Source organism: Melozone crissalis, unplaced genomic scaffold, assembly GCF_028551555.1.
Source record: "Melozone crissalis strain CALT ecotype California unplaced genomic scaffold, PUWL_Pcris_2 ptg000064l_1, whole genome shotgun sequence".
Classification (NCBI taxonomy): domain Eukaryota; kingdom Metazoa; phylum Chordata; class Aves; order Passeriformes; family Passerellidae; genus Melozone; species Melozone crissalis.
This window is the reverse complement of record NW_026535842.1, coordinates 155,049-415,752: the sequence shown is the minus strand read 5'-3', so window position 1 is coordinate 415,752 and position 260,704 is coordinate 155,049. Positions and strand designations below refer to the sequence as shown.

The window sequence follows — 260,704 nt, the reverse complement described above, 5'->3', positions numbered from 1 at the left end:
ATGAGTTGTATGCATAACCTGTTCTTTGAGCACTTCACCTCCCAGGACTGGGTTTTACACACACGAGAAGAGACCTGGGCTGGGCTTACAAAAGATTCAGCTGTGAGTTGCTGTGGAGTGAGAGCAGCAGGAGGAGAACAGAGGCTGCATCACTTCTGCCTTGGAGGGCACTGCTGGGTCCTGTGCGTTTGCAGTTGGGGCTGTGGGGATTGATGTCACTGGGATTAGTAAAGTTCACAGCCATCCCTCAGCCTGCTGTGACTTGGGCACTTCTGGCAGTGGGTGTTGGGTTAATGCTGTCATGGTGAGAGGAGCAAAGTGAGTAACACAACTGTGGAAAATCAGGGCTGATCTCACTCGTGCAAGGCTGTTGTACGTGCTGGACATGGGGAGTGTTGGGTGAGAGGAGCTGATCTTGGTGTGGGATGACACAGCCCAGGGCTCTGCGTCTCAGGAGCTCTCATTTCTTGACACTGAGGGGAAGTGGGGTTTTTTTATGAGCACTGAGGGGAAGGGGTTTTTTTTTTAGTCGAGTTGCATAACCAGCCCCTTGAGAAACCTCTCCCAGAGTCTCGTGGCTGCTGCTTCATAGCCCTGCTGTCGTGCAGAGCCCTGCAGCTGTGCCCCAGCACTTGTCTCTGGTTGTGTCTGAGAAGTCAGCCTGCTGCGTTTAAAAAACACTTGGGTTTTTACAAGGCTGGGAGAATGCATTGCATTGCAAGGGCTATTGTTTTATCTGGAAAAGTTCTTTTGTAGAAGTCCTGCCTAACTGAGGTGTCCCAGCCTGGTTCATATTGCAGTTTTGTAGTTTATGGGACAGTTTGGGATGGAAGAGGCTCTGGGAGCTCATCCAGTCATACCTCTGCTCAAAGGGTCAGTTGTGAGTCCCTTCCAGCTCAGGGTATTCCATCATTGTGTGGTCAGACAAGCTTACCCCAGTCTGTTCGTCTTCCCCACATTAAGGTATCACACAAAGCTGTTGAAGTGTCCTTAAAGGTGCTGGTTTGGGTTTTTTTCAGGCCTCAAGAAATCAATAAGGAGGAACTGGAAGGAAACAGCATGAGGTGTGGTCGCAAGCTGGCCAAGGATGGTGATGTAAGTGTGGCACGTGGCAAGCTGCAGGGCTGGCATGGCTGAGACAAGTCAGGCATTTCCAAATCATCTAGGTCCTCATTGGCAAACTGCATCAAAAGGTGTCATGTAGAAAGACACCATTTTTTCCTCCCCAGAGAGATGGAAGCCATGTCTCTGCAAGGAGCAAGGAACTGGAGTTTCATTGTGCTCTTGTGCTGCAAGACTGGGAAAACTGTTAGTGCAGGCAGTTAAACAGAGCTCTGATCACTTATCAGCTGGAGAAGGAAGTTCTGTAGAGAAAATGTGTAACATTCAGAGCCAGGGCCCCTCGGTGACTTTAGGTAACAGGTCTTGTGAAATGAGCTGAGAACATTCATTTTTCCCATTGAGGTCACATAACCCAAGGGTGCTCCGGGCATGGCTGGGGCTCACAGCTCAGCCCCATTACCCAGTGCTGGTATGTGATACCCACTGCTGTGACGTGTGTCCTGCCTCTCTGGGAGGCAGCTGACCCTCAGCTGCTGTCACACAGTCCCCTGCAGTGTCCAGTTGTCCCCACCGAGTTGTGTGTCCCAGGCAGGTGCTGGCAGGGATCCCTGAGCCCCCCGAGCAGCTCAGGAGTGACCGCCCGGAGCTGGGGTGGCACCGCTGCTGCGTGTCACAGCCACCCTCAGCCTGTGTGTGTCCCCTTTGTGTGTGTCCCCTGTGTGTCCCTTGCGTGTCCCCCCCGTCCTGCAGTACTGCTGGCGCTGGACTGGCTTTAACTTCGGCCTGGACCTGCTGGTGACCTACACCAACCGCTACATCATCTTCAAGCGCAACACGCTGAACCAGCCGTGCAGCGGCTCCGTCAGCCTGCAGCCGCGCCGCAGCATCGCCTTCAGGTGCGGCCCTGCCTGCTGCCAGCCCTGCTGGCTCTGCCACAGCGTGCTCCCCACCCTGCCGCCTCCTCAGGAGCGCCCGAAATCGGGGAGGCTGAGGTGGTGTCCCCCCTGTGCCGCCCCCAGGTTGCGCCTGGCCTCGTTCGACTGCAGCGGGAAGATGATCTGCAGCAGGACCACGGGCTATCAGATCCTCACCCTGGAGAAGGACCAGGTGTGTCTGTGGGCTGGGGTGCTGCAGCTCAAGGCATGAAAAAAATGCTCACAAGTCACCGGTGCCTTTGAAGGGGAGTTGCTGCTCCTGTTGGCGTTGCTGATGTGGAATCTCAGGCATTCCTGTTAGAGGCAGTGGGTAATTAAGCTAATTTGTGAAGTGCATCTAGAGTAGGGTAGGGTGAGTGTTGATAATGTGAAATTAGTTCCCGTATTAGAGAAATGAGTGCCTGTGGTACTGCTGTCTGCTGCCAGTGTCAGGTTCAGCTGCTCTTCAGCACTGCTGGCATCACCCTCTGCATAATCTGGCCATCAGACTGCTCATTTAGAGGCAAATCCAGAATGTGAAGACTCTCATAAACCGAGGAGTTAAAAGGATGTCTGCATGTTGTTTAAGGGTTGGATTTATTACTCTGTTAAATGAATTGAAGCAAGCCCCAGAGAGGAGTGGAGTTTTCTTAGAGCAAGTGCCCTTTTCCACCCATTGCTGACAGCAGGATTTAGTGGGGCATGTGTGGGACTTGCTAATCAAGTTTCTCAAATCCCAGCCAGCAGTGATACAAAGGTGATGAGAACACAGAAAACCTTTCCTTGTCAGTGCCATCCTCACTGGAGGGTGAAGTTTCAGTTTTGAAGTTTCGGTTGTTTTGCATCCTCACAAGGTTGAAGTTTCAATTTTGCTTCCCCAAAACCAGTTCCTAGAGTGGAACCAAAAAAATTCCTACCCACAAACTGAAGTTTGCTTTGTGTTGTGGAATGCCTGGCTGGTGAGATCTCCCAAGTCTGAGAAGTGTCCCTTCCTCCCCAGCATGTTGGAGGGGAAATGTGCTCCAGCATTTCCTGTGGCCGTTCCCTGTGCTGCTCAGGGGTGGGAGCTGTGGGCAGGCTGAGAATGTGCCAGTGTTACAAACTCGAGGTGAAGGGGAGCCGTCTTTGCTTCATGTTCATACTCTGATTTCAGCCTGTAGCCATTAGGCTGTGCACAGTGCTGTGTCAGTGTCGTGCTTTCTGCTCCCCTCACCGCACGAACGCCCTGTGTGTGCTGCAGGAGCAGATCGTGATGAATTTGGACAGCAGACTCCTGACCTTCCCCCTGTACATCTGCTGCAACTTCCTGTACACCTCCCCGGAGAAGAGGGCAGACAGCGAGGCGCAGCTGGATCACCTGGAGTGCTGAGCCTGCCTGGCTGGACAGGCCTACACTGTGGCACAGCCCTGCCTTAGTGCTCTCCTATGCAGCTCTGACATTAGGTAGGCCAAAACCAGTCATCTTTTTAATTTTTTAACATTTTATTTCTGTTCTGCATCGTCAGGCAGGAGCCATTCCGTGTTTGAGAAGTGTTGTCACGCTCGGGCTTTTCTGGGTGAAAACTGAGCCAAACTGGAAACGGGGAATTTGTGTGGATCGCAACTTAGGAAATGACCCGTTGGACTCTGAGCACACATTGTAGGTTGTGTGGGTTTTGTTAGTGTGGGGTTTGGTTGTATTATTTGCTGGGTTTTTAAATAACTGATCTGTAAATACCAGATCCATATTTTGCTTTTTTCCTGGTCCTTTTCTCTTGGGGCCAAATAATCTCTGTAAATGTGGCATCTCAACTTTGGTTATTTAACTGCACAGCCTTTCCCACCTGATGGGTTTAAACCTTTTTTGCAGCTCACACAAACACACATTTCATTCTTGGTCTTGCTCTAACACTGCAGCCAATAATTCTCTGTCTTTTAGCAGGTTAATTTACTAATAAGGATGTTCATAAATGAATTATTTTTCCATGTACAGTGAGTACTCCAATGTCCTCACCATTACTTGAGTCCTGTCAGCAGCAGCTCTCAGCTGGAGTTGTGCTGACTCCACTCACACAAACCAAATACCAGTTTTTAAACGTTTTCTGTGGCTTGTTTTAGCTGTTACCTTGGGAATACATCCCATGTTAGCTCAGGAACTTGTGACTTTCCAGTGCCTTTTGAGTTGTATGTGTAACACCAACTTCACATCAGTTCAGCAAGGTCACAGGATCCAAAGGCAGAGCTGGGAACGAGAGATTCCTCTCCACTTGGTGTGATGGATGAGTCGTGTCATGGTACACTCTGTTCAGTCTTTGTTGGCTTTTGTTTGTCTCTTACAATTTTCAATTCTTACAGCAGGACTTTTTGAATTAAACTGGGAATTTTTGCCTCGTTAATGCCTATTTTTTTAATGTCAGAAAAATATAAAACCATTTGTACTTTATAACAAGGGTAAAAATATGCTGAGCAAGATAGAAAAACATGGCAACGTGTCAATAAATGATTTCAAGTGGAATATTTGTCCATGTGTGTCCTTTCCTGCTGGGAATAGCTTTTTGTGCTGGGTTCAGCACCTCAGTGTGATCTTGTGTTGTGTCACAGCTTTGGCAGAGAGAGCAGAAGCATTTTCAGCTGTTCAGCTGCTGCAGCATCGCATTTATTTATAGAATTAACTGTATTTAGGCACTTAACCCTGGTTTTAATTAGAAGTACCCACTCCTTAAGGTGGATTCCATGGAAAGCAACAGGGGCAGCTGGTTAAGGGCAGAGGGAGCAGGTCCCTCAAACCCAGGTGGGTTTTTTGCAGCACATCAAAGCCTGAGCTGTGCAGGGTTTGCACCCCTGCCAGGGCCTGATCCTGCTGTGCCCTCTGGACCCCAGTGGGACCCACCCAGTGCCCCCAGGACGTGGGATGTGGAGCAGGGAACTCATCTGGGTATTGACTTGCCAGGCACCAACCCCTTCCCTTGGTCCCTGGTGTCCCTGTGCCCTCCTGGCCGTGGGCACTGCCAGGGGCAGCAGCAGGGGTTTGGGGTGGGCTGGGGGGCACAGGGCAGCGCAGGGCCCCACACACACGACACTGAGCCCAGCAGTGGCTGGTGGTTGGTTTTCTCTGGTTTATTGTCTCTGAGGAGCAGCAGTGGTGGCCGAGGGGAGCTGAGCAGTACAACACCACACTCAGGTATGAAAAGTACAAAAATAAGGAAGCCTATATATAATATGGTTGCAGTCAATTGCTAAAATAAATATTGTAAACACAATAGAGAGAACAACATCAGGTGAATCTACAGCACTCGTTTCTGCCAGCAGCCACACAGTCTTTGGCTTTAGGACTCCCCTGCCCACATCCAGGTGCATTTTCTTTGCTTCAGGCCAGAAGGATTTCAGGCTGGTCCGGGATGTCAAAGACAAAGAATTTCCTCTCTCCAATTCACTTTGAGAACCAGAATTGCCTCTTTTTGCCTTCAGTGCCCATTTTTGTGCCAGAGCAGGGACTGATGTGCCCAAAGCAGGCACTTCCCTTGTCTGGAGGGGAATGGGGCGAGGGCTCCCCACAGTCCAGGTTATTCTGTTGTTCCCTTGCTCCTCACAGCCCCGGCACGGTGCACTTGGCACCGTTCTGCACCTCTCCCCTCTGTGCACTTGGACCTTTCACCCCCTTATCTCATCTCTGTGACAGCCAGATGGGTTTGGATTGCCTGATAAGGGAGGAGAGGAGGCACTGAGTTATCTCGGGTCAAACTGCACCTGAGCTGCTGCCAGGCCGGGATCTGTGCCCCACTGATAGCACCGAGCTTCCCCCTGCCAGCCCTGGGCTCCAGCAGGGGAGCAGAGCGGGCAAATTCTGCTTGCAGCTCTCGGCCATTTGCTGATTGTGTTTGTATAGATGTACATTTACGTTAAAAGCCCAATAAAATCCTGTCCAAAGTACCAAGGAGGGGAGAGTTGCCAGGCAGGGCAGGGCAGAGACTCCGCACCCTGCTGCCTGCGTGGCCAGAGAACGTTCCAGCACCCCAGGAAAGCAAGGAAAATGCACCCAGATGGGAACAACCAAGCACAACAAAACCATCCTAAACCCACGAAGCAGCACTTGTTGCTGCAGGGAAGACAAACCAGGCTGAGCAGTCTGTCCATCTGTCCCCACAGATAATCATTTGATCTTCCCTTCATATCAATAATTAGGATTTAGTCTTCCCTTCTTCATTTTGAACACATTCACAGAACATCCCATGGACATCCAACACCTGCAGGGCTGGGGATCCCAGGGATCCTAAACCCCTCCAGGGATCCCCAAAGCCCTCCAGGGACCCCAAACCCCTCCAGGGACCCCAAACCCCTCCAGGGGCTCCCCGAATTCCCCCTGCAGCCCCAGGGAGGGTGGGCTGCACCCACAGCTGTCCTGTAATGCTCTGAATTGGGAACGTTGCAGACCCTGTTTGATTCTGAGCCTAAGCAAAAGCTCTCCAGCATTGGGGGAGCCTTGGAGAGCCAGGGGATGTCCCTGTGACCAAGCCCAGCCAAAAATCCACCACCAGCACCCACAAGGGTGATGTCCTCACCCCTGTGAGCTGCAGCAGGTGAGGGGATTGTGGTGACCCTGCTCCAGGCCAGGCCCCTCAGCTCCCCAATTTCCCTGGGCTGCTCAGATCCCCATCCTTCCCATTCTGCCCCCAAAACTGTAAAATTTCACTCACTAACAGATGAAAACCCTATGGAGCTCAGCAGGGGCACAGCTGGCTAAGAGTAAAAACAGCCACTAATGCAACTCTGCACAGTGCAGCAGCTAAAAAGATTTCTGTTTTGATTTTTGATGCTGGTTTTCTGAGGAAAAAAAAAATCACACAAAACTGCTTGGTACCAGATTAGAGGATTTCTGCGTCATCCTTCAAAGATTTATTTGACAGCTTCTAAAACTTCCACTAAACTTGGTTTCTTACATCATTTCTATACACAGGTTTTATTTGTTATAATCGTCTTGAGGCTTATAAAAAAATAAGCATTTAAAATGCCCAAAAGAGTAATTTTCCTTTAAAATTGTGCTACTGAACTTGACCCCCAACACAGAAGAGAGACTTTTGGTAATGAGGTTACCCCAAGCAGTATAAAAATATACATAAAAATAGACAAAGCTCTATCCTCCAATCTGAAGGGCTGTTTGTGGGGTTTATTAGTTATATTTTTTTTTTTTTTTGTACATCACTGAAATTTCTTTAACTTCTGCTAAATATTTACAGAAAACCCCCCCACCCTCTGTCTGCCTCCTCTCACCGAGGCAGAGACCTGCAGCTTTCAGTTCATCCAGAGTTTTCTGCTGGCAAACACGGATCCCTGCACTGGGCCAGGGCACACAGGTGGTGCTGCTGCGGGCACAGGGGGACCTGCAGGGCCCTGCGTGTGTCACCTCCCCACGGATGTGACATTCCAGGGCACAAAACAAATCCTCTGCTAAGGTTAAACCCGGCCTGAAGCCCACAGCATCCTGCACGCCCTGGCTTTCTGCTTTCCCTTTTGTCCTGCTGGTAAAGTCAGAATGCCCAAACCTCTTCTTGTACAACAGTTCCTCAGGTATTTGGGTCTCCTTCTCCAGTCTACCCCAAGAAAATTTTAAATTAAAAAAAAAAAATAAAATTACACGACAGGATCAAAAAAAAAAAAAAGAAAATAATTACTCTGTACTCTCCTTCGACAACATGAAAAGGTGACGTTAAAACTAAGTGATACAACCCCCCCCAAGACTATGTACATAAAAAGACATCAGATCTCTTAAAACATAAATATACAGTGTACAAATCAGGTGCCACCTAAAGGCTGCGGCCGCAGAACTATTTCACAGACACCAAGCAAACCCGACTCTCCACGCCGAGGGCAGACACGGGCTGGGGCTGGGCAGGGCAGACACTGACCCGCGGCTCCGGGCCCACGGTGCTCAGGGAAGGGCTGGGGGCAAACACGACCTACACACGCCACGTCCTGCACTACCCAGGGCTGGGGAGGGGGCAGGAAACGGGATCAGACCCTGAGCCCCCGTTATTTCCAGGCACGTGCTCTGCTGGGGTGGCTGAGGGGCCCTGCTGGCCCCAGAACCTCTCTGGGATCGCTCACCAAGGCTGAGGGGCCCCAGAACCTCTCTGGGATCATTCACCAAGGCTGAGGAACCCATCAGCTTCTCTGGGACTGCTCACCAAGGCTGAGGGACCCATCAGCTTCTCTGGGACTGCTCACCAAGGCTGAGGAACCCCAGAACCTCTCTGGGATCGCTCACCAAGGCTGAGGAACCCCAGAACCTCTCTGGGATCATTCACCAAGGCTGAGGGACCCCAGAACCTCTCTGGGACTGCTCACCAAGGCTGAGGGACCCCAGAACCTCTCTGGGATCATTCACCAAGGCTGAGGAACCCCATCAGCTTCTCTGGGATTGCTCACCAAGGCTGAGGAGCCCCAGAACTTCCCTGGGATTGCTCACCAAGGCTGAGGGACCCATCAGCTTCTCTGGGACTGCTCACCAAGGCTGAGGAGCCCCAGAACTTCTCTGGGATCGCTCACCAAGGCTGAGGAGCCCCAGAACCTCTCTGGGATTGCTCACCAAGGCTGAGGAGCCCCAGAACCTCTCTGGGATCGCTCACCAAGGCTGAGGGACCCCAGAACCTCTCTGGGATCGCTCACCAAGGCTGAGGAGCCCCAGAACGTCTCTGGGATCGCTCACCAAGGCTGAGGGGCCCCAGAACCTCTCTGGGATCATTCACCAAGGCTGAGGAACCCCAGAACCTCTCTGGGATTGCTCACCAAGGCTGAGGGACCCCAGAACCTCTCTGGGATCGCTCACCAAGGCTGAGGGGCCCCAGAACCTCTCTGGGATCGCTCACCAAGGCTGAGGGACCCCAGAACCTCTCTGGGATCGCTCACCAAGGCTGAGGAGCCCCAGAACCTCTCTGGGATCGCTCACCAAGGCTGAGGGGCCCTGCAGCCTGGCCCCAGAACTTTCTGGGGTCGCTCACCAAGGGAGGTACGCGGTACCTCCAGTGCAGCCACAGCCACGCCCGTGGAACTCTGCACCCTGTGCTTTAAGAGTTACCATGACTTTCATGGAAATAATGCAGCCTTGATCAGGGTAAAAGACTAGTGGAGGTCTTTAGCCCAATCTTAGAGGTTTGCTTCTACAGCACGGACAGCTACGGCTCCGACACACATAAATAGGTTCTGTTAAAGTGACAATGCAGTGTCTGAATCATCCGAGTGTTATCCCTACTGCTGCTAGGGGAGGGCCGGTGGTGGGAGGAGAGCTGGGGGGTGACGGAGGTGGGACAGCTCCAGCTCCACCTGGAAATGCAGGGAGAAGCCAAAAGGCGCTGTGAGCTTTACTCGACAGCGGGTTTCATGGCATGCAAGGAAACTCCTACGACAACACTTGGTACGGAGCCCACGGCGCCTCCATCGCGCCGTGGTGCCCCGGGAACGAGTAAAGCTACGAGTCTGCTTGGAGGGGAGGGGGCGTGTGAGTGTGTGCAGGGGGACGAGGGAGGGGCTGGGAGAGGAAACGCGTCCTGTTCTGCTGAAACCAAGCTCCGGGGCAAACCTGCTGGCCTCTACCGCTGGCCGGCCTCGCGGATGCGGCAGGCCACGGCCGTGATCAGCGCGGCGCCCTTGCCGCTGCCGTCCTCCGACTGCAGGAAGGTCACTTCACACTTGGGGGACAGCTCCTTCACTGTCTCCTGCAGCACCGTGGAGAAGCTGCGGGGCAAGGAGAGGGAGAGGCTCTGAGCTGAGCGGCCACGGGGTGAAGGTGTCAGTCCCAGCCCCTAATGCGGCTTCACAGAGCCTCGAGGAGAAGCACAGACCCCAGGGGGAGGGATGGATGGATGGTCATGGATGAAGCTTAGAAAGCCCAAGTCTCCACACTTCAGCCCGAGCCCATGGTTACAACATGACCATGCTGTGCCTTCTCTCAGGACCAAACCCAGCCCCTTCTCGAGGCCCACCAAGCCCTGGGAGCTCTACTGAGCCTCAACAGCCCTGACCAGCCCCATCTGGGGGGAGTTTTCAGTGCCTCCCTTTGCCCATGGGCTCCTGAGCCCTATTTAAGCTCAGCTCGGTGCCTTAGATCCTGTCTGAGCTCCAGTGCCCAGCAGCACCAGCCAGCCAGCTCTGGCATGGGCAATTTGTGTGGCCATGAACCTCCATGACACATCCCCATGACTTGGAGCCCTGGCTGAAGCTGGTCACCACATCTGGGTCAGGCCCAGTGGGACTGGAGGAGCCCCTGTCCTTGAGGGCTCCTTCTGGGCCTCAAGTTTGGGTCAGCGAGCTCCTGTTAGGCCTCAAGCCCCCAAAACACCTCCAATCCTCCCCCATTCCCCCCCGAACCTTCCCCCCGAGCCCCCACCCGCCCAGGCAGCACATCCAGGCGCACTCACTGCGGGTGCAGCTTGTAGAGCGTCCCGTCCACGCCCACGGTGACCTTGAGGAAGTCCAGGCCGCGGTTCTCGCGGATCTTGTCCACCACGGCGGCCATGCCGGCGCCGCAGAGCTGGGCCGCGCGCCGCGCCACCACCGTGCACACCTCCTTGACGATGATGCTGTCGTCGCACGTGGACTCCAGGCCCAGGTGCTGCAGGATGGAGCGCACCTGCAGCAGGGCCAGGCAGTCGCTGCGGGGACACGGCGGGGGCAGCGTCAGGGATGGGCAGCCTCCTCATCCTCATCCTCATCCTCATCCTCATCCTCACCCTGCACTCGGGCTCGTGGCAGGGCCTGGGGTGGTCCTGCAGCCCCCCAAACCTGAGCTTTCAGGCCTGGATGTGGCCTGGTGTCACATCCTGATCGGGGAGGCTGTTTCAGGACAAGGCCAGCGGAGTGTGACGCCCCTGCCACCCTGCTCAGGGCAGAGCATAAAGAGCCATCTGTGCCGCCAGCCCCAGGCAGCCTCTCCTTGTCCCTGCACTCAACCAACCACGTGGGCTCTGCTGATCCACCCGTGGGGCACCATCCTGCATCGCCCTGGCTCCCCACCAAGCTCACGTGGAGCTTCTCCCACCAGAACTCCCCCACATTCCATCCCTGCTCTGGAGCTGGTGGAGCTCACCTCTCTATCTGGGACAGGAACTTGGTCTCAAAGATCCCTCTGGTCTTCAACCTCTCTGAGATGCGTCCCCGGAAGAGCAGCCCTTTCTTGGTGAAGTCCATCAGGATGTTGCGGACGATTTCCCCCAGGTACATCCCACTGATCATCTTCTCATACCTGGGCAGGAGAGGACAAGGCTGGGCATCAGCACAGGAAGGGACACCGGGGCTGGCTGGGGATTCCAGCTCTGCCAGGTGCCCTCAGGACAATTCAGGACAATCCCTTCAGCAGCACGGCCAGGGCACAAGGGACACGTCGGTGTCCTGCCCATCATCCCCTGGACCCACCAAGGGGCTGCTGGGGCAGAACCCCCCCATTGGGGTCCCTTCCAGCCCCCCAAAGCCACCACGCACCTCTGCTTGCCAGGGTTGAGGGACAGCTCATCCACGGCCACGTCGAACTCGGTGCGGATGTCATCCAGGCAGCCGCTGTCCCCAAAGGCGCCCCACTCCATGTTCACACACATCCTGCCCTCGTCCCCTTCCACCAGCTCCACGTTCCTCATCTCCTCCATGTAGCAGGCGTTGCTGCCCGTGCCTGTGGGGAGGAGCAGGGTCAGAGAGATGGCAGGACAGCCCCAGGGCAGGGCAGGGCAGGGGGGCAGCACGGGGCAGGAGCTGCACAAGGAACGCTCAGTGCTCACCGACAATCAGCCCAACTTCACAGTAGGGATCCTCGTAGCCACAGGTCATCATGGTGCCCACGGTGTCGTTGACCACTGCCACCACGTCCAGGTCGAATTCCTGCAGAGGGACGGATTGCAGGAGTTATTCCTGCAGGGCCTGGAATCCCTGCCGAGTCTGCTCCCACCTGGCCTTCCCCAGCCCCAGCCGCCTGCAGGCAGAGCTCAGACACCTCCAGCTGGGGCAGCCCTGCCAGGAGCAGCCCCTGGCAGCAGCTCGGGGTGGTCTGTGCTGAGGAAGCGAGCCGCTCTCTCCTGAGCTCAGGGCCAGACAAGTCTGCTCCAGCCCTGGCCAGGAGCCAGCCCGTAGCCCCAGGGTCTGAAAATCCAACCTCGAGTGATGAGTAAGGGCGGCTGCGAGAATTCCGACACTCATTACGCTGAGCTCAGCCCAGTAATTTGTTTTACAGGCCAATTAATGATGCCAAGGAGAGCCAGGATGCGGGAGCAGCCCAGCTTCTCCCAGCCCCGTGGCTGCTCACCTCCCTCCTGTGAATGGCCTCCTTCAGCAGCCCCACCACGTCCTCTCCCTCGCAGCCCGTCGCCTTGAAGCCTTTTGTCCACTTCAGGAGGATTCCCTGTGGTGGGAAAAGCCCCCAGTGAGTGCCCCTGAAGGGCCAGGCACGGGCAGGGGTGCTTGCAGGTAAGGGTGGGGTTACCTCTTACCTCGTCCAGGTTGTTCTGCTGGCAAGGGAAGGAGAAGGTGAAGCCCAGCGGCAGCGACACGCCCTTCATCCCCATGTACTCCAGGAAGTCAGAGATGCAGTGCACAATGTGGTCAAAGAGCTGCATGAGCAAAGCCAGGGACAACAGTTACCACCACAGCCAGGGCCTAGCTGGAAGCCTGATTTCTGGGGATTCTGACCCATTCCCAGGCCTGCTGGAGTGTTCAGATCACCCCCAGGACTTTGAACAGAGCAGGATGTGGGAGGTGAGCAACCCCAAAACGCTCAGCTCACCCTCTTCCCCACCCAGCGTGGCCAAATCCCTGCATTATCTCCACCCACAGGTCCCTGGAGGGCTGGGGACCAGCAGGAACCCGGTCCCTCTGCAAGGGATCCCCTCCAGCCCAGTCCCCAAGCACTGCCTGGAGCGCTTTGCAAAACCCTTTCCAAACGTGTCTCACTGCTTCTCTTGTGGTTTCCCTATCTGGGAAACGGGGATGATGCTTATCTGCCCTCGTGGAGCGTGTGGGATTCAGGGAGGCTCACTCATGGCTGGGAATAACACCATTTGCAACCCAAAATCCAGGCCCCAGCTTCCCAAACTGCAGAGCCCTGGGCACAGCTGGCTGCTCCAAGGCCAGGAGAGCACCAGCGCTCCCCACTCCTGTTTCACCCTCTGGAAAGGCAAAACCAGCTGCAGCCAGCCCAGGGAAGAGGCCCCTTCCCACACTGACCTCCTCTCCCGTGCCCTGCATGATCTCCACGGGGATGGAGTAGATCTTGTTGTGCATCTCCACCCCGCGCCGCATCCCGTTCCTGACGCGCACCAGCAGCACACGGAAGTTGGTTCCTCCCAGGTCCAGGGCCAGGAAATCTCCCTTTTCTGCAAGGCCAGAGAGGATCTTCAGAGAGATCCCAGCACGGAGCAGACAGGACCTGCCCTCCTCCCAGGAGAGGGATGGAAATGGAGACGTGGCTGGGGACAGGTGGGAACAGGGGCTGCAGGTAGGAGGAGGATGGAGAGGTTTGCTCCACACTCAGGGTGATGGTGAGGATTCAAATCATGAACCTGAGCTGGAAGGGACCCACAGGGATCACTGAAGTCCAGCTCCTGGCCCTCAGGACCTGCACCAGCTTCAAGCCAAGGTCAGGCACTCGCCCAAACCAGGAGCAGAACCCAGGATGAGGGTGGAGGGAATCCTGTGGCAGGATTTGTGGCCAGGCTTTGTGTTAAATCAGGTGCAGAACGTCCTGGAGGCTCTGCCCAGTACCAAACTGGAGCTTTGTGCCACTCCCACCACAAAGAGGAACCGGCCACAGCAAAGGATCCAGCCCCTCCCGAGGATGCAGGACGTGCAGGGCTCACACCCAGGGGTTTCACACAGGACACATCACCTGTTCCATCAGGAGTGGAGCACACGTAGGTGGGCAGCATCTTCACCGTCGCCTCCTCGTGCGTCTCCTTGCCCAGCCCTTTCTCCATCTCCATCCTCATCCTCTCCTTCACCTCCAGCAGCTGCTCGTGGCTCAGCTTGAGGGGCTCCAGGATCTTCTGGCGGGCCTGGTGCTGAGCAGCCAGCCTGTAGGCCACGGCCGTCACCATGGCCGCGCCTTTGCCGCTGCCGTCCTCGGAGCGGATGAAGCGGATCTCGCAGTCGGGCAGCAGCTTCCGCACGGTCTTGTGCAGGCGGCGGGCAAAGCTGGGCGGGAGGAGGAGAGGGGGCCTCAGTGGGACCCTCTGGGCACCCCCTGGCATCCAAACGAGGGGCTGAGGGGGTCTTTGGGGGCGCTTCTCGTGTGCCGAGCTGTGCGCACTGCTGGCAGCAGCAGATCGTCCCTGGCCCTGTCCCCAGCACACCCAGATCCCTGTCCCCAAATCCCTGTCCCTACCCCTAGCACAGGATACATGTCCCCAGCACCCTGTCCCTGTCCCCATCCCCATCCCACACTCACTGAGGGTGTTTCTTGTACACGGAGCCGTCCACGCCCACGGTGGAGCGCAGCCGGTCGCCGCCCTTGTTGTCGCGGATGCGGCGCAGCACGGCGGCCAGCGTGGCCCCGCAGAGCGCGGCCGAGCGCGTGGACACGATCTGGCAGATGCGCAGCGTGGCCACGCAGTCCTCGTGCGACGGCTCCAGCCCCAGCTTGCTCAGGATCTCGTGGGCTTTCTGCAGCCCCTCCTTCTCCCTGGAACCGCAAAACGGGGTTCGTGCCTGGCAGCGCAGCTTCTGCTCGGTGCCGCTCCATCCACGGGCTGGGTGGGACACAGGAAAGCCCTGGATCCTACTTACTTCTCAATGGCAGACACGAATCTGGTCTCAAAGTGGCCCGTGGTGAGCAGGTCTGGCGTGAGCCTTCCCCCGAAGAGCAGCCCGTCCTTGGCCATCTTCACCAGGATGAGCCTGACCAGCTCGCCCATGTACATCCCGCTGATCATCTTCTCAAACCTGCCCGTGGGGAGGCACGGGGTGCAATCAGGGAATGGTCTGAAGGGCTGGAAAAGCCGAAGGGCTGGAAAAGCCCTCCAAGGTGAGCAAGTCCAGCCATTCCCCAGCTCTGCCAAGGCCACCACTAGCCCCAAGTACCACATCCACAGAGCTGTTAAATCCCTCTGAGATGGTGACACCACCACTGCCCTGGGCAGCCTGTGCCACACCTGACGCCCTTTCAGAGCAGAAATCTTCCCCAAATATCCAACCTGAACCTCTCCTCTCTCTCCATTATCTCCCCCTGAGCCTCCTTTTCTCCAGGCTAAACAATGTGTGTGTTTGGCTGTGTGTGCCACGAGGTGGCCACAGGCTGACCTGAAAACCCCTTGGCAGCCTCCCATCCCAAACAGAATCTGGGTAATCCCTTCCCAGAGCAGTTTATCCCATCACTGAGCATATCAGGCCATGTGGACACGACCACCACCCTGCAAAGAGACCTCATGGCCACCTGCAGGGGTCAGTCAGTTTGCAGGGACCCCCAGGCCACAGCAGCCCTGTGGGGAATGGGAGATCTGCAGGATTGGGATGCGGATGTTCTGCCTGGGCTGCTGGGGACTTTGCTGGGCAGGAAGGGAACAGGAATCATTCACATGAGGGGGTCACAAGGGCAGCAGGTGGGGCAGACAGCCCTGGTTTGGGACAGAGCCCTGCTTTGGGACAGAGCCCTGGTTTAGTACAGCCCTGCTTTGGGACACAGCCCCTCTCTGCACCAGTGACAGAGGACACGCTGACCCAGTTAGCTGGGCTGACCTCCCCAGCCCCAGTGACTGTGGGAGGATGGACAATGCTGAGCAAACCGCGAGCCCGAGCCAAGAATGTGCTCACAATTGTTTGCCAGGGTTGAGCGAGCCCATGTCGATCTCGCGGTCGAACTCGGTGCGGATGTCGTTGAGCACCCCGTCGTCACCAAAGGCTCCCCACTCCATGTTGATGCACATCCTGCCCTCGTCCCCCTCCACCAGGTCGATGTGCCTCATCTCCTCCATGTAGCAGGCGTTGGTTCCAGTTCCTGGGCCAAGCAGGGGCACAGGGTGAGCGGGGACACTGCCTTTCCTCATCCCCATTGTTCCTTATTCACATTATTCCTTATTCCCACTATTCCCCATTCCCATTATTCCTTATTCCCATTATTCCCTCATTCCCATTGTCCCTTATTCCCATTATTCCTCATTTCCATTATCCCCCATTCCCATTATTCCTCATCCCTCTTATCCCCCATTCCCATTATTGCTCATTCTCTTTATTCCTCATTCCCATTATCCCCCATCCCCATTATCACCCATTCCCATTATTCCCCACTTCCATTACCCTCCATTCCCCTTATCCCTCATTCCCATTGTCCCCCATTCCCATTATCCCCATTTCCCTTTGGCCACAGCCCAGTGCACCAAAGAAAGCCAAGAACCAAGCACACAAACTCTGCACAATGCTGGTTTTCCAGCACTGGTATCCCCCTCTCTCTTTTCCCCCAGAGACCCCCAGACCTGCAAGAAGCAGGATCTCCCTCTGGCCCTGCTGGAGCCCAGAAAACACCCCCAGAACATCTTTCCTCTCCCTGCAGCTCACCAACAATGAGGCCAACTTCACAGTTCTGGTCGTCGTAGCCACAGGTCATCATGGTGCCCACGGTGTCGTTCACCACGGCCACGATGTCGATGTCAAAGTCCTGGCGTGGTGGAAAGGGGAGAGGCTGACCCAACAGAGGCAAGACTGACCACAGCACCTGCCTGGAGCCCAGGCGTGCAGGCCAGGAGCCGCGTGCCCCCAGCCCAGGCCCTTACCCCTCTTTTCTTGATGGACTTGCGCAGCAGGGACACCACGTCCCTGCCCTCCACGCTGCTGCACTTGAACCCTTTGGTCCACGTCACGAGGATGCTCTGCAGGGGAACAGCAAGAGGAGGCTTGGGGGTGACCCCTGGCTCCCCGTTATCGGCTCACCAGCTGCGCCATCAGCCGCGGCTTCCGTGACAGATAAAGTTTATGGCCACCAAACAACACGTGAGCTGCCCGTTGCTGCCCCGGCAGCAGGAACGTGCTTCCCATGACCATCTTTGATTGAGCCCTGCAGCAAAACCTGCTCACGAGCCCAAGGAATGCTCCTTGAACCATCCCTGAGGGGTGGATGGCTGGCTGTGCCTATGGAATGCTCCTTGACCCAGCCCTGTGGGGTGAGAGGCTCATTGTGCCTTTGGAATGCTCCCTGACCCAGCCCTGTGGGGCAGGGGGCTCACTGTGCCTGTGGGATGGTCCCAGTGGGGCAGGGGGCTCACTGTGCCTGTGGGATGGTCCCAGTGGGGCAGGGGGCTCACTGTGCCTATGGAATGGTCCCTGACCCATCCCTGCAGGGTGGGGGGCTCGCAGTCCCCTGCGGCCAGGGGCACCTGGCAAGAGGCTGAGCCGAGCCCTGGGGGGAGGAAAAGGACTCAATTCCAACTCAATTTCAAGATTTGAAATCTCCAGCCCTATGGCCACAGCCCCTTAGGGAGGCAGACCCCTGCCCTGCCTTGGAGCTGGGGAAACTGAGGCACTGAGCGAGCTGCCCTGGGCGAGCTGAAATTGGTGTGGGACCCACAGGGAGGGCTCAGCCCCCTCACCCACCTCGTCCAGCTTGGTCTGGTGACACGGGAAGGAGAAGGTGAAGCCCAGGGGCAGCTTCTTGTCCTTGATCTGCAGCTTGTCCAGGAAGTTGGCCAAACACTCAGCGATGTGGTCAAAAAGCTGGAAAAAGGGGAAAGAGTGACAAAAAGCCCCACTGCGAGGGGACGCCGCATCCCCCGTGCCCAGCGCTGGATTGCCAGCAGGATCCCCCGGCCAGGAGCCCCCCGGGAGCCCACCTGGACCCCGCTGCCCCTCATCAGCTCCTCGGGGATGGCGTAGATCTGGTTCTCCATCTCCACCTTGCGCAGCCCGTTGTCCGACACCTTCACGCGCAGCACGCGGAAATTGGTGCCGCCCAGGTCCAGGGCCAGGAAATCGCCGTCCTCTGTGGGTCAGCACAAGCACAGCCCCTTCATTCCCCTGCGCACAGAGCCCACCACCCCCTCCCAGGCACCACGAAAAGCCCAGATTTTTGTTATTTTTCATCACTTTGTCCGTTATTCTATTTTTTCGGTGTTTCATTGGAACGGTCGCTGTATTCCCTGCCTCTCCTCTGCCCACACAGAGGATCAGTATTTTGACCATCACGGATGCTTTGGGGTGTGAATCCCCCCCAGAAAAGCCCAGAGCAGCAGGGATCTGAGCTGCAGCCTCAGGCTCCATCAGGAAGGAGGCAGCAGAGCCATTCCTGACCCCATTGATGCTCCCGGAGGCTCCCAAACCTCCATCCCAAAGGGTTAAACCCTGATGGCAGCTGTGGGAACTCCTCAGCCTGGTTTGTGCTGTACTCAAACCCCCCAGGCCAGCCCAGGAATGCCACACGCTCCTGGAACGTGGCTGCAGGAAACCAGGGAGGGAGAAAATCCCAAAGTTTTGGGGCCTCACTGCTGCCTTCTCCAGGGAGAGCTGCTGAGGAATCTCTGCTGCTTTCAATTTGCCATTATTAAACGTGCAGGACAGAATTTCTTGTTGGGACTCAGATGTTTATTGGCTCTTATCTCTTGTTGTACTCTCACAAACCCTGAGCTCTGCAGCACTCCAACAAACTAAAACTGGAGCCCTGTCTCTCTCCATCTCTCTCCAAGGCCTTTTAAGGATAAACTGTGCAATTAGGAAATGGCACTGAAATTATCTTTACTTTTAACCCAATAACCAACCACCCATGGGCTGCAATGGGGACTTTTTATCCAATTACACAAAACCACCCAAACCCAGGGAGAAGGAGGAGAAGGAGAAGGAGGAGGAGAAGGAGAAGGAGAAGGAGAAGAGGAAGGAGAAGAGGAAGGTGAAAAAGAAGGACCAGCCTCCACCCTAAAACCTCCCTCTTGCTCTAAAGATTTTCCTATATTCTAAAACCTTAAACTCAAAGGTTTTTTTTCTGTGATATCACACACCTCTATCCAAACTCCACACCCACGATCCCAGCGCTACCGCTCGATTTTGGAAGTGTTCTCCACAGCCTCAGCTCAACGCAGAGCGCTCCTACACTCAGCACAGAAAATCTGAAATTCCCAGCACGCAGGGCTCCAGCGAGGCTCCTCCAAGGGCAGCCCCAGGGCTGTCTGGGGCAGGGAAAAGCGCCCAGCTGGCTGTTTGGGGCAGGGGAAAGCCTCTCTCAGCACGCAGAGCCCTGAATGTGCTGTGCTGGCTGCTGGGGCTGCTTTGTGAGGGACAAAGGGAACAAAACCTGCAGGCCATCGGGGCCATTGGTGTGCACAGAGCAGCAGCACCTGCAGGGAATGAGGCTGGAAACAGCCCCAGCCCCAGCCCAGCCCCAGAATGGGCATCTCCAGCTGGAAATAGCCCCAGAATGGGCATCTCCTGTGGCTGATCAATACCTGCAGGGCATGGAGAACACCTCAGGAGGGTGATCAATACCATCAGGGCACAGAGAACACCTCAGAGGGCTGATAAATCCACCAGGGACAAGAGGAGCCAAGAGCGGCACAGGTTGCTCAGCTCCTTGGGGGTAACCCAGGAGGATCCCAAAAAAAAAGAGCAGTTTGGGGGAAATCCCTGTGAATTCCTGGGTGGATCAGCTTTGCAGGAGGAGCAGGGCAGGGTTCCCTTGGAACACTCCCAGCCATGCCTGGAGCACGTGGCGGGTGCCAGGTGTGGGCACTGCCCCAGTTTGGGCTCCCAGGTCTGTGATAAGGCATCAGCCCCGGTGCTGAGCCCACAAGCCAAACAGGCAGGGCAAACACAGGCAAGGGAAAGGTGCTGCCAAGAGCCACCCTTTGGACACCCCACAAACCCTGCAGCATCCTTGGATACCCCACAAACCCTGCAGCATCCTCCTGGAAGCCCCAGGCTGGGGTTATCAGCTGCTGGGGCTCAGCAAAGGATGCACCACAAGATCCTCAAACCAACACCATTGAGGAGGAGACCTGGGCACCCAGAGCAGCCTGGAAACACCAGGAGAGGAGCAGGAGGAGGGTGCTGGTGGCACTGAGCAGGGAAAGCCCTCGGGAGACACGCTGGGCTCCAAGGAGAAGCTCAGTTGGGATCTGTCTCAGATGCCAGAGCCAAGCCAAGTAAGGAAAGTTGATTTTAGAAGAGCTCCTGCTTTCAAAGCAGAATTCCCTCCCCTCACCACCCCCGAGAGCCAGGGCTGGGCTTTGGCTTAACCTGCAGGTGTGACCTTGCATTTCCATAAGCCCCTCTCATCCCCCTGGAGCTGGGCATTAAACGGGGCCTAATCCCACCCAGGGACACGGGGCAGGACAGGGACACCCCTCAGAGCCCTGTGGCACCAGAGCGAGGACAGGGACACCCCTCAGAGCCCTGTGGCACCACAGGGAGGACAGGGACACCCCTCAGAGCCCTGTGGCACCAGAGCGAGGACAGGGACACCCCTCAGAGCCCTGTGGCACCACAGGGAGGACAGGGACACCCCTCAGAGCCCTGTGGCACCAGAGGGAGGACAGGGACACCCCTCAGAGCCCTGTGGCACCAGAGCGAGGACAGGGACACCCCTCAGAGCCCTGTGGCACCAGAGCGAGGACAGGGACACCCCTCAGAGCCCTGTGGCACCATGCCCAGCTCAGAGCAGGGCTGCAGCACAGCAATAACCCAGCCTTGCACTGGGAGCAGCTCCTGGCACCCGGCACAGGGGCCCAGCCCAGGTCAGACTTTGCCCAGGAGCTTTAAAAAGAGGGAAGGAGGAAGAACGTGGCCCTGGGCACTGAGATCCTCCCTGGGGATCTGGCCCCAGGCCCCCAGCCCTGGTTTTCCCCCCTCCTCAAAACCCAAGGGGTGCCACTCAGAGGCCGGGTGCAGCTCCAGCTGCACAGGGAATCCCAGCTCTCATTTCCCTGGGATTTGCCCTAAACCCCCTCATTTTCCTGCGCCCTGGGCAGCTGCGGGGCCGTGCCTGCCCCAGCATCCCTCTCATGTGACATTTTCCATGCTGGTGCTCCTCTCTCCCCCTGCCCCGGGTGAGAAATGCCAGCTGGGGCACTGGAGAGGCTGGAAACGGGGCAGGGAGCCAAGGATCCGTCCTGTGAGCGCAGGGGAGAGGCTGCAAGTGCTGACACACGCTCCACCTGCAGCCAGCACCTTGGGCTGCACCGGTTCCCGTGCCCAGGGGCGGCTCCTGGCCCTGCCTGTAATTAGAAATATCCTCCAACATTTGAATAGATGGGAATCTCAGCGCCAGGGCAGGCAGCCAGGCCCAGCTCTGGGTGTGGGGGCAGCTGGGGGGGCTCTGGGGGTTCCAGGGGCTCAGGGGGAAGGGGAGACACTTTCAGCAGGGCTGCAGTGAGAGACGGCAATGGTTTCACACTGAAAGGTTGAATGACAAGCAGCATTTAAATTGTTGGGGAAATTCCTTCATGGAAAGGGCAGCCCAGGCCCGGCACAGCCGGGTGCACGAGGGTGCAGCCATGATATTTTCTGAAAAATCCTTTCCTTGGGATTGCTTCTCCTGAGAATCTGAGAGGCCTCAGGACCAAAATGCAAACAATGGTTATCTGCTGCTGTGGAATGCAACAGGTGCATCTGTGATTGGTCTCATGTGGTTGTTTCTAATTAATGGCCAGTCACAGCCCAGCTGTCTCAGACTCTCTGGTCAGTCACAAGCCTTTGTTATCATTCTTCTACTCTATTCTTAGCTAGCCTCCTGATTAAATCCTTTCTTCTATTCTTTTAGCATGGTTTCAATATATATTATATATAAATTCTATATTAAAATAATAAATATTATATTATATTATATTATATTATATTATATTATATTATATTATTATATATGAAAATAAAATATCTATTATAGAATATTGATATTTTATAAAATATTATTAATATTATAGAATTATTTCTTTTATGACTTATACTTATTTAGAATAATATTTAAGACATTATTAATATGATAATCTATAATTATTATGTTATTATACAATTTATAATATATATTAATATATATTATATATTATTATGCATATTATATTATATTATATTATATTATATTATATTATATTACATTATATTACATTACATTACATTATATTATATTACGTTATATTATATTATTATACAATTTATAATATATATTAATATATATTATATATTATATATTATATTATTTTAATATTTTATAATATACTATAAAATATATAATTTATATAATATATATTATTATATAATTTATAATAATTTATAGTAATATTTATAGAATATTATTGCTATTCTAATATTATAAAATTATACATTAAAATAATAAAATCAGCCTTCTGAAACATGGAGCCAACATTCTCATCTCAGACCCTTTTGAGCCCCATCCCTGGACGGAGCAGAGAGGAGGATGTGCCCTGCTGGAGCGCGGCCTGGGCAGCTCGGGGAGAGGCAGAAAGGCCACATTGTGAGGGGCCTGCAGTGCCCGGGGCCCTGTGGCACTCAGACAGCGCTGGCACTGCTGCCCATGAAATCTGATGAGCCGGACCCGTGACTGTCTCTGTCCTGCCAGCAAGGGCACGCGAGGGCGGCTTCCCTCCCTCCTCCTCCTCCTCTCTGCTCCCCCTGCCAGCAGGAACTGGGATCCCCTCCAGCCCCAGCACGGAGCAGGGAGCCAGGCCTGTGCCCACGCTCAGCACGGAGCAGGGAAGGTGGCTCTGGTGGCAGTGCCACCCCTGCTGCTATTGCAGTGCCACCACCCCTCCTGTGGCAGTGCCACCACCCCTGCTGCGGTGCCCCCAGCCCTCCCTCAGCCCCACGGTACCTGTCCCGTCCGGCGTGGACCTCACGAAGGTGGGCAGCATCTTCACGGAGGCCGTGGGGTTGGTGTCTGCCCCCAGCCCCTTCTCCATCTCCTTCTCAAAGCGCTGCGACACCTCCAGCAGGGTCTCGTCCGAGAGCCGCATGTGGTACAGGTACTTGTCCACCTGCAGGGGACACAGGGACATGGGGTCAGACACAGGACAGCTCAGGACAGTGCCCAGCCCCTCCTGAGTGGACACAGGGAGCTGGAGAGCTGAATGTGGTACAGGTACTTGTCCACCTGCAGGGGACACAGGGACATGGGGTCAGACACAGGACAGCTCAGGACAGTGCCCAGCCCCTCCTGAGTGCACACAGGGAGCTGGAGCAGGCTCTGAGCCATCCCAAAGTGCAGGGCACAGCAGCTTGGCTGGGACTGCTCATGGCAGGCATCACCCAGCCCCGCTCCTGCCCCTTCCCAAGGCCACCCTGATCCCTGCCCAGGCTGTGCCAGCTGGGAGTGCTGAGCCACAGGCTGCCGAGCCAGCTGCAGACACCCAAACAGGGGCGCCCAAACAGGGGCGCCCAAACAGGAACCCAGCTCGGGGGTGACTCAGGCGGCTCTCCAGGTGCAAACCCTTCCCAGCACACCTTGACCTTGACCCCCAGGGCCTCTCCTGGGCAGGAATGCAGTGCCCTGTCATTCCTGCGCCGCTGAGGTCACGCCAGGAGCCCAGAGCCTGGAGCAAACCCTGCTGCAGTGACACGGGTGGCAGCTGCAGTGACACCGGCCAGGCTGGGGTGACACCAGCGCGTGGCCGGGGAGGGAAGGATCCCACCCCACCTCCCCGTTCCTGCCAACTGGTGGTGTGGGGAATGCTCCCAAAAACGGCATCAAAGCCTCCTGTCCTGCCGGGCAAGGTGTGGAAATGCTCCTCCCCAGGCACAGCAGCCTGGCCGGAGCAGGAGCAGGACAGACGGACACTGCCCGCTCCCAAACCGTGCCCTGCTCCAATTAGCGCCACTCAGCGCTAATTAAAGGGCAGCTGCGAGCCCTGAGAATCGAGGAGGAAAGCTCCACCCCGTGTGCTCACCTGTGTGCAGGCACGTAAGGCCGGGTCACCGGCACCGGGCCCGGGCCGTGCTTTATGGGGCTGAGCTGCAGGAAATGGGCATTTTGTGGGCAAATAATTGCACCAGGGCCAGGGTCACCTGGCTCCATCCCACCCCGGCATTCCAGGAGTGATGCTGCATCCCCCGAGGAGCAGCAAAACCTCCTGTCCCTTCTCCTGGTGCTCCCAGCTCCTTCCCAAAATCAGGATCTGAACAGGAGGGAAAGGCCAAGGAGAAGGAAACCTGGAGATTTCCTGGCGCCAGGTGTTTGCCAGCCTCTCCTTATGCAGCAGGAAGTCAAACTCTCTCCTCCCTGCCCTCCTGTTTGCTTTCACCTGCTGGAAATTCCCTCCCGTGTGCCCAGGCTCTGCTCACTGGCACCAGCAAGCTCCAGTTACTGGTCAGGAGGTGGCTCTGGGGCTGGAGCTCAGCCCCAGGGTGGGAAACGTCCCCTTGAGCTGTGCCCGGGGTTATGCCCAGGGTTATCAGCCCATGCCCCCAGCCCAGAGCACCTGCTCATCCCAGAAACGCTGGCTTGGAGAGCAGTGAAGCCCCCCTGCCCAAAAATCCCAGAGCAGGGAGCCCAGGGCAGGCCCTGCCCAGCACGTCCCCCATGTCCTCCACACCAGAATAACCCAGCCTGAGCAGCAGGGTGACCTCCCCTAATCCCCAAAGCCCTTAAAACCTGGATCATCTTCTGCCAAGGTGGATCTCACCCCACTTGGCAGCTAAAGCAGGTCAGGGCGTACAGCAGGACATCTCCTTCCCCACTGAATCCATCTTTCCCCACCAAGGAAGGGCCACTGGACCCCCAAAAACTCCTCCAAACACCCCAAAACTCCCTGTGGCATGGCTGGTTACCCTAAAATTGTAACAGAGATGGGGTAAAATGAGGAATTCAGCCTGCAGTGCCAGAGCCTGAGCATCTCTCAGCACAAAACACCTTCCCAGCTGCTTGAGGCTGCTGAAGAGCAGGGAACGGTTTGGGTCAGGTCGCCAATTCCAAACAAACAAAGGATCCTGGAGGGGGCAATTGAGTTCCTGGAAAGCTTCCAGCCTGAACAACGGCGTTTCCTCGAGGAAATCCAAACAAACCGAGGGAGGGGAGGGAAAGGAAAAGGAAAAGGAAGCTGGGGAGCACCGGGCATGCCCCGGCCCAGGGCAGCGCGTTAGAGCTGCGGGTCACGGAGCAGCTGTGGGTGCAATGAGCTCAGCGCCGCGTTTTTGAAGCAAACCCCAGCAAATCCCCATCCCCTGGCCCAAGGCTGTCCCCAAGGTTCACTCGCTGCCACGCCGGATGCTGGAGCGGAGCCCAGGGTCGCCCGTGCCGGCGGCACCGCTGGGAAACCTCAGCCTGCCCAAACCCTGCTGCTGGGGGGGCCCAGCTTAAAGCCCAGCCTAAAGCACCCCAAAACCAGCTCTGATCGCCAGCCTCACCTCCTGGGCACGCGGGGCTGGGCTGCCGAGGGGCACGGCCCTTCTGGCGCCGCAGCAGGAACGGGAAGGGAAGGGAGCTCTGTTCCTGCGGGTCCCAGGACATCTTTCCCATTAATTACCCCGCTTCTGGGAAGAGGAAGCCGCGTGCCTTTTGTTTTCATTTTGATCTGAACCCTGTCCCAGAGCCACGTGGCTGCCAGGAAGCAGGGCAGGAGTGCGTGCTCCCCATCCTCAGCACCTCCTGATGCATTTTCAGCTGGATGTGACCGATTCCTGCAGATTTGGGAGCAAATCTGAGCACTGGGACACAGTGGAGTGATTGATTCTTGGAGATTTGGGAGCAAATCTGAGCACTGGCAGAGGGTGGCTGCTTCCTGGGACAGATTCTTCACCTTTTTGGCAACCAAGCCAAACATGTGCTGACTGCAAGGTGACGGAGCAGCGTTCAAATCTGGGCAAGGCTGCAACACCCCCAACCCACGGCATGCGCTGTCACCCCTCTCTCCAGGGACATTTGTGCTGGGAATTATATTTTCTTTAAATTACCTCCCTCCCCGTGCCAGTTTTTAACAGTTTTTAACTTGGAGCATGCTGTTCTGTAGGAATCCCTGCGGTTTGAGGGGATGCTGGCTGCCTGGGAGGGGGATGCTGTGCTGTGCTGTGTCCCCTGGTGGGACGATTGGGGACAATTGGGGATGATGAATTTGGGGAAAGCCAAGCAGGGGGAGCAGGGGCAAGGCCTGGGGGATCCATTCCCTGCCCCACATGCCCAGTCCCCATTCCTGCCCCCATTTCCCACCCCAGTGACTCAGGGCAGGAACCGGCTCGTCCCCTCGCCCCGGTGACACAGGGGTGATGCTGGGCTGCCCCCACCCTGCTGCTGGCACCCACGTCCTGGTCCTTCCACCCTTCCAGGACAGCTCCGAGCCCACGTGGGTGCCCTCCTCCCTCCCTCCCTCCCTCGGGGTGACACACCACACGCCCGGAGTCATCCTCACTGGGTGAGTCACTCTGGGGTTCCTGCTCGGCCGGTTCCTCCTCATCCTCAGCCCCGGGCCAGCAGCTGGATCCACGCCGGAGGATGACGGTGAGGAAGTGACAGCGGGGAGCAGCCAGCAGAGCAGCCCATCCTCGGGTGACCCCGCTGCCCCAGAGCCCCAGGAAAACCCAGTTCAGCTGGGACAATGCTCTGCCCTCTGTTCTGCAGCTGGAGATATCCAACAACCCCAGTAAAACATCCAGCTACCCCAGTAAAACCCAGTTCAGCTGGGACAATGCTCTGCCCCACAGTTCTGTCACTGGAGACATGCAGCTACCCCAGTAAAACATCCAACTGCCCCAGTAAAACCCAGTTCAGCCAGGAGAACGCTCTGCCCTCTGTTCTGCAGCTGGAAACACCCATCTGCTGCTGTCTGTTTGTCCTTGTCAAACCCACAGGGCCTCGGGGATGCCTCTGTGCCCCCAGGACCCCCCTGTGCAGGGGAAACTGAGGCAGGGTGGCTGCGGTGGGGAGGGAGACCCAGGAAGGAGAGCCAGGGTGGCTCCCCCAAGGTGGGACGAGCTGTGCTGGCCCTGACCCGGCCTGGGCAGCCTCGGGGGAAGATGCGAGCTTGGTTTTCCAGGAATTTGCCAAAGCTGCCCCTGCCACACCCGCAGGGGCGGCCAGCAGGGAGGAATCAGCTGGGTGAGGCTAATCCCTGGGCAAGGGAAAAATAAATTTAAAAACAAAAACCCTAAAAATTTTTTTTAAAAACCCCCCTAAAAAACCAAAAGAAAAAAACCTTAAAAAACCCTAAAAGACTAAAAGAAAAAAAAACTAAAAAACTAAAATAAACCCTAAAAAAACCCCTAAAAAACTAAAAAAAACACTAAAAAAACTAAAAAAACCCTAAAAAAACCTTTAAAAACCCCTAAAAAAAATAAAAAAACCCACCTAAAAAAACCTCTAAAAAACTTTAAAAAAAAGCTAAAAAAAACCCCAAAAACTAAAAAAAACCCCTAAAAACTAAAACAAAAACCTAAAAAATTAACCTAAAAATACCCCTAAAAAACATAACAAAAAAACCTTAAAAAAAACCCTCAAAAATGAATAAAAACCCTAAAAACCTAAAAAGCCCTAAAAAACTAACTAAAAGCCTGCTCATGCTTTCCAAACGCAGGAGAATCAATCCCACCCCCATTTTTTCCCTTTTTGAAGGAGGGATGGGGCAGAGGAGAGGCTCAGCCGCCCTCCCAGTGACGAGGCTGGGGATGAGGATGAGGATGAGGAAGGCCGGGGTGAGCTGGCACATCCCAGGGCAGCGGCGGCGGCACACTTTCAAGCCGGGATCTCTCCAAGGACGCCGCCGAGGTTAATTAAAGTTTGCACAATCCCTTGGGGGTTAGATAAGTGTGGACAGCCCACTGTGCAGGCAGGAGCAGGGCAGGGGCTGGGCAGGGAGGGAATGTGCCCCCAGACAGGTGGCAGAGCAGGTAAAGCTGCTCCGCGGCGAGAATGGACGGGAAAATCCCATTTTTGAGGCTATTTTCAAGGCCTTGAGGCGGACACGAACCACAGCTGTTGGAAAAGGCACTTTTTAACCCAAAGTGAGCGCCTTTTCTCCTTGATCCAAAGGGAAATCACATCCCTACCTACAGGCTACCACCTACAATCTTTTCTCCCAAACACGGGGGTTGATAAGAGGACCCAATCAAACAAATCGCAGCTTTCCAAGAATTCTACCCCGTGTGCTGGCTTCTCCCTTTGCCCGGGGAGCTCCATAAGGCAGCAATGATTTTCCAGCCCTGATGGGAGCAGCCAGGGCACACGGCTGGCATCTCCCGCCTCTCGCCTCACGGGAGGATTCCCGGGAATTTGTTCAAAAATACCCCAGAAAATCCAGCTGCGGAGGCGGCCGGGAGGGCAGCGCCGCGTCCCGCAGCATCCCCAGCTCACGGATATTGATTTTTCCTTTTTTTCAATTTGTGTTTGGGAGGCGGGAGCCGGTTCCTGAGGCTCCTCACGGGGGCCAGGGAAGGAGAACGGCCCATGGCAGCTTTGCCCCTGCATCACTCGCAGCCATCCCCGATAAGGAGGGCGTGAGCGGTGCCGCTGGCCTATTTCTGCCGGGGTTACACAACGCGGCCCCGTCCCTACCCGGGATGTGGCTGTTGCACAACCCCGGGGCCAGCGGCGAGGAGCCGAGCCCGCGTTTCCTTGCGGATCGCTTGGCCTCGGCAACTCGGCAACTTTTCCCTGCACTTTGTTTAGGTTGGGGTTTTTTTTTCTTTTCTTTTTTTTTTTTTGGCTTTTTTTTTTTTCTTTTTTTTCTTGTTATTGATTTTTTGTTGTTGTTGTTATTCTTGGGGTTTTTTTGCCTTTTTTGTTGTTTTTATTTTTTGGTTTTGGTTTTTTTGGAGGTTTTTTTTAAATTTTATTTTTATTTTTTTTGTTTTGGTTTTTTGGGGTTTTTTTGGGGGGGGTTGGGTTGTTGGTTTTTTTTTTACCTTTTTTTTTTTTTTTTTCTTCTTTTTAAATTTTCTGCCTTGGTTTCCTTCCTATCTCACCCCGCTGAAGGGCCAACGTGGCAAGTTTCGCTTCCCCGCGAGCATCTCCAGGGTTATCCCGGGTCTCTCCAAGCATTTCCCTCAGTTTTATTGTTATTCCCGGGTCTCTCCAAGCATTTCTCTCTTTTTTTTTTTATGGCGATTTTTGCAAATCCCGGCCGCCTCACGCTCGGACCAGCAAATCCCGGAGTGGGGAATCACAGACAGTTCCTCTCTGCCCTATTTCCAGATGCCAGCAGAGCAGTGCTGGAGCAGCCTGAGCCTCCCACCCGGCATTTCTCCTCCAGGAATAATTTATTGAGCGCAGCCTGAGCGCTGTCCTGGCCAGACAAAGGCCGGAGCCATGGGGAGCAGGAACAGCCGAGCTTTTCCTGAGCTCCGGGACAGGGAGTGACCGATATCCCAAGGGGCTGCCACGCTGGGAAAGGCTCGGGGAGCTGCGGAGCCCAAATCCAGGGTCAGAACCCCCAAATCCAGGATCCAGAACCCCCAAATCCATGATCCAGAACCCCAAATCCAGGATTCATAACCCCAAATCCAGGATTCAGAACCCCCAAACCAAGCATTCAGAACCCTCAAATCCAGGATTCGTAACCCCAAAACTAAGGATTCAGAACCCCAAATCCAGGACCAGAACCCCAAACCAAGGATCCAGAACGCCAAAACTAAACGAACGGGTCACGAAAAGGCGTTTTCCACCCCTGTCAGCGCGGGGACCGGGGGCACACGTGCGCCTTGGGGACACCGCGTGGGGAAGGGACCCTTGGGGACCCAAGGGACAAGCGCCAGCTCCCGCCGGGCTGGTGGCCCGGGCTGACCCCGCTGCCCGCGGGGCTCGGTGGGTGCCCCGGTTGGGTGCCCCGGTTGGGTGTCCCGGTGTCCCGGTGTCCCGGCCCGGTGCCCCGGCTGCCGGGGATGGATGCTCGGCGCCGGCGGGAAGGGCGGCGGACACGTGGGGCGCGGGGTCCCGGCAGCGGCGGGCAGCACAGGCGCGGAGATGCCCCCGATCCCCCCCTTCCTCCCCTTCCTCCTCCTCCTCCTCCCCCTCGCCGCCCGGCCACGCGGGGTCCCGCGGCACGTACCGCACGCGGCCGCGGCCGGGCAGCGAGCGCCGGGGCCTCCGCCCGCCCGGCCCCGCTTCCCTCCGCTGCCCGCTCCTCCCGCCTGCTCTTCCCTTTTAAAAAGTTTCTTGGGTTTTCTTCTCCTTTTTTTGTTTTTGGGTTTTGGGTTTTTTTTTTTTTGGTCCATTTCCCCTTCCTTTCTTTTTTTTTTCCCGCTTTCCCCCTTTCTTTTTGCTCTTTTTACTCCTCTCCTCTCCTTTATCCCTTTTCTGCTTTTTCCTTTTTTTTCTCCTTCCTTTTACTTTATTTTTTCAACTTTTTTTCCTCATCCTTTTTCCTTCCCTACTTATTCCCCTTTTCACTTTCCTTCCCTTTTCTTTCTCTCTTCTTTCTCCCTCTTCACTCTCCCCTTCTTTTCCCTCCTTTTTTTTTTGTTTTTACTTTTACCCCTCCTTTTTTTGTTGTTTTTGCTTTTACTCCTCCTTTCTTTTTCTTCCCTTTTCCTCTCCCCCCATTTTCTCTTCTTCCCCGCCGCTTTTTTCCCCCCCCTTTTCCTCTTCACTTTCCCCTTTTCACCTCTCTCCCCTCTCCACTCTTCCCGCTCCCCGCGGGACCCCCCTCACCTTCTGCGCCTGGTCATGGTTGAGCTCGGTGAAGAAGTAAGCGAGGAGGTGCGATGCGATCATGGCGGGAGCGGCTCGGCTCGGCTCGGCTCGGCTCGGCTCGGCTCGGAGCGGTGGGAGCGGAGCGGCCCCGGCAGCGCCGCGCGCTCCCCGCGCCAATCGCGCTCATTGAGGAGCTTCCCCCGCGCCCGTGACGTGGCAGCGCCGCCGCGCCCCCATTGGCCCAAAGGCGAGGGTGTGTGCCCGGCGCGCGCGGGGGGGCGGGGCCTGGCACCGGCCGGGGGGGGTGAGGGGGCACCGGGGGGACAACGGGGGGACAACGGGAGGACAATGGGGGGACAACGGGGGGACAACGGGGGACAACGGGGGGACAATGGGGGGACAATGGGGGGACAACGGGGGACAACGGGGGGACAATGGGGGGACAATGGGGGGACAACGGGGGGACAACGGGGGACAATGGGGGGACAACGGGGGATCAGTGAGGAGTTAATGGGGGGACACGGGGGATCATTGGGGTGATATTGGGGAGGGCACCGGGGGGGACAACGGGGGGACAATGGGGCATCAGTGAGGAGATAATGGGGGGACACGGGGGGACATTGGGGTGATGCTGGGGAGGGCACCGGGGGGGGACAACGGGGGGACAATGGGGGATCAGTGAGGAGTTAATGGGGGGACACGGGGGGGGGGGGACAATGGGGTGATACTGGGGGGACACCGGGGGATCAATGGGGGGATAATGGGGGGACACTAGGAGGGACATTGGGGTCATACTGGGGGGACACTGGGGAGTGTTTTGGGGTGATATTGGGGGGAGAATGGGGGGGACAATGGGGTCATATTGGGAGGAGACACCGGGACAACAATGGGGGTGCATTGAAGTGATACTGGGGGTGCATTGGGAGGGCACTGGGAATGGACTGGGAGTGCACTGGGCGTGCACTGGGCGGTGCACTGGGGTGCGGGTGCAGTGGAAGGGTGAACTGGGGGGGCACTGGGGGGCACTGGTTTGTACTGGGGAGCTGCACGGGGGGCGCACTGGGGGGCTGCAGGTGCCCCGGGGGTTACACTGGGGGACACTGGAGGCTGGGGGTGTGCCGGGGAGTGCATTGGGAGGATGGGGGAGCACTGGGGGGTGCAGAGAGGGTGTGCAGTGGGGGGCTGGATTTGGGGTGTATCACGCGTGTGCCGCAGCTCGTGTGTGTGTCCATGACTGTGTCCGTGTGTCCCTGTCTGTGTCTGTGTGTCCATGGCTGTGTCCGTGGCTATGCCTGCAGCTCGTGTCTGTGTCTGTGTGTCCGTGTGTCTGTCCATGCCCACAGTCCGTGTGTGTCCGTGTCTGTGTCCGTGTCTGTGTCCGTGTCTGTGTCTGTGTGTCCGTGTCCATCCCCACAGCCCGTATGTGTGTCCGTCGCTCTGTCCGTGTGTCCCTGTCTGTGTCCGTGTGTCTGTGTCTGTCCCTGCAGTCAGTGTGTTTGTCCGTGTGTCCCTGTCCGTGTCCATGTGTCCGTGTCCGTGTGTCCCTGTCCGTGTCCGGGTGTCCATGCCTGTGTCCCCGCAGCCTGTGCCTGTGTCCGTGTGTCCCTGTCCGTGTCCATGTGTCCCTGTCCGTGTGTCCCTGTCTGTGTCCGTGTGTCCCTGTCCGTGTCCGTGTGTCCATGCCCGTGTCCCCGCAGCCCGTGCCCGCCGCCGCCCCGCCCGGTGTGCCCGGCGCTGTGGCTGTCCCTGTCACATGCGTGTGAACGTGCTGGGCCCTGTGCACCCGTCAGGTCGCATCCATCAGCCCGCGGCCCGTGGCGCCGCCGCTCCGCCCGCGTGTTCCGCTCCCCGTGCGTGGCCACGGACGGCGGGGCTGCCCCCTGCACCCCAAAACCTCTGCAAGGGTCGCTCGGGAGGGTCCCCGCGGCTGGGCTCTGCCTGCACCATGCCAGCTCCGTCCCGCCTCCATCCCTGCTCCATCCTGCCTTCCTCCTCGGCTCCATCCTGGCCCCAACCCTGCTCCGTCCCTGCTCCATCCCTGCTCCGTCCCTGCACCATCCCTGCTCCGTCCCTGCTCCATCCCTGCTCCATCCCGGCTCCATCCTGCCTTCCTCCTCGCCTGCATCCCGGCTCCATCCCAGCTCAGTCCCGGCCTCCTCCTTCGCCTCCTCCTCTGCTCCATCCCTGCTCCATCCCGCCTTCCTCCTCGGCTCCATCACAGCTCCATCTCTGCTCCATCCCTGCTCCATCTCTGCTCTATCCCTGCTCCATCCCTGGCTCCATCCCTGTCCATTCCTGCTCCATCCCTGTTCTATCCCAGCTCCATCCCTGGCTCCATCTCTGCTTCATCTCTGCTCGTTCTCTGCTCCATCCCTGCTCCATCCTGCCTTTCTCCTCAACTCTATCCCTGCTCCATCCCAGCCCCATCCCGGCTCCATCCCTGCTCCATCCCTGGCTCCACCCCTGTTCTATCCTTGCTCCATCCCGGCCCCATCCCCGCTCCATGCCGGCCCCTCCCGGCCCCATCCCGGGTTCCCCGGCCCGCCGGTGGCCCCGAGCCGTACGAGGGCCGCGGCACGTCCTGGCGCTCCGGAGCGGCTCCGCTCGCCGCTGCCGGCAGAGCCGGTCGCAGCAGCCCCGGGGCGGCGTTACCCAACCCGTCTGCCCGCTCCCGCCGCTTTCCCAACCCGGCCCGGGCACCTCCGGCGCTTCCCCCTCTCCGCAGCCCTTTCCCCGGCCATTTACATCGTTTTGGTGTTTCTGCTCAGGGAATTGCTGCTGCTTTTTTCAAAGGAAACAGGGGGAGAGGCGGCCCGAGCCGGAGGCGAGGCGATGCTGCTGCCAGACACCTTTTCCTGCAGGATCCAGTCCTGCCGGAGCCACCACGCATCCGTCAGTCCAACCCCCGGATCGCGACCTGGTGCGTTTCAGCATTTGCACTCAATGATCCTTGTGGATCTCTTCCAACCCAGGATATTCCATTAATCTCTGTCGCTGGCCCTACATTTCAATTCACCCTCTGATCCAGCTTTTTTTTTTTTTTTTTTTTTTACCCCTGAAAAGGCAAATTCTCCGTGGTCATGTTGAAATTAAAGCCGCGTTTGAGCCTAAAAATAGCTGGACACATCTGTCCGCCTTCCCCATCTGCTGCCAGCCTGGCTGGATGAAGGGAGGGACTGTCTGTGCAAAATGAGGGACCTGTCTCATCCTTCTGTCCCGTAAAATCAGTTTATTCAGGGAAAATAATCCCCAACACCCCGTTGATTCCCCAGATAACGCCCTAGTCAAGGAAAGGACAGGAGGAGCTGGGTTCTGCTCAACCAGCTCCTCTAAATAAAGTAATTTTTTTTTTTAAATTTGAGGTTTTTCAGTTGGTTTTGGAATTCCTTTCTTGGAATAAAGCTCCCAATGGGAACCCTTTCGAGGCACCCCAGCTCCTGTAATAATCCATCGGCATTTAACGCCGCGTTCCTGGGCTAAAGGAAGCGGCTGATTGCAGGGATTGGAGCTGGAACCGGCTCTAATTTCTCAAATGTGATTCCTCAAGGACGAGTGGCGCGGTAATGACAGCGTGGAGCGGGAGGAAGAGCCGTGCCCGGCGGCCAGAGCAGGGCCAGAGCAGCCTGGAGCCCCGGCCCCAGCCAAGCCCCCGTCCCACGGCGTGCTGCCGCTCCCGGGGACCCCCTCAGGAACCCGTAACCCACTGCCACGCCGGGGAAACTGAGGCACGGGAGGCTCCAGAGGAACGGGGAACCGTCACGGGGCGGCTGGGCTGGGCCTGGAGCTGCTCCAGGAGAGGCGTGAGCTCATCGGGCATCACCTGCCTCGTGATTCACCGGGGCTGCAGCGCTGCTCCACATACCTGCCATCGAGGTTCCATTGGCCGCCCACGGCCCCACAAAGCCGCTGCGGCACCGGTGACCAGCCCGTGACTTGGCCCCCGTCACCGGCGCACCGGAAACCTCGCCGGGAGCCGGGCCGGCCCCAGCGCCGCGCGGGGCCGGCAGCGCAAAACCGGTCGGAGAACTTTCCTGCCTTCCTCGGGCGGCCGCAGGACGGGCGGGCGAGCGCGTGACCCCGGGTGGAACGGCCTCTCCCGGCCTCTCCCAGCCTTTCCAAGCCTTTCCAAGCCTTTCCCCAGCCCCAGCTGCCCCATGAAGGGACAGGGAGGTGAGGGTTGTGCCCTGCCTGCCCTGGAGGTGCTGGGCATCCATCCTTCCATCCATCCTTCCGTCCATCCCTCTGCAGATCCCATGGTGCTGGTGCCGCTTCAGCCCTCCCCAAGTCCCCGTCACCCACACGGACACCTCACCCCACAATTGCCAGGGGGATCCGCGGGGGTCAGGCTGGGCCGCCCCCCAGCCCGGCCGCCCGCCCCTCTGCCGGGGCTAATCCCCAGCGGCGGGCGGAAAAGGGGAGATTAAATTAGATTAGCTGGAGCCGCCTAATTTTAGCGTCCTCACGTGTCGCTGACACACTGCTCCGGCTCTTCCCCTGCTCCCCCAGCCCCGTGTGACCCCCAGAGCCACCGGGGCCACCGGTCAGGACAGGAGGCACCAAAGGGGCTTTGGCTGGGCGGTGGCACCCGGGGTGGGTGGGTGTGGGGGTCACCAAACCTGTGCCAGGAGGGGCTGGGGGCGATGGTCACACCCTCCCTTAGTGACAGTCACTCTCTATCAGTGACAGCCATCTGCCTCCAGGGATGGTCACCATTCCTGGCCTGTGGTCACCGTCCTCTTGTGGTCACCGTCCCCTTGTGGTGGCCACTGCCCACCGGTGACGCTGACCCCCAGCCTTGGGGGACCCTCCGCTCTGGCACGTCCCCTTTTCCCCCTGCACTCTGCTCCTGCTCTGCACGTCCTGCTCGGCGCACTGAGGGTGACCTTGGCCTGGCCAGACCTGCCTGGGGGCAGCGCCGGCTCAGCCAGCTGTGCAGGAGCCCTCCGGCCCCATCCAGCATCTCCTGATCCATCGGGCGCTCCACGGGACCGGCCTCGTGACGCCGCAGCGGGAGGAGACGGCCGGCCCCTTCCATTGCCGGCAGCCACGCTGTCCCCAGCACCCCAGCACGGCCCCAAAAATCCCTGAAAGGCCCCAAAAATCCCAGCACGGTCCCAAAAGTCCAAGAGATGTCCCAAAAACCCCAATGTCCCAAAAGTCCCAGTCCAGCACCCAAAGCCTGGATGCTGGAGCTGGCAGGAGAAAAGGTGTCCCCAAAAGCCACCAGGGCCAAGGGCAGGGAGGGCTGAGGAGCATCCTGCACCCCCCCAGGTGCCACCAGCCCTGGCACAGCTCCGAGGTCAAAAGTCCTGGTCAGGACACGGGACCCTGAGTCACCCCAGCATGAGCAACTCCCAGAGCGTGCGGCACTTTCCCAATCCCAGCGGAAAGGGGAGGTTTCTCCCGCCTCCCCGGGGCCCTTTCCGTGGGCACTGCCACGTCCCCGGTGCCACCAAACTGGGGCAGGGACACGGGCACGGTGCCAGGGGCCTCTCCCCAGCCCTGCCCAGGGCAGCCTCGTCCTTTCTCCCAGCGCTGTGGGTGTGAGCAAGCGGCATCCCGGGGGTCTCATGGGGTGGGACGGCCACCCTGATGGTCCTGTGCCACAGCCACCCTGATGGTCCCATGTCACAGCCACCCTGATTGTCCCATGTCACAGCCACCCTGATGGTCCCGTGCCACAGCCACCCTGATTGTCCTGTCCCACAGCCACCCTGATTGTCCTGTGCCACAGCCACCCTGATTGTCCTGTCCCACAGCCACCCTGATGGTCCCGTGCCACAGCCACCCTGATGGTCCTGTCCCACAGCCACCCTGATGGTCCCATGTCACAGCCACCCTGATGGTCCCGTGCCACAGCCACCCTGATGGTCCTGTGCCACAGCCACCTCTGACTCCATGAAATCCTTCTCAGCCCATGGCAGGAAATTGCCCAAAACTCAGATTTGGGGAAGGCACAGCTGTGACAGAATCCCACCCTCACCCTGTGCTGGGCTGGCAGTGCCCACCCTCAGCCCTATGCTGGGCTGGCAGTGCCCAGTGCCTGGGCTCTCCCAGGACCCCTGCCCATCTCAGGCAGCACCAGCAGACTCCTGGAGGGTTGTCTGGGATGGGAAAGGCAGGAACTGCTGGCAGGGAGGAGGATGGAGCTGCAGCCCCTGGCTTTCCCATCACAGAGAGACACGGGCTGGAGAGAAGGGGTAAAGCCCAAATTTAGGAGCAGCAGCTCCAGCTGGATTTAGGAACAGCCTGGATGGGCTAAAGGTTAAGATCAGACCTAAAGGATGGAAACCCTGTGGTGGCCCATGTCCAGAACGGTTCCTGAGCCCAGCCCAGAGCTCTCCTGGGCTCTCCTGGGCTCTCCTGGGCTCCCTGCCCATCACAGGCTCATCCCTCGCTCCCTGGCAGGATGATCACATCTCAGAGACCCCAGCCACGTGCATTTCCACCAATTCGCTCTGCCAGGCACAAAACCACCCCAAATACTCCATCCCACCTGGCGCCAGCATCACCTCACCCGATCAAGGCCGGGGGTTTGAGGAGCTCCCTCCACCCTGCCATCAGCAATTCCCCTGATCCCCGACACCCTCAGCTGCTCCCCTGCCACCCCTCTGTGCCTCACCCACAGGCACAGAGAGCACGAATCCCCCCAGTCCCACGCCCAGGTGCCATCCCTTACCTGGGCGAAGCCCTCCTGGTCCGCGCCGCTCTCGGCGAGCGCCATCCCGGAGCTGGGCTGAGGCAGAGCCGCGCCGAGCGGGGTCTGCGGGGGCTTTATCACCTCCGCTCCCCGCGGAGGGAGGAAGGCCCTGCGTGCCAGCGCCGAGGTCATTGGCTGGGCACGGCGCGGATGGAGACGGGATTTGAGCGGCAGCGCTGTAATCCCGCAGCCCTGGGATGGCCCTGGCGGGGCTGGGATGCTCTGCAGAGGGGCTGGGCTGCCGCTGCCCCACCCTGGCAGCCCCACGGGGCACCCCTGTGCTTGGCACCCCTCTGCTTGGCACCCCTGGGCACGGCCAGGAGCAGCAGCCAGATCATGGGCTGGGCATCGCTCTGCCCTGCAGGGTGACCTCGGCTGCCCCCAGCCCCAATTCCAGCGCAGAGCTGGACCGAGGAACCCTCACTGACTGGGGAACCCTCTCTGACTGGGGAACCCTCTCTGACTGGGGAACCCTCACTGACTGAGGAACCCTCTCTGACTGGGGAACCCTCTCTGACTGGGGAACCCTCACTGACTGAGGAACCCTCACTGACTGAGGAACCCTCTCTGACTGGGGAACCCTCACTGACTGAGGAACCCTCACTGACTGGGGAACCCTCACTGACTGGGGAACCCTCTCTGACTGGGGAACCCTCTCTGCTCCCTCCCAGAGAGCGGCAATAAATGCAGGGGCCCCCACAAACAGGGGTGGGATGGACGTGGAGGGGCCGGGAGCCCCGGGGCGGAACGAGGCCGCGGCCGAGCCGCGCCGCAGCTCCTCATGCGTGTGCAAATGTGCGCTGCGTGTGAGGGCACACGTGGGACGGGCACACGTGGCCTCCCCCGAGGCTCTGAGCCGGCAAAGGGCTTAATTGGGATCCGCAGCATCTGCCACGGCGGCTCCGGCGCTCAGGGGGAGATTGAGAGTCTCGAGAATCCCAGAAACCCGGGTGGGGGAGAACAGAGGGGGAAAGAGGGGAAAGAGGGGAAAGGAGCTGCCTGGCTCCTCCTCCAGCGCTGGCTCCGTGGGTCCATCCCTACGTGACAGTGGGCACGCAGAGCCCCCGTCGCTGCTGCTGGAGAGGAGCTGCAGGGGAAAGCAGGGTTAAGGCCGAGTCGTTTATTCATTCTGACGGAGATTATCCAGCCCAGAGGGCCCAGCAGCACCAGCAGACTCCTGGAGGGTTGTCTGGGATGGGAGAGGCAGGAAGTGCTGACAGGGAGGAGGAGGAGGATGGAGCTGCAGCCCCTGTTTGCCCATCGCAGAGAGGGACGGGGTAAAGCTCGGATTTGGGAGCAGCAGGCTCCAGCTGGATTTAGGAACGGCCTGGATGGGCTAAAGGTTAAAACCAGACCTAAATCCTTGTCCAGGTGCTGAGATGAGCCCCAGCCCTTGGCTGGGTGCTGTGTGAGCTGGTGGGGCAGGGCAGAGCTGAGCTCCAGCCTTGGTCCCATCCCTGTCCCTGTCCCCATCCTGATCCCTGCCCCAATCCTGATCCCATCCCTGTCCTCAGCCCTGTTCCCATCCTGGTCCCTGTCCCTATCTCATCCCTGCCCCAGTCCCAATCCCATGCCCACCCTCATTCCCACCCTGTCCCCATCTCCATCTTCATCTCCATCCCATCCCATCCCATCTCATCCCAATCCCTGTCCCAATCCCTGTCCCAATCCCATGCCCATCCTCATCCCTGCTCTGTCCCCATGTCCATCTTCACTTCCACCCCATCTCAAACCTGCTCCCATCCTCATCCCTGTTGCAGCCCCATGCCCATCCTTATCCCTGCCCTGTCCCCATGTCCATCCCCATCTCAAACTCATACCCATGCCCATCCCTGCCATCCCACTTCTGTCTTGGTTCCTGTTCCCACTTGGACCCCATCCTGATCCCTGTCCTGATCCCATTGATCCCATTGATCCCATCCCATCCCATCCCATGGATCCCATCCCATCCCATCCCATCCCATCCCATCCCATTGATCCCATTGATCCCATTGATCCCATCCCATCCCATCCCATGGATCCCATCCCATCCCATCCCATCCCATCCCATTGATCCCATTGATCCCATCCCATTGATCCCATTGATCCCATCCCATCCCATCCCATAGATCCCATCCCATCCCATGGATCCCATCCCATCCCATGGATCCCATCCCATTGATCCCATTGATCCCATCCCATGGATCCCATCCCATGCCCACCGGCGGCAGCCCAGGGCTCCCCCAGACCCCGGCACAGGGACCCCCACCCCGAGCTGTCCCCCCACCCACCTGCCTCGCTCCGGGGCTCTGGCAGCGCCTCCATCCCACGGAAACTCCTTTATCTCCCCAGATTCCCCTCCCGGGACGGGGAGCTGGGGCTGCTGGGGCTGGATCCTCCCCGCGCCGCCCCGCTCGCACAAAGGCTCCTTCTCCGCCCGGACAGAGGCACCTTTGTTCCCCCGCATCCCCGTCCCTCGGGGAGCTGCAATGGTGGGAAACCAGCGAGAGGAGCGCCGGCATCGCTGCTCGCCCGGATTCACCCAAACCCGGCGGGATTTTAGCCTTTGTTTGGGTTTACCCAGGCCTGGGCTGTTTGATACCCCCGGGATGAGCGCTGGGGTGGAGGGGGTCCAAGCCATGCCCGAATCCTCGGTGCCGATAAATCGCTTTATTGTGCTCCCTCCTGAGGGATAACCGGGGCATGGCACAAAGGGGGGGATCAATAATCCTTGTACAAGAGGGGGATCAATAATCCCTGCACAAGGGGGGGATCAATAATCCCTGCACAGGAGGGGAATCAATAATCCCTGCACAAGGGGGGGATCAATAATCCCTGCACAAAATGGGGATCAATAATCCCTGCACAAGGGGAGGATCAATAATCCCTGCACAAAATGGGGATCAATAATCCCTGTACTAAAGGGGATCAATAATCCCTGTACAAGGGGGAAATCAATAATCCCTGCACAAGGGGGGGATCAATAATCCTTGTACAAGATGGGGATCAATAATCCCTGCACAGGAGGGGATCAATAATCCCTGCACAAGGGGAGGATCAATAATCCCAGCACAAGATGGGGATCAATAATCCCTGCACAAGAGGGGGATCAATAATCCCTGCACAAAAGGGGATCAATAATCCCTGCACAAAAGGCTGGCACCAAATCCTCCAGAGACATTTGTGACCCTTGGAATATTTCATTCCCCATTTAATATTTTATTATTTCATCTGGGCACCACGAGGCTGGCACCAAACCCTCCCAGGACATTTGTGACCCTTGGAATATTCTACTCCCCATTTAATATTTTATTATTTTATCTGGGCACCACGAGGCTGGCAGCTCTGGACATTTGGGGACCCTTGGAATATTTCACTGCCATAAATATTTTTATTATTTTATCCGGGCACCACGAGGCCGGCAGCCCCGGCAGGCACCGAACCCTTTCCAGGACATTTGTGACCCTTGGAATATTCTACTCCCCATAAAATATTTTTATTATTTTATCTGGGCACCACGAGGCTGGCACGAGGCTGGCAGCCCTGGCAGGCACCGAATTTTCCCGGGACCTTTGGGACCGTGCCAGGAAAATTGGGTTTAATGCCGTGCCAACAGCTGCCCCGGGCCCAGATTAGCCCTGGCACCTCCCCTGGCACCTTCCCTGCCCTTCCCAGTCCCGGTGCCCGATGCCAGAGGGGTTCCTGGGGTGGGGGGCTGAGACCCCCGGATTTGGGGAGCACCCAGGGGTGGAGGGGGGGCAGCTGCTCCCAGCCCTGCCCCAGCTCAGGGAGGGAAAATTGATAAATGGGAGGGAAAACTGATAAATGGGAGGGAAAACTGATAAATGGGAGGGAAAATTGGGTTTGGAGGGGTGGGAGCAGCGTTCCCAAAACAGCACCCGGGTTCTGGGCTGGTGTTTCACTGGGGTTCAGCCTTTTCCCAGCTCCTTTCCCTAACCGGGACCCCTCATCACCGTGTCCCCTCGTGATTGTCACCCTAAAACACAGAACCCCTAAAAATGAGGCTCCTGATAACAAAAAATAGTGACCCATAAAAAATGTGGGCCCTAACAACTGCGACCCCTTAAAACCACGATCCCTAATAACCCCAAATGCTAATTATTGTAGCCCCTAAAACTGTAACCCCAATTGGAACCCCTAAAACTGTAACCCCAACTGTAATCCCTATTGAAGCCCCTAAAACTGTGACCCCTATTGGAACCCTTATTGTAACCCCTAAAACCCCTAATAACCCCCAACCCTATTAACAGTGACCCCTAATGAATGTCTCCCCTAATAACCCCAAATCCCAATAACTGCGACCCCTTGAAACCATGACCCCAAATAGCCCCAAATTCTGATTATTGTAACCCCAAAACCGTGACCCCTGCAAACCCCATTTCCACCCCCATTCCTCATTTTCCCTCGGTATTTAATCCCCCTCTGTTGTACCTGGAGCATTTCCCAACCCCAGAATCTCCCAGGGGCCATCCAGCCTGGCTCGGGCCCATTTTTGGGGTGACTTTGCACCTCCCTGCCCTCAGATTAATTTGTCAGCGCCAGAACGGTGCCCAGATCGGGGCAGGAATAATGGGATTATCCCGAGCCTGCTGCGGGACGGGGAAGCTCATTAAGGGGCATTAAAGAAGGGGAAATTGGGGTTTTGTGAGTTCTTAGGGAAAACCTCCATGAACTTCCATGCGCCTCTCATTTTAGGGTCATTTTGGGGTTTTTTTTTTTGGAGTTTGCTCTGCGCTCTCACTCTCCTTATGGGCGCAGAAGGAATCTCAGGGTCCCGGAGCAGGATCCGGTGGTTCCAGTGCGGGGAAACTGAGGCACGGCAGCCCCAGCGCCCCCAAATTCCCCGGGATGAGCCCCTCGGAGGGCTGAGGGACGAGATGAGGTTGAGGATCCCCCCAAGGCCGATAACAAGGAGTGACCTGAGTTTTTCGGGAGGAAAAAGGGCGATTTTACCATTTTTATTTTACTTTTTACCATTTTTATTCCAGCCTCCCCGAGTTTCGCGGCATGCCAGGGGCCGACACTGCCACCTACCGAGCTGTCGCTAAACCTCCTTTTTTCTGCTTTCCCACCCAAAAGCGGCTTCAGGAGCGCAGCAAATCTCTCAAACCCACCCTTCCAGGTGCCCCTCGGTGCCAGGACCCCAAATATCCCAAAATATCCCAAATATCCCCAAATATCCCCATCCCAAATACTTCTCAGTGCGCTTTTGGGGGTCTTTTTTGGGCTCAGGGCTTTGTAGGTTGGGATGGGGAGGGGGAAACTGAGGCACAGGAAGAGATTGGGATTCACAGAAAGAGACTGAGATTTTGGGGTGGTGAATGGGGAAACTGAAGCACAGCCAGGGATCAGGATTTTGGGATGGTGAATGAGGAAACAGCCAGAGATCAGGATTTGGGGGTATCTGGGGTCAGGATTTTGGGGGTCCAGGCCGGGACAGTGGCTGAGGGAACCCAGGCACAGCCCGAGCTCATCAGGCCCAGATGGGTCCCACCTGCGCCTCGTTAGCCCCGGGTATTTAAGGGCCCTTTTTTTCCCAAACTTCGCCCTTTTTGAGGGTCAGCTCAGGGGGTGCAGCTTCGGTCCTTTTGTGGGATGGGGGAGCCCGGCAGAGCTGGGGGGCGGCCGGGGGTCCTGGAGCCCTTGGGAGTCTCAGAGCCCTCAGAGGTCCCGGGGCCCTCAAGGGACTTGGAGCCCTCAGGGGTCTCGAAGCCCTTGGAACCCTCGGGGCTCCCAAAGTCATTGGAGCCCCCGGGGGTCTCAGAGCCCTCAGGGGTCCCGGGGCCCTCAAGGGACCCAGATCCTCCGGGGGTTTCAGAGCCCTCGGGGGTCTCAAAGTGCTTGGAACCATCGGGGGTCCCGCAGCCCCTGGAGCCCCCGGGGGTCCCGCAGCCCCTGGAGCCCTCGGGGGTCTCGGAGCCCCCGGGGGTCTCGGAGCCCCCGGGGGTCCCGCAGCCCCTGGAGCCCACGCCGCCCCCCGAGCTGCTGGAGCAGCTCCTGCAGCAGCGCCTCGGGCCCCTGCCCCGGCCCGCGCCCATCGTCCGCCTGCGCCGCGGCCCCGACGGCGGCTACGAACCCACCGGGGACCCGGCCGAGGTGCTGGAGCGGCGGCAGGCGGCCAACGCCAAGGAGAGGGAGAGGGTGAGCCACCCCAAAAACCCCAAAAACTCCCTAAACCCCAAAAACCCTACACCCTGCTGAACCCCAAAACCCCCAAAACACAGCCCAAGGTCACATCGGGGGACACCAAGGGGACACTGGTGGTGCCATGGGGGAATTTTGATTTGAGGGGTGGGTTTAATCCGGGGCGCCCAGGTGAGTTTTAGGAGGGCCTGGTTTGAGTCTGTGTGGGTCCGTTTAGTCCTGGGGTCAGTTTAATTCTGCGGTCTCAGTTTGATTATGGGGGAATCATGTTTAGCCCTGGTGAGCCCTGATTAATCCCGGTTTAAAGGTCCCCGTTTAACCCAGTTTGATTCTGTGAGGGACCCGCTTTAATCCTTGGGGGGCAGTTCAGTCCTGGCCTAGGATTTAATTCAGGGGAGACCCCGATTTTGGTTATGGGCGGGTCTGGTTTGATCCTGCTGAGCCCTGGGGGTGGTCCCAGTTTGACCTTGAGAGATCCCAGTTTGGGCCTGGGGGGATCCTGGTGTAACTCGGGGGTCTCTGGGTCCCTTTTGGGGTATCTAATGGGGATCTTTGGGGTGTCTAACGGGGGTCTCTGGGGTCCCTTTGGGGTCTGTAACAGGAGCCTTTGGGGTCTCTGACTGGGTCTCTTTGGAGCTCTTTTGGGGTCTCTGACCGGAGTCCCTTTGGGGTCTCTAGTGGGGGTCTTTGGGGTCTCTAAGGGGGTCCTTTTGGAATCCCTGACTGGGGCCTCTTTGGAGCCCTTTTGGGGTCTCTAACAGGGTCTCTTTGGGGTCTCTGATCTGGTTCCCTTTGGCGTCTCTAATGGGGGGGTCTCTGGCGTTCCTTTTGGGGTCTCTAGTGGGGGTCTTTGGCGTTCCTTTGGGTCTCTAAGGGGGTCCCTTTGGAGCCCTTTTGGGGTCTCTGACCGAGTTCCCTTTGGGATCTCTTACCCGATTCCCTTCGGAGCCCTTTTGGGGTCTCTGACCAGGGTCCCTTTGCAGCCCTTTTGGGGTCTCTCGGGGGTCCCCCCGGCTCTCTGACCGTGCCCCTTTGTGCCCCGCAGATCCGGAACCTCAACAGCGCCTTCTCGCAGCTGCGCTCGCTGGTGCCGCTGGTGCCGCGGCACCGCCGGCCCAGCAAGGCGGGCACGCTGCGGGCGGCGGCGGAGTACATCGGGCTGCTGCGGGGGGTGCTGCAGGTGAGACCCCAAAACTGACCCCAAACCCCCCAAAACATCCGGCTGCTCAGGGGGGTGCTGCAGGTGAGACCCCAAACTGACCCTAAACTCCCCAAAACATCGGGGTGCTGCAGGTCAGACCCCAAATTTATTTCTTTTGGGGGAGTTATTATTAGTGGGAGGCACCCCCCATTTCTGCTATATATATTTTTAAATTCTCCTTTTCCCAGGAGCTCGGTGCTGAGCAGGAGTTGGGGGGCACGGCCGGGGGGGCCCCCAAGCCTGGTCTGGCCGAGGCCCCCGTGCCCCTGGGGACCCCCCAAACCTGGGGCACGGTGAGTGGGGAGGGGAACCCCGGGAATTTGGGAGGGACACAACCGTGGGGGGTTTGGGGACACCTGGGGAGGGGGATGGAAAATCTGGGGGGGTTCACAATGGGCTCCGGGTTTGGGGGAGCATCTGGGTAAATAAGGGAGGCTCGAAATTACCTTTCCCCCAAAATATTCCAAATATTCTAAAATATTCAATATTCCTTATTTCCTCCTTTTTTTATTTTATTTTATTTCCTCCTTTTTTATTTTATTTCCTCTCTTTTTTATTTCCTCCTTTTTTTTTTCCCCCCTCTTTTTCTTTTTCCTCTTTTTTTTCCAGGTGTTTCCTGGCGCCCCTAAAAGGGTCTCCCCCGAAGGCCAAGCTCAAGGCTCCAGACCCCATTCCCCATTTTTGGGGTCTCGCTCCCTTCCTGGTGCCCTGCACCCCATAAAACCCACACCCCAAAATAAGGGGGGCCAGGGGGTCTGTCCCCCTTAAAACGCAGAGTTTGGGGGAGGGGGATGCAGAGCTGTAATTAATTTCTTTATGAAATTGTAATTAGCAATTAGCTCCCCCCCCCCCCAGGTAATAGGTAATGGCTTATTAATGATTGTTGATATGACCCCAATTAATTAATTAATAAAGGTGGATTGCGGGAGCGGCAGCGCGGGGTTCGGGGGTCCCCCCGTTGTTCATGGCGGGGTTCGGGGGTCCCCCCGTTGTTCGTGGCGGGGTTCGGGGGTCCCCCCGCTGTTCATTGGCGGGGTTGGCTCGGGGCGGGGCGGGGGGAGGCGCGGGACACGCGTGGTGCGGGGGGGGCGGCCCTTTGTCAGGATGCTCTGAGGAGGAGGAGGAGGAGGAAGGTGGGTGATGGCAGCAGCCGCGGCCGCAGCGCCCTGGGGGCGGGGGTATTGGGGGGAGCCTGGGTGACCCCCCCCCCCCCTTCTCTCAGCCCCCTCCCCAAATTGGCCGCATGCAGGTGTGGGGGGGAGGGCTGCATCCCTCCCCTCCCCCCGTGCTGGGCCTTCATCCCCGGGTGGTGCCGAGCTCATCCTCATCCCCCCCCGGGGCGGGGGCGATGCTGCGGCCCCCCCGCCCCAGCCCCGCTCCATCCCGGTTTTATCCCGGTTCCATCCCGGTTTTATCCCGGTTCCATCCCGGTTCCCGCTCCCCCCCCGCCCTGCGGCTGCCGCAGCGGCGCTGGGCGCGGCGCGGGCGGAGGCGGCGATGGATGGATGGAGGCGGGGGGGATGGATGGATGGATGATGGGAGGGGGAACCCGGGGTGGGGGCGTCCAAAGCCCCCCCTGCCTTCCCCAGGGGTCAGCGCGGCCCCCCCGGATTTATCCCCTCCCCCCCGGTGAGACAGGTGCGCTCCGAGCCGCGAAATCGGGGGGTGCCCCCTGTTCTGAGCATGGGGGGGACTGGGGGGCACCCCCGGGGGAGAAAGGGAGCGGCCCTGCCCTATTTTGGGGGGGCCTTGGGGGCAGCATCCCCACAGTGATCGGGGATGGTGACCTGGAGGGGAGGGGAGGGTCCTTGGGGGTCTTATTGGGGCCGGTTTGGGGTCCTTTGGGTTCTTATTGGGGCTGTTTTGGGGTCGGTGGGGCCGCAGCCTCCCCCCATGTGACAGCAGAGTGGGGCCGAGCCCCCCATTGTGGGTGACCCCAATTTGGGGGAGCATCCTTAGATGCGCCGAGCTGTGCGCGTTCTCAGCGCCGTCCCCGCCCGTTCTCAGCCCTCTCCGCGCTGTCCCCCAGCCTGCCCGCTGTCCCCTCCCGGTGTCCCCCCGCTGTCCCCTCGCCCGGGCAGGGCGGTTCCCCTGTGTCCTTATCAGCGGGCCGCAGCCGCTCCGTGTTTTCGGTGCTTTGTGCCCAATCTGTACCGGGGCTCTGACGCCGTGTGTCCCCCCGGTGTCCCCGCGTGTCCCCAGGATGAGCACGGCCGCCAGCCCCGAGCCCCTGCCCGAGCCCCCCGCCCCGGGGCCGCGCTGTGCCCCCCAGGAGGAGCCCGAGTTCCTGCGGGCGCGGGGCGGGGCCGGGGACCTGCGCCAGGACTTCAACCTGATGGAGCAGAAGAAGCGGGTGACGATGATCCTGCAGAGCCCGGTGAGCCCCGGCCCCGTGCCGTGTGTCCCCAGCCCCGTGTGTGTGTCCCCAATCCCACGTGTGTGTCCCCAGCCCCGTTCCTGCTGTCCCCAACCCCATCCGTGTGTCCCCAGCCCCTTCCCGTGTGTCCTCACCCCATCTACCTGTCCCCAACCCCATCTACCTGTCCCCCAAACCCATTCCTCCTTTCCTCACCCCCATTCCACCTGTCCCCAACTCTGTCCTGTGTGTCCCTAGCCCCGTCCCACCTGTCCCCAGCCCCATCGACCTGTCCCCAACCTCTTCCTTTACATCCCCCAATCCTTACCTTCTGTCCCCAGCCCCGTCCCGCCTGTCCCCAGACCCCTTCTTCGTGTCCCCAACCTCTTCTGTCCCCACCCAGCGCAAATCCCGTCCCTCCTGTCGCCAACCCCGTCCTTTGTTGTCCCCAAGCTCATGGATGTCACCACACGGTGTCCCCACCTGGCAGTGCCACCGTGCCAGCAAGGCAGCGGTGACACCGACGCCAGGGTGGCGATGCCACTGTCATAGTGCCACCAATCCGGTGCTGCCACCATCACCTCTGTGGCACACAGCTGGCAGTGTTGCTGCCACCAAGCTGGTGATGCTGGCACCGCCGGTGAGCCACCAAGTCAGCAGTGCCACCCTCACCGTGTCACCAAGCTGGTGGTGTCACCATCCCCGTGTCACCAAGCTGGCAGTGCCACCACTGCCACACCACCAGGGCAATGGTGTCCCTGACACCAAACTGCCAGTGCCACCACCAAGCTGGTGGTGCCACCATCACCTCTGTGGCACCAAGCTGGCAATGCTGTCCCTGCTGCCACCACTGTGCCACCGAGCCAGCGGTGCAGCCCCGGCCCCGATGTCCCCAGCAGTGCCACCCAGCCCATTGTCACCCTGTCCCCACAGTCCTTCCGGGAGGAGCTGGAGAGCCTGATCCAGGAGCAGATGAAGAAGGGGAACAACTCGTCACACGTGTGGGCGCTGCGGCAGATTGCCGACTTCATGGCCACCACGTCCCCTGCCACCCTGCCCACCTCGCCCATGGGTACATGGGGCCCTCTGGGGACCAGGGGCGGGGTGGGAAAAACCCCAAAACCTGCGGGGACACCAAATCTGGGCAACCTTGGAACCTCCAAATCTCACCAAAACATTTGGGACCTTCAGGGGCTTTGGGACCACCAAGCTTTGGGATCTGAGGGCCTCAAAAACCTTTGGGGTGATGAAATCTTTGAGACCACCAAGCCTTTGTGACCTTGTGGGTGCCAAAAATATTTAGGGTCATCAAACCTTTGAGACCACCAAAATTTGGGGGACCCTAAACTTTTGAGATCCTGGGGACTCCCAAACCTTTATAATCATCAACTCTTTGGGATCTTGGGGTGCCACCAAACCCCAGGATCCTCCAAAACCATTGAGCCCCACCAAATTTTTGGGGCCATCAAATCTGGGGGACCACCAAACCTTTGATGCCTCGGGGACCCCCAAATCTTTTGTGGCCACCAAACCTTGATGTCCAGCAAACCTTTGGATCCGCCAAACCCTGCCAGCCACCAAACCCATCCCACAACCCGCTTCCCCCGCTGAACCCCCCGTGATTTGGGGAGTCCCACGGCTGACGGGGGGTCCCCAATCCGCAGGGCTGGCGTCGGTCACCCCTATCAATGACCTGCATGGGACAGAGGGGCCGGCCCTGGCCAAGGGCGAGCGGCTGATGCGCTGCAAGGTGGGCAGCATCCACCGGCTGCTGGACCTGTACGGCTGGGCACAGCTGGGACACGCTGCTGTCACCGTGAGCACCCAAAAAACAAAAAAAATAGGGGATTTGGGGTTGTACTGGGGCCATTTGGGGGTGTTTTGGGCAGATTTGGGGTTGTTTTGGAGGTTCAGAGGGCTTTTGGTACCTGCTGGACCTGTACAGCTGGGCACAGCTGGGACATGCTGCCGTCACTGTGAGCACCCCAAAAAACAAAAAAAATAGGGGATTTGGGGGTTGTTTTGGGGGGATTTGGGGTTGCCTTGAGTGTTTGTGGGTTGTTATTTTTGGGGTCTAAGAGTTTCTGGACATTTGAGGTGGGTTGGGACTTTGAGGGTTTTTGGGTCGTTATTTTGGGGGGCAGTTTGTGGGGTTCTGGACATGTGAGGTGGGTTGGGACTTTGAGGGTTCATGGATCATTATTTTGGGGGGTTTTGGGGTTGTTATTGGGCTCCTTCGGGGTGTTGGTTTGGGGGGCAGTTTCGGAGCCTCTCTCACGGTTTAGGGGCGATCAGAGCAGTGGGGGTCTTTCGGGGGATGCCCGTTTTGGGATTTCTCTGGGCTGTTTCTCACCCCACCCCGTCCCCCGCGGCAGCTGCGGGTCAGCAAGGAGCAGGAGCACTTCTTGGTGGCCCCGCAGGGGCTGGCGTGCAGCGAGGTGACAGCGGCCAGCCTGGTGAGCCCCCCAAAATTAACAACACCCCACAACCGCGGGGCTGCCGGGGTGTGAGCAGCCCCCTGAGCCCCCCGCGCCCCCCAGGTGAAGGTGAACGTGCTGGGGGCCGTGGTGGAGCAGGGCAGCACCGGCTTCGCCCCCGACGCCCGCAGCTTCAGCCTCCACGCCGCCATCTACGCGGCGCGCCCCGACATCCGCTGCATCGTGCGGCTGCACACCCCAGCCGCGGCTGCCGTACGCGGGGAGCGGGATGGGAGAGGGGACTGGGGGCTTGGGAGGCAGGGGAGCTTGGGGGAGATGGGGTTTGGGGGGACTGGGGGCTTGGGAGGCAGGGGAGCTCGGGGGAGATGGGGTTTGGGGGGATTCGGGGGCTCCAGAGTGAGGAGAATGTGGCAGCATTTGGGGGAGGTTGGGTTTGGGGGGATTTGGGGGCTTGGGAGTTATGGGAACATGGGGGTGCTTAGGGCGGATTTGGGGGGCGTGGGAGTTGGGGGAATGTGGAGATTTTTAGGGGATGTTGGGTTTGGGCAGGATTTGGGGGGCTATGGAGTTAGGGGAATGTGGGGGGTTTTTTGGGGAGGTTGGATTTGGGTCTCGGGAGTTATGGAAACTTGGGGGTTTTTGTGGGAGGTTGGATTTGGGAGCTTGGGAGTTAGGGGAATGTTGAGATTTTTAGGGGATGTTGGGTTTGGGTCTTGTGAGTTAGGAGAACTGGGGGTTTTTGGGGGAGGTTGGGTTTGGGGGGAATTTCGGGGGGTGGAAGGGTTTTTTGGGGGGTTTTTGGGGGGCTGATGGTGGGGGTTTTGGTTGTTGGTTTTTTGGGTTGTTGGTGGTTTTTGGGGCTGTGGGTGTTTTTGGGGCTGGTGGGTGTTCCTCGGCCCCCTGCCCTGTCCCTCCCCGTGCCCAGGTCTCGGCCATGCGCTGCGGGCTCCTGCCCATCTCCCGCGCCGCCCTTCTCCTGGGGGACGTCGCCTACTTCGATTTCCGCGGGGAGGTGGAGGACGAGGCGGACCGCGTGGAGCTCCAGAAGTGCCTCGGGCCCACCTGCAAGGTGAGCGCGCACCTGGGGGGGCGCGGGGGCGGCCCCGCCCTGCCCCGCTGACATCCCGCGGCAGATCCTGGTGCTGCGGAACCACGGCGTGCTGGCGCTGGGCGACACGGCCGAGGAGGCTTTCTACAGCATCTTCCACCTGCAGGCGGCCTGCGAGGTGCAGGTGAGCGCGGGGCTGGGCTGGGCTGGGGCCGGGCACGGAGCTGGGGCAGGCTCGGGTCAGCCCGGGTGCCCCAGGAGCATGACATGAGCTGGGCCAGGTGTCTGCCTCTCATTTCCATCCTTATACACTGAGATATGCCAGTCTGGGCTCAGCCAGAGTGCCCAGGAGCATGGCATGAGCTGTTTCAGGTGTCTGCCCCTCATTTCCATCCTTATACACTGAGCTGGGCCAGATCTGAGCCCCTCATTTCCCCCTCCATGCCCAGACCTGTGCCAGCTCTCAGCCCCTCCAGTGTCCCATCCCTATGCCCTGAGCTGTGCCAGCTCTCAGGCCTGTTCTTCCCCTGTGCCCTGAGCTGTGCCAGGTGTTTGCGCCTCATTTCCATCCCCATGCCCCGATTTGTGCCACTCTCAGCCCCATTCCATCCCCATTTCCCCCCATGTCCCATCTCCCAGCTCCATTTCCCCCCATGTCCCATCTCCCAGCTCCATTTCCCCACGTCCCAGCCCCATTTCCCCCCATCTCCCAGCCCCATTCCATCCCCCATGTCCAATCTCCCAGCCCCATTCCATCCCCCATGTCCCATCTCCCAGCCCCATTTCCCCCCATGTCCCATCTCCCAGCCCCATTCCCCCCGGGGATGCCCGCGGCCCCGTCCCGCGCCGCCCCCGCCCAGCCGTGCCCGGTGCCCGCAGGTGTCGGCGCTGGCCAGCGCGGGCGGCGCGCAGAACCTGATCGTGCTGGAGCGGGCGCCGCAGCCGCAGCGCGGCCCGCAGGGGCTGAGCGCCGTGCGCCGCGCCGGGGCCGCCTTCGGGCCGCTGCACAAGAGCCGCCTGGGCGAGCACGAGTTCGAGGCGCTCATGAGGATGCTGGACAACCTGGTGAGCCCCGAAATGGGCGGGGATAAAGCGGAGTTTGTCAGGGGCTCGGTTTCTTCACAGAGGAAAGGCTCCTGCTCTATTCAGAGTATATATTTTTATATATTTTTATATATTTATATATAAATATATTACATATTTATTTATATTTTTATATATTTGTTTATATATTTGTAAAATATATTTACTTATAGAGATTTATGAAATATATTTATATTTATATTTGCATATAAATATATTTATATATTTTAATATATTTATATATATTAAATGTTTCTTTTTATTTGTATATATTTATATACTTATATACTTATATATTTTAATATATTTATATACTTATATATTTTAATATATTTATATACTTATATATTTTAATATATAAATATATTTTATTTATATATAAAATTTATATTTTTATTTTTATATGTAAATATATATTTATAGATTATGTATTTCTATGTATTATTTATTTATATAAATATATTAACTATATCTTTATATGTTTATAGTTATATGTATATTTATCTATTTATATATTTATATTTATATTTACACAAAATATATTTATTTGAAATATGTTTATATTTATATATAAAAATGTGTATTTATATATAAATGTCAGAGTGCACTGGGTTAAGCCTAACTGGTCAGCAGCGCAGTGAAACCCAGTTCAGTGCTTGGTATGGGCTAGCGAATATAATAATATTTTCTCTTTTCTTTTTAGATAATTTTACATATCTTGTCCACTGACCTATAGTTTATGCAGGTGCAAAAGGTTCTTTCACTGAAATAGGTTACTGCACTAGCTGTTTTCTCATTCCTCTACTTCTTGTTGATGGGAACTCATAAATCATTTTCTTTATAATAATTTATGAGACAAAAACATTCTCCTAACCCTCGGTTTGCCCTATGTGCTGACTCCCCTCTCCCTGCCTCCCCAGGGCTACCGCACGGGCTACACGTACCGCTACCCGTTCGTGCAGGAGAAGAGCAAGCCCAAGAGCGACGTGCTGATCCCCGCCACTGTCACGGCCTTCGTGTTCGAGGAGGAGCCGGCCGGGACCCCCGCCCTGCGCCAGCACGCCCACAAGCAGCAGAAGGAGAAGACGCGGTGGCTCAACACGCCCAACACCTACACCCGCGTCAGCCTGGCCGAGGAGCAGGGCGGCGCCGGTGCCCAGAGGACAAAGACCACGGTGAGGGGCACGGGGGCCGGGGCATGGACGGACAGGGAGGTGGAGGGGGTCCTGGGATGGACCCCGCGAAAATCTGGGGTGCAGGGAGGCCTGGGGACCTCCTGCGTCCTGAAATAATGGTTATTTTGGAATATCGCCGCCCCATTCTTGTGGGGCCGAGTGCTATTGGCTTTATCGGGGTCTTCACTCTGTGCAAGATGCATTTATTGGTGTGTCCTCATTTACTGAGGCCTTCCTTCTATGCAAGATGCATTTATTGGGGTCTTCTCATTTACTGGGGCTTTCCTCTATGCATGACACGTTTATTAGGGTCTCGTCATTTATTGGGGTCCACCTCTATGCAAGATGCATTTATTGGGGTCTCCCTCTATTATTGGGGAACTTGTTTTGGAGTCTTCCTCCTTCTATGCATGATGCATGTAGTCAGGTCCTCCTTCTTTGCTGTTTATTGGGGTCTCCCTGCACTTATGGTGCTTCCCCCCTACATCGGGCCTCCCCCCTCTATACAAGTTGCATTTGTTGGGGTCTCCCTTCCATCCTGGGGGTCTCCTTGTCCCCAAACACCATTCCTGGGTTTGCAGTGGCTGCGGGCAGACGAGGTGGAGAAGGGCAGCAGCGGGACCCCGATCCGCATCGAGAACCCCAACCAGTTTGTGCCGCTCTACACGGACCCGCAGGAGGTGCTGGAGATGCGCAACAAGGTGGGCAGGGGGACAGGGGGGTCTCGGGGGGCTCAGCCCTGTCCCTGGAGGGGATTCAGCTCTGTCCTTCCCCACAGATCCGCGAGCAAAACCGCCAGGACGTGAAATCAGCCGGGCCCCAGTCGCAGCTGCTGGCCAGCGTCATCGCCGAGACCAGCCGCAGCCCCGTATGGCACATGTCACCTTTTGTCACCTGTGTCACCCTGTGTCCCCCCCGTCCCTGTGTCCTCAGCCCCGTGTCACCTCATGTCCCCATCTCCCTGGGAGGGGTTTGACACTGCCCCAGGAAGGTGACACCGCTCTGTGGCTCTGTTCCAGTCCACCGAGAGCCACCTGGGGGACGCAGAGGCCAAGGAGGGCGGGCAGGAGGCTCCCCCCGAGCCGGAGCCCCCCAACCCCTTCAGCCAGCTGACGGACCAGGAGCTGGAGGAGTACAAGCAGGAGGTGGAGAGGAAGAAGCGCCTGCAGGGTAGGAGGGACCCCCGGAGCCCCCAGGGCCGCGGGTGGCGCCGAGGGCACCGAGGCCAGCGTGTCTCTCTGTGGCAGGCGAGAAGGACGCGGCCGCGGAGGACAGCGGGGCTCCCCCCCTAGAGCCACCCCCGCCGGAGCCCCCGGCGCCCCCGGCGCCCACGGAGGGTGAGTGGGGTGACGAGCACCCCGAAACGAGGAAATGGGGCTGGGGTCCCAGCGAGCAGCGGGAGCGGGGGCACCAGGGCGGCTGTGGCTGTCACCTCGTGCCACCCCGCGCTGCCACCCCGCTCCGGAGGGGCCGAGGGGCGCGTGGCAGGAGGACGCGAGTGGTGGCTCTGTGGGGCGCAGGGGACAGCGCTGTCCCCCAGCCCGGTCCCCACTGCTCCCACCCACGGCGGGTGCCGGGGCGCGGCTCGGGGCTGCTGGCTCTGCCATGGTGTCTCGTGGTGTCCGTCTGTCTGTCTGTGTGTCTCCACAACGTCTCCTTTCTCTTTCCTCCCCGTGTGCCTGTCACCCAAGGAGTTATCCCTGAATCCCTGGCGCCGTAGTAAGTACGGAGAGGCCACCCCGGACGGACGAGGGACAGAGGGACAGGGGCTCGGGGGGATCTTCGGTCCATGGAAATCCCTTAGGAACCCCTGGGGACCCCTCCCTCCCTCCCTGGTGTCGCTTCCTGCTTCTCCTGCTGCCTCTTCCCGGCTCTCCATCCCACATCGCTTGTCCCGCAGGGAGGGGGCGGCTCGGGGGGCTCGGGGCGCGGTGCCTGCGGCAGGACAGGATCAAATCCCAACCTTCTCCTCTCGGGGAGCCCAAATCCTGCTCCTGCCCAGGCCCCACGGCACATCTGGGGGGACAAACCCCCCAGAACAGCGGTGCTGCAGCCCCAATCCCCTGTTCCCTCTCCCCAAGGTGACAAGAAGGCCGATGGTGGCCAAGCCCCCCCTGATTCCACTGCCAAGAAGGAGCCACCGGTGGCGGTGAACGGGAAGGACGAGGAGCAAAGCACCGAGGAGAACCTTGGCAAAGGGGGGACAGACCGGACAACCACCAACGCCGACCAGGACACCCCCAAGGAGAAGGAGACAGTGACCAGCAACCCCGTGTCCCCCGACGGTTCGCCCTCCAAATCACCCTCCAAAAAGAAGAAGAAATTCCGGACCCCGTCCTTCCTGAAAAAAGGCAAAAAGAAGGAAAAGATCGAATCCTGAGTGTCCCTGGGGCCCGCCGAGACCCGGGAACGCGGCACCTCGTCCCCCGCTCTGGGGGCTGTCACCGAGCTCAGAGAGACCGTGCTCCCGTCTGGGGAAGCTCCCGCTGCACCTCCCTGCCCCTGTCCCTCCTGGGCCCCGGCCCTTCCCACCACCGAGGGCTGCACTGTCCCACCAGGGCCCAGAGCTGCTTGGTTTGAGGAAGAAAAGGGTGTTTCGTGGTTATTCTCTTCACCTTCTGTTTCACCTCTGCTGGAATGGCGCCGGCTTCACCCCCAGGGAAAACTGTCCATCGCTTCGCCAGGAGAACGGGATCGCTTTTCCTGAGGGAGGAGATGAGGTTTTTCCTCCCTGGATCGTAAACCTTCCTCTCCGTGGGCTCATGAACCACTTCCATCCCCTTCTCCTGGTACCCCCAGCCCGTGTTTTGCCCACCCAAGGAAGAGCAGCAGGATTTCCCACCGCTGGAAAAGCCCCCACCTCACTGCACGACCCGCACCTGGGAAAATAGGGAAAAAAAACACCCCACGCCCCTCCGGGAATTGTCTGTGTTATTTAAAAACTGAGCAAAGCTCACTCACTAAGTGCTACTTCGGGATGAACACACGCTGCCAGCTCACAGCGACCCCGGCCGCGCCGGCCCCCTGCTTTTCCCAGCTCTGGAATTCCCAGCACACGTTCCGTCCTTCCTGGCGTTCCCTTCCCTCCCAGCGTTGCAGCCTCCCGCCCGTGCTCCCCACAGCCCTTCCAGCGCTGGGATTGGGGCATAAACCACCGGGATCAGCCCCAAATCCTCCCCCTGTCCCGGGGGGCTCGCCCTGAGCCTTGCTGTGTCCATGGAGGTCTGGAACAGCCCTGAACCCCCCGTTTGGGGCTCCCCCAGCCCAGCAGGGCTTCCCCATGTGCCATCACTGTGGTTCCAAACCCTTTCCCTGCTGTGAGATGGCTCCTGGGGGTTGGATCCCCTCTGGAAGGGCAGGAACCCCATGGAATAGGGGGTGGAAGCAGCAGGGAGAACCCAGGTAGGGATCTTGGGTTCCTGGAGTTTGGGGAGAGCCTTTTGCCCTGCCCAGTGTCCCCCCCAGAGGTCCCCATGCCACCCCTGCAGGATGGGGGACACGCTGAGCCCCCAAACCCTGCCACTGCGGGGGCTGCTCCTCACTGCCACTGATTCTGAGGCTCTTTGAGGCCGTTTTTGTCACCCGGGTGACCCAGGGCAGCAGAGCCTGCAGGGACAGCCGTGTCACCTCCCTGGGGTAGCACTGTCACACCTGGGGGCAATTCCTGAATGACAGCACTGCCACACCCCCAGCCCAACCCGGGGGCTCCCCCAGAGGTTTTGTCCCTGAAGGTGTGTCCCCAGGGCCTTGGTCACCCCTTTTCTCCCCAAGGCTCTGTCCCTGGGGCTTTTGTCACCCATTTTCTCCCCAAGCTTCTGTCCCTGGGGTTTTTGTCACCCCTTTTTTCCCCAAGGCTCTGTCCCTGGGGCTTTTGTCACCCCTTTTCTCCCCAAGGCTCTGTCCCTGGGGCTTTTGTCGCCCCTTTTCTCCCCAAGGCTCCGTCCTCGGGGCTTTTGTCACCCCTTTTCCCAAGGGCCACTGGCTTTGCAGGGGACCCCAGGGTTGGCCTCCTCACCCATGAAATTCCAGGTAGAAAGGGACGAAGGCTCCAGTGCCATCATCATCACCATGATGGAAGTAAACAGAGCCAATATCATATCCCAGGACCACCCCTCGGGTGCTCCCCCCAGCCCACCTCCCTGCCTCCCCCTCCCCTCGCTCCAGCAAGGCTCAGGGCAAAGCAAATCCCCGATCCGAGCTCTCCACACCCGCACCCCCGCTGGAAAAGAGAGGCTGATCCCACCGAGGCAGCGGGGCCGGGCGAGTCCCGCTGGGCTCAGCGCCTCGCTGCCCACTGGGGCACGAGGGCGGATTTGGAGCCCCGGCACGGCACCGGGGGGCGGCACGTCCCTGTCCCTGTCCCCCCGCGTGTGACAATCGCGGCCGGGAGCGCGTGGAACGCCGGTGTAAATAAATGAATAAATAAACCCCGTGTTTGGCACCCGGCAGCGCTCGGAGCCTCAGGGGTGGAAGTGGGATGGGATGGGGATGGAGGGGCGAATGGGAATGAAATGGGGATTGGGACTGGGATGGGACAGGGTGGAGGTGGGAATGGGTGTGCTGACACCGCGAAGGTTCCAGCAGCTTCTCACAGAAGCCCCCCGTGAAGCCCCCACCACCGAAGCCGACACGCTCGGGACAGGTACCGGGAAGGGCCGGGCCGGGTGACGGTAAGGGCCCCGCCTTCCTCCCCTCCCCTTCCTGCCCTCTCCTCCTCCCAGCCCTCCTCTTCCTCCCGGCTCTCCCCTCTCGTTCCGGCCTGGGCGGGCTCTCGGGGCGAGCGGCGGGACCGGCCCGGTGCGGCCCGATGCGGTGCTGACCGGCCCCGCCGGCCGGCTCCCCTCAGGCCGGCTCCCCTTAGCCGGCTCCCCTCAGCTGGGTCCCTTCATCCCGATCCCCTCAGGCCGGCTCCCCTTAGCCGGCTCCCCTTAGCCGGCTCCCCTCAGCCGGGTCCCTTCATCCCGTTCCCCTCAGCCGGGTCCCTCGGGCCCGCTCCCCTCAGGCCGGCTTCCCTTAGCCGGCTCCCCTCAGCCGGGTCCCTCGGGCCCGCTCCCCTCAGGCCGGGTCCTCTCCGGCTCCCCTCAGGCCGGGTCCCTCGGGCCGGCGGCGCCGTGGGAGCAGCAGCGCGGGGCTGAGGGGCGGCCATGGGCCGCAGCCGCTCCCGGTCACCGCCGCGGCGGGGTGAGCAGGCACCGGGGCACTGGAGGGAGCCGGGGAGGGATGGGAATGGCCGGGGAGGTCAGGGGGAGCCCGGGGCGTGGGGAGATCGGGGTGGAAGGGCCGGGGTAGGGGGGATTGAGACCCCCAGGGCGGGGAGGCCCTGGTTCCTCGCTCTGGGGGAGAGCAGAGACTGCCTCCCTCATCCTCCTCTTCCTTCTCGTCCTTCTCTATTCCTCTTCTTCTTCTCTGCTTCCTTCTCCTCCTCCTCTTTTCCTCTTCCTCCTCTCCTTTTCCTTCTTCGCCCCCTCCCCATCCTTATCTCCTCCTCTCCTTCTCTTCCTTTCCTCCCACCCCTCTCTGCCTTTCTCAGGTTTTTGGGACCATCACTCCCTCTCCACCTTGCTCAGGTTTTTGGGACCATCACTCCCTCCCACCCCTCTCCACCTGGCTCCGGTTTTTGGGACCATCACCCCCTCTCCACCTGGCTCCGGTTTTTGGGACCATCCTCCCTCCCCTCCTGGCTGATCCCCCCGGGTGATTCCCCCCGGATCATTGCCCCCGCTCCATCTGGAGATTTGTCCTGCTGCTCCCTCCCTCCTGCGGGTGTCCATGGGTCCCTGAGCAGGGTGGGAAGGGCACTCCCGGCTCGGTGCCGGGGTTCCTGTGGGATTCCCTTTGGGAAGCGGGCAGGGAGCAGCAGCTGAGCCTGCCTTCCCCGGGCAGAGCGGCGGCGCTCGCGCTCCACGTCCCGGGACAGGGACCGGCGGCGGCGGGAGCGATCGCGGTCCCGGGACAGGGACAGGAGGAGGAGCCGCTCCCGCTCCCCGCACCGGAGGCGATCCAGGTGAGGGCAGGGACCGTCCAGGTGAGGGTGGGGACATCCAGGTGATGTCAGGGACCATCCAAGTGATGGCAGGGACATTCAGGTGATATCAGGGATGATCCAGGTGAGGGGCAGGGGCATCCAGGTGATGACAGGGATGGATCAGGTGAGGGGAGAGACATCTAGGTGAGGGTAGGGATGATCCAGGTGAGGGCAGGGACATCCAGGATGATGTTTGGGATGATCCAGGTGATGGCAGGGACATCCAGGTAATATCAGGGATGATCCAGGTGATGGTGGGGATTGTCCAGCTGATGGTAGGGATGATCCAGGTGAGGGCAGGGACACCAGCATGGGGTGGGCACAGCTCGGTGAGGGCACCCTGGGTGACCTGGGGACAGCAGGAGCTCCAGGTGGGTATTCCAGGTGGGAATTGCAGCCCCAGCTCTGCGCCCCAGCAGGTCTCCACGCCGGCACCGCTCCAGCTCCTCGTCACCAGCACGGCCCAAGGAGCGCCGGGATGAGGAGAAGAAGGAGCTCAAGGACTCCAAGAAGGAGCGGCAGATCACAGGTGAGGGGGGATCTCCCTCTTGGAGCACTCCTAGGTGCCCCCTGGGGCCAGGACCAGCCCAGGGACACCTGGATTTTTGGGCATCCCAACATCCGTGTTTGCTCAGTCCCCGATTTTCTCCCCCCAGAGGAAGACTTGCAGGGCAAGACAGAGGAGGAGATCGAGATGATGAAGATGATGGGTTTTGCCTCCTTTGATACCACCAAGGTGAGCGCCGCTCCACGGGCTCTGCGGTGCCAGCTGCCCTGCTTGGGGGTAATCCATGGGATTTTGGGGCGTTTCTCCTCAGGGCAAGAAGGTGGATGGTGCTGCCAATGCCTACGCCATCAACGTGTCCCAGAAGAGGAAGTACAGGTGTGTGTCCCCTGCTTTGGGATGGAGAGAGGAGTTGGTTTGGTGAGGTAGCTGTGGCCACGGTCTCACCCTGATCCAGCTTCCAGGGAAAATGGAAATTTGGTGAGGTTTAGACTCAGAAGCAGAGGTGAGAGCTCTCCAGATCCCCCTGGGAATGGGGAAATCAGGAGGATGAGGAGTGAGGAGCACCTTAGGAACAGCTGGGATGTGCCCAGCAGGGATCAGAGCAGAGGGAAGTGACACTGCTCGCCTGCTTTGTCCCCAAAAACCACCCAGACTGTCAATTCTGCTCCCTTTCTGCTGGCACCTGGGCTCCTTTGCAGCAGCTCCTCGCTGGCAGCCTTCCTGCCCTGCTTTTGCTCAAATCCCCGGGGAATTGGGTTCCCATGTGGGTTCCCTGTGCCTCCCCTGGGCGTTTTTGTCCCAATTTCCCCAGATTTGGGGCTGACTCTGGCTCCATCCTCGCCCAGGCAGTACATGAACAGGAAAGGAGGATTCAACAGGCCCCTGGATTTCATCGCCTGACGCTGGCACAGGCTCCCACCACAGAAGGATTTCTCTTCCCTGCACTCTCCTGGGTGGCTCCCGTGCTGGATTCCGGTGGAATTTGGGTTATTCCCAACAAATCCCACACCCAGACCCGCCAGAGTTCCCAGATATTTGTTTGTTGGTTTTTTTTACAACAAAGGTCAGTTTCTGGCTGGGATTTTTGCTGTGTTTTCCCCAGTTTTGGTTTGTTTCCCTGTTAATAAAACCCCAGATGTATTTTTCCTTCAATTTTTATAATTCAGAGATAAAGCAGGGCCTGCATTCCCCCGCCCCCCACAAATCCGTGGGGTTGACACGGATTTTGGGGAGCCCACATGGGGGCAGTGGGATTGGGGTGCTCTGGGTTTTGGGAGGGGATTTGGGTGCTCTGAGCCCTGCCTGGGGTCGAGGGTGGTTATTGATTTGGGGGTCCCTACACAGGGGGACCCTGCCCAGAGGATCTCTGTCCCCATCCCGAGTGTCCGTGTCCGGTGGTCCCTGTCCCCATCCCGGGGGTCCCTTTCTGGGTGTCCCTGTCCCCATGCCGGGGGTCCCTGTCCCTCTCCCTGTCCCCATCCTGGGGTCCTTGTCCCCATCCCGGGGGTCCCTTTCTGGGTGTCCCTGTCCCCATCCCGGGGGTCCCTGTCCCTCTTCCTGTCCCCATCCTGGAGGTCCCTGTCCCCATCCCGAGGGTCTCGGTCTCTGTCCCTGTCCCCATCCCGGGGATCCTTGTCCCTCTCCCTGTCCCCATCCCGGTGGTCCCTGTCCCTCTCCCTCTCCCCATCCCGGGGGTCTCTGCCCCATCCCAGGGGTCTCTGTCCCTATCCCGGGGGTCTCGGTCTCTGTCCCTGTCCCCATCCCGGGGGTCCCTTTCTGGGTGTCCCTGTCCCCATCCCGAGGGTCTCGGTCTCTGTCCCTGTCCCCATCCCGGGGGTCTCTGTCCCTGTCCGTGCTTACGTTGCCCGACGTACCCGAGGCCCCGCCCCCTCCCCCGTCCGGCCTCGCCATTGGCTGAGCGGCAGGAAGTGAGTCAGGGCAGAGCGTGCGGCCAGCGGGGCGGGGCCGGTCGTGTGGGCGGGGCGCCGCCGGGGAGGGTCGGGCCAATGGCAGGAGGGCGTGGCGCTCTCGTCCAATAGCAGCGAGCGGAGGGCGTGTCCTCAGGCGCGGCCACGCTCCCTCTCCGCCGCTCGTGGAGGCTCAGGGCGGGGCCTCCTCCTCATCCTCCAATCAGCGGCGGGGCCGGGCGGGGCCTGTCCCGGCCTCCGCCAATGAGCGGCGCCGGGGGCGTGGCGCGCGCGGGGTCTGGCGGAGCGGCGCTCGGGGCGGGCAGAGGCCGCCGCTCCCCCCCCGCCGCCGGTCGCGGCCCGTCCCGGCCCCGCCATGGCCGCCCCCCCCCGCCTCGGCATCCAGATGCTGCTGGAGGCCGCCGAGTTCCTGGAGCGGCGGGAGCGAGGTACCCCCCGCGCCGCCCCCGCGGTGCCCCCGGCGGCGCCCCCGGCCAGGCCCCGCCGTGACCCGCGCCCGCCGTTGTGTCTCCGCAGAAGCCGAGCACGGTTACGCCTCGCTGTGGCCCGGCGGGAAGGACGGCGAGGCCCCACGGCGCCGCGCCAAGGCCCGGAGGAGCGGCGGCGGCGGCAGGTGACGGCGGCACCGGGCGGGGCGGGGGGACCGGCCCGGAGGGGCCCGGCCGTTGTGGGGCCCGGCCGGGGCAGCTCCGGCCCCGCGCGGCCCCGCCCGGCCCGGGGTGTCCCCGCTGGCTCCGGGCGGGGGACGGGCCCGCTGGGTTCCGTGTCCGGTCAGGCCGCTGCTCCCGGGCCGGCCCGGGGTCACCGCCCCGCTGCCGCTGTCACCGGGGGTGCGGCAGGCCCGGGGCACCCTCCTGTCACGGTGCCTGCCGGTCCCCCTGTGCCCAGGCGTGCCCCGGGCCCGGGGCTCCTGTCCCCGCTGTCCCGGGCCGGGCCGGTTCCCCGGTAACCCGGGCTCCGGTGGGGCCGTCCCGGGGGTGTCACCGTGCCGGGGGCACCCTCCCGTCCCCGGTGTGTGTGACAGACCCCGCTGCCATGGGCTGACCCGGCTCGGGCAGCTCCTGTTGTCGCTGGGTGTGTGACAGCGCTGGGTGCGGCTCTGCTGTCACCAAAGTCCACCTGTCAGCGGGTGTGACACCGTGGGTGGCACCTTCCTGTCCCGGGGGGACCGGCCCGGAGAGCTGCCGCTGTCACCGGGCCGGGCAGGGCTGGGGGGACCCTCCTGTCGCCTCCTGAGTCACCCCAGAGCCTGCCCCGCTCCCTCTGTCCCTGCTCCCCGCTGGTTTCAATCCTCTCCGAGCTGCAGAACCCACGCTGAATTCCGGGGCAAGCCCCACACCCGGAGCCTCCACGGCCCCCCTGCAATCCCCGACCCTCAGCTGCTCGCGGCTCCGGGCCGCGTCCCCAGCCCCGCACAGCAGCACATCCCGACACGTCCCCGGGTGCCAGGGAGGTGCCAGGTGCTGGTGGCAGCACACCTGTCCCCTCTTCCTGCTCACCTGTCCCCTCTTCCTGCTCACCTGTCACCTCTTCCTGCTCGGGAGCGCTCCCGCCCGCGCGGCGCCGCCGCCCCGACCTTTGGCAGCCCGCGGTTCCCCGGTGCCCCGGGGCCGGGCCGGGCTCGGGAGCCCCTCGGGGGGCGGAATCCCGCGGGCTCGGGGGTTTGTCCCGCCCGGATTCACTGCAGGTTCCCTCTGGGTCAGCCCGTTGGGGTTCTCGGCAATAAAACAACGCATTCCGAAGGGAAAGCTGGTTCAGAGTGCTGGGAACCCAAACCAGTGGCTCCGTGGGGAGAGGATGTGGGAGCTCCACCTGCCCCGTGGTGAGGCTGCCGGCCCCTCTGTCTCTGTTTGATTTATCCCGAGTTTAAATCCATCAGTCCGTTCATTTTTTTTTCCCCTCTAAATATTGGTGATGGTGAATGCAAGTCCTGAAGAGAAAGGAGCCATTCCACTAAGGATCCAGGCAGAAAAGAGGATGGATTTGTGATTAGTGGTTGTGGAGGTGATGGGAGCTTCACCCCTGTCTGTACCTGTGCTCAGGAAGTGTTTGGATAATTTAGAATGAAGGAACAAACTCATAAAGCTGCAGCCCATGGCAGGCCCTGGGTAAAGGGCTGGGTGTGAAATGTTTATCCAGGGAGAAAAGGAAAGGAGACCCTGCCCAGGAGCTGAGCCCTTCCAGCATGCCAGGAGAATCCCCCTGGGGTGGAAAATGTCTCTGCTCGGATGGGACAATTCTGGGGACGGGGGAGATGGGGCCCAAAAGCCACTGGAGCGGGGTGATCCAGCAGGAAAGGCTGGAGAAGGGAAGGAGACCTTGGAGAGCATCTCCCACTGCTGTGGTGGGGGCATCCCTGCTTTCCCTTTGGGTGACATCCCTGCTTTCCCTTTGGTGACATCCTTGATTTCCCTTTGGTGACATCCCTCATGTTCCCTTTGGTGCTATCCCTGCTTTCCCTTTGGTCACATCCCTGCCTTTCCCTTTGGTGACATCCCTCATTTCCCTTTGGTCAATCCCTGCTTTCCCTTTGGTCACATCCCTGCCTTTCCCTTTGGTGCCATCCCTGGTTTCTTTTTGGTGATATCCCTCATGTTCCCTTTGGTGACATCCTTGATTTCCCTTTGGTGACATCCTTGATTTCTCTTTGGTGACATCCCTCATTTCCCTTGGGTGCCATCCTTGTTTTTCCAGCCCTCCCAGACCCCCCAAGCCATCCCAGTGGGCATCCCCATCCCAACAGCCCCTGGGTTATTCCCAGTTTATGTTTTCAGGCACATCACAGCATTTTCCCCCAAACTGGAGCGGAGCCTCTGGAGGTGTTGGGAAGTCGGGGCAGGGAAGCAGCTCCTCCCTGGGACTGTGGCTTCCTCCTGGGTTTCAGTGGAGGGAAAGCCAGCCCTGGATTGTTTTCCACCTTTCCCCAGCTCTGTGGGAGCTTCAGGGGGCTTTGTTGTGGGTTTCCTGGGTTTGGGGTCTCCTCCAGAGCTGCTCTGTGCTGTTTTTGAGGGAAGGCTTTTCCCAATTGATATTCCTGGTTTGGGGGACAGGGATGAGCTGCAGATCCCACCCCCAGCTCTAAGACTCAGGAGTCCCTGGTCTAAAATCCCATTTCATGGTTTTCCTGACCCTTTTGCTGGCACTCACCACGCCTGGGTGGGGAGCTCTGGGAGCCCCCTGGGTGTGCAGCTTTTGCAGGGAGCCTTTGCTAATTCCCACACGTTAATCCCAAGTGCTAATCCCCAATCAGCCAGAGGAGTTAATAACTCCTTCCTTCTCTTCCAGGTCGACACACAATGAGATGGAGAAGAACAGGTGAGTGCCAGGGGGTGTCAGGAGCTGGGCTGGGGGCAATTATTGCTTTTCCAGGGCTGTCCCACCATCCTGAGATGGCTTGGGAGGGGAGGAAGGGGATAAAGGACACCAAGGATGAAAGCATTCCCTGTCCTTGGTTGTTGGGAACCACCTCCATCTCCACAGCCCTGCTTATCCACGAAAATTATCTTTTCACAGGCTCATCTTTGAGCCAGCTGCAGCTTGGGATTTACCCCGAGTAAATCCCACTTTTTTGGGCTGTGTTGCCATCCCGAGGCCCTTTGGGTGAGGAAATGCCTGTTGCCTCCCAGCATATCCCAAACAAGACCAGCGGGTCCTTGCAAAATCCCTGTGGAGCTGCCCGGGATCAGGTGGTTCAGGGACGGGTGTTACACCCCCTTGCCAAGGACCTGACCTACATCCCGGGGTTGGGAATGGGCACGGGGAAACCGGGGAAAAAGGAAATCCCTGTTTTCCAGCAGAAAAAGGGATTTCCTCCAGGAGCTGGAGCTTCCCTCCTGCCCTAACCTGGTGCAGCAGAGAAAACCCAGATGTTCCAGGAAGAGGGAGGATCCCTGGAGAGCAGCCAGTGCTCCTGCAGGGATCTGGGGCTTTCGTGTCCAAAACCACCCTGTTCCTGCCAAAAATAGGGAAAGGAAGCGTTCCCAGGGGATGTGCAGCTGGGCGTTAGCCTGGGCAGCCTCAGCTCTCACACAGCCCTCCTGAGATGCAGGAGAATGACCGAAAGTGGGCATTCTCACCCAGAATCACGAGGCCATTGGCGTTTTGCTGCCTGGGATCCCCCAGCAGCCAGCAGGGTTTATTATCCAGGAGCTTTTCCTCTCGCCTGGCCGCATTCTCTCCCAGTTTGTGGCACCCGCGGGCGCTGGGGAGGCTCCCGGTGGGGCTCAGCCCCCAGCACCCCGTTTCCCCCCGGCAGCGGGGTGGGAACGGCCCTGGGGCAGCCGAGGCAGCCGCGTTCCCCCCTTTGCAGGCGCGCCCAGCTCCGGCTGTGCCTGGAGAGGCTGAAGGGGCTGGTGCCCCTGGGGGCGGCGGCCGGGCGGCACACCACGCTCAGCCTGCTCACCAGGGCCAGGCTCCACATCCAGGTGAGCCCACAACGGGAACCAGCAGCGCCGGGGGGAGCTGGGAGCGGCATCCCAGTATGGGGCATGGGCTGTGGGAGGGCTGGGATGGGGCTGGGGTGATGGGGAGAGCACTGGGGTAACTGGGAGAGCACTGGGATGGGGCTGGAGTAACTGGGAGAGAGCTGGGATGGGGCTGGGGTAACTGGGAGAGCACTGGGGTAACTGGGAGAGCACTGGGATGGGGCTGGGGTAACTGGGAGAGCACTGGGATGGGGCTGGGGTAACTGGGAGAGCACTGGGGTAACTGGGAGAGCCCTGGGATGGGGCTGGGGTTACTGGGAGAGCGCTGGGATGAGGCTGGGGTGATGGGGGGAGCATTGGGATCATGATGGGATGATGGGGGGAGCACTGGAATGGGGCTGGGGTAACTGGGGCGATTCTGAATTGAGCTGGGATGACTGGGAGAGCCCTGACACCAGACAGGGATAACTGTGAGAGAGCCAGCATCGGGCTGGGATAACTGGGAGGGTTGGAATCCTTACGGCTCCATCCACATCCCAAACGTGCTGACGATGGGAGCCCCTTGGGAGCCGGGGTGGATTGGGTCGGGAATCCCGGGTGGTTCCGAGGGAATCCCAGTTCAGAGTGTCCTGTCCTGGGTGGCTCTGAGGGAATCCCGGGCTCAGTGTGCCCTGTCCCGAGGGAATCCCGAGCTCAGAGTGCCTTGTCCCCAGTGGCTCTAAGGGAATCCCGGGCTCAGGGTGCCCTGTCCCGAGGGAATCCCGGGCTCAGGGTGCCGTGTTCCCCGCAGAAGCTGGAGGACCAGGAGCGCCGAGCCCTGCACCAGATCGAGCAGCTGCAGCGGGAGCAGCGGCACCTGCAGCGGCAGCTGGAGAAGCTGGGCATGGAGCGGGTCCGCATCGACAGCATCGGCTCCAGCCTCTCGTCCGAGCGCTCCGACTCGGAGCAAGGTGAGAGCCCGGCGCGGGGCGCGGCCGCGGGGAGCCCCGGCCCCGCCGGAGCCCCAACGCCGCCCGTGTCCCCCCCGGCAGAAGAGATGGACGTGGACGTGGAGAGCACGGACGACCTGCCGGCCGAGCTGGACTGGAGCAGCAGCAGCCCCAGCGACTCGGACGAGCGCGGCAGCCTGCAGAGCCTGGGCAGCGACGAGGGCTACGCCAGCTCCGGCGGGACGCGGGCCAGGCCGGCGGGCGGCAGGAAGCTTCCCGCGGGCGTGTAGGGAGCGCTGCCCTCGGGTGGCATCAGCGACAGCGACCCCGCCAGCGTTCCCTGCACGGAACCCCCGCCGGCCCGCCCGCTCCCGGGGCTCCGTCTGCTCCCGGGGCTCCGTTTGCACCGTCTGCTCCCGGGGCTCCGTCTGCTCCCGGGGCTCCGTCTGCTCCCGGATCTCCGTTTTCTCCCGGGGCTCCGTTTTCTCCCGGGGCTCCTTTTGCTCCCGGGGCTCCTCTCTGCCCACCCCGGAGTCCCCGGGACAGTCCCGGCAATAGCAGCGGCCTCAGGATCCTGCCCTGGGTCCTGCCCTGGGTCGTGCCCAGGCCGTCGCTGCCCCGCGTTCCCTCCATCCTCAGGACAAGCCGGGGGTTTTCGGGAGCGGATCCCGGGCGCAGCCGGTGCTCTGCGAGCTCCCGTCCGCGGAACCGGGAGCGGGTTTGGGATCAGTCGGGGCCGCCTCGCCCGACTCTAAACCGTCAGGGACGCCTCGCCAGCCCTGGAGCGCTGTGGCCGGGGCGGGCTCGGAGCCCGGGGCTCCCGTGCCGCTCCTGGAGCGTGGCACGGCCCTGCAGAGCCCGGAACCCCCTCCCCATCCTCTCGGGGACAGCTTCTCTACCTCGGAGGGAGCCGGGGCCTCTCTCCACCCCTTCAGCACAAAGATGATGCCTCTGCTCAGCAATAACCCCGCGGGGTCGCTCCGGGCTCCCGGAAGGTTCCAGAAGCCGCCGCGGGGAGGGCGGTTCCCGGCCGCGGTGTGGGTCCGTGTCCCGGCGCACCGCAGGGAGCTTTCCCAGCCCTTTTGGCTCGTGGGGATGCGGAGAGCTCCGCTCGCAGCCCCTTCCCCTTGCCCCGGGCCGGTCCGAGGCGTTCCCAGCCCCCGGGAAGGATGGAGCAGGGCTGGGACGGAGCCCCGAGCCTCTGCCGGTGCCTCTCAGGAAACGCCGGGGCTGGAGGGCAGCGGGATGCGCCGAGGAGCGCTGGGGATGGAGGGGCAGCAGCAGACCCCGGTGCTTCTCCCTTTCCTGGGTCCTGTCCCCTTCCCTTCCTTCTTTCCCCTTTGGGTCCTTTCCTCCTTATCCCTTTCCTCGTTTCTTGTTTCCCTTTTCTCCTTCTCCTCCTTCTCCTCCTTCTCCTCCTTCTCCTCCTTTCCTCCTTTTCTGTTCCCCTTTCCTTTCCTTTCCTTTCCTTTCCTTTCCTTTCCTTTCCTTTCCTTTCCTTTCCTTTCCTTTCCTTTCCTTTCCTTTCCTTTCCTTTCCTGTCCTGTCCTGTCCTGTCCTGTCCTGTCCTGTCCTTCCCTTCCCTTCTTCCCTTCCCCAATCCCTTCCCCAATCCCTTCCCCAATCCCTTTCCTGTCTCACATGGGAACCCACAGGCCTCACAAGTTGCCCAAATCCCTCAGATTTTGCCTCTTTTTTTTCCATGTGCTGGCTCATAAGAGAGAGGAAAAAAAAAAAAAAAAAAAGCCAAACCCAAACCACAAGGAATTTTCCTTCAAAGCTGCTGGAATTTTCCACCCTCTGGCATTGTCACAGACCCCAGGCACCTGAGCTCAACCCCTGCACCGCCAAAAAGAGGGGAAAAAAGGCAAAAAGGTGGAAAAGGCAGAGAAAAAGAGGAACAGCAGCTGCTGGGGCGGCTTTGCCTCCAGCCGGGGAATCCCAGCTCTGGGCAGGTGGTTCCCAGCGCTGGGCAGGCCCTTCCAGAGGCACCAAACGTTGATTTTTGGTCGGTTTTGGGCATTCTGAAGGTTCGGCCTCAGCACTGATGAGGGGGTTTGGCAGCTTTGTGCCTCTCTGGGTTCCCAACGCCTTTTCTCCCCTTTTCTCCCCCTTTTTCCCCTCATACCCCAAGCTGCCCCTCGCAGCCCTTTGCACTGTGGGGCCGAGCTCCAGGACCCCCAGAACTCTGCACTAGCCCGGAATGCCCCCGGGATTCTCCTGGAATTCACTGATCCACCAGCATTCCTATCAAATAAGCTGCAGGAAGGACTTTTTTGTAGGTTGTGACATAAAAAATAAAAAAGAATCCAGGGAGTGGGGGGAGTGGGATCGGGGCACGGACGGGTGGGAACCAAACCCCCCCATTTTTGGGGCTGGTTTTCCTTTATTTTTCCTCTTGGAATGCAGATCCCAAGCCACCAGCTCCCAGGAAGCACCAAAATGTCCTTTTCTTTTCATCCTCGATTTGTCCAGTGGAGCCACCCCCGTCTCCTCTCGAGCTTTGTTATTCTTTGGGACACTTCTGATTATTTGTGCTTTTCCCCTCCTTTTTTCTGTTCTTTCTGCTCTCCCCAAGCAGTGGCTCCAGCCCATCTGGGACGGGCTCAGCCCCCGTTTCCTGCTGTAAATGTAAATATCCCAATATTGTCCCACTGCAGGGCTGAACCCCCGTGGCAAGCCAATAGAATGGTGCTTTTTTCCTTTTTTTTTTCCCTCATTTTTCTTTTTTTTTTCCGTTTTTTTGTTTTGTTTTTTTTGTTTTGTTTTGTTTTGATTTTTTTGTTTTGTTTTGTTGGGTTTTTTTTTTTGCTTTTTTTGTGTTTTGTTTTGTTTTGGGTTTTTTTGTTGGTTTTTTTTTTTTTTTCTCTTAGGAATTCCGTGTTTTAGGAGATCTTTTTGCCGTGTCCATGGATATTTCTGTCTTGTTTGATTGTTAGGAAATAAATTATTTGGTTACGAAAGAGCCGGGATTGCTGCGGGAGGGGAGGGGAGGGGACAGCGAGGGTGGTGGCACAAGGACCGGGGGTGGCACAAGGGCAGGGTGGCACTGGGGGTGGCACTGAGGTGACAGAGGGGCAGGGGGGGGACAGAGGGGGACAGAGGGACACGGGGGGGACAGAGGGGGACAGAGGGACACAGGGGTGGCACAGGGGGACAGAGGGACACGGGGGGACAGAGGGACACGGGGGGGGCACAGGGGGACAGAGGGCACCTGGAGCCACCCCAGGGCCTCACCTGGGCCAGGTGCCCCACCCCTGGGGCCACACCTGCCCTGAGGGCTCTCGAGGGACAAGTGGGGTCAAGGGGGGAGCGGGGAGGGACCTGCCGGGAAGGGACAGGGAGGGGACGGGGAGCACAGGGAGGGGGTGGCACAGGGCTGGGGGGACACGGGGGACACGGGGAGCCCAATGGGGACCCCAACAGGGAGCTCAGGGACAGCCCTGGGGACGCAGTGGGGACACGGGGACATTACAGGGGGTCCCGTGGGTGTGTGGCACCCCTGTCCCCGCGGGTGTGTGGCACCCCTGTCCCCGCGGGTGTGTGGCACACCTGTCCCCGTGAGCTGGCGCCGTCCCAGCCCCGCGGGGCTTTAAGAGGCCGCGGGCTCGGCCCTGCCCGCGCTGTCCCCGCGCTGTCCCCAGCCATGGCCCCGGCACTGCCGCTGCTCCTCGCCCTGCTCGGGACCAGCCCAGGTAGGGCCCGTGCCCCCACAGCCGGGCGCCCCCACAGCCGGGCACCCCTCTCAAGGGCCCTGTGCTGAAGGGGGCCGGGGGCACAGACCCTGGCAAGGGGGGCAGGGGGCCCTTGGGTGGGGTCTGGATTCCTCTTGGGGTGTGGGATGGGTTTGGGGGTGTCACTGGGGGGGTCCCTTCCACCACCCGGGATGGGTACTGGATGGGGAGGGTTCACTGAGGGGCCCCCCACACCCGGGTCCCCCCATAAGCGCTGGTGTGGGGTGAGGCGGCTTTGGGGGTGCAGGGGGGGGGCCCTGGGCTGCCAGGCCCCCCGGCCGGGTGCTGACCGTGGCCGCAGGTTTGGGGGCGCCGGGGGGGGGCTGCGGGGTGCCCCCCTCTGCCTGGTGCCAGGACTGGGTGACGGCGCTGCGCTGCGGGGCCCTGGGGCGCTGCCCCCGCCTGGGCCAGGGACCCCTCGAGGCGCTGAGAGACCCCCCCGAGGTGCTGAGAGACGCCCCCGATCTGGTGAGAGACCCCCCGTGTCCCTCCAGCCTTCCCTCCGTCCCTGCGCCCCCTCCCCGTGTGTCCCCAGACCTCCAGAAGGGTCCCAGTCCTCCCACCATGGTCCCACCCCAACGAGTCCACAGCCACCCCCCCATGTCCCCGTGTCTCCATTCCCCCACGTCCCCACGTCCCCACGTCCCCGTGTCCCCGTGTCCCAGCCCCCAACATCCCTGTGCCACCACACCCCCATGTCCTCATGCTCCCCATGTCCCTGTCCTCCTCTGTGGCCATTCCCCAATGTCCCAGACCCCCGTGTCCCCGTGTCCCAATGCCCCAGACCCCCATGTCCCCATGTCCCCGTGTCCCCATGTCCCCCTGTCCTCTCCTGCAGGACGCCTGTACTGTGTGCCAGCAGCTCTTGGACTCACTGCGCCAAATCTCCAGCGTATTGGCCGTGGAGGTGCCACAGGGGGTGGGGACAGGGGCCACTGGGGGTGTCACCATGGGGGCCACAGGCACAGGTGCCACTGAGTGTCACAGTGGGTGCCAGCAAGTGCCACTGGGCACAGGGAGGTGCCACTGTGGCCGATGAGGTGATGGCTGCCACTGAGAGTGCCACGGTCCCAGATGCTGCCATGCGTGTCCCTGTGGGTGCTGGGACAGTGGGTGAAGCAGTGGCAGGTGTCACTGGGTGCCACGGCGCTGAGGTGACAGGGTTGGTGCCATTGTGTGCGCCATGGCCATGGGCAGCAGCGGTGACAGGTGTGGCTGGGGTGTGGTGGTGGTGAGCGCGGCAGTGGTGGCTGTCACTGTGGGTGTCACTGTAGCTGTCCCTGTCCCTGTGCCTGTCCCTGTCCCTGTGCCTGTCCCTGTCCCTGTCCCTGTCCCTGTGCCTGTCCCTGTCCCTGTCGGTGCCCTGGTGCAGGCGGTGTTGGATCACTTGGTGGGGTTGGCGTGCCCCCATGTGCCTCTGGTGGAGCGCCTGTGCAAGGAGGTGGTCACTGACCTTGTCCATCGCTTCCTCCAGAACATGCAGCACATCGTGAGTGCCCCCGGGGCACACGGGAGGGGCTCTGGGGACGCTGTGGCCCCCAGGGACACGCGGGGGCAGCGGGCACAGCGCGGCACCCAGGGCCACCCGGGGGTTTGGGGACAGCAGGGTCACACTCTGTGCCCCGCAGGACTCCCGGAAAACCTGTGCCAAGCTGACCCTGTGTCTTGGAGAGCCCGGGGTTGTGCCCGTCTTTGAGGGGCCTGGCAGCCACCTGCAGGTACGGGGACACGGGGACAGCAGGGGGGCACAGCCATAGAGTGCCCACGGTGGGTGCAGTGTCCCAGCGGTGGGTGCAGTGTCCCCTCTCCCATGCAGTGTCCCCTCAGTGTCCCCTGTCCCGCAGGGCCCGGGGCTGTCCCCGGCCGTGTCCCCTATCCCCTGCAGTGTCCCCTGTCCCCGGCAGTGTCCCGTGTCCCTGTGCAGTGTCCCCTGTCCCCCGCAGTGTCCCGTGTCCCCTGCAGTGTCCCCTCAGTGTCCCCTGTCCCGCAGGGCCCGGGACTGTCCCCGGCCGTGTCCCCTATCCCCTGCAGTGTCCCCTGTCCCCCGCAGTGTCCCCTGTCCCATGCAGTGTCCCCTGCACTGTCCCCTGTCCCGCAGGGCTCCGGGCTGTCCCCGCTGTCCCCGCGGTCGCTGTCGCTGCCGCTGCCGCGCTGCTGGCTGTGCCGCTCGCTGGTGGCGCGGGCCGAGGCGGCGGTGCCGGTGCGCTCGGTGGCGGCGGCCGTGGCCGGGCTGTGCCGGGCGCTGCCGCTACCCGTGGCCGGGGCGTGCCAGTGCCTGGCCGAGCGCTACGCGGAGCTGGCCCTCGAGGGGCTGCTGGGCCGCCTGGGGCCGCGCCTGCTCTGCCGCCTCCTCCTGGCCTGCAGCGGGGACGGCGGCGACGGCGGGGACGAGGGGACGCTGCCACCGGCCCGGGTGCTGGAGGCCATCGTGGTGCGGCTGGCGGACTGTGTCAGGGAGGAGGTGAGGGGGACACGGGGGGACGGGCCCCAGGAGGGGACAGGGCGGCACAACACTGAGGGGACGCGTCCGGGAGTGTCACAGCCCTTGGGGACACATCCATGGTGTCACAGCCCTTGGGGACACAGCCTGGGCTGTCACAGCCCTTGGGGACACATCCATGGTATCACAGCCCTTGGGGACACATCCACGGTGTCACAGCCCTTGGGGACACATCCATGGTATCACAGCCCTTGGGGACACATCCATGGTGTCACAGCCCTTGGGGACACAGCCTGGGCTGTCACAGCCCTTGGGGACACATCCATGGTATCACAGCCCTTGGGGACACATCCACGGTGTCACAGCCCTTGGGGACACAGCCTGGCTCGTCCTGTCACCCCTGGGGACACAGCGAGCTCCCCAGGCAGTGCCACCCTCCCTCCAGAGGACGGTGCCAGAGCGCACAGGGCACAGCCTGGGGAGGGGGCTTGGGGGTGCCCCCACCCTCGGGGCAGCCCCTCATGGCTGTGTCCCCCCCAGGACCCCAGAAACGCCACCGTCCCCGCGCTGTCCCTGTCCCTGGGCCCCTGTGCCCTGGGCCCCATCTTCTGGTGCTCGGGCCCGGAGGCGGCGCGGCGCTGCCAGGTGAGGGGGGACAGGGGGACACGGGGGGGACAGGGGGACACGGGGGGACACGGGGGGACACAGGGGACAGGGGGGACACAAGGGGACAGGGGGGACACGGGGGACAGGGGGGACACGGGGGGGACAGGGGGGACAGGGGGACACAGGGGGACACAGGGGACAGGGGGGACACAAGGGGACAGGGGGGACACGGGGGACAGGGGGGACACGGGGGACACGGGGGGACACAAGGGGACAGGGGGGACACAGGGGGACACGGGGGGACACGGGAGGACACGGGGGGGACACGGGGGGACACGGGGGGACACGGGGGACACGGGGGGCTGCCACCCCCTGCACCCCCCCCGACCCCCGGGCCCCCCGCAGGCCGTGCAGCACTGCAAGGACCACGTCTGGCTCTAGGGGGGCACCGGGACCCCCCAGTTACCCCAATAAAGCTTGGATGCAGCTCTGCCTGAGTGTTCGGGGGTTTGGGGGCTCATGGGGTGCTGGGGAAGCAGCAGAAACCACAAACCCCCCCAAACCAAAGAAGAGAGGAGGTGAAAATGAGTTACAAAAATAATGGGTGGCATTTACTGGATGCACACACCTGCAGGGGGACTGGGGGTGGCCCCGGGTGGGTGTTGGGGGTCCCTGCGAGTCTGTGGGTGACCATGGGGGAGCTTGGGGTGCTCCTAAAGGGGTCTCAGGGTACCCCTGGGGGGCTGGGGATGGCCCTGAGGGGGAGCTGGGGGTGTCCCCAGGGGGGGTTTGGGTGTCCTCAATGGGGTTTGGGGTGTCCCCAGGGGGTTTCTGGGTGTCCCAAGGGGGTTTCTGGGTGTCCTCAATGGAGTTTTGGGTTTTCCCTAGGGGGCTCTGGGTGTCCCCAAGGGGGTTCTGGGTGTCCTCAGGGGGTTTCTGTGTGTCCCCAAGGCTCTCAGGCTCCTTGCTGTTGGTTCGTCTCGTCCTCCTCGCGTCGCTTCCAGATCTGCAGAGAGCAGGAGGGGGTTGGGGGGTTCAGGAGATGTTTGGGGGTGTCAGGGGGCATTGAGGGGGCGTCACAGCACATTCTAGGGGTGCCCCCTGTCCCACTCACCTGGATGTAGGCCTCGGACAGGGTGATCATCTGGGGCAGGATGTCGGTCACCTGCAGGTCCTGCAGCTCGTACCACTTGCCCGTGCCCTGCCAGGACCCGGGAGGGGCCGGGGTCACTCGGGGGGTCCCCGTGCCCCCCCAGCCCCCCGGGACGGGACACTCACGTGGTGCAGGACGTGGATGCGGTAGGAGCCCTCCGAGGGCTTCCCGTCGTGCACGATGTTGGCGATGAGGTCGTAGGTGGTGTGGGAGTGGGCGGCCTGCACCTCCTCGGACAGGTACTCGCGCAGGTCCACGTTCCTGGGCACCCACAGCACCCTCAGGGCACCCATGGGTGTGCTGTCCCTCCCGGGCACCCACAGCACCCTCAGGGCACCCATGGGTGTGCTGTCCCTCCCGGGCTGCTGCAGCGCCCCCGGATCCCCACCACAGATACCCCTCACACATCCACATCCCCCTGCCAAACCCCCCGACACCCCCAGGTGCCTTCAAACCCCTTCTGATGCCTAAAAACCACCCAGAGCCCACCTGGATGCCTACAAAGCCCCTAACCCTATAAAGCCCCCCCAGACACCCACACACCACCCTGGACACCTCCAAATCCCTGCACACTTCCACTCCCCTGGCCCAGGTGCTCCCAAAGCCCCTCTAGATGTTTCCAGCTCCTCACAGGCATTTAAAACCCCCTCCAGACGCCTTCAAACCCCCCCAGATACCCCCAATCGCCTCTTGGACCCTTTTCACCCGCCCCGGCAGCCCCCAGCCCCCCGCCCGGGCTCACGTGATGGGGAAGTTGACGATGGTGGGGTTCTTCTCCACGAAGAAGTTGTTCTTGGTGAAGCGCTTGATGCAGAAGATGAGGTAGGGCGGCAGGCGCGTCAGCTGGAAGCGCTTCAGGAAGTTCTCCTTGTAGGTCTTGTACTCCTTCTCGGTGCTGCCGTTGAACTTGGCCAGGATGCTGAACAGGGGCACCTGGGGGATGATCAGCTGCTCCTTCTCGTCCTTGTAGAGCGGCGCCGTGGGCAGGTCCAGGGTCAGGTACAGGAACGTGGACTCCACCATGCGCTCCTGGTACTCGCTGTTCTGCAGCAGCTGCGCCTTCTCCTCGGCGGGCTGGGCACCCCAGGGGCACACACACATCAGCCCCATGGGGCACATCAGCCCCATGGACCCCACATCCCCCCTGGGCACATCAGCCCTGCTGGATCCATCACACCCCAACCAGACCCAACACCTCCCACTGGACCCAACATCCCCCCTTGGATCCATCGCCCCACTGGATCCATCACCCTGCTGGATCCATCGCCCCTCTGGATCCATCACCCCACTGGATCCATCACCCCACTGGATCCATCACCCCTCTGGATCCATCACCCCCCTTGGATCCATCGCCCCACTGGATCCATCACCCACTGGATCCATCGCCCCACTGGATCCATCGCCCCACTGGATCCATCACCCCTTGGATCCCTCACCCCACTGGATCCATCACCCACTGGATCCATCACCCACTGGATCCATCACCCCCCTTGGATCCATCGCCCCACTGGATCCATCACCCACTGGATCCATCGCCCCACTGGATCCATCACCCCTTGGATCCCTCACCCCACTGGATCCATCACCCACTGGATCCATCACCCACTGGATCCATCACCCCCCACTGGATCCATCACCCACTGGATCCATCACCTCACTGGATCCATCGCCCCACTGGATCCATCACCCCTTGGATCCCTCACCCCACTGGATCCATCACCCACTGGATCCATCACCCACTGGATCCATCACCCCACTGGATCCATCATCCACTGGATCCATCACCCTGCTGGATCCATCACCCCTCTGGATCCATCACCCACTGGATCCATCACCCCTCTGGATCCATCACCCCGCTGGATCCATCACCCACTGGATCCATCACCCCTTGGATCCCTCACCTCACTGGATCCATCACCCTGCTGGATCCATCACCCCACTGGATCCATCACCTCACTGGATCCATCACCCCACTGGATCCATCACCTCACTGGATCCATCGCCCCACTGGATCCATCACCCCTCTGGATCCATCACCCCTCTGGATCCATCACCTCACTGGATCCATCACCCCGCTGGATCCATCACCCACTGGATCCATCACCCCACTGGATCCATCACCCCACTGGATCCATCACCCACTGGATCCATCGCCCCACTGGATCCATCGCCCCACTGGATCCATCACCCACTGGATCCATCACCCCACTGGATCCATCACTCCCCTTGGATCCATCACCCTGCTGGACCTTCCCACCACTCATTTGTATTTTGACCCCCACCTAAAACCCCTTTGTTGTACCCAAAGACCCCCCACCATACCCCAACACCCCCCCACCCCACCCCTCATTGAACCCCATCACACTCCTCATTTGACCCAGACCCCTGTCAGAGCCCCACCACTCCCACACTGCCCCCATCACCCCCCATCTGACCCGACACCCCATTTTCTGACCCGACACCCCATTTTCTGACCCTGCCGCTCCCACTGCACCCCCAGACCCCCCATTCCCCCCAGTCCCACCAGGTCAGGGTGCGGCAGCTTCTTGGTGAAGATGCGCATGGAGCCCTGGAACACGTCGGTGACGATGGCTGTGGGGACACGGGGGGCTCAGAGGGGGCTCAGAGAGGGCACAGAGCCCCCAGGGCCCCCCAGAACTCCCCCCACTCACTCTTCTTCTTCCTCTTGGTGCCGCCCAGCGCGGCGTGCAGCGCGTTCAGGAACCAGGACAGGAACTCCACCCCATCCCCTGCAACAGCACGGCTGGAGATGGGGTCTGCCCTGAGCCCAGAGACCCCAGACCCATCCCTGTACCCTAAATCCAGAGCCCTCAGAGCCAGCCCTGCCCCTGAACCGAGACCCCAGACCCAACCCTGTACCCCAACCTAGCCCTGAACCCTGAATCGTGAGCCCCCAGACCCAGCCCTGCATCCCCAAATCCAGTCCTGCACCCTGAATCCAAAGCCCCCAGACCCAGGGCCGCCCCCCAAATCCAGCCCTGCACCCCCAAATCCAGAGCCCCCAGACCCAGCCCTGCACCTCGAATCCAAAGCCCCCAGACCCAGAGCTGCACTGCCCCCCAGACCCAGCCCTGCACCCCAAACCCAGTCCTGCACCCCGAATCCAGAGCCCCCAGACCCAGCCCTGCTCCCCCAGACCCAGCACCCCCCATGCCCAGCTCTTCCCCCCACACCCAGCACTGCCCCCCAGCCCTGCAGGCCCCCAGGAGCCCCCCCCCACCCTGCTTGGTGATCTGGAAGCTCTTCTTGCTGCAGAGCACCACGGCCTGCAGCATCTCGTGGGGGGACACGTGGGCCTTGAAGTTGCGCGGGTTCCAGAGCTTGCGCATGAGCTCCCCGAAGCGCTGCACCAGCAGGAACATGATGTCCCCGGGTGGGCGCTGGATGCGCCGGTAGTTCTCCTCCTCCAGGAAGTAATTCCTCAGGGGGGGCACGTTGGACAGGGCCTGGGGGCACAGCGGGGAGGCTTCAGCCCTGGGACCCCCACGGGAGGGGAGCTGGGGGGGTTTGGGGCAGAGCCTGCACTGCTGGGAGTGGGGAATCTCAAACAGCCTGAAATGGAAAGGATCCAGGGGTGGGGATGATCCCTGCCAGCCCCACAGAGGGTCTGGGGACCCGTTTGTCACCCTGCTGCTGTCACCTGGAGCACGGCGTTGGCGTAGTCGTTGGCCTTGATGTTGTTGAGCCCCACGATGCCGGGCAGGTACGTGGTGCCGTCGTAGGCCCGCGACAGCTTGGCCTGCTTGTCCAGGTGGGCGATGTGCTGGGCCGTGAACGTGGGCTTCAGCACGTACTGCGGGGGAGACAGAGCCCTCAGAGAGGGGGAGACCCTCACCAAACCCCCCAGATCCCCCCCAAACCCCTCAGATCCCCGCAAAGCCCTCAGACCCTCACCCAAACCCCTCAGATCCCCCCCAAACCCCCCAGATCCCCCCAAAGCCCCCTCTCGGGGTGCCCCCGCGCCCGCACCGTGATGTCCTCGAGGGAGGAGTCGATGATCTCGTAGTTGTCGGGCAGGCAGTAGAACTTGAGCGTGTGCAGGTTGAGGAACACGTGGTGGCTCAGCTGCACGCTGTGGATGTAGGCGTGCGACTTCAGCCCGCGGCCTGCGGGGACAGGGCGCTGCCATGGCACCGGGCACCGGGCACGGCACCGGGGTGTCCCCAGCGCTGTCCCCGTTGTCCCTGCTGCCCCCTGGCTGTCCCCAGAGGGTTTGTCCCTCACCCTGGAAGTACTTCCCGCAGACGAGGCAGGCGTAGACGTTGATGTGGGACAGGGAGATGGAGCAGAGCTTCTCGAAGTCGAAGTCCAGCACGCTCCTGGGGGGACAGCGCTGTCAGGGGGCTGGGGGGCCGCGGGGGGCACCCCAAAGCAGCCCCGGCACCCACTTGTTGATGGTGTCCAGGTAGGGGCAGTGCCGGCTGCGCTGGTCCTCGGGGTCGAAGCGCCCGTAACGCACTGGGGAGGGTGGGAGGGTGTGAAAAGGGGGGCACAGGACCCCGAAAACACGAGGATGATCCCTCCAAACCCCCTCTGTGACACTTCCCTGGGGCTGAGCCCCAGTTCCCCCCAGTGCCTCCAAACCCTGCCCAGAGCTGAGCTCAGGACCAGCGACCGCGGTGACCTCCGGTCCCAGAACCCCCCACAGACACCCCACTGCCATGCCAGAGCCCCCTCAGACACCCCAATGTCCCCCCACCGCCCCGTGTCCCCTCAGCCCTCCGGTCCCACCCGTTCCCCCCGGCCCTCACCGGCGGGCTCGGGCTCAGGGTCGGAGTCTCCATCCGGCTCCCGCTCCCTCTTCACCCGCACGGGCGCGGCGGGCCCGGCAGTACCGGAGCCCCCCCAGACGCTGCTCCCGGTGCCGGTGCCCGGTTCTCGCTTGACGCGCGCGAGATCCACCGGCAGCGGCTCCGCCGCCTCCCGCCGCGCGCGCTCCCGCTCCGAGTCCCGCCGGCCCCGCGAGCGCTCTCCGTCGGCGTCGCGGCGGCTGCGGGAGGAGGCGCGGGCGGTGCTGGCCCCGCGCTGCTCCCGGGGCTCCCGGGACTCCCGGTCCCGCCGCCCGCGACTCGACATGGCGGCGCCGCTGTGCGCTGTGCGCATGCGCGGCGCGGGGTAAAAACGTCAGCTGTGCGCCGAGCATGCGCGGCCGCCGCTCCGGGAAGAGGCGGTACCGCGCCTGCGCGCTGCGGCGCCCCCTGGCGGCTGCGGCCGGGCCCGCGGGGCTCTTAAAGGCGCCGCGCCCCGGTACCGAGCCCGCCGCCGGTACCGGGATGGAGGCGGCGCCCGCCACAGCGGCGGCCCCGGGCTGGCGCTGCCGGCCGGGGGGACGGCTGGACATGAGCCACGGCTTCGTGCGGCACATCCGCCGCAACCAGCTCGCCAGGTACCGGCACCGGCGCGGCCCTCCCGGGACGCCCATCCCCGGTGCTCCCGGTTCCCCTCACCCGCTAACCCCGCTGTGCCCCCGGTGCCAGGGACGCGTACGACCGTGCGGTGCGGCAGGCGCGGGGCCGAGCGCGGACGAGGCTGACACCGGGCCCGGCGCGGCCCCGGCGGCCCGACCAGCAGGTGTACCGGCCGCACCGGGGCGGTGAGCGGGGAACCGGGGGGAACGGGGGAATGGGGGGGACCGAGGGTGGGGATGGGGACACCGGGGATGGGGACCCCGGGGTTTGGAGCCCCCGGTGGTCCCGGTGTCCCCGCTGAGGCGGTGCCGGTGCCGCAGGCGGGCCCGGGGGCGATGCCAGCGCGGGTTCCCCCGCCGAGGGCAGCGCGGCCGCCCCGGAACCGGCGCGGGGGCCGCGGCTCTTCTGCCTCGAGTACGAGGGGGACGACGGGCGGGTGACGGCCGTGATCGTGCACCAGGTGCGGCACCGGGGAACGGGAACGGGGAACGGGGAATGCCCGGGATGGGGGTGCCCGAGATGGGGGACCTGAGGGGATGGGGGTGCCACAGGTCCCATGGGACAGGGGGGTCTCCTGGGGGGTGCCATGGGGGCAGTGGGGGTGACCTGGGGGGTGCTATGGGGACAGTGGGGGTACCCCACGGGGATCCCTGGGGACAGTGGGGTCACCCTGGTGGGTCCTTGGGGGCAGTGGGGGTGACCTGGGGGTGCTCTGGGGCAGTGGGGGTGCCATGGTGGGGTCCCTGGGGACAGTGGGGGTGTCCTGGGGGTGCTCTGGGGACAGTGGGGGTACCCTGGGGACAGTGGGGTCACCCCGGTGGGTCTCTGGGGGCAGTGAGGGTGCTCTGTGGGGCTCCTCAGGGCAGTGGGGTTACCCCGGGGACATTGGGGTTACCCGATGGGTTCCCCCGGTGCCCCGGAGCCGCGGCAGGCTCCTTGACCGGGTGACACGGGTGACACGGGTGACACGGTGACGCAGGTGATACGGTGACACGGGTGACGTGGTCACACGGGTGACACGGGTGACGTGGTCACACGGGTGACATGGGTGACACGGTGACACGGTGACATGGGTGACACGGGTGACACGGTGACACGGTCACATGGTGCCACGGGTGACACGGTCACACGGTCACACGGGTGGCATGGGTGACACGGTGACACGGTGACGCGGTGCCGCCCGCAGGGGGACAGCGCGGAGGAGGTGACGCGGCGCGTGTGCGCCCACAGCCCCCTGGAGCCCCCCCTGCGCAGGGCCCTGTGCCAGCGCGTGCAGGACGAGCTCAGCAAGCGCCGGGGCACGGGGTGACGCTGCGGGCACGGCCCCGGGCGCTGCCACCCTCCCCCGGGACCCGTGCCACCCCCCGGCACCGCCGCTGTCCCCCCGTGTCAATAAAGGTGCTGCGAGGCTCCGTGTCCTTCGCTGCTCGGGGAAACTGAGGCACGGGCTGTGGTGGGGGGGGTGAGTGACGCGGCCCCTGGGTGTCACCTTGCCACCTGTCCCCTGCAGCAGCCCAGGTGGGGTGGCCCTGCAGTGACACCGGCTCCAGGCCCCTCCCTGGTGCCACCATGTCCCTCCTCAGGTGCCACCGTGTCCCCAGGGCCCCCTCTGCGTCCCCTCCTGGCCCAGCCCAGGCTGGTGGCACTGGGGCCCAGGCTGGGTGTGCCCAGGGTGTGCCCAGGGTGGGTGCTGTGGGTTGTGGGGTGTCCCCAGGGTGGGTCGTGGGGCTTATTTGTGATTTCAGGGCCTTTTGTTGTTGTGGGGTCAGCCTGGGGCCCAGCCCATGCCCTGTTTCTGTGGGATCTCTTGGTATTTATTTATTGTAGGGTCATCCCAAAGCAGATTCTGGTGTTTATTTATTGTGCGGTCTCCCCAAGAGTCCATCCTGCTGATTTATTCTTGTGGGGTATCTGCGTATCAGATTCCAGATTCTTAGTTCTTGTAGGGTCATCCCGAAAAGATCCTGGGTTTTATTTATTGTAGGGTCTCCCCAAAACAGATTCTGGTATTTAGTTATTGTGGGGTCTCTCCAAAATAGATTCTGGTGTTTATTTGTTGTAGGATCTCTCCAAACTAGATCCTGGTGTTTATTCATTGCAGGGTGATCCCAAAGCAGATCCTGATTTTTATTTATTGTAGGGCCATCCTAAAGCAGATCCTGGTGTTCGTTTATTTTAGGGTCTCCCCAAAATAGATCCTGGTGTTTATTCATTGCAAGGCCATCCCAAAGCAGACCCTGGTGTTTATTCATTGCAGGGCCATCCCAAAGCAGATCCTGGTGTTTATTCATTGCAGGGCCATCCCAAAGCAGACCCTGGTGTTTATTCATTGCAGGGTGATCCCAAAGCAGACCCTGGTGTTCATTCATTTTAGGGCCATCCCAAAGCAGACCCTGGTGTTTATTTGTTGCAGGGCCATCCCAAAGCAGACCCTGGTGTTCGTTCATTGCGGGGTCTCCCCGAGCTCCACGCTCCAGGTTTGGGATCTCGGTGTCCGCACAGCTCCTGTGCTCGCTGTGCTGTTTCCCTCGCGTGGGGCCGGCTGGGTTTTGGTGTGGGGTCTCTTCAGAGCAGATTCTGCAGTTCGTTGGCTGTGGGGTCTCCTGGAGGATGTCCCGCTGGTTGTCAGTGTCACTGCAGGGTGACAGTGCTGTCCCTGCAGGTGTCCCCCGAGCCCGGGTGTTTCTCTGTCCTTTATTCCTTGTCCGTCCCTCTGTCCTCAGAGGGTGCCCGCGGTGCTGGGGGGGTGCTGGGTGCCACCCCGCGGGGTGGGGACAGTGCTGGTGACAGCCCCGGGCGCCGCCCGCGCCAGGGCCAGCGCCAGGGCCAGCGCCAGGATGAGGATGAGGAGGAGGCCGAGGCCGAGGGCCACCAGGTGCCACCGCCGGTGTCTCCTGCGCTGGCGCCGCGTCACCGTGCGCGTGGTGCGGGTGAAGGCCTCGCTCTGGGGGACAGGGGACAGTGCCAGGGGCTGGGGGGACGCAGGGGACAGACAGACAGACACCCCCCCAGCCCCTCTGCAGCCCTGGAGCCTCTCCTGCCCAGGCTGGGTGTCCCCACAGTGTCCCCAAGCTCTGTGTGCCCCAAGTGTCCCCAGCCCTATGTGTCCCCAGAGACTCCCCAGCCCCTGGGTGTCCCCAGCCCCTGGGTGTCCCCACAGTGTCCCCAGCCCCTGGGTGTCCCCCCCGTGTCCCACCGCCTGTCGCAGGTGCTGTGCCCGGCTCTGCCCGGCTCCAGGTGTCCCCGCGGTGCCACCCCCCTGTCCCGGGCTGTCCCCCCCGTGTCCCACCGCCTGTCGCAGGTCCTGGGCCCGGCTCTGCAGCTGCTCCAGGTGTCCCTCCCGCTCCAGCGCCTTGGCCACGTTCTGTCGCATCAGCTCCGCCACCTCCTCGGCCTCGCGCTGGCACCGCTCCAGCCCCGCCTGGGGACACGGGGACACCGTGGGGACACGGGGGGGACATGGGGAGAGCACCGGGGACGTGGACGCTGCGGCCAAGGGGACACGGAGGGGACACGGAGGGGACACGGAGGGGACACGGGGACAGGCAGGGACGGTGGCACCGCGAGGGCGACACGCACGGAGCTCGGGGACAGGAAACCGTGGGGACGGAGACACCGGAGCACGGGGACTGGGGAGGGACACGGGGACACCGCGGGGGACACGGAAAGTTCCGCGCGGGCCGCCTCTCACCGCCCCGGGGACCGCGTCCCTCCCTCGGGCAGGGAGAGCCCGGGACGGGCACCGGAACCGGCACCGGCATCGGGGGATCCGAGCCCGGCGGCTCCCGGGGCCCCGAGCCCGCCCTGCCCCGAGCAAAGCGAAAGCGAAAGCGGCGGCCGGGACTCACCATGGTCCCGGCTCCGCGGGCCGGGCTCGGTGCCGGTACCGGTGCGCCCGTTCCTGTACCCGTCCGGCCTCGGGCCGCAGCGGCCGCCCCCGCCGGGAGGGACCGGGACCGCCCCCCCGCCACCCTCGAGTGGCCACAGAGCCGGACAGACCGGACACAGAGCGGCCACAACACGGGACAGCCCGGACACAACCCGGGACGGGGCTCCCCGGGACCCCCACTCCCCCCTACCCATGTCCCCAGTGTCCCCCCTGTCCCTGCAGCCCCCCTGTCCCCATGTTCCCCTGTCCCCAGGACCCCCGGACTCGTGTCCTTGGCACTGCCCTGTCCCCAGGAAAGGCACCCCACCCGTGTCGGTGTCCCCAGTCCCTGCAGATGTGGGGCCACACCAGGACCCCGTGTCCGAGTCCCCGGGGACCCCCCCGTGTCCCTGCCCCGTCCCTCCCCTCCTCCCCCCTCCCCGGCCTCCGAGGGTGGCAGTGCCACCACAGTGTCCTTTGTCCCTCGGTGCCTGGCACGGCCCAACCCCCCCACACACACACATCCCTTCGTGCCAGTGTCCCCACACGTGTCCCCCCCTCGTGACCCCACGGCAGTGTCTCCACATCCCCGGGGCCTGTGTCCCCCATGCTCCTGTGTCCCTATGCCTGTCCCCTGTGTCCCCGTGCCTGTGTTCTCCCATGTCCCCATGTGTCCCTCACCACATCCCCCCGTGTCCCCCCACATCCCCATGCCCATCTCACCATCTGTGTCCCCCCATGTGTCCCCCATGTCCCCCCGTGTCCCCACACACACACACACACACACACACAAGTCCCTCTGGCTCTCCCCCCGTCTGTATTTGTGCCCTGGGGTGGCCATGTCCCCGTGGGGACGGTGGCCCTAGGTGGGGATGGTGCCGGTGGCCAGGAGGATGATGAGGATGAGGACGATGACGCCCACGAGGCCGAGGATGATGAGCAGCTTCACATTCTTCCACCAGTAGCGCCGGGCCATCTTCTGCGACGTGGTGCGGAAATGCTCCGACTGCGGGGACAGGGCTCAGGGGCCTGGGGACAGCCCTGGGGACAGCCCTGGGGACACCCACGCCACCCTGGGGACACCCACGCCACCCTGGAGAACCCAAATCCCATTCAAGGGACCGCCCTTAGCCCCTGGGGACACCGCTGTCACCCGGGCACCCCAAATGCCACCCCAGGGACGTCGGCTGAGGTCCTGAGGGCGGCCCTGCCACCCTGGGGACAATCCTGCCCATCCTGGTGACATCGTGCCCAATGCAGGTACCCCGTGCCCACCCTGGTGACCCCCTGCCCACCCTGGTGGCCCCGTGCCCCCCTCACGCCCCCCGTGTCCCCTCACCGTGGCCTCCAGGTCCTGGCTCTTGCTGTGCAGCTGCTCCAGGTTCTCGCCGCGGGCCAGGATCCGCTCCAGGTTCTGGCTCATGATGGTGGTGACCCCCTGCACCTCCTGCTGCAGCGCCCGCACGCGCCCCGAGCCCCCCGCGCCGTCTGCCAGGGGGGCATCCCCCGGGACCCCCGCCTGCGGAACGGGGCAGGGCTCAGGGTCACCTGCGGGACCCCGCACGACACCCCATGAACACCCCACAGACACCCGGGATCACCCCGGCTGCTCCGCCACGCACACCCCGGAGCCCCCGCACACCCCGGGGACCCCCGCACCCGCACCCCGGTGCCCCCCTCGGTGCCCCCCGGTGCCCCGTCCCCACCATGGTCCGTCCGGCCCCGCTCGGCTCCGCTCCGGCGGCGGCCCCGGACCCGCCCCGCCCGCCCGGGGCTTCCGGGAGCGGCGGCGGCGCCGGGGGCGGGCGCGGGGCGGGCCGGGGGCGCGGCGGGGTCAGGGCGGGCCGGGGGTCGCGCAGAGCCCGGGGGGGTTCGGGGGGTTTGGGGCGGCCCGGGGGTCCCGGTTCCGGTCCCGGTTCGGGGGTACCGGGGGTGGCGGGGGTGGGGCTTAACGGGGGTAAGGGGCGGGGTTTAACAGGGTGTGGTCATTTTGCCCCGCCCTCCTCGCCGCTCATTGGCTGCCGCGGCCGTCACGTGCGGCGGGGCGGGGCCGTGGCGATGGCGGCGGCGGCGGCGGGTGCGGAGCGGGGCGGGGGGCGCGGGGCCCCCGGGGACCCCCGTGATCACCGGGACCCCCCGTGACCCCCGACCCCTGACCTGTGACCCCCCCGGCAGGCCCGGCGCGGCGGCGGCGGCCGGAGCGGGGGGAGGCGGCGGCGGAGCCCCCCCCGAGCGCCACCGGGACCCCCAAATCCCCCGGTACCGGCACCGGCTCCGGGCCCGGGCTGGCGCGGCGGCTGCTGGGCTTCGAGCTGCGGGAGCTGACGCGCTGGCACCGCTTCGTGCGGCTGCTGCACCGGCCGCAGGACCCCGCCGCGCTCGGCGCTTTCCGCGCCGCCTTCGGTCAGCGGGGACCGGCACCGGGGGGGAACCGGGCTGGGACCGACCAGGGGGACCGGGAGGGCCGGAGGTGCTTCGGGGGCACGGGGAGACCGGGGGATGGCGGGACCGCGGGGCTCTGAGGGGCACCGGGGCAGCGGGACCGCGCACGGGGGGACACCGGGGGGCACCGGGGGGACGGAGCGAGCAGGGGCTCGGGGAGACCGCGAGGGCTCGGGGGATGGGGCTCGGGGCCGGGATCCGGGGGTCGGCGGTGTCCGGCCGTGACACGTCAGCACCGGAGCAAAGGTCCGGCGGTGTCCGGGCGGGAGGAGCGGTCAGTGACCGAGTGGCCACGGACCGGGCCCCCGCTGACCGCCGCCCCCGTGCCCGCCGTGCCCGCCGTGCCCAGGGCTGCTGATGGCGCTGGACGTGCCGCAGGAGCGCGGACTGGGCCACCTGGACCAGCGGTACCTGGACGGGCTGGAGGTGTGCCGCTTCCCCCTGCTGCCCTTCCTGGCGCCGCTGCCCCTGGACTGGATGTACCTGCTCTACACCGTCATGTTCCTCGGTGCGGGCGCCGGGGAAACGGGGGGAACGGGAGTGGGAACGGGCGGGAACCGGGGGGGGGACAGGGGGGGAAATGGGGCAGGAATGGGGCAAGAACGGGGATGGCACTGGGACAGGAATGGGGATGGGATGTGGGCAGGAATGGGGATGGCACTGGGGCAGGAATGGGCACTGGGATGGGCACTGGGATAGGAATGGGCACTGGGACTGGCAGGGGAGCGGAGGGAGGCTGGGGACAGAGGACACTGGGGACAGGGGACACACCGGGGACAGGGGACACACCGGGCGCCCTGTGCCCGCAGGAGCCCTGGGCATCATGCTGGGCTGCTGCTACCGGCTGAGCTGCGTGGCGTTCCTGTGCCCATACTGGTACCTGCTGCTGCTGGACAAAACCTCCTGGAACAACCACTCCTACCTCTACGGGCTGCTGGGCTTCCAGCTGGCACTGCTGGGCGCCGACCGCTACGGGTGGGCACCGGGGGTCCCGGGGGACACAGGGGGACACGGGCACTGACTGGTACGGGTGGGCACCGGGAGGACACAGGGGGACACGGGCACTGACCGGTACGGGTGGGCACCGGGAGGACACAGGGGGACACAGGGGGACACGGGCACTGACCAGTACGGGTGGGCACCGGGGGGCGGCAGGGGCACAGGGGATCCCAGGAGCAGCAGGGTGCTGACAGGGGGCTGGGGTTCCCATGGGGTGGCACAGGTCCTGGGGACCCCTGTGGCATTGGGGTGGCACAGCTCCTGGTGTCCCTATGGTGCCGTGTCCCCAGGGGACATCCCTGTGCACCCACCTGGTGGGACAGGTCCTGCTGCCAGGCCTGGCTCTGTGTCCCCAGCGTGTGCCCAGGGCTGTGGCAGTGGTGGCACGCTGGGGACAGTGAGTGTCCCCCTGTGTCCCCCCGTGTCCCCCCAGCTCTGTGGACGGGCTGTTCCGGGCCCAGAAGCGCAATGCCCACGTGCCGCTGTGGAACTATGCCCTGCTGCGTGCCCAGGTGGGTGTCCCTGCCCTGAAACCCCTCCCTTGTGACCGCCCCCGGGACCCCCGGGACCCCCTGACCGTGCCCCCCCAGGTGTTCATCGTGTATTTCATCGCGGGGCTCAAGAAGCTGGACGCTGACTGGGTCGGGGGCTTCTCCATGGGGACCCTGGCCCGGCATTGGCTCTTTGCACCCTTCAGGTCAGGCCAGGGCAGGGCAGGGGCCGGGGGGGCACGGGGTGAGGATGAGGAGGGTGAAGGGGGTCAGTGAGGGTGTGGCAGAATTGAGGGGTCCAAGGTGAGGATGGGGAGGGGGTGATGGGGAGGGGATGAGGATGAAGGTGGGGCTGGGATGGGATCAGTGGGATAGGTTTGGGAGGGTTATGGGCTTGGAGAATGAGGTTAAGGAGGTTCGATGATGATGATGATGATGATGGGGAAGGGAGGGGGTCTGCAGGCCTGTGTTAGGATGGGATGAGCACAGGGGGATGGGTTTGGGTTGAGGATGAGGAGTGTGACGCGCAGCAGGAGGAAGGTGAGGGCGGTGATGGGACGGGGCTGAGGAGGAGGAGGAGGGTGAGGCTGGGGCGGGGCCGATGCCGAGGAAGGCTCCGTGGCCAGGCTGGTGCTGTCGGAGGAGCTGACCAGCCGGCTCGTGGTGCACGGCGGCGGGCTGGTGCTCGACCTCTCCGCCGGCTTCCTGCTCTTCTTCGACGCCACGCGGCCCCTGGCCCTCGTCTTCGTCACCTACTTCCACTGCATGAACTCGCAGCTCTTCAGCATCGGTGAGGGGGGAAAGGCACCCCCAGACCCCCCCAGTGTGCCCAGGGCACCCCCAGAGCCCCCAGTGTGCCCAGGGCACCCCCAGAGCAACCCCAACCTGGACATGGCACCCCTGGGCACCCCCAGGCAGGCTGATCTCCCCTCTCCACAGCCCCCAAACCTCCTCAATGCTAAACAGGGGTGCCCAGAGACCCCAAAACACCCTGGCCCTGTGCAGGGACCCCCCCAGTCCCAGCCAGGGGCCCCCCCAGCCCCAGGTCCCTAACTGTCCCCCCAGGGATGTTCTCGTACACCATGCTGGCCACCAACGGGCTCTTCTGCCGGCCCGGGTGGCCGCGGGGGCTCGTGGCCCGCTGCCCCCCCCGGCTGCAGGCCTGGCTGCCCAGCACGGAGCCCCCCCAGCCCAGCCCCGACTGCCACTACGGGGGCCGCAGGGCCCGGGGGCGCCTTCGGCCTCGCCAGCACCTGGCCGCGGCCTTCACCGTCCTCTACGTGCTGGAGCAGCTCTTCCTGCCCTACTCGCACTTCATCACCCAGGTGGGCACGGGGAGGCCCTGGGGAGGATGAGGAGGAGTTTGGGAGGCACAGGAGGGACTGGGGCATGTGGAGAGCATTTGGGGGGCAGTTTGGGGAATGGAGGGGTATTTGGGGTGTGGTGGTGGGTTTGGGGTCCCTGTCCCCCAGGGTGGGGACAGCCCTGTGCTCTGTGACCCCCCCATGTCCCCCCAGGGCTACAACAACTGGACCAACGGGCTCTACGGCTACTCGTGGGACATGATGGTGCACTCCCGCTTCCACCAGCACGTCAAGATCACCTACAGGGATGGGCTCACCGGGGAGGTGGGCTACCTCAAACCAGGGGTGAGCGACCCCCAGAGCTCCCAAATGTGGGGGCTTCCCCCCTGGGCCTCAGTTTCCTTCATCCCTCGTTTTCCCCCGTGCCTCTGTCTCCCCATCACTCATGGAGCAACACCTGAGCCTCGTTTTTTCCTATTCCTCATTTCCCCCATCCCTCATTCCCCTATGCCTCAGTTTCTCCATGCCACTGCCCCATGTCTCAGTGTCCCCGTGCCTCAGTTTCCCCATTTCCTGCAGGCGTTCACGCAGAGCCGGCGCTGGCGGGACCACGCCGACATGCTGAAGCAGTACTGGTGCTGTGCTGTCCCTCCGTGTCCCCGTGCCTCAGTTTCCCTGTGTTTTGGCAGGCGTTCACGCAGAGCCGGCGCTGGCGGGACCACGCCGACATGCTGAAGCAGTACTCGGCCTGCCTGAGCCGGCTGCTGCCGCGCTACAACGTCAGCCAGCCCCAGATCTACTTTGACGTCTGGGTGTCCATCAACGAGCGCTTCCAGCAGAGGTGCCACACACGGGGGACAGGGCCATGGGGATATGGGAACCAGGAGATATGGGGGACACGGGACACGGGGGACATGGGGGACAGGACCCGTGGCTGGGTCTGGGCTGGGAGCTGTGGGTGCTGCTGCTGCTCCTTTCAGCTGAGGTCAGGGAGGACACAGGGTTTGGGGGAACACGGGGACACGTGGGGGTGCCACAAGGGGGTGGCTTGTCCCCACAGCTGTTGTGAGCCCCGTGTGCTGTTATGGTCCCCTGTGCCATGAGCACTGTCACCTCCAGAGCGGTTTGGGGGCACACCAGGGATCTGGGGGCACACCAGGGATCTGAGCCCTCGTCCCCCCAGGCTCGTGGACCCCCGAGTGGACCTGGTGCGCGCCCCCTGGTCCCCCTGGACCCCCACGCCGTGGCTGCTGCCCCTGCTCGTGGACCTGTCGCCGTGGCGCCAGCGGCTGCAGGAGCTGGAGGCGCAGCTGGACGGACACACGGACACCGTGTTCATCGCTGACTTCCCCGGTGCGGCCCGGGGGGGTACAGGGGACATGGAGGGGGCATGGGGGGCACAGGGGGGTCTGGGGTGGGGGGTACAGAGCCAGCTGTGTCACAGGCCTGCACCTGGAGAACTTTGTGAGCGAGGACCTGGGCAACACGAGCCTGCGGGTGCTGAAGGGGCAGGTGCTGGTGGAGCTGGTGGAGCAGCAGCAGAACCACTCCCTGCAGGAGGGGCAGGGCATGCAGGTGAGGGGCAGGGCATGCAGGTGAGGCTGGGGGTTCCCCGGGTGGGTTTTGGGGTGCCCGGGGGTGCTGACACCCCATTCCAGCTGCCAGCAGGGCAGTACCACAAGGTGCACACGGTGTCCCCCGAGCCCTCGTGCTACATGTACCTGTACGTGAACACCACGGCGATGGAGCTGGAGCAGAACCTGACGCGGCTGCGGGAGCTGCGGGAGCGTGTGCGCAACGGCACCGGTGAGACCCCCAAACACCCGGGGGTGGGCACCCCTGAGACCCCCAAACACCCAGCCCTGGGCACCCCCAGGACCCCCCAACACCCAGCGTTGGGCACCCGGACACCTCACACCTGGGAACCTCAAAATCCCCATCACCTCATGCCCTGGGTAGCACTGGGGGACCCCAAAAGCTCCATCAGCTCAGCCCCTGGTGAGCAGTGGGCTGAGGGGACCATGGAAGACCCCAGTCACTGTCACAGGGCTGGGGGGGACAGCAGGGTCCCCAAACTGCAGTCACCTCATTCTCTGGTGAGCAACAGAATGGGAGGATGACAGAACAGCCAGTCCCTGTCACTGGGCTGGGGAGATCACAGCAACACCTCCAGTTCCCATCACCAGACTGGGGGGGATCATGGGGGGACCCCCAGAATCCCGGGCACTGAGCTGGGGGGGGGAATCACAGACACCCCATAACCCGCACCCCAGCACTGAGCAGGGGGATCCCAGACACCCCCCAACCCGCCCCGCTGTGCCCCCAGAGCAGGCCCCGCTGCCCCCCGAGCTGCGGCCGCTGCTGGGGGAGCCGCTGCCCGCGGGGGCGCCGCTGGACCCGCTCGTGTCGCTGTTCCTGCGGCGGGAGCAGCGCCAGCGGCGCCGGGAGCGCGACTCCGGCCTGGCCCAGCGCCTGCGCCGCTTCCTCCGCAGGAAGCTCTTCCTCTTCCGCCGCAGGTCAGCCCCGGAGCCCCCCCTGCCCCCTGGTGTCCCCAGTGCCCCCATGGTGCCCACCTTGCCCACCGTGTCCCCGCAGTGCCCTGATGACAATGATCGCCCTGCGGAACCTGGCGCTGGGCCGCCCGGGCCCGGAGCGCCTGGCACAGGAGGTGGCCTTCGCCAGCTGGCGCGGCGAGGAGGAGGAGGCTCGGCCCGAGAGCGACGGGGGCGCCCCGAGGGGCCCCGAGCTCTGAACACCCCAAATAAATGCAGTTTTGTAAGCCAGAAATCCTCCCGTGCCTCAGTTTCCCCTGGTGGCCCAGATTCTCCCTGTAACTGCTCTCCTGCCCTGTGCATTCCCACTCTGCCCCTTTCCCTCCATCCCTCAGCCACACTCCCTTCGTGGTGCCTCCATCCCATCTCCCCCTAATCCCAATTCCCCCATTCCCATTATCTCCCCAAACCCCAATTTCCCCCATACCTGTTGCCCCGATGCTCACTGCTGCCTTGTACTCCGCTTCCCCACCCCGTTCCCCCCATTCCGGCACCTGTTCCCCCACACACGCTTTTTCCCCATCTCCTCCCCCAAATCCCACTTGCCCTTGCACCCCAATTTCTCAGCTGCCCCCGAGTCCCCCACACACTCGCGGTGGCTCCGTCTAACCCATCGCTTTTATTGAGATTCTTTTTCTTTTTGAGTTCATTTTTGGATTCAGTGGATCAAAACATTCGGACGAAACCTCCCGAAAATAGTAAAACCAAGGAAAAAAAAAAAAAACGAACCAAAACTCTCCTCCAGGGCAGGGAAAGCCGCCGCTGCCCCCCCCAAGGCACTGTGGGGGCCGGAGCCCGGGCGGGCAGTAAACAAGCCGGCTTCTCTGTACCACACCGGCCACGGCGCCGCGCCCGGGCACCCCCGGCGCTCCAACAAACCCAATCCCGCCCCGATTCACCCCAAAGCGCTGGGGCAGGGCGGGGGCAGGGCAGGGGAGGGCAAGGGGGGGCTTTCCTGGGGGATCAGGAGCTGCCGGCTGAGCGCGGGGGCTTCTCTGTACTCACGCCCCCGCCTCGGCGCACAATAAATACACCAAACCTTCAAGTATCGAGCGCCAAATGCCCCCCCTTGCCCCCCAAAATCCGGACAAAGTCGGGGGGTGGAGGGGTTGTGCAGTTGGGGAGTTGCTTCAGCTTTTGGATTAAAACCCCAAAAAAACAAAAAAAAAGAGAAAAAGAATGTAAAATGTTTTCCTCTGGTACCGAACCCTCAGGGGGGGTTTGGGGGTCGGTTTTAGCGTGTCCCCCCCGAAATGTGCATTTTTGGAACAAAAAGAGGTTAAAAATGAGGGTTAAGAACCAAACCCAGCACCAGCGAGGTCCCAGGGGCGTGGGGAGGTGGAATGGGAAGTGTCTTCCCCACCAGCGGGACCGGGGGAGCCAAAATGAGAATCCTTCCAGCGGAATGGGGACTGTGGGGGCACACACAGGGAGCCAGAACGGGGGGCTGTGTGTCCCCCCCTGCAGCAGGATGGGGGGGACGGCGGGAGCCAAAATGGGGGGTCCCCCGATGTAGTGGAATTTGGGGAAAAAGAGGAGCGATAAAATGGAGCATCCTCCCACAGCAGGACTGCTGGGACCCAAATCGGGGTGGCCCTCGCCACAGTGGGGGCACGGGGAGGGTGAGAGAGGGCACTTGGGCCTTTTTCCCCATCTCACAGCTCGGAGTGAAGAGACATTTGTTAAAAACCATCCAGAGGGAATTGGGGGGACACGAGGGGGGCTCCAGGAGAGGCACGTGGTCCCCACACAACCAAAACGATGGTGAGAGACAATGGGGGGGCCGGGGAGCCTGGGGGGGGCCGGGAGCTCTTCCCCCAGAGCCCACGGGCTTCTCTGTAACCTACGCCCGCAGGAGTGGGGGGAAAAGCCCTAACAATGCTCTTTTCTCAGTATTTTAGTTTCTTGGGCACTTCCCAAGGGAAACTGTCCCTACCAAAGTGGCCATAGGCTGCGGTCCTCTGATAGAGGGGCTTCTTCAGATCCAGATCCCTGGAATACACAATTCCCGACTCAGTGAGGCTGCCCCGGGCTCCTGCCTTCGCCCCTTCCTTCCCTGCCTGGCCGGGGGTTCCGCAGCGGCGCCTCCGCCCCCTCCCCGCCCCGCGGGGCGGTTGGAGCTTCCCGGGCCGCGCCCGCGGGGCTCCGGAGCCGGGGAAGCTCCAAGCGCTCGGCTCCGGCGGATACTTACCCCGTCCGCGCCCCGAGCGCGCCTTCTCCGTCCGGCCGAGCGGCTCCGCGCCGGGTCCAGGCGCCAGGCGGTCCCCGGGCTGCTCCGGGAGGGACCCCCGCCCGCCCCGCCCCCCGGCACAGCCCCCCGCGCCCGTTACCTGACGATGACCCCGGGGCGCAGGTCGAAGTTCTTCTTGACGATCTCCAGCAGCTCGCGCTCGCTCTTCTGCGAGGTGCCGTAGTGGAAGATGGAGATGGACAAGGGGTGCGAGACCCCGATGGCGTAGGACACCTGCGGGGGGGATACGGGGCTGTGGGTGAGGCCGGACCCCAGACCCTGAGAGGGGGGGCACCCACACAGAAGCGGCACCCACCTGGACCAGCACCCTGCGGCACAGCCCGGCCTTCACCAGGGACTTGGCCACCCAGCGTGCGGCGTAGGCGGCCGAGCGATCCACCTTGGTGTAGTCCTTGCCCGAGAAGGCGCCGCCGCCGTGCGCGCCCCAGCCCCCGTACGTGTCCACGATGATCTTGCGGCCGGTGAGCCCCGCGTCGCCCTGGGGGACAGGGACAGCAGCGTCACAACCCCGGTGCGGCACCAGCGTCATCGTCGCTGTGCTGCGATCACTGTCGTGTTACTGCTGCCGCCATAACCACGCCACCTCTGCGCCATTCTCGTCACCACTGTGCCACCATAAGTGTCACCGTCACCATGCCGTCACCAGCCCTCAGCACCGCACCATCATGGTGCCACCACCGCCAGCACCGTGTCGCTGCTGTCCCCACAGTGCCCCGGGCTGCACCTGGGGCCCGCCGATGACGAAGCGGCCGCTGGGCTGCAGGTGGTAGACGGTGTCATCGTCCAGGTACTTGGGGGGCACCACGGCCTTGATGACCTTCTCCTTGAGGGCATCGCGCATCTCGTCCAGGCACACGTCCTCGTCGTGCTGCACCGAGATGACGATGGTGTGCACCCGGATGGGGATCACGGCCCCGCGGTCCTGCATGTACTGCACCGTCACCTGCGGGGACACCGCACCCGTCAGAGGCCAGGCGGGGACACGGGGCTGCCCGGGGCTCTGTGGAGCCACCGGCGCCTCACCTGTGTCTTGGAGTCGGGGCGCAGCCAGGGCAGGGCTCCGCTGCGGCGCAGTTCGGCCAGCTTGGCGTTGAGCTTGTGTGCCAGGACGATGGTCAGGGGCATGCACTCCTCCGTCTCGTCCGTGGCGTAGCCAAACATCAGCCCCTGCGGCACAGGGACAAGGGGGTCACACCACGCCCAGCCCCGGTCACTCCACAGGGAGCCCACGGCCCCGGGCTCACCTGGTCACCGGCACCGATGTCCTCCTCGCTGCGGTCCAGGTGCACGCCTTGGGCGATGTCCGGGGACTGCTGCTCCAGGGCCACCAGCACGTTGCACGTCTTGTAGTCGAACCCTGAGGGGACAAAGGGAGCTCGGGTGAGCCCGGTGCTGGCCCGTGCTGTCGCCGAGGCCGCGGCAGCCCGGGACACACCTTTGGAGGAGTCGTCGTAGCCGATGTGCCGGATGGTGTCCCGCACCACCTTCTGGTAGTCCACGTTGGCCCGCGAGGTGATCTCCCCCGCCAGCAGGATCATCCCGGTTTTGGCCACCGTCTCTGCAGGGACAAGGGTGACGTCAGCGTGCCGTCACCTCCCCGTCACCCACTGCCTGTGCCCTGCTGCTCTTACTCACCACAGGCCACCTTGGCATCAGGATCCTGCTTGAGGTGGGCATCCAGGACAGCATCGCTGATCTGGTCGCAGATTTTATCTGGGGACACAGAGAGCAGGAGGCGTCACGGCGGCGTGGGACAGCCCAACACAGCACAGCCCTTCCTTCCGGAGCCTCCAGCACGGGGATCAGAGCCCCACGAGCCAGGAGCCCCCCAGGGCGCACACAGCCCTCGCCTTGTCCCCAGTCTGGAATTCCAGGCATGTCCCAGTTAAGCTCCAGCTCCAACTAAGGCTGAGCCCTGTGGCACCGCTGAGGGGATCAGACCCGTGTGCCAGCTTCCCAAATCCGCAGCACGCCAGCTCCCAGCAGCTCTGCCTCCAGCCAGAGCTGCTCCAGCCATACCCCACCAGACACCAGCTCCCTCCGGCTCCCGGGGGGTTCGTGTGGGTGCAGGGTGTCCCAAGGGCCACCCGTGTCCCCGGGACTGCGGGTGTCCTTGGCAGCGACCTTCCGGGCAGGATCTGGGCGAGGACAGGAGGATGCCCCGGATGCTTTTTGGTGGGAAAGAGGAATCGGATCTCAGAGCCTCCTCCCTCAGGCAGCGGGGGAAGAGCCCCAGAGCAGGCACAGGTTGTGCTATGGGGCCGGGGGTGCTGGAGCCAAAAAGAGCAGAGCTGTGGGGCGCTGTGGGGCCCGAGTGGGATCCGGAGCTGATGGGAACTCGGGGGCCGCTCAACGGGCTCTGGGTGCCCGAGTGCCCGGAGCGGAGAGGGTTTAGGGGTTCTGGGTGCGCCGGAACAGCGGGCACTGGGCGTTGGCAGCCGCCTCCGCAGATTAACGGTCATGTGCCCCGAAACGGCGAGGACAAAGACCGGGAGAGACCGGCACCGGCTGGTACCGAGCTTGGGGGGCTCCAACCACCGCCCCGCTGCGGCGGGAGGGCACATCCGGGGAGACCCACGGCACTTCACCACCGGCCGGGCGACACCGTCGGGGGGCGCGGGGCGGGCTGAGGGCGGCCCTCCGTGGGGTGCGTGTGTGGGGCTCACCGGGCCGGTGTTACCGCCGCCATCCGCGCGGGGACGGGGCCCACGGGGCTGGGGGGGTCCCGCGGGGTGCGGGGGCACCGGGAGCTGCTTAGTCACGGCTGAGTCACGGCGGCACCGGCTCCCCCCCCGCCCCCCGTGTCCCGCCCCACGCGGGCCGCACGTGCGCGCCGGGCCCGCAATGCGGCGAGCGCGCGCCCGCTTCACACTGCGCGCGCGCCCGCCCGCGTCACCGCCCGCCCGCCCCCCCGGCCCACCCTCATTCCCCTCCATCCTCATCCTCACTTCCTTCGCCTTCATCTTCATCCTCGCCATCCTCATCCTCCTCCTCTCCCCCTCCCGCCCCCGGGCGCGCCTGCGCGATCGCCGCCCCGCCCAGCCCCGCTCGGCCCGCACCTGGGTGCCCCTCGCCCACGGATTCGGAGGTGAAGAGGAAGGTGCCCTCCTCGATGAACACCTCGTGGAAACCGTTCAGTTGCCCGTTCATGGTGGCGCGATGGGCGGCGACAGGCGAAAGAGGAGAGCACAGCAGCAGCAGAACCCGAGCGCGGCAGCGATGGACTGAACGCGGCCCCTACCGCGCCGCCTCTAGTTATAGCCTTCTCGCCCCGCCCCGCTGCTGCTCCAGCCAATGGCGAGCGTCATACAGGCCACGGGGGCGGAGGGCCAGAACCACTGCAGTCGGGCAGGGGGAGGACGTTACGTAACGCGGAGCTTGAAATCAATCTCCGGGGCAGCCCGTAGAGCCCCACTGTCAGCCGTGCACTTACCGGAGTTAAACCACCGGTCAGGCCGTCTCCTCTGCCCCGCATGGAGCAATGGGGCGGTCAGACACCGAGGCCCCCGCCGTACTCCCCCGTGGTATCCGCATGGTGCCTCCCGCGCGGCCCGGCAGCTCGAGGCGCGCGGCGGCGCACGCATGCGCCCGGCGATGGCACGGAGCGCGCATGCGCAGTGCTCGGCCCGCGGGCAGCGAGGACGGCCCCGCCCCCGTCCGCCGCCATCTTGCGCAGACCGGCGTCGCCATTGTGCGACCTCGGGCCCGGCGGCACCGGCCCCGGCCCCGGCCCGGCCCCTGCCCCCGTCACAGCCGGTCCCGCGGCTTCCCCAGGCGCTGCGGTGCGGCGGGGCGCGCCTGAGCCCGGGCACGGCCCTGATGGTGCCCTCGGCCGTCAGGGCCACTTGACGCCTGATGCAACCGGCGCCCGGTGTTGCCAGTGCAGGAGCCGACCCGGCTGCGGCTGCCCCTGCCACCGCCTCCAGGCCCGGCCCGAAGCGCCCCCGTATGCAGCTGCTACATCCGGGGCTCGGTGCGAGCTTGGGCAGGACCCTCGCGGGCAGGACAGAGGGACAGCCAGGACTGACAGAGCCTGGCAGTCACAGACTGACTGACAGACAGACAGACAGACAGACGGAGGGATGGAGATGTGGCCCCCACACAGCCAGACCTGTCTGACAAACACGCACACTCCCATTCGGTGCCTGCTGGCACCCCCGGCCCAGGGACAGATGGACACACAGACACCGTTCAGATGGGCGGGACGGACACACAAACGCTCCCGTATTAGGCCAGGACAGACAGACACCTCCATGGCTGGACAGACGGACAGAGCCGGACATGCGCTCCCGGGAGGCGGGGCCTTGCGACACGCCCCACCCACCGCGTATTTGAATAGTGGGCGGTGCTTGTCCCTCTCCGGTACCGGGGAGGTCGCGAAGCCCCCTCCCCTCCCACCACTAGAGACAGTCTGGATTTTTGTAAAAAATGGTTTATGGGTTCCATTTTTGTATAAAACGCGGGGGCAGCCGAGCCACTCGCCCACCCCCAGCTGCCGCCCCACAGCCCGCGGTGTGTCCTACTCAGAATCTAAACCCATCCCAATGCTTCCTCTACAGTCAATCCTCTATGCTCTTCCCTTCAACTATTCCTTAAAAAAATCCCTCGTGTCCCCGAGATGTTCCTGTGCCCAGGTACAGTACAATGACGGGGGATCCGGTGCCGCGCTCCCTCTACGCCGTTTTCTGCTGTCCCTTCTTTCCAATCAGAGACTTGTGGATGTGGGGAATGACACCTGCAGAGAGAGGGGAGGAGAAATCCTGTGAACCCGCCTGCAGAATTCCCAACAAACTCCAAAAAACCCTCAACTCCCCATTTTGTGAACGTCAAGCAGATCCCCCTCAGTGTGAATCGAGGGAAGCAGCGAGCCCAGGTGCTTATGCCAAATTCCTGTCAAATTCTCCTCCTTGCCACAATCCCTATCTGGTTTCCCACATCCCTTCCTTGTCCCAATTCTTCTCTGGTTTCCCCCGTTCTCTCCTTGCCCCAATCCCTGTCTGGTTTCCCCCATTCCCTCCTTGCCCCAGTCCCTGTCTGGTTTCCCCCGTTCCCTCCTTGCCCCAGTCCCCCCAGCGGGTAGCAGGGAGGCAGCCCCACCTCCTCCGGCGATGGTGGCTTTGATCAGCGAGTCGAGCTCCTCATCGCCGCGGATGGCCAGCTGCAGGTGCCGGGGCGTGATCCGCTTCACCTTGAGATCCTTGGACGCGTTCCCGGCCAGCTCCAGCACCTGCGGGAGGGCGGCAGTGGGTGGGTGGGGGTGCCGGGCAGGGGCCGCAGGGGCTGCACAGGGAGGGGAGGGGGCCCTACCTCGGCCGTCAGGTACTCGAGGATGGCCGCGCTGTACACGGCTGCCGTGGCGCCCACGCGCCCGTGGCTGGTGGTCCGAGTCTTCAGGTGCCTGTGGATGCGGCCCACTGGGAACTGGGGGCAATTAGCAACCTCGTTAACACACGCAGCCCCCACGGTGTGCACAGTTACACCCTGCACGGCTGATCTGGGCTGCAACTCTCCAAACAGATCACTAGCCAATTTATTTATTGATAGTTAATAGCTACTATTAACATATGTTATAGTAACATATGATATGGTTTTGATATATATTGACATATTTTTATTATATATATTGATGAGATATATATATCTCATAAAATATAATTTACTAAAATGTATGTAAGTGTATATGTGTATATACGTTATATCTTGTATAGCATAATATATATAAAATGGGATATAAGTTATATCTAAAATGTGCATATGAGTTATACCTTGTATAGCATAAAATAATTGTATTTTAATCATAATAATTATTAATTTAAAATATAATGAAATATATAGTAAAAATTATAATAAAGTACATATTATATAATATTACAATATAAAATATTATACCACATAATATTATAATATAAAATATTGTAATATACAATATTATAATAGAAATATTATAATGAATATAATAATATAACACTTCTCCCAATTAATCCTCCCAGTCTCTGTGTCCCACCTGGCAGCAAAACCCCCATGGCTCCACGCCCCTCCCAGTGCCAAACCCCCCTGTTTTGACCCCAAATCAGAGGCGTGGGTGCCCAGCGCCCTGAGCGTACCTGCAGCCCAGCCCTCTGGGAGCGCGACACGGCCTTGGCCTTGGCCTTGCCGCTGTCCTTGCCCGCCTTGCCACCAGCCTGCGGGAGAAAGGGGCCTGTTAATTAATCTAATCGGCCCCTGAATCCAAACAATCCCGTTAACTCTAAGCCAGAGGGACCCGCTGCAGGATAAGCTGGCAGCTCCCTGGCAACTCGGGGCCGCTCGAACCACGCGGATTCAAGGGGATAAACAAGGGAGGGTTTCAGGGTGCAGCAGCTGCTCCCTCACCCAGGCTCTCACCCTGCTGCCACTACTCTCAGGATCTTCCAGAAAATGCCAAATGGAAACAGCCCAAAATCCCATTGTTGCGAGCCCAGTTTGTTTCCAGATTTGATTTCCCCATGCTGACACTGGGCAGGACACTGTTCCTGCACATGGGAACGTGAATCCTGTGGGATTCAGGGCTAATTCCCCTCCTGCTCCAGAGAGGGAAACCACCAGGAGCCTCAGAAATGGTGTCTTTAATGAAAACCACGTTGGGAGGGGTGGAAATGCCAAAGCCCAGAGTTTGGGAGTCGCTGAGTAACTAGGAAGAGAGAACGGGCTCTCCCATCCGCTGCCAGGAAATCCACGGATTCCAGGGACATGCGAAGCCCCTATGACATCATTAATCACTGATGAGAGCTGTTCCTAATGAAGGTGAGAGTTCTGGGTGACGCAGGAAAGCAGAGGGAGCCGCACCCTCCCCGTGGGACAGACGTCAGCAACCCAAAATCTGCTCCAGGTAAACAAAATCAGGGGTAAGCATCCCCAAACACAAGTTTTCCAGCCCACAGAAAGACAAGGGAGCTTGTAAACACCCTAGATATTCACAATCCCTGTTTTTCTAGAATATATTGATCCCAAAATCCCAATCCCCTCTAAAAAAGAGGAATTTTGCTTCATGGTGAGGGAGCTGAAAGGATTCAGACAGGCCAGGAAAGCAAGTGGAGCACGTTAATCCTTAAAAGAAGATGCTGGTTAACCTGGGAATGTCCAGGATCTGGACAGGTGGGAGTTAACACAAGGTTCAGTTCAAACACTGGAAAATAAATTAGTCACGAGGGGGCATTAATTAATCCCGAGGTGATTAAAGCAAGCAGGGGGGCGAGGCCATGGGGGACCCAGCAAATCCCCTCCGTAGGAGTTACTTTCATCAGGAGAAAACATTGCTGCCTCAAGCTGCTGAACTCAAGGGGGGCGTTTTGGGGGTGGATTCGAGGGGTGGGAAGGGAGATCGATGGGAAAGGAAGGGGGAGGCAAGGGGGATTTGTGGATATTTCCTTACTCCAGGAATAACAAGCAGCGTTGGGAAAAGCACTGCCTGTTCCCTCTGCGGGCTTTTCTCAGGCAGCTGTGAATTTCCCACTGCCCCAGCAGGTTTTCCAGCTCGGAGCCGCCTGCCTGAGACATTTTCACAGGGGGATTGACTACCAAGAGCAAGAACTCCGAGGTTTGTCCCGATGGGAAGCTCCCCCAGCCCAGGTGGCTCCTGCTCCCTTATGGGAGATCATCCCATTCCGTGCTGGGAGTGCGGGTTCCTGGACTCCTCCCTCCTGAGGGGACAATCCCCAGCAATTCCCTCCTCACCCTCCACCTTGGGACAATCCCTGTGGCATCTCCATCGCTGCTCTCCACCACAGCCCCTCGCTGGGAGCACATTCCCGAGCTAAATCCTCCCTCCCTGGCTCTGACCCGCTGGCTTCTTCACGGCAGGCAAACTTGCTTTTTTTTTTTTCTTTTCTTATTGCTTCAAACAGGATAAAACCCCTGCAAGCAGCAACTTCTTATCTCGTGCCGCACATTCCCAGACATCCCCGAGCACAAGTTCTTGGCGGCAGCCGGAGTTGCATAACCCAACGGTGTTTCCATTACCGCGAAGGGACCGGGGCTCTCACCGCCGGCTCCGGAGCCCCCAGGGAACCCCCCGAGCCCACCTGTGGATCCGGAGAACCCCCCGACCCCCTGCGGACCCACAGAGCCTCTCCCGTGGATCTCCGGAGAACGGCAGAACCCCCGCGGCTGCACAGACCCGCCGGAACCCGCTGCGAACCCACGGAACCCGGCCATGGAACCACAGAGTGCTGCCGCTGACCCGCGGAACCCCCTCAGCGACCCTGCCGACCCACAGGGAACCCGTAACCCGCATCCCCCTGCCCGCCCTGGCTGACAGCTCCACACCCGGCTGCGCCCGTTCCCCCTGCGGGCCCACAGGACCGGGGCACCGGGCAGAATGAACCCCCCGTCTCTCCCCCCGGACCGGGCCGTTTCCCCGGGAAGCGGGCTGAGATGTGTCCGTGTAACCCCGGAGGAGGCGCCGGGCGGCTGACAGAGCCGGTTCGGGCCCCTCGACCGACGTTTCCCTCACGACAGCCTCTTTCTGCCGTCCAACCGCCCCATAACCGGCACGAACCGCGGCCGAGGAGACCCCGGCCGCCACCGCGCCGCTCTGACAGCGCGGGAGGGCACCGGCGGGGCCGGGCTTGGAGGGCAGCACAAACCCCCTGCCCGGGAACCAGGCGGCAGCGGGCACGGGGCACCGGGGCAGCGCCGGGCCGGACCCAAGGTCACGGACCGGGGCCCGGCCCCCTCCCCCCGCCCGGCCTGCGCTGACAGCGGCGCCCATTGGCGGCCCCGCGGGGCCCGGCTCTGCCCGGCCGCGCTGTCCTGGCCGGCCCCCCGAGTCCCGAGCCGCACCGCTGCCCCTGCCCTCACCATGGTACCGCCGCCGTCGTCCGAACCCCAAAGCCACCGCCGCGCCCGACCCGCCTCAGGAGCCGCCAGACAATGACCCGCCCGGGCGGGGGCGGCGGGCCGCGCCGCGTCTCCACCAATCACCGCCTCCCATACTAGTTTGAACATCCCGCGGTGCCCAATGGGCGAACCGCTTCTTTTCTCGTCCATCGCTGGCTCCGCCCAGCGGCTCGTTTAACGGCTGTGTTGCCTTTGCACACGGCACGCAGCGGGGTGAGGGCGGGGCGCGCTCGCGTCGGTGACGTCACCACACGGCGAATAGCGATAACGAACGCCACCATGAGAGGCGGGGTTATAATGATGGACAGCTCACCAAACCAATCGAAAGCGGGTGCTGTTTCCCGCCCATTCCATTGCCCCGCCCCCGGTCGTGTTTGTGTGAGGGAGCCGGGGGGGGGGCGGATCGTGAGGGGAGCGCGGGGGTTTGGCGGCTTCGGGGGCTTTGCTCCTCCGGCGCTGCTCGGGGCTGAGAGGGGACACCCGGGCCCGCCGGTGTCTCTGGAACAGTACACAAATAACCCCGCGCTGCCCTGTAGGATGAGTGAGGAGGGCAGCGGTCGTGAGGTAACACGGACCCCGCCGCCCCCGGGCCGGACTGGGGGCTGGGGCGGACCCTGAGAGGCCAGAGGGTCTGTCAGTGGTGACGGCGGTGTGGCCAAAAAGACCAAAAACTCACGGCCCTGTTTGGGGGGAAGAGGGCCCTTTTCCGAGCAAACATGTCACAGCGAATAAAACCTCAGTTCCTCATGACGGGCCCCGTTCAGTGCCGAATGGAACCTCACTGTGGGGCGAGCTGAGCTCGTAAATGGAACCGGGGATTCACCAGCGAGGGTCGGTGCCAGGGCAGCGGCTCGGACCTGGTGGACCCCACACAGGGAAGCCCCGCACAGCACAGCCCAGCCCGGCTGAAGCCGGGGCCCGGGACCCTCAGCCCGGCTGCCCCCGGTGCGGCCGCTGCCCCACGGCCATGGGGTGTCCTGCCGGCCGGGCCTCAGCTTCCTCCATAGCGGGCGGGGTGGAGAGCCGCGCACCGTGCCCGCTCCTCGCCGCACCGCCGGGGGGCTCCGGTGCCCCCATCCCGCTCCGCCAGGGGGAGGCGGCACCTGTTCCTGCTCCCCCCGGCTGTACCGGTGCCAGTTTCCCTGCACTGGGCAGGGCCGAGGCGGCCCGCGCCCCTCGCTGCAGCTGCCGGGGGGCTCAGGGTGCGCCCACCCCTCATGCCGCAGCTGCCTCCGCATCCCGGGAGTGCCGCACCTGCCCCGGGGCGCAGCAACTGCCGCGGGCGGCTCCCCCCCGGGCTCCATGCAGGGCCCCCCGGCTGTTCCCGGGGCCCCTCCAGCTGTCCCCAGCTCCCCCGATCCCCGGGGCCAGCCGGGGGGGCCGCAGCAGCTGCGGGGTGCGGTGGGGCCGGGGATGGGGCCGGAGGAGCCGCTCCCCCGGCCGCGGGGGTACGCGGGCCGCGGGCCCGGCAGGGGGAGGAGCCGCGGGGCGGGCGGGGGTCGCGGCGGGCCCCGGTGGCGGTGACAGCGATGGCGGTGACAGCGATGGCGGTGACGGCCGCTCATGCGCAGGCGGTCCCCGCGTGTCCTCAGATGAGCCCGAGCCCGCAGGGAGCCGCAGCGCGGGGGGCGGGGGCTGCGGCAGCGCCGGCCGGTGGGGACACGGCACGGGCACGGCGGGGACACGGCACGGCGCCCCGGGCACCGCTCCGCGATGGCACGGCCGTGGGACGGCACACGCACCTGACACACGGCACGCAGGCGTGTGCGTGGCACGCAACGCTTTCGCATCTGTGCGCACACACCTGCCTGAGCCACGGCACACACACCGCACGCGGGCCGCGCCAAACCCTGCCAGCCTTACACCCGCACACAGCGGGCAGCCATGTGATGGCACAAATGCCTTACACACGCTTTACACACACCCTCCCACGGCAGGCAGCCATGTGATGGCACAATGCCGTATCCTCACTTTACACACACCTTACACACGGAGCCGCGTGCTGGCACGCACACCTCACACACACCCACACACACGTTATGCTGTGCACACACCGTGCGCTGTGACACACCATGCCTATGCCACGCCAAGCCTCCCTCCCCACCGTGCTGGTCCCCAGCTCCCCTGAGTGAGGCCATCCCCTCAGGACACCCCAGGTTCCGTTTGTGGGGGACATCCTGCGTGTCCCTGCAATGCCACAGGGTGACCACCCCACCCCTCACCACCACCTCCACCCTGCAGGGCCCCCCACGGCATCCCCAAGGAGCAAGTCGGGCCCGGGCTGGTTTTCATTCACTTTTCCGCATACTTTATTTGTTACAAACATACAATTCTTTAAATATAGACTGTAAAACTCCATTTGCAAAAATCTGCTACGTCAGGAGTGCTCGGAGCAGGAGGAGTTCGTCGCGTCGGCCTCGTCTGCGCTAGTGGTAACACCCAGGACCTGCCTCCGGCCCCTGGAGCCGCCCCGCCGGCCGCAGGGAAGGGACACGGGGGCCCCGGCCCCCCCGGCCGCCTAAAGTGCAGGTTTGCTTTAGTTTTTGTTTTTCTTTCATTAAAAAAATAACAGGAATAAAACTTTCTTTTTTTTTCTCTTTTCGGCAAAGGGACGTCATGGCGAGCGCTCGGGGAGGGAGGCGGCGCTCCCGGGATCTGCTGCTCCGAGGAGGATCCACTGCTCGGAGGAGGATCCAACATTCACGGGATCCAGTTCTCAGGGGATCCAACTCTCCGAGGAGGATCTGCTGCTTGGAGAAGACCCCAGCTCGAAGAGGAGGGTCTAGTGTTTGGAGGATCCAACTCTCAGAGGATCCAGCTTGGAGGAGGATCCAGCTCTCGGAGGAGGATCGGGCACTCGGGAGGATCCAGCTTTCGGAGGATGCCATTCTTGGAGGACCCGGCTGTCAGCGAATCCAGCTCCGGGAGCGCGTGGCTCTTGGAGGAGGATGCAGCGCTCTCCCCACCGATGCTGTCCCGGCCCGTGGCTGGGCTGCCCCGTGTCTGGAGCCGCTCTCGCCGCTGCTCTGAGGCCCGAGCCCCGGGTGGGATGGGGCTGCAGGCCGTGCCGTGCCGTGCCGTGCTCCTCCCCGGCCGTCCCGCCCGCATCTGGCTGCTCCCGCCAACGCCCAGCCCCGGCAACGCTGGCTCTACCGGCTCCGCGAGGATGAGGAGGGCGAGGAGGGCGAGGAGGGTGAGGGCCTCGCCCTGCAGGAACAGCTGGGAGCATCCACGGAGCCCACACTGGGAATACCTGCTGAGCTCCCTGCTGCACCACCCTGCCTACCCCCAGTGCTCCCTCAGCTGCTCTTTTAAAATCTTTTCCAGTTTTTTGCGATTTTTTCCCCACATTTTGCTTTTTTTATGAGAGGCCAGTGAGGGTCTGGGTTGGTTTTGTGACCAACATGAGGAGCCATGGCGTGGCCCCCCAAACCAGCCCCCACTGCCCCCAAATCGCCTGGAAACACGGCAGGAGAATCCAAATTTTCTTTTGTATTTTTGAGGGCAACAAGAACTGAAGCTGTTTGAACTTGCCCTGGAAGCACCACCCGCTCCAGATCCAGCCACTTGGGGTATTTTCCAGTGGGTTTTGGGGCGCTGTACAAGACTTCCAATATTCTGTCTGTACAGCCATCATCGCGTTCTCCGTGAGCCCCTCTGGGGCAGCAAAGCTGGAAGTACCAGGAATTCGGGATATTTTCCCCCCTATTTGTGGTTTAAAAATAAAAATTAAAAAAAGAGAAAAAAGCAATTTGCCCATTTTCTACAGAATTCAACCCAAAACCCAACCGAATCTGAGCTATGTACACACAGCCACGTCTATACACACAGAGATGAGAAGGGGGTCAGGGGAGATGCCGGCGTTGTCCCGCATTCCTGGGACACTCCCAACGCCTCCTGGGGGGCTCCAAGAGAAAAAATAACCCAAAACTGCCCCCATGGCTGCTCCCCTCGCTCCAGCTGGCACCTCAAATCCCCTTTTTCCCCTATTTTATCTCAATTTGGTGTTTTTCTCCGCTGTCTTCCCCCGACGTGCTCTGCTCTTCCCACCCAAATGGAGCTGTGGGAGGTTGTGTCCATGGATCCAGCGCTTCTCTGGCCAGGAAAGGCTCCCTGGGCCAACGCCGGGAGCTGCTTTTTTGGGTTTATTAGTGGATTTAGGTGGTTTTGCCTTGCTTTTTTTTTCCTCTTCCATGTATTTCTAGCCAGCTCCCCAGAGCTGGGCCGGGCCGGCAGCAATTCCGCCGCTCTCCCAGAGTAGAAATAAGGCTAAATCACCGCAATTCAGCCAAAAGAAAGAAACCCAAAGGAATATATATATATTTTTTTATATATATATATATATATATATATATCTCATCCTCTTCAAAAATAAAAGGAGAGGTCCCGCGGCTGGACGCCGGTGAGTCCCGCGGAGCTGGGAGCGTTCTTCCCCCCAAATCCGTCGTCGCCGTCGTGGTTTGTGGATTTTTCTCCGTGGCAAAGAACACAGGACCAGGAGGATGGGTGGATACAGCAGGAATTCACCGGAAAGAGCTGCCTGAGGGTACAAAATACAGTACAGGACACATCGGCCATCGAGGAAGGACTATTGCTCCCGAGTGAGTGAGTGAGGGATCCGGGTCCTTTGCGACGGAGAAGGCTTAAAAACGGGATAAACGGAAGAAATTCGCTTTAAAAATCCCTTTAAAAAGAGCGACGGCGGCGGGAGCGGCGGGACGGTGCCGGGGGCCGGCCGGACGGATGGACAGCGGCGTGGGGGCTCCCCAGGGCTCTGCGGCCGTTCCTCACTTCCCAATAAATATGGAGAGAGGGAGATGCCGGATCCGTGGTAATAAATTAAGGAGGCAGCTGATTGGGCTCCCAAAAATGGATTAAAAGGAGAAAAAAAAAAAGAAAAGTTCTACAAGTGGTGAAACCGTTGGAGAAGAAGAGGCAAAACTTTGGAATGAGAGCGATGGAGTCCAGAGTTATGGGAAAACGGGGTGAAAAACCGGAATTCTGTACAGGGCAGGACTGAGCCGAGGGAGTGAAAAAGAATTAAAAAAAAAAAAGACTATTTGAGAGTGGAAAAATGTGTTTAATAGGAGGTGGCTGGAGGGACCAGGCGGCGCCAGGGCCGGGCCCAGGGGGGCAAAAAAAGACAAAAGAAGGCAAAAAATAACAATAAACCTCCAAAATCCACCCCCAAGGTGCCGGGGCCGGGCGTGGCCACGGATTTGGGGCCGGAAAATCCAATTTGGGTGAAGCCAAGGGGTGGATTCCGGCGGGTCCTGGTGAAACGGGGCCGGAGGCGCCTTATTTGGAGAGAAGGGGAAGATGGTTCGCCCCGTCGAGTTTTTCCTTGTGCTTTGTGCCGGCGCCTCCCCCTTCCCGGCGGGAAACGGGGAGGGGGGGAAAACGGTCAGAAATCGGCAAAACTGAGGAAATCTTCCCTAATTGCCAGGGAGCCGCCAGCTCGGGGCGGGTTCCAGTTCGGGCGCCTGGAGTTTGCATCCCGAAAAAAAAAACCACCAAAAAACAACAAAAAAAAAAAAACAAAAAGAACCTCCCCCCACCCCCCCAAAAAAAAAAAAGTGGAAAGAGGAGGAAAGGGGAAAAAATAAAATAAAAAGGAAAATGAAGGGAAAATCACAAGCCGAGGGAACGGCCGTTGGTCCAAGGTGCCTCCGCTGCCCCCCCGCCCCCGGCGCTGCCGCCGCCGCTCGGCCCCGGGGCCCTCGCGTGCTGGTTTGGATGGGGGGCACCGGGAGGAGAGGGGGCTGCGGGTGACCCCCTGCCCCCCCAGAGCAGCGAGTCCTGGGGTCCGGGGGCCCCTGGTGGGAGCCGGGGAGGGGCCGGGGGGGCCGCGGCACGGTCGGGCCGGTTTCTCTCTCTCCGGTGGCGGCAGGAGGGGGGGCTCGGGGGCTCGGGGACCCCCGCGCCCCACCGCTGCTGGGGGGGGGGCTCGGGGACCCCTTCGTCCCGTTGCCGGGAGCGGGGACCCGGGGGCTCCGGGACCCCTCTGCCCCGTCGCTGGGAGGGGGGATCGGGGACCCGCTCGCCCCGGGGCTCAGGGGGGGTGGTGGGGGGCCGGCGTCGGGGTCGAGGGCTGGGGGGATCGGCTCAGTCGTCGTCCACGTCGTCGCCGTCGGAGTCGTCACCGGCGCCGCTGCCGCTGCCGGGTCCCGGCGGGCCGGCGCGCCGGTCGTAGAGCTTGTCCCGCTGGCGCTCCTGGATGTCGCGCATCTCCTCGGCGTAGCGGCAGAAGGCGCCGCCGAACTTGGCCCAGGCCTTGTAGGGGACGGTGATGGCGTTGCGGTAGGACGGCTTCACCTCGCTGACCCGCAGGAACACCCCGTACTTGTTGCAGCCCACGTCGAAGAAGAAGCGCTTGGAGTCCACGGTGATGGACGTGCCCTCGGGCAGCTCCCCGTAGAGCCCCCCGCCGCCCGGGCCGCCGCCGCCGGGGCCGCCCAGCTCGTCCTCCTCGCCGCCGTAGTCGTCGATGAGCTTGGCCAGGGCGTCGCGGAACTCGATGAGGCCCTGGGCGGGCAGCGCGATGGTCTGGCCGCTCTGCAGCCCGGGGGGGCCTCCCGCGAACCCCCCCGGGCCGCCGGGGCCGCGGTTCACGGTCTGGCGGATGCGCAGGAAGCGCCCGCGCTGGTTCTCCTTCAGGTCCAGGTAGTACTTGCGGTTCTCCCGCACCAGGAACTCGCTCTTGAGGGCGCGGCGGGGCCCGGCGCCGTCCTCGCCCGGCGGCCCCGCGGCCTGGGCCAGCTGCTCGGGGCTGGACGGGCCCAGCTGCGCGTAGTGCTCGATGAAGTCGCCCAGGTAGTCGCGGAACTCGGCGGCCACGGCCATGGAGAGCGTGAGGCGGCTCTTGGAGCCGCCCGCGCCCACCTCGGCGATCTTGAGGAAGCGGCCCTTGGCGTTCTGCTTCACGTCCAGGTAGAAGCGCTTGTTCTGGATGTCCAGCCGCTTGGACGCCAGCTCCTGCGTCTCCTGCTCGGGGCCGGCCGCGCCGCCGCCGCCGGGCCCCGCGGCCGGGCCGGCCCCCCCCGCCCCGCCGCGGGCGGTCCCGAACCCGCCGCCGCCGCCGCGCTCGCTGCCGCTGTCCCCGTCCGCCATCTTGTCCGCCCGCCCCGCGCGCCGCCCGCTTCCGGCCCCGCTGCGACACCGCTGACGTCACCGCCGCACCGCCGCCGTCACGTGCGCCGGGGGTCCCGCCCGCCGCGTCCCCGCGCGCCCCCGGCGAAGCTCCGCCCCCTCTCTAGGCCACGCCCCGAAGCCCCCTCCCCACCAATTCCATCGCTCCGAGTCCCGCCCCCAGCTGTCAGTCACCGCGGCCACGCCTCCCATTGGTCGCGGGGCCCGGGCCCCGCCCCGTCGCCCCCTCCCCTCCATTAAGCGCAGCGTTCTGCTGCCCGGCTGTCAATCACGGCCATCGCTCGCTCCTATTGGTCAACGCAGCCCAGGGCCCCGCCCCATCGGCTGTCAGTCATAGGCAGTGGCACCTCTTATTGGTCCGTGAAGCCCCGCCCCCAGCTCCTCCTTTCATTGAGTGCAGATTTCCACCCTCCTCTGCTGTCAATCACAGCCTCCTGCTGCTCCCATTGGCCCGTGGTCTCCAAAGCCCCACCCTCAGCTGTCTCTCACTGTTAGTTCAGCTCTCATTGGCCAGCGAGGCAGACAGCTCCGCCCCCTCCGGCCGGGGATGCATGGTGTCATGGCCAGACAGCGTGACATCATCGATGACATCATGGCTGGTCAGCGGCTCTGTGGCCACACTTTGAGCGGGCAAACTCCCAAGTCTGCCCCGAGCCGGGCCTGGAGGGCAGAACCCACCAAAAGCTGCCAGAACCCACCAGAACCTGCCAGAACCCACCAAAACCTGCCAGAACCCCCCAGAACCCGCCCGGACCCCAGGCTGGGAGGAACTGCCCAAGGGGAGTCCTCGAGTCCCGGCCGTGGCCACCCCTAAGGGACCACACAGGGTCTCTGGGGATCACCTGGGAGCCTTCAGGGACCTCCTGAGGTGCTGTGCTCCTCCCCAGGAGACGCAGCCACCGGCGCCCGGCCGGACGGGCACCCTGGGACCCTCCCGGGTGACACCCACGGGACAGACCAGCGCACGCCCGAGGGGACACACGGCCCTCGGTGTGTGTGGGAGGGGGCTGTGACCTGTCCAGGAGACTGTGGGGCCCCCAGGAGGCTCTGGGACCCCCCCAGCCCCCTCAGTGCTCAGGGGACAAAGGGGACAAAGCCACCACAGGAGCCACTCAGTGTCCCACCCCACCCGGCCCCAGGGCAAGGGGACAATAAGATGGGGTCCCCCCACCCCAAATTCTGCCCCTAGGGCACGGTGTCCCACTCAGACCCCCCTGTCCCCTCCCCACCCACAGTGATGCCCCCAGCACAGACACAGCCAGGCTCTCCACACAAACTCTTTATGGGGGGACTTGGGGGGGTCCAACAGAGCCCCAGGGAGGGGAGGGAGGGGGGCCCCAGCCCCTCGGCGGGGCAGCTCAGTTTGGGGGGATTTGGGGGTCCCCCAGCCCTCAGGGGGGCAGCAGTGTGGGGGGATTTGGGGGCCCCTCAGTGGGGCAGCTCGTGGGGGATCAGTTTGTAGTGGGCACCGCAGGAGGGGCAGCGCTGGGGCTCGCCCTTGTGCAGCCAGAACCAAACCACGTAGCTGTTGTCCTCCTCACCTGGGGGGACAGGGACAGCGTGGGACACACGGACAGGGACAGCGTGGGACACACGGACAGGGACAGGGGGACGGGGACAGGGGGAGAGGGACAGGGACAGCGTGGGACAGAGCACAAGGACAGAAGGGGACGGACAAATGGACACGGGACAGGAATGGACACACAGACACCGTGGACAGGCATGGGTGGGAGGACGGACACCCAGAAGGAAAGGGACAGACAGACAGATACAGGGACGGACGATCACATGGACAGGTAAAGGACAAACACACGGACACGGGGAGACAGACGGACACGCTGACATGAGCACATGACAGATGGACACGGGGACTGTCAGATGCACGGCCACAGGGATGGACGGACACACGGACAGGGCCGGGAGCACTCACAGACGCAGCCCACGATGCGCTTGCTGGACACGGAGGGCACGAGGTTGGGATCCTGCTTGGTGCCCGTGTAGCGCTTGGGTCGGAACATGCTGTACGGGTCCTGGAGGGCACCCGGGGCTGTGAGACCCCCAGAACCACCCCAGAACCCCCCAAGGGCAGCCTGGCCCCGCGAACCCCAAACCTGGCATCCCCAGCTCCATCCCGAGACCCCCTGTGCCCGAGAGTTCCCCACCTCTGAGCCCCCAGAACTCCCCAGCCCCAGACCCTGCAGCCCTCCAAGGGCACCACAACTGGAATACCACCCCCCAGATGAGCCCCCCACCACCCGAGCACCCCCTAAACCCCCGGGACCCCCAGATCTCCTCAGCCCCGACCCCTCTGACCCCACGCCCGCCAAGGGCACCGAAACCCTGAAATAACCCGAGCCCGCCGGCACCCCCGAACCCCCGCAGAACACCGCGAGGCTCCCCCTGACACCCACCCGCCAATCTCTGCCCCTCCAAGGGCAGCCGAACCCCGAAACCGCCCCGGAGACCTCCGGCATCGCTCGGGCCCTCCGGCTGACCGCGGCCGCAGCCCCACCGCGCTCCCCGGCACTCACCAGCCCCTTGTTCGTGGCCTCCATCACCTTCCGCTCCAAGCCGGTCGCCTGCTCCTCATCGCTGGCCAGGTTCCCTGCGGGGCTCCGTCACACCGGGGTTGCGCACACGCACCCCATCCCGCACCCCGCCCCGCTCCTCCCCGCCGTGCCCCCCGCCGTGCCCCCCGCTCCCCCGTCCCCGCTCACCGGGCACGCCGAGCTGGCGCGCGGGCGCGGCGCGGGCCGAGGCCGCGGGCAGGAGCCGCAGGGCCGCGCTCACCCGCAGTAACCTTGAGGCCATGGCGGCGGGACTGGCGGCGCTTCCGGCGCGGGCGGAGGCGGAAGTGACGTTCGGCGGGACGGCGGGAACGCCAGAGGTAGCGGAGCGGCAGCACCGGAGCCACGCCCACAAACACAGAGCCCCGCCCCTTGCGGGAGACCCCGCCCGTGTACCACGCCCATGTGGATGACTCCGCCCCTATGGTGGCCACGCCCCGTGTGCCGGGCCCCTGCGGTGGCCACGCCCTGATATGGGCCCGCCCCTGTGTGGCCCCGCCCCCAGAGCGGGTCCGGGGGTCCCGGGGGGCGGGGCTGAGATTTGGGATGGGAGAGGGGACAGGGACACTGGGGACAGGGACAGTGTGAGGGGACAGGGACACTGGGACAGTCCTGGGGACAGGGACACTGTGGGGACAGGGACAGTGTAAGGGGACAGGGACAGTGTAAGGGGACAGGGACACTGTGGGGACAGGGACACTGGGACAGTCCTGGGGACAGGGACACCCCGAGGGGCACAGGGCCACCCCCGGGGACACAGGAACGGGCCCGGGGGCACAGGGACACCCCGAGGGGACACAGGGACACCCCGAGGAGACGGGCCCGATGCCCCCAGGGCTGCGAGACACCCAGCACGGGGAGGGGACAGCCCCGCCGCCCGCCCTCCGTGCCTCAGTTTCCCTGCCCTCGCTGCTTACTCATGCCCATCGATCCCATCGATCCCCCGGCCCGGGGGGGCACTCAGCACCTTTCCCCCCCCATTTCGAGGCCGCTCCCGCGGGACCCTCCCGGCGGTGCCCCCGACCCCCAGGGGCGCTGCGGGGAGCGGGGGTAGCGGCCCTGGACCCCCCCCCACAAAAACCCCAAACTTGTGTGGGAAAGCGCCGAAACCGCGGGGCGGGGGGCAGGGTGCCAGGGGAGGAGGAGGAGGAGGAGGAGGAAGAGGGGAGGGGAGGAGGGCAGGACGGGCACGGGCAGCACCCGCCCCGCGCTGCCGCAGGAGCCCCGCAGGGTTGGGGGACCCCCGGAGCCCCCCGAGCCCCCGGGGCCATGGGCATCCAGGGCATGGAGCTGTGCGCCGTGGCCGTGGTCATCCTCCTCTTCATCGCCGTGCTCAAGCAGTTCGGCATCCTGGAGCCCATCTCTGCCGAAGGTACCCCCCGCTCCCCGAGCCCCAATTAGCGCTGATTAATGAATTAATGACGGCTCGGCCCCACTGCCCCGTGACCTCCCGGAGCAGGGCCGGGTTTGGGGCTGGGGTCCCCTCGGGAGGGTCTGGGGGGAACGATGAGGATTTGGGGCTGGGGGGGAGCGGGCAGAGCCCCCAAACCCCCTGAAGTGCCCTGGCCTGGGGGGATCCCCAGAGCATCCCCAAACACCCGGGAATGGGGACCCCCACCCCAAATACCCGGGGGGAAATGGGACCCCCACCCCAGAGCTCTCCCTCGCCCCTTTAACCCCCAGGAATGGGCAATGGGGACCCCCGGTGACCCCCAAACCTTCCCAAGGAGGGCCGGGAGGGCTCCGAGCTGGCGCTGACCCCAACGAGCCCCCCGAGGTGGGGGTAACGACCCCACAGTGACCCCAAACCCCCTGAGATTGGACACAGGGACCCCAAACCCCCTGAGATGGGACACAGGGACCCCCAATGCCCCTGAGATTGGACACAGGGACCCCCAAACCCCCCTGAGATGGGACACAGGGACCCCCAAAGCCCCTGAGATTGGACACAGGGACCCCCAATGCCCCTGAGATTGGACACAGGGACCCCCAAACCCCCCTGAGATTGGACACAGGGACCCCCAACCCCCCTGAGATTGGACACAGGGACCCCCAAAGCCCCCCCAGGTCCCCCGAGACCCCTCACACCCCCCCCCCCCCGACAGCCCTGGGAACGTTTGGGGCTCCCAAGCCCATCCCAAAATTGCTGAAGGGCCCCGCAGGGGCTTCCCGAGCGGGAATTATTAATGAAGCATCATTTATTAATTACCTCGCGCCGGGCCGGGCGGCCAAGAGGCGGCTCGGGAACGTTCGGAGCCCCGGGAGCGCGGGGAAAGCCCCGGGACCGACACCCGCGGGGCCCCGGGGAGCTCCGGGGCTGCGGGGGAGAGTCCGGGGGGAAAGGGGGTCCCATATGGGGTCCCTAAGGGGGTCCCTAAGGGAGTCTTTGCCAGGGGTGGTTTTGGGGTCTCTAAGGGCGTCCCTAAGGGGGTTTTTGCCCCGGGTTTGGGGTGCAGGGGGGTCCCTAAGGGGGTCTCTGCCCAGGTTTGGGGGGTCCCTAAGGGGGTCTCCGCCCCGGGTCTCCCCGCAGACAGCGGCGATCCCGACGTGGAGCTGCCGACGGCGCGGCACCCGCCCGAGGGGCTGGAGCAGCTCCTGGCCCGCACCAAGTTCACCAAGAGCGAGCTGCAGTCCCTCTACCGAGGCTTCAAGAACGTGAGTCGGGGGTCCCGAGCCCCGAGCCCCCCCAAGCCCGCGGGGCCCCGGGGTCACGGCGCCGCTGCCCGGCAGGAGTGTCCGAGCGGGCTCGTGGACGAGGAGACCTTCACGCTCATCTACTCGCGCTTCTTCCCGCGCGGCGGTGAGTGGGGGTCCCGGGGGCCGGGGCGGTACCGGGAGCGGTACCGGGGCGGTACCGGGGGTCACGGTCCCGTTCCCGCAGACGCCAGCTCCTACGCGCACTTCTTGTTCGACGCCTTCGACGCGGACCGCAACGGGGCTCTGTGCTTCCAGGTGGGAATTCCGGGGGGAACGGCCGCGCCAGCGCCGTGATTCATCACATCCTCCTCCTTCCTCCTCCTCCTCCTCCTCCCGGCTGTGGCCGGGTAAAAATAACGGGATCAATAGGGCTGCAATCCCCGGGGCGGCCGGGATCGATGGGGCGGCGGCGGGCCGGGGTCAGGGCGGGTCAGGGCGGGCCAGGGTGGGTGAGGGTCCCTCCCGCCGCCCCCCATGCGGGCAGGATTTCGCCGTGGGGCTCTCGGTGCTGCTGCGGGGCACGGAGCAGCAGAAGCTCAGGTGGACGTTCGACCTCTACGACGTGAACAAGGACGGCTGCATCAGCAAGGAGGTGACACTGGGGGACAGCGGGGGTGGCGGGGCGGGGACGGGCGGGCGGGGGCTGCCAGCGCCCTGTGTCCCCCCCAGGACATGCTGGAGATCATGAAGTCCATCTATGCCATGATGGGCCAGCCCGCCGCGGGGCACAGCGCGCCCGCACAGCACGTGGAGCTCTTCTTCCAGGTGAGAATGTCCCCAAGGTGTCCCCAAGGTGTCCCCAAGGTGTCCCCGGGGCCGCTGAGCCCCGCTGAGCCCCGGCCCTCCCTTGCAGAAGATGGACAGGAACGGGGACGGCGTGGTGACCTTCGAGGAGTTCCTGGCCGCCTGCCAGGAGGTGAGGGGGGCTCCGGGGGCACCATCCTCATCCTCCTCATCCGGGACAGGAGGGAGATGGCAAAAGGGTGACGAGAGAAGGGGCACACGGGGTCTCTGCTCTCTCCTCGCCAGGACAAGGACATCATGAGCTCCATGCAGATCTTCCACAGCGTGCTCTAGACCCTGCTCCCGCGGAGCTTTTCTGCTGTTTCAGACGAACCAGAGGCAGGAGAAGTCCAGCATGTGGCTCCCAGAGACGGGACAGGACAAGGACAAGGACAAGGACAAGGACAAGGACAAGGACGGTGCTGCCACCCCAGACTGACCCATTTTGGGGGGCTGAGCCCCCCTAGACACGGACCCCCCCCCTTGGCGGTGCAGGGACAGCCCAAACCCACCCCAGGGACTTGGGGACCCTCGAGATGGGAGCCCGGCTGTGGGGGTGTCCACAGGGCAGCCGTGAGATGGAGCCCCCAGACCCCGACCCAAAGCACAGCCCCTGCTCCAGCAGCGTGGGGAGGGGGATTTTATAAATAAACCAAACGGTGACGACTTAGCGCTGAAATGGAGTCAAGGGCGACGGGAGGGACGCGCGGGGTCCCGGGGGTCCCTGTCCTGCTCTCGGGCCCTGCCCGTGGCCGGTCCCGTCTCCCATTCCCAGTCCCTGTCCCGTTCCCCGTACGTCTCCCATTCCCATTCCTGGTCCCGGTCCCGGTCCCTCTCCAATTCCCGGTCCCGGTCCCGTTCTCGTTCCCGGTCCCGCGGCCCCGCCCCTCAGATCTCTCCTCTCATTGGCTCTCATGGAAACCCTGGTCCCGCCCCCTGTGCGCTCCCATTGGGCGGCCCGAAGGGGGCGGGGCCCCGGTGCGGCGACCTTGACGTGCCACGTGACGGGGCGGGGCCCGCAGCGCCCCCTGGCGGAGCGGGGGAGGAGCGGTGTGTGAGACCCCCGGGAATGGAGGGCGGGGGAGAATCCCTAAAAACGGGGAAATGTCCGGGATCGGGGGGAATGCCCGGGAACGCGGGGGTCTGGAGCTGGGGGGATCCATGGGAACGGGGGGATCTGGAAACGGGGGAATGCCCGGGAACGGGGGGAGGATCCCCGGGATCCGGGCTCTGTGGGATAAACGTGGGGATCCCCGGGATCGGGGCTCTGTGGGACTCGGGGCTGGGGGATCGGACTGAGTGTGTGAGAAACGGGGGGAATCTCCGGGGTCCGGGTTTGGGCAGAACCAGGGGGATCCCTGGGACGGAGGGAATCGGGGCTGGGGGGACCGGGAGCGCGTCCCCGGGGCTGCGGGGGTTCCGGGGATCCATCCCGGGGCCGGGATTCACCGGGCCGGTGCCGCAGGCGATGCGCGGGGCGCTGCGCCTGGTGCGGTTCCGGGGCGCCGCGGGCGGGGGGCCCCGGCTCGGGCTGGAGGAGGCGCCCGGGGGGGACCTGGTGGATCTGAGCGCGGCCGAGCCCGACCTGCCCCGGTCCATGCGGGAGTTCCTGGAGATCGGCCCCCGCGGGCTGGAGCTCGCCCAGAGGTGCGTGAGGCCAACGGGCACCCCCAGAGAAGGTGGGGGACCCCCAAAAGTGACCCCAAAGAAGGTGGGCGATCCCCAAAGATGGGGGACCCCCAAAGGTGGCTGACTTCCAGCGATGGAGGAGCCCCCAAAAGGAGAGGGAGCCCCAAAACGGGGGTGAATCCTCATGGATCCCCCCAGGAGTGGCCACCCAAATCTGCGTGGTGCTTTGGATGACCCCAAAGTGGGTCACCCCAACAGCTGACCCCCCAAAAAGGTGGGGGGCACTCCAAACCGTGAGTGATCCCCTCCCCATGATGTGTGACCCCCAAGAGAGCCTGACCCCAACGTGGGGGCCAAAAGGAGTCCCTAAACCACAGCAGGCCCTCCTGGAGCCCCCCAAAGCGCGTCCCCCCATCGGGGGTGCCCCAAACGCCCCCCGTGTCCCCGCAGGGCGCTGCAGTCGGGGCAGCACCGCGTGTCCCGGGGGGCTGCGCGGCTGCTGGCGCCCGTGGGGGACCCCCAGAAGGTGATCTGCGTGGGGCTCAACTACCACGACCACTGCCGCGAGCAGGCGGCCAAGGTGCCCCGGGAGCCCCTCATCTTCAGCAAGTTCCCCAGCGCCATCGCCGGGCCCTTCGATGACATCGTGCACCCCCAGGACACCAGCGTGGGTACCCGGTGTGCCCCCGGTGCCCCCCAACGGGGACGGCCCCCCGGGATGGCGCTCCCAGCCCCTCTGTCCCCGCAGGAGCTGGACTGGGAGGTGGAGCTGGCCGCGGTCATCGGGAAGAGGGGGCGGCACATCGAGGTACCCCCGGCCCCTCCGTGCCTCGGGACCCCCCGGCCGTGTCCCCCGTGACTGTCCCCTCCCTGGCAGTGTCCCCCCTGAGTGTCCCCGCTGTCCCCAGGAGTCGGCGGCCCTGGAGCACGTGCTGGGTTACACCGTGGCCAACGACGTGAGCGCCCGGGACTGGCAGATGCGGCGCAACGGGCGGCAGTGGCTGCTGGGCAAGACCTTCGACACCTTCTGTCCCCTGGGGCCGGCCATTGTCACCAGGGAGGCGGTGCCAGGTGCGGCAGGGACGCGGGACCGCGCTCCCCGTGTTTGCCCCCGCGGTGGGGGCACGGTGGCACCGTCCCCGTGTCCCCCGTGTCCCCCGCAGATGTGCACAACCTCTGGATCCACTGCAGCGTCAACGGGCAGCGCATGCAGGACAGCAGCACCCGGCACCTCATCTTCGGGGTGCCCGCGCTCGTGGCCTGGGTGTCCCGGTAGGAACGGGGGCCTGGGGACCCCCAGAGCCCCGGGAGCCACAGCTGACCCCCCCCGTGCCCCCAGGTTTGTGACACTCGTCCCTGGGGACGTCCTGCTGACGGGGACCCCTGCGGGAGTGGGGGTCTTTCGCAAACCGCCCGTTTTCCTCAAGGTGAGGGGAAATGGGGGCTCGGGGGGGACTCGGGGACCCCAGTGGGGACAGGTGCCACCGTGTCCCCCCTTGCAGCCTGGTGACGAGGTGCAGTGTGAGATTGAGGAGCTGGGCACCATCTGCAACAGGGTGGTGTGACGGCGGAGAGGAGCCCCGGACCCACCTCCCCCCCGTGGGTCAATAAATCCACAAAAGCCTCTGCTCTCTGCGTTTATGGGTCTGGGGGCTCTGGGGGCTACAGCTGCGTGAACTGCTGGATGAAGGCTGCCAGCTTCTCCCGGCTGGAGGCAGACTGGAAAGGCTGGGAGAGCTGCAGGGCGGGTCCCGCGGGGGTCTGCAGCTCCTCCAGCACCTGGGGGGCACAGGGAGGTCAGGAGGGGAGGGAGGGAGGCAGCAGCAATGCTGGGGGCTGGGGGAGCTGTGCTTACCCCCATGTCCTTGAAACTCTGCAGGGAGCTCAGGGCCAGGCTCCTGTCGGGATACCCTGTGGGGAGAGAGATCCCAGGGAACCCCCAATGCCACCTCTGAAGGACCCTCAGCCTGGTTTGGGGGGCACTAAAGCCAGACCCTCGCCTTGACTCACCATCCTCGTCCTCGGCCAGGAATTCCAGCAGCGCCTCCACGTAGTCCTGCTCTGCAGTGGGGAGGGGGGGTCAGATCCCGTGCCTCAGTGTCCCCAGGGCGTCCCGGGGGGTTCCCCAGGCCGGGGGGTCCTACCGGGCTGCGGCCAGGGGGGTCTCTGCAGGAACTGCACGGCGCGGCCGTAGGTCTGCAGCACGGGGCTCAGCAGGCGGCACAGGAAGAGCAGGAAGCCGGGGAAGCCATGGGGCCCGCGGAGCTGTGGGGTGGCAGGGCCACGTTTGGGGGACACCGCCCTCCCGTAGCCCCCCAATAGCGGGACACCCCAGTACCTTGTAGCACTGCTTGGGCACGCCGAGCTCCAGCTCGCTGTCGCTGTTGCTGTCATCCGTGAAGAAGCCCAGGGACTGTCCCCGCCCGAGGCGCCGCGGGGCCACATCGCAGCCCCAGCGCTCCTCCTCGGCCTGCGGGGACAGCGGTGCCACCCCCGTGCCCCACGGGGGGACAGCAATGCCATCCCCCTGCCCTTGTGCCCCACGGGGGGACAGCAGTGCCATCCCCCTGCCATCCCCCTGCCCCTGTGCCCCATGGAGGGACAGCAATGTCACCTCCCCTGGCAGCCACCCTGCCCCTGTGCCCCATGGAGGGACAGCGGTGCCATCCCCCTGCCCCTGTGCCCCACGGGGGGACAGCAACGTCACTTCCCCTGGCAGCCACCCTGCCCCTGTGCCCCATGGAGGGACAGTGGTGTCACCCCCCCGGCAGCCACCCTGCCCCTGTGCCCCATGGAGGGACAGCGGTGTCACCCCCCCGGCAGCCACCCTGCCCCTGTGCCCCCTGACAGCCCCCGGGGGTCACCCACCACCTCCTCCTCCAGCAGCCCCCCGAGGATGAGCTTGTCCAGGACGTCCAGGCTGTGGCAGTCAGGAGGCCGGCAGGGCTGGGGACACAGCACAGGGGTGACAGGCCACCCGTGTGTCCCCAGCAGGACTGGGGGGACAGCCCAGCCCCGTGTCCCCACCTGGAGCCCCAGCAGGGTGGGGGGCAGCAGCTGCAGCAGCTCCAGGATCTTGTGGAGCAGCTCGTCCCGGCTCAGCACGATCTTGGTGAGGCTGGAGGGCGGCCCCAGGACGGGCAGCATCTCCAGCACCAGGGCACGGATGGCACAGGCTGAGGGCACAGGGCTGGCACCGGTCCCGGAGTCACCGAGCACCCCAGTGCCCCTGAGCCCTGGCATCCCCAGTGCCCCCATCCCCAGTGTCAATAATGCCCTGCATGCCCCATTTCCCCAGTGCCCCTTACCCTGGTGGCACTGAATCCCCAGTGTCACCAACCTCCCTGGCATCACCAACCCTGCTGTCCCAAATCCCAATGTCACTGAGCCCCACGACATAAACAACACCCCTGGTGCTCCTCAGACTGCAGCCACCACCCCTTCCCGGTGTCACTGCTGTCCCCTGTCCCCACTCCGGTGTCCCCCATTCCCACACCATCCCTGCCCCCTGCTGTCCCCTGTCCCCACTCCGGTGTCCCCCATTCCCACACCATCCCTGCCCCCCGCTGTCCCCTGACCCCACTCCGGTGTCCCCCATTCCCACACCATCCCTGCTCCCCGCTGTCCCCTGTCCCCACTCCGGTGTCCCCGCTCACCGCCCACGGCCTCCCCGGCCAGCTGGTGCCGGACGCCCCCCGCCAGCTGTGCCAGCCGTGCCCGGGCCGAGGCGCGGGGGGGCTGCAGCAGGCGCAGGGGGGGCTGCAGGGGCTGCAGGGGCGGCAGCAGGCGCAGGCTGTGCAGCAGCAGCACCCGCAGCCGCCCCGAGCAGCTCACGGCCCGGCCCCGCAGCAGCAGTTGCTCCAGCAGCTTGGAGAAATCCCACATGAGCTGGGGCAGCAGCACCACCTGGGCACGGGGGAGAGGGGATCCTCACTGGGAATGCTGGCTGCTCTCAGGGAATGGGGGATCCCATGGAACCCCTCTCCCACCTCCTGGTAGCGGTGCAGCAGCAGCGCCGCGGTGATTCCCACGGCCGTGACAGCAGAGCAGGCTCTGGAATCTGCAGTGGGAGAGAGGCCCTCGTCATCCAGGGGGGATTTATTAACCTGCCCCCCATTCCCGAGCAGGGAATGCCATCCCAAGGGATGCAGGGACCCCCCAGCCCCCTCCTCACCGCTCAGCGCGTGCAGCCCCAGCGCTGTCACCAAAATCTCCTCTTCTGTCCCCGAAGCGGGGCCCGAATTCCCCACGCTCCCCACATCCAGCGGGCTGGGCAGTCGGGATGAGAGGGTGAGGAGAGAGCCGGGGGCAGAGATCCAGGGGCAAGGGGAACGCTGCCCCCAAGGGCTCAGCTCCTCACCCCCTGCCCAGGATGGTGGGAAGCAGCAGCTGCTCCGGGGGACTCCCTCTGAGCATGGGCCCCACCAGGTTGTTGTCCACAAACTCCTGGGGATGAGCACGGAGGAGCCTGTGGGCGCTCCCAGCCCTCAGCAGCAGGAGCTCACCCTGCATCCCCAGGGCTGGGAGCAGCACAGACACCCCCAGCATGGATTCCTGGTTCCCCCAGACAGCCCAAAGCCCACCAACACCCCAGGAAGGGTCTCCCAGGGGGGGATGGATGCAGGGGATGGGCGCAGGGGATGATGCAGGGGATGGATGCAGGGGATGGGTGCAGGGGATGGGCGCAGGGGATGATGCAGGGGATGCATGCAGGGGATGGGTGCAGGGGATGATGCAGGGGATGCATGCAGGGGATGGGTGCAGGGGATGATGCAGGGGATGGGCGCAGGGGATGGGTGCAGGGGATGGGCGCAGGGGATGGGCGCAGGGGATGATGCAGGGGATGGGTGCAGGGGATGATGCAGGGGATGGATGCAGGGGATGGGTGCAGGGGATGGGCGCAGGGGATGATGCAGGGGATGCGTGCAGGGGATGGGCGCAGGGGATGCATGCAGGGGATGCATGCAGGGGATGGGTGCAGGGGATGGGCGCAGGGGATGATGCAGGGGATGGGCGCAGGGGATGCATGCAGGGGATGCGTGCAGGGGATGGGCGCAGGGGATGGGCGCAGGGGATGGGCGCAGGGGATGATGCAGGGGATGCGTGCAGGGGATGCGTGCAGGGGATGGGTGCAGGGGATGGGCGCAGGGGATGATGCAGGGGATGGGTGCAGGGGATGGGCGCAGGGGATGATGCAGGGGATGGGCGCAGGGGATGGGTGCAGGGGATGCGTGCAGGGGATGGGCGCAGGGGATGCGTGCAGGGGATGGGTGCAGGGGATGCGTGCAGGGGATGATGCAGGGGATGGGCGCAGGGGATGCATGCAGGGGATGATGCAGGGGATGGGCGCAGGGGATGCATGCAGGGGATGGGTGCAGGGGATGGGTGCAGGGGATGCATCCCTGCGATGCCGTACCCGCAGGGAGAAGGGCTGAGAGAAATCCACGCGGGCAAAGCCATGGTGCCGGCAGCACAGGGCCTGGAACGCTGCCCGCAGACACGAGCCCAGCCCCAGGGGCTCCGGGGGCTGCCAGGACAGGGCACCCAGGGGTCAGTGGCACATTGGGGGGATGCCAGCCCCAGGGATGCCCCGGAGATCCGGGCCATGCCTCTCCCCAGGGATCTCCCCAGGGATGGAGGGAGCAGCGTGTCCCAGGGGTTTGGGAACGCTGCTCCCCGGGCAGTGCCAGGGATGTGGGGAGCGCCGCTGCCCCCCCGAGCCCTGCTCTCACCGCTGCCCGCCGCTGCAGCCCGCCCGGAGCCAGGTCGTAGGCGATGCCCACGGGCACCAGCAGCGCGTCGGGCACGGCGCCGTCGCGCAGCGCCCGCAGCAGGCGCGGCAGCCAGCGCCGGGCAGGTTCCGCCAGCCGCGCGAACGCCGACGGCTCCTCCAGGAACAGCACCAGGGGCCGGCGGCTCCGCAGCACCTCCTGCACGTACTGGGGAGACACCGGGGCTGCCGGGGGCTGCCAGCGCCTCCCCGAGCGCTCCGGGGGCGTTCACAGCACCTACCGCGTCCAGCACGGCCCCGGGGAGCCCCTCGTCCCGCTCGCCCCACGGCGGGGCCAAGCCTGAAGGCAGGAAAATCCCTCCCAGGCGCTGGAGCAGGGACCTGGCGAGGGAAGGACGCCGTGGGCACCCCTGCGCGGCCCGGGATGCTCTGGGAGCGCCCCCGGTGCCGCCTCACCTCAGGCGAGGGCTGGTCCTGGTGCTCACGGCCACCCTGGGCAGCCCCACGCCCTGGGACAGCAGCAGGAAGGACAGCAGGGGCCCGTCCAGCGGGGACTGGTGGCTGCACAGGAACACCAGCGGCACCTCGGGCTGCAGGGAGGGGTCCCGGGGTGAATGCCCGGCGTTTCAGGGGCATCCCGGGGTGAATGCCCGGCATTCCAGGGGCATCCTGGGGTGAATGCCCGGTGTTCCAGGGCTGGGGAGGGCCCAGCCCGGGCTCCCTACCGTCCTGGCAGCTCGCAGCACCATCTCCAGCTGCGCCCGGTGCAGCTGCACGCTCAGGAACACTCGCGTCAGGAGCTTGGGGAGCAGCCAGTGGCACAGCCTGCGGGAAAAATGGCAGTGAGGAACCCTGCCAGGGACAGGGCAGCCCCAAACCCCCAAAATCCCTGCTCAAAACTCCCAGTTTATCACACGTGAAAGGCTGTGTGTGTGGAAACATCCTCCTTTCCACTGGCAACCAGAGCTGCCACTGGGAATCCTGCACTCCCTCCATCTTCCTGCCCCACTTTGGGATCCCCAAATGCTCTCATTCCATGGGGAATACCTGCCCTTTAATGCCTCAAAAGTACTCTTTACTCCCACTGGTCAGACAAGGAATGAAGCCCCGGATTTCCTGCAGTCAGGGATGGGATGGGAAAGGGAAAAGGAAAGTTTTCTCTGCTTCCCTCCCTCCTGAGGGGTTTGGATTTTCCCACTCCAGCTCCTCAGAAGGAACTGGGGGAACGGCCCCAGGAGCTAGAGAGGACCCTGAGGGCAGCCAGCCAAAGGACCCCAAAATATCTCCTGAAATATGCCAGCACATCCCCCAGAAGGATCGCAGGAAACCACTCAATGAATCCATGTGCATCCCCTCAAAATCCCAGAACACCCCAAAACCAATCCCAGGAACCCACCCAATGGATCCTTGTGCATCCCCCCAGAGGGATCTGCCTCCATCCCCCAGAGAATTTCCCCTCAGGCCCCTGACCTCAGCAGCAGGGGGGACAGTGGGGCCTGGACTTCCCCCAGGATCTGGCAGATCTCCTCCTTGCAGCTCTGCTGGGACCCCTCATCCCCTCGGGGGCCAGGCTCCGGGCTGGAGGCAGCATCCTGCACCCTGGGCAGAGCAGGGCAGGGCGAGCCCCCAGCACCCCGTGTTGGGGTGCAGGGAGCCCCGCTGGGCTCCAAAGGGACCCTCCAGCTGCCCCCACCCACCTCCTGCTGCTGCAGATCCGCTGCAGGAGCTCCCCGGGGCTCTCTGCTGGGATTTCCCACTCCCAGGCTGCCAGGAAGCCACAGACCCTCCTGACCAGCCAGCCCCGGAACCTGGAGGGGACACACGGTGACATGCTGGGGATCAGAGCCACCCCGGCTGCCTCTCTGACAGATTCAGGACATTTCTCCCATTTCACAGCTGGAAATGTTGAGGCACCGGGGAATTGGTGCTTCAGGCTGCCCAGCAGGAAGGAAAACTGGGATTCAAAGCTAAGATTCCCAAACTGCAGAAATTTCCCAATCTATCCCCAAATCTGCGCTGAGGGCAGGGTGGGAGGGAGCTTGGGGACATCCCAGAGCATGCAGGAAGGGCTGGAGTGGGACAGGGGAACTGCATTCCCTGTGATCCCAATGGATTCCAAAGCTGAAGCTGGGAACATTTGGAACTGAATGGAGGATAACGACCCGACTTGGGAAGGAGAAAAGCAAAAAATGGATAATCCAGGGATTACTCCCTAAAGGGGAGTGGATTTAAAGCAATCTGGCACCTCAAAAATGAAAATACCTGGAAATTGCTCCTGCCCAGAGGCAAAGGGGGGATAACCACAATTTTGCCTTTCCTGGTATTTTTCCTTCTAGGGGGAAGTGCCTGTTTTCCCTTTTCCCTGCGAACCAGAGAGAAGAACAACCCTCCACCCCCCCATCCTTCCCACCACGACTCCAAATAAAAGCACGACCCCAAATCCCCAATCCGACAACTGCAGCACAGCCCAAACCCTCGGAGCCATCACTTCCAGCCTCCCAAAACCAATTAAGGAGCTCAGTTTGTGATAACGAGGAACAGTGGAGGGTGGAGAGGGGTTCCCACAGGCATTTTGGTGAAACATGGGGGGAACAGTGTTTGTGCAGGACACAGAGCCCCTCGCCGCTCACCGCGTGTCCGCCTCCGTCGGGCGGCTGGCGTCGCGGAGCCCCAGCGGGGCCAGCTCCTCGGGGTAGAATCCATCCTGGCAGGGAAAACGGGATCAGCCCGCGCAGGAGCAGACCCCCGGCGCCCCGGGACCCCAGACTGGCTCTCCTACCCAGCTCCTGGGCGTGCAGGTCTGGCAGGAGCGCCCCGAAACCGGCCGGTGGTACTTGCCCAGGAAGGGGATGCACATGTCCAGCTCGGGGCACGAGGGGACGAGCCACGGCTGGGTCTGAGCAGGGGAAGGAAAATGGGAAAGGGCGCCTGGGAACGCCAAATGTGGGGGGATACACCCCAAAATACGCTTGTGATGAGGGGGGTTTGATGAGTAATGGAAATAATAAGGGAATTTTAGCTGGGACAAGCTGGTGGCACTTTTGGTGGGGACCTGGATCAACCTGGATGCAGGGGAATTAACCTGGTTCTGGGGGATCAGCGCCCTGGCACTGGGTTTTCCCTCCCTCACAGACACAGATCCGGTGGGATTAACCCGGATCCAGTGGGATCAGCTGGGAAATGTGGGCCTGAGGGGGCTCAGTGGGATCTGGGGAGACCCCAGACCCCTCACCAGCCCTTTCCATTCCCACCTCCAGGGTCAGGGGGTGCCCTGCAACACTGGGGTTCCAATTCCTTGGCCCCCAAATTGGGATCCCCCTTCCCTTTCTGAGGAGTGGGGCTAACAAATCCTATTTCCTAAAAAATGAAGGGGAAAATGAGGAGACCCTGGTATGATCTGGAGGGGATTCCTGAGGGGCAGGATGGTGGCACAGAGTGCGGTGTCACATACCCTGGGGGGTGTCATGGCTGCTCGAGGTCCTGGCTCTGATCGAGGGTCCTGGGAAAAGCCCTGCAGACACAAACAAATTCCTATGGAACTGGGGGTGTTTGAGGCGTTACTCACCCCACATTCCCAGCAGGATTTCAGGATTTGCCCCTGCCCACGCCAGGCCCAGGTGTGGGGGCAGCTCCCCCGCACAGCCCCGCAGCCCCTCGGGGTCCCCCGGCCCCGGCCCCGGCCCCGCTCGGCCCAGCCCGCGGTCTCTGCCCAGCCCTGGGGTCTCTGCCCAGCCCGGGGGTCTCGGCCCCACCGCCCCCGCGGCCTTTGGGTCACGGCCCCGGCCCCGCTCACCGCAGGCCCCGCGCTCCGGCCCGGCTCCGCTCCGCCCCCGGGCGGCCCGGCCGGAACCGGGCCCGGCCCCGGCGGAACCGGCCCGGGTCAGCCCAGCCCCGGTGGCCCCGGGGGGCGCCCCGTCACCCCTGGGTCCTCGTCACCCCTGGGTCCCCGTCACCCCTGGGTCCCCGTCACCCCGGGCTCCCCAGCACCGCTGCGGACACCGCGCCTGCCCCGCCGCCGCTCCCGGCCCGTCCCGGTCCCGGTGCCCCCAGGGCCGGTCCCACCACCCCGGTCCCGGTCCCCACCACCCCGGGGCCACCAGCCCCGTCCCCAGCTCTGTCCGTCCCACGGCTCCGAGCCCACGGGGTGCAGCGGCCTGGAGAGGCCAAAGCGGCCCCGGTTGAGCTGCGGAGGGGCGGGGGCCTCGCACCTCCGGGACCACCCCGGGAAAAGGGGAAAAAAAAAAAGAGAAAGGAGGGGGGGGAAAGATGAAAAAGGCAAACAAACAACAAACTAACAAAGAAAAGGGTGGCGGAGCCTCTTTCCCTTCTTGTCTCTTTTTTCCTCATCTTCCTAGTTTTTTCCTTGTCCTTTCCATTTCTTTTTTCCCTCCTTTTTTCTTGTCTCTTTGGTTTTATTCTCCTTTTGTACCACCCTTTTACCTTTTCTCTCATCTTTTCTATCCCCCCCCTTATCCCAGATCTCAGACACCACTCCCAAATGTGTTCCCACAGGTGCAAGACTGCTCTTTGTTCCCCCAAAACACCTGAAAACGATTCCCCCCCCAATTTCCCCAACAATTCAAGATCAAGACAGCAAACCCCAACTCCAGGCTCTTTTTTTCTCCATTTATTTTATTTTTTTCTCCATCCAGGAGCATTCCCAGCCCCTGGGAACCATCGCCCTCTCAGGGGGGCTGGGGCCACAACGTTCCACTCTGCCCCAGCTCCCACTTCTCCAAACCCCTCATTTCTCCCCAGATCTGGGCTTTAGGGGCTGCTGTTCCCCATTTTAGGGGCCTGGGGATATTCCCAAGCACTGGCCCTGAGCTCCCAGAGGGAATAACCCTTCCCCTCCTCCTTGGAGCTCTCAACCCTCGTTTCCCTCCTCCAGAGCACCTTTTCCGCCCCAAAGTGACTCTGGGCACCCCAGCCCGCCTTTCCTTCCCCCAGACACAGAGTCCAGTGGCAAACCCAAAACTCTCTTTCCCACCAGATCCCTCGTCTCCCCCTTTAATAACTTTTTTGGGTGCTGACAGCCCACAGTGACCCTGGGGGTCTGACACAGCCCCCCAAAGTGGGGGTCACCCATTCCTGGCGCTGCTGGGGCTGGGATGGGACCCAGGGACCCAGCACCACCTTCCAGCTCCGCCTGGGCAGGGTCAGCACCCAGGTGGGACCCTGGATTTGGGGTGGGGACAGGGACTATCCCAGCAGCAGGCTGGGTGGCTCACGGAATCCCCTGCTCCACCACCTCCTCCTCCTTTGCTTCCAGAAAATTCCACCTGGAGCAGGCAAAATCCCGGCTCTGAGGCCTCTCCTGGCCCTTCCCGAGCCCCCAAACCAGGGGGACACCCGTGTGTGTCCCTCCAAGGGCTGATCCACCAGCACAGTTCCCTGTGCGGGTCCCACTCCGTGCCAGAGCAGTCAGGCGTCCCCCTCCAGCTCCACGCCAGGGTCACAAATGCTGCTGAAGTGGATCTGGGAGGAGGGAGGGGAGGGAGGCCGAAGGCCACGGCTCAGGTAGGCTTCCAGGGATTTCAGCAGCTGCCTCGGCTTCTTTTTGGTGGATAACTCCAGCTCTGGAAAGGGCAGAGGGGGAAAAGGCTGAGGGGAGCAGGCCTGGATGGTGCCAAGGGTCCAAAACATCTGGTGTCCTGTCATTTTCCCTTGGGAAAGGGCATGCTGGTGCTTTCCTTGGGAGGAGGGAACACAGTGCCAGCCTGAGCACCCTAAAATTGGGGTGCAGGGGAGATGGGGTGAAGCTGGACCCTGATTTCTGGGGGATACACTGCTCCCACTGACAGCATTCCTCTCTGGAGTAAGTAATTCGTGGACAGCGGCTAAGCCATGGCGCCCAGCAGGGACTGTCCCACATGTCATCCACCTTGAGCATCCCCCTGGGGTGGAAAATGTGAGGAAAACCACCCCGGGACAGGGAAAACCGGAAAAAGCTCAGCGTGGGGATTAAACTGGGAGTGTCCGCGGGCAGGGGAAGGAGCAGCCGTGCAGACAAACCCTTGAGGAAGAAGCCAGCGTTGGCCACGGTGCCGTGCTGCTGCTCCCAGAGGCGGGAGAGGCGCAGGAAGGCGGCGGCGTAGAGGTCGTTGAGCACCGCGATCACCTGCTGCCGCCGGTTGCACTCCCTGCAGGGGGAGCACAGACATTTCTGACAGCTCCAACTACTGGAAAAGTCCTTAAAAATGGGGTTTAGGCCCTGCTGGTGTAGCTAAGCTAGCGATAGGTTGGAAGTTCCCATGCAGAACAGCGTTGGGAATGAAGAGTCTGTTAACACAGGCACCTACTCTTGGAGAGAAATAGAAATCTGCACTTCCATAAAAATTGATCTGCCCCATGAGAATCCACTAAGTGTAAACATTTGTAGATGGAGAGAGTCTTACACACACAGGCACTTTTTAACCAACTAATTGATTAGCAAGAAAACTACCAGCCAACAGGAGTTACACATGAGACATGTGAAAACTGTGTAAAATGAGTTATGTGAATAAAGAAATGGCTTTTCTGCATGAAGAAATGGAGTGCCCTCTAGTTATTATTACAGCCACCTCCTGGGCAGGGGAACAGCCCGGGATGCAGCCTGAGACCCCAAACCCAGCCCTGCTCACCGGGAGAGCCGCTCCTCCTGCAGCGCCTGGATCACGATCCGGGTGATGTTCACAGACATGATGCAGAAGGGAAAATTCTGGAAAACAACCACAATCCCAGCGTTAAGGAAGCTCAGCTGGAAAACCCTCCTCCCCCCTCTGGCCCTTTGACACTGCATCCATGCATCCGTGCTATCCATGCCCTGGGACAACAGCCCTACAGACCCAGGCTTGGATGGATGCTGAGGGCTGAGCCTATCTTGTACCCAGGCTTAAACCCGGACTAAAATGTCTCTACTCACTCCCATTTTCCTGTTGCCCAACTCTCCAGCATGTTTATCCTGCTCCAAGCCAGTATCAAACCCCTAAAATCCCATTCCCAGCATAAATACAGCTCTGCTGCAGCCTGGATCGGGGCCCTTGGGCACCACCTTCTTCCCCTCATGAGGACAAGGTGGTTCAGCATCCCAAAAAAACTCAGAAGAGAAGGTTTTGGTTCTTCCCCTTCCCAGAGCATTGAGAATTACAAGGAGACCCCCTGTCGGGGTGGGGGTAAGGTCATGCCTGGGTTTCATGCTGGGAGAGCTGGAAGATCTCCCGTGCCAGCGGCAGCGTCCGGGAATCCAGGACAAAGAACAGGATCTGCATCAGCCCCAGCATTCCTGTCCCACGCAGGTCAGTGCCAGGATCTGCACCTGGCAGGGTGAGGGACAGCCTGGAGTCACCCTCTGCCCCCTTCCCACCTCCGTGGGCTGTTTATTCCCTGCACTCCCTGTCACTGCACCTCCAGGGCCCAACAATCCTGGAATCCCCTTTCCTGAGGGAAAGCTTGCAGCAATTTCCCTGATGGAGCCATCACCCGGGCATTAACCAGCCCCTGCCCCACCCCACCACTCCCACATCCCTCCAGGAATTACCAGCTTTTTTAGGAACGTGGTACTGGGGTGACCCTGCCAACCAGTCCAGATCTCGTACTGGGGCCAGTTTGGTTTAATTCAATTCTTCCATGGACAAAAGGACTGAGAGTGCCCCTGGGAACTTTGTAGGGATATGGAGTGGGAGGATCGGGGTGATCAAAGCCTGGCGTCAGTTTTGGGGTCCAAGGAGGACACTGAGGTGCTGGAGATGCCCAAGGGAGGCCAGTGGGGCTGGCTCTGGAGCACAGGGAGTGCCTGAGGGAGCTGGGATGGAACGGGCAGGTTCCAGGGGAGGTCTGGATGGATTTTGGGGATGCCCCCAGGCAGAGGGCTGCTCCCTGCCCTACCCTGGAAGCCCAGCTCCTCCCAGTGTGCCCCGTAGCGCGGGCAGCCCAGCCTGGAGCGCGTCAGTTGCCGGTAGATGGTCTGCAGGATCCGCATGTGCACCCGCTCCGAGTCATCCAGGGCACCTGCAGGGAGGGAGCCGGCACCCGGCTGCTCACAACACTCCTGGCGTCTGTGACCAATCCCTCAGTGCCCCAACAACACCCCCTGGCCCCCAGAATCATTCACTGGCGCCTAAAAAACACCTCATGTCCTCCAAAAAAATCTCATTACCTAAAAACGCCCCTTGGCACTGTAAAACCCTCAGCAGCCAAACCCATGCCCCATGGCACCCTAAACATCCCCCTCATTTCTCAAAACCACCTCTCAGCACCCAAAAGATGCCTCCTGGTGCTCAAAAGACCCCAAACTCACCCCTCAACACCCTAGAAAACCCAGAAAATATCCCTCAGTGCCCAAAACAAAGCCTCACCCTCACAGCACCTAAAAAGCACAGCTTTGCACCTTCAGAACCCCCTCGGTGCCCAGAAAAGGCCACTCTCCCCCCAGACCCATAGACCCAGGGTTCCCATGTGTGTGTACCCCCTCACGCCAAGGGAGCGGCTGATTCCCACCCCGTTGCCCCTGCACTGAGGGGCAGAAGGGCCGTGGGGCCAGAGCTGTGTCCCCTCACGCCAAGGGAGCGGGTGATTCCCACCCCGTTGCACCGAGGGGCAGAAGGGCCGTGGAGCCGGAGCTGCGCCCGTGGGGAGCGGGATGGGATGCAGCGGGGCACCAAGGGCACCCCGGGGCCACTCACACTGTGCCATGGCCAGCGCCAGCTCCTGCTCGCCGCGGAGCTGCGGGCGCAGCCGGGGCGGCCCGCGCAGGCAGCGCAGCAGGGCGGCCAGGACGCCGCGGCGCGCCGGGGCCCGGGCCGAGCCCTGCGGGAGAGAGAGGAGCCCGGAGCGCTCAGGGACGCGGCCCGGGGCGGGGCAGGGGCCGGCGCCCCTCTGCCGGCGAGGAGCGGGGCCGGAGCCCGGCCGTACCCGGCTGCAGGGCAGCTCCGCGCTCTGGAAGTGCTGCAGCGCCTCCGAGAAGGAAATCGGAGGGGGGGCCGCGCCCGAGGTGCCCCCCAACCCTGCAGGGAGGCAGGGAGAGGGTCAGACCCACGGAGCCCTGATTTCACCCCGAATTAACCCCGGCTCCAGGAGAAGGAAGCCGTGGGGAACAAAGGGAAAAAGGAACCGGCCGCCATCTCCCTCCCCTCCATCCCAAATAACGCCCCCATCCATCCGCGGCTCCCTTCCCCCTTCCCCGTTAGTCCCAGTACCTGACTGGATCTCTTCCAGAGCCTCCCACTCCTCCTGGGCCTGGCGCTGCTCCTCGCTGATCCCTGCCCGAGGGAAGGGGTGCCGGAATCACATCTGGGGGGCAGGCACGGACTGGGGGGCTTCCCTCAGCCCCCAGCCCCGCTCGGGACACCCTGGGGCTGAGTTTCCTCTTTTGCAAGGAAAATCCCAACCGGAGCCACCCCACAAGGTTTGTCTGGGGTGAGTTTGGGGAATGATCTGCGACCAGACTGATATTTGACCGAGACATCTCCCCTGCTTGATCCCTGGGGCTCGCAGGTGACTTTCCCACCAGGAAACGCCAGGACCGATCCAAGGGAAGCCGGAAAAGCTCACCAGGCGCTGGGGGCTGCCCGTCTGCGAGCACCAGCTCCTGCAGGACGCCTCCCTGCCCCAGAGCTGCAATCTGAGGGGACAGAGGGAACAAACACAGCGTCACCCCCGCGGCAGACCCCAAACTCCGGCCCACCCCAATCCCAAGCTTTCCCCCAGGGAACAGCCCCCGAGGCCCCCGGCTCAGGCCCCTTCAGGGAGGGTCTGCACCCTCAGGAGGACTTTATGTGGTTGTAACGGCAGAAATGGAGCAAGGAGGGGAAGAGAAGGCTGGCACCCCTGAGGTGGGGGTCCCGCGGGTCTCGGCTGGGGGGGCTCCGGCCGGACACGCTCGGGACGGGACTTGCCGGGGGCACCACGCGCTGCCGCTCCTCCGGCCGCTCCTGTGGCCATTCCTCCGGCCGCTCCCAGCCCGCGGCGCCGCTCATGGCCTGCGGGAGAGAAGGGCTGGTGGCAACGGGGGCGTCCCGGCAACTGACACCCCCTCAGGAGCCCGTCCCAGCCCGCTCAGCCCCTCAGGAGTCCGTTCCAGGCTCGTTCCAGACCCGGTCTCGTTCCAGCCTCTCTGACCCCTCAGCTCCCCCAGCCCGAGGCCGCCTCACTGCGCAGGCGCAGCCTCGCTGCACGCCGGGAGCTGTAGTCCGCACCTCCGCCCGCTAGAGATGGCGCGCGGGACTACAATTCCCGGCGTGCACCGCGCGACGCGGAAACGGAGGCGCACGGGGCGAAGGCGTGGCCTGGTGGGCGGGGCGAAAATAGGTGGGGCGGGGCGGGGCGGAAATGGGTGGGGCGGGGCGGAAATGGGTGGGGCGGGGCGGGGCCCAAGCGGCGGAGCTGGAACGGGGCCGGTGGCCGGAATGGGACTTGGGGCTCCCGGAGCCTGCAGAGGGGCGACCGGACCTGGCGACACCAGTGCCACCGCCCAGTGCCAGTCCCAGCTCCCAGAATGCCAGTGCCAGCTCCCGGTGTCGCCAGATCTCAGTGCCAGCTCCTGGTGCCCAGTGTCAGCTCTCACTTCCCAGTCCTAGCTCCCGGTGCCCAATGCCACTTCCCCGCTCCCGGTGCCCAGCCCCAGCTCCCGGTGCCCAGTCCCAGTTCCCAGTGCTCAGGACCAGCTCCCGGTGCCCAGAACCAGCTCCCGGTGCCCAATGCCACTTCCCGGTCCCAGTTCCCGGTGCCCAGTCCCAGTTCCCAGTGCGCAGTCTCAATTCCCAGTGCCCAGGATCAGTTCCCGGTGCCCAACGCCACTTCCCGGTCCCGGCTCCCAGTGCCCGCCCTCGCTCCTCCCCGCGGTCCCCCCGCCCCGTGCCGGAGCCACCCCCGTGCCCGCCGTTCCCGTTCGTGCCGCCGTTCCCGGCTCCCGGCACAGCGCGGCTCCCGCGGCACCATGTGGCTGCAGGCGCTGCTCTTCCTCGCCGCCCTTCTCCTCCTCCTCCTCGCCCTCCTCTCGCTCGTGCTCCTGCGGGGCTCGGGCAGCCGCAACCCCTTCGCCACCGACAGCCGCCGCCCGCCCGGCCCGCTCGTCACCGACAAGGCCGTGCGCAGGACCGTCGTCAAGACAGGTACGGGACCCCCGGGGCCACCGAGGCCCCCGGGCGGGGTCAGACCCGGGGCGGCATCGCCAGCGCCGGGTGGATCGTCCCCGGGACGGGACCCCTCCGGGCTGCCATTAACTTCCCGGAGCGACGTCCCCCGGGCTGGCACTGTCACCCCGGTGTCACGGACCCCCCCAGGGTGTTGTTGTCCCCCCAGTGTCCCCCCCTCTCCCGGCGGTTCCGGGGTCCCCGGAGCCGCGGGGACGCCCCGGTGACGCCGCCGTGTCCCGCAGTGTTCTCGGCGGACAAGGTGCCGCCGGAGCTCGATGCCATCGTGGTGGGCAGCGGCATCGGCGGGCTGGCGGCCGCGGCGCTGCTGGCCAAGGCGGGCTGGCGGGTGCTGGTGCTGGAGCAGCACGGCAAGCTGGGCGGCTGCTGCCACACCTTCACCGAGAAGGGCTTCGAGTTCGACACCGGTACCGTGTTCGGGGCCCCCGAATCCCCCCGGGGCCCGGGGAGGGGCAGGGGATACCCTCAGGGTGGGAGCTCCCCTGCACACCGACCCTGTTACACAAACCATTCTGCTGCTCTTCGCCCCAAAACCCCCAAATACCAAACCCCCAAATTCCCCACAGCTGTGCGGGAGCTCCCCTCTTCGTGTTACACAGCCCATTCCCACCCTCTTCGTGTTACACAACCCATTCTCCGGCTTTTCACCCCAAAACCCTCTGGGTGCTGGACACCAAGGCCCCTGTGTGGCTCCCAGCATGGGGAATGTCACCTCAGGACATTTCTTGCCGGAAAACTTCTCGTGGTGAGACAAAGTCCAGCTCTGCGTGTCCCTGAATCTCCAGGATTGATTATTTACAGCAGAGATGGATAGCTAAGTGTAACAAAACTCAGAATTACCAGATAAAACCACTGTGGTCAGTGCCATTCACCCCAGCTGGGAGGCAGGTGTATCCCCGATTTTCCCTTTCCCTTCCACGGGGAGCTGGTGGGGTGGGGATGGATAAATGAGAGGTGGGTTTGGTGCATCCTGGGGCGGGAAAATGAAAGAAAAAAGAGGTGAAAATAAAGGGAAAAAGAGGAAAATAAAGAAAAAAAGAGGAAAATAAAGGAAAAAATGTCTATTTTAGGGATCCACTATGTGGGGCAGATGCAGGAGGGCTCCCTGATGCGGTTCCTGGTGGACCAGCTGACAGATGGGCAGCTGGAGTGGGCCCCACTGCCGGCCACCTACGATGCCGTGGTTCTGGGGGACCCCCAGGGCTCTGGCAAGACCTTCCACATCCACTCTGGGAAGAGGGAATATTTCCAGAGGCTGAAGGAGCAGTTCCCCGGGGAGGCCGCGGCCATCGATGAGTTCCAGCGGTTGGTGAAGGTGGGGTGACACCAGGGGAGCCCGGGTCTGGGGGTCACACAACGAGGGGAGCCCCGGGAACGATGGCCTCACCCCAAAAGCGCTGGGAAACACACCAGTCTCAAAATCGGGCAAAATCGCCCCTTTCTGCCTCAAAAATGCAGCATCACAGATGTTTTGGGGGAGATTTCTTTAAAGAAGTTCTTTAAGGAGTTGGGGCAGAGGTGTTTGAGGAAGCTTTTCTCAAGAACCAATTTTTTGGGGAAGTTTTTGGGGAGGAGCTCTCTGGAGGAGTTTCGATGGGGAAGCTTTTTGGCATAAGGTTCTCTTGAAGGAGGTTTTTGAGGGAAGCTTTTTGAGGGAAGGTTTTTGAGGGAGCCAGTACTCACTGCCCTTGCCCACAGCTGCCCAGCGGTGAATTTAAGGGTAAAAACTGCTTTGCAGCAGTTAGCAGTGTGTCTGAGCCCCTGTTTGTCCCTGCAGAGCGCCGGCCGTGGGGTTGTGCTGCTGAGCATCCTGAAGATGCTCCCCAGGTTCCTGGCCAAGCTCCTGATCTGCTCCAGGCTGCTCCCACGGCTCTGCTCCTTCTCCCAGCTGGCCTCACGCAGCGTCAAGGAGGTGGTGGATGGTCTCACCCCCAACCCCGAGCTCCGGGCTGTCCTCAGCTACATCTTCCCCACCTATGGTAGGTGACCAGGAGGCCCTGGGGTGACGTTAAACCCTTTAGAAACAGGAAAAAGGTAAGAACCCCTTTTTTGGAAGGTTTGCATGATTATTCTGGTGGTTGCTTCGCCAGCATCCTCGTCCCCAAGTCCCTGTCAGGTGACCTGTCCCCATTGCTCATCTCCATCTCTTTCCCTCTGCATTGCTCATCTTCCCCATGGGCTGACATCATTGCTGTACAAGGCGATGTACAAAGTGTTCCTTATCCTAAAACACTTAGGACAAGCTCCAAGCCCATGATGTGCCCACACCCACCCCTTTTCCCAGGCGTGCTCCCCTCCAAGGCCAGCTTCTCCATGCACAGCATCCTGGTGAACCATTTCCTGCACGGCGCCTGGTACCCCAAGGGCGGCGCGGGGGAAATCGCCTTCCACACCATCCCCGTGATCCGCAGCGCCGGAGGAAACGTCTTTGGGAAGGCGCCGGTGCAGAGGATCCTGCTGGACGCGCAGGGCAGAGCCTGCGGTGAGCGCCGGGCTCGGGGCGCTCCCAAAGGGGGTTCCTTCCACCAGCGCCTCATTCTGCCCCCTCTGGATTCCCCCGCCAGGTGTGAGCGTCAGGAAAGGCCAGGACTCGGTGGAAATCTTCGCTCCCGTGGTCATTTCGGATGCCGGCATCTTCAACACCTACGAGCGGCTGCTGCCGGCGGAGGCGCGGGCTCTGCCGGGTGCGGCTCCGCCGGGGTTACGGCGCTAATGCCGCGCTGAGCCCCGCGGCAAAGCCGATTTACCAATTAACACCGCGAACCCCCCGGCGCTCCCGTGCCAAGCCCTGCAAACCCGGCCCCGGCCGCTCCTTTCTCCACGGGGGTTTCGTTCTGCTTAAATTCACTGCCCCAAACTGGCTGTGGTTTGGTGCGGGGATTCTCTAAAATATGCAGTGCAGGGCCCCGAAATTCTTGGGAGTTGGTAGAATGTCCTAGAAGATCTTCTGGAAGGGGCAGGGATGAGGGGAAGGGGACAGAGGTGCTTGGGAAGGGGCACAATCGGGTAGACGGGTCACATTGCGTGGAAGGGCACAGTCAGGTGGAAGGGTGACAGCCAGGTGGAAGGGTCACAGGTGGGTGGAAGGGTCACAGGTGGAAGGGTGACAGCCAGGTGGAAGGGTGACAGCCAGGTGGAAGGGTCACAGGTGGGTGGAAGGGTCACAGGTGGAAGGGTGACAGCCAGGTGGAAGGGTCACAGGTGGGTGGAAGGGTCACAGGTGGAAGGGTGACAGCCAGGTGAAAGGGTGACAGCCAGGTGGAAGGGTCACAGGTGGGTGGAAGGGTCACAGGTGGAAGGGTGACAGCCAGGTGGAAGGGTGACAGCCAGGTGGAAGGGTCACAGGTGGGTGGAAGGGTCACAGTTGGGTGGAAAGGGGATGCTTTGTGTGGGTGGGAAGGGTCAGGGTTTGTGGGAAAGCACCAGGATTGGAGAAACCACTTCTCTGTATCTAGGAATCCTAGAAAAGCCTGATTTCCCCCCTAATTGCCCCCCTTTTCCCCCACGCTGCAGAGATCCAGTCCCAGCTCCACATGCTGGCCCCTGGCGAGGGCGGCTTCACCGTCTTTGTCGGCCTCAGCGGCTCCAGGGAGGAGCTGGGGCTGGAGGCCACCAACTACTACATGTTCCCCGGGCACGACCTGGATGGAATGTAGGTTTGGCTTCGCCTCGGATGTGCTTGGCTGATCGTGAGGAGATGGATTCCTGGGCAGTGACTCAGGGAGCTGTGCCCCGAGCCCCTGCTCAGCCCTTCCCTCTCCTGCAGCATGCAGCGCTACCTGGCTTTACCCAGAGAAGAAGCTGCCAACAACATCCCCTTGATCTATGTCACCTCGCCATCAGCCAAGGACCCCACCTGGGAAATGAGGCACCCAGGTGAGGCTGACACTGGCCACAAACGCTTGTGAGGGGTTTCAAAACTCCTGATGGGGTTTGGTGATCCCAAATAAGGAGTTTCCACTCAGCCATCCATGGGCAAAGCTGCTGAGCATGGGGGGCTCATGGAATGCACCTGGATGAAGGACAGGGAACCCCAAGGATCTGGGGACATCCCCTGGGTTTGGGGCAGTGACAGGGTGGGATGAGGGTGGGCAGAGGGACAAGCACCCCAGCCTTGTCCTCCTGCAGGTAAATCCACGCTGGCCATCGTCACCTTCGCCAGGTACGAGTGGTTCGAGGAGTGGAAGGACAAGCAGGTCCACAAGAGGGGGGATGACTACGAGGACCTGAAGAAGACTTTTGTGGATGCCATCATGCAGACCGTCTACAAGCTCTACCCTCGCATCGAGGGCCGGGTGAGGAAACGTGAGGTTCAGGGGTCCCAAACTCAGATTCAGGGGTCCTAAACTCAGATTCGGGAGTCCCAAACTCGGGTTCAGGGGTCCTCCCCTCTACCTACCCAATGACTGTGGAGTCATGGAATGGTTTGGGTTGGAAAAGACGTTAAAGCTCATCCAGTTCCAGCCGTCATGAGCAGGGACACCTTCCACCAGACCAGCTTGCTCCAATCCCCATCCAGCCTGGGCAGACCTCGGTGACCATCCCAGGATGACCACCCTGTCCCTGTCTCTGTCCCCACAGATCGAGTACCTGTCTGGCGGCACTCCCCTCACCAACCAGCACTCACTGTGTCCCTGTCCCTGTCCCCACAGATCGAGTACCTGTCCGGCGGCACTCCCCTGACCAACCAGCACTCACTGTGTCCCTGTCCCTGTCTCTGTCCCCACAGATCGAGTACCTGTCTGGCGGCACTCCCCTCACCAACCAGCACTCACTGTGTCCCTGTCCCTGTCCCCACAGATCGAGTACCTGTCCGGTGGCACTCCCCTCACCAACCAGCACTACATTGCCAGTCCCCATGGCGAGTTCTACGGCGTTGACCACGGCATCCCCCGGCTGCAGGCCGAGGCCATTGCCACCGTGCGGGCAGACACGGCCGTGCCCAACCTCTACCTGACAGGTGACAGGGCCACCGGGGTCCTCAGAGCAGGACAGCTCCGGGGGAGCGGGACGGGGTGGGAAAACCCGCAATCCTGAAATGGAGCAAAGCAAAGAGCCGCTGTGGGGCAGTGGGATAACGCCTGGAAAAGCAGAGTTCCAGGGGAGGAGGGAAGGCTGTGCTCCCCCAGCTCTGGGGGCTGTCCCCTGCCCAGGGCACGGTGGGGATCCCCTGTTGCACACAAGGGAAGGGGTTGTGGTTCAGAGCCCAGGGACGGCGCGGGGCAGCTGGAAGGTGATGCCCAAACCCCCATTGATGCTGGCTGGGACGGAGTGGGGACTGAGGGCTGCTCTCAGGGGACCTCATTGCTGCTCCCTCCTTGCAGGGCAGGATTTGTGCCTGGGGGGCTTCATGGGGGCCCTGCAGGGAGCCCTCATCTGCGCCAGCGCCATCCTCAAGCGCAACCTGTACGCGGACATGGCGCGGCTGAAGATGCGCCTGCAGGCCGCCAGCGCCAAGAAGGGAGACTAAAGGCTGCCATCCCCCCCAGCAGGGCCCCTGCTCCCCAGCACTGCACCCCAGCTCACCCTCACCTGCCACACACCTGTAGCAGACCCGTCTCTGTGCCAAGCTGAGGGATTTCATCCGGGGCGATGCCGTTCCCGTGCTCAGACAGATTGTGTTGGAACTCACCCCCCTAAAAAATGCATCCCCTTCCACCATCGTGTCAGTGCTGGGCCCTGGCCATGAAGGGAGTGCCCAGGAGCTGTTGTGGCCGGGAGAGAAGTCAAGATAACCCCAAAATGGGAGCACCAGCAGCTCCCGTGGCTGCTTGACCCCGTTGTGATCACTGACGCCAGCCAAAGCCCCCAGCCAAAGCCCACCTCCCCCAGCAGCCCCCAGCCAAAGCCCACCTCCCCCAGCCAAAGCCCACCTCCCCCTGCAGCCCCCTGCCAAAGCCCACCTCCCCCAGCCAAAGCCCACCTCCACCTGCAGCCCCAGCCAAAGCCCACCTCCCCCAGCCAAAGCCCACCTCCCCCTGCAGCCCCAGCCAAAGCCCACCTCCACCTGCAGCCCCAGCCAAAGCCCACCTCCCCCAGCCAAAGCCCACCTCCACCTGCAGCCCCAGCCAAAGCCCACCTCCACCTGCAGCCCCCTGCCAAAGCCCACCTCCCCCAGCCAAAGCCCACCTCCCCCTGCAGCCCCAGGGCTGTCTGAGAGCCTGCAGGCTCTCCAGTGCTTCCAGAGTCATTCCCCAGCCCTCCAGAATTCCCAGTGTTTAGGTGCTGCTCTCCCCCATTGCCCCAAGGCACAAGCTCATGCTCCTTTAGCAGCAACAAAGTCCTTCTGTCTGCTGGTAAAAGCTTGGGAATGGGATGAAAGTCCTCTCCAGATGGGAAGGGAGGCACGTGAGACTGGAAGTAATAAAATAGTGATCATGAAACTGGGGTTTGCGCCTCATGATGGGTCAGTGGGGCTGGGGGTGCTGAGGGAGAAGGGAATGTGCTGATGGAGCATGGAAAAACATGGAAGCATGGAAAAACAGAGGCCAGAGGCAGCTGCTGAGCAGGAAGCAGTGTGACCGAGCAGGGAATAGTGTGACCGTGCTGGAAAGGAGCCCTGGAAAGAGGCTTGAGGGCTGATCTGGCAAAGAGGATTAGATCACTGAGCAGAGAGATAATTCAGTGATGGGATGGGATTTGCAGAGAAGGTGAGCTCAGCCAGGGGAGATCACCCAGAGCCAGCCCCTCGAGGAGCCCAGGGCACGGCAGGGACCCGGGGAGGCGGCTCTGGCCCCTCCAGCCCAGCTGAGACCCAACCTGAGGGCACTGCAGAGCTTCCCCCAGCTCTGCTCCAGCACCAGAGGGATGTGGAGCTTCTGGAGCGAGTCCAGGATGGGGAAAATGGGGGTGCTCACCTGGACAAGGCTCCAGGGAGAGCTGAAGGGGCTCCAGGAGAGCTGGAGAGGGACTGGGGACAGGGATGGAGGGACAGGACACAGGGAATGGCTCCCACTGCCAGGGGGCAGGGATGGATGGACATTGGGAATGAGGAATTGTTCCCTGGCAGAAGAGCCAGGTCCTCTTCCCAGGGACCCTCTGCAGAGCAGAAACATCTGATTTAGGCCCAGAACAGTGCAGTGACACCCAACCTTCCCCCTGCAGCTCCAAGGAGATCCAACCCTGCCTCTCCTCCTGCTTTTCTCACCCCAAGGAGCTCCAACCCTGCAAACGCCATCTCAGTCATGCTGGTGGTGTTTTAACCCACACAAACGGTCCCAGGCCATGGAATCTGTCATGCAGAGGCAAAGCTGATGTGTTTGCTTGGCTGGTGCCCTGCCCATAAGGAAAATACCTGCTGTGAGATCAGCCCAGGTTCAGCTGTTTGCCCAGGAGGCCGTGCAGGACTCGAAGCCTTCAGGAGAGGAAGATGAGATCAAACAAACCCGGGGAGGTTAATGGGGTTTGCAGGCCAGGGGGGCAGAGTGGAGCTTAGGGAGTGGCTGCAGCAGCGTTTCACAGAAGCCTGGAGTGCTCTGGGCTGGACAAGCCCCGACACCACCAAGTCCAGCTGCCAAGAGTGCCCCGTGTGCCCAGGTGCCACATCCACACAGCTGCTAAAGCCCCCAGGGACGGGGTCTCCACCCCTGCTCGGGGCCTGGGGTGGAGGAATCTTCCCAAAATCCAGCCTGGCACAGCTTGAGGCCCTTTCCCCACATCCTGTCCCCTGCCAGCTGGGGAGAGCTGCACGCTGCACAGCAGCAGGAGGGTGGAAGGGCACAGCCCAGCCCTGTGCCCACTTTCACCCAGTTTCTCATGCCTGAGAGCTCCTCCACCCTCGGGGCCTCTCTGCTGAGCTGCCTCTATCACAATGTCTCAATCCTGCCCCGATAAGAGGGCCCGGCCCAGCTGGCAAAGCGTTTCTGATTTTATTTGGCATTATTTCCCCTCGTGGACTTTGGCTCGGGGGCAGCCGCCCCCGCACGGCCCCACGGGCACTGCCCAGCCCCGGGGTGCCCCAGTGCTCCCTGCACCCGGACAGGACCTGCCCTGCCTGCCGAAGCCCTCTGGGGCCCTCCAGCCCTCTGAGAGGCGGGTGGGAGCAGGCTGGGGGTTCCTGAGTTTTTGGGGATTCACCCTAAGCACAGAGAGCAGTGCTCCGAGCCCCTGGCAGCAGGCTGGGAGCTGGGGGGCCTGAAAGGTCCCTCCCAACCCCACATCCCCATGGGACTCTCCCTGTGATCCCCCATTTTCACCCTTATTTCCTGCTGCAAGCTGTGAGTAACCCATTCCCAGGAAAACCAGGGGCTCCAATGCTGCCAGGCGGGCCGGGAGGAGAGGGGAAGGCGGGACCCGCTCCTGGCAGGGAAAGGAGGCGGGGGAAAGGAGGGACTTCATCCCAAACCCTGCCCGGAGTGCCCTCAGCGTGCCCCGGGCACCTTCTCCTCCCGTCCCGCACCTCTCCAGCCAGCCGGGACGCGCTGGCACTGCCCTCTGGGGCTCTCTGCAGGACAAAGCAGAGATCCCAGGGCAGAGCTCAGGACTAAGCTGTGCCCAGAGCAGTTTAATCTCCTCTGGGGCCCTGACCTGAGAGCACCCAGTGGAGCTGGGCTGACACCGGGCCCTGGAAAGCAGACTGGAAACTTCAAATCCGCTCTGGCCCGGGCCTGTCTGGGCTCCTTCCGGCTGCACACGGAGCTCTGAGCACAGACAGCTCCACAAAAACATGGCTTTTCGTAAAAAAACCTTATTTTGCATAAAGAGGAGCCACCCTGCACCTTTGGCGCCAGGTGTCAATGAAAACCGTGCAAAGAACGTGCAAGAAAAACAAAACCAAGAGAGAAGTGAAAACTCAACCGTTTGTGTCTTTTTTAATCCCTTTACTGATTTCACCACACAGAAAATTAAAAATAAACAGTACAAAGAGCTGTAAAAAATTCTGATCCTTCCAAGCAAGGTGCATTGCACTGCAGCAGAAAACAAATCACGTGCTGGCTCAAGCCTAAACAGTGGGAATATTTGGCAAAAACCCCTCTGTACCAACAGACACCTGTGTCCAAAGGGAAAAGGTCCTGTGCACCTTGATCCCTTTGGGACACGTGGCACAAACACCATAAACCTCAACAAACTGGAGCAGCCCCAGGGGTTTGGGCAGCCCAGGCTGTTGGCAGAACACAGACTGTGTTCAGCAATCGCAGTTGGCAGAACACAGCAGCCCCGGGATGTGCTGGCGGGGAGATTTTGGGGGAAAACCCCCCAGTTCAGCCTGCTGTGAGCCCTGCCTGTCCCCAGACCCTGAGGAGTGTCGTCACCACCCCAAGGAATGCTTGGCTCAGCCTGGGATCCATGCTCCAGGTCCAAATGACCCTCTCCCCTGCTGGCAGCAGGGTGGGATTCCAGCCTGGAGCAAGAGAGGGTTTGAAACAGCTCCCAGGACAGAAAAGCAGGCAGAGGGTGAAAAAACAAAAAGCCTTTCTAAATGATGATTCAATTAAAAAACCCACACAGCAGGACACAGCCAGCGTGGAGCACTCACACTCCAAAAAGCACACGCACACACTCTCCAAAGCCCCGGCAGGGCAGCACGCGGAGCCCCGCACCCTGCAGCAGGGTTTGTGTCCCCCTGCCCAAGGGGCTGACCCCAGCCTGGCCGGTCCCCCAGGGGCTCCCACCCTTTTCCCCAGAGCTGCATTCCCAGCCCTGCTTCCCTGCCCCTCCCTCCACACAACCCCTGCAAGTCCTTTCAGCACCCTGCATGTTTCCTAGGAGAAGAACCCTGAGAACTCTCCAAAGCCAAGAGGGACTCTGGGGCTTGCCAAGAGCCAGCAGAAAGGGACAGGATGGTTTCAGCGTCTGGAGAAGGCCAGGCCCTCCCTCCCTCCCCTCTTGGAATGAACCATTAGCAAATTAGCAAATCAAAACCGGAGCTGCAGCTTTCACAGTGACCAGGAAACAGCTCTGCCCTCGTCCAGGGTGCCCATAGGGCGAGGAGCTGATTGTTCCCAAGCCTGGCAAGGCCAGAACATTTTAATTTAATTTTTTAATCATTTAACGGGAATTTAACCATCCTGGGACTCTTCCCGTGCAGTCAGTGCAGGACTGGCACACGCCTGGCACCCGATGTGGCGCAGCTGGAGCTCTGGGCTCCTCAAATCCTTTTTTTTCTGGGAAAATCTAAACCAGGAGCTAAGCAGGTGCTTTGTGCCCTCTGCAGAAACATCCCAGCTTGGAGACACCTGTGTGGAGCAGAGCTGCAGAATGAAAAGCTCACAGGTGTAAGTGGGGCACCAAGCCTTGGGCTGACCAGCACCAGTGCAGCACTGGAGGGACTGGGAGCCTCCCTCATCCCAAACCCCTCAGGGATTGGCATTCCCTCCTTCCTACACCTGACGAGGGCAGGCAGCAACGCTCCCACCTGAATCCCTGAGCCAACAGGGCACGGATTGCCCAGCCTGACCCCCTCCTCCTCCACCACACCACCACCCACACCCCCAGTGCACACAGCTGAACTGGGAGCACTGGGAGGGGAGAGACCTGCGTGGAGCACGAGGGGTTTGAGCTACAAAAACTGCTTCAGCACGGGCAGAGGCGTGTGTGAGAAAGGGAAGCTGGGTGTGAGGCTGACCAGGGAGAGAAACCCCAAATCTGAGCCAGGGCTGGGTCAATGCCAAACAAGAGAACCCGGGTGCTCCCAACCTGAGCAGCCAAACCAGCAGGGGGAGAAGGAGGGGCAGGAGGAGACCGAGGCAGCTCCGTCCCCAGGGAGGGACAGTCCCGTGGCTCACTGTGCAGCAGATCCTCAACTCCCCCCTAAAGGAGGGGTCAGTCCAGCAGATGGCAAATCCCATGGCACTGGGACACGAATCCTGGGTCTGGCTTTTCCAGCAGCCAGACGCCCAGGGGGAAAACAAGGCAGCTGGGAAAGGAGCAGTTCAGGGAAGTGAGAGGTTTTATCAAGGTGCAGGTGCAAAACAAAAAGCGTCTGCCCTCCTTCCTCCCCGTGGGCTGGAATCCGGCTGTGGCAGCACTGCATCCCCGCCATCCTCTGAGCAGGAATCAGATCTGGAAAGGCAAAAGGAAAGGCTGGGACTGCCTGAAAGCCCAGAGTTACTCTGCTGCTCTGTCCAGGCTTGAGTGGGCTGAGAAGCTCCCAAAGCAAGCACGAGCTCCTGCCTTTGCTTTCCTAACTTTGCTATGGTAGAAAATAATTACAGGCACGTCTGAAGGGCAAGAGGTGGAACAAGGCTTCAAGGGAGAGAAGAAAGGGATTTCTCCACAAATCCTACCCTTCTCCCTCTGAAATCCTCTCTGACAAGTCATTAGATCAGTGACAAAGTCATCCAGCGCAGCCCAGCTCCCATCTGTGCCCTGGGGCAGCTCTGCCAGCACTCCTCAGTCTCACTTTCTCCATTTCCTGGCAAAACCCTGTTTCTGCACCAAACTGTGCTCCCCAAACTGCCTCTGCTGGGCCTTTGGGACCCTTTCTAATGCAGAGGGCCAGTATTTTGTGTTTCCAACACCCACCAGGCACACCAACCCCCACTCTGGGCTGGCTCTCACCTTCTGATCCAGTCTCTGATAATCACCAGATTTGGGCCGCCGACCAGTTTTGGATCTTTTTCCTTCCAGAGCAAAAGCAATGATCTTTGGAGAGAGAAAAAGGGAGACAAGGTGAGTGGAACAGCAGCTTCCAGCACAGGCTCACCTCTGGATTCTCATTTCCCTGCTCCCACAACCCTTTTCCTGTGACCCAGCACTTGAAACATGTAAATGCCAGCACTCAGCCATTCCCAAGATGGACAAGGTTTGCTCAACAAGCACAAAACAGTAAGAATTTTCTTTTTTTTTTTGTCCTCCCTCAAAACCAGCTTTATGTGAGGAAAAACAACCCCAACCTTGTGATGCTGCTACAGAAATCTGTCAGGAGGAAACTGTCAGAGATAAGATGGAGGGATCCACACCCCTTTGTGGTTTACACCTCTCAGCTGAAACCAGCAGCAGAGCTGAGAACACCCAGTTCCCACCACATGCAGCCCCATTCCTGGCCACAGCAACCCTCCCACGGCTGTGGGACTACAGGAACGTGGGCCAAACTGGGAGACACTGGTGAGGAGCCAGTCGGGAGGAGGGGAAGGGGCTGGCAGGGCGCTCACCTTGCGTTTGTTGTGGTAGGCCACGTACAGGGCTGCCACAATGACTGCTGTGGTCACCAGGTAGGCAAAGAAGTGGCTGCTCTCCGAGCGGGGCCTGGGCAGGGAGGGGACACTGCTGTCCCTGTCCTGCTCCTGGGAGGGGTCACTGCCCTTCTCAGCCTTGGCCACGTCCTCCAGGGCGCTCTCCTCGTTCTCCAGGGAGCTGTCACCGTCCCCAGCAGTGTGTGACACGGCGCTCTGCTCCTCCTGGGAGGTCTGAGCACTGTCCTGGCCGTGGGGCTGCTCACCAGCAGCACTGCCCTGGCTCTCAGCCTGGGCCTGCTGCCCTCCTTGGCTGCTGGCCCCGTTGGCAGCCTTGTTCTTGTCACTGTCGTCCTGGTTGGTGCCACTCTGGGTGTTGCCCTGCTCCTGGTTGGTGCCAGCCTGGTTGGTGTTGTCCTGGGTGTTGCTGTTCTGGTTGGTGATGCCATTTGTGTTCTCGCTGTCCTTGCCATCAGTTTGCTTGCTGTTGTCGCCCTCGTCCTTGTTGCTGCCGTTCTGGTTGGTGCTCTGCTTGGTGCTGCCATTTGTGGTATCACTGCCCTTCTCGCTCTTGTCCTTCTTGCTGTCCTCCTCCTTGCTGCCCCCTGCCTGGCTGCCAGCCTGGCCGTTCTCATTGACACTGTTCTGCTGATTGTTATTGCTCTGGCTGCCGCTTCCACTGTTAGTGCTGGTCGCTGTGTTGCCCTGGCCACCAGTGCCACTGCTTTGGCTGCCTGCGTTGGCAGTGTTGGAGTCCTTACCGCTCTGGCCATCACTGCCCTGGGCACCACCGCTGGTCCCTGTATTGCCCTGGCTAACACCGTTGGTCCCTGCATTGCCCTGGGCACCAGCGCTGGTGTCTGTGTTGTCCTGCCCCTCACTGCCTGTCTTGCCTGTGTTACCACTGTCCGTGTTACCACTGTCGCTGCTCTGGCTTCCACCTCCTTGTCCCCCGCCTCCTCCATTGCTGGTTCCATCTTTGCCATTGGCCCCTTGGTCCTCCTGAGCACCCTCTGTGCCGCTGCCTTTCTGTGACTCCGCTTCCTCCTTCTTTTTCTCCTCGTCGTTGTTGCTGCCATTTCCAGTCACACTGTTGTCCTGCTGTTTGTTTGCCGTGTTGTCACCCGTGTTGGTCCCGCCGCTCGTGTCTGGTTGGGGTTTGCCATTGCCGGAGTTACCGTTGTTTTGCTGCCCGTCTCCATTCCCTGGGGCTGTGTTCGCTGTGTTGGTGTGTTCCCCGTTGTCACCTGCTCCGGCTCCCTGAGACACCGCGGGAGATCCGCCGGTCTCCTTCTGCGAGGCGTCTGCAGCGGCAAACACGGGAGCACGGTCAGGGGCACCGGGGGGAGACCCCGAGAGGGGCGGCGGGGCCCGGGGGCCACGGCACCGGAGCGGGGGAGCCCAGAGGGGAGCGCGGGAACCTCGGGGGAGCGGGGGTTACCGAGGGCGGAGGGGGAACCCCGGTGAACCCGGGGGGAACGGAGATCAGGGGTTACCAAGAGTGTGGGGGAACCCCCAGTGACCGAACGCGGCGGAACCCCAAGGGCCGAGGAAGCCCGCAAACCGAGCGCGGTGCCTGACCCCCCCCGGCCCCAGGGTTTCGGTGCCCCCTCCCGCCCCCGCGGCAGTGTCCCGGCGCGGCGTACCGGCGGCGCAGAGCCCCAGGAGCAGCAGGAGCAGCACCGAGAGCACCGAGAGCAGCGGCAGCGCCCGCGGGGCCTCCATGGCGGGCGGGCCCTCACCGCCGGCTCGGCCGCTTCCGGGCGCGGCTCTCGCGAGAGCGGGGAGGGAGCGGAGACGGAAGTATATTTGCATATTTGGGCGGGGCATATTTGTGCGGGGCGGGACTTGCTGAGGGGCGGGTTTGTGGGCGTGTCCAGGGTGGGGCGGAGCTTGATTCGGTTGGGGGCGGGGCTTGCGAGCCCCTTTGGGAGGCGGTCGGCGCCCTCTGGCGGTCACAGCCGAATTTTGGGGTAAAACCCAAGGGTTTAGGGTAAAACCCACGGGTTTAGGGTAAAACCCGCCGGTTCCGGGTCTGTTTCCCGGCCCTGAGAACCCGGGGCGGACAGTCAATGAGAGAGGCAGTGACTGCAGCCCCAGACCAGCTCTGGAATGGGCGAGGCTGGGGACAGCCGGCAGGAAATCAGGGCTGCTTTCTTTTCCTTTTCTTTTTCCCCTTCCCTTTCCTTTCCCCTTTCCTCCAGGACAAGCTCTGCAGAACCTGCTGGTTTTGGATAACCCGCTATTTTTCGGGTATTATTTTATATTTTTTTAATACCCTGTTGTTTTTCAGATATTTAAAATTTTTTGGATACCTGTTACTTTTCAGATGCTGCTTCGTATTTTGGATAACCTGTTGTTTTTCCTTTTTGGCCCAAGCAGGCTTGTCTTGTTCCACAGCAGCGATTCCCAGCGGAGCAGGAAACTGTCAGCAGGCACCCAGGACTGTTCACTTCTATCATTTTATCTGGTTTAGACGGTTAAATCTCCCTTCTCCGGGCTGAATATCCAGGAATCTGTCTCCAGCAGGGATCACACCCTTCCATGGGTCCATGGCCCGCTGCAGTTTCTCCTAAAACAGAGGAAAAACATCACATGGAAACCAACACAAGGAATAATCCTGCTTGGAGTGCGGCGGGAGATGCGGCTGAATTTCTCCTCTCATGGTTTCTTTTTCCCGATCCCCGGGGAATCTCAGCTCCATTCAGCACATTCCACCAGCCCCTGCTGCCCGTGCCAGCCTTCCCAGGGAGACCAGAGCAGCTGGCCCAGCGCTTTTTGGGGATTTCAACAGAAAACCGAGGCTGTTTCTCATGCTCGGCTTCCACCCAGCCCCTGGAAGTGCAGAGCGGCTGAGCTCAGGCCGAGTTTGTGCCCAGGGGGATGGGATTCTGCCCTAGGCACCGTGGGCAGCGCAGGATCCAGCATTGCTGAGGATGAGGAGGAGCAGTGACCCCCCCCCCGCCTCCTGTCCATGGATCCTGGGGTACCCCAGGCTGGGAGGGACCCCCAGGACCCCCCAACACCTGAGCCCGTTCTCACCTGGGCACAGCTCCATCCCACCTTCAGCTTTGGGGCGCCCTCTGCTCTCACCGATCCCCGCAAATTCACTTTTTGGGGATGGCTCTCTCCCGGAGCAGGCCGGACGCGCAGGTCTGGCCCTAATTAGCGCTAATTGGGGTGTTTCCAGCGCTGTCCCGAGGTCTGGTGTCAGGATAATAAAGTCCTCACCTCGCCCGACGTGTCCGCATCCCCAGCCCGCCCCGTCCCCCCCGAGGGCTAATCTGCTCGGGATAAAGGATCAAAAGGAGGAACAATTAGCAAATGGAAGAATTTAATGACGCTAATTAAAATGTATTAAGTGTAGCCAGTGCCTCTGCAGCAGCTGCTCTGGCAGGAGCCCCGAGGACAGCGCGGGAGCCGCAGCCTCACCCCGGACATCTGGCCCCGAGGAGGAAAAAGGGGTTTGGAGCAACCTCGGAGCCCGTGCTGCAGCCCCTAATTAGCTCCATCTCGGCAGGAGACCCCCGGGACCTCATTAGGCTTTTCAATTAGTGCCCGGCCAGCCTGCAGGGGGGCAGGGCTGCAATTAAACCAGCGGGAGGGGGTGGCAGGAGGAGCCCCGCGGCCACAAAGAACCAGGAGAGCTCCAGGTGCTCCCAAAGTGTCCAGAAAGAGCCAGGAGAGCGCCCGAGGTGTCCAGAAAGAACCAGGAGAGCTCCAGGTGCTCCCAAGGTGTCCAGAAAAGAGCCGGGAGAGCGCCCGAGGTGTCCAGAGATGGCCTGGAGAGCCCCAGGTGCTCCCAAGGTGTCCAGAAAAGAGCCGGGAGAGCGCCCAAGGTGTCCAGAGAGCAGCCAGGAGAGCTCCAGATGCTCCCAACCTGTCCAGAAAAGAGCCAGGAGAGCCCCAGGTGCTCCCAAGGTGTCCAGAAAGAGCCAGGAGAGCTCCCAAGGTGCTCCCAAGGTGTCCCAAAAGCTCTCCTGGATCCCCTTTGGGCACATCCAGAGAGCCAAACCCTGCTGGAGCATCCCAGGCCTCCCTCATCCTGTGCTGCCGGCTCCATTTCACCCCCCAGCTCTGAGGACAGGTTAAATCGTGAGGAACATCACCCGAAACCTGTCCAAAGCTGAGTGGAGCCACCAGAGCTCCTGGTCACACCATCCCAAATGGAAATACGCTGGATTTTTTCAGGTTTTTTTTCCTACAACAAAGATAAACCCCCAGAGTTTCCCTCTTCTAGAACCAGAGAATGGTTTAGGTTGGAAGGGACCTTAAAGGACAAATCCAGTCCTGTCCCGTGGGCAGGAATAGCTCCTGTATTCCAGAGGAGAATAAAATAAAAAAAAAAAAACATTTTCCACGGACAGCCACTGTGATACCTGCATTTTCACCCCTGTGGATAGACAGAGCTCCTGTATTCCAGAGGACAATAAAATCCAAAAAGGACCCAATTTCCGTGCACAGCCACCCTGAATCCTGCATCTTCTCACCTGTGGACAGACACAGCTCCTGTGGGAGCATTCCAGAGGACAATAAAACCCAAAAAACCCTATTTTCCATGGACAGCCACCCTGTATCCTGCATTTTCACCCCTGTGGACACACACCGCTCCTGTGGGACCGTTCCAGAGGACAATAAAACCCAAAACCCCCCAATTTCTGTGCACAGCACTGCTCCCCTGTGTCACCTCGTGCCCAGAGCAGGGCTTGGGCACCAGCAGCTCCTGGCAGGGCCAACCCCAGCCTGCCCCAGCCCCAGAGCAGCACCAGGCAGTGGAACAGATGTTCCCTGTCCCTATGGGAAAGCTCTGAGTCAAACAAAGGAATATTCTCCTGCTGAAGCCCAACATCTGTCTGGGGCTGTCTGGCTCTGGCTGCGGTTTAATCCCTGTGACAGGGCTCTCTCCATGCCTCTAATGCCCCATGAAATCCAATCCAAGGGGCTGCTTGTGCACAGCCTGCTCCTGGTGCTGGGGAGAGCGGGGCAGAGCGTCCTCCTCACCAAAAATCAACTTTCTTGGAACGGTTTCTCTCAAAAAAGCTCAATTTTGGCTCTTTTCAGGCAATGGCCACGCACGTTGTGGGTGCACCCTAATCCCCTCAGCCCCAGCTGTGTGACACGTGGCTGTTCCTCCCCAGCTCCAGGCCAGAATTCACACAGGTTTTTCTCTCTGAAAGCGAGAAATTTAAATAATTTGGAAATTTAAATAATGGAAGCACCTCCCAGATCTTAGCTCTGGCAGCTCAGGGATGCTCCAAGCTGGCGATTCCAGCTGCCCACATGATGGTCCTGGGCTGGATAGAGCAGCCACGCTCCTGCTGGAGCTTCCACAGGGCTTCGGAGCTGGCCCCAGGTGTGTCCCCAGGGCTCAGGTCAGTGCCCGTGGCTGGGGCCTGGTTCAGGTGGGAGTTTTTGGAGTTCTGCCATGAAAATCCTCCAATCCAGGTGTTTTCTGCTGCAGATATGGATGCCAACACCTCTCACATCTGGAAAACACAGACAGATCCTCCTCATAAATTAACTCCAGGCAGGTGCAGCTCCAGGTCAGTCTGCAACAGAGACAAAATTGTGAGTTCTGGGGGGAAAATTGAGGGTTTTTTTCCTGCTGAAATACAAGGAGAGGAAGAGTCCTGATACACCCAGGTATGGAGCTGACTGAGGACCCCAAATGGGCTGAAATTCCATTGAGTTGGTTTTCTGTTGGTTGTTTTTCATGCCTGGTTTGGAAGAAGCAGCTCCAGAGCACCCAGCACACACCAGTAACTCCCAGTGCCCGGTTTCTCAGGCACTGGTTCACCCAATTTCCCCTCTCCTGATGCCTGGGTGACTCTAGCAAGCTGTACCCTGTTGGTGGCAGCCCAAAATCCCCCTGATCCCTAAGCCAGAGCTGTTCAGGGATGCTGGAGCTGGGGAGCAGGAATTCCATCCCAAGGTATTTCCCAAGAGAAGCGGCAGAGGAAAAGAGGTGAGCGCCCCCAACACAGACCACACTCACACCGCCGGCTGCAGCTGCAGTTTTTATTTCCTTTTGTGAAAAATAACAGGGTTTTTTGAGGTGATAAAAACACGACCCCTCCCGGGGCTCAGCCCCAGGCCCTGCCCAGTGCAGCAGGAGCGTGGTGGGCAGGAGCAGCACCGATGGGGCAGCACCGGCCCCGTGCCAGGACACGGAGCAGGATTTGGGAGCAGCTGGAGGCGTTCCTGCCCCTGGATCCGGGGTGGAGAGCCAGTTCCAGCCCAGTTTGGGGCTGGCACCACCGTGAGGGTCCATCCCCGAGCCCCACGGCAACGATGGGCATCAGTTCCTCCCTCAGAGATCCCCCTCGGCGGCACCTTCTGGAGGGTCTATTCCATTTTTTTTTTCTTTTTTTTTGTTTTCTCTCCTTTTTTTTAATAAAAACAGTCTTTAGGTTGACCGCTGGCAGCAGCTCTGAGCAGAAAGCCCCTTTCCTCCAGAGCCTGCTCCCCAAAGAGTTCAGAAAGGGTCAAATATTGACCAATAACGGTTTTGGCTGCGTTCGAATCTTGATTGTGGCTTCTGCAATGTACAGCGGGGAGGGGACGGGGTGGGGAAGGACAGGAGGGGAGGTTTGTCCCTCAGTCAGCGGGTTTGGTGACCAGGGACAGCGGCTGCGTCTGCAGCGCGGCCAGGGCGGCCGGCATGGCGCCGGGAGGGGAGGCCAGCAGGGCCGAGGGGGCCCCCGAGGTGAAGGGGATGGGCCTGGAGAGCAGCGAGGAGGAGGAGGAGGAAGAGGAGGATTTGCTGAGCTGGGCCCGGGCCTCGGGCTTGGTGGTGAGCGAGAGCGGCTGGGCCTGCTCCGAGTGCGTGGCGGCCGGCGCGGCCGGCGAGGCCAGGGCGGCCGACGGCGTGGCCGGGGAGTCCAGCATGGAGCCGTGCGACGAGGCCGGGCTGGGGCACGGCTTCTCGGGCAGGAAGGGCACCACGCAGGGCTTCTTGCTCCGGGCGGGCAGCGAGCCTGCGGGGACAGGACAGCGTGAGGGGCGCAGGGGGCGTGAGGGGCATGAGGGGCCTGAGGGGACAGGGACAGCGTGAGGGGACAGGGACGGCGTGAGGGGCACTCACCGTCGGCATCAGGGCCCTGCTGCTGCTGCTGCTGCTGCTGCTGCTGCTGCTGGGCCAGCTTCTCGCGCTTCCGCTTTTTCTTCTTGCCCTGAACGAGAGAATTTCAGCTCCTCCCGCGGCTCCCGGCCGCCACGGGGGTGCTGGGGTGGGAAATGTGGATGGGAGAGCACGTGGAGGGGACTGAAACCATCACATGCTGCCCCAGCAGCCTGAATTCTGCCCCAAGCACAGCCAGCCCCCTCCCAGCACCCCAAACTTTGCCCCAGCCCTCTCCCAGCACCTCCAATTCTGTCCCCAGCCCAGCCAGACCCCAGGAAGGGGCTGGGGTCCCCATGGAGGGGGGGTCACACGTACATAGTTGTCCCTTGCTGACCAGGTCGGGTAGAGCTGCGAGTGCAGCTGCCGCTCCTTCCGCGCCAGCTCGTAGTACTTGGCCTGCTCCTCTCGGGACAGCGAGTGCCACTGCGGGGACAGCACATTGGGGACACCAGAGCCACGCTGGGGAGCCCAGAGACACACTGCGCAACCCCAGAGCCACCCCGGGGACCCCAAAACCAGGCTGGGAACCCCCAAACCCACACTGGGAATCCCAGAGCTGCTTCAGGAACACCCAGATCCACTCTGGGGACCCCAGAGGTGGCTGGAATCCCCAAATCCACACTGGAGACCCCGAGCACCTGCTGCCCACCCCATCCCAGGTCACCAGGAGCTCCCTGGGGCTCCCGGGCTGGCAGTGCCCAGGTGTGGGGGCTTCCCAAGCTGGCAGCACTCAGGTGTGGGCCCTGCAGGGTCCCTGTCCCCCCGTACCCTCCGTCCCAGGATCTGGTTGATGGCCGCGCTCTCCTTCAGCGTGCACTCGGCCACCACCTTGGCCCTCATCTCCTTCATGTACAGCATGAAGGCGTTCAGAGGCTTCTTGATGTGCGGCTTCTTCTCCTCCTCCTTCTTCACGGCCACGGGGGATTTCCTGCCAGGGGAGGAGCGGGACAGGGGGGTCAGGACTTATTTTATGAAAAGTCACGGACGCATTTTATGGAAAGTCCTTTCCTTAGGATTTTTTTCTCCTGAGAAGCTGAGAGGCCTCAGAAACGAAATGCAAACAATGGTTATCTGTTGCTGTGGAACGCAACAGGTGCATCTGTCATTGGTCTCATGTGGCTGTTTCTAATTAATGGCCAATCACAGTCCAGCTGGATCAGACTCTCTGGTCAGTCACAAGATTTTATTATCATTCCTTTCTTTTTTTTAATTATCATTCCTTTCTATTCTTTGCTGGCTTTCTGATGAAATCCTTTCCTCTATTCTTTTAGTATACTTTTAATATATCATTTTAATACATCAATATATAATTTATATATTATGTTATTATATTAATATGTTGCATTAGAATATATCAATACATATATTATGTTATATTATATTATATTACATTATATTATATTATATTATATTGTATTATATTATATTATATATTGTAATACATTAATATATTATAGTATATAATATATTATATATTATATATTGTATATAATATATAATATTAATATATTTAATTAAAATTTAATTTTTAAATTAAAATATACATTTTAAAATGTAAATTTTCAAAACTTAAATTTAATTGTTTAATTTTTAAATTTAATTTTTAATTAATTTTTTTATTTCAAATTTTAATTTTTACATTTAAATTTTAGTATACTATATATTATAATATATCATTTTAATATAATAAACATCACAAAATAATAAACCAGCCTTCTGAAACACGGAGTCAAGATTCTCTCCCCTTGTCCTGGGACCCCCACAAGCACCAGCCCGGGTCAGGACCCCCGGGAGCAGCCCCTGTCCCCCCTCATCCCGTGTCCCCACTCACGAGGTGCCGGCAGGGCTGGAGCTGGGCTGGGGGGGCTCCTGCTTGACGATGGGGGAGACGATGGTGGGGTGGGGGATGCCCGAGGGGTGCAGCCCGTGCGCAGGGGGTGGCACCACGTGCGGGGAGAAGCGGCTGGACATCAAACTGCAGAGGTGGGGACAGACAGCAGGGGTGGGACAGACGGCCAGGGACCCCCCAAACCGCCCGGGTTCAGAGAGCACCTGCCCCAGCCCAGCCGGGAACCCCGAGAACGTGACGGAACCCAAAATGCCCACTGGAAACCCCAAATCCGTGCTGGAACCCCAAACCACCCTAGAGACCTCAAATCTACCATAGAGACCCCAAATCCACCCCATAAACCCAGTCTCACCTGGACATGGAGGCATTCATGAGAGACCCCAGAGACCCCAAATCCACCCCAGAGACCCCAAACCCGCCCCACAGACCCAGCCCCACCTGGACATGGAGGCATTCATGAGAGACCCCAGAGACCCCAAATCCACCCCAGAGACCCCAAACCCGCCCCACAGACCCAGCCCCACCTGGACATGGAGGCATTCATGAGAGACCCTAGAGACCCCAAATCCCCCCCAGAGACCCCAAACCCGCCCCACAGACCCAGCCCCACCTGGACATGGAGGCGTTCATGGCCAGGGCGGGGTAGGGGTGCCGGAAGCCCCCGGCAGGGATGGAGTACACGGGCTGTCCTTGCCTACAAAAACACGATTTTCTTGGGGAAAAAAAAATCCTTTTCCACTTCACGGGCACCCTTGGGCTGCTCTGTCCATCTGCAGGATCCCCAGATTTTCCAGCAGCACGGAGTCCCTCCCTCCCCACCCCGACAGGACCCCAGATTCTGCCCCCCAGCACAGCCAGCCCCCTCCCAGCACCCCAAATTCAGCCCCCAAGCACATCCAGCCCCCTCCCAGCCCCCCAAACCCCAAAGCCCCCCGTCCTTACTGTGGCACGAGCCAGCCCAGCGGGGGTGGCAGCTGCCCCACGGCCCCGGGGGACAGGGGGTAGTAGGGGGGCAGCTCGGGGGGGTGCGGCGGCCGTGGGATCCCTGTGAGGGCAGAGGGGGGTCAGAGCAGCCAAGGAGCCCCCCGTGCCCCCCAGCACCTTCGCTTGAGCACCCCAGGTCCCCCAGAGCATCCTGTGCCCCCCAGCACCCTTCCGTGTGCACCCCAGATCCCCCCCAAGAACCTTGGATACCCCTGATCACCCTGTCCCCCCCCCAACACACTTCCGTGAGCACCCCAGATCCCCCCAGATCCCAGTGAGCACCCCAGATCCCCACTCTGAGCACCCCAGATCCCACCGAGCCCCCCGTGCCCCCCAGCAGCTTCCCTTGGGCACCCCAGATCCCCTCTTTGAGCACCCCATCTCCCTTTGAGCACCCCAGATCCCTCTGAGCACCCCAGATCCCCCCTCTAGACGTGTCCCCCAGCCCCCTGCACACCCCCAGGTGTCCCCCCAGCCCCGCTCACCCGTTTTGGGGTCGATGTCGGGGCTCAGGTGCCCGGGGGGCGAGCCGGGTGGGAAGGGCTCGCTGCTGTAGGTGATGAGCGGCGTCAGGGGGTGCATGTGATGGGCGTGCTGCACCACGGGCACCTTGTTGGACTGCGGGGAGAGAGGGCAGGGCAGGGCTCAGCCCACGGGAACGGCCCCAGGGAAGGTGTCCCTGCCCCACTGAGGGTGTCCCTGCCCCACTGAGGGTGTCCCTGCCCCACTGAGGGTGTCCCTGCCCCAGGGAAGGTGTCCCTGCCCCACTGAGGGTGTCCCTGCCCCAATGGGGGTGTCCCTGCCTCACTGAGGGTGTCCCTGCCCCACTGAGGGTGTCCCTGCCCCAATGGGGGTGTCCCTGCCCCAATGGGGGTGTCCCTGCCCCAGGGAAGGTGTCCCTGCCCCAATGGGGGTGTCCCTGTCCCAATGGGGGTGTCCCTGCCCCACTGAGGGTGTCCCTGCCCCAATGGGGGTGTCCCTGCCCCAGGGAAGGTGTCCCTGCCTCACTGAGGGTGTCCCTGCCCCACTGAGGGTGTCCCTGCCCCAATGGGGGTGTCCCTGCCCCACTGAGGGTGTCCCTGCCCCAGTGGGGGTGTCCCTGCCCCAGTGGGGGTGTCCCTGCCCCAATGGGGGTGTCCCTGCCCCAGTGGGGGTGTCCCTGCCTCACTGAGGGTGTCCCTGCCCCACTGAGGGTGTCCCTGCCCCAATGGGGGTGTCCCTGCCCCAGGGAAGGTGTCCCTGCCCCACTGAGGGTGTCCCTGCCCCAATGGGGGTGTCCCTGCCTCACTGAGGGTGTCCCTGCCCCAATGGGGGTGTCCCTGCCCCAGGGAAGGTGTCCCTGCCCCAGTGGGGGTGTCCCTGTCCCAATGGGGGTGTCCCTGCCCCAATGGGGGTGTCCCTGTCCCAATGGGGGTGTCCCTGCCCCACTGAGGGTGTCCCTGTCCCACTGAGGGTGTCCCTGCCCCACTGAGGGTGTCCCTGTCCCAGTGGAGGTGTCCCTGCCCCACTGAGGGGGTCCCTGCCCCCTTGGCTCTTTAAGGTCCCTCCCCAGCCCAAACCACCCCCGAATCCCCCCATGGAATGGGAGAGGGTCCCTGGGGGTTCTGTGGGTGCTGTGAACCCCCCCTGGGTCTGGGGGCTGCCCCCTCTCTCTCACCAGGTGGGCGGGCGAGGGCGAGCTCCTGTCCTTGAGCGTGGCCCCGGCCGGCACGTCCAGCAGCGGCCACTTCATCTGCAGGTACTGTGGGAGGGATGGACACTGCCCTGCAGGGACCCCCACGCAGCCCCTGGGCCCCAAAAACCAAAAAACCCTGCCCCGAAAAACCCTGCTCAAACAAAAACCCCTGCCCCAAAAAACCCCTGCCCCAAAAAAAACCCCCCTGCCCCAAAAAACCCCTGTCCCAAAAAAAAACCCCTACCCCAAAAAAAAAACCCCTGCCCCAAAACCAACCCAGCCCTGGCCTCACACACCCTGGTCCCAAAGCACCCCCAGCCCCAAACCCCCCCAACCCTGAAACATCCCACTCAGCCCCAAAACGTTCCCACAGCCCTCCAAGAAAACCCCATCCCCAAAAGATTGCCCAGCCCCAAATCCTCCCCCCAATCCCCAAATAATTCAGAAACAACCCTCTGACCCCAAAATATCCCCCAGCCTCGCCTGCACAGCCAGCCAAGGACCCCCCAGCCCATGGGCAGAGGGTTTTGGGGTTTTTCTCCCTTTCTGGGTTAAGATCTCACTGTGACTCTGGGGTGTCTCCCTGGCACCCCAAAAAGGGGCTCTGTGCGTGTTTGGGGGGCCAGAGGCAGCAGAGGGAGAGTCCCTGGAGATGCCAGGGCTGCAGAATGTGGGAATGTGGCGGCAGCAGCTGCTGCAGGAATTTCCCCAAACACAAACCTGCCCGAGCCCTGAGCCGGGGCAGCTGGAACCAAACCCCAGCGTTAACCCTTCCAGGACCCCCACCCAGGGCCCCCTGGCACAGAACAGCCCCCTCCCCACCCCGAGGGGCTGTCTGGGCTGCCCTGTGAGCAGAGGGACAGCACTGGGGCAAGTTTTGGGGATAAAAGGCTGAATTCTCATTTTGGGAGCCTGGGGAAGGGAAAGGGAGGAACAGGGGGGATTCTTTCAAAATACACAAAGCAGGGTGAGCTGGTGAACGGTTCAGTGGTGATGTGGAAAAATGACAAAATGACACCCCTTCCCCTCTCCCCTCCTCTTCCTCCCCTTCCCCTCCCCTTCCCCTCCTCTCCCTCCCCATCCCCTGGCTCCAGCTGGGACACAGCCCCCACTGTCCCCCCACTGTCCCCACAATGGGGACCCGAGCTAGGAAACAGCAGCAAAAAAAAGAAAGAGGAAAATAGTTGAAAATCGGTCACATTCCAGAGAGATTAGAGCCAGCCCTGGGTGCTCGTTAGCAGCCAATTAAAAGCAGGGGTAACCCCTTCCCTGCTGGAGCCCAGCCCCCCGGGAGCCCCCAGACCCAGGAGAAGGGGCCGGGGATGCCCTGGGGTGCAACTGGGGGCGTCCCCCAGAGGATTCCCACTCCTCCTGCTCTGCACAGGCTCCAGCCCGGCTGTGCTGCTGCCCTGGGCAGGGACAGAGCCCCTGGTGGGTCCCACTGTGGGTCCCGGTGTGTCCCACCCCATAGCTGCAGGTCCTGGCAGCTCCACGTGCCCGTGTCCCAGGGGGTTTGTCACCCTGTCCCAGGGTTCCATCACCCAGCTGTGTGTCCTAGCCCCTCCTGCCCCTCTGTCCTGGTCCCTCTGCTCCCTTTTCCCCCAAAATTCATCCCAAAATCACGCCCGGACAGACCAAGCATTAGGGCAGGAAACGGGGGTTTGCAGGATTTTTAATGCAGGCCCCCCAAATTCTCCGTCCAGGCGTGGCCACTGCAGCCCCGTGGCATCCCAAGGTGCAGCTTTGAGCAGTGTCACCGGATTGTTTGGGGAAAAAACACCCAAATTTGACTCCAGGAGTGACATGGAATGGGGTTTTGGAGAGAAATGGGGATGCTGGGCTCGATGCATCATCCAGTTCCTCCAAACTTTGTGTTTGAGCATAAGAAGGTGGGGAAAAAACCCCAAATCTGCCCAGGCAGAAGGGTCTGGGGCTGCAGCCAGGGATGGCACCAATGGGAACTGGGGGAAGCCCCGAAATGGGGGAAAAAGGGAATGGGAAGGGAGAAAGGAGAGGGGAAATGGGAAAAGGAGAGGGGAAAGGGGGACCTGGTCTCTCACCCTCCTGGGGTCCTTCACACCCCAAAAAATCCCCCAATGCCAACAACCAAGGAGCAAAGCCAGCAGCATCCCGGCCCCACAGCTGCTGCATTCCCCGGGATAGCTGGGGAGGCAGAAATCCCAATTACAGCTGGATTTACAGCCCAGGCAAGCAGACATAAATCTCTCCCCCACCCCCGCCATCCATCCATCCATCCGCTTCCCAGCCCAATAATCTCCTCCAGATGTTGCCCATGAGCACCAGCATGACAAATCCCAGCCAGGGGACTCCTGGGAGGGGCTCCTGCACCCCCACATCCCAGGGAGAACCCCAAAAATCCCCCAAAATAAGAGTTATTGTTCCATCAGGATTTAGGGTTTCTAAGGGTTTTAGGGTTGATGCAGGAGACATCTCCACGTTCCCTTTGGGCATTTTTGGGTGACAGCAGCCAGGCAGAGGGTGTCCCAGCTGGGGACGGGGATTTTGGGGTGGGGATGAGGGTTTGTGACACCCCAACAGCAGCTGTTTGTCCGTTCCCATAACACAGCCACAGGCCCCAGATGGGAAACGCCAACGGGGCTGGGAGATGAAAAATAAGATTAAAAACTCTCAATTTGGGATGAGCTTGGAGAGGTGGCACTGGTGCTACCTGATCTCCATCCACAGATGCCACATCCACACCCTGGCGACATTGGGGGCATCTGAGGGAGAGCTGGGGCCCAGGGGAAGGTGGGATGGGATGGGGTGGGATGGGATCAATGGGATGGGACAGGATCGATGGGATGGGATGGGATGGGATGCTGTGGATGAGGCTGGAGCACTGCAGTGGGCACAGCCCAGGGTGGTCCTGGGCCCACCCATGGGTGCCCCGAGCCTCTCCCACCCACAGAGGACCCCAGCCCGCAGCCCCTGCTCCCCGTCCCCATAGCCGGTGGCCCCAGACCCCGCTGCTGGCCCAGGCTTTTGTCTGCAGCTCCCTCAATGGATCCATTCATGGCCCGCATCCTCTGGGGGACCCCAGCAGGAGCAGCAGCCTCAGCTTGCCCTGGCACCAACAGCCCCGTCCCAGAGCCTGCAGAGCACCCTGGGGTGACACAGCACAGCCAGGTCCCCGTCCCAGAGCCTGCAGAGCACCCTGGGGTGACACAGCACAGCCAGGTCCCCGTCCCAGAGCCTGCAGAGCACCCTGGGGTGACACAGCACAGCCAGGTCCCCGTCCCAGAGCCTGCAGAGCACCCTGGGGTGACACAGCACAGCCAGGTCCCTGTGCCAGAGCCTGCAGAGCACCCTGGGGTGACACAGCACAGCCAGGTCCCTGTGCCAGAGCCTGCAGAGCACCCTGGGGTGACACAGCACAGCCAGGTCCCCGTCCCAGAGCCTGCAGAGCACCCTGGGGTGACACAGCACAGCCAGGTCCCCGTCCCAGAGCCTGCAGAGCACCCTGGGGTGACACAGCACAGCCAGGTCCCCGTCCCAGAGCCTGCAGAGCACCCTGGGGTGACACAGCACAGCCAGATCCCCGTCCCAGAGCCTGCAGAGCACCCTGGGGTGACACAGCACAGCCAGGTCCCTGTGCCAGAGCCTGCAGAGCACCCTGGGGTGACACAGCACAGCCAGGTCCCTGTGCCAGAGCCTGCAGAGCACCCTGGGGTGACACAGCACAGCCAGGTCCCTGTGCCAGAGCCTGCAGAGCACCCTGGGGTGACACAGCACAGCCAGGTCCCTGTGCCAGAGCCTGCAGAGCACCCTGGGGTGACACAGCACAGCCAGATCCCCGTCCCAGAGCCTGCAGAGCACCCTGGGGTGACACAGCACAGCCAGGTCCCTGTGCCAGAGCCTGCAGAGCACCCTGGGGTGACACAGCACAGCCAGGTCCCTGTGCCAGAGCCTGCAGAGCACCCTGGGGTGACACAGCACAGCCAGATCCCCGTCCCAGAGCCTGCAGAGCACCCTGGGGTGACACAGCACAGCCAGATCCCTGTGCCAGAGCCTGCAGAGCACCCTGGGGTGACACAGCACAGCCAGGTCCCTGTGCCAGAGCCTGCAGAGCACCCTGGGGTGACACAGCACAGCCAGATCCCCGTCCCAGAGCATCCAGAACATCCTGGCACTGACACCAGCACAGCCAGCTCCAGTCCTGCCCCTCCCCTGCCCGCTGCCAAGCCCTGAGCAGCATCCACAATATCCCCAGGGATCCCCAAGATCCCCAGGGACCCTCAATATCCCCAGGATCCCCAGGCTGAACACACAGGGTGAAATCCTTGCCAAAAAACCACCAGAAAAGAGGCAAACCGAGAAGGGGCACATCAGCCCTTCCCCTCCTCCTCCATCCCCTTTCCCCAAACTCCCCGAGAGGAAAACACAACACGGCCGCCCCCGGTTCCAACCCCTTCTTCCCTCATCCCTCCTCTTCCTCCGTCCAGGATGCACCGGGCACTTCCCCCCGGGTTCCTCTTCCCCCGCCCGCCGCTCGAAGGAAGGAAAACTAATGAAAAGCAGCTGCTGGGAATTCCAGAAGGATGATGAATGCGCCTCAGTCCCGGAACAATCCCAGGGCCGAGCAGAGGCGCCCCGAGCGCTTACTTCATCGCTTTAATTTGGGAAGCGCGTTAGAAAAGGAGGGAGGAGGGAGGTTCGGGGGTGGGAACCTCCTGGAGGTCTGCAAGCCCCGCCCGCGGGGTAATTAGCCGAAGAGCATAATTAAGGAGCGGGATAAAGGGGCCATTGTGTGCGGCAGCTCTGCGAGAGGGAAACTGAGGCACGGGGAGGGCTCGGCGCCGGATCGGCCCAGCAGCTGCACACAGCAGCGGGGACAAGCCAAAAAGTGGGGAAAAAACAGGGTTTTCCCTTAATGTTCACCAGGTGGGGAAGGAAGGCGGCGCTGATGGGGGGCAAATCCCAAATAAAGCAGAAAATCCCAAATTAGCGCAGCAGGAAGGAGGAGGAACTGGTCCCAGGATGCTGAGCATCCAGCGGGCCCCCACGCCAGAAAAATCCCCCCATTCCAACACCTCTGTCCGCATCGCAGCGCCAAAATCCCTCCAGGCTGTGCCAGAACCGCCAGCGAGACCCGCCCGGCTTTTGGAGCAGCCCTTCTCCCTGCCAAAAATCCGTATTTTAATCATTTTCCTTGGCAGCAGCGCAGTTAAGGATCTATTTTCTTTAGGAGACAGATAGGGCTCTGTGTCCTCGGGAATTCATCGCAGGAGTGGCGCAAAAAAAGCCGGAATGGGTCCAGGTTATGGATTTTTCCCTCATTTATTTTGGGATCGTGGCCTGCCTCGGCGCATTAATTACACCGAGGTGCATTAATTACACCGGCACGGCGACGGGAGAGCTGTTTGGATGGAATTCCACGCCTGAGGAAGGTTTGGATTTATTTAAATCCGCGCCTCCAGACTCGAATTCCTGGGGTTAAACTGGTTTTCTTGGGAATGGTGCCAATCCTGTGCATGGTCGCTGCTCCGTGCCTGGTTCCCATCCACTTCCCGAGCAGGAGGAAGATGCTGGGATGAGGTTTTGCCCAGTGTGGATCCATCCCATTCTGGGTTTGGGGTAAAACCCATCAGCTCCACGCCATCCTGATGGAGTGGATCCGGCGTCGTGGCAATGGGGATTTGCATCCACCCAGCTCAGGCACATCCAGAGTATTCCCTCTCCATCCACCCTGTGTTGTTGGGAATGATCCCAAGGAGCCAAACACCGCCTCACAGGTCCCCAATTCCTGATTGGAATTGAGGAAAATTGGCAGGAACGCTGCTCCCAACAATGCCGTTGTTAGATTCCAACAAATTCCTTCACCATCAGAGCAGAGCCCCCAGAGTTCTCCCTGGGCAGAAACTGCCAGGAAAGTGATTCTGGGGACCACGGAGACTTCCCAAATTCCAGGATCCCAGCTGGAAATAACCCAGGAGCAAAGTGAATTCACACAGATTGAAGAGCAGGAGCATCCATCCATTGGAGCTTGGTGGGTTGGCACAGGGATGGGACTTCTGGTCTGGAGTGTGGGAAGCACTGTGTAACCAGATTTCCATGGATATCCCAGATTTCTGAAGGTTTTGGAGTGGAGAAATGCAGAATTCCCAGTATTCCAAATAATCCCTCCGGCTGTTGGGCTGTCAGATCAGTGCTGGCACCTGCAGACTCATCCATCCTCAGGATCCATCCATCACCTTCCTGGCCTCCTCCTCAGAGCACCTCCCAGCCACGGAGATTATCTGGGGATTGGGATTCTTCTCCTAAAATCTTTCTTTTCCCTTCAATCCACAGCACCTGGGTGGGTGCCACGGCCTCTGGGACGGCTGCATCCTGCAGACCAGCTCCAAACTGGGGCAGAAACAAGGAGGAAACAGGGCAAGGACGGTTCCCAGGGCAGGCTGTGCCTGCTGCCGCCACCCCGCAGCTCCGCGTGTCCAGGCTCACCCAGGGCATTTGGGCTGGGAGCTCGGTTCCCCGGGGCCGTGCTGCGAGTGGGGATGTGGGGCTGGATCCAGGGGAACCGGGGGCTGCTGCCAGCACGGGCTGGGAGGCTGTGCATGGATGGATCCAGATGCTGTGTCCAGCTGTGCCTGGATGGATCCAGGAGGGATTCAGGGATCCTGTGTCCAGCGCGGGGCTGGGAGGCTGTGCATGGATGGATCCAGATGCTGTGTCCAGCTGTGCCTGGATGGATCCAGGTGCTGTGTCCAGCTGTGCCTGGCTGCATCCAGGTGCTGTGTCCAGCTCCATGGAGGGTTCTGTTCCCAGAGGCTAAGGTGTGGAGTGAGGAGGCCGAGCCTGCCTGGATGCAGGGTCAGATCCAGGGTGCTGTGCCCAGCTGGATCCAGACCTGGACCAAGGATGCTCTGTCCTGACTCTTCTTCTGTTTGATTGAGGATGCTGAGCCTTGCTGGGTCTGGTTCAGGGTCAGGATGTTGTGCCCAGATGGGGTCAGGGATGCCTGGAGGGATCAGGAACAGGATCCAACAGGAGATCAGGCACGCTGAGCCAGCAGGATCTGGTGTGGGGTTGAGGATGCTGCACAGGATCACAGGTGCTGTGCCCGGCTGGATCCAGACCCGGACCAAGGATGCTCCATCCTGCAGTGTCCTGTTTGATTGAGGATGCTGAGCCTTGCTGGCTCTGGGTCAGGGTCGGGGTGCTGTGCCCAGCTGGATCCGGTGTGGGATCAGGGACACTGTGCCCATCTCGGGGATCCCTGTGCTGCCACACTCACAGGAGGGGTTGGTGCTGTGCACAGAGCTCTGCTGCTCTCCCGTGGGATCCAGAGCATCACAAAACTCCCCCGAGCCGCCCCCAGCATCCCCACACACCCCTCACTAACCGGAGGCCCCATTCCGTCGGAATTCAGCCCAAATCCACGCTTTCCCAACGCCAGCCATCCCCCTGAAACAACCGGGAGGCGACACCCGCCCCAGCCCCTGTTAATTAATCCCCTTTCTGGGATTCATTAAATCATCGTTAGTGGCCGCTTGTGACGGATCCCGAGCCCAATCCCTGCTCATTATCCCGGATTCCCGGCCAGTGTTTGGCATCGCGGTCAGCCCTGCCTCATCCCCAAAACCTCCTAATCCCAGGAGTGACAAATTGGGAATACAGCCTTTATCCAGCCGGGATAATTAGCTTATCTGCCCTCCCCATCCCGGGATTTGCACTTCACGGCCGCTCCAACCAGTTGCTTCCAGGAAAGCAAAAGTAGGAAAACCCTGAAAATGCGGAAACCCCTCCGGGGGAACCAGCCGGGCTCCGGGATTCCGAACCATCACAAACACTGCGTAAATTCCACACAGTTCCCTGTGGATCCGGAGAAACAACGCGGAAAAGCATCACCGGATCGAGATTACACCTGGATAATCGGGAGCGAGGGGGTTCCACTGTCAGCATCCCTCCCCGAGGGGTCGGGACCCCCGGAGGGCTCAGAATTCCCTCCAGGATGGCCCCGTAGGAACACGTCGTGTTCCCAAAGCACCTCCACATCCCTCGCATCGCTCTGCGATGCTGCCCGGCACGGTTCGGGGGTCGAGGGACTTTGCTGAGGGGAGGGGGTCGCTGCCCCTCGCCCACCACCCCCAGTTCTCGCTCAATTTGCTTAATCACTTCTCCCCCCGCGGCCAATGTTGGCCCATTAACGGCTTTAAAACCCGTTTAAATGAGAAAAGCAGCAGCTCAGGGTCAGGTTTCGGGGCGGGTCCCCCGGAGCGAAGACCCCCGAACTCCCCACCCCCCTCTAAGCTCCCCCCCAAAAAGGGGCGAAGTGAGCCAAAACTAAAATAAATTAACCAAATATCTTTTTCTTAGCATCAGGTGGGCGCTGTCCTGCAGGACGGGCTTGGGGGGCTCTGAGCACCCGCGAGAGGCGAGGGGAGGGTCCGGGGGGCACTTACGGTGCGGGCTCCGCCGGGGGACAGCGCTCCGTTGGCGAGGTAGGGGCTGCCCAGCTCCGGGAGCATCAGGAACGGGTACCCGGGGTACGGGGGGCCCTTGAAGAACGCCCCATCCTGCTGCCGTCTGACCACTGCGGGAGAGGGGAGGGGGCGTCAGCGGGCGGGGGGCGCACGGCGGGGTCCCTCGGGGATGCCCAAATCCCTGGGGGGGGGTCCCGGGTTCTTCCGGGGGTCTCCGACGGAATTTTGGGGGAGTCATTGTCCCTCGCGGAGGGTGGGGGGGGCCCAAGTCGCTTGTGGGGGTTCCTGGATTTTCTAGGGGTTCCTTGATTTTCTAGGGGTTCCTGGATTGTCTAGGGGTTCCCACTTGGGGGGCAGCTGGGTGCGCCCCTCTGAGGGTGCCCAAGCTTCTTTGGGGGGTCTTTTGGGGGATCCCCGCTGGGGAGGGGCCCGGACAGGTCCCTTGGGGTGTCCCTGGTCACTTTGGGGTGCCCCTGGCTCTTCTGGGGGTCTCGGCTGCGCGGGGCAGCCCCGGGGGCGGCGGCGGCTCCCGGTGCCGGTCACTCCCCCCCGAACGGAGCCGGTCCCGGGGGCGTCCCGAGCCACGGGGGCACGGATCACCGATCCATGCCCGGGGCCGGTGACCGCGGCGGGGACACGGGGGGGGCACACACGGGGGGGCACACACGGGGGGACACACACGGCCCGGAGGGGACCCGGCCCCGGGGGACACCGCGGGGAGGAGCGGAGAACACGGACACGGACACGGGGGGGGCACACAAGGGGTCCCGCCCGCGGCGGGGGCGGAAACAAAGAAGTTGGGAAGTGCCGGCGGCTCCCGGGGGATGCGGCGGGGAGGGGGGGTCCGGTACCTTCTGCCAGCGAGTCCCGCGGCTTCTGGAAACTTTCCCGGGGCGGCGGGGGCCGCTCCGCCTGCGGGGAGAGGCGGTGAGCGGAGCGGGGCCGGGCGGGGGGCGCCTCCCCCCGGCTCCCCGCCGCCCCCCGCCTCACCTCGGGGCCGGGGCCGGCCGCGCCGCCGGGGCCGCCCCGGTTCTCAGTCTCGCTGACCAGCGAGGACTTGAGCTCGTCCAGGTCCCCGTGGGCCGAGCCGCGCCCCGCGCCCTTGTCCTGCTCCTCGCCCTCGTCCTGGAAGGCGATGAGCTCGTCGGGGGCCCCCAGGTCGTCCCCCCCCGTGGGTTCCAGCTGCGGCATCGTGGGGTCCCGCCCCGGCCCCGCCGGGCCCCGCCGCCGCCGCCGCCACCGCCCGGAGGGTCGGGAATGCGCGGGGCGGCGGGGCGGGGAGGAGCCGGGATGCAAACCGACACCGGGGGCCGGGCAGGGGCTCGCGCCGCCCCGCCGGGCCCGCTCCGCTCCGCGAGGGTCCCGCGCCGGCCCCGCTCGGTGCTGCCGCGACCGGGGCTCCCCATCCCGACCGGGGCTCCCCATCCCGACCGGGGCTCCCCGCACGGTCCGGACCCCCCATCCCGACCGGGGCTCCCCATCCCGACCGGGGCTCCCCGCACGGTCCGGGCCCCCATCCCGACCGGGGCTCCCCGCACGGTCCGGGCCCCCCATCCCGACCGGGGCTCCCCCACCCGGACCAGGGTGCCCCAGCCCTGGGCCCCCCGTCCCACGCGGGTGTCACCTCCCATCCCACCCTAGTCCCATTCGGGGTGTCACCTCCCATCCGTCCCCCCCGTCCCACGCGGGGTGACACTTCTGACACATCTGAGTGTTCTCAGCTTACTCGTAGTCCCCCCATTCCGTCCGTGTTCCTGCCACCCTGCCCTGGTGTCCCCCTCATGCCCTGGGTCCCCCCATCCGTCCCATGGTGTCCCCTCCCATCTGGGTGCTCCCATCCCTGTCCCTCATCCTGTTCAGCTGTCCCCATCCCACCCGGGGTGCCCCCATCCCACCCATGGTGCCCCCATCCCTCTCAGGGTGCCCCCATCCCACCCATGGTGCCCCCATCCCTCCCATGGTGCCCCCATCCCACCCATGGTGCCCCTGTCCCCCACCCCAGGAATGCTCCAGGGACGTGCCCACCCCTCCCCGCGCTGGTAGAGGATCCTGCCATGATGGGACAGACATCCAAAACCCCTTTTTCTCCTTTTATTGTACAGGGTGGGCTCGCTCCCGCACGGCCGGTGGGGTGGCACCCAGCGGGGCTGCGTCCATCACCCCCGATGGGCATTGTCCCGGTGCCATCGCCCGCAGCCCGGCCCTGAACCCCAGTCCCAGGCACCCCCAGCAGCCCCCAGACCCCCGGGCTGCAGCCCCCGCCGCCCCCGGCCCGCAGCCCCTCGCTCTGCGCCACAAAGCTCCCTCAGTTGCTGCGCCTGAAACGCTCGATGAAAAGGCTTTTGTACGGTCGGGATCGCTGGTGACCCCGGTCCCCCCTGCCCAAGATTCCCAAGGAAAAGCGGGAGGCAGCTGCGGGGGGCCGTGCCGGCTGGCCCCTCCAGATGTTTTATTGCCCTGCGTTTAATTAACATTGCCAGCCACGTGCTCAATGGGGAGCTCACATCTGCCCCTTCTCCCCGCACCGCCCCTGGTTTGGGGGCTCATGGAGCAGGGATGTGGATGTGGCCGGGGGTCTGGGTGAGTCCCGGGATGCTAAAAAATATAAATTATCGCCTTATGCATTATTTTTGCTCATATTTCCCATAACAAATTTGGGATGAACCCTCGAGGCGTGAGGAGGTGGCTGGTTCCCAGCAGGGCACATGTGGGGGTGCCACCCAGTGCTCCCCAGGTGCCCCAAAACTTCGCCCTCCTAAATCCTAAAAAAGGCAGCCCTGCAGTTTTGGGGTGTTTCCCAACATTTTTGTAGGTCCTGTCCAAACACAGAACCTCCTCAGTGGGTTTCGCCCACCCAGAGGTGACGCCTGGTGTTCTGGGGGATCCGTGGGGGGAAGGATCCTTGGTCCCACTAGGAAGTCTGGACACCCCGGGACCCCCAGGCACCCCAGGACCTACACCAGGACTCTGAGGTGCCCCAGGACCCTCGGAGACCCCAGTGCCCTCCATCGCTCCATTCTCCATCTCCCGCTCCATCCCACCCCGCCAGCAGCGGGGGAGGGCAGGGGGACAACGAGCCGCGAATGTCCCATCAGCGCCCTGGGGACAGCGCCCGTGCCTCGGGTCACCTCCCGGGACCCCCAAGATCACCCCTTCGGGAGGGTCTTTGCCACGGGGGAGCGAGAGGCAGAATTTTGACGATTTGGGCTAAAATTGAGCCGCATTTACACGCTAAAAAGCTGCAGGCTCCGAGGCGCCCCCCGATGTGCCCCCCTCGGGCTGGGAAATGAGGGAAATCCTCGGAAATGGCGAATTTCGGTCCCGAGGGCTGCGTCTGTCTGCTCGGAGAGGGGGTCTCATGTCGGGGTCTGTTATTTGGGGGCGGGGTCTCCCTATTGGGGGGTGGTCTCCTTTTGGGGGTGGTCCGTTATTTTGGGGGGGTCTCCTATCGGGGTCTGTTATTTTTGGGGAGGGGTCTCCCTGTCGGGGAGGGGGTCCGTTATTGGGGGGCGCGCTCCGCTATTTGAGGGGCGCTCTGTATCAGGGGCGTGGTCTGTCCATGCAGGGGCGTGGCCTATACATCAAGGGGCGTGATCTAGCAAGCGGTGGGCGTGGTGTAGCGTCTCATGGGCGTGGCTTTGTTGGGTGGGGCTGTCCGGGGCGGGGCCGGGCGCTTCCGGGGCGGGGCCGGGGACATGGGCGGGGCCGTTCCGGGGGCGGTGGCGGTATCACCGGCGGGGCGGGGCCGGGGGCGGTGCAGTAGCATCGGGGGGGCGGTGCCGGTATTACCGATGGGGCAGGGCGGTACCGGGGGCGGTGCCGTTCCTTGGGGCGGTCCTGGTATCACCGGCGGGGCGGTGCCTGGGGCGGTACCGAGGGGTGGTCCCGGCAATACCGGCGGGGCGGGGCTAGGGGCGGTCCCGGTATCGCCGTTCCTGGGGGCGGTCCCGGTATCGCCGTTCCTGGGGGCGGGTCCGGGGGCGGGCCCGGCAGTACCGGGGGCGGGCCCGGCGCTGCCGGCGGGCGGAGCGGGCGCAGCCATGGCGCTGAACCTGGCCAAGAACGGGCGGGCGCTGCAGGAGGCCTACGGGAGCGTGGTGGCCGCGGGCAGCCGAACCGACTGGTGCGGGACCGGAGGCACCGGGGCGGTACCGGGATGGGGATGGAGGAGATGGATGGGGAGGGGGCGACGGGGTGCTGCGGTGGGGGATGGGGGATGGGGGATGGGGAGGGCAGATGGGGTGATGGGGAGGGGATTTGGGGGGATGTGGGGTGGGTGGAGGGGTTGTGGGGGGTTCAGGGGGTCTCAGGGGTCCCTGGGGGGCTCTGCACCTCAGAATGTACCGGGGGTGTGTGAGCACCCCAGATAAGCGCTAAAGCTGGCTGAAAATCCCATTTCTGCCTTGATTTTAGGGCTCTGTTCACCTATGAAGGCAACAGCAATGACCTGCGAGTGGCCGGCTCCGGAGGTGAGGATTTGGGGGTCCATCCCCCTGTTTCCAGGATCTGGGGGCTGATTTTGGGGACCATCCCCTGTTTCCGGGATCTGGTTGCTGATTTTGGGGACCATCCTGATCCTGACTGCTCCTTGTGTTTGAATCTCGGGTTTGGGCAGGGCCCTCGCTCAGCCCTGACCTGCCCAGCGCTCCCAGAGCCCCTCGTGCCCCGTTCCCTCCTTCCTGCCATTCTTTTCCCTTTGTTGTGTGTCTGAGACACCCCGGCCTGGGGAGCCTCAGCCTCCAGGAAGCAGCAGCTCCACGTCCAGGCTGGGATTTGCATCCTCTCATCCCTGCCCAGCTTCTGCCTCAGTTTCCAAGAGCTTTTCCCAGCCTGTGGAGGCTCCTGGGTCTGGTGGAGCTCAGGAGTTTGGGGCTGGGGAGATGTGTTGAGGAAGAATCTTGCTGGGTCCCAAATGAGGATTTTTGGGGTATTTTTTGGGGAGTTTTTGGGGTATTTTTGGGGAATTTTTGGGGAGTTTTTGGGGTATTTTTTGGGGAGTTTTTGGGGTATTTTTTGCGGAGTTTTGGGGAGTTTTTTGGGGGTTTTGGGGGGCTGCAGAGGGCGTGCCCCAAGCTCCCCCCAGCATTCCCTCACCCACCAGCTCCAGAGTTCCAACCCCCGGCTTCCCTGCCGGGTGTGGAGCCAAATTTAGAGGCAGGCCATGAATGTTTAATGGGCAGAGGGAAACGATCCGGGTGGTTCTGCAGAGCAGGGCAGGGCGAGCTGTGCGGGGCTCCCTGTTCCTGCCAGGCTGATAAGGAGCAGGGGCTGCTCTCCCACTCCCCCGGGCTCACACAGCCCAGCACAGTGCTCCGGGGGGATGCTTTTGGGATGAAAGAGTGCAGTTTTGGTGGCTTTCCTCCTTTCCTGTGGTTTGTTGGTGCAGTGAGAGTGATCTGCTCCCTTCCCATTGCCCCTGCCTGAGCCCTGGGTGGGATTCTCCCTTTGGGGTTCACTCCCAGCTCCCCAAAGCAGCCCTGGGACCTCTCCAGGTGGGTGTGACAGGGAGGGAAACGTTGAGGCAGCAGTTTCTCCATGGTGCACTAACAGGACCTTGCCCCTTTTTGGTTCCTGCTCTACTTCCCATCTTGCAGAGCAGGAACAGGGCCCAGCCAGCTCCTCCCCAGCCCCGTTCCCCCTCCCCGAGTGTTGCTGAGCGTGGCTTTGTGCAGGAGCCCGTGGGCACAGCTGGCTTTGAGGCTCCTGATGGGTCAGGGGGTGTCAGCAGCTCCTTCCCCCTCTCCCTCACCTGGATCTCAGAGCCAGGCGGGGTTTGGGGAGGCCTGAGGAAGAGGAGTGGGGTGATGAAGGCTGCTGGGGCTGGGTTTGGGGGCAATGCTCAGGTTGTGTGTTCTCAGAGCCAGCCTGGGCTGGGGCAGCCCCACAGCTCATGGGGAGCAGGGCTGAGAAGGCTCTGGGGGTCTCTGGGGGGCTCTGGGGGGGCTCTGGGGGTCTCTGGGTGCCCCCCCAGGCTCAGGGCGGGCTGGGCTCACCCTGTGCTCCCTCCTGGGCAGAGGGGGGCCTGGAGGAGATGGTGGAGGAGCTCAACAGCGGGAAGGTGATGTACGGCTTCTGCCGCGTCCGGGACCCCAACTCGGGGCTGCCCAAATACGTCCTGGTCAACTGGGTGAGTGGGGACAGCCCAAGGGGCTCAGGTGGGCTGGGGAGGGGCTCATGCACCCCAAGGGGCTCAGGTGAGCTGCTGGTGTCCCCTGCAGACAGGTGAAGGTGTCAATGACGTGAGGAAAGGAGCCTGCGCCAACCACGTCAGCACTGTGGCCAACTTCCTCAAGGTGTGAGCCTGCTCTGCAACCCCTCAGGGAATGTTTTGGGTGGGAGGGCCCTGAGACCACCCCCCTCTGCCCCCTGCCACCCTCGGGGACACGGGGGCACATCCCAGGGCAAGTGGGATGCAAGGAAGGAAGCTGCATCCTTCCAGCAGAGCCCCTCGCCCAAATGATTCCCCTGGGCATCTCCTCCTGTTCCCTGCCCTGGGAGCTCTGGGGCAGCTGCTGGGTCTGGGGGCTCCAGGGCTGAGCCCCTGCTGGGTCTGGGGGCTCCAGGGCTGAGCCCCTGCTGGGTCTGGGGGCTCCCGGGCTCACCCTGGGCCCTGCTGGGTCTGGGGGCTCCAGGGCTCACCCTGGGCCCTGCTGGGTCTGGGGGCTCCCGGGCTCACCCTGGGCCCTGCTGGGTCTGGGGGCTCCCGGGCTCACCCTGGGCCCTGCTGGCCCCTCTGCTCAGGGCGCTCACGTCACCATCAACGCCCGGGCCGAGGAGGACGTGGAGCCCGAGCTGATCATGGAGAAGGTGGCCAAGGCCTCGGGGGCCAACTACAGCTTCCACAAGGAGAGCAGCAAGTTCCAGGACTCGGGGCCGCAGGCGCCCGTGGTGAGCTGGGGCAGGGGGGCTGCTGGGGGCTCTTTGGCCCCACGGGGGAAGGGGCGCCCTGGGCATCGACCCCTCTGTGGGTGCTCAGCCTGGGGAATTGAAGGGGCCAGGGGGAACTTGGGGACCTTGCCAGGGCCCGAGGGGGGTCAGTCCCACCCAGTGCCAGCCCTGCCGTGGCAGGGACACCTCCCACCATCCAGCCTGGCCCGGGACACTCCAGGGATGGAGCAGCCTCCTGTGCCAGGGCCAGCAATTCCCCATTTTTGGCAAGGTGCGCATCGCTGGCCTCACCCAGCCCAGCCCTCCTTTAAACTGTGGGGCAAAGCATCAGGTTATGGAATCTTCTCAGCTTCTTCTCAGGGGGGTCCTAGGCCAGGCTGGTTTGGGCTGGTTTGTGACAAAAGGTGCCAGAAAGGTGTTTTGTCTGTGTCTGCTCAGGGCTCTGTGTACCAGAAGACAAACGCCATGTCTGAGATCAAGAGGGTCAATAAGGACAATTTCTGGGCCAAAGCAGAGGTGGGTGAACGTGAGCACGGGGTGTCTGGGTTAGCTGGAGGTTGTTCCCAGTGTTATTCCGAGTCCTGCTGGGCCCAGGGGAGGGCAGAGCTGCTGCCCTGGGTGCTCCCGAGCTGCAGGTGCTGCTCCATCCCAGGTCTCACCTGGGCCGGGCTGGGCCTGGCTCTGGGCTGGATCCAGCTCCCAGCAAGCCCCAGCTGGGCGGGGAAATGGGTGTTTGACCCTGCACGGCTGCTTCCTGCTCCCTTCCCTTGCGCCTGGGCTTTTATGGGGTTAAACAATAACCTGTGAACCTCCTGGCTGGGGAAGTGCCCTGGGATCCACCAGGGGCCCCAGGACCTGCTGTGTGTGCCCCCCTGGGATGTGCCGTGTCCTTGGGCTCCACCATGTCCCCCAGGATGTGCCGTGTCCTTGGGGTCCACCACGAGCCCCAGGGACGTGCTGTGTGTCCTTGGGATGTGCTGTGTGTGTCCTCCAGGATGTGCTGTGTGTTCCCCAGGGACGTGCTGTGTTTCCCTGGGGTGTGCTGTGTGTGCCCAGAGACGTGCCATGTCCTTGGGACCCACCGTGTGCCCAGGGACGTGCTGTGTGTGCCCAGGGCTGTGCTGTGTGTGCCCAGGGACGTGCCATGTCCTTGAGACCCACCGTGTCCCCCCAGAGCTGCCCTGTGCCCCGGGGTGCAGAGGGCCGGGGCTCTCGGAGCCGTGGCAGTGAGACCCCTGCCCCTGTGTGCCCAGTATCCCCCAGCCCCGTGTGCCAAATATCCCAACCCACCATGCCCTGTGTGCCCAATATCCCCCAGCCCCGTTCCCCCAGCGTCCCCCAGCCCTGTGTGCCCAGCCCACCCTGTGTGCCCAGTATCCCAGCCCTGTGAGCCCAGCATCCCCCAGCCCCGCGCCCCAGCGTCCCCCAGCCCCGCGCCCCAGCGTCCCCAGCCCCGCGCCCCAGCGTCCCCAGCCCCGCGCCCCGGCGTCCCCCAGCGCGGTGCGTGCCCGGTGCCCGCAGAAGGACGAGCAGGAGCGGCGGGAGCAGGAGCGGCGGCGCGCGGAGCAGGAGCGGCAGCGCCTGGAGCAGGAGCGGCGCCAGCGGGAGCTGCGGGAGGCGGCGGGGCGGGAGCGGCTCTGCCAGGCCCGCGACAGCGAGATCGACGCGCACAAGTGAGCGGGGTCGGGGATTCAGAGCCTGCCCTGCCCCCGGGGTGCCCCTGGTGCTGCTGTCCCTGTCCCTGTCACTGCCACTGCCCCTCCGGCCCCGGGTGCTGCTGTCCCTGTCACTGCCCCTCCGAGCTGCCCCCACTCCTGCAGGGTTTGTACCTCAGGGAGGGGAGGGTTCCACACATTGCCCATGCTGGGATTCCTGTAGGAAATCTTTAAAAGGACAGATTTGAGGGGATCCTGATCCAGCTGAGATTCCTGTAGGAAATCTTGAATAGAACAGATTTGGGGGGATCCTGATGCAGCTGCGCAGGGAACATCTCCCTGGCTGCTCATCCAGCATCACCCCGAGCCTCCCTGCCCATGGATGCTGCCCCAGGGCTCCCCCAATTCTGCTCCCCAAACCCCTGGCCCTGTTTTTGGGGTGTCAGAGCGCCAGGGAGCTCCAGCCGCACAGGGGAGCCTGCCCAGCTCCCATATGGGGTGCTCACGTCCCTGTCCCCAGGGAGGAGATTTCCCTGGAACGATCCCTGTGCTTGGAGCAGCTCCTGCTCCTCCCCTCGAGGGTGGCTGCAGCACCTCGTCTGGCCCTGCAGGGAGGGGTGGCCTTCGCGGGCTATTCCTGGAGCTGGGATAGTGGGTGAGGTCTCAAACGCTCATTTTTAACCCATTTATCCCCACAGGAGACTGCAGCAGCAGCAGGAGGCTGAGAGCAGGGACAGGGAGCAGCAGCAGTGGGTGAGCTCCGTGCTGGCCCCAGGCCAGGGTGGGGGGCACAGGGCGAGTGGAAATGGCCCCCAAGTTGCCCAGGGGAGGTTTAGGGGATGTTGGGGAAATTCCTTCACAACAAGGGCTGTGCAGCCCTGGCAAGGGTGGAGTCCCCATCCCTGGGGGGTGTCACAGCTCTGGGGATGTGGCACTTGGGGACACAGGGCCATGATGGCTGTGGCAGTGCTGGGGAGCAGCTGCGCTCGATGCTCTCAGGGGTTTTCCCACCCAGAATCATTCCCTGACCCCAACAGGGAATGTCCCTGAGCCCAGTGACGCCCAGTCCCTGCTCCCAGCCCAGAACTCCCACATCTTCCTCACGGAGCCAGGCTGCCTCCTCATCCTCCCTCCCTGGGGCCCGAGGGGGGCAGGTGGCTCTGGCAGGGGTGGCCCAGCCCTGTCCCTGTCCCCAGCCCTGTCCCTGTCCTGTCCCCTGGTGCAGAAGGAGCGCGCCGACGAGGACGAGGCTCGCCGGGGCGTCAGGAGGAGCCAGTCGGTGGAGAAAGCCCAGGTGGGAATTCACCTGTCCCCGGGGCAGGGGGGGCTACTGGGCCCTGTCCCCCGTGTCCCCGGGCCCCGACTGACCCCGTGCCCCCTCCCCGGGCAGGAGGCGGCCACGCTGATCGCACAGAGAGCCGTCAACCCCCGAGACATCTTCAAACAAAAGGAGAGAGCGGGGCCGGGGGACACGGGGCTGCCAGCACAGCCAGGTATGGCCTGGGGACACTGCCAGGTATGGGCTGGGGACAGAGCAGGGGGCTGGGGACACTGCCAGGCGCTGGGGACACAGCCAGGTATGATCTGGTGGTTCAATCTGTTAACCCCAGGAAACCATCATTATCGCAGTCTGTCCCCACTGAATGAAGTTTCCCCCAGATTTTTGCGCTGCCCCAGCCGGGCAGAGCCCCGTGCTGTCAGCAGGGCCTGGTCTGGTCTGGTCTCTCAGGCAGAAATCAGGAAGTTTGCAGGGCAGAGCTGAGAGCAGCTGAGGAAGTGGCTGTGACCCGTGACACGCCTGGGTGAGGCCTCTGCCTCCTCTTCCTCATCCTCATCCTCACCCAGCCCCCTCCAAAGCACCTTGGATTGATCCAAATAATCACTTCCACTTGGTGACAGGAGCAGGAATCCTGTGCCTTGGGCAGGCACACCCTGGGTGGGAGAGGAGGGGATGCCAGGCTGGGAAAGTGTCTGTTTTGGTGGTTGAAAATGTCTTTTGTGGTGGTTTTGATGGTTGAAAATGTCTTTTTGATCATGAGGAGAGGCTGACTTTGAGTTGTTTCGTGGAGCAAAGGCAGATAAATGCCCCGGAGTTGATCAGAGATAAGGGCAGGCAGGAGTCCTGGTGCTGGCAGGGCTGGTGCAGGAATCCTGCTCAGCTTTTGTTTGGTTTGGAGGTGGAGATGAGGCGACAGCAGCCCAGGTGCCTCCTGCCACAGGAAACAGGACCCAGTTTGCATCATTGGCCTTCCCGCCCAGAGCCACACGGAGAGAGAGCCAGGGGCTGTAGCTCTCCCTCCTCCACAGAAGTACATTCATTTATTCATTCATTTCATTTTTAAATTTCCCCTTGGCTGCCGCCGCAACCGGTTGCCAAACTTGTTTTCCACAGCCAGGGCTGGAGCTGGAAAATCCTGCTCGGGAGGGCGAGGCGGCAGCGTGGGGGTGCCCTGGGGGCAGCCCCCTCCTCTCTCTTTGTATGGCTCAGTAATGCGGGGGTCCCCAGGGGGTTTGGGGGTCCCCCCGTGAGCAGCCCCCCGCTCTCCTCCCAGGCAAGCTGCGCAGCCCGTTCCTGCAGAAGGAGCTGGACCCCGGCCCAGCCTCCCCCAGCAGGGGCGTCTGGGGGTCCCCCCCGGCCTCCCCGGGCCCTGCAGCAGGTGGGTGCTCGGCTCCCTGCTCTCCCCAGGGCCGTTCCCATTTCCGCTGCGTTTCTCACAAATTTGGGCATCTGGAGATTCCATTTTGGGGCTCTGCCTGCAGCCAGGGCTGAGGGTGGTGCTGAGGATGAGGATGGTTCCTGCTTGTCCTCAGATGAGGGTGAGGGTGGTTCCTGCTCGTCCTCAGGTGCCAAGGGCAGGCTGGGCACTGGGATTTGGGGCACTGGGGGTGTCCCTGCCCAAGGCAGGAGGGATCTTTTGGGTCCCTTTCAGCCCAAATCATTCCAGGATTCTCTGTGCTGATTCACACTGGATATCAGGGGTAGATTTAACTGGATATCAGGGGTAGATTTAACTGGATATCAGGGGTAATTTCAGACTGGATATTGGAGGTAAATTCAGGCTGGATGTGAGGGTGGTGAGCCCCTGGTGCAGGTGGTACCATGGATGTCCCTGGCAGTGCCCAGGCCAGGCTGGGCAGGGTTTGGGGTACCTGGGGCACTGGGGCTGTCCCTGCCCTGGCACAGTGAGGTGTCCCTGCCCTGGCACTGGGCTGTCCCTCCCCAGCCATTTCCCAGTGCTCTGGGCAGGAATTGGTTCCAGGGCAGGGCTGGCTGTGCCCGTGTGCTGTGGGTGGCACTGAGGGCCGGCCCTGTCCCCAGATCACGGGCTCACAGGTGGGCTGGGCCGGGCTGGGGTCTCGGAGAGCACCCGGCGCCCCAGCAGGGCCGTGCTGGGCTCCAGCCCGGTGTCCCCAGGCAGGGAGCCGGGGCCAGCCCAGCCCGGTGTCCCCAGGCCACTGTCACCACTAGATGCTGCTCTTGGCCAGGGCTGTGCTCCGGCCCCTCCCTCCACGGCAATCATCCATCCTGAGCCGGTTCACCCCTCCCCTGCCGGGGGTGGGTCTGTGCTGTGTCCGTCCCTCTGCTCCCAGCCCCCTCCTCACCCATCCCTGCCCGGGCAGGGGTCCCCAGGATGAGACCAGGGCAGGGTTCAGGGGCTGGCCGTGGTGACAGAGCCCCGGTTCCTCCTCAGGACGGGACTCCGGCTACAGCTCCGGCGTGCCGGGCTCCCAGGGCGAGGAGAACCTGTACGAGGAGCCCCCCGAGCCCGCGGCCATCTACGAGGAGCCCCCCCAGGTGGGTCTGGGGGCCGGGTCTGGGTGGGGGAGCGCGGCTTGTCCCGTCCCTGGGATGAGCTGGGACTGAAATCTGAGCTGAAATCACTGGAAATGGGGGGACCTCAGGGGTGCTCAGGGTGCCCCTGTGTGGCAGGGGGTGCTGCTGTGTCCCATGCCGATGGCCGTTCCTGGGCATTGTTCTCTCCCCTCCCACCGTTCCCCTGCTGATCCCTGCTCTCCTCTCCCTGCTCTCACCAGGAGCAAGCTGCCGATGCCAAGTACGACTACAGGGTGGAGTACCAGGAGCCCCCAGACCTGGCGGGGAAGGGGCTCTGTGCCCGGGCCCTCTATGACTACCAGGCTGGTGAGACCCCTGAGCCGCTGCTGCCCTTGTACCAGTCCCTCCCCAGCTCTCCTGGAGCCCCTCAGGCCCTGGAAGGGTCTCCGGGAGCTTTCCCTGCCCCAGGGAACATTCCCAGCTCTCCTGGAGCCCCTCAGGCCCTGGAAGGGTCTCCGGGAGCTTTCCCTGCCCCAGGGAGCATCCCCAGCTCTCCCAGTGTGTGCCCATGGCAGAGGGGCTCCGGCCCTGGGGCAGCCCCACATCCCCGTTACCCTGTGACCCCGGGGCTGGGGTGGCTCAGGCGCTCCGTCCCCACTGTCCCCTGTGTCCCCTCGCAGCTGACGACACCGAGATCTCCTTCGACCCCGAGAACATCATCACCAACATTGAGATGATCGATGAGGGCTGGTGGCGCGGCTTCGGCCCCGACGGCCACTTCGGGATGTTCCCCGCCAACTACGTGGAGCTGATCGAGTAGGGGGTGCTGGGGGGCTGCTCCAGACCCCGAGCCCACCCAGCTCCTGCCGGGCTCTCCCAGCGACACGTGGCTTTATTTCTTTATTTCTTTATTTCTTTATTTCTCTCTCTCTCTCAGTGAAGTGCCATTCCCCAGTCCCTCGGCAGCGGAGCTGCCCCCCATCCCTCAGGGTGGGAAGGAAGGGTCCCATCCCACCCTGAGCCCTCCTCCCTGGGCTCTGGGGTGTGACAGATCCCTCACGGGAATTTTCAGGGAACAAATTCAAGAATTACCTCCCCCCTGTGCTCCCTCCGTGCCTCCCTCCCCGTGGCCTTGGGCCTGCCACAGCCACACTGGACGTCCCCAAGCTCATTTCATTGGAGAAGCTCATCAGAGCGGTTTTGGGGACCTGCAGGGTCTGACGCGAGCAGGAGAGAATCCTGGCCCTGCAGCGCCCTGAGCTCACACGTGTGCTCACCCTGTGTTCTCCTCCCTGCTCTCCCCCCTTCCCTCACCCCAAACCTGCTCTGGGGTTTGAACTGGGAGTGAAATTCTCCCCTGCAGCCTGGCCAGGCGCGTGGGACCCCTCCCCACCCCAAACTCACTGTGAACAAGGAAAAGCCCAGCCCAGCCCTCCCTTTGGAGTTCCCTGCCCTGCTGTCACTTTAGGAACAAAAGGAGAGAAAGGCGTGGGGGGTCCCCGCTGAGCCCCCCCTCTGCAGGGCTGGGGGCCGTGGGGGCTTCTCTGAGTCCCTGCCCGAGCTCCTTCTGCTCCCTGTGCCCCGGGCCCTCCCCAGCATCAATAAAAGGGCTTTTCTTTGGTGATGGCTGCAGCAGGCTCCTGCTGGGGGCTGGGGAGGGGTGCAGGGGTTTGGGGAGGTGCAGGGGAGCCCCCCCAGCCCCGGGCAGCCCCCCCAGCCCGGGCAGGCCCCAGCATTGCTGGGCAGTGACTCACGGCCGGGGGGGGGACACGCGTGTGACGGGGCCGAGCTGCCACGTGGCCCGGCCACCAGCGGGGCCCGGGGAGCCTGCGGGGCCGGCACGGGGGGGACACACCCGGGACACCCCCAGGGACCACCGGGGCGGGCTCCCCCCAGCCTGAGCCCCGAGCCTGCCGGCCACGCGTGTAATGTGTGTGCAGAGCGTGTGCCCTGCATCCCCGGCATCCCCCGTGTGTGCAGAGCGTGTGCCCTGCATCCCCTGTGTGTGCAGGAGCCCCGGGCAGTGCCAGGCGTGTGCAGGGTCCCTGTGCCCTGTGTGCCCCATGATCCATGTGCAGAGTGTGTTCTCTGCGTGTGTGTGATCTGTGTTCTCTGTGTGTGTGGGATCTGTGTGTGTTCTGTGTGTGTTCTCTGTGTGTGTGGGATCCCATGTGTGATCTGTGTGTTCTGTGTGTGGGATCTCGTGTGCACAGTGTGTACAGGGGGTGCTGGGGTATGGGGTTATAGGGGTACGGGGCTGCAGATGTTGCCAGGTTTGGGGGTACAGATGTACAGGCACTGCCGTGTGTGGGGTATTGGGGTGCTGGGGTACAGGGGGTGCCAGTTTGGGGGCACAGACATACAGGCTCTGCCGTGTGCCCGCCCGTGCTGGGAGCACGGTGCCGGTGCCAGCCCCGGGGCCGGGCTGGTGGCACCGGTGTCCTGCCGGTCCCCGCGAGTCGGGCCCCGCACGGCGCCGGTGTGGGCTCGGTACCGGTCCCGGGCGGTGCCGGTGCCAGTCCCAGTGCCAGTGCCAAGCAGCGCGGGTCCCAGGCAGTCCCGGTGTCGGTCCCGGTGCCAGTGCGGGTTCCCGGCAGTCCCGGTGCGGTCCCTGTGTCGGTGCCCGTCCCGCTCGGTGCCATCCCGGTCCCGTTCAGCTCCGGTGCCATCCCGGTCCCGCCCCCGGCCGAGCGCCGCCCCCCGCCCGCCCTCGCGGGGCTCTCGGGGCTCTCCGGTACCGGGCCCGGTGCGCGGCGCGATGGTCCTGGCGGGGCCGCCCCGCTCCTGCCTGCTGCTGACGGCCGCGCTGCTGCCGCTGCTGCCGGTACCGGCACCGGGAGCGGCCCCGGCGCCCCCCGCGCTCACCGACGCCGAGATCGAGGAGTTCCTGCGGGGCTTCCTCGCTCCCGGCGACGGCGGGCACCGGGACGGGCACCGGGACGGGGACGGCACCGAGCTGGGCTTCGGCCCCGAGCTCAGCACCGGCACCGGCACCGGCACGGGTGAGTGATGGGCGCCGGGATCCCGGGATCCGCACGGGGCTCCCCGGGCCGGCCCCGCCGCGCTCACCCCGCCCGGCCGCCGCTCCCCCTCTGTCCCCGCAGGCGCCCCGGGGCCGCTGCCCGAGCCCGGGAAAGCCAGGAAGGGCAAGAAGGAAAAGCCCCCCAAGAAAGCCAAGGAGAGACCCCGGGGGCCCAAGAAGGACAAGGACAAGGACAAGGAGCGGGGCAAGAACAAACCCCCCAAGAAAGCCAAGGAGAAGCCACCCAAAGGCTCTGAAAACCCAGCAAAAGGCTCAGAAAAAAACCCAAAAGGGTCTGAAAAAAACCCAAAAGGCTCTGAAAAGCCCCCAAAAGGCTCCAAAAAGCCCAAGGAGAAGCCACCCAAGGCCACCAAAGCCTCTGGCAAGAAGCCACCAGTGGCACCGAGCCCCCCCAGTATCCAGCAGCCCTGGCAGGGCAGGCAGGACGGAGAGATACCTGAGCTCCTGGAGCCTTCGCACAAGGAGGAGGAGGAGGAGGATGGAGGTGTCCGAGGTGAGTTTTGGGGGCACCCATCTTGCCCCTGGGGGGGTTGGGGTGGGGGTCTCAGCCCAGCAGAGCTTCACCCACACCCTGGCAGCACCCCACAGCTCTGTCCCCATGGGTTTCCCCTCTGTCCCTCCATTGTCCCACACTTTCCTTCCCGCTGTGGGGCTGTGGGGCAGGACAGGGCCTGGGGTGGCCGTGCCAGCCCCTCACTCTGTCCCTGTCCCCAGCAGAGCTGGAGGAGCCCCCAGAGGAGCGCTGGGGGCCGGGCCGGGAGGGCTGGAGCCCTGAGCCAGGTGAGAGCCCAGCCCCACGGCCACCCCTGTGTCCTGGGGACACTCCTGGTGTTGGGACTCCCTCCCTGTCCCAAATGTCACATCCCAGCTCCCTAGGGAGCTCCTGCAATACAGGAGCGTCCCACCTGCCTGTCCCCAAATCTCACCTTCCTGCATCCCTGTGTCACCTTCCTTTGTCCCAGCACCATCTCTCTGCTCCCAGGTGTCACCCCCTGTGTGCCCCAGGGTCACCTCCCTCCCGTTGTCAGGTGCCACCTCCCTGCTGTCCCCTGCCTCACCCCCGTGTCTCCTCTCTGCAGAGGTCCCCGAGGAGCCGGAGCCCCCAACCCTGGACTACAACGAGCAGCTGGAGCGGGAGGACTACGAGGACTGTAGGGAGCTGGGCTGGCACGGGGGGCACTGGGAGGGCAATGGGGGCGCTGGGAGGGCACAGGGGGCACTGGGGACACTAGGCACGTCCCCCTGCCCCCAGCACACACCAGTGCCACCCTCTGTGTCCCCAGTCGAGTTCATCCGGAGGCAGCAGAAGCCCCCCAAGCCCCCGGGCAGGAGGAGACCCGAGCGGGTGTGGCCCCAGCCCGAGGAGGAGACACGTACGTGGGAGGGGGGGACACGGGGCTGGCACCCCTCAGGGTGACCCTGGGGACAGGCCCCAGCCTTGGGAACCCAGGGTGACACTGCAGGGACATGGGGACCCTGTGGAGAGCCCTGCGGGGACATGGGGACCCCATGGGGACCCCTCGCTGCCTCCCCATCCCCAGTGCAGCCCCTCTCCCGCCCCAGCAGAGCCCGAGGAGCCCCCCCCGCGCCCGCCCCCGCAGCCGCTCCCGCCGCCCCCCCTGCCCGGCCCCGTGACCGAGGGCGACTACGGCGAGGGCTTCGAGCCGCCGGACTACGGCGACTGTGAGTGAGGACGGGGGGACGGGGAGCCCCAGCGCCCCAAACACCCCAGACACCCCAAACACCTCCATCCCTGTCCCCATCCCTGCCCCCCCATCCCTGCCCCCCATCCCTGCCCCCTATCCCTGCCCCCCCATCTCCAGGCTGCCCAGCCCCTCCTGTGCCCCTCAGGGTCCTACGGGCTGCCCCCCCCCACCAAGCCCCGCGAGGAGCACCCGGACAAGGAGGACGGGATGGAGACGGACGAGGAGAAAATCAGAGCCTGTGAGAGGGGTGGAGGGGCTGGGGGGTGGGCAGGGGGGACACGTGTGCCCCAGGGTCGGCGGCAGAGCCACAGGGAGGGTGGCATGTCCCTGGGACTGGTGTCACCTCACCAACAGCGAAGCCGAAGAAAGAGGAGGAGGAGGAGGAGGAGGAGCGCTGGGCCGAGGAGAAGGGCCAGGACCGCAAAGGTGGGTGCCAGCCCCCATCCCTGCCCCCTCACACCCAAAGGTGGGTGCCAGCCCCCATCCCTGCCCCCTCACACCCAAAGGTGGGTGCCAGTCCCCATTCCTGTCCCCTCACACCCAAAGGTGGGTGCCAGCCCCCATTCCTGCCCCCTCACACCCAAAGGTGGGTGCCAGCCCCCATTCCTGCCCCCTCACACCCAAAGGTGGGTGCCAGCCCCCATTCCTGCCCCCTCACACCCAAAGGTGCGTGCCAGTCCCCATTCCTGTCCCCTCACACCCAAAGGTGGGTGCCAGCCCCCATCCCTGCCCCCTCACACCCAAAGGTGGGTGCCAGCCCCCATTCCTGCCCCCTCACACCCAAAGGTGCGTGCCAGTCCCCATTCCTGTCCCCTCACACCTGTCCTCGTCCCTGCCCCCTCACTGTGCCTTCTCCTTTACCAGGAAAACCCAAAAAACCAGGAGGAAAGAAGTGGGATCCGGATGAGGAGGAATGGGCCCCTCCAGCAGAGAAGAAAAGTGAGTGTCCCCATTGCTGGGGGGACAGGGACACCCTGCTGGGGGGGGTGCGCCCCTCACCCCCTGCTGTCCCCAGGGTGTCCCCCAATCGGGCTGGAGTCCCACCGCATCGAGGACGACCAGATCCTGGCCTCGTCCATGCTGCGCCATGGGCTGGGCGCCCAGCGCGGCCGCCTCAACATGCAGGTGAGGAGGGGCACCCCAGTGCCCGCCCCACGGCGACAGCCCTGCCCCAGGGGTCGCAGTGACACCCCTGCCCCACGGCCATGGTGACACCCCCAGTGCCCGCCCCACGGCGACAGCCCTGCCCCAGGGGTCACAGTGACACTCCCCGTGCCCGCCCCACGGTGACACCCACGCCCCACGGGTCACAGTGACACCTCCAGTGCCCACGTGCCACGGTGACAGCCCTGCCCCAGGTGTCACAGTGACACCCCCCTGCCCACGCCCCCTCGCTGTCCCCAGGCGGGCCCCAACGAGGAGGATTTCTTCGACGGCGCGTGGTGCGCCGAGGACGACAGCCGTGCGCACTGGCTGGAGGTGGACACGCGCCGCATCACGCTCTTCACCGGGGTCATCACCCAGGGCCGCGACTCCCAGATCCAGTACGGCCACCCGGGGCTGCAGCTGGGGATGTGGGAGGGGGCAGCAGCGTGGGGACCCCCGCCCCAACCTGTCCCTGTCCTCCCACAGCGATGACTTTGTCACCAGCTTCTACGTGGGCTTCAGCAACGACAGCCAGCACTGGGTGATGTACAGCAACGGCTACGAGGAGATGGTGGGGACTGTTCTGGGGGGGTGACGGGGCAAACACGGGCAGGGAGCCCCTGGGGTACATCCCTCCCTCCTGGCAGATGTTTTATGGCAACGTGGACAAGGACACGCCGGTGCTGAGCGAGTTCCCTGAGCCCATGGTGGCGCGCTACATCCGCATCTACCCCCAGCGCTGGAATGGGAGCCTCTGCCTGCGCCTCGAGGTCCTGGGCTGTCCCCTCTCGGGTAACAGTCACCCCAAAGCAGCCTGGGGGCCACGGGGGTGGAACCTCTGCAGCCACCCCCCGCTGCTCTGTCCTTGTCCCCCCCACAGCTGTCAGCAGTTACTACAGCCAGCAGAACGAGGTGACCTCCACGGACAACCTGGACTTCCGACACCACTCCTACAAGGACATGAGGCAGGTGGGCAGGGCTGGGGGGCGGGATCCTCTGTAGGGGATGGGAAACCCCCGTGGTGGTGGGATCCTCCATGAGGAGTGGGCACATCTTTGGGGCACGGCATTCTCTGTGCTTGTGGGCACTTCCATGGTGGTGGGCATCTTCATAGGGTGGGACCCTCCATGGGCGTGGGATTCTCTGCAGCTCTGGGCTTGTCCCCCCAGCACTGCCCCACCTCTCCCCACCCTGCAGCTGATGAAGGTGGTGAATGAGGAGTGTCCCACCATCACCCGCATCTACAACATCGGCAAGAGCTCACGGGGGCTGAAGATCTACGCCATGGAGATCTCCGACAACCCGGGCGAGCACGAGACGGGTGAGGGAGGTGTGAGGGGCCGGGGCCCCCAGCCAGGGTCCCGGGCGTTTGCTGACCCTGCTGGGCCCTCCAGGTGAGCCCGAGTTCCGCTACACGGCGGGGCTGCACGGCAACGAGGCGCTGGGCCGGGAGCTGCTGCTGCTGCTGATGCAGTTCCTGTGCAAGGAGTACCAGGACGGGAACCCCCGCGTGCGGGGCCTGGTCAGCGACACCCGCATCCACCTGGTCCCCTCCCTCAACCCCGACGGCTACGAGCTGGCCCACGAGGCGGTGAGGGGGCCACGGGGCAGTGCCATGGGGCAGTGGGGGAGGATGTGGGGTGCTGGGATGGGCTGTGGGGCAGTGGGATGGGATGGGATGGGATGGAATGGGATGGCAAAGCAGCAGGATACAGCTCCCCCCTCACAGCTCACCAGTGCCTTGGGCTCCAGGCTGGACACCTGAGCTGTGTCAGGGAAGGGGATGGGACCAGGAGTAGTGAGATGGGATGTGGGTGGTGGGACGCAGCCCCCTGCACTCACCAGTGTCCTGGGCTGCCCACAGGGCTCTGAACTGGGCAACTGGGCACTGGGCCACTGGACAGAGGAAGGCTTTGACCTCTTTGAGAACTTCCCCGACCTGGCGTCGGCGCTGTGGGCAGCCGAGGAGAGGCGGCTGGTGCCCCACCAGTTCCCCAACCACCACATCCCCATCCCGGAGCACTACCTGTCCGAGGATGCGGCGGTGAGTGCGGCGCAGGGCACAGGGCTGGGGATGGGGGGGCAGGGGGTCACACCTCATGCCCCGTGCCCACCTCACAGGTGGCAGTGGAGACACGGGCTGTGATGGCATGGATGGACAAGAACCCCTTCGTGCTGGGAGCCAACCTGCAGGGCGGGGAGAAGCTGGTGTCCTTCCCCTTCGACACGGCCCGGCCCAGCCCCCCGACGCCGGCCGCTGCCCCCCGCCCGCTGGACTACGAGGACGAGCGGCCCGAGCTGCAGGAGACCCCCGACCACGCCGTGTTCCGCTGGCTCGCCATCTCCTACGCCTCGGCACACCTGAGCATGGCCGAGACCTTCCGCGGGGGCTGCCACGCGCAGGACGTCACCGACGCCATGGGCATCGTGCAGGGCGCCAAGTGGCGGCCCCGGGCTGGCAGTGAGTTGGGGACAGGGGCCCGGCTGCCCCCCAACCCGGCCACCGGCAGGGGAGCGAGGGGCTGGGCGGGCGTGTCTGTGCTCTTGCAGGTATGAATGACTTCAGCTACCTGCACACCAACTGCCTGGAGCTCTCCGTTTACCTGGGCTGTGACAAGTTCCCCCACGAGAGCGAGCTGCAGCAGGAGTGGGAGAACAACAAGGAGTCTCTGCTCACCTTCATGGAGCAGGTGTGTAGTGGGACGTGACCACAGCTGCCCCAGCTGTCCCACGCAGCTCCACTCATCCCTCTCCCTCACCCAGACCCACCGGGGAATCAAGGGCGTGGTGACAGACCAGCAGGGAGAGCCCATTGCCAACGCCACCATTGTGGTGGGGGGCATCAACCACAACGTCAGGACAGGTAGGTGCCGTGAGGAGCTGGCAGGGCGCTGGCAGCACGGTGCCACCCCCAGCCCACCCGCCCTGCCGCCCCCCAACTGCAGCCAGCGGCGGGGACTACTGGCGCATCCTGAACCCGGGCGAGTACCGCGTGTCGGCGCGGGCCGAGGGCTACAACCCCAGCGTCAAGACCTGCCACGTGCTCTACGACATCGGGGCCACCCAGTGCAACTTCGTGCTGTCGCGCTCCAACTGGAAGCGCATCCGGGAGATCATGGCCATGAACGGGAACCGGCCCATCCGCCGCGTGGTGCCGGGCCGGCCCATGACGCCGCGCGAGCGGATGCGCCTGCGGCTGCGCCTGCGGCACCGCATGCGCCTGCGGGAGCAGCTGCGGCTGCGGCGCCTCAACGCCACCACCACCACCACCACGGGCAGCCCCACGGGCACCGGCAGCACCGTCCTGCCCTTCCCCTTCAGCAGCACGGCCTACACGCCCTGGAGCCAGGAGCCGCCCACGGCCGGCACCTGGGAGATGGACACCGAGACAGAGGTGGTCACCGAGCTGGTGACAGAGACGGAGGGCTGGGAGCTGCACACGGGCACGGCGCAGCCCCTCACCACGGCCGAGACCTACACCATCAACTTCGGGGACTAGGGACACTACAGTGACCCCTCTCTGCTTCAAGCCACGGTCGGACGCTTTGGCTTCCAACACCTTCCCCGAGCCCAGGCAGCTGCTCCAGGTGGGCTCCAGCCCCTCACCTTGCTGCTTCCAAGGACTGCAGGCATTGTTGCCAACAGCTGGCTGCTGTCAGGGACATGCTGCCCCATCCCTCGGAGCCGAGCAGTGCCAGCCCACTGCCCGTGTCCCAGTGGGGTGGCAGGGGTGGTACTGCTCTCCTGGGCAGGGCCCATGGAGGCGGGCACGGCCTTTCTCCCCTCCATACAGTTTTTGTTACACAAATAAATCAAGTTATATTGGTATGAACATGTGGTCCCTCCAGTGCTTCCCCAGCTCTGTCACCCTCCCGGACAGCAGAGAATGACAGCGAGTGCCAGGACCCCTTGAGGGGTGGGGGCTTGTGCAGTCTGTGCCCTCCCCGTGGTCAGTGTCCAACTTCCATGTCCCCGTCCTCAGAGTCAGCCCCGAAGCTGGAGAAGGTGATGGGCTGGCAGCTGAGGTCGCGCAGGTTGACGAGGCAGGCGGTCTGCGTGGCACTGAAGTCTGGCACCGTCACCAGCAGCACCCGCTGCCCCTCCTTCCCTGCAAGCACAGCTGGGTGTCAGGCAGAGGAGCCCCCGCAGCCCCAGGAGGGTCTGGGGGTGCACTGAGACCCACCTTGGAGCAGCTTGGACTGGAAGCGGGGTGCGTTGCCGCAGAAGTAGACGTGAGGGCACTCGGTGAGGATGAACGGGTCGGATTTGTAGAACGGGTAACAGCCTGGGGAAGATGGCAATTATTGGGGGAGCCCCTGGCAAAGCCCTCCCATTCAACAACCCCCCAGCCCTCACCATACCCAGTGTGTCTGGGGCCGTGGGGCTGATGTGTCCCGCCAGCAGTGTCCACTCCAGGATCTCCAGGTAATCGTCCATGCTGCTGTACTTGAAGATATCACTGATGTTCTGTCCCGATGTCCCTAAAAACCTACATTAGGGAGGAAAGAGGGGGAGCTTGAGATGCTGGGCATGCTGGGACGTGTCCCTCGGCCCCACGGCACTGAGAGCCAGCAGAGCTGGCAGGTTTGCCTACCTGACCCCGTCCAGGCTGGCCTGGTAGGGGTTGGTGACGAGGCGCAGCGTGGCGTAGGCGCTGGCCAGGGGCAGCATGCAGCGGTGCAGGGGCTGCTGCGGCAGCGTGTAGTTGGTGGGGTCAAACTCGCCGGGCATCACGTCCACGGGCACGGAGCTCTGTGGGCAGAGTGGGATCAAAGCCAAGGGGGCTCAGGGCAAAGCCCTGGTGTCACTGCTGCTCCTCTTCCCCAGGACACCCCCTCGGCTCCACCGAGGATCCCAGGAGAAGGATTTGGAGCTGTCTCTCCATGCGGGATGCTCAGAGGGAAGCTGGGTCCTGGGGAAGGGAGTTCTGCCACCCTGGACTGCTACCCCGCCTCAGGAACAAGACTCCCTCCCCCAGAGGAACCCGACTTCCTGGCCAGCCCTGAGCACTCACACAGAGCTGCAGCAGGATCTCATCCAGCATCTTCACAGCCTCCACACTTGCAGCCTGCGTCTTCTTGGTCAAGTACTTGGCCTGGGTAAGTAGGCAGACAGTGAGGGACAGCCCTGCACCCCGTCTGCCCCCCTCCCCACACCCCAGGCGAGGCTGCAGCCCCCTCCTTGCTGTACCTTGTTGATGGTGTCCCGGCTCTGGGTGTTCTGGCTCAGCAGATTCCCGGCCAGGATGACACGGGTGATGTGGGCAGCACAGCTCTGCTCGCCCTCTGCACCCAGCTGCCCCGTCACCACGTCCACCAGCAGCTGAGTGCTCAGCAGGGCCTCCCCACTCATGCTGCCCAGCCCCAGCCCCGAGGCCAGCAGTACGAACCTGCAGGGATGGGGAGGCTCAGTGTGCCACACTCCCAAACCGAGGGGCTCAGAGAGCTGGGGCAGGGGGCCCTGGCCCCTGGCAGCCCCCCGGCACAAGGATGCAGCAGGGACAGGGGCAGTGCCAGCCCCAGTGCTGCTGCTGCGGCTGCCTCACCGGTCAGAGCTGGGCCCGCTCCAGGGCAGCGGCGGCGGCAGGTCGGCCAGGCAGTGATCCTCCACCAGGAACTTGCCATCCTCTTCCTCACGGCCATACACAGCCACGATGGTCCCTGCGACACAGCAGGCAGGCACTCAGCCCCAGGCAGCCCCTGCAGGGCCACCGGGGCCACGCTGTCCCTCACCTGTCACCAGCCTCTGCACATCAATGGCTCCCTCCAGCTTGATCCTCTGCAGCTCGTCCTCCAGCATCAGCTCGTCACAGGGCTGGATGTACTTGGGCAGCGGGGGCTGAGGCACCAGGTTGTGCTGCGAGGGCACAGGGACAGCTCTGGGGGCCTCAGCAAGGACCAGCTGCCCCCAGGGACCCTCCCCAACCCCAGCCCCTCACCACCAGCACAGCCAGCACCCCAGCTGGGGGAGCTGGAACCCCCCGGATGGGCTGGTTTCACTCACTGAGATAGAGCGGTGGCAAGTGGGCAGGGGGACAGATGGACAAGGGGTGGGTTTAGACTGGATATGGGGAAGGAATGTGAGGGTGGTGAGGCCCTGGCACAGGCTGCCCAGAGCAGCCATAACTGCCCCTGAATCCCTGGAAATGTTCAAGGCCAGGTTGGACAGGGCTTGGAGCAACCTGGGCCAGTGGAAGCTATCCACACATGTTGGCACCAAGGCGGCATCCAGGGCCAGGTCAGTTCTCCGCCAGTTCCCTGGCTACCAGGAGCACAGGGAAGCCACGGTGAGCTCTCAGGTGTGCTGGCACAGCCCCCTGAGCTGTGTGGAGGGGGTGAGCCCATTACCTCCTCGCTGATCTCCTGCAGGATGGAGGGCTGCAGCTGCATGGCCTTGAAGAGCGTCCCCACCACGCAGCACTTCTCTCCCTCCTGCAGCTCCGAGAGCCTCCGCAGGGCGATGTCCTCCCCTGTGGAGACACGGGGGTCAGCTCAGCGGCCCCGGGCTGCAGGCAGGCAGGGGCAGGGCTGGCGGCAGCAGCTGCAGGGCCCCGGTGCTGGGGAGTGCTGGGGAATGTTGGGAGCCTCCTGCCTTTCCTCTCCTCTCCTCGAGGCACGGCGCCTAGCAGACATGTGTGGGCCAGATGGGCCGAGGAGCATTCCAGAGCCTGCGAGCCTGCAGGCATTTCCTCTGTGCTGGGGGGAGAGCTGGGTCACCGTGCTGTGCTCAGCTCCCACCAACAGCTCAGGGCCCCAGGAAGGTGCACCCTGGGCATGGGGGCTGCTGCTCCTGCTCTCCACCCAGGGGGTGACCCAAACAGATCACTCAGCACCCCCAAACCTGACCCCTGCCAGGGCCAGATCCTCTGCCCCAGATCCCCGCTGGAATTCAGGATCCCCATCGCTGCCAGAGAAGGTCCTGGCATGCTGACAGGGCCCTGGGCTTCAGGCAGGGATCCACAGGGGATGCAGGCTGGGAGAGGAGCAAAATCTCCCTCACCACAAGATGAGACCAAAACTGGGCACACAGAGGTGCTCCAGCCCCATCCAGTGTGTGTCTTCCCATGCAGGATGTGGCTGTGGGACTGTCATTCCCCATTTATCCCAGCCTGTGAAGTCCATCCCGAGCCTGAGGCCCTGGAGAAGAGCAAGGAACCTGCTCCTGGTCTCCCCTCCCAAAACAACGCTGCCTGCCGCAGCTCCTCGTCCTATCTGGGTGACATTTCTCCTCCCCAGAACCCCACTTTGCTCATCATGCGCTGCTGAACGTGACTCCTGTCCCAGGGAGAGCACCCCGCTGCCATCCCTGGCACCCCGCACTGGAAACAAGGCTTCCCGAGCCCAGGAATGCAAACACTCTGAGTCAGAACAAAAACAATCCCGGTGAAGTTTCTTATTTTTGGCTCAAGCTCCCCAAAATGTGTTTGGGGGGAGGGGGCTGTGCTCTCCAGATTTCTGCCTGCAGGCGCTTCCTGCTGGGAGACAAAACCCCAAAATCTGGTCCCATCCCAGGGCTCGGGGAGGTGGAGCTTTACAAACCACCGGGTCCTGTCACACTTGGCAGAGCCCAACCAAGCAGGGACATTGGCAGTGGGACCAGCACCGGCTCTGCCTCCACACAGCCCCCGGGGCTGGGGAGAGCACGAGAGCTGTGCTGGCCCAAAAGCTCCCACTGAAGGGGTTTTTGCCCATAGAAGGGCAAAGCTGAAGGAAATTCGATCTCAGGCCGGGGAGGGGGGGCAGAGCCCCAGCAGTGTTGCTTCATCCCGCGGATGGAAACTCTGAGCGAGGGTCCCACCCGCAGAACCACAACCCCCCAGGACAGGAAACAGCCCCCCCAGCACAAACAGCACCTCTCACCCCCCTGCACCCCACTTCCTGGCCTGGGCCCCCAGCCCCACCCTGACAAACCTCACGCTCAGCTCCTGCTCCCTAAAGCATGTGGGGGGACGTGACAATCGTGGTCTCCTTGCCCTGGGGCAGTTTTCCCCTCCCCTGGGGCAGTTTTCTTCCCTTCCCTAAGGCAGTGCTTTGCCTGAGCAGTGTTTCCCCAGGGCAGTGCCTTTCCCCGGGGCAGTATTTTCTCTTGGGCAATGTTTTTCCAGGGCAGTGCCTTTCCCCAGGGCAGTGTCCCCCTCTCCCCCGGGGCAGCGCGTTCCCGTTCCCGTTCCCCGCTGCTCACCCCAGCGGCCGCGGGCGCGGCGCTCCAGGCAGGGCCGCATGCCGGCCAGGCGCACGGCGTACACGTGCGCGTACTGCCGGCAGAAGCTGCGCTCGCCCAGCCGGAAGGGCTGCGACAGGTCCGAGTAGGCCGCCACGGGCACCCGGGGAAAGGTGGGGGGCTCGCCCGAGGGGGGGGCCAGCAGCCCCTGCGCCGTGGGGGCGGCCCGCTCCGAGAACATCCTCGGGGTGCGGCCACGGGTCTGCAGAACAAACCGGGACACTGAGGGTGCGGGCACCGCCCGGTCCGGGTCTGCAAAACAAACCGGGGAACTGAGGGTCAGGGTCCGGCCCACCCACCACTGTCACCCCAGGGAACAACAGGCCCCCCGAAAATGATCCTGCCACCCCCAAAATACAAACCGCGCCCGGGTCTGACCCTCTCTGTGCACGCTGCAGCCCTCGGCCCTGCTCTCCTCCCACCCAGGGCATCCCCAAGCCCATCCTGGTGACCGCACCATCCTCTCCCACGATCCCCCCCGAGCAGGACGCCTGAAGCCCCCACAGAGCGCACCTCGGCCTCCGGATCCCCGCAGGCCCCTCTCCCAAAGGGACCCAGGCCCTGCACGGCCCCCTGGCCGTGCCCAGCAAACACAGTCCCTGTGGCACGATCCCCCTCCCCGCGGCACCGGGAGCCCCCCAGACCCGCAGCCGCCCTCAGGCTGCGGCCCTCACAGGACCCCCCCAGCCGGGTTTTCCTCGCTCCCAATCGGGCACAGCCGCTCGGCCGCGGCCCGGGGCTCCCGCCGGTCAGGGGTCCGAGGCCGATCCGTACCGGAGGGGGGGTCAGATGCCGGTCCGTGCGGGGTCAGGGGTCAGAGGCCGGTCCGTGCAGGGTCAGGGGTCAGGGGCCGGTCCGTGCGGGGTCAGGGGTCGCAGGCCGAGGGTCGCCGCCGGTACCGGGGCCCGCCATGGGGGCGGGGCCGCGGCGGGAAAAGGCGCGAGGCCGCAAACACGGAAGCGGTGCGGCGCGCGGGGAAGTGACGTCAGAGCCGCCGCGGGAACGGCGGCGGGCCGGGGGCGGCTCGGGGCGGGGGGGGGGCGACATGGCGGGGACCGGGACAGCGAGAGACACCGGCACCGACCCCGAGGGGACACCGAGCCCTTGCTCTCCCCGGAGCCTGGAGGGGTCCCGGGAGGAGCCGGGACGGACCCCCCGGTAGGGCCCCGGGGGTCCAGCCGGTCCCTCCCCGCCCCAGCTCTGGGGCAGCGGCACTGAGGGGCGAGGCTGGGGGGGCCGAGCTCCCGGTGAGGCTGGAGGGGCTGGGGGTGCCGAGCTCCCCGTGTCCCCCCGGGTGAGATTGGGGGTGCCGAGCTCCCCGTGTCCCCCCCGTTGCAGGGCCGGGGGTGCCGAGCTCCCCGTTCCCCCCCGAAGCCCTTCCCGCGGGGGTGGAGCTGTGAGGCAGGAAGGGCCCTGCGAGCAGCTGTGCACGGGTTTAAGGGGTTTTGGGGTTTGGGGTTTCGGTCCCCCACCCCCACAGCCCGCGGCCCCGCTATAAAAGGGGTCAGCACGCAGGCAGTCACCACGGCCACGCAGTGTCACCTGCTGTCACCGGCTCAGCGGGCTCACCATGGCTGCCACCCTCGTCCTGCTGCTGCTGCTGGGAGGTACCGGGACCCTCCCGCCTCCCCGGGGGGACGGACAGGACACATGGGGACAACGGGGTGGCAGCCTGTGTGACTGAACTGGGGAGCTGGGGTCTGTGTGGGGAGCTGTGTGTGCCGGGGATGGGGTCTGTGCAGGGAGGGTCTGTGTGGGAAGGGGATGGGGTCTGTGCAGGGACGGGCGCTCAGGGGTGTGGGGAGGAGGACAGGGGGACAGGCGGGAGGGATGGTGAGGACTGATGGGAACAAGCAGCTGTGGGTGGCAGGGATGGGGTCTGCCTGAGGACCCAGGGATGATGGGCACGGTGCCCATGCTGACACTGGCACCTGGGGACAGTGGGAACAGGCAGGCAGGATGGTGGGGATGGGGCTGAGTACGTGGAGCTGGTGGTTTAGGGTCTCGGCACCCACCCTGCAGCCACGCTCACCGTCCTGTCCCCCGGCAGCAGCTCAGGCCGCGGACCCCCTGCCCTGCCAGGGTGACCCGATCTCCTGGTGCAGGGACACGGCCACGGCCAAGCGCTGTGGCTGGGAGCAGCAGTGCCAGCACCTCTGGGACAGCCTGGCCCTGGTGAGACCCCAGCCCCGAGCACTGCCAGGGCCACCCGGGGGTGCAGGCAGCCCTGATGGTCTGTGTGTGCCCACAGGGGGACGTGGCTGACGGGGACGGCGTGGCAGAGGGCAGGAAGCTGAAGTGCAGCCTGTGCACCAAGGTCCTGAAGAAGATGCAGGATCTGGCAGGTGACGACCCCGACGAGGTGAGGGGTGCTGAGGGGCTGGGGGGCCAGGCTGGGGGCCCTGTCCCTGTGTCCCCCTGACCCGTGGTGGCTTTGGCAGTCGGCGGTGCAGGCAGCGCTGCAGAAGGGCTGCCGGGCGCTGGGCCGGAGGCTGGGCAAGCAGTGCCAGCAGTTGGTGAGCAAGTACCAGGAGCAGATCAGCGAGGGGCTGCAGAACGGGGACATGCCCAAGGACATCTGCGCTGCCATCGGCCTCTGCCGCTCCTGAGCACGGTCAGGGCCCACCTGCATCCTGATCCTGCACCCCACGGGCTGATCCTGCACCCCACATCCCCATCTTGCATCCTGCACTGTGTACTGTTCCCTGCATGGCAATCCCACACCCCCTGTCCTGCACTGTGCCCTGCACCCTGCAACCTGGTCCTGAACCCACATCCTGCACCCGCATCCTGATCCTGCACCCCATGTCCCAGTCCTGCACTGTCCTGAGCCCTGCATCCTGCACCCCACATCCTGATCCCATATCCCCCCTCTGCATCCCGCGCTTTGCATCCTGCATCCCTCACCCCACACCTGCTGGAAGGGTGGGAGTGTTTCAGAACCTTCCGTGCTGCACTCTGCAGGGTGAGGGTGAGCCAGGCCACCCCCAGTGCGCTGTGGAGCAGGGGGAGGGCTGGAGGAGCTGCTTCCACTGGCCCCTGACTCCCCCTGCTCTTTCCTTTCTCCACAGGCACAGCCCCGAGTGCCCCCAAACCCGACGCCCCTCCAGCCCCGATGGCCCCACAGCCCAGCCATCCCCCTCCCCACAATAAACTCCCTCCTCTGGCTCCAGGGTCTCATTTGTCTGCCCTGGGGGGACATGGTGACAAGGGTGAATGGCACCTGGCACTGGCAGGGGACAGCCTGCCCCCAGCAGGGCCAAGGTGACACCGGAGGTGCCAGCAGTAGGGTGGGGATGTGTCCCCTGTGGGTCCCCTTCACACTGCCGGGTGGTGCTGGCTGTCACTGTCCCCATCCTGTGCACTCCATGCCTGGCACTACATCTGTCCCTGCACTCGCCACTGTCATTTGTCACCCGCTTGTCACCGGTGCTGCCATGGGCTTGGGATCCTCCTGCTGTCCCAGCTGAGCACGGGGCATCCCTGCTTCAGCCCCAGGCAATCAGAGCACAGGGAATCCCACACCCGGTCCTTTTTCTTTAATTCCAGCCAATTGGAGTGCAGGGAATCTCTTCTGTTTGACCCCCTCCATCTGGCCCATTTCTGGTGCACTCCGCTCACCCTCTGCACCCCAGGGATCACTGGTGGGGAGCTCCTCTACCCTGACATCCCCCCCAAAGTACCCCCAGGGAGCCCCTCATCTCTAGGCCACCCCCCCCGGGGGGGCTTTCTCCCAGCAAAGGGGCTGGGGTGCACTGGAGCCCCCCTTGCTGCAGCTGTGTGAGGATGGGGGAGGGAGGTGAGGGCACAGGAAGCTCCTTGGCCACCCCATAGATGTGGGGCAGCCCCACATGGGGGTCTCTCTGCCAGCACGGGAAGAGAGCAGCACTGGCCAGAGCGGCCCCAGAGAAGTCCACACACACCCCGTTTATTGGGGGCCGGAGCCGCCTCCTCCCCATGTCCGTGTCAGCTCCCAGAGAGCGCCGGCCCCGCCGTCCCCCCGAGTCCAGCTCACTGCCCCATCATGCAGGCCATCTTGCAGGCCACGGCCGAGATGAGGGCGGCCCCGCGCCCGCTGCCTTCCTCGGACTGGATGAAGGTGATGTCGCAGCCGGGCGTCAGCTGCCGCACCGTGGCGTGGAAGTGGTCCTTGAAGCTGGGGAGGGGAATGCGGAGTCACTGCTGGGGTCAGGGCCTGGGGGATGAAGGGAGGGACGGGGGCGTCGCCGGGTGCCCACCTGGGATGGAGCTTGTAGACGGAGCCGTCGACGCCGACGGTGATCTTGAGGGTGTCCTGGCTGCGGCTCTCGCGCATGCGGTTGATGACGCCGGCCAGCCCGGCCGAGCACATCTGGGCGGCGCGCGTGGACACGCTCTCGCACACGCGCCGCACGATCTCGCAGTCCATCCGCGACGGCAGCAGCTCGAAGGCTGACAGGATGTTGTAGATCTGCTTGCGGTCGTCGGAGTCGCTGGGGTAGGGGAGGAAAGGGGGTCGGCAATGGCTGAAGGGTGGGGAGCCTGGGGAGGCAGCTGCAGAGCGATGGGGCAGTGAGGGGATGGGGGAGCCTCACACGGGACAGTGTATGGGGTCCCAGGATGGGGAACCCCAACTGGGCCAGTCAGAGCGGGTCGGTGTGGGGTGATGGCATGGGGGACTCCAACCTGGGGCTGCTGTGGGGTGATGGGACAGAGGGACCTGGAAGTGGGCCCCCCGTATGTGGGGTGATGGGACATGGGGACCCCAGTATGGGACAGAGCAGGCACGTACAGAACGATGGGCTCATGATGGGCCCATGACAGGGGACACTGGTTTGGGTGGCAGAACACAGGGACTGGACAGTCAGAGTAGGCTGGTGTGGGGTAACAGGATAAAGGAGCCCAAAATGAGGCAGTGAAAGGGGATGGGTTGATGGAACGGGGATCGATCCCCTGTGGGACAGCCCAGCGCAGAGCGAGAGCACAGACTCCTCAGTGTGCCTGGAGCAGTGCAGAGTCAGAGCACAGGCCTCCCAGTGCCGCCCAGTGCTGTGCAGCCTGGCAGGCAGTTTTGGGGGTGCCCCCCCAGCCCTGTACCTCTCAATCTGGGACATGAAACGGGTCTCAAAGGTCCCACGAGTCTTGAGCTTCTCAGAGGCCTCCCCGTTGAAGAGCAGGTTCTCATCCACCAGCTTCAGCAGCACCAGCCGCACGATCTCCCCCATGTACTTCCCCCCGATGATCTTCTCGTACCTGGGGGGGGCACAGGCCAGGGGGCGGCATCAGAGCTGGGATTTGAGGGCTCAGCTCCCAGAGCAGCCCCTCTTTCCTCCCCCCTCCCTGCTGGATGTGTGCATGGCCCAGGGCGGAGGGTGCCCTGCCGGGGCTGAGCCCGGCGCGGCACGGGGACGGGAGGGACGCCCAGAGGAACTGGATCTCTCCTATTCCTTACAGTTGCTGACCGGGGTTAAGGGAGGTCTCGTCCACCACGCGGTCGTACTCCAGCAAGAACTCGTCCAGCTCCCCGGAGGCTCCAAAGGCCCCCCACTCCGTGTTCACACACATGCGCCCCTCGTCGCCCTCCACCAGCTCCACGTTGTGCATCTCCTCCATGTAGCAGGCGTTGCAGCCCGTCCCTGCCAGGAACTGGGCATGGGTCTGGGCAGGGGGACAGCACTGGCACCCCCCACCACAGCCCCCCACACCAGCTGGGATAGAACTGGGACGGTGCTGTGCAGCAGTGGGGAAGAACTGAGGGGTCCAGACGTGCCAGGGCAGGGGTTGGGACCCATATGGAGCCTGAGGGATGTTCCTCAGCCTGGTGACTGGCACCATGGTATAAAACTGCTTCAAAGGTGGCTCCAGGACAGGGGAAGAGGTTTCAGACTAAAAGAGGGGAGATTTAGATTGAAGAGGTTTCAGACTAAAAGAGGGGACATTTAGATTGGATACCAGGAAGAAATCCTTCCCTGTGAGGGTGGTAGGGACTAACACAGGCCAGAGTCTGGGGCCAGGGCAGCCCCTTGGGGACCAGCCCTGTTATGATGACCACCCCCTTTCTCCTCCCAAAGTCAGCAGAGTGCCACTGCCACCCCCATGTCATTGGTGTGTCCCCCCAGAAGGACGGGGCAGCAGCAGGGCAGCGGGCCCGTGGACAGCTCCCTGTGCCCAGCCACGTGTCCCTGTAGAAGGGGCATCTTACCCACAATCATCCCAACCTCGCACCGGTGATCTTCGTAGTAGCAGGAGATCATCGTGGCCACCGTGTCGTTCACCATCGCCACCACGTCCATCTCGAAGTCCTGGGGACAGGGACCAGTGTGGGCTCCTGGGGGGCCAGGCTGTCCCCAGACAGGTGGGTTTGGGGTGCACGGTCCCCAGGGGTGAGGGCCTGGGCACGTGTCGTGCACATGTGTGCACACACGTGGAACAGCCCTGCCTAGAGACACAGGTGGCTCCAGCAGCCGCATCTGGGGACAGCTGAGCTCCCATGGTCCCTTCCTGGGGACACAGCGGGCTGCAGTGGCCCTGTGGCAGGCAGAGGCAGGCTGCAGTGAGCCTGGCAGGGACGGCAGGGGTGGTGCCAGCACAGGGGGATCCTCTCACCCCTCGCCGTTTGATGGCGTCCCTCAGCAGCCCCACCACGTTGTTCCCTTCCGCGCCCGAGGCTTTGAAGCCCTTGGTCCAGTTCAGGAGGATGCCCTGCAATGGGGGTCAGACCGAAATGGGGCTGTGCTTTAGGTGAGCTTGGGGACCCCCAAGCCCTGGTGCTGCCCGGACACCCCCTCACCTTGTCGATGTCCTCGTGCCGCACAGGGAAGGAGAAGGTGAAGCCCAGGGGCAGCTTTTTGTGCTTCATCTGGTGCTTGTCCAGGAAATCAGAGATGCACTCGGAGATGTAGTCGAAGAGCTGGAAGACAGGAGATCCAGCCTTTCCCGAGGGATGTCCCCACCCTCCCACTGCCCTTGGACAGATGCTGTCCCCCACCACGGGTTCCCCAGGCTGCAGGGATGGGTGTGTCCCCTCAGGTGTTCCCACTGAAACACACACAACGAATGGGACTGGGATGGGATGGGATGGGACCCCCCATGTGCTCCACTGACCATCTCAGCCGTCCCAGTCATGGCATCCTCCGGGATGGAGTACATCTGGTGCTTCGTCTTCACCTTCCACTGCCCCTCCTCCCCCTCGCCCACCTTCACCAGCATCACACGGAAGTTGGTGCCGCCCAGGTCCAGAGACAGGAAATCTCCCACCTCTGCAAAGCCAGGGAGAGGGGACAAGGTGACGGGCTCTTGGTAGGCTCAGCCTTGCACGCAGAGCTGGAAGGGTGGCAAACAAGGGCTGGAGTGGCACCGTACCAGAGCCCTCGGGGGTGGAGCGCACGTAGGTGGGCAGCATTTTCACAGAGGCTTCCTCGTGTGTCTCCAGCTTGAGCCCTCGGTCCATCTCCTTCTGCATGCGGTACATCACCTTCTTCAGGTCCTCCTCCTTCAGATGGAACTCCGACAGGATCTGCTCCACCTGCACACAGCACAGCGTCAGACTGGGACCAGGGATCTGGGATGCAAGGGGCCTGAACTGCAAGAATTCCAGGAAACTCCAAGTTTCCCTTCCCCCAGCCCTGTTTTCACATGGCCACCCTGAAATGACATATCCCGTCGCTCTGCTATTCTCCCACTGAGCAGGGAATCCATAGAACCGTCATGAGGCACCAAGGCCCCTTCTGGTGCTGCCTGCAGGACACCACAGTCAGCTCTGGTGTCCGGGCTTGGCACCGGGCTCCTGCCATCCCTGTCACCCAGCTGAATTGTTTGGGGGGCTGTGCACCATTCCTCCCATCCTGATGAATCCCACAGTCACTCCCGCAAGGAGCGCTCCTGGCCATGCCCTTGAGAAGCACAGCATCTCCCACCAAGGACGTGGGATTATTTTATGGTGAAGATGCTGGTGTGTCCCCCTTGCTCCCCTGGGACCATCCCTCTCCCTGTACCCCACCGGGAATCGTGGGTACCCACCAAACGTGGGGCTAAAATGGGGCAGAGGGCAGGCAGGCAGGAATGCTCCTGGGGATCGCCGCCTTGTCTCGCTGCCAGGGAGAGCCGCAGGGCCCACTCGAGGGAAGCACCTGGCAAGCAGGATCCGTGTTTATCCTGTCCGTAGCAACCCCGGGCTCGGCGCAGCCTCCATTAGGCAGCGGGGCTGGGGCCAGGTGCCCCGGCTGTCAGATGGAGCGGGGCCGGCGCTCCCTCCCGGCCAGCTGCAGCCGGCAGCATTAGGGCTCATTAGTCACCGCCTCTTCCCGGCACACAGGTGTTTGCCTCGAGGCTGCTGCTGTTTCCCGACGGGTTTTGGGGTAGGGGGCTCAGGAAAGCGTTTGGAGCGTCCCAGCTCTGGGGGCGCCCGCCCCTTGCCGTGGCTCAATCCAGCTGCCCTGGCACATCACCCGGCCCCCGGTGCCGTGGCTGCAGCACGGAGCCCCCGGAACGGGGCTGGGCACCCACGGCGGGGAGGTTTGCCCTGGTCCTGAGGGTGATTGACCAGAACGATTGGAAAAATCCTGCCAGGAAAGCTGGAGCTGGATCTGCTCAGCCCTCCTGGGCTGTTGGCTGCAGGTATTCAGTGCCAATCCATCCGGTGGCACCACTTGGAATGGGAACCCCCAATCTGCCATGGCTGGAGGGTCCCTGTCCCAAGGCGGGCACCTGGGAGTCCCAGTTTTATTTCTCCAGTGTTTTTCCCATCTCAGCACCACATTTCCCTGCTCATGTCTCCCTTCACCTTCAAAACCATGGGTTTGGCCCTTCCCTGGCAGGATTTGGCTCTTCCCACATGACGTTATCTGGCTCTCAGCTTCCCATGGAAATGGTGCGCTCCAACACATCCCGCCAAAGGGATGGAGCTGGGAACCCTGTGGCTGCTGGCTGCACTGGCCAGTGACACCCATCTCTGCTGGTCCAGCATGTGATGAGTCCTCTCAGTGTTCCCTTGGTGTCCCCTGAGCTCAATCCATCTGGGAGAGGATGCCCCACAAACAGCTGGTTCTTGGCTGGGATCAGCCCTGTGCCACCGTGCTGGGTGCCTCAGTGACAACGATGACAGCCAGCTGATGGCGGTGACAGGCCCCATCCCATCCTGGGGATGTTGGGAGGGTGGGAGAATCCCAGACCAGCAGAACGTCCCACAAACGCTCCCAGCTCCATCAGGAGCCCTCTGTGCTGTAGGGCCTGTGCTGTTCTGGGGGTGACCTCAGGGATGGGGCTGCCCTGGTGCCCTCCCCAGCAGCCATCCTCCTCTGGGCTGGAGCCTTGGGAGCTGCTGGGAGCACCAGGGGAGGCTGGAGCCCGGCGAGGCTCCGCACTCCTCCCGTCACCGCCCGGGCCCCGCAGCACCTCACCTTCTCCTTCCTGCTGCTCTCCATCCTGGCTCGGTGATCCAGCATGGGGGCAGGCGCGGGCTGGGGCGGGCTGCGGGCCGAGCCGTGCCCCCCTCGGCCGCTGTGTCCCCACCGTGGTGCCGGGCCCGGGGCAGCGCCCTGCCCTGGCCTGGAGCGCGTCCGCCGGGCCCCGCGCTGCTCCGTGCCGCGTCCCTCGCTCCGTCCCTCGCGGATGCTCCACTTTCGCTGCCTTATCTCATCCGAGGACCCGAGCGGCCCCGGCGAGGCGGTCCCGGTCCCCTCAGGCGGCGAGGCGGTCCCGGCCCCGGTCCCTGTCCCGGCCCTCAGGCGGAGCGGCAGCGAGCGGGCCCCGGGGCCGCGGCGGGGTCAGCCCTGCGGCCCCACATGCTCTGCTCGGCTCCGCTCACGCTCTCCGGGGCTGCCTCGGTGACCGCGGCCTGCCTGGGGGTCCCAGCCCGGCGCGGGGGGCTCCGGCAGCCCTGGGGACCCCTGGTGCGCTGGCCGGGCTCGGCCGGGACCCTCCCCGCCGCACCCCGCCCCGGGTCAGCCGTGTCCCCGTTGCCGTGCCAACGGCTCGATGGTGGCGGCAGGCACTCCAGCGGCCGGCTTGGCAACCGCGCTCCCATGGAGACCGGGCACGGCCGGGGGCGAGGGCGGCGGGAGCGCTGCGGGCCCCGGCCCGGGACGGGACCGCAGCCCCGAACCGGCACCGCGGGGAGCCGGGATGGTGCCGGTGTGGGCACGGGGACGGGGCACCCCGGCACCCCCGCAGCACGTCATGCTCCCGGTGCGGCGGAGAGGGGAGGTCCGAGTGGGATGAGGGGCACCCCGGGGATGGGTGACCCCGAAAGCTCCGGCGCTGCTCTGGGACACCCCGGGAGGCCCGGACGGTGACAGCCCTGGGGGCTCTGGGGGGACATAGAGTTTTGGGTGTCAGGGCAGGGCCTGGGAGATGCAGGGTCACCCCACAGCACCCCCTGCCCCTCCGGGGTCACAGGAGGGCCCTGGCAGCCCTGCCTCGGTGTCACCAACCACGAGGGCTCCCCACACCTCTGAGGGATCCGAAACTCTCGGGGGTTCAGCCCCTACCCCCAGCATGGAGGGGACCCCACGCCGGGGCAGAACCGCCCCGTGGAAGGGTCCCCACTCCCCAGGGCGGCCCCCAGCAACCGGGGAAGGCCGTTCCCGCTTCTCAGAGACGGTCACCACACTGCGGGAACAGGGCCCCACACAGGGGACCCCCGCCCCACACCGGGACCCCCGCCCCACAGAGAGACCCCGCCCCACGCAGGGGACCCCGCCCCACACACGGGACCCCGCCCACGGAGAGACCCCGCCCCACTGAGCCGAACAGGCCCCGCCCCAGGGAGGGACCACGCCCCACAGAAAGACCCCGCCCCACGGAGCCGAGCAGGCCCCACTGGGCACAGCGCCCCCTGCTGTCCGCCCCGAGGAACGAGCGCCGCTCCTCGGGAGGCGCTGATTGGTCGCCCGGCTGACGCCAGAATGGGGGAGGCGGGCGCTGATTGGCCAGAAGGTTGAGGGGGCGGAGCGATCTTGGCGCGTGCGCGGGACGGGAGGCGTCCCGTGGCAGAGCCGGCACTTCCGGCTGCCATGTTCCACTTCCGGGTCGCGCCCATCGCCGCCCGGCCGCCGCCCGCGCTGAGCCGCGACCGCCGCGTCGGTACCGGCGGGGAACGGGGGGGAACGGGGGGATCCCAGGGGGTACCGGGGGGGAACGGGGCCGCGCAGGGCCGGCTGGGCTGCCCGGGGGCCGAGGGCTGCAGGCGTAGTGCTGGGAGTGGCCGAGGTACACTGGGTGGAGGGGCTGGGGTGTAGGGGGGGGTTATACTGGGGTGAGCTGTACTGGGTTATACTGGGCTGTGCTGGGCTGGGTGCTGGGTTACGCTGGGCTCGGCTGTACTGGGTTATTCTGGGTTATACTGGGGTCGGTTTTACTGAGCTGTACTGGGTTATACTAGGGTGGGATTTATTGGGGTATACTGGGTTATACCGGCATGGGTTATATTGGGCTATACTGGGCTAGGTTATACTGGGCTGGGCTATACTGGGTTATACTGGGTTATACTGCGGTGGGTTTTACTGGGCTATGCTGGGTTTTACTGAGTCGGGCTAGGATGGGATTTACTGGGTTGGGTGCTGGGTGGGTTTTACTGGGCTGTACTGGGCTGGGTGCTGGGTTATCCTGGGCTGGGTTATACTGGGTTATACTGGGCTGTATTGGGGTGGGTTTTACTAGGTTGTACTGGGCTGGGTGCTGGGTTGTGCTGGGCCAGGTGAGGGCTGGGCTGGGCAGGGGTCAGGGTGAGGAGCCAGGGGGGGCTCTGGGGGTGGGGGGCTCAGCTGCCTGGGCCGGCAGGGGGCTCTGGGGGAGCCCTGGCCCCCTGAGGACCCCAGCCCAGCCCCTGCTCTCCCCCCAGGCCCCCGAGCCGCCGCCATGAGGCTCTACAGCCTAAGTGTCCTTTACAAGGGTGACCCCAAAGTGCACTTGCTCAAAGCTGCCTACGACGTGTCCACCTTCAACTTCTTCCAGAGGTCCAGGTGGGCTGGGCAGCTCGGCCTGGGGGGCTGCTGCTGCTGGGGCTGCCTCAGGAGCGCCTCGGGCAGGGGGGCACAGCTCTGGGGGTTTCTGCCCCACTGCGGCTGCAGTGGCAGCAGGGAGAGGCTTTTCCTGGGGAAAATACCCCACAGCTCTGACCCCACAGATCCCCAGGGCAGCCCGGGGGTGAAATCGGGGCTCAGGGAGTGCCCTGGGAGGGGGCTCATGGGGGTCAGGGGCTGCAGCAGCCCCTGAGCACCCCCTGGAGCTGTGGGACAGAGCAGGAACGTGCTGTGGAGCACGCAGAGCAGTTGGGAAATCCCTCAGGGACCCAAAGTCCCCGTGCCAGGGTTCTGTGGAGCCCCGGGCACGCTGGGTTCTGTGACTGCAGGGGAAAAGGGGAAAGGTGAAGCGGGACTGTCTGAAAAAGCTCTTTCTCAGCCAGATGTGCAGCAGTGCCAGCTCAATCCCAACACAGCTGCAGCTCTGGTTTCCCAAATCCCCAGGAATTCCATGTGGGGTCCCCCCAGCAGGCTGTGTCTGTGCCCAGGGAACCTCTGGGGTTTTGGGGAGGGGGTCTGTGCCTGCCAGCTGCTCCCAGGGCTTGGTGCTTGGCCCAGGTGTGATGGCTCAGGTGTGTTTATGTGGGCTGTGGAGAGCTGCGTGTGGGGCGAGCAGGGCTGTGGAACCTGCTGGGCAGGAGCTCCTGCCAGGGAGCTGGGCAGGCTCAGAGGGAGGCGCTGAGTGGCCACTTCCTCCTGGAGCACTGGGAACAAACCCAGAATTCCCAGTGGGAACCAGCCCTGGCATCCAGCTGGCTCCTGGCTGCACTCAGTGCTCCTGGAGGGTTTCTCCATGGTGTGAGTGAGACCCTGGGGTCATGGGGGCTGGGGCTGGCAGCAGGACCCTCCTCGTGGGGAGGGGAGTCTGTGCTCCCCCTCTGATGGAGCAGGGATGGTCAGGGGTCCTTGGGCTGGATCAGGATGTTCAGGAATCCTTGGGCTGGCCTTTCCCTGCCCTGCAGGGTCTCTGGAGCTGGTGTCCAGGCTGGGAGCAGTGCAGACCCCTCGGGGATGCAGACTGAGCAGTGCAGACCCCTCGGGGATGCAGACTGAGCAGTGCAGACCCCTCGGGGATGCAGACTGGGAGGCCGTTTCCCCTCTGGAGCTGCTCCCAGCAGTGGGGGCTGTCAGAGAACCAGTCAGCCCCACCAGTCTGTGCCCTGTGACATTTCGCTGGCGCCTCCAAGCAGGAGCTGTCCCACTCGTGGTGTCTGGTGAGCTCTGTGCCCCATCCCTGGTAAAAGTCCCTTCCTGGGGTGGCTCACCCCAGCCTGCCAGCACGGGCTGTCCTGCAAACAGCTTCGTTTGGCTCCTGCTCATTAATTCTGGCCTCCTTTCCTTGCTGTGGGCTGCTGAGGGCTCACTGAGGAGCCTGCTGGACAGGCTTGGGCCTGGGCTCTGGAATGTGCTCCAAATGAGAGCAAGCCTGGCTTGGGGCTGCTCCTGAGCTTTGGCTCACAGCGTGCCCGGGGGCTCAAACCCAAATAATTCCATCCAACCCAAATAATTCCAACCAACCCAAACAATCCACTCCCTCCAACCCAAATCATTCCACGATGCAGCTGCTCAGCAGGTGCTGGCCAGGCAGGGCCAGGTTCAGTGGTGGCTTTGCTCTCTAAATCCCCCCAAAAGCAGGTTCAGCCCAGGACAGAGGCTGTCCCTGCGCCTGGGGGTGCCCTTGGGGGTTGGCACTGCTCGGGGGGCAGGGGCAGGGTTGGATACCCCGCACAGCGGGGGCTGTGGCACAGCAGTGTCCCCAGGGTGTCCCCAGTGTCCCCGGTGTCCCCAGCCCTGCCTGTCCCCACAGCGTGCAGGAGTTCATGACCTTCACGAGCCAGCTGATCGCGGAGCGCTCGGCGCTGGGCAGCAGGGCCTCTGTCAAGGAGCAAGGTGAGAGCTGCCCCCGCCCCACCCCGGGGAAATGCACCCCAAAACAGAGCCTGGGGAGGGGGCAGCACTGCTGGGGGCTGCAACAGAGCCGGAGGGCGCTGCTGCCTCCCTGACAGGAGCTCCCTTGGGTGCTGGGAGGGTTTGGGGGGCTGCTCCCTCCATCACAGGAGTTTCCTGGGGTGCTGGGAGGGTTTGGGGGCTGCTCCCTCCCTGACAGGAGTTTCCTTGGCAGAGTACCTGTGCCACGTGTACGTGAGGAGCGACGGGCTGGCTGGAGTGGTGATTGCAGACAATGAGTATCCGCAGAGGGTTTGCTTCACCTTGCTGGACAAGGTGAGGGCTCCTCCAGCCCCCCTGCCCTGGCACACCGTGTGGGCACTCGGGGCTGGCCCCCTCAGCCTGGGCATCATTGGCCAAGACTGTTCACATCTCCTGCTGGGGCTCCAGCCCCTCCCCAGCTCTGTCCCTGTCTCTGGACACGCTCCAGCCCCGTCTCTGAAGTGTTCAAGGCCAGTTGGGGCAGGGATTGGAGCAGCCTGGTCTGGTGGGAGGTGTTCCTGCCGTGGCAGGGCTGTGGATGACTGTGAGGTCCCTTCCCAAAAATCTTCAGATCTCCTATTTTGATGAGCAAAACCCTTCCAGCCACTGTGGCCCTGCAGCTGTGGCTCCTCACTGCTGCTTCTTCACCTGGCAGGTGCTGGAGGAGTTCTCCAGGGAGGTCAGCAAGATGGACTGGCCCTCAGGGTCACCTGCCACCATCAGCTACGCTGCCTTGGATGGATACCTCAGCAAATACCAGGTACAGAGGCTCCCTGGAAATGGCAGGGCAGGTGTGTGGGCAGCTCTGGCACCTCTGGGATGCCCCTGGTGTCCCTGTGGGGGTGCCAGCCCCAGCAGCAGCGCCCTCACGCTGCTGTTTGTGCCCAGAACCCCCGCGACGCCGACCCCATGACCCGAGTGCAGGCCGAGCTGGACGAGACCAAGATCATCCTGGTGAGGCTGCAGGGCTGGGGCTGCTGCCTGCTCGGGCCTGGGGCACCTTTGGGGCAGGTGGGGCCCCAGCCATCCCCAGACACCTCCCTGGGCTGGAGCTCCCTTTGCTCTTCCCCTTTGCCTTCCCCCCTTTTCCCCCTGGGGCTTGTCCCAGCTGGCAGGACACAGGCTCTGCCCCCTGCTCCTCGTGCCTGTCTCACCTCCCCTCTGTGCCATCTCCCCTGGGGCTGCAGGGCCGGGGGGCTCGGGGAGGGGGGCTGGGGGTGCTGTGACCCCCCCGGTGCTGCAGGGGGTCTGGGGCTCAGCACTCCTTTCCCTGGCAGCACAACACCATGGAGTCCCTGCTGGAGCGTGGCGAGAAGCTGGACGACCTGGTCTCCAAGTCAGAGGTGCTGGGGGCACAGTCCAAAGCCTTCTACAAAACGGTGGGTATGGAGGGAGACCCCTCCCCAAGGGGGCTGGGAGGGTGAGGGTCATCCTTGGGGGGCACAGCTCGGGGGGCCAGACAGGGATCCCCCCCCTGGTGCTGCAGGCTCTGGGCCTGGGGGAGCCTGGGTGCCCCAGCCCCAGAGCCCCCAGCCCCAGCTGCAGCTGCAGAACCCCCAGCTCCAGCCCCAGAGCCCCCAGCCCCAATTGCAGCTGCAGGGCCCCCAGCCCCTCCCGGGGTGTCCTGCACCCTGCCCAGCTCCTGGCACCAGCTCTGGCCTTGTGCCCTGTGCTTTGTGCCGCCCCGGCAGGAGGGGCTGTGTGGGACCCCCAGAGCCCCGGGGGGTCACAGATGCTTTTCCTTCTCTCGACAGGCCCGAAAGCAGAATTCCTGCTGTGCAGTCATGTGACGTGCAGCCCGAGGGCTCCAGCTCCGGACCAGCAGCCCTGCACCCCCCTCGGGAGCCCCCCCAGGGCTGTTCCTGGGGTGGGGCCGGGGGTCCCCAGCCCCCTGGGCTGATGTGACTGTTGTCCACCTTGAGGGGACACCAAGGCTGGCACCGGGCCGGCGCCGGGGGGTCACACCGAGGCCCCCACCCTCGCTGTCCTGGGGCAGCTGGGACCGGGGGGCACCCGACCACGCACTGCCCTGCCTCCACAGCCCCCCGGGCCTGCAGGAGCCCCCCAGCGCTGGCCGGGGGGCTGGGGGGGCAGGCAGAGCCCTGCTACCAGCCCAGGCAGCTTTTATGTACTTGTGTCCTGAGGGTGAGCTGGGGGTGGGACGGGGGGCAAGGGAGGAGGACTTTGGGTGGGGGGCAGCTCCCACCCACGCTCTGAGCCCGGAGCTGTGTCCTGGTGCTGGGGAGGGGGGGATTCAACCCCTGCACCTCAGGGCCCCTGCCCTGCTCCCACAGCCGGGGCCGGCAGCCCTCGCTGCCTCCTCTTCCTCCCGGGGGAAGGGGAAGGTGAAGGTGGGGCTTGGGCTGTACCTGGGGTGTTTCTGTGCCCCGGCTGCACGCCGGGGGATAAAGTATCTTTGGCAGTTGTTGCTGTTCCTCTCTGCGGCGTCCTGGGCACCCCGGTGGGGCTGGATGCACCTGGCCTTCCCTCTCCACCCCTCACTTCAATGATCATCAGTTTTTCCTCATAATTTATTTGCAGTTTTCCCGAGACAAAAACGAAATCAGAGTCATCTTTTACACTTACAAGGCTCAGAAAGAAAAGACAAAGGGGATTTTTTTGGGGGGAGGGGCATGGGGGGGATATGCTGGGGAGGGGGAGACAGAAAAAGAACGAGAGAAAAGGGGAGGAAGGAGAAAAATTTGGCAACGATCCACCAGCATTCATGGGACAGGAACAGCTCAGCTCCTCAACATACAGCGTTAGCGCCCGAGGGTTGCTCCCGCGCAAAGGGCATGCAGGGAAATCATCAGAATAATTAAAAAATAATGAATATCCCCCGCCCGCCCGCCCCGCCCCCTGCCCCCAGCCAAACCAGCCCTCAGCGTGGTGGGGATGCCCTGGGGGACGTGGGGAGCGCCCGGCGTGGATGGCCGGGGGGCTGCGGGGCCGGGACCCCCGGGCGGGGCCGTGGGAGGGGGTGCAGGGTGCGCCCCCGCGCTGGGCGCCCGGCGGAGCAGCCCGTGCCCCCTAAGAGACCCATTCTCTTAGTCTAAAGTGCTTTCGATGCTGCGTCAGTGCTGGCTGGATCGTCCTGAGCCCCCCGCCCCACCCCGCGCCCCAGCTGCCCTGTGCCCCCCGAGCGCGCCCCCAGCCCCTGCCCGCACCCGGGCTGGCACTGCTGGGGCTGCCGGGGCGGGAGCAGCGGGCCGGGGGCTCGGGGGCCCTGCGGGAGCTCCCGGGGCAGCCCCCGTTCCCCCCGCAGCAGCAGCAGCAGCAGCAGCGCCCAGGGTCGGCTCGGGCCCACGGGCAGCGCTCCGGGCCGGAGGGGAGAGAGGCCCTGCGCGTCCCCCCCACCTCACTCACCCCCTGGCGGCCCCCCGGTGCTGGGGACCCCCGTGGGAATTCAAAAATAAATAGCTCTCTCTATGTACAGGGGCTGGGGCAGGACAGAGCAAAGCGGAGCCCAAAGAACAACATCCACCACCAGCGACAGCAACACGCCACGAGCACAGCCGGGAGGGGCCCGGGACCCCCCGTCCCCCCCAGCAGAGACGGGCCAAGGGGGGGGGCCGAGCCCCCCAGCGCCCTCGCCTGTGGCCGAGCGGCTGGGTCGGGTTTGGGGGTGTGGGTGGGGTTGGGGATTGGGGGTGGGTTTCCCCCTTTTTTTTCCTTTTTTTTTTTTTTTTTTTGGTGTGGTCTTCGTCATTTTGGCTTTTTTTTTTTTTTTTTTTTTTTTTGTCTTTTTGTTTTCTGCAAACACAGGCACCGGAGGGGGGAGCGGGGCCGGGGTAGGGGGGACAGGCATGCGGACGCGTGCTCGGGGGGCCGCAGCTCCGGCTGCCATCGGCTCCCATCGCCGTCTCCATCGGGCTGGAACCAGGACAGCCACCGCCAGCTCTGCGGGGACAGCGCGGCGGGTGAGCCACGGCCGCGGCTGCCGCGCCCCGGCCCCGAGCCCGGCTCACCTTCACTGCAGCGGGGCCACCGGCGCCCCCGAGCCGTGGAAGTGCACGTTCTGCCACTTGCCGTCGCGGCGGTGCCACACGCGCGTCTCCTCGGACTGGCTGGTGCGGGGCCGGCCCTGCCCGTCGATGTACTGCGTCAGGCGGATGTAGGCGATGCACGCCGCGTCCTCCCCGATAACGTGAACGTGCGGGTTCAGGATGGTCGTGTGGATCGGCTTGTTGTTCTTGGAGAGCACTGCGGGGAGGCCGGGACGGCGCGGCTGGCACCAGCACCGGCACCGGCAGGGAACGGGGAACGGGCCGGGATGGGGACAGGGAAGGGGCAGGGGAAGGGACAGGGATGGGGACAGAGAATGGGCAGGGAACAGGCAGGGGAACGGGCAGGGATGGGGACAGAGAATGGACAGGGAACGGGCAGGGGAACGGGCAAAAACGGGCAGGGATGGGGGCAGGGATGGGGACAGTGCAAGCGGACAGATGGCCCAGCAAAGGAGGTGGCAAACAAGGTGACCAGGATGGGCAGGCAGTGGGCAAGAGACAGGGGACAGTGAAGGAGGCAGGAGGGATCGGGCTGGGCTGCACAGGGCCTGGAGGGGCAGGGCAGGTGAGACGGGCAGGTGTCGCGGGCAGCTCGGGTACTCACAGTTCTCGAAATAGAAGCGGTGGAAGTCCATCCCCTCCACCAGGTTGCCCAGTGCCTCGGGCTCAAAGGAGGTGAGCCCCGGGTCGCAGATCTTCCTGCGGGCGGCAGGTGAGAGTGGCCCCGCCCGGCTCCACCCAGCGGCCCCGCCCCGCCCGACCCCGCCCCTCCCGGCTCCACCCAGCCGGCCCCGCCCCGGCCCCGCCCCACTCACGCGTAGGCCTCGAAGTCGCCGTTGTTGACGGCCTCGATGAGCTGCTCCGTGATCTTGATGATCTCCTGCTTGCGGGCTGGGGGCACGCCACTGTCACCGCCACGCCCCAGCCCCGGGGACACCGTCCGGGGCGGGGGGGGTGGACACGGGACATGAGGGGAGGCTTGGGGACAGACACAGGGACGGACAGACAGACCTTGGGGGCAGAAAAACCTTGGGGACAGACAGACAGACCATGGGGATGAACCATGGGGACAAACACAGGGACCTCGGGGACAGACAGACGGACCATGAGGGCAGACAAGACAGGCCACAGGGACACACACAGGGACCTCGAGGACAGACACAGAAACTGTGGGGACAGACAGACACCCCTTGGGGACAGATAGGGACCGCTGTGCTCCCAGGACCCCCACAGCTCTGCCACACCAGCATTCACAAGTCTCACTGCCAGCCCAGTGCCAGCCCTGCATGTCCCAGTGCCATCCCAGTGTCCTCCCAGCCTGCTCAAGCATCCCAGTGCCTGCTCAGCCTGTCCCAGTAGTTCCAAGTGTCTCCCAGCACTGCTTCTTCAAGTCCCAGTACATCCCAGTGCCGTTCTGGCACATCCCAGAACAGCCAGTTCCATACTGGTGTTTCCCAGTGCCATCCCAGTGTGTCTCAGTGCCATTCCAGCGCATCCCAGTACCCTCCCAGTTCCATACAAGTGCATCCTGATACATCCCAGTGCAATCCTAGTGCATCCCAGAGCTGCTCGGGTGTTCTGATGGTTCCCAGTGCATCCCAGTGCCAGCCCAGTGCATTCCAATACACCCCAGTTCAATCCTACTGCATTTCAGTGACAGCCCAGTACACTCCAGTGCATTCCAGTATCCCCCAGTCCCATCCCACTGTCACTCCAGTGCATCTCAATTAATCTTAGTACCATTCCACTGTATCCCAGTTCTCCCCAATCCATTCTTTTGTCACTCTAATGTGCCCCAACCACCTCAGTGCCACTCCACTACATCCCAGTGCATCTCAGTGTCACTCCTGTGCCCTCCTAGTGCATCCCAGTGCCACCTCTGTCCATTCCAACACCGCCCATTTCCATCCCAGTATGTCCCAGTACACTCCAGTTTCTGTCAGCGACTTCTCACCACATCTCGGTGCCAACGTTCTGTGTGTCACTGCTATTCCAGGGCATCCCAGTTCGGCCCAGTACAGCCCAGCTCTACCCAGAGCACCTCCTGGTACCATCCCAGTATGTCCCAGTATCATTGCAGTGCATCCTGATGCCATCCCAGTGCCCTTTCAACTAAATCCAGCTGCCATTCCAGGGCCATTCCAGCGTGTCCCAGTCTATCCCATTTCCACACAGTGCACCCCAATGCTTCCCAGTACCCTCCCAGTGCAGCCCAGCATGCTCCCAGTGTATCCTGGTGCCATCTCAATGAATCCTGGTGTCAGCCCAGATCAATTCCAGTGAGTTTGAACACTCCCAGTGCATCCCAGAAACGTCCCAGTGCCATCCCAATGGATCCTGTTGCCATCCCAAACCCCACCCAGTGCATTCCAGTGCTGTCCCAGCACATCACAGTGCACCAACTGCATCTTGGTGCCATGCCAGTCCACCCCAGTTCATCCCAGTGCAATTCCAGTGCAATCCAAGGCATCCTGGTGCCAATGCATCCCAGCTCTATTCAATGCATTCCATCTAACACACTCCCAGTGCATCCTGGTGCCATCCCAGCTCCATCCCGATGATTTCAGTGCTGCTCCAGTGCATCCCAGTGAACCAAGTGCATCCTGGTGCTATGCCAGTGCCATCCCAGTGCCATTCCAGTGCACCCACTGCATCTTAGTGCCATCCCAGCACATCCCAGCTCCACCCCAGGGCATTCTAGCACATTCTCAGTGCATCCCAATGCATCCTAGTGCCATCCTGGTGCATTCCACAGCTGTCCAGCACAGTGCCATACCACAGTGCATCCTACAGGTCATCCCAGTACCATTCCAGTGCACCCCAAATGCATACTGGTGCCATCCTAGCACCACCCCAGTGCATTCCAAGACCCTCCCAGTGCATCCCAGTGCCATTGCAGTGCAACCCAGTGCATCCTAGCACCACCCCGGCTCGCTCCCAGTGAGTCCCAGTGCATCCCAGTGCAGCCCGGCCGCCCCCGCGCCCGTCACCTTTGGTGTCCTCGTCCTCGATGGTGGTGTTGGTGCTGTCGGAGGACTCCTGCTCGCAGGGCGGCGGCGGTGGGGGGGAGACACAAACAGGGGGTCAGAGCTGGCCCCGGGGGGCACGGGGAGGGGGGACGAGCCCGGGGGGGCTCGGCAGGACCCCGGCGGGGCCGGACGGCGCGGGGGGACCCCGCTGCCCCCACGCTCCTGGCACCCCCCCGGCCATGGCTGATGCGGGGAATGGAGGCGAGGGCGGGCAGCGGTACCTTGGCGCCGTCCCCGGGGTTATGGATTACGGTACTTTGAGGCTCCTACAGGAGAAGGGAGAGAGACAGGCGGGGTGGGGGAAGCGAGAGCCCGGAGGGGACAACGAGGGGGAACGACGGATTGAGCAGCACGTGGACAGGGGCGAGGAGAGAGACCCAGACCGGGTTTGGGAAGGGGATAGAGAGGGGGAGAGAAGCAGAGAGTCATTAGTCCAGCAAAGCCAAATGGTTTAATTCACAGACATGGAGGGGGAAGAGAGGGGGGAAAGAGGTGGGCAGAGCCGGGGGAGAGACGCAGTGAGGCCAAAAGGATGGGCTGGGCTGGGGGGCAGCTCCGTGCCCCTGTCCTGCATCCCGGTGCCCAGGGGCTCCACTCACCGTGCATCTGAGCATCCTGGGCATCCCCGTGCCTGAACCCCAACCATCCTGCTGCCTGCATCCCGAGCACTGCCCATGTCCTTGTGCATCCCTCAGCGGGCACCCAGACCACTGCTGTGCCTGCATCCCAACTATCCCACTGCCTGCATCCCAACCGTCCCTGTGTCTGCATCCCAACTGTCCCTGTGTCTGCATCCTGAGCATCCCTTGGCTTGCATCTCAACCATCCCTGTGTCTGCATCCTGAGCATCTCAGTGCCCACATCCTGAGCACCCCCATCCACAGCTTCCCGCTGCCCATCCCACCCTCAGTGTGTGGGGTGGGCACCCCTTTCTCCATATCCTGCACTCGCTGACCAGCCAGGCACCCCTTCCCCAGTGCACAGCACTCTGTGCAAGCTGGGCATCACCCTGCCTGCATCCTGCCCTCATGGTTCCATGCCCTTGCTCTGCATCCCTTGTGCCATAAAGGTCACAACGGGCACACCTGCCCCCACATCCCGCACCTATCTTGCTGTTGGCACTGCCACAGCACCCCCAAATGCAGCACATGCTGCTCTAGACAGCCATGCCTTTACCCTACTGCGCCCGCTGGGCAGTCCCGTGTCTGGATCTTGCACTTACCTCACCTGCGAGGTCACAGTCAGCAGCCCCATCCTTGTGACCTGCACCTGCCTTGCCACTGGCACTGCAGGGCGTCCCCACCTCCTGCCCTCCACCCACCTGTCCATCTGAGTCACCAGGCTGTGCCCTGTCCCCATTATGGGGCATCTGTGCCCATACCCTGCACCCACCTTGCTCCCATCCTCATGTCCTGCACCCACCTTGCTGTGCCCATGGCAGGAACATCTCTGTGTCCGTGTCCTGGACCTACCTTGTCCCTGCACGGGACACCTGCATGGGCGTGTCCTCAGCCATGCCGCTGTCCCCAGGGCTGAGGGGGACACGGGGCTGTCCCTTCACCCACCTGCTCTGCGCGGCGGGGTCCCCCCGTGCCCCCGTCCTGCACTCCCCTCTCCATGCTCGGGACCCCCCTCCCCAGGAGCGGCCGATGGGATGGGATGGGATGGGCTGTGGGATGGATCCCATGGGACGGGGGATTTGGGGTGCAGGGCGGGGGGCACCTACCAGAGCGGTGGGCGGGAGGGTCCCCTTGGGGCTGGTGACGCCGGCGCTGCCTTTGGTGCTGTTGGTCTGGGGCTGCAGGGGACACACGGGGGGCTCAGCACCGTGGGGGAAGGAGCCCCCCCGGGCCCCCCCAGCCCCCCGGGCCCCTCACCTTGACGCCGTCCGCCTTCTTGTTCAGTAAGCTCTTAGCTGCTGCGGGGGGAGACAGGGTCAGTGCCCCCTGCACGAGGGGCACCGCAGGTCCCCGTGCCCAGAGCCCTCCCGGCCACCCCGCTGATCCCACCCCGGGCGCTGGCAGCACCAACCCCTGTGCCACAGAGGGGAACACGCCAGCACGGTGCTGTCCCCAGCCTGGGGGAGGTCCCCATTTTAGAGGGGTGGTCCCCATGCAGGGAGGGGTGTCCCCATTCTAAGGGGGCTCCGTTTTGAGGGGTGTCCCCATGCCGGGGGTGTTCCCTTACAGGGGGGAGTCCCCATGCTGGGTGGGGTGTCCCCATCCTAGGGAATCCCCGTTTTGGGGGGTTCTCCATGCTGGGAGGGGTGTCCCCCACCTGGAGGAGTCCCCAGCCTCAGGAAGGTCCCCACCCAGGGAGGGGTTCCCCAACCTTGTGGGACCATTCTCATCCTGGGGGGTGTCCCCCTCCTAGCGGGAGGTTCCCAAACTCAGGGGGGTCCCCGAACTTGGGGGGTTGTCCCCACCCTGGGAGGGATGTCCTCAACCTGTGGGGATCCCCATCCAGGCAGGGTGTCCCCGTCCTGGAGGGAAGGGTCCCCAAACTCAGGGGGTCCCCACACTGGGGGGAGGAGGTGCCCCCAACCTGAGGGGGGTCCCCATCCTGGTGGCCCCCGCGTGGAGGGGCAGGGCTGGCTTACCTTGGAGAAATGCAGAGAGGAAAGCGAGAGAGAGGAGTGGGGAGGGGGACAAGAGAGAAACGGGGAGGGGGGAGAGGAGGAAAAGGGGAAAAACATAAAAAAAGAACATAAAAAAGATGAGTTGAGTACAGGGGGCGGGGACAGCTGCCTGTGCCCCCCTGTCTCCCTGGAGGGGGACAAGGACGGGCACGGGTACGAGCATCTGTCACTGCTACCACGATCTCTGGCCAGAGGGGAACAGGGGTGACGGGGACGTGGTGGGGCACAAGTGCTTGTGGGGGTGTGTGGAGGGCAGGGGGCGTCACCTCGAGCGTCCTCGTCATCCCTCCGCACTGAGGGACCCCTCCCCTGGCTGGCAGCGCACGCTGGGGGGAGATGTGTGGTGACAAGTCCAGTGACAGCAGGGCGGCGCCCATCGGCACCAGAGGAGGGGGACGTGACCCACACATCCCTCCCCTGGCCCTGTGTCCCCCAGGGGCCCTAGCAGGGTGTCCCCAAGGGTCCCGGTCCCTCCTCTGAAAGCAGGCGGGCGCTGAGAGGTGGGGGTTTAAACCAGAGCCGAATTGGGGGCGGGAGGGGGGACCCCTGGCGGGGGGGCCAGGGGCAGCCCTGGCTGAGGGGGTGGTTTAAGACCCGCCGAGTGTTTCACGGCACCACAAACACCGGCTGCAGCTCTCAGAAGCCGTGGGGAGGCACATGCATGGGGGGACATGCAGGGGGGGACATGCAGGGGGGGACATGCATGGGGAGACATGCCGGGGGGACATGCGGGGAGGGGACACATGCAAGGGGGGACGCAGGGGGGGCACGGGGGGACACGGGACATGCAGCCTGTTTGCCCCCCCCTTCATGCACCGTGTGCCCCCCCTGTGTGCATGGGGGGATGGGAGCAGTGGGGAGGCTCAAAATCACCCCAAAATCATCCCCAAAATCATCCCCCCACCCCAGCTCCCTGTGTTCACCCAGTGTGGACTGGGGATGGCACCAGGTGCACCTGGGGATGGCACCACCTGGGGATGGCACCCGTGGGTACCTGGGGATGGCACACCCTGAGGATGGCACCAGTGTGCACCCGGGGATGTCACCTGTGTGCACCCGGGGAAGGCACCACTGTGCACCTGGAGATGGCACCAGCGCGTCCCCTCCGGGCTGAGGCAGTGACAGCCCCGCCTTGGGGGTGGGGGCCGTGCAGGGCCCCCTCCCCGGGGCCGGGCGGGGGGCAGCAGGGGGACAGCGGCGTCTCTCGGTGCAGCGAGGAGGGGGCGGTTGCGGGGCAGTGCCGGGGGGCCATGCATGCGCTCCGATTTCCGAGGAGGGCACCCGAAACCCGTTGGGGAGGTGGGAGGCAGGGAAGAGGACGGGCGGGAGAAGAGGGGGGCGACGTGGGGATGGAGGGTCCGGGGACACACAGAGACCAAGCGGGGCCGGGGGGCCGGGGGCCCTCTGCGGACGCGTCTACCTTGTTCCACCAGCCCCAGCGGGGCCCCGGCAGCGGCCGCCGACATGGTGGGAGGAGCGGTGGTCTGTCTGCCCACTGCCGGAGGGCCGGAGAGAGAGAGAGGGAGCGGAGCTCCTGTTAGGGGGCGGCGGCGCCGGCCGGGACCCCCCCCTCCCCCCCCCCCCCAGAGAGAGCTCTCGGGGCGCCCCTCACCCGGCCCCAGGCCTGGGGGGGCTGCGGTGTCCGTGCCCCCGCCCGGGGGGACACGCGGGGACCACCGCGCTCTACCTGCTGCCGTGTGTGCGTGGGGCGGGGGGCGCCGCCGGCCCCACCGCGGCTACCACATGCCCCGTCCTCACCGATGGGGAAAAAATGGGTGGGGGGTTAAGGAAGGGAGGGGAGAAAGAGAGAAAGACAGCGAGACAGAGAGAGGGGGGCACCGGCCCGGGGGGGGGCGTGAAGGGGGGACTGCGGCCCCCGGCCCCCCCGGCCAGGGCGAGCCCCCCCTTACCTGAGAAGTTCCTGGTGGCCAGCATGGTGGTGAGGATGGCACCCTGCGGGGGGGGCCAGCGTGAGCCAGAGAGGGGCTGGGGTGCGCTGGGGTGGGCGAGGGGCAGGGGGCAAACGGGCGATGGGATGGGGGGTGCAGGGTGGGGCCCACAGGACTGGGACTGCGACACATGATGGGAAGGGACTGTGCCCCATGGAAGGGCACAGGAAGGCCCTGAAGGGCGCTGGGGCAGGAAGATGCCGGGTTCTGCCACCGTACCAGGTGCTGCCACCGTGGGCGGGGCAGGGAGGGTCCCACAGCAGGCAGGGCAGGGGTCCCACAGCGGGCAGGGCAGGGAAATGTCCCACAGCGGGCAGGGCAGGGAGGGTCCCAAAGCGGGCAGGGCAGGGAGGGTCCCACAGCGGGCAGGGCAGGGAAATGTCCCACAGTGGGCAGGGCAGGGGTCCCATAGTGGGCAGGGCAGGGAAATGTCCCACAGCAGGCAGGGGTCCCACAGTGGGCAGGGCAGGGAGGGTCCCACAGGAGAGCCCCATGGAGATGAGAGGCAGGGCGGTGTCCCCAGCACTGCCCCCAGCCCACAGCTCCCCAGCAGGCCCCTCACCTTGAGCTTCCTCCGGGCGTTGAACTTTTTCAAGCACTCCACTGTCTCCTGCCTGTGCATCATGGAGGCCACGGTGGAGCGTTGCTGCGGGGACAGGGGGGTCAGCACCGGGTGCCGGGGGCACCGCCAGGGGGGCGCCGTGCCCGGGGGACCCCTGCACTTACGCAGACCCACGGGTGCTTGAGGGCCTCGTGGGCCGTGATGCGCTTGGCGGGGTTGATGGTCAGCATCTGGTTGATGAGGTTTTTGGCTTCGGGGGTGACCGTGTCCCACTCAGGCGAAGGGAACTGGGGGAGCACGGGGACACGGGGGGGACAGCTGAGGAGGGGCGGCCCCATGGCCCCCACATCCCCACACGTCCCCAGCCAGCACCAAAGACACCACAGCCACCCCGGGCTCTGCCTGCTGCACATCAGCTGCAGCTCCCAGAAGGTTCCGGAATTAACGGGCCCTGGCACCGGGCACTTACATCGTAGGCACCAGCCTTGATCTGTTGGTAGAGTTTGTGCTGGTCCTCGTCCCAGAAGGGCGGGTAGCCCACCAGCAGGATGTACAGGATGACCCCTGGGCCGGGGAGAGTGGGGTTAGGGGCTGCAGGGACCCCAGACCACCCTGTCTCCCTCAAAGGTGTCCCCGTGACAAAGCGAGCATTCCACACGTGGGCTGTCCCTGTGCTGCCAGGATGGCACAGACAGTGTGGCGCTGCCAGGCACATGGCACGGGATAGCCCCGGGATGGGGTCAGAGCTGGAACAGGAACTGGGACCAGCACAGAAATGGGATGGGGAAAAGGGTGATACTAGGATGGGCATGGGATAAGACTGGAATGGAGCCTGGAAAGTGCCAAATGGGAGTGGGATGGGATCAGAATGGGACTGGGCAGTGATGGGGCAGGGATAGGATGGGATTGGGCAGGGACAGGCAGGGACTGGCTCTTACCACACGCCCAGATGTCCACGGGTTTGCCATAGGCCTCTTTGCGCAGCACCTCGGGGGACAGGTAGCCAGGTGTGCCTGCAAATCCTGGGACAGGGACAGAGAGAGCGTGAGGAGAGACAGGTGAGCCACAAGGGGGGAGGACAAGGACAGGACACGGCACTGGGACGTGGGGCAGGGATGTGCTGGGCAGGGGTGGGCACGGGGCAGGACGCTGAGGGCACAGGGCAGGGACAGGGTGGGTTTGGGATGGGGCTGGGGTGGGCTCGGGGCAGACACAGCAGGAACAGAGCAGGGACTCAGGGGATGTGCAGGGACCCAGCAGACACAGCACAGGTGCCCAGAGCGGTGGGCAGGGGCTGTGGGGGACAGGGGGACGCCAGCACTCACCAAACCAGGCCTGCTGATCCCCCTGCACCTCGATGGCAAGGCCGAAGTCTGCCAGCTTCACTGCTGCCCCTTTGCACTTGCTGGCCAGGAGCAGGTTCTCGGGCTGCGCAGGGAGCACCAGCACGGGGCACAGACGGGGGGGACAGAGAGCAGGGATGCAGCAACCACAGAGGGACTTCACTGCTGCCCTTGCCCAGGTCCTGCCCTCGGCTGGCTCTGTGCTGTGGGGCTGTGGCCGTGGGTGCCCTCTGCCAATGGCGCCGCATGGCACAGCCCCATGGCCAGCTCAGGGTCCGCCTGTGTCTCACTGGCCTCAGCCCAGCATCCCCCCATGCCACCATCCCTGTGTGTCCCACTGTCCCCGTGTCCCACTGTCCTCCTGTGTCCCACCATCCCTGTGTGTCCCACTGTCCCTCTGTGTCCCACCATCCCTGTGTGTCCCACTGTCCCCCTGTGTCCCACTGTCCCTCTGTGTCCCACCGTCCCCCTGTGTCCCACTGTCCCTCTGTGTCCCACTGTCCCCCTGTGTCCCACTGTCCCCATGTCCCACTGTCCCTCTGTGTCCCACCGTCCCTGTGTGTCCCACCGTCCCCCTGTGTCCCACTGTCCCTCTGTGTCCCACCGTCCCTGTGTGTCCCACTGTCCCTCTGTGTCCCACTGTCCCCCTGTGTCCCACTGTCCCCATGTCCCACTGTCCCTCTGTGTCCCACCATCACCCTCCCGTGTCCTGCCCTGTCCCCCAGCCAAGCTCCAGCTGCCTCCCCCCGTGCCCCCATCCATTTCCACCCCCACAGCTCACACTCCCCCTGGGGCAATGGCAGCTGGGGGCTGCAGGGAGACCCCCCAGCAGTGCAGAACTGTGACACAGCTGGGGGACACGTGTGCACCCTCAGCAAAGGTGGATGGGGATCCCCAAAGCTGAGGGGATCCCCAAAGCCCAGCAGGATCCCAGTGAGCGCCCAGAATCCGCCAGGCCAGGGCACCCCCGGGTTGTGGGGACCCCAGGAACTGGGCAGGGGGATGGACGGGGGTAGGGGACACACTTACCTTGAGGTCCCTGTGGACCACCCCCATCTGGTGACAGTGCAGGACAGCCTCCAGGATCTGCTGGATGCAGTGGCTGCGTGCAAATGGGAGGAGGTCAGAGGCACGCTGCCCCCCACCTGCCTCACACCCTGCGCACCACCCGCGCCCCCAAAGCAGCCCCCGTCCCTCTGCACCCGGGGGAACTGACAAAAACCAGCGGTGACCTTGGATTTGTGTGCATGAGAACCTCTCTGTACCCCTGCCAGGGGCTCAGCCCGGGGGCATCACCCCTGGGGGGTCACACAGAGGGGTTACCCTGGGGACAGCCCCACCTGGCGTGGCTCAGTGCCTAGGGGACACCTGTGGGGACGTCACAGCCTGAGGAGGGGTCATCCCTGAGCGTGTCACTCCTTCCTGGGGGCACATCCCTGTCTGGGGGTCATCCCTTGGGGTCACCCCTGGGGTGCCATCCCAGGGATGTCACTGCAAGGGGGTGACTGAGAGGGGTCACACCTGTGGGATGATGCCCTGGGGGTCACTGCCTGGGGTCAGACCTGTGGGATCATCCCCTGGGGGTCACACGTGTGGGATCATGCCCTGGGGGTCACTGAGAGGGGTCACACGTGTGGGATCATGCCCTGGGGGTCACTGCCTGGGGGTCACTGCCTGGGGTCACCCCTCAGCGCCCACCAGGTGAGCTCCGCCCTGGGCACGGAGCCACGGGGGCCACCCCAGTGGTGTTTCTGTGCCCCCCCGTCCCCCACGGGAGCCCCCCGTCCCTGCTGCCGCCCAGACACGGGGGTCCCCCAGACAGGACTGACGGGGAGGGGGGAGCAGGGGATGGGGCGGCGGATGGAGACGAGACAAGAAAGAAAGAGGGAAGGAGCGAGGGGATGAGAGCCTGAAATGGGGGTGAAGGGGGGCCCCGCCGGCTGGGGGAGCGGGGGCGCTGGGGGGGCACCTCCCTGTGAGGGGGGGGCAAAAAAGGGGGCTCAGGGAGCAAAAAGAGTGAGGAGAAAGGCCCAGAGCAGAGCGGGGTCCTGAGGAGCGGAGGGGGCCGGGGAGCGGGGGCAGCGCGGGCGGGGGCAGCGAGGGGGAAATGGCCCCCCCGGCCCCCCCCAGATACTGACCTGCGGCTCCCTCTGCTCAGGGGCAAAGTGATGGGTGGGAGGAACGCGGGCAAAGAGCTCATGGACACAGTGACTGCAAAACAGAACGGGGGGGCGGGCGGGGCGGGAGGGGGTTAGGGGCGGGAAGGGGCAGGGCAAGGGCAGGAGAGGGCAAAGGGGGTGGGAGGGGGCGGGATAGGGTGAGGGGGTGCAGGATGGAGGGGCACGGGTGGGAGACGGGGGCGGGACGGGGTCAGGATGAGGTAAAGGGGGTGGGAATGGGGGGCAGGTTGGCGGGGGGGGATGAGGTAAAGGGGTGGGGCGCAAGAAGTGGGGGGCCGGGGTGTGGGGACAGGTTGGGGGCAGAGGGGTGGGAGACAGAGGCAGGAGAGGGGCACGGGAGGATAGGAGGCATTTCGGGGGCAAGGACGAGTGTGGGAGGCAAAACGGAGGGCAAGGGCCAGGGGGGCAGCGAGCGGAGGGCAGCGGTGGGACGGACGGACACACAGATGGACACACGGACACGCACAGAGCCCGAGCAACGAGTGATGGGAGACGAGAGGGACAGAGGGATGGGGCGAATGGATGGAGGAGGTGAGGGGCACGAGGGGCACGGGGACGGGGGGGGCGGAGATGGGGGGAACGAGAGAGGGGGAGAAACAAATGTTGTGAAAGCCCAGAGACCACGGGGGGGGGGGGGGGGGGGGCACACGGCGGCACACAGGGCACGGGGGGCTGGCACGGCACCGAGGGGCCCGGGGCCCCCGCCTGCCCCCAGCCCCCCGGCACAGGGCACGGCAGCGCCGGGACTCGGCGGCAGAGCGGGGACCACGGGGGGGGGCGCGATATGGGGGCGCCCCAGGCGGGCCCCCCCCCCACCCAGCACAGCACGGAGGGGCGGCAATAACAGAGGGGCCGGGGGCTGCCCCCCTGCCTGCCTGGCTGAGCTGCCCCATCCCTGCAGGGGCACCGGGCACGGGGCACGGGGCACGGTGCCTGGGCTCCGCGGGGCCAGGGCTCACCTGGCATCGGCCTCGCTGTAGTACTCCCGCGCCACGATGTCCTCGAAGAGCTCGCCGCCTGTCACCCTGGAACACAGCCGGGCCCCACATGAGCGCGAGGGCCCCCGGCATCCCCCGAGCCCTCCCGGAGCTCCGGGAGCCTCCTGCCGCACTCACAGGTCAAAGACGAGGTAATGGAAGCCCTCCTCGGAGATGCTGTCGTGGAGCCGCACTGTGGGGACCAGATGGGGACAGGCTCAGCCTCAGGCGCCGCCGAGCCCGGGTCCCCTCTCCGAGCCACTGCCCGGGTCCCTCGGGGTGTCCCCAGGGTGCCACCCCCTGTCCCGGTCACTCACCGATGTTGGAGTGCTTGAGCAGCCGGCAGATCCGCGCCTCGCGCTCCAGCTTCTGGTGATCTGGGGGGGCACAGGTCAGGGGGGCTCCTCCCCGGCCCTGCACCCCTCACCTGCCCTGCACCCCTCACCTGCCCTGCACCCCTCACCTGCCCGGCCCTGCACCCCCTCACCTGCCCTGCACCCCTCACCTGCCCTGCACCCCCTCACCTGCCCTGCATCCCCCTCACCTGCCCTGCACCCCCTCACCTGCCCTGCCCTGCACCCCCTCACCTGCCCTGCACCCCCTCACCTGCCCGGCCCTGCACCCCCTCACCTGCCCTGCATCCCCTCACCTGCCCTGCCCTGCACCCCCTCACCTGCCCTGCACCCCCTCACCTGCCCGGCCCTGCACCCCCTCACCTCACCTGTCCCCAGCCCAACCCCAGTGAGAGCAGCCCAAGATGCCCCTGAGGTATGCACTGGGGGCAGGGCTGGCGGCAGCACCTGTGGGCTTGTGCACACATGCCTGGGTGTGCACGTGTGCAGGTGTGTACAGGTATGGGTGGGGTGTGCATGTGGATACAGGCATGCACAAGCTGCAGGTGTGCACAGGTGTGCACATTCACGTGTGGGCCTGTGTGTGGGGCTGTGCATGCCGGTACACAGGTACAGATGGGAGGGCACATGTGTGCAAGCACCTGTGGCTGTACCTGTGTGTGCCTGTACCTGTGTGTGGGTGTGCAGGTGTGGTGGGTATCCCTACCCTGCAGTTGTGCACACACGTGAGTGTGCCTGCGTGTGGCTGTCCCTCTGTGCACCTCTGTGTGCAGCCAGACAGCTCCGTGGCTGTACCTGTGTGCACAGGTACACGTGTGTGTGTGGCTGCACCGTGTGCATCACTGTACCTGTGTTTGTACGGGATGTGGAGCGTGCAGCTGTTCCCCCGTGCGTGGTGGTTCCTGCATGTGCAGGTGTGTGCACATCTGTGCAGCTGTGTGTGTGTGCAACTCCACATGTGTGTGGCCTGCAACAGCCACTGTATGAGTGCACATGTGTACCTGTGTGTGCAGCTGCACTTCTGGGTGTGTCTGCATTCAAGGGCACACAGACATGCGCACAGATGTGCACACAGCTCACACACGTGTGTGTGTGCACTGCTCACACCTGTGCACACAGCTCCAGCCAGACACACACGTGTGCACACACAGAACACTCACACGCCCCCTGTGCCACTCTGCTGCCTCTTATCCAAGTGCACACCCTAAACCTCCACACCCCCACACGCTGTCACACATCCCACACCTGCACACACCTGCACACACCTGCACACCCCCACTGCAGAGCTGGGAGCACACCCCACCCCACAGGCACCCACTCTGCTCACAGCTCTGCACACACAGCAGTGCCCACCCCCGTGTGCAAGCACACACTCACACATGTTGACATGTGCACACCTGCCTGCACACCAAGCACACACACTCAGGTACCCCCACTGCTCATTGTGCAAACCCACCATCACACACACCCCCATGTAGACACACCTGTGCACACACACTCAGGTACCCCCACTGCCCATGTGTGCACACCCACCCCAAGCACACACACCTGTGCACACACACTCAGGTACCCTCACTGCCCATGTGTGCACACCCACCATCACACCCACCCCAAGCACACACACCTCTGCACACACAGCTCACACCTGCACACACACAGGGCTCACACCTGTGCGTGCAGACCCTCCTCCCCATCCACTTACACCTGTGTACCTGCAGGGCACCCACACCTTAGGGACAGGTGAGGTTCTGAGGGGCCTCGGGGGAGGCAGCAGGGGGATAACGGGGATGGACAGGGCCAGACCCCACCCCAGAGCATTCACCCCTCCCTCCCACCAGCACCACTGGGGTCACAGCTGTCACACCTGCCATGGGCACCACAGGTAGCCCGGCTGTCGTGGCACCAGGGGTATCAGAGGTGTCACAGGTGCCATGAGCACCAGGGGTATCAGAGGTGTCACAGGTGTCACAGGTGCCATGGAGCTATCCCAGGCACCAGGGGTATCAGGGGTGTCACAGGTCCCATGGCCACCAGGGGTATCAGAGGGGTCACAGGTGTCACAGGTGCCATGGGCTGTCCCAGGCACCTGGCCTGTCTGGGAGTCCCCCGGGGTGGCAGAGGGGTGCTGGCAGTGCCAGGCTCCCAGGGTCCTACCTCTGGCAGAGAGCTTTTTGGTGTTGATGATCTTGGCAGCGTACTCATGGCCAGTGCAGAGCTTGACGCAGCGCCGGACGACCGAGAAGGCTCCCCTGGGGAGGGCCAGGCTCAGCGCGGCCCCGAGCGCCGGGGGCGTGGGGGCGGCCCCGCCGTGACTCAGCACGCGGGTCGGGGGGCTGCGCCCGCCGTGACTCAGCGCGGGGGGTGAGCCCCGGCCCGGGGGTGGCAGGGAGGGCCCTGGCACAGGGGGCCCTGCCGGGGGGGCGCCGGGGCTGGCTTTGGGAAGGGGGGGGGGCTGGGTGCCACGGAGCATCGAGGGAGGGGGGGTCGCAGGAAGGATCCAGCACCGGCAGCTCGTTGCCATGGGAACAGTGGGTGGCCCGGATGGCAGCGGTGGCCGTGGTGGCGGCGATGGTGAGGATGGCAGTGGCGGTGACAGCGGTGACAGCGGTGGTGCTGGCAGGGGGCACAGCACCCAGCTCTGAGCATGGGGAGGCTGGCAGCCACCAGCTGTCCCCCCCAGGGACAGGGACAGAGATGGGAAAAGCAGGGTCGTGCCCGTGCCAGGCAGAAGCACCGGCAGCCCCTTCAGGTGCCATCAGCTCCTGTCCCCCTTCCAGGACCCATGTCCCTGCACATCCCCTGCCCGTCCCTTGCTGGGGGGGGCCGAGGCAGCCCCAGGGCGCACAGAGGAGATTCCCGGGAAGGATGGGGACGTGGCTGGGGCCAGCACCACCCCAGGCCTGCCACGGAGAGGGAGCGGTGTGGGACGTGTGCCCTGGGAGGGGAGCAGGGCCTGGCTGTCCCCTGCCACCACCCCATGTCCCCACGTCCCCAGGCACCACGGGCCCCATGCTGGCCAAAACAGGGGGATGCTCTCACCGCCAGGGGAAAAGTGGGGGCTCCCAGGGCCCTGACCCCTCCCTTCCCCACGTGGCCCCCAGGACAGGGGACACGGTGGGTGCCAGTCCCTGAGGGGGGCACGCTGTCCTGGCCCGAGCCGTGCCTCAGTTTCCCCCCGGCGAGAGCAATACCCCCCCCCCCCCCCCCCCGGTGATGGGGGGACACATGCGCGATGGCTGGCAGGCTACACCGAGAGATGGGAAGGGGGAAACAGGACCACGTTGCCATGGCAACCAGGATGGGCTGGATTTTGGGCAGACCGAGAGAACAGCCCCCGACTGGCACCATGTTCCCCCTGCTGGCACCCCCAAAGGGACTACAGCCAACCCTGCAAAACGTTCCCCCCATCTAGGGAGGGGGTGCAACCTCTCACAAAGGGTCAGACCCCCTCCCCGCTCCCCTCGTTTTACCCCCAGCCGATCCCTGCCCGTGGATGGGGGGGAAAACTGCATCCCCATGGCCCTGGGGGCAAATGAACCCCCCAAAAGAGCTCCTCTCCAGCTCCCCACAACACCCACCCGAGGGGGGCACGATGGAGGGCCTGGAGGGATTCAGGGCAGCAGAGGGGCCCTGGGAGTCTTTGAGGCCCGGGGGGCCCAGGAGGGCTGGAGTCTGTAAGGACCCGAAGGGGGAGTGGATTTGGGGAGTTATATAAGGCCCAAAAGGGTCTAATAGGGGATGGGGGGAATAGGGTCTAAAAGGACCAGGGGGAGAGGGATGGGGGGGGCAGGGGGGGTCTGTGGAGATGGGGGAGGGCCTGTGGAAATGGAGGGGCTGGAGGGATGGGGAAATCCATCAAGATGAGGGGCAAAGGGGGTCCTGAAAAGGGAGGAGATCTAAAAGGAGCAGGTGCCTATAAATACTCAAGGATGGAAAATTGGGGGGTGCGCAAATGGGGGCTGTAAGGACTCGGGAGGGGGGATTGGGGAGGGTGGAGGATTTGGTAGGGACCAGGGGGGCTATAAGGACTGGAGGGGGCTATAAGGACTGGAGGGAGTGGGGGTTTGTAGGAGCTTTGGGGGGGATCTGGAGGGATGTAGATCTATAAGGAACAGGGAGGGGGGGTCTGAAGGATGGGGGGGCTCAGTGAGAATGGAGGCAAAGGGGCTTTAAGGACGGAGGGGTCTGCAGGAGGCAGGGGCAAGATTAGCAGTGCTGGGGGAATCTGTGGAAATGGGGAGGGGTTGAGGAGGAATCGGGGGTCTGTAAGGATGGAGGGTCCATGGGGTCAAGGGCAGCTCTCAGGACTGAGTGGGGGTCTCCAGGGACAGGAGATTGGGGACTGCAGGGGATCGGGAGGGATGGAGGAGGGCTCTGGGGTGACCGGGGCCGGGGGATGAGGACAGACAGGGGAGCCTAAAGGTGAGGGTCCATAAGGATGGGCAGCAAGGGGGCTGCAGGGACCGGGGGGGCTACGGGGAGGGGGCCCAGAGGAGCTGAGGGGTCCGGGCAGCCGGGGAGGGCTGGAAGGCCCCAGGAGGGGGGCGGTATAAGGGGTGGGGGCCGTTGGGGGGGGCAGGGCCAATACCGGGGGGAGGGCAGTACCGGGGGGGGGGAGCTGGGCAGGGCCGGTCCCGGGGGGGTGGGCTGGGGGGGGCCGGTCCCGGGGGGGGCGGGGGGGGGCCAGTCCCGGGTGTCCCATCCCGGGGGGGGAGGAGGGGGGGGATGCGTCACGTCTGCACCGAGCGGCTCCCGGAGCCCCGGGCAGCGCCCCCCGCCCCCGCCGCGCCCCGGGGCCGGGGCCGGGGCCGGAGCCGGGGCCGGGGCCGCGGCCGCCGCCCTTACTTGCCGATCTCCTCGTAGAGCTGGTACTCGTCGGTGAAGCGGGTGCAGGGCACGGTGGTGGCCATGCTGCCGCCGCGGCGCGCCGCAATGAGCCGCCCCGGCACCGGCTCCGCTCGGCTCCGGCTCCGCCCGGCGCGGGGGGGCGGGGGGAGGCGCCGGCCGGGGGAGGCTCCAGCCCGGGACAGCCCCCGCCGCCCCCCGCCCCGCCCGGGATCCCCCAGCCCCCTCCCGGGCACCCCCGCCGCGGAGCTGCCCCCGCACGCCGGGGGGATCCCCCCGCTCGCCGCGAGCGCCCCGCAACCGGACCGACCCCCGAGCCGGGACCCCCTTACCCCGAACTGCCCCCGGCAGACGGAGACCGAGCCCCCACCCCTAAAGGCCCCGTACCCAGACGGCCCTTCCCGGGAGTCCCCCCACAAATAACCCTGTGTCCAGGCTCCCCCCGACGGATCCCCCCAAGGACCCCAAATCCACACTCACATCCACACTCCCCGCAACAGGACGCAGACCCAGATCCCTCTCAAGAACCTCACAATCCCCCCCAAAGGAATCCCAACCCGCAGCCCCTCCGGATCCCACATTCTCCCCCGAAACAGCCCCAGTATCCAGATAACCCGCTCAAAGACCCCCCCATCCACGTCCTGCCTTCTCCCCCCGCGGGGAATCCCCCCCGTTCCCCCCAATACCGAGCTCCCTCCTCCCGCACCACTGTCACCCCAAACAACCCTGCCAGGCTCCAACGCCTCCCCGAGCACAGCACCCGGCAGGGGTCGGGGCGGGACAGAATCGCCCCGTGCCTCCCCCAAGGGCACCTTGGAGCCCCCCGGTGCCGCAGCACAGCGCGGGGGACACGCAGGAGGGCAGAGCAGCCGCAGGGCCGGGGGCAGCCGCGTCCCCCCGCCCCGGAGGGTGCCTGGGTGGGTGGGTGGGGGGGGGGGCGCGGGTGGGCGGCGGGCGGCTGGCGCTGCCGTTGCCATGGGGACCGCGGGTGGGCGGCGGGGGGCCGGGGGGGCCCGGTGAGCGCATCGGCACCGGGAGATGCCGGCACCGGGGTGGGTGACACCTCGGGCGGGGGCGGCATCCCCAAAGCACCCACCGTGTGAAACCCAGCCGGCTGTGGGGATCCCAGAGCCACCCCCCTGCCCCACGGACACGAAAATCCAGCGCCTCTCCCCAGGGATCTCACACCACACCCCGAGGAGTCCAAAATCTAGCCTCCCTCCCCCGGGATCCCACATTCCGACACCCCCGCACCCAAGTAACCCATAAATCCGGCCCTCCTTCGGGTATCCTACACCCAGCCCCTCCCAGGGATGTCAGAATTCACTCCCTCCACCCCCACGAGTCCTATATCCACACCCCGAAGGACCCCCAAATTCCACTCTCCCCCAGGAATCCCATATCCACCACAACACCCACCCCAGTGTCTGGAGCCCGTGCTGGCAGACAGACAGACAGACAGACAGACAGAGACACCCCGGGCTCGGTGTCCCCGTCCTTGTCCCCTAAGCAAGGTGATGCTGGAGAATCGGGCACACTCATCTCCCCTGGTGGCACCGAGTCACTCACAGGCCCCACGGTGACATGTGTTTATTGCAGGCTGGGGGTGAGGGGTGGGCAACGGGCCGGGGACCCCCAGCCCACACACCCCGGGGGGAGGGCTGGTGGAAGCTGTGAGAGCCAGGCTGGGCTTGCTGGGGCCTCCTCTCCCAGGCAGACCCCACTCTCAGACCCCCAAGTACCGTGCCAGGGAAACCTGTATGTTTCAGGGGCTCCTGCCCAGCTGCTGGCCATGAGGGGTGGGCCTGCAGCCCCCCCAAACGCCAGTGCTGTGGGGAGCACCCCTGCTGCTCCCTGACACAGGGGGAGCAAACCCCAGCGGATGGCTGTGGCCTCTGCCCACTCCCGGGTGTCCTGACCCCGTCCAGTGAGGAGGTGAAGGAGGGGGAAGCCGGGAGAAAGCCTCCCCTGGGGCAGCACAGCCCCCTCGGGACACCCTGGAGTGGGGCTGGCAAGAGGATTTGGGGGTGCCAGGTGGGCAGGGTGCTGGCAGAGGCAGGCAGGGGCAGGCTTCCCCATCCCCACTGCCCATACCCAGCACCCATCTCCACCTGTGAGGGGCAAAGCTGCCCCGTGCCAGGGCAGGGAGGGCTCTGCATCCCCAGAAACCCCAAAAGCAGTATCCTCCTCCACCAAAAACAATAACTATGCCACCCAACGCGACCCAACACGCTCCCTCTATTCCAGAAAAGCACGGAGCAGCTCGAGGTGAGGGGAGGGGAGAGGAGGGGAGGAGAGGGGTCCTGGTGCCCAGGTTGCCGTGGTGACAGGATGTAAATCTTCCCACTTCCTCAGGCTTCCCCTCACAGCACGGACGGGCTGGCAGCGTGGATCAGTGAGTTCCGGGCACTGGCGCTGGCTGGGAGGATCCTGGTGGGCATCCAGGGGCGGGCACGGCGCCTCTCCCCGCTTTATTTCTCAGTTGTTCTTGCCACTCTCAAAACTGGACGGCGCCGGGGGAGATGTTGAACATGGAGGGGTCGAATTTCTGGCCACGGAACGGCGAGCCCTCGGTGTCCCAGCCCTTCTTTAACATCTCATGCACCTTCTGCAAAGAGGCGTCTGTCAGCCCGGGGTGACGCCACGCTGCTCCCCGCACCCCCTGCTCTCTGCAGCTCATCCCACGGGCCCTGGGGCTGCGTGGCCACCTGACCCATGGGAAGGGGTGTGGGCAGCAGTGCCCCTTCCTGCCTGGCTGGCAGCGGTCACTGCCAGGGGCACACACCATTTCTGTGCCCAGACAGCGCCCAGGGCAGCACCAGGCAGCTCCTGGGTCGGGCTGAGCCCAGCCCCATGTGGGTGCAGCCCTGAGCAGGGCCAGCTGGGGAAAGAGGCTCAGGGATGTGGGACGCACCCCTGGTACGGGGGGTCTTGGCTTACAGGCACTTGCCAGGGTGCCAGGAAGGGGAAGGCAGGAGTGCATGGCCAAAGATTGATCAGCAGAACCTGACCCCCCCAAATGTTAGTGTGGGGGGACACATGAAGAGCTCTGAGATGGAGCAGAGCCATGGGGCCCCTTTTCCTGGGGATGGGACCCTTGAAAAGCCAGTGGCACAAAGTAGCCAGCACCTACCAGCTCATGGCTCTGGGGCTTGCCCTGCAGCTTCTGGTGGTAGTCAAAGGTGAGGCGATCCAGCACGGCGTGCTCCTCCTCGTCCACCGTGGCCATGGAGCGCTCCTTATTGATCTTGTCGATGTCGATCTGCTCCTCGCCCTCCAGGATGGCATTCCACCAGTACTCATCCCCCTTGTTCAGGCTGATCTGGGGACAAGCTGTGGGTCAGCGAATGGGGAGAGCAGCCCCTGTCCTGCCCAGGATGTGGCTGGTACCCCTGCCCACGCCCTGAGGCCCCAGCGCACGCCCTGAGGATGAAATCTCAGCCCACGCTACGGCTCCAAGTTGGGACCAGTGTCCCCCAGCAGTGGCTGGGGGTGACACTGGCCTGGGGCCGCACGGCCGACACAGCAGCAGTGGCAGAGCCCAGCACTGTGGGATGAGGAGGCTGTGTCTGGTGGAGTGTGGGGTCAGGGACCCTGGTGTGGCAGTGCAGCCATCCTGCCTTTCCCTAACCTAGAAGGAACCTTGGCCTCAGCTCCCCTGGCTCTGGCTAGTGGGTGGCAGCACAGGTGGCAGAGGAGGCAAGGACATCACCTGCTGCTCTGTGCCACCCCTGCTGACTGCCAGCACCTGCTTCCCGTGGCACCACAGCTCAGCAGCAGCCCCGGAGGGATGGACAAGGAGAGGGGACATCTCCCTGCTCCAGCCAACATCCTCAGTGGGAAAAGCCATCCTGATGGCAGTGCCTTGAACAGAGCTGGCTGGCCAGCTGGGCTGTGCTGAGGCCAGCATGGGGCATCCTGCAACGGCAACTCCAACTCGCTTTCAGCTTTTCCAGGAAGAGTGGGCTGCTTCCTCCCATGTTATTTTAGCACTAATCCCAGCAGCAGGGCAGATTTATGGCATTCGTCGGCCTCTGCAAAATCATCAATAAAGGCAGACAATACAATTTGCTCAAACCTCCCAGGAAGCTCAATAGCTCCAGAGGGGAGAACACGGACAGCCATTCCTGTTATGGAGCCAAGCTTTTCCGTGGTGTGAAGAAAAGGAACCAATTAATACAGGAGGGGGTGGCTGGGGTTTAATCCTTCTGGGAGAGCAGAGCCGGTAAAATATTCCAGCTTGGGGAAGGCGTTAGTTTTTCCAGCTAGACAGGCATGCTTGTTCTCTTTTTAATTGCACAGTTCCACTTTGGAGGGGAGGGAGAGCCACCGAGGGTTTGCTCCTGGGCTTGCCAACCCTGGGTGGGCAGGTGGGGGAGCCCCCAGAACATCACCCTGAGACAGAAAGCAAAGCGGAGGGGCAGCAGCCCTGACTGTCCACACTTGCAGCAGGAGCACCCTTCGGGCTCCTCAGGTTTGGAACAGGAGGGATGACCCCATGGTGCTGCCGGCAAGCTGTGAACTGTCCCAGTGAGGGGTCCCAGCAGTATGGGGAGGGCAGGGCTGAGCACCATGAACTGTATCCCCTCAGCCTCATGGCTCACAGGATGGCAAGCCAAGACTGCAACAAACGTTCAAGGCAGGACTTGCTGACAAAAGCCCGAGCGTGGAAAACAAAGGCTGAGAGGAAAAGAAAAAGAGAAGGAATGGCAGAAAAATCCTCCACAATAAAAATAATACCAAAAGGAGTTGTGCACAACACCCAGTGGGGATTGCTAAAAACAGCGAGGTTATTTTAATCTCACTTTCAACAAGCAAGCGGGTGTGACAGAGAAGGGAGAGCACAGGGATGACACCCAGGACCAGGGTACCGTGCAGCATGCCACAGACAGGGGCACAATCCTGGGACAAAATGCTGACCAGGAGCAATGGACAGGCCCCCACCCCAGGTCACCAGAGCACAGAGGAACAATGCCAGCTGGATTCTGCTGCCATGCACACGCGTGTGCCAAAGGATGAGATGAGAATCATGTTGGTGTCAGGCTGGGCTCCAGCTGGGAGAGCTCCATGGAGCAGGAGGCGGAAGGCAGAGTGGTCTCTGAATGCTGGTGAGGGGAGTTCTGGGGCTGCTGGAGTGTGAGTGACATAATGAAGATGATACATGAATAAGAACACCAGGCAGGATGGGGGAAGCAGAACTAGGATGGGTTGTAAGGCAAAAAAATCTCCCCATGATTAGAACTGGAGGAGAAGGGAGTCTGCTGGTGGCACGGCTGTGAATGGCATCCCAGAAGGGAGCTGGGAGGAGGCCAGGGAGGCTGAGGACAGTGAGAAAGCTGTTACTGCAGCCACCTGAAGAATCTGGGGATCTTGATGATCCCTGACACGCCCTGCAAGAGGACACAGGACTCAACAGCCTCTCTGCACAGAACTGAGACCTTTTCAGACAGACAGGACCAAGCAAGAGATTCCACCTCCTTGGCACCAAGACCAAGTTCTGCTGCAGGGATCACCTCAATTCACAGACCACGAACACGCAGCATGGACAGGGCCACCAAGGTGCCCCAAGCAGTGCCCAAAGAAGGCAGGATCTCCTTGGACTACCCCAGCGCTGGCACTGGGTGAGTTCAGTTTTGGTTACATCCACACCCTGCCAGAGAATGCCACCCCTGGGTCCCACAGGGAAGCCAGGCAGCACCTTGCAGCTTCTCGCAGGAGGGAGACAGCCCAACTGCTGCATTTGGAGCTCACAGGGAGCAATGGGGCACACAAAGGGTCCATATGCCCCATAAGCCCCAAATAAACCCCACTGGCCCCATCCGGGCACTGAATGAAGCAATGCCTTCCCACAAGGGTGGGTGTCCCCTGATGAATGAATCGGGAGGAGGCGCAAACCACTCCTGGCTACTCAGCGCATGGAAAAGGAGCTGCTCTTGGGCGAGGATTACTCACTCTGCTCCAGTTACCTTACAATTCTTCAAGCGAGATCTCATCCCACCATCAATATGTTGGCAGCCAGCTGGAGATCCTCACAAGCCTGGGCTCGTGCTGCTCGAGGCAAGAGCCAGCTCTGGGGCTGGGGGTGACGGCCCCCTCTGCTCCCCGCGGCCGCTCCGGGAGGCACCGAGCCGTGCCCGGCCTGACGGGCACTCAGGAGACACTGCCTCCCTTGCTGGCACTGCAACACCCACCAGGGACTTCCAGGCTTCCATCCACACTGTGGAGCAGACACCCATTGGGCCACCTCCTCTTCAACGGGTTCATGCCTTTCCAGGATTATTGCTTTGTCCCAGATCAGCTAATTTTCAAGATGTTTACGAATATTTACAAAATGCAGGCTAAGGATGCCACTACCACATCTCTTCAGTGGCCTAGCAGCATCAGAGAAGCTCCTCTCCCTTGCAGGGACCTCACCCAACCTTTTGGCACCAGCCTGTCACTCGAGGTACATCCCTGTGGATCAGCAGTGGTTGGGTGGCACTGCGCAGCCTCCCAGACACCATTCACGGGATTCCTGACTCTGGCAGCACATTTCCACTCCATTTTCCACTGTGAGGGCTTGGATTTGGGAGCTCATCTGCTGCCACCCTCGTGCTACAGGGAGAAAGGCTTAGAGCCAGCTCGTTCCCTCCCAGGAGACAGCAGGTGTCCTCTCCTGGGTCTCACAACAGCTTCGTTACTCCTGAAACTCTCCTGGAAAAGCCTCTGGGTGGAAAAGGATAGGGCAAAGATGGTCACAGGTAGCAAAATCCTGCTCCTAGCACAACCCTGGCCCCCAAACTGGCATATAAACTTTGGAAACTGTTTGACACTCAAGATCCCAGGGTGAAGGGCAGAACTCCTGCAGCAGCTCCAGCTGTGAGCACAGCTGAACTCACACCCTCAGGCTGAACATCTAGAGCACTTCAGAAATGAGGCTTGGGGCTGGGAACCCACCAATAACACATAGCTGGGCATCAGCTGCCCTGAGACCTCCTTAACAGGGATGATTTGGGACAACAGACCCACAGCAAACCACAGGCCCCCTGGAGGCAGAGGAGCCACAGTGCCCACCTCAAACAGGGCAAGCAGGAATCCCACGACAGGACAGAATGGAATGGTGAGGAACAGGCACCTGCCAAGATGCTGGGGCTGGAGTGGGGCAGGAGAGCTGGAGGGCAGGGTCAGCACGGCCAGGTGTGCAGGACCAGCAGTGCAGTGCAGGGCCCCATGCTGGGATTGAGGACAGACACCACCCTAAAGTGATGGCTGTGCTGCCTGCCCTCAGCTGGAGCTGGGGACCCCTTTGCCCAGCCCACACCCTGACAGGCAAGTCAGGAGTAGGAGGCAAGGCACAGCACACAGGCAAGGGCAGCATGAGCCAGAAGTTGGACAGGCGAAGCCAGACACATCTAGAGCTGGCTGCAACTTCCAGCTGCTCCATTTCCTGGGTTAAGTGTGGCAGAGCTGCGAGCCAAGCAGACACAGCTGGTGTAGACCACCCTTACCAAAATACACTTCCCAGGCTCCAGGCTCCACAGGGAACTCTCCGTGTTGATCTTGTGGGTGAGCTTCCCTTCCATGAGGACGTGTTGGCTGCTTCCCTCCAGCACTGCTACACGAATGGCACCACTGCTGATATCCACAGACACCTGGAAACAAAGACAGACACAATAATCCGGAAGGCTCCTGCTTCCCTTCTCACTGTGCAAGCTGGGGTTTGGGGTCAAGTGCACTTGCAAGGGGATGAGAGAGAGAAGAGCTTCCAGTCCTGTCTGTAGCAGCAGGGTGAGAATCCCACTGTTCTCTGACAGCAAAGAGCAACAGTTTGGAGGAGAGAGGGAACCTCCTCAGGGAAGGAAAAGCAGTACAGCCCAGCAATCAGGGGGAACCCTGAAGAATTCAAGGCAGCTGGTTCTACCCCGTGCCTCAGTTTCCCCTCAAAGAAGACCAGTAATGCTACAGGCCTCTGAACAGCATTCAAAGGTTGGACATCTACTCGCTGTGAGAGAGCTCTTTAGGGTTTGCCTCTCTGCCACCATGCCAAGCTGGGCATGAGTGTGTGTGATCCTGATAGCTGAGCAGGGGCTGATAGTGTCGGGGCTCCTACACTAGGGCTGCAGTCGGTCATCCCCTATTTGCTGCACCATGCTGAAAGCTTGCTCCTTGGCTCTACTTCTGCTGCTGGAGGCAGCCCTGGGCTGAGCCCAGGCCTCCCGTCGGGCATGTGAGGAGGGGCTGTGTGCAGGAGGAATGCTGCAGCACGCTTTCCTGGCTCCCTGCTACAGGGGCAGCTCCGTCCCCAGGAACGGGGCCAGCGCCCGCCCACAGCAGCCATATGGGGAACCCTGCTCCGACCTGCCACGCAGGTGACATGGCTGTCCCCCGGGGAGACAGAGGCAGGCTGTGAGAGGCACGCCGTTCCCTCGGTCTCTGTGGAGACCATATGTTCTCTCCTGTCCCCTCCAGCCCTGAGGTGCCGCCAGCAGAGCCCACGCCAAGCCAGGGAATGTGGGGAGGACCTGGCTGGGAAGGGGCAGGATTGTGGCCCCCTGCGCTGGCCCGAGAGGAGGAGACTGCAGTGAGATTTGCCTGCATTCTCTCCCAGAGTTCCCCCAGATCTTCCTCCTGCTCTGCAGATCTCATTTGAAATGTTATTACATTATCCATTACCTAGGAGACTTCCAGCAGCTCACTAGCTCCACGCAGGCAGAAGACAGGCAGAGCTGCTCCAGCCAGGGAGGGAAGGCGGCTGTGTGTGACTGATGTCACCGGGGTACAGCCCCCAAAGCTGCTGCTGCGTGCTCCGGCAGGGGCACAGCAGGCCCAGCACACACAGCGCAGGCACTCGGCTCCAGTGGCAGCTGGCAGCAGGACCGTGCTCACAGGGGACTGGGGACGGGACAGGAGGATGGCAGAGGACAGCAGGCTGTCACCTGGCTGGGATGAAAACACCTCCAGAGGAGGTGCTCCCTCCATGGAGCAGCTCCCTCAGCCCAGTGCTGACACCTTACTGCAGAGAGGCAGGGGGAAGAGGCTCTGCCCTCCACCACCACCATCTGCTCAGGCTCCTGGGTGCAGGGACAGAGCTACTGGTGCTGGCCCTCAGCACAGGACAGGGCCTGCCCAGAAAGGACCAAGGGGAAAAAGGCAAGGTGACTCCTAAGCTGGAGACATGGCAGGCACAGGTCTGTGGCAGGCATTGTGTCTGTGGGTTCTACATGGACAAAAATAACCAAATGTGAGAGGGTTTTATTCACAGGTGGCTGCACAAGGTATCTGGTGGGACCAAGGGACACCTTTTAGGTAGCTCTGGGACCAGCAATGAGTTGAGAGAGGGAGAAGAGAAACCTAAATGGAAGAAGTCTGGGAAGACTTCACCTGGCCACTTTGCTGTGCAAGTAGACAACATGAGAAGCCATTCCAACACTGCTTCTACCTGCACCTAGCAAGAAGGCCCCACCCAGCACAGCAGCCCCCCAGGAGTAGGGACAGGGGCAGCACATGCCCTGCTGGAGAGCCCCTCCATGCATGGAGGGACATGTTTGAGAGGACTCAGGTGTGCACAAGGTGGTACCTGTGGATAGCCCTCACCTGGGGAAGGCCAAGAGCAAGCCACAGTACTCTGGCAGCTCTGAAGCTTCCTGTGCCTCCCCATGAGCTCCCTGCGAGCACCTCTGCTCCCCAGAACACCTGGCTGCCCCCAAGGAAAGCCAGCTCTCGTGGTGTGCTGTGGCCTTTTCACCACAGTGATTCCTGTGCACACCGCGCGCCCACGCCCGCCCACGCAGCTCAAACAAGCAAATACAAACTGAGAGAGGAATCGAGCTTGTCTCCTTTTGAGTTCAGCAGAGAGAGGCCTGGAGTCATCATCTCTGTTTGAGTGCTCAGATCCAGGGGCCTCTGCTGCACCCACAAGTAGATCAGAGCGGGGGGACCATGGGGGAAGATGCTCTCACCTACCCAATCACCCATTCCAGCTCCAAGGACACCTGAGCTCCAAACAAGGAAACCTTAAGCTCACCAGAGCAAAATGTGCCATAGCAACAGCCTGAAACCCAAAAAGTGTCATAAGGAAGACTGTGAGCAACATTAGAGTTGGGTGCACTCTGAACTCAGGGACCAAATGCGGAAATTTTTTATCTTGCCTTGGCAGGCAGAAGGCAAAAACCTGGTAATTTTTTTAAAATATGAAGTTGTCTGAATGCAAGAGAATGTTGCTCTTGTGCAAGTACCCATGAACACGTCCAAAGTACATGGAGCTTTTAAATTGCTCTGAGTCCTCCTGCTCTGGCCGAAGCCCCAGCCTATCTGTTCTCATTCCCTCAAGGCTGGGAATACACAGAATGATTTGGAAATGGAAACTCAGCTGCCAAGAGGAGCCCCAAGAAGGACGGATGAACAAAACACCAGGAAAGAGAGTGCGAGGAGAAGGGAAGTTGTTCACCAGCATCTGAACAACCAATTGCTTCAAGAGGGCAGCGTGGGCAAGTACTGGGGCAAGGGTGGGCAGAGCCATGCCACGGGCACAGGGGAAGGGGGTGCCTTAAAGCCCCCCTGCCCCTTCTGAGGTGCAGGGACTCTTCCACAGCCATGGCACAGTCTTGAACCAAGGAAAGGTCAGGAAACCATATCCTGTCTCCACTCCTGTGAGCTCCTGCAGGCTCCTGAACCTCTCCCTGGCCAAGGATGGAGCAGACAGAGCCCTGTGTGGGGTTTTTGGAAAGAACGCAACTTCCCTGGCATGGAGGAAACTTCCCTAGTCAGGGAGAGGAATCGTGACCAAAGTTTGATGCAGAGGGATGGAATATCCATCTGGACACCCCAGAATCCTTTCAAGAAACACACTGGGTTTGTTTTAGAGACCAACTGGGAGAGATGCATTTTCCTGGTGCCCTGCTGTGCCTGTGACAGCCGTGTGCCCCCTCACCCCTCTGGCCTGGGCTGCTGCTGCTGCTGCCAATGACATTCCTTGGCATGCTGAGGAGCTGTGTAGGCTGAAGCCAGTGACAAACTCCAGCGTGCTCCTTTCAGCCACCCTGGAAGCAGAGAAGAGCAGGAGGTGGGGGAGCACAGGCTTCCCAAATGGAAAAATACAGAGGGAAGGGCAGCATTTGGGAAAGAGTTCTAGCTCCAGCTAAGGCCAGCCATGGGCACACTCCCTCTGGGTCCCTGACCGGGAGGGAACAGAAGGGGTGCAGGAAGAACAGCATGAGCACAAGCAGAACAGGGGAGTTCCTGCCTGAGCCAAAGACAGGAGAGACCTCTCTGTGCACGAAGCCAGCCAGGAGGAGGGGCTGGCCCGCAGCCTCCTCCCCAGGCCGGCTCCCTTCCATCTAGAGCAGGTCAAGCCACACAGGGGCTGTGCCTGATCCTGCTCCCCAGTGCCAGAGGAGCCGTTCCAGCAGCTCCTGCTTCCAAACACAAGGCAGAAGACACTCAGAGCCAGAGGAACAACTGAGGAAGGGCATCCATCCCCAGCCAGGCTCCAAAACACACGTGTGAGTATGCAGGTAGTGGAAGCAGAAAGAAAAAGCACAGAAGGGGTGAGGCAGTGCCAGGGAGCCTAGCTGAGATGGAGCAGAGGACACTGCAGCACAACAGGAACATGGGCAGGCTGTGATCTCAGTCCTCACCAGACTCACACTGTGGAACATGGCACAGCCACATCTTGGTGCTTCAATACAAAACATGGTCTCCCAGGAAAGCTGTGCACCCAAATGCTACAGAGACACCACTCACATCACTTTACCTGTTTGCCTTTGACAATGTGCTTGGGCACAGGCACTTTAATTTCCAGGTCGCTGTAATCTTGGGACCAGGTGTAATTCTCTCGCACAGCTCCGTTGTAGCTGTCGGGGTTTGTCTGGAACTGCTCCTGTCTGCTGTGCAGGGAGAAAGGGGACACAGGTTAAATGTCAGAAAGATCAGAGCCTGGAGAGAGCAGGAAGCCTGAGAACAGCATGCAAGAAACCAAAAGGGAAGGCATAGCTTCCGCTCGGTCCTCCTAGAGCATCTCTCCCTCACTGCTGGCTCTATGGAAGGCAGCAGGTCCAAGGAAGCAGCCCCAGGACAGAGGGACCACAGCCACCCTGCCCACTGTGGGTGATTCACAGTCCCATTTCCCCAGTCTGCTGCAGGGACAACAACCCTGCTGAAAGGACAAGTGCTGAGACACACGATGGTTTGGCTGCCCAAAAGGTGCAGAGCTGGCCCCCAGCGCGTCCAGAGCACCTTCCTGGCCACCTCTGCTCCAGTGCAGAGCTCCTTGTTCCCTCCTCTTCCCATCACAGCTGGAGCAGGGACACTGGCACGTGCTGGGTGTGAGCTGTCCCCCAAGACACTGTCATGGCTGCAGAGGTGGTGGCCTATGGTTGTGACCTGAAAACACAGCACTGGTTCTCCTCACCCTGATTTTAACGTTTGGGAAAACCACCAGCTGTTATGAGCAGGGCAATTGCTCACAGAGAGGGGATGGAGCTGGGGACCAGGATGCCTCAAGAGCCATCCCAGGGTGCCTGGACAAATGAATCATGAGCAACACTCTGAGCACAACACTGCCTCTTTCAGCTGTGGAAATGCCAGAAAAGCTGAGGAGATGGCTGTAGGGGTAAGATGGAGTTTATCACATCAATAAGCAATAATCAATACTGTGTTTCTCAACAAGAAAGGAGATCATCACACCTATATCCCTTTAAACTGCTGGGCTGGGGATCTATTCCACTGAACCCTCACAGAGAGGGCTTTCAAATAAAATCAAATCTCTTCCAAAGATAGCTGTGGTGCTAACAAAAGGCAGAGTTATTTTAAAATGTTTTGATACCCACCTAGGCTTCAATGTAGAGCTGGATAAACATGGGGGTCAGGGACTTACACAAAGGGGGGGCTGGTGAGGAGCAGTCCCCGGGCACAGACAGCTTTGGGGAGCCTATCTTCCCGTGCCCCTCTCCCCTCCTGGCACTCACACTCTGGGGGGGCCCTCACCAGCACGGAGTGGGGCTGGCTGCAGCAGCACGGTGCCCTGAGGGTTATGTAAGAGCCATCTATTTAAATTAAATTAGGCTGTAAGACAGCCGGAGGGGGCTGTCGACGTGGCTGCACCTCCCCATTTTTTTTCTCTATGGTTTCACGGGGTGCACCAAGGGTTTCAGCTGCCCTGCTCCACGGCGCACCAGGGTGGTTCTGATCCGCTCCCAGGCCCTGAAGGCGCTGCTGGCACTGGCAGCTCCCAGGCTCCCAGCCTCTGCTGGCTATTTCAGGGGGCATCGCTTCATTTTCGGGCATCTTGGCCTTGGCTGGCAGTCACCCATTGGGTGCCCATTGCCATGGAAACAGGGTTGGCATGGCAGCGGGCTGCTGCGTTGGCTCCAGCTGTCGCTTGCCAGCCGCCCCCGGACTGGAGGAGTCAAACAGGCTGGAGGGCGAGGAGCCCAGCGCTGCAGGCGGCCAGGGGCTGGGCAGGAGGGTCTGCAGGGCCCGCCCCGCGGGAAGGGAACCTGCTGAAACGCACAGGCACGGCCCCACGCGTTGGCTCACGTGTGCCCTGGTCCCACCTAGGAACGGCCCGGTGCTGGAACGCAGCTTGGCTCTCAGGGCACAGCTGTCTCGGAGACCACTCTGCATCGGCCTCTGGCAGGGAGGAGGGTCTGTGCAGCCCGGGGCAGCCTGGCTGGCTGAATGCCCTCACAAGATGTTTACCCATGCTGTGGCATCTGCCCAGGCACGGCACAGCTTCATGGGACTCCTGCCCTCCATCCAGGCTGGCCACAAGGCCACACGGTGAACCAGAGGACAAATCTGACCCAATTTCAAACCCAGCTGGGCTTTTTTCCTCCTAAGAGAGTGTTTCCTTCTAAGCAGTGTTGGCCACTTTCTGTTCTTCTGTGACCTTCAGGGGCAGCAGCATGGAGGGGGTTCGACACCCCACAGTCCTACCTGCCCCACCCTTCGGCTCTCTGCAGCCTCCCTCCATAACAAGCCCAATTTTCTGACTCAGTGGCTGTGCTGGCCAAGGCACAGCCCAACCTGGCTCCTCCCAAACCTGCCAGCAAGCCACCTGGAGGAAGCTGGGAATTGCCACCCCAAGGGTCAGTGGCTCCTTGAAATCACAAAAGAACCAGACAAGAACCATCAAACAGCTGTCTCCCCTGGTCTGTTTCCTCCAGACCTCTCCTGGGAAAAACTCAAAAGGGAGCAGGAGGAGGCAGTGGGCTTATGCCCAGCCAAGGCTCGTGAGACCAGATGCAGATCATCAAAGGTGGGAGAAATGCACTGGTACAAAGGCACAAACGGTGAGATGCCAGCTGCAAATGCCACACAGCCTCAGCACGGATAAAACCAGCAATCACTCACTGTCACAAAGCCACCAGGTCTGCTCTGGATGTGCTTTCTCCTCAGAAGAGAGAGCAGATCCCAGCCAGGCAGTTCTGGACAGCCCCTCTGGGAGATTACCAAACGCAATCGCACTGCCTATGAGGGCACAGGTGGACTCACCAGCCCCACAGCCGGTGTTAACTGTGCAACAGGGAAACTGAGGCAGGACTTGCTCTATCCAACGTCTCTCTGCACAGCATAGGGACTGTGCAGGGGACAGCAGCCTTACTGCCAGGCCAACTGTCCCTGTGGGACATCTCTGTCCTTCTCCAGAGCTGCTAGAGTGCCAGAACTGGAGCACGGCTGGTTGAAGGAGGGACATGTCACCACCACCTCTGCCATCACGTGCAGCGCACTGGACAAGCTCAGCCCCACTGCCTCGGCCCTGCAGCCCCTCACCCAGCTTCAGGGGGAGAAGTTCCCCCTGAAGAGTGCCTAAACCTCCCTCCAGCCACGGCTGCTCGTCCTGGGGAGGCGAGTTCCAGTGCCATCACTTCTCCTCTCCTCCCCAACTCCCAGTCCAAATCCCTCCAGGTGTTTACCCAAGACACCACCAACCTCTGCTTCAGCTCTGTTTCCAAGGTTAAAAATCCATGCATGGACTTTGTACCCCTGAACGGGATCACGGGGGGACTCACGAAGCCTGGATAATTTCACTGCCAGGATAACTGCCAGCTCTGGAGCCATGGAGGATGCAGGGTGGTAAAGTCAGGCCGCAGCCTTGTTAGGCACTGCTGACAAACGGCTGACAGCTCTACCACCTCCTGGAGCAACTCTTCCTTTCCTGGACACTTTCCAAACAGATCTCTGCCTGGTCCAACTGTGCTTAGCACACACCAGTGGCACTCCAGAACTGGACCCTGCTCCTTGGCTGGGAGGCAGCTTCCCTCACCGTTCACAGGAGACAGCTCTGGCTCACAGCAGGCCGGGCCAAGCCATGCCACCACGCCGGAGGTGGCTCTCCTGGCCAAAAGCATCTGTCACGTTGTCCCAAGAGCATCACTGTGCAGGGCGTGAGAGAACCTCCTGCACCAAGACCACGGTTCCTGCTCCCATCCCAGAGCCAGCAGCTGAAGAGAGAGGTCAGATCCAGCCCACAGTGTGGGTTGGGTGGTGATTGTCCAGCAGTACAGCCACTCCTGGTGTGATGGTCACTCACCAGACTGCCTGAGCGCCTGCTGGGCTGGGGCAGGTGGTGGCAGGACCGAGGGGAGGGAGGGTGACAAAGCACCAGCTTTTAAACCCAAGGGTTTGGCACTGCGTGCACTTGGCTGCCGGGTGGTGGGGATGGTGGGGGTGGGTCTATGTGTTCTGTCTTGTTCTATTTTTGCTCGCAATGTGTCATTTTGGGGGAGGTGAAACCTTTAACAATGCACCGTCGAGAAGCAGCCGATCTGTTCCCCACTCCTCAGAGCCACATGGCGCAGCCGCTGCGTGTCCCTGGCACTGCAGCCACTCCCTCCCTGCACCCTGGGCAGCCACACAAGGGGACAGCACTCCCTGAGAGGTGGCAGTGCTGTCCCTGCTGGACGTGCTGGATGTCAAGCCCCATACACAGATGCCTGGGCATTTCTTGCTCCGGGATTCCCAGCTCCGTGGGTTGGTGACGCACGATGAGCTGAGCAATGTGGAAATGGCAACAGCAATCCTGGCTCTGTGGACAGTCAGCTGAACACGCTTCTGTCCTTGGAGCTCAACAGCTGCAGCACCAACTCTGTGAACACAGTGCTGGACACAAACAAAGAGCAGGAACCAAACACACCCAAGGATCTGGTTGGTTGAGCTGGGAAGAAGCAGGGCAGCTCACTGAGTTCCTCTTCACTGAGGAGTTTTGGTGCAAGCATGCAGAAGTTGAGGAAAAGTATGAGGAACAGAGCTGGGAAAGTTTCATGGGAAGGAACTGATATCTCATAATGCCAATGGACCCCTTTTTCCCCCCACAAGAAGGAAAAAATTCCAAGGATATTGAGAACAACTCAACGAAGGTGATCCTCTCAGCCTGGAACAGTTCAACTGCAGGTAGCACAGGGCTGCTGGGAGCCAGCACCATGTCAGCAATAGCCGTCCTCCTGCTGTGGCAGCACTCGGGTCACCCTCCTAGGGTGGCCCATCACAGCCCTGGCAGCTCCAGGCATTCACTCCACCACAAATCCCTGCTCCCTCCTGGGGAAGCTCCTTGCACCACACCTGCATCCTGCCCTCCCAGCACTAGCGGGGCTGCAGGCAGCCCAGCAGGGCAGAAACCACAGAGCAGTGCCACCTAGGCAGGCAGGCAGGCAGGCGGATGGCAGAGCCCATTCTGCAACGCTGCAGAAAAGCCACGCTCACCCAAAGACACCAGCACACACAACACAATACAGATTTACTGGAATACAGAATATTTCCAGAACTTCTGCCTACTAGCCTTTCAGATGAGAACCAAAAGTGCTCAAGATACAGGAACATCTGTGCACCCCAAAAAGCTCCTACCAAGCTTCAGCCAAAGCTAAAAAAAACCCAGCTTCTAAGATGATTTTGAAGAGGGTAAAGGGTGTCCTCTGCTCCTCAGGGTTCCAGTGTGGGTTCTGTAGCAACAGGTAGGGAATCCAGAGGTTTGATCCAACCTCATCAGAAAGCTGCATTCCCAAAGCTGCAGGGACTGTGGGCACAGAAAATCCCAGCTTTGCACTCCTTCCGCAAGCAAGCTGCAAAGGAGCCTCACTCCCACCTCCAGATTTAACATCTTTTGGCATCAAAACATCAGGACAGTTGCACTTTCTGTCTCTGGGCTCTGCCTGGGAAGTGCCAGGGTAGGGAAACGTAGACTGCAGCTCACTTCAACTAATGAGGGCTCCGGCACAGCATTAAGCAAGCTGAATGCCAAATCCCTTCCTTTACAGTTCAAGTCACACTGCAGTCAACAAGCTTCAGGATCCCCTCTGATCCCCTGTGATCCATCCCCATCCTCTGTGACACTCCTTGTCCAGCAGCAAGCTCCAGCCCTGAGCAGCAGTGGTCCAGGGCCCTCCCAATCCTCAGGGTTTCTTCCAGCTCAGGTGTATTTGGTTTGCTGGAGAACCACCCAAATCCAGTTTTGGAAAGTCTTCTTCACCCACAAAGTGGGCAGAGGTCTGTCAACAGTTCCCCATAGCCCATTATCTCTGGGGTCCTCAGCACACATCCCCAGGACTGCACTGTGCAGCTTGATGATCCTGCTCTCAAAAACATAAAGTGAAAAATACCAGCTGGTGCCTTCCCCCTCCCTCTGAAACTTGAGGCACAGCCTAGCCAGGAAGTGCAGCCCAGGCTCAAGCCTGCAGTGCCCACCACCAGCCTTACTAGGACCACGGAATCATGGAATTATTTCGGTTGGGAAAACCCTCCGAGACCAAGTCCAATTGTGTCCCCAGCACCGTCAAGGCCACCACTAACTTGCGTACCCAAGTGCCAAATCTGCATGTTTGTCAAACCCCCCAGGGATAAGGACTCCATCATCATGGCCCTGGGCAGCCTGTGCCAGGGCTGGGCAGTCCTTTCCATGAAGAAATCTTCCCAATATCCAAACCAAACCTCCCCCGGCACAACTTGAGGCTGTTTCCTTTTCTCCAGTCCCTTGTTCTCTAGGAGCAGAGCCAGATCCTCTCCTGTCAGACAGTTGTCAAGAGTAAGAAAATTCCTCCTGAGCCTCCTTTTCTCCAGGATAAGCCCCTCCAGCTCTCTCAGCTGCTCCCCATGTGCCTTGTACTTCAAAGGTCACCTCACCTTCAGGAAGCCTCAGAGCTTCAACTTACCACCAGCAACCAAAAATCAAGCCCATCAGGACGCATCCCCCTACATTCCATTGTGTCACCAAGCCCAGGTGACACAGTGGGAAGGGGTCAAGGCTCCTCCTGGGTACCAGGTGCCCACAAGATGCCTTTGCTGCTCTACCCAGCAGCTAACCAACAAATGCACCTGCCTCCTCTGCATCTGGAGCCCCCACCAGCCCCACCGAGGTGCTCTGCCCCCCTCCCTGCCGGGGGAGAGCCCTGCTCTTTTCCAAGCTGGCTCACTTCAGGAGAGCTCTGAGCCTTCCCTTTTGCATCCCGAGTTATTTACAGAGCTGTTCCACAGCGCCAGCTTACTGACATTAGGCAAGTGGAAATGCCACCACCAGCTTGCAGAAGAGTGCTGGAGTGCTGGCACCAGGGGGCTAAATTTCACTACTGCTGGGATATTTAGGTCAAGGACAGCAGGACGTGCCACCGTCTGGAAAAGACCCCTGGGATCTTTATTGTTTGCAGAGCTTATACAACCTTGGGCTTCAGAGATCTCCTGAGGGAGAGACCTGCAGGCAGCCAGCCAGGCTGCCCTGGCAAAGGGGGATAAGGCCAAAAGAACCTAGTGGGATTGAGCTGTGGGAATAGAGGACAAGGTGACCTCTCGGACCCCTGCACCATCAACAGAACCTGGCCCAGTCCAGATAGTTTTCCATGTTAGGCCCCTTTTGGTGAACACTGCAATATTAAACCAAGCAAACAGTGATTGCTTTTTTACCTAAGAATTGGGCACATGCTGTCCCTTGGTTTCCAGCCCTGGGATTTTCTGCTTGTTGAGAGAAAAATTTATAGGTTTTAATTTAGTTATTTTTGGTCCCAGGACCTAATTTTGGAGCTCAATACCTTGGTAGGGCAACCAAAAGCCTTAGCAGTTCAGTGCAGCACAGGGAAGCTGGCACTCTGCTGCTGATCTCAGCTACCCAACTGGAGGGGCCCGGTTCTCCATGAGAACACTGGAAAATTGGACCCTGACTGCTCTTCATCATCTAATAATAATCCCCCCACAGGGCTGAAGGACCAAGTGTTTAGAAAGGCACTGAGCCACTCTGTATCCGGGTAGGGTGAAAGCGCAGAGAAAGTATCACTGCACCACTCATTCTGTTCTTCTCCTCTTCCCCCAGCATCTGCTGCTGATGGAGACAGGATATGGGGCCAGATGGAGCTCGGCTGTATCAGGTCAGGCCGTTCTCTGAGCTCTGTCTTACTCCTGCTCATGACAGGCCCTGGCCGTGCTGGAGGAATTCCCTGTGCACAGCCCCACGTGCATAAGAGGAATCGGAACCAGGACAGATTCTCCTTAAATATGGATCAAGATCAGCTCCTTTCTAGGTCAGGCTGGAAAACCAGCATGGACTCTGAGGTGAGCTCATCAGGAAAGCCCATAGGGGCAGCGGGGAAGGAAACCAGTTTAACTGGCTTCTGGTCTGGACAGTCCCAGACAAAACTGCTGAGCACCTAAGGGTTCCCCTCCCTTCGAGAAAGCTTGGGACAACGCAGTCTCTGAGTCCAACAAAACCAGCCTTCAAGTTAGCAGCATGTAGCAACAGCTCCTCTTCATAGCCCTGCTCCCCCAGAGAGGGTGACCAGCAGTGAAATTCCTGTCCCCGGCACCTCAAGGAGGATGCAGCCATGCCAGGAAGCCCATCCTGCAGGCACCTCACAACAAAATGCCATCTGGGCTTCCAGCAAAGCCAAGCCGTTGCTAAGTTGAGTTAGACTCACACAGGCGCCTCATGGAAATTTCCCAGAGCACTGCTGTGTCATCCCAGGGATGCTCCCAGTGCAGCCCACAAAGGGTTAACTCCAGGTGGCCAGGGGTCTGGGAATGGGAGTGGTGGGTCTCAGGAGAGAGCTGGAATGTCAGGAGTTAGCTCACCAGATTAATGCATTTTGGTTCAATCTAGCCAGGGAGTACCGCAGGAGCTTTTGTAGGTCACTGCTGAGCCCCAGCTCCCCTCCCAGGGACAGCAGAGTAACGCCAGGTAGAGCAGCCCGGTGGGGAGCTCACCTGGACCAGGTGAGTGGGGCACCCAGCGTGGCCAGAGCTCTGCTGCTCAGCAGCAGCCTGTCTGCCCTCCTCCTTGGCATTGGCACTGCGTGCACAGGGCGAGCAGAGCCCCTTCCCCAGTCACAGGCTCCACAACACCTGAAGGGTCTCCTCCAAGGAGCCATGAAGAGCCCCCTCCTCACCTCAGCCCACTCCTCTTGCTGCCCCTTTTCTCTCCACACCACAGAAGGTGAATGGCTGAGGCCATAGAGACCCCAGGGCTTCTGCATGAGGAAAATGGACAAGGCATTGCAGTGCCCAGCAGCAGCCAAAGGGTTCCTCAGGAATGAGGCACTTGCACATCCTCCTGGCCCCGCCTGGCATGGTGTTCTGCGCCCCAGAGGCCCTGCTTCCTGGGTGTCCACACCCAAAGATCCTCCTCCCAGAGACCTCGCCTGCCCAGATCATCTCTAAGGCACAGACCAGAGCTGCCCCATCCTGAGCACACCTGGCTGGAGCACCTGGGAGAGACACAAGAGCTGGAGGGAGAAACACATGAAGGTGAGACATTCACCATCATGCACAGGCTTCCAGGACTGCTCTTCCCAGCCTCCTGCACCACCTCCTACCCACACTTGGAGTAAGAGAAGGGACTCACAGGACAGGGGCATGAGAGCTTCCCCCCAGTTCACACTGGGAGAAAGCAAGGAGCAGAGGGAAGCCAGGAACCAAAGTCGTAAAGCACAAGCACAGGCCGGGCTGCGCAGTGCCACACGTGGGCTGCCAGGCTCTATTTTAAATGCTGTGTGGCAAATATATGCAGGATGGAATCCAAGCTGGGGGAAGGGGAGGGTGCTGGGCAGCAGAGGTGTTCAAAATTAGGAGCTGAGCTCAGGCAAGGATGGCTTCTGGGAGCAGATGGGGGAAGAGCCAGAGCTGGGACTGTGCAGCTGCAAGGCGAGGAAGAGCAGCCCCACGGTGAGGTGCGAGGAGGGCTGTGTCCTGCTGTCCTCCTGGCAAGGCAGGCACAGCAAGAGAGCTGCCACAACTGGGGCAGCTGCAAGAGGAGCCTGGCTTCTTCTGTGGCATAGAGACCTCTGTCCCTTGGGCACAGCTCTTGGCACGAGTGTCACCCCAAAGACACCTCAGTCCTCGGTGTATTTACACCAGCTGCTGCTGGGTGACCTGGCACAGCAACGTGCAGCAAAAAGGAATTGATTCACCTGCCTTTCACAAGTGAGGGAGTTGGGGAGACCTGGCCGAGCCCCAGACTGAGCCCTGAAAACCTCCTGCAAAACTGGCTTGATTCATCTGGATCAACCCTGAAAAAGCTGCTACCACCTCGCTGTGCTTCATAAGATGTTCCCAACCAACAGCCCAGCACCCGGCGCAGCGTGAGGCTCTGATGGGAGCTGGCAGATCTGGGATGGTACCTGCCCTACATTTCCAGAGCCGTCAGGTTGACAGAATGAGCAAGTTTTTATATAGCTTCTAGTGGCAGCGGTTTTCTTCACCAGCGGCTGGAGGGGCGGGGGGAAGGAAGGGAGATGGAAAATATTTTTGTTTAAGCTCTTTTCTGCATTCCTGCTGCCAGAGTTGTGCATTACTCATGCGCCCCTCGTAGCCAGGCTGGTAGCTCTGGGTTTTGCTCAGAAGGAAGGGGCTGTGGAGAATTAAGCAGTTGGTTAAATTATTAATAGTCTGTCGGGGGGTGCCCGCCCGGCCCCCAGTGCCTTTCCGGGGGCTCCAGTGCCCCCCAGAGGCATCGAAACCAACTACAGCGGGACAATCCGCACGCTCCCCTGCCCTCCCTTCAGCCCGCACACACCCCCTGCTCCTGGCCTGGAAACCACGACACTCCTGCAACTGGGACAGGGCCACCTGCACTGGGTCTCGCCCACCACGGGTTTAAAGTGCCCCCCAAGGGCACCAAGGGGGCTGCAGGTGTTCCACCCCACCAGCAAGTTTGGGGTGGTGGGAGCAGTAGGAGAAGAGGGAGAAGAGCCCACTGGGGAGGGCAGAAGTTGCAGCGGCAGCAGCAGGGCACACCCAGGGGAGGGCTGCCACGCAGGGCTCGGTGCTCAATGCCACAGTTGCAGGCTGCAGAACAGCACCTGAGCGTGAGGTCTGACAGGGGCCAAGCTGCAGCAGTGCCAGGACGCACGCAGAGGGTGGCGCTGGCAAGGGTTGAGTTTTAACCAGGCTCAGCAGACACAGCGGAAACCATCCCTCTTGGCTCCACCACACTCGCTGTCAGACCAATCCTGCTCTCACACGAGCCCCCACCTTCCTTCCTGATCCCTCCAGTTTCCTTCCTGCAGCCCTGACGTTTGTTTCAGGCAGCTGAACTCTCCTCATGCCAGCTGCTGCCCCACAGCCAAAGCCCTGAGGTGAAACTTCTCGGGGCAAACCACAGCAAACGTGGCCTGAACAGGGACAGGAGCAACTGGCACTGAGCCCAGCCCAGCTCCCTCTGCTCACAGCTTCACTGGGCCTCCAACCTCTCCCTCTCTTCTCCTCTGGGAGAAAGCTGGGCTGGACACACCCAGGTCTCTGCTGTGCACTCTGGCAGGGCTTTCCTTGTCTTGCTAATTTTGCCCAGGGATTGGGGTCAGACTGGCAGCCCCAGAGAAAATCCACCTTTACCAAGACAGCTCCAGCACAGGCATTGCAGATGATTTAATTTTTGGCTTTTGCTTATTTTTACCCCGTGGGATGCACATCAGTTACTCACAAGCCCTTTCTCCTCCTCCACTGGGCCATGCGACTCAGCAGACACCTTGCCTGCACCCTTTCCCCCTCCCTGTGGTGGCCACTCCAAGGCTCCTCCCCAGCACAGCTCCAGTCAAGGCTGCAGAACCTGACTCCGCACTGTCCTAGAATAATGCAATCATGGAATACCCTGAGCTGGATGGAAGGCACCCACGAGGATCATTGAGTCCAACTCCTTGCACAGGACAACCTCAACAACGCCACCATTTGTCCAAGAGCGTTGTCCAAATGCTCCTTGAGCTCTGGCAGCCTTGAACACAGAGCCTGTTCAAGTGCCCAGCCATCTCCTGGGGGAAGAACCAAACCTCTTCACTCCTGCCACATATCATCCCACTGTTCCCAAGATTTTGGTCCTCAGACTGTCCCTTCCATATGCCACGGCGTACGGAATATGCCCCAAAGTCTGAGCTCTGAATTCTCTATCCCCTTACAGGATTTGGGGGTCCTCCAGTGGTCCACTCCTTTTGGCAGCTTGCTCCAAAACTGGCTGGGAGAAGGGACCTCCAACCCAAGCTTCCTTCCTCACCAAGCACCAGGGGACAGCAGGGACGAGGCACAGCAGAGCCCCACGCATGGTCAGGACCATTGTGGGGATCAGAGAGTGTTGGCACAGCCACCACACGGGTCTGGCCACAGAACACACCAGGCAGGGGAGGAGGAGATGGAGTCTGCACAGCCAGCTCACAGCATCACCCCCGACCTGGTCAGCAAAGAAACACAGCAGTCTGAGCCGCAGCGGGGCATGAGGGCCCTGAGGAAGGGCTGGGCAGCTCTGACCTGGCTCAGGGTCAGGGCAATGCCAGGGAAGGAGGAGTGGAGCCTGTACAGAACCTGCATTCAGGTTCACAGGGGCCATGCTGGCCCTCCACAGCCCACAGCTTGCTGCCCAGCAGAGCCAGACTGGGAGTGTCCCAGAACCTGTGGAAAGACTGTGACACAAAGACATTTCTGCACAAATGGAGGTGCCTTGGCACTGCTGGAAAGCCACCAAGCTAAAGAGAAAACTCTGCAGCACTTGCTTGATCCTCAAAGCTGGCCCTGCTCTGAGCCAAGGGCTGGGCCAGAGACCTCCAGAGGCCTCTAAAGCCCTTTGGTGCTGCAGCTGCCAGGCCTGCCAGCAGGTAACTCACAGGTACTGCAGGTGTTTGTGCACACTCACAGCATCAACCTGCAGGTATTGCAGGTATCCATGCACACTCACAGGTACTGCAGGTGTCTGTGCACACTCCCATGTGGCTTCTGGGATGTCTCCCAGCACGCCAGGGAGTCCAGCACTCACAAAAACGCTGCACGACTTCCTCATGAGCCTTAGCAGGTCCCAGAAAAGGGACAGTGCACACCAAAGCCAGTTTGTGGAGGAGCTGCATGGCCCAGCCCAGCTTTGTGGGGCCATGTACAGGATATGCCACCTCTCCTGCTCAGAGCAGAGTGGGAAACCCTGAACCTCCCACAGGACAACAACTGCTGCCCTGCTGTGGGGAGTTACACAATGCCTCCAGCCTTGGAAGCCTGCAAGGGAAATCCTCACAGCCTCCCAAAGGGCTGAGTACCTGCACAGCAAAGCCAAAACCCAAAAAGGCTGTGCAGGGAACAGTGGATGCCCTGCCCAGGGTTCTGCCTCCCCCCATCAGGAGCATGAAGAGAGTGAGAGAGCCTTACGTGGGCAGCTCTGCCGGGGCAGCAGCCCCTGGGGGCTCCACTGGCAGCGGGCTGGGGGCTGCAGCACCCTGGGCTGCAGCTGGCTCCTGCGTGCCTGCAGCTTCCCCAGCATCTGCTGCTGGGATGTGCTCCGTGGTCTCCACCTCGATCTCCTGAGCCGCAGGACACAGCTTCACCCTCTCGGCGGCTGCGGCTGCCTCCTCTTCCTCCTCCTTCTTCCTCAGCTTGGCCTCGAGCTCGCGGCGCCTCTTCTCATCGTCCTGCCTGGCCATGCGCTCGAACACCCGGAACGCCTGGGGGGAACAGCAAGCACGGGCAGCAGCACAGTGAGCAGCACTGCCCAGACAGGGACAGGAGCAGCATCACACGCCTGGGCACCTGCTCCTTCCTGCCCCGCCTCTCTCTGCACCACACACCCACCCCGAGCTGCTGCAGCCACCACAAAAACAGCTCACGACTCTTCGGAAAGTCAAACGGCCACGTCAAGCACGCCTCAGAAAGCCCTGGGGGCATTTTGGAATTGTTTCTAGGGTTGTGTTCTCAGAGCCAGCCTCTCCCTGGCCTGGGAAGAGGGCTGGTTACTCCAGGGAAAAGCAGAGCAGTGAGATTCAGCTTTTGGCTGGCAGGGGGCTCCAAGGAAGCCTCCCGTTACCCCATATTCCAGGCTCACCCGGGGACCATTGGCAAGCCTGCACTCAGACAAAGTCTCCAACAGGCAGGCAGGATGAGCTGGCCCGGGAAAAGCTGCAGGACAGCTGAGCTAGCACTGCCTGTGCCCAGGCAGACAGGTGCAGGAGAAGATGTGATCCCAGCAGAGGCAATCCTAGCCCTCAGCTGGCCTCCAGCCCAGCCTGCCCAGTGCAGCTGGAGATCAGACGTGACCCACAACTGCCCGGAGCTAACCCCGCGGCCGGCCCGATACCAACACCGCCCAGCCGGGGAGACACGGCCCGTGCGGCTCGGCTCCGCGGCAATGAGAGCCCCGGCCGCCGGCAAGGCCAGGCCGCGCCATCCCCCGGGCCCCGCCGGTACCTGCAGGGCCATGGCCTGCGCCGCGCCGGGCGGGAAGCCCAGGCGGTCCCCGGGCCGCAGAAGGAGCCGGTAGAAGTCAGTCTTGCGGTAGAGGAAGCCGAAGAGGATGCGCAGGAATTCCTCCACGTTGCCGACATGCTGCAGAATGCCCAGCAGCGCCTGGTCGTACATGTCAGTGAGTGCGGCCTCCATGGCGGCCCCGGGCCCGCTGTCACGGCAACGGGTTCGGCCGCACTTCCGGTCCGCCCGGAACCCGCCCCGCGCACATCTATTCCGGCCGCCGGGAGGCCCCTCCCGCCCGCTGATGGTTCCAGGGCATTCCCGGCCCCCGGTGGCACCGCTGGCACCTCCCAGCAGCGGCAGCGGACGCCCAGACCCCGCGCCCTGTGTCCCGGTGTCCCGCTGCCCGTGCCCTCCGTGTCCCCCGTGCCCCCGGCCGCCCCCTCCCCTCGCCATTCCCGGCTCTGCCCGCGGCGGGGCGGGGCTGCAGCTCCCCCTCTGCGCCTGCAGGTGGCGCCGAGCCACGTCGCCGCCGCTCGACGGGGGGGCCAGGGCCGGGCGCGGCACCGGCACCGGGAGCGGCACCGGGAGCGGCGCGGGCCGGGCCCGGCGGGGCGGCGGGAGCGGTTCCCGCGGCAGCGGCTGCGTTCGGGGCGGGGGGAGCTCCCGAGCCGTCCCCTCGCTCCGGTCCCGCTCTCTGGCCCGGTGACCCCCGCCACTGTGACCCCCCACGCAGTGACCCGTGGGTTCATCCAGCCGTCCACAAAGGTCCTGGGACGCACCGGATCAAAGCTACCGAAACCAAAACCGGTTCCGTCAGCTGCTCCCCTTGATCAGCACTGCGACCATCCAATAATATTTATTATTATAATAAATAATTATTATTTATTATATAAATAAATATACTTATTTAGTTATTTTAATAAATAGAGAGACGGTGCGCTCCGTGCTGCTGGGAGCCAAGGTCAGCCAGTTTGCTCCCAGTTTCAATCTCAGCCCCCAAGTTCTGTTTCCTTTGCTTTCCTGAGCGTGCTCCTTACTCCCTGAGGGGCCGAGTGAGCAGCTCCCTGTGCCAGCTGACAGCTGCCACTCCTTTTTGGTGACTGATGTGGGGCACCGAGGGTTTGGGATCACTCCCAGGTGTTATCAGCTCCTGACTCCTCCAGGGGAACTCCAGGAAGGGTTTGGTCCCTGCTCAGGGTAGGTGCACACCTGACACCCTCAGGCACTCCCAGGAGCACTGGGACTTGCTCTGCACACAGGTAAAGCCCCAGGTGGCCTCTGCAGAGTTTTCTAGAGCAGCTCCAGAGAAGCCTGAGTGTGCTGGGGCAGGGCTGAGTCTGGTGGCTCTGCCTGAGCTGTCTCCAGCAGCTGGGGAGCATCTGGGGGGAGATGGCAGTGGAGATGGAGAACAGGAGAGACTGCCGTGGAGATGGCAGAACTTTGCTGGTGGAACGTCCTGAGGTCACAAAGGGCCCTGTGGAACCCAAAGCCAGGCCCTGCAGGTGTGCAGGGCAGGCGGGTGTCACGGCTGCTGCACCAGCAGCAGCTGCAGCATGGCACGGGCACGCTGGGCCCTGGCTCTCAGCCTTCTCCTGCTGGCCCTGCCAGCCCAGGCAGCTCCGTGGCAAGCAGAGCCCATGGGTAGGTGGCAGCCAGGCCAGGGGTGCCCTGCAGAGCCCCGCGGGCAGCAGGGGCTCGGGCTTGCCTGACTCTCTGTCTGTGTCTCTGCAGCGCAGGAGGAGGAGGAGGCGCCTGGAGAAGGCCTGGCAGGCCCCGGGGAGAGCGCCGTGCACACGGCAGGTGTGTGGGGGTGGCTGTGCTTTGTGCAGCCCCACTGTGAGACCCCCGAGGCCCCAGCACAACCCAGGGGATCCCCCCTCACAGCTGGGGCCCAAAGAGGTGCACTCTCCTTGGCACAGGAATGGGTTTTGTCCACTCCAAGGGTCGATTGGTCAGGCAGCTGTGCTCCCCTGTCCAGCTGTGCTCCCTGCACTCCCCCATCCTCTCTGTCCAGCCCCCTGAGTCCCGACCATGGGGACAGCTGCATCCTTCAGCAAAGATGGGCAAGTGCAAGAGGAAATGTGAAGGATGCCCAGGATCAGGGGGCACAGCCTGGGCATGCTGTTCCATCAGGACAGATGGTGCTCCAGGCTCTGGGCGGAGCTCCTGGGGGAGTCTGGGTGCAGCTGTGGGCGCGGTTGTGTCCCAACTTCTCAGCTGGACCCTGCACTGGAGCTGCCCTGGCACTGCAGGAGTCATTCGTCAGTGCTGACCGACTGCACGGCCTGAGGGCTGCTCACAGGGTTTGCTGGGGGCAAAATGCAACTTTATTCTCTGCATCAAGTTCCAGAGTATCAAGATGGAAGGGGACAATCTTCCGTGGAGACAACCAAAGTGCTGCATGACATCCTGAGGGAGCTGAAGACGATAGTAGGAGGTGGGCACAGGTCACTCCTGAGCAGCACAGTCGGGCAGCCGAGGTCTTGGGTGCATGGAGAGGCACACCAAAGACCCCCCAGCCACACTCAGACCCTCACTGAGGGACCCTGTGGGCACTGGCGAGCTGCAAGGGTGGCCCAGAGCCTGTACTGTGTCCCAGCCAGCTGTGTCTCCAGCTGAGTCCCAGGGACTGTGTTTGCCCCAGTCAGATCATCCCTGGCCAGAGCACAGGAGAAATTGTGGCAAGAGTCCCCGGGAGCAGGGAGCAAAGGCAGACACTGGAAGAACTGAGTCAGGGGGGTTATTAGCAATGCTCTGAGGAGAGGGAGGGTGCAGAGAGTGGGGACCTGCAGGGCCTTTGGGAGTTCCCTTGGTTTTGCTGAGGAAACGTTGCCACCACAGGATATTCCCTTGCTCAGGGCTGTGACCGTGTTCACAGGGGTCTGAGGGTGAGGGAAGAGAACAGCTCCATGTTTCAGAAGGCTTGATTTATTATTTCATTATATATATTACATTAAAACTATACTAAAAGAATAGAAGAAAGGATTTCATCACAAGGCTAGCTAAGAATAGAAAGATAAAGAAAGAATGATAACAAAGGCTTGTGACTGACCAGAGAGTCTGAGCCAGCTGACTGTGATTGGCCATTAATTATACACAACTCTATGAGACCAATCCCAGATGCACCTGTTGCATTCCACAGCAGCAAATAACCATTGTTTACATTTTGAGGCCTCTCGGCTTCTCAGGAGGAAAAATCCTAAGGAAAGGACTTTTGCTAAAAGATGTCTGTGACCCAGAGCTGCCAGCGAGGCGGCAAAGAGCATTTGGTGGCAATGGCAGCGCTCTGGTGAGAGGGCCAGAGGCGTGCAGCACACACCGACGCGCAGCGCTGGCCCTGCAGGAGTGAAGAGCCTGGGGCTGAGCGGCGCCATCGGCCGGAGATCGGCCGGGGACGGCGGCGCCGAGCCGGGCGCCGGGGACGGCGAGGCAGAGCCCGACACGCCCGTGCTGGGCAGGGCAGACGCCGACGCCGTGGATTCCAACTCCTTCCAGACCTACTGCATCGAGGGCATCGTGGCCATCCTCGGCTCCATGCTGCTGGGGATGGTGCTGTGCTGCGTGATCCACGTGTGGAGGAAGAGGAGGAAGTGAGCTGTGGGGCGGAGGCGAGCTGCCGGGGCAGCACGGGGGCTCCAGCGAGCGGAGACTGGTGCCGTGGGCCGGCCCAGAGCCCCCCGTGTGCCCTGCGCAGGGTGCCCGCGGCCCAGGGCGCCCAGGCTGCTCCGCGCCCTCGCACCCGCCCCGTGCCCAGCAGCTTCCTCTGTCCGCAGGCGCCTCGCAGCTGCCTGAGCCAGCTCAGGGGGCCCAGGCAGCCCGACAGGAGCCAGCAGAGTGTTTGGAGAATATTTGTATTTATAAATAAAGAGCAGCAGCACAATCAGTTGTGTTGTACTGGCAGCAAACTCACACGGATGCCACTGCGGGTCCCCTGGGTACCGAGGGGGTGAGGGGAGCCCCACAATGCCACTGATTCTAATTGATTCTAATTTGGTTTTCACTATGTGTATTATCCATGCTGTAAGCAATAGAGTGACCCTGGACATGACCCTTCGTAGTGTTTTTTGCAAATTCATATTAGTTCCACCTGAATGTGAGGAAGAACTTTGTGCAGGTGCCCAAGCACTAGGACAGATTGCCCAGGTTGTGGAGTCTCACCCACTTGTGATATTCCAGGACTATCTGACCACAATTCTGTGCAATGTGCTCTGGATGACCTTGCTTGAGGAGGGAGGTGGGACCAGATGATGCCACTCTCGTCTCTTTCAGCCTTACCCACAATGTGATTTGTGTTCACTAATGCCTTTAGAGATCATTCAACATTTAAGTCATGGGCAAAATGCTTGACTCGGGAAAATGAATTTTAATTTATTACCAATTAACAACTGAGTAAGACAACGTGAAGTAAGAGGATCAGTCAGGAGTGGAGCCCGGGTAGGCAGGGACACCAACAGCTGCAGTGCTGGGGGTTTCTGGAGACTGCTGGTGACACCTAAGAGGTCCAGAGTGTGCCAGTGAGTGCTGGGATGCCCAGTGATGCTGTTGAGCACCCGGGTATGTCCAGGGACCTGCAGGTCCAAGCCAGCACCGGGACTGGGAGTGGTGATGCCAAGCAGGTGGATTTCAGGGCACGCTCAGCATCCATCAAAGGCTCCCAGTGCAGGAGTTACAGACTCACTAGTGTTACTGCGGTGGGGGATGCAGTCTCTGGCTCTGTAGGTGAGATGGCCACAGGCTGGAATGTTTCCCAGGGCGTTTCCCAGCAGCTCCCAGAGTGCTGCCTTAATTGCCTTAATTGCCTCCAGTGTCACAGTGCCACCGCTCAGGGTGGGGCTCACTGCAGGGGTGAGGCTGACAAAGGTCTGAGGGTCCCCTCCCAGCGCTGGGAACCTGCAGTGCAGTGTCCTGGGGCCGCCCAGGTGCTCCTCCCCAGCACATCCTTGGCCCTGAGTCCATCTCTTCAGTTCTGTCATCTGTGCAAGGTTTGTACCCCTCTGTGCCCCCTGCAAGGCCCTTCCACGCCTGGCCCCACACCTGCACACTTTGTACTGTGCCCCATTGTGTCGCTTTGATTTTTTAAGATTTTCTAAGCCTTCTGATGTTGACATTCTTGTAGCGAACTTTCTCACACACTTTCTCTAAATAACTCGTTTTGCATTCCTTTATGAAGAAGTTGATAGACTGTGGTTTGTCCAGTGTCACCCTCCAGTCCACTATCACTCTTAGAAAACTGTAAATGTTAGAGTCAGAAAATAAACTTCCCTTTTTTCTTCACCTTGAGAACAGTGGTGTGCACTTGTATTCTTTTGTGTCCTATAGTGACATCCCACGTTTGGTGCTGCACCCCATGTACCTGTGGCTGCACCTGCATGCCCAGTGCTGCTCCCCAGATGTGCCCCTACCCCTGCAGGGGTGCAGACACACCTGGATCCCTTCCCAGCTTTGGGGATACAGGGTTATGGCATCTGGGGGCCCACAACATGGATCCTACCAGCTTAATCCAGGGCCTCCTGCCAGTTTCCTCCCCAGTTCACGCACCTAGAGCAAGAATGTGGAGCGGGAACAGGGGAAAGGTGTGGGCTCACGCCTGCTAATGCTCTGGGGAGCTGAGAGTGCAGGGCGTCCCCAGGTCGAGGTACACATCCCTCCTTCCCCCAGGCCCAGCTGCGGCTCTGTGCAGGCAGTGCTGCACGTGGCCCTGGGGACACAGGGCCCGCGGGGACACGGGCTGGACTCTGCCCGGGTGACGCAGGGGCAGTCATGCAGCAGGGCTGGGGCAGCCTGGCCGCTTCCCCGGGCACCAGGGGCCACCTGCAGCACTGCGTCCCCATGACGTGGCGATACGCCAGCCCCAGCTGCTGACCCGTGCGGCGGCACAGCCCCTGGCCACACACCCCAGCTTCCCGTGCCGGCCGACCCCTGCCCCGGGGCTGCCTCTGGGCACTGAGCCGTGCTTCCTGCTGGGCAACGATCACCCCAGATGGGAAGGGGACAGGGGCTCCCCCAGCTCGGGGCACACGTGTGCCCCCAGTGTGGGCCTGGGCATGTGGGGCTGGCTGTGCACACACATCCGCAGCTGCTGCACGCTGAGGGGCTCACCGCTGCCGTGCCACCCAGGCTGGGGGGACCCTGCACGACCTCCTGGGAACCTTCTGGGACCTTGCGGGATCCCCTGAGCTGCCACACTCAGCTGTGGATCTGGTGCCGTGGTTGATCCTGGGGGGAACTGGTTTCAGTCCCCACCTGTGGTCCTTGCCAGGCCAGTGGGGACTCCTGGGCTGGTGCTGGTCTCAACCAGTGCAAGCACCAGGCCTGTGTGTGATGCCAGTTCAGAGATGGAGTGGGACTGAGCACACTGGAGTGGGACTGAGCCACACTGGAGAGGGACTGAGCCACACTGGAGAGGGACTGAGCA

General features: G+C 62.5%; 30 protein-coding genes across 41 annotated transcripts in view; 14 read left to right on the top strand and 16 right to left on the bottom strand.

The window, feature by feature from the left end:
* GMCL1 (germ cell-less 1, spermatogenesis associated) overlaps positions 1–4,470 on the top strand; it is a 15,134-nt gene extending 10,664 nt beyond the window's left edge. Inside the window, exons 11-14 of the mRNA XM_054289136.1 lie at positions 1,020–1,095; positions 1,813–1,958; positions 2,082–2,169; positions 3,217–4,470. Of these exons, the coding sequence (XP_054145111.1) occupies positions 1,020–1,095; positions 1,813–1,958; positions 2,082–2,169; positions 3,217–3,345 (439 nt within the window). The 3' untranslated portion in view covers positions 3,346–4,470. The remainder of the gene's footprint in view (positions 1–1,019; positions 1,096–1,812; positions 1,959–2,081; positions 2,170–3,216) is intronic.
* Positions 4,471–8,898: 4,428 nt separating this feature from the next.
* On the bottom strand, positions 8,899–30,543 carry LOC128945420 (hexokinase-2). Its single transcript, XM_054289178.1, has 18 exons — positions 30,481–30,543; positions 22,723–22,885; positions 17,744–17,892; positions 17,508–17,627; positions 16,691–16,786; positions 16,476–16,575; positions 15,735–15,918; positions 14,712–14,867; positions 14,374–14,607; positions 13,816–14,120; positions 13,155–13,303; positions 12,422–12,541; positions 12,238–12,333; positions 11,717–11,816; positions 11,427–11,610; positions 11,035–11,190; positions 10,367–10,600; positions 8,899–9,683 (listed from the first exon to the last, which is right to left on the bottom strand). Exons 1-18 carry the CDS (start codon positions 30,541–30,543, stop codon positions 9,539–9,541), a joined length of 2,754 nt encoding a protein of 917 aa, XP_054145153.1. The 3' UTR covers positions 8,899–9,538.
* A 12,214-nt stretch (positions 30,544–42,757) lies between these two features.
* FIGLA (folliculogenesis specific bHLH transcription factor) lies at positions 42,758–46,140 on the top strand. Its single transcript, XM_054289153.1, has 4 exons — positions 42,758–43,303; positions 44,352–44,486; positions 44,696–44,800; positions 45,730–46,140. Exons 1-4 carry the CDS (start codon positions 42,758–42,760, stop codon positions 46,138–46,140), a joined length of 1,197 nt encoding a protein of 398 aa, XP_054145128.1.
* Positions 45,630–55,017, top strand: ADD2 (adducin 2). Of its 2 annotated transcripts, none has more exons than XM_054289181.1 (15): positions 45,630–45,640; positions 46,710–46,884; positions 47,797–47,935; positions 48,528–48,679; positions 49,239–49,319; positions 49,404–49,553; positions 50,227–50,370; positions 50,435–50,533; positions 51,229–51,414; positions 52,353–52,607; positions 53,189–53,308; positions 53,386–53,475; positions 53,627–53,777; positions 53,855–53,944; positions 54,689–55,017. In XM_054289181.1, the coding sequence occupies exons 2-15, from the start codon at positions 46,711–46,713 to the stop codon at positions 54,985–54,987; spliced, it is 2,130 nt and encodes a 709-aa protein (XP_054145156.1). In that variant the 5' UTR covers positions 45,630–45,640; position 46,710; the 3' UTR covers positions 54,988–55,017. The 2 variants fall into 2 exon arrangements, with proteins under 2 accessions (XP_054145156.1, XP_054145157.1); XM_054289182.1 differs by lacking the exon at positions 45,630–45,640 and adding an exon at positions 46,133–46,145.
* Positions 55,018–57,556: 2,539 nt separating this feature from the next.
* Positions 57,557–60,282, top strand: SNRNP27 (small nuclear ribonucleoprotein U4/U6.U5 subunit 27). The gene is made up of 6 exons (XM_054289207.1): positions 57,557–57,788; positions 58,491–58,611; positions 59,052–59,161; positions 59,289–59,368; positions 59,451–59,515; positions 59,986–60,282. Exons 1-6 carry the CDS (start codon positions 57,752–57,754, stop codon positions 60,038–60,040), a joined length of 468 nt encoding a protein of 155 aa, XP_054145182.1. The 5' UTR covers positions 57,557–57,751; the 3' UTR covers positions 60,041–60,282.
* Positions 60,283–61,423: 1,141 nt separating this feature from the next.
* Positions 61,424–66,711, top strand: MXD1 (MAX dimerization protein 1). The gene is made up of 5 exons (XM_054289202.1): positions 61,424–61,496; positions 61,585–61,681; positions 64,354–64,383; positions 65,378–65,492; positions 66,283–66,711. The coding sequence occupies exons 1-5, from the start codon at positions 61,424–61,426 to the stop codon at positions 66,709–66,711; spliced, it is 744 nt and encodes a 247-aa protein (XP_054145177.1).
* A 7,366-nt stretch (positions 66,712–74,077) lies between these two features.
* USP39 (ubiquitin specific peptidase 39) lies at positions 74,078–79,451 on the bottom strand. The gene is made up of 12 exons (XM_054289184.1): positions 79,127–79,451; positions 78,764–78,833; positions 78,600–78,694; positions 78,345–78,481; positions 78,016–78,168; positions 77,596–77,821; positions 77,027–77,104; positions 76,879–76,946; positions 75,097–75,428; positions 74,480–74,615; positions 74,316–74,402; positions 74,078–74,207 (listed from the first exon to the last, which is right to left on the bottom strand). The coding sequence occupies exons 1-12, from the start codon at positions 79,449–79,451 to the stop codon at positions 74,157–74,159; spliced, it is 1,758 nt and encodes a 585-aa protein (XP_054145159.1). The 3' UTR covers positions 74,078–74,156.
* A 141-nt stretch (positions 79,452–79,592) lies between these two features.
* On the top strand, positions 79,593–81,144 carry CUNH2orf68 (chromosome unknown C2orf68 homolog). Its single transcript, XM_054289212.1, has 4 exons — positions 79,593–79,761; positions 79,853–79,968; positions 80,104–80,243; positions 80,970–81,144. The coding sequence occupies exons 1-4, from the start codon at positions 79,649–79,651 to the stop codon at positions 81,090–81,092; spliced, it is 492 nt and encodes a 163-aa protein (XP_054145187.1). The 5' UTR covers positions 79,593–79,648; the 3' UTR covers positions 81,093–81,144.
* A 1,358-nt stretch (positions 81,145–82,502) lies between these two features.
* On the bottom strand, positions 82,503–83,673 carry LOC128945401 (vesicle-associated membrane protein 5-like). The gene is made up of 3 exons (XM_054289152.1): positions 83,632–83,673; positions 83,073–83,204; positions 82,503–82,727 (listed from the first exon to the last, which is right to left on the bottom strand). Exons 1-3 carry the CDS (start codon positions 83,632–83,634, stop codon positions 82,503–82,505), a joined length of 360 nt encoding a protein of 119 aa, XP_054145127.1. The 5' UTR covers positions 83,635–83,673.
* Positions 83,674–84,465: 792 nt separating this feature from the next.
* Positions 84,466–85,399, bottom strand: VAMP8 (vesicle associated membrane protein 8). Its single transcript, XM_054289210.1, has 3 exons — positions 85,358–85,399; positions 84,991–85,170; positions 84,466–84,657 (listed from the first exon to the last, which is right to left on the bottom strand). The coding sequence occupies exons 1-3, from the start codon at positions 85,358–85,360 to the stop codon at positions 84,514–84,516; spliced, it is 327 nt and encodes a 108-aa protein (XP_054145185.1). The 5' UTR covers positions 85,361–85,399; the 3' UTR covers positions 84,466–84,513.
* A 456-nt stretch (positions 85,400–85,855) lies between these two features.
* GGCX (gamma-glutamyl carboxylase) lies at positions 85,856–91,664 on the top strand (the record flags this gene model as incomplete). Its single annotated transcript, XM_054289151.1, has 14 exons — positions 85,856–86,054; positions 86,443–86,601; positions 86,903–87,068; positions 87,526–87,604; positions 87,683–87,789; positions 88,210–88,373; positions 88,649–88,908; positions 89,101–89,232; positions 89,577–89,728; positions 90,071–90,240; positions 90,332–90,462; positions 90,546–90,693; positions 91,214–91,403; positions 91,483–91,664. Coding segments are annotated over 14 exons (2,214 nt in total), but the record flags the coding sequence as incomplete, so codon positions are not given.
* A 375-nt stretch (positions 91,665–92,039) lies between these two features.
* MAT2A (methionine adenosyltransferase 2A) lies at positions 92,040–96,932 on the bottom strand. The gene is made up of 9 exons (XM_054289199.1): positions 96,750–96,932; positions 95,326–95,403; positions 95,126–95,248; positions 94,935–95,047; positions 94,714–94,857; positions 94,415–94,633; positions 93,986–94,168; positions 93,770–93,903; positions 92,040–93,431 (listed from the first exon to the last, which is right to left on the bottom strand). The coding sequence occupies exons 1-9, from the start codon at positions 96,838–96,840 to the stop codon at positions 93,329–93,331; spliced, it is 1,188 nt and encodes a 395-aa protein (XP_054145174.1). The 5' UTR covers positions 96,841–96,932; the 3' UTR covers positions 92,040–93,328.
* A 1,180-nt stretch (positions 96,933–98,112) lies between these two features.
* Positions 98,113–102,717, bottom strand: LOC128945436 (histone H2A.V). Its single transcript, XM_054289206.1, has 5 exons — positions 102,529–102,717; positions 99,795–99,872; positions 98,998–99,111; positions 98,788–98,917; positions 98,113–98,425 (listed from the first exon to the last, which is right to left on the bottom strand). The coding sequence occupies exons 1-5, from the start codon at positions 102,715–102,717 to the stop codon at positions 98,364–98,366; spliced, it is 573 nt and encodes a 190-aa protein (XP_054145181.1). The 3' UTR covers positions 98,113–98,363.
* Positions 102,718–108,619: 5,902 nt separating this feature from the next.
* Positions 108,620–109,677, bottom strand: PURB (purine rich element binding protein B). The gene has a single exon (XM_054289200.1). It carries the CDS (start codon positions 109,675–109,677, stop codon positions 108,673–108,675), a length of 1,005 nt encoding a protein of 334 aa, XP_054145175.1. The 3' UTR covers positions 108,620–108,672.
* Positions 109,678–110,980: 1,303 nt separating this feature from the next.
* On the bottom strand, positions 110,981–112,542 carry LOC128945441 (cytochrome c oxidase subunit 5B, mitochondrial). Its single transcript, XM_054289209.1, has 4 exons — positions 112,434–112,542; positions 112,248–112,321; positions 111,647–111,746; positions 110,981–111,257 (listed from the first exon to the last, which is right to left on the bottom strand). Exons 1-4 carry the CDS (start codon positions 112,525–112,527, stop codon positions 111,145–111,147), a joined length of 381 nt encoding a protein of 126 aa, XP_054145184.1. The 5' UTR covers positions 112,528–112,542; the 3' UTR covers positions 110,981–111,144.
* A 1,010-nt stretch (positions 112,543–113,552) lies between these two features.
* Positions 113,553–116,125, top strand: LOC128945434 (calsenilin-like). Its single transcript, XM_054289203.1, has 8 exons — positions 113,553–113,655; positions 114,814–114,938; positions 115,014–115,083; positions 115,165–115,235; positions 115,465–115,572; positions 115,650–115,745; positions 115,834–115,896; positions 116,010–116,125. The coding sequence occupies exons 1-8, from the start codon at positions 113,553–113,555 to the stop codon at positions 116,055–116,057; spliced, it is 684 nt and encodes a 227-aa protein (XP_054145178.1). The 3' UTR covers positions 116,058–116,125.
* Positions 116,126–117,212: 1,087 nt separating this feature from the next.
* LOC128945432 (fumarylacetoacetate hydrolase domain-containing protein 2-like) lies at positions 117,213–119,003 on the top strand. The gene is made up of 7 exons (XM_054289201.1): positions 117,213–117,410; positions 117,843–118,059; positions 118,141–118,200; positions 118,301–118,463; positions 118,556–118,664; positions 118,732–118,819; positions 118,895–119,003. The coding sequence occupies exons 1-7, from the start codon at positions 117,232–117,234 to the stop codon at positions 118,955–118,957; spliced, it is 879 nt and encodes a 292-aa protein (XP_054145176.1). The 5' UTR covers positions 117,213–117,231; the 3' UTR covers positions 118,958–119,003.
* Positions 119,004–119,030: 27 nt separating this feature from the next.
* GPAT2 (glycerol-3-phosphate acyltransferase 2, mitochondrial) lies at positions 119,031–126,706 on the bottom strand. Its single transcript, XM_054289180.1, has 21 exons — positions 126,575–126,706; positions 125,903–126,019; positions 125,754–125,827; positions 124,821–124,931; positions 124,594–124,722; positions 123,849–123,948; positions 123,580–123,713; positions 123,405–123,504; positions 123,125–123,331; positions 122,809–122,919; positions 121,753–121,838; positions 121,567–121,661; positions 121,382–121,452; positions 121,049–121,298; positions 120,420–120,568; positions 120,261–120,338; positions 119,731–119,862; positions 119,537–119,657; positions 119,403–119,453; positions 119,248–119,303; positions 119,031–119,171 (listed from the first exon to the last, which is right to left on the bottom strand). The coding sequence occupies exons 1-21, from the start codon at positions 126,587–126,589 to the stop codon at positions 119,055–119,057; spliced, it is 2,304 nt and encodes a 767-aa protein (XP_054145155.1). The 5' UTR covers positions 126,590–126,706; the 3' UTR covers positions 119,031–119,054.
* A 366-nt stretch (positions 126,707–127,072) lies between these two features.
* On the bottom strand, positions 127,073–134,040 carry ELMOD3 (ELMO domain containing 3). Its single transcript, XM_054289150.1, is given in 15 exon segments — positions 127,073–127,331; positions 128,355–128,405; positions 128,546–128,702; positions 129,139–129,266; positions 129,747–129,823; positions 130,290–130,420; positions 130,990–131,112; positions 131,787–131,910; positions 132,016–132,107; positions 132,300–132,362; positions 132,655–132,724; positions 132,979–133,107; positions 133,109–133,184; positions 133,299–133,388; positions 133,895–134,040. Coding segments are annotated over 15 exon segments (1,716 nt in total).
* On the top strand, positions 133,955–139,744 carry RETSAT (retinol saturase). Its single transcript, XM_054289183.1, has 11 exons — positions 133,955–134,213; positions 134,480–134,662; positions 135,326–135,570; positions 136,033–136,234; positions 136,540–136,737; positions 136,820–136,939; positions 137,769–137,907; positions 138,022–138,131; positions 138,384–138,550; positions 139,056–139,215; positions 139,580–139,744. Exons 1-11 carry the CDS (start codon positions 134,039–134,041, stop codon positions 139,723–139,725), a joined length of 1,845 nt encoding a protein of 614 aa, XP_054145158.1. The 5' UTR covers positions 133,955–134,038; the 3' UTR covers positions 139,726–139,744.
* A 4,363-nt stretch (positions 139,745–144,107) lies between these two features.
* TGOLN2 (trans-golgi network protein 2) lies at positions 144,108–148,128 on the bottom strand. Its single transcript, XM_054289149.1, has 4 exons — positions 148,015–148,128; positions 146,348–147,672; positions 145,755–145,838; positions 144,108–145,256 (listed from the first exon to the last, which is right to left on the bottom strand). Exons 1-4 carry the CDS (start codon positions 148,091–148,093, stop codon positions 145,251–145,253), a joined length of 1,494 nt encoding a protein of 497 aa, XP_054145124.1. The 5' UTR covers positions 148,094–148,128; the 3' UTR covers positions 144,108–145,250.
* Positions 148,129–152,730: 4,602 nt separating this feature from the next.
* On the bottom strand, positions 152,731–167,649 carry TCF7L1 (transcription factor 7 like 1). Of its 4 annotated transcripts, none has more exons than XM_054289193.1 (12): positions 167,434–167,649; positions 167,295–167,355; positions 166,423–166,553; positions 157,982–158,065; positions 156,810–156,942; positions 156,283–156,385; positions 155,951–156,034; positions 155,323–155,466; positions 154,260–154,419; positions 153,807–153,914; positions 153,453–153,540; positions 152,731–153,345 (listed from the first exon to the last, which is right to left on the bottom strand). In XM_054289193.1, the coding sequence occupies exons 1-12, from the start codon at positions 167,632–167,634 to the stop codon at positions 152,966–152,968; spliced, it is 1,677 nt and encodes a 558-aa protein (XP_054145168.1). In that variant the 5' UTR covers positions 167,635–167,649; the 3' UTR covers positions 152,731–152,965. The 4 variants fall into 4 exon arrangements, with proteins under 4 accessions (XP_054145168.1, XP_054145165.1, XP_054145166.1 ...); XM_054289190.1 differs by having other exon boundaries at positions 153,468–153,540; positions 167,434–167,634; XM_054289191.1 differs by having other exon boundaries at positions 152,731–153,326; positions 153,479–153,540; positions 167,434–167,634.
* A 2,822-nt stretch (positions 167,650–170,471) lies between these two features.
* On the top strand, positions 170,472–179,590 carry DBNL (drebrin like). 2 transcript variants are annotated; one of them, XM_054289197.1, is made up of 14 exons: positions 170,472–170,566; positions 170,857–170,912; positions 172,458–172,570; positions 172,662–172,736; positions 173,185–173,331; positions 173,770–173,847; positions 174,853–175,004; positions 175,685–175,739; positions 176,212–176,280; positions 176,377–176,479; positions 177,539–177,643; positions 178,679–178,782; positions 179,022–179,127; positions 179,442–179,590. In XM_054289197.1, exons 1-14 carry the CDS (start codon positions 170,484–170,486, stop codon positions 179,579–179,581), a joined length of 1,386 nt encoding a protein of 461 aa, XP_054145172.1. In that variant the 5' UTR covers positions 170,472–170,483; the 3' UTR covers positions 179,582–179,590. The 2 variants fall into 2 exon arrangements, with proteins under 2 accessions (XP_054145172.1, XP_054145173.1); XM_054289198.1 differs by lacking the exon at positions 177,539–177,643.
* Positions 179,591–181,519: 1,929 nt separating this feature from the next.
* Positions 181,520–188,488, top strand: AEBP1 (AE binding protein 1). Its single transcript, XM_054289211.1, has 21 exons — positions 181,520–181,763; positions 181,866–182,297; positions 182,522–182,584; positions 182,884–182,955; positions 183,088–183,177; positions 183,371–183,487; positions 183,656–183,748; positions 183,865–183,936; positions 184,375–184,449; positions 184,526–184,635; positions 184,915–185,054; positions 185,143–185,227; positions 185,304–185,448; positions 185,537–185,625; positions 185,854–185,977; positions 186,051–186,247; positions 186,521–186,700; positions 186,778–187,117; positions 187,207–187,346; positions 187,420–187,519; positions 187,602–188,488. Exons 1-21 carry the CDS (start codon positions 181,520–181,522, stop codon positions 188,153–188,155), a joined length of 3,462 nt encoding a protein of 1,153 aa, XP_054145186.1. The 3' UTR covers positions 188,156–188,488.
* On the bottom strand, positions 188,486–193,818 carry POLD2 (DNA polymerase delta 2, accessory subunit). The gene is made up of 11 exons (XM_054289194.1): positions 193,651–193,818; positions 192,838–193,078; positions 191,004–191,125; positions 190,389–190,512; positions 190,202–190,316; positions 189,847–190,045; positions 189,671–189,751; positions 189,251–189,408; positions 189,018–189,145; positions 188,840–188,941; positions 188,486–188,764 (listed from the first exon to the last, which is right to left on the bottom strand). Exons 2-11 carry the CDS (start codon positions 193,055–193,057, stop codon positions 188,607–188,609), a joined length of 1,407 nt encoding a protein of 468 aa, XP_054145169.1. The 5' UTR covers positions 193,058–193,078; positions 193,651–193,818; the 3' UTR covers positions 188,486–188,606.
* Positions 193,819–194,164: 346 nt separating this feature from the next.
* On the top strand, positions 194,165–196,031 carry LOC128945440 (saposin-C-like). The gene is made up of 5 exons (XM_054289208.1): positions 194,165–194,483; positions 194,927–195,051; positions 195,128–195,238; positions 195,318–195,490; positions 195,948–196,031. Exons 1-4 carry the CDS (start codon positions 194,447–194,449, stop codon positions 195,483–195,485), a joined length of 441 nt encoding a protein of 146 aa, XP_054145183.1. The 5' UTR covers positions 194,165–194,446; the 3' UTR covers positions 195,486–195,490; positions 195,948–196,031.
* Positions 196,032–196,469: 438 nt separating this feature from the next.
* GCK (glucokinase) lies at positions 196,470–202,499 on the bottom strand. Of its 2 annotated transcripts, XM_054289195.1 has the most exons (10): positions 202,254–202,499; positions 200,218–200,380; positions 199,960–200,114; positions 199,646–199,765; positions 199,462–199,557; positions 199,058–199,157; positions 198,308–198,491; positions 197,953–198,108; positions 197,115–197,348; positions 196,475–197,032 (listed from the first exon to the last, which is right to left on the bottom strand). In XM_054289195.1, exons 1-10 carry the CDS (start codon positions 202,296–202,298, stop codon positions 196,888–196,890), a joined length of 1,398 nt encoding a protein of 465 aa, XP_054145170.1. In that variant the 5' UTR covers positions 202,299–202,499; the 3' UTR covers positions 196,475–196,887. The 2 variants fall into 2 exon arrangements, with proteins under 2 accessions (XP_054145171.1, XP_054145170.1); XM_054289196.1 differs by lacking the exons at positions 199,058–199,157; positions 199,462–199,557; positions 199,646–199,765; ... (1 more) ...; positions 200,218–200,380; positions 202,254–202,499 and having other exon boundaries at positions 196,470–197,032; positions 198,318–198,394.
* A 1,376-nt stretch (positions 202,500–203,875) lies between these two features.
* Positions 203,876–209,229, top strand: YKT6 (YKT6 v-SNARE homolog). 2 transcript variants are annotated; one of them, XM_054289204.1, is made up of 8 exons: positions 203,876–203,937; positions 204,695–204,815; positions 206,683–206,765; positions 206,998–207,098; positions 207,460–207,564; positions 207,693–207,758; positions 208,082–208,183; positions 208,559–209,229. In XM_054289204.1, exons 2-8 carry the CDS (start codon positions 204,712–204,714, stop codon positions 208,592–208,594), a joined length of 597 nt encoding a protein of 198 aa, XP_054145179.1. In that variant the 5' UTR covers positions 203,876–203,937; positions 204,695–204,711; the 3' UTR covers positions 208,595–209,229. The 2 variants fall into 2 exon arrangements, with proteins under 2 accessions (XP_054145179.1, XP_054145180.1); XM_054289205.1 differs by having other exon boundaries at positions 203,893–203,933.
* A 1,317-nt stretch (positions 209,230–210,546) lies between these two features.
* On the bottom strand, positions 210,547–228,820 carry CAMK2B (calcium/calmodulin dependent protein kinase II beta). 4 transcript variants are annotated; one of them, XM_054289185.1, is made up of 21 exons: positions 228,688–228,820; positions 225,997–226,091; positions 223,807–223,866; positions 223,628–223,682; positions 223,472–223,537; positions 221,362–221,434; positions 220,315–220,417; positions 219,928–220,011; positions 219,459–219,553; positions 219,154–219,276; positions 218,990–219,073; positions 218,389–218,431; positions 217,899–217,973; positions 215,718–215,755; positions 215,567–215,638; positions 214,062–214,106; positions 213,802–213,850; positions 211,627–211,702; positions 211,416–211,510; positions 210,773–211,007; positions 210,548–210,704 (listed from the first exon to the last, which is right to left on the bottom strand). In XM_054289185.1, exons 1-20 carry the CDS (start codon positions 228,750–228,752, stop codon positions 210,775–210,777), a joined length of 1,629 nt encoding a protein of 542 aa, XP_054145160.1. In that variant the 5' UTR covers positions 228,753–228,820; the 3' UTR covers positions 210,548–210,704; positions 210,773–210,774. The 4 variants fall into 4 exon arrangements, with proteins under 4 accessions (XP_054145162.1, XP_054145160.1, XP_054145164.1 ...); XM_054289187.1 differs by lacking the exon at positions 217,899–217,973 and having other exon boundaries at positions 210,547–210,704; positions 215,718–215,758; XM_054289186.1 differs by lacking the exon at positions 214,062–214,106 and having other exon boundaries at positions 210,549–210,704.
* A 1,442-nt stretch (positions 228,821–230,262) lies between these two features.
* NUDCD3 (NudC domain containing 3) lies at positions 230,263–254,631 on the bottom strand. 2 transcript variants are annotated; one of them, XM_054289238.1, is made up of 6 exons: positions 254,287–254,631; positions 253,255–253,547; positions 240,419–240,551; positions 236,175–236,318; positions 231,821–232,009; positions 230,263–231,295 (listed from the first exon to the last, which is right to left on the bottom strand). In XM_054289238.1, the coding sequence occupies exons 1-6, from the start codon at positions 254,476–254,478 to the stop codon at positions 231,185–231,187; spliced, it is 1,062 nt and encodes a 353-aa protein (XP_054145213.1). In that variant the 5' UTR covers positions 254,479–254,631; the 3' UTR covers positions 230,263–231,184. The 2 variants fall into 2 exon arrangements, with proteins under 2 accessions (XP_054145213.1, XP_054145214.1); XM_054289239.1 differs by having other exon boundaries at positions 240,419–240,548.
* Positions 254,632–260,704: the final 6,073 nt, after the last annotated feature.

What these genes read in the sequence shown, in the direction of transcription:
- LOC128945420 (XM_054289178.1), bottom strand. Translation starts at nt 30,543, where the DNA reads ATGATCGCATCGCACCTCCTCGCTTACTTCTTCACCGAGCTCAACCAT. An exon ending in GTCCACGCCGGACGGGACAG is followed by an intron (nt 17,893 to 22,722) that starts GTACCGTGGGGC and finishes GCTGACCCACAG; the next exon opens with AGGACGGCGATTTCCTGGCC. An exon ending in CTCCACTCCTGATGGAACAG is followed by an intron (nt 13,304 to 13,815) that starts GTGATGTGTCCT and finishes CTGGCCTTGCAG; the next exon opens with AAAAGGGAGATTTCCTGGCC.
- FIGLA (XM_054289153.1), top strand. Translation starts at nt 42,758, where the DNA reads ATGGGGGAGCCCGGCAGAGCTGGGGGGCGGCCGGGGGTCCTGGAGCCC. An exon ending in TGCTGCGGGGGGTGCTGCAG is followed by an intron (nt 44,487 to 44,695) that starts GTGAGACCCCAA and finishes TCCTTTTCCCAG; the next exon opens with GAGCTCGGTGCTGAGCAGGA. An exon ending in CCCCCCAAACCTGGGGCACG is followed by an intron (nt 44,801 to 45,729) that starts GTGAGTGGGGAG and finishes CCCTTCTCTCAG; the next exon opens with CCCCCTCCCCAAATTGGCCG.
- ADD2 (XM_054289181.1), top strand. Translation starts at nt 46,711, where the DNA reads ATGAGCACGGCCGCCAGCCCCGAGCCCCTGCCCGAGCCCCCCGCCCCG. An exon ending in CGATGATCCTGCAGAGCCCG is followed by an intron (nt 46,885 to 47,796) that starts GTGAGCCCCGGC and finishes CTGTCCCCACAG; the next exon opens with TCCTTCCGGGAGGAGCTGGA. An exon ending in AGGCGGCCTGCGAGGTGCAG is followed by an intron (nt 50,534 to 51,228) that starts GTGAGCGCGGGG and finishes CGGTGCCCGCAG; the next exon opens with GTGTCGGCGCTGGCCAGCGC.
- SNRNP27 (XM_054289207.1), top strand. Translation starts at nt 57,752, where the DNA reads ATGGGCCGCAGCCGCTCCCGGTCACCGCCGCGGCGGG. An exon ending in CCTCCTTTGATACCACCAAG is followed by an intron (nt 59,369 to 59,450) that starts GTGAGCGCCGCT and finishes GTTTCTCCTCAG; the next exon opens with GGCAAGAAGGTGGATGGTGC. An exon ending in TCCCAGAAGAGGAAGTACAG is followed by an intron (nt 59,516 to 59,985) that starts GTGTGTGTCCCC and finishes ATCCTCGCCCAG; the next exon opens with GCAGTACATGAACAGGAAAG.
- MXD1 (XM_054289202.1), top strand. Translation starts at nt 61,424, where the DNA reads ATGGCCGCCCCCCCCCGCCTCGGCATCCAGATGCTGCTGGAGGCCGCC. An exon ending in AGGAGCGGCGGCGGCGGCAG is followed by an intron (nt 61,682 to 64,353) that starts GTGACGGCGGCA and finishes CTTCTCTTCCAG; the next exon opens with GTCGACACACAATGAGATGG. An exon ending in GGGCCAGGCTCCACATCCAG is followed by an intron (nt 65,493 to 66,282) that starts GTGAGCCCACAA and finishes TGTTCCCCGCAG; the next exon opens with AAGCTGGAGGACCAGGAGCG.
- USP39 (XM_054289184.1), bottom strand. Translation starts at nt 79,451, where the DNA reads ATGTCGAGTCGCGGGCGGCGGGACCGGGAGTCCCGGGAGCCCCGGGAG. An exon ending in CACCAAGAGGAAGAAGAAGA is followed by an intron (nt 76,947 to 77,026) that starts GTGAGTGGGGGG and finishes GTGTCCCCACAG; the next exon opens with CCATCGTCACCGACGTGTTC. An exon ending in TGTCCGAGGCCTACATCCAG is followed by an intron (nt 74,208 to 74,315) that starts GTGAGTGGGACA and finishes TGCTCTCTGCAG; the next exon opens with ATCTGGAAGCGACGCGAGGA.
- CUNH2orf68 (XM_054289212.1), top strand. Translation starts at nt 79,649, where the DNA reads ATGGAGGCGGCGCCCGCCACAGCGGCGGCCCCGGGCTGGCGCTGCCGG. An exon ending in CGCCGCAACCAGCTCGCCAG is followed by an intron (nt 79,762 to 79,852) that starts GTACCGGCACCG and finishes CCCCGGTGCCAG; the next exon opens with GGACGCGTACGACCGTGCGG. An exon ending in GTACCGGCCGCACCGGGGCG is followed by an intron (nt 79,969 to 80,103) that starts GTGAGCGGGGAA and finishes CCGGTGCCGCAG; the next exon opens with GCGGGCCCGGGGGCGATGCC.
- LOC128945401 (XM_054289152.1), bottom strand. An exon ending in CCCAGGACCTGCGACAGGCG is followed by an intron (nt 82,728 to 83,072) that starts GTGGGACACGGG and finishes CCTGTCCCCCAG; the next exon opens with AGCGAGGCCTTCACCCGCAC.
- VAMP8 (XM_054289210.1), bottom strand. An exon ending in GCCAGGACCTGGAGGCCACG is followed by an intron (nt 84,658 to 84,990) that starts GTGAGGGGACAC and finishes CTGTCCCCGCAG; the next exon opens with TCGGAGCATTTCCGCACCAC.
- MAT2A (XM_054289199.1), bottom strand. Translation starts at nt 96,840, where the DNA reads ATGAACGGGCAACTGAACGGTTTCCACGAGGTGTTCATCGAGGAGGGC. An exon ending in TGATGCCAAGGTGGCCTGTG is followed by an intron (nt 95,249 to 95,325) that starts GTGAGTAAGAGC and finishes TTGTCCCTGCAG; the next exon opens with AGACGGTGGCCAAAACCGGG. An exon ending in GCCCCGACTCCAAGACACAG is followed by an intron (nt 94,634 to 94,713) that starts GTGAGGCGCCGG and finishes GTGTCCCCGCAG; the next exon opens with GTGACGGTGCAGTACATGCA.
- LOC128945436 (XM_054289206.1), bottom strand. Translation starts at nt 102,717, where the DNA reads ATGGACGAGAAAAGAAGCGGTTCGCCCATTGGGCACCGCGGGATGTTC. An exon ending in CCCAGAGGGCTGGGCTGCAG is followed by an intron (nt 99,112 to 99,794) that starts GTACGCTCAGGG and finishes AATTGCCCCCAG; the next exon opens with TTCCCAGTGGGCCGCATCCA. An exon ending in TCGAGTACCTGACGGCCGAG is followed by an intron (nt 98,918 to 98,997) that starts GTAGGGCCCCCT and finishes GCCCTCCCGCAG; the next exon opens with GTGCTGGAGCTGGCCGGGAA.
- PURB (XM_054289200.1), bottom strand. Translation starts at nt 109,677, where the DNA reads ATGGCGGACGGGGACAGCGGCAGCGAGCGCGGCGGCGGCGGCGGGTTC.
- LOC128945441 (XM_054289209.1), bottom strand. Translation starts at nt 112,527, where the DNA reads ATGGCCTCAAGGTTACTGCGGGTGAGCGCGGCCCTGCGGCTCCTGCCC. An exon ending in AGGCCACGAACAAGGGGCTG is followed by an intron (nt 111,747 to 112,247) that starts GTGAGTGCCGGG and finishes GGTGCCCTCCAG; the next exon opens with GACCCGTACAGCATGTTCCG. An exon ending in GCGCATCGTGGGCTGCGTCT is followed by an intron (nt 111,258 to 111,646) that starts GTGAGTGCTCCC and finishes CTGTCCCCCCAG; the next exon opens with GTGAGGAGGACAACAGCTAC.
- LOC128945434 (XM_054289203.1), top strand. Translation starts at nt 113,553, where the DNA reads ATGGGCATCCAGGGCATGGAGCTGTGCGCCGTGGCCGTGGTCATCCTC. An exon ending in GCGCTTCTTCCCGCGCGGCG is followed by an intron (nt 115,084 to 115,164) that starts GTGAGTGGGGGT and finishes CCGTTCCCGCAG; the next exon opens with ACGCCAGCTCCTACGCGCAC. An exon ending in TCCTGGCCGCCTGCCAGGAG is followed by an intron (nt 115,897 to 116,009) that starts GTGAGGGGGGCT and finishes TCTCCTCGCCAG; the next exon opens with GACAAGGACATCATGAGCTC.
- LOC128945432 (XM_054289201.1), top strand. Translation starts at nt 117,232, where the DNA reads ATGCGCGGGGCGCTGCGCCTGGTGCGGTTCCGGGGCGCCGCGGGCGGG. An exon ending in AGAGGGGGCGGCACATCGAG is followed by an intron (nt 118,201 to 118,300) that starts GTACCCCCGGCC and finishes CGCTGTCCCCAG; the next exon opens with GAGTCGGCGGCCCTGGAGCA. An exon ending in CTCGTGGCCTGGGTGTCCCG is followed by an intron (nt 118,665 to 118,731) that starts GTAGGAACGGGG and finishes CCGTGCCCCCAG; the next exon opens with GTTTGTGACACTCGTCCCTG.
- GPAT2 (XM_054289180.1), bottom strand. An exon ending in CCGGGGCCGTGCTGGACGCG is followed by an intron (nt 123,332 to 123,404) that starts GTAGGTGCTGTG and finishes GTGTCTCCCCAG; the next exon opens with TACGTGCAGGAGGTGCTGCG. An exon ending in ACCCCCCTGGCCGCAGCCCG is followed by an intron (nt 119,454 to 119,536) that starts GTAGGACCCCCC and finishes TCCCCACTGCAG; the next exon opens with AGCAGGACTACGTGGAGGCG.
- RETSAT (XM_054289183.1), top strand. Translation starts at nt 134,039, where the DNA reads ATGTGGCTGCAGGCGCTGCTCTTCCTCGCCGCCCTTCTCCTCCTCCTC. An exon ending in AGTTCCAGCGGTTGGTGAAG is followed by an intron (nt 135,571 to 136,032) that starts GTGGGGTGACAC and finishes TTGTCCCTGCAG; the next exon opens with AGCGCCGGCCGTGGGGTTGT. An exon ending in CTACATCTTCCCCACCTATG is followed by an intron (nt 136,235 to 136,539) that starts GTAGGTGACCAG and finishes CCCTTTTCCCAG; the next exon opens with GCGTGCTCCCCTCCAAGGCC.
- TGOLN2 (XM_054289149.1), bottom strand. Translation starts at nt 148,093, where the DNA reads ATGGAGGCCCCGCGGGCGCTGCCGCTGCTCTCGGTGCTCTCGGTGCTG. An exon ending in CCTGGGGCTCTGCGCCGCCG is followed by an intron (nt 147,673 to 148,014) that starts GTACGCCGCGCC and finishes TTGCCGCTGCAG; the next exon opens with ACGCCTCGCAGAAGGAGACC. An exon ending in CCTACCACAACAAACGCAAG is followed by an intron (nt 145,839 to 146,347) that starts GTGAGCGCCCTG and finishes CTCTCTCCAAAG; the next exon opens with ATCATTGCTTTTGCTCTGGA.
- TCF7L1 (XM_054289193.1), bottom strand. Translation starts at nt 167,634, where the DNA reads ATGCCGCAGCTGGAACCCACGGGGGGGGACGACCTGGGGGCCCCCGAC. An exon ending in GGTCAGCAAGGGACAACTAT is followed by an intron (nt 153,541 to 153,806) that starts GTACGTGTGACC and finishes TCTCTCGTTCAG; the next exon opens with GGCAAGAAGAAAAAGCGGAA. An exon ending in GCAGGGCCCTGATGCCGACG is followed by an intron (nt 153,346 to 153,452) that starts GTGAGTGCCCCT and finishes CTGTCCCCGCAG; the next exon opens with GCTCGCTGCCCGCCCGGAGC.
- DBNL (XM_054289197.1), top strand. Translation starts at nt 170,484, where the DNA reads ATGGCGCTGAACCTGGCCAAGAACGGGCGGGCGCTGCAGGAGGCCTAC. An exon ending in GCGAGTGGCCGGCTCCGGAG is followed by an intron (nt 170,913 to 172,457) that starts GTGAGGATTTGG and finishes CCTCCTGGGCAG; the next exon opens with AGGGGGGCCTGGAGGAGATG. An exon ending in GGGGCTGCCAGCACAGCCAG is followed by an intron (nt 176,480 to 177,538) that starts GTATGGCCTGGG and finishes CTCTCCTCCCAG; the next exon opens with GCAAGCTGCGCAGCCCGTTC.
- AEBP1 (XM_054289211.1), top strand. Translation starts at nt 181,520, where the DNA reads ATGGTCCTGGCGGGGCCGCCCCGCTCCTGCCTGCTGCTGACGGCCGCG. An exon ending in GCAACGGCTACGAGGAGATG is followed by an intron (nt 185,228 to 185,303) that starts GTGGGGACTGTT and finishes CCCTCCTGGCAG; the next exon opens with ATGTTTTATGGCAACGTGGA. An exon ending in ACCTGTCCGAGGATGCGGCG is followed by an intron (nt 186,701 to 186,777) that starts GTGAGTGCGGCG and finishes CCCACCTCACAG; the next exon opens with GTGGCAGTGGAGACACGGGC.
- POLD2 (XM_054289194.1), bottom strand. Translation starts at nt 193,057, where the DNA reads ATGTTCTCGGAGCGGGCCGCCCCCACGGCGCAGGGGCTGCTGGCCCCC. An exon ending in GCCGGGACACCATCAACAAG is followed by an intron (nt 189,752 to 189,846) that starts GTACAGCAAGGA and finishes CTACTTACCCAG; the next exon opens with GCCAAGTACTTGACCAAGAA. An exon ending in CCAGTCCAAGCTGCTCCAAG is followed by an intron (nt 188,765 to 188,839) that starts GTGGGTCTCAGT and finishes CTGTGCTTGCAG; the next exon opens with GGAAGGAGGGGCAGCGGGTG.
- LOC128945440 (XM_054289208.1), top strand. Translation starts at nt 194,447, where the DNA reads ATGGCTGCCACCCTCGTCCTGCTGCTGCTGCTGGGAG. An exon ending in CCTGCTGCTGCTGCTGGGAG is followed by an intron (nt 194,484 to 194,926) that starts GTACCGGGACCC and finishes GTCCCCCGGCAG; the next exon opens with CAGCTCAGGCCGCGGACCCC. An exon ending in TCTGGGACAGCCTGGCCCTG is followed by an intron (nt 195,052 to 195,127) that starts GTGAGACCCCAG and finishes GTGTGCCCACAG; the next exon opens with GGGGACGTGGCTGACGGGGA.
- GCK (XM_054289195.1), bottom strand. Translation starts at nt 202,298, where the DNA reads ATGCTGGATCACCGAGCCAGGATGGAGAGCAGCAGGAAGGAGAAG. An exon ending in TGACTGGGACGGCTGAGATG is followed by an intron (nt 199,766 to 199,959) that starts GTCAGTGGAGCA and finishes CCTGTCTTCCAG; the next exon opens with CTCTTCGACTACATCTCCGA. An exon ending in CGAGGTTGGGATGATTGTGG is followed by an intron (nt 198,492 to 199,057) that starts GTAAGATGCCCC and finishes AGTTCCTGGCAG; the next exon opens with GGACGGGCTGCAACGCCTGC.
- YKT6 (XM_054289204.1), top strand. Translation starts at nt 204,712, where the DNA reads ATGAGGCTCTACAGCCTAAGTGTCCTTTACAAGGGTGACCCCAAAGTG. An exon ending in GCTTCACCTTGCTGGACAAG is followed by an intron (nt 207,099 to 207,459) that starts GTGAGGGCTCCT and finishes TTCACCTGGCAG; the next exon opens with GTGCTGGAGGAGTTCTCCAG. An exon ending in CCAAAGCCTTCTACAAAACG is followed by an intron (nt 208,184 to 208,558) that starts GTGGGTATGGAG and finishes TTCTCTCGACAG; the next exon opens with GCCCGAAAGCAGAATTCCTG.
- CAMK2B (XM_054289185.1), bottom strand. Translation starts at nt 228,752, where the DNA reads ATGGCCACCACCGTGCCCTGCACCCGCTTCACCGACGAGTACCAGCTC. An exon ending in TGGTCCACAGGGACCTCAAG is followed by an intron (nt 220,418 to 221,361) that starts GTAAGTGTGTCC and finishes CTCCCTGCGCAG; the next exon opens with CCCGAGAACCTGCTCCTGGC. An exon ending in ACCCCGGGGACGGCGCCAAG is followed by an intron (nt 213,851 to 214,061) that starts GTACCGCTGCCC and finishes CCCTGCGAGCAG; the next exon opens with GAGTCCTCCGACAGCACCAA.
- NUDCD3 (XM_054289238.1), bottom strand. Translation starts at nt 254,478, where the DNA reads ATGGAGGCCGCACTCACTGACATGTACGACCAGGCGCTGCTGGGCATT. An exon ending in CGCAGGCCATGGCCCTGCAG is followed by an intron (nt 253,548 to 254,286) that starts GTACCGGCGGGG and finishes TGTTCCCCCCAG; the next exon opens with GCGTTCCGGGTGTTCGAGCG. An exon ending in ACATTGTCAAAGGCAAACAG is followed by an intron (nt 236,319 to 240,418) that starts GTAAAGTGATGT and finishes CTTTGTTTCCAG; the next exon opens with GTGTCTGTGGATATCAGCAG.